This window comes from Leuresthes tenuis, unplaced genomic scaffold (genome assembly GCF_036924035.1).
Source record: "Leuresthes tenuis unplaced genomic scaffold, fLeuTen1.0.hap1 SCAF_22, whole genome shotgun sequence".
Taxonomy (NCBI): domain Eukaryota; kingdom Metazoa; phylum Chordata; class Actinopteri; order Atheriniformes; family Atherinopsidae; genus Leuresthes; species Leuresthes tenuis.
In genome coordinates this window covers 6,605,965-6,828,793 of record NW_027325376.1, presented here as the reverse complement: position 1 = coordinate 6,828,793, position 222,829 = coordinate 6,605,965, and the positions used below count along the sequence as shown (strand labels likewise).

General features: G+C 42.4%; 14 protein-coding genes and 1 pseudogene across 19 annotated transcripts; 9 read left to right on the top strand and 6 right to left on the bottom strand.

Annotated features, from left to right (window-relative positions):
• Window positions 1-6,412: 6,412 nt before the first annotated feature.
• On the top strand, window positions 6,413-8,133 carry LOC140281920 (uncharacterized). The gene has a single exon (XM_072376431.1). The coding sequence runs from the start codon at window positions 6,660-6,662 to the stop codon at window positions 7,299-7,301; it is 642 nt and encodes a 213-aa protein (XP_072232532.1). The 5' UTR covers window positions 6,413-6,659; the 3' UTR covers window positions 7,302-8,133.
• Window positions 8,134-9,748: 1,615 nt separating this feature from the next.
• Window positions 9,749-28,839, top strand: dvl2 (dishevelled segment polarity protein 2). Its single transcript, XM_072376370.1, has 15 exons — window positions 9,749-10,271; window positions 16,542-16,611; window positions 18,827-18,981; window positions 21,622-21,731; window positions 21,963-22,092; window positions 23,090-23,180; window positions 23,280-23,349; window positions 23,484-23,623; window positions 23,760-23,836; window positions 23,942-24,009; window positions 24,096-24,230; window positions 24,493-24,624; window positions 25,442-25,618; window positions 25,951-26,175; window positions 27,194-28,839. Exons 1-15 carry the CDS (start codon window positions 10,111-10,113, stop codon window positions 27,754-27,756), a joined length of 2,304 nt encoding a protein of 767 aa, XP_072232471.1. The 5' UTR covers window positions 9,749-10,110; the 3' UTR covers window positions 27,757-28,839.
• A 493-nt stretch (window positions 28,840-29,332) lies between these two features.
• On the top strand, window positions 29,333-42,806 carry acadvl (acyl-CoA dehydrogenase very long chain). Of its 2 annotated transcripts, none has more exons than XM_072375940.1 (21): window positions 29,333-29,458; window positions 29,692-29,779; window positions 29,890-29,959; window positions 31,749-31,818; window positions 32,384-32,458; window positions 32,557-32,621; window positions 32,707-32,841; window positions 32,922-33,066; window positions 33,308-33,437; window positions 33,555-33,680; window positions 33,778-33,976; window positions 35,209-35,313; window positions 35,455-35,541; window positions 35,693-35,755; window positions 38,410-38,511; window positions 38,872-38,969; window positions 39,557-39,629; window positions 39,911-39,983; window positions 40,202-40,274; window positions 40,437-40,512; window positions 42,171-42,806. In XM_072375940.1, the coding sequence occupies exons 2-21, from the start codon at window positions 29,706-29,708 to the stop codon at window positions 42,306-42,308; spliced, it is 1,977 nt and encodes a 658-aa protein (XP_072232041.1). In that variant the 5' UTR covers window positions 29,333-29,458; window positions 29,692-29,705; the 3' UTR covers window positions 42,309-42,806. The 2 variants fall into 2 exon arrangements, with proteins under 2 accessions (XP_072232041.1, XP_072232040.1); XM_072375939.1 differs by having other exon boundaries at window positions 31,749-31,823; window positions 32,386-32,458.
• Window positions 42,807-46,494: 3,688 nt separating this feature from the next.
• Window positions 46,495-49,700, bottom strand: LOC140282205 (probable G-protein coupled receptor 148). Its single transcript, XM_072376792.1, has 2 exons — window positions 48,575-49,700; window positions 46,495-46,729 (listed from the first exon to the last, which is right to left on the bottom strand). Exons 1-2 carry the CDS (start codon window positions 49,498-49,500, stop codon window positions 46,585-46,587), a joined length of 1,071 nt encoding a protein of 356 aa, XP_072232893.1. The 5' UTR covers window positions 49,501-49,700; the 3' UTR covers window positions 46,495-46,584.
• Window positions 49,701-53,036: 3,336 nt separating this feature from the next.
• On the top strand, window positions 53,037-62,341 carry ponzr1 (plac8 onzin related protein 1). Of its 2 annotated transcripts, XM_072376230.1 has the most exons (4): window positions 53,037-53,144; window positions 55,936-56,075; window positions 57,553-57,698; window positions 62,032-62,341. In XM_072376230.1, exons 2-4 carry the CDS (start codon window positions 55,943-55,945, stop codon window positions 62,170-62,172), a joined length of 420 nt encoding a protein of 139 aa, XP_072232331.1. In that variant the 5' UTR covers window positions 53,037-53,144; window positions 55,936-55,942; the 3' UTR covers window positions 62,173-62,341. The 2 variants fall into 2 exon arrangements, with proteins under 2 accessions (XP_072232331.1, XP_072232330.1); XM_072376229.1 differs by lacking the exon at window positions 53,037-53,144 and having other exon boundaries at window positions 55,914-56,075; window positions 62,032-62,332.
• Window positions 62,342-74,531: 12,190 nt separating this feature from the next.
• On the top strand, window positions 74,532-95,144 carry LOC140281905 (active breakpoint cluster region-related protein). Its single transcript, XM_072376416.1, has 23 exons — window positions 74,532-74,656; window positions 74,812-74,918; window positions 75,754-75,858; window positions 77,301-77,534; window positions 78,391-78,498; window positions 78,577-78,631; window positions 78,707-78,759; window positions 78,925-79,062; window positions 79,280-79,401; window positions 79,613-79,769; window positions 79,851-79,970; window positions 80,051-80,126; window positions 82,168-82,263; window positions 82,474-82,548; window positions 82,646-82,743; window positions 83,076-83,177; window positions 85,513-85,676; window positions 85,929-86,068; window positions 86,916-87,050; window positions 88,827-88,932; window positions 89,098-89,230; window positions 89,471-89,654; window positions 95,069-95,144. The coding sequence occupies exons 1-22, from the start codon at window positions 74,605-74,607 to the stop codon at window positions 89,570-89,572; spliced, it is 2,478 nt and encodes an 825-aa protein (XP_072232517.1). The 5' UTR covers window positions 74,532-74,604; the 3' UTR covers window positions 89,573-89,654; window positions 95,069-95,144.
• ntn5 (netrin 5) lies at window positions 94,599-110,101 on the bottom strand. Its single transcript, XM_072376415.1, has 7 exons — window positions 109,952-110,101; window positions 103,117-104,609; window positions 101,949-102,137; window positions 99,938-100,087; window positions 96,854-96,904; window positions 95,741-95,821; window positions 94,599-95,476 (listed from the first exon to the last, which is right to left on the bottom strand). The coding sequence occupies exons 2-7, from the start codon at window positions 104,597-104,599 to the stop codon at window positions 94,893-94,895; spliced, it is 2,538 nt and encodes an 845-aa protein (XP_072232516.1). The 5' UTR covers window positions 104,600-104,609; window positions 109,952-110,101; the 3' UTR covers window positions 94,599-94,892.
• A 5,334-nt stretch (window positions 110,102-115,435) lies between these two features.
• On the bottom strand, window positions 115,436-118,646 carry LOC140281658 (zona pellucida sperm-binding protein 3-like; annotated as a pseudogene).
• A 302-nt stretch (window positions 118,647-118,948) lies between these two features.
• On the bottom strand, window positions 118,949-121,122 carry cnpy4 (canopy FGF signaling regulator 4). The gene is made up of 6 exons (XM_072376319.1): window positions 120,958-121,122; window positions 120,683-120,809; window positions 120,355-120,451; window positions 120,056-120,178; window positions 119,783-119,900; window positions 118,949-119,308 (listed from the first exon to the last, which is right to left on the bottom strand). Exons 1-6 carry the CDS (start codon window positions 121,040-121,042, stop codon window positions 119,199-119,201), a joined length of 660 nt encoding a protein of 219 aa, XP_072232420.1. The 5' UTR covers window positions 121,043-121,122; the 3' UTR covers window positions 118,949-119,198.
• A 1,590-nt stretch (window positions 121,123-122,712) lies between these two features.
• LOC140282167 (calpain-5) lies at window positions 122,713-135,914 on the top strand. The gene is made up of 13 exons (XM_072376742.1): window positions 122,713-123,037; window positions 127,729-127,904; window positions 130,158-130,289; window positions 130,374-130,585; window positions 132,414-132,606; window positions 132,687-132,880; window positions 133,232-133,309; window positions 133,395-133,809; window positions 133,889-134,011; window positions 134,095-134,291; window positions 135,161-135,279; window positions 135,415-135,551; window positions 135,655-135,914. Exons 2-13 carry the CDS (start codon window positions 127,740-127,742, stop codon window positions 135,829-135,831), a joined length of 2,142 nt encoding a protein of 713 aa, XP_072232843.1. The 5' UTR covers window positions 122,713-123,037; window positions 127,729-127,739; the 3' UTR covers window positions 135,832-135,914.
• A 2,248-nt stretch (window positions 135,915-138,162) lies between these two features.
• On the top strand, window positions 138,163-157,254 carry LOC140282129 (transmembrane protein 272-like). 2 transcript variants are annotated; one of them, XM_072376708.1, is made up of 5 exons: window positions 138,163-138,354; window positions 139,202-139,287; window positions 155,612-155,662; window positions 155,776-155,964; window positions 156,691-157,254. In XM_072376708.1, exons 2-5 carry the CDS (start codon window positions 139,224-139,226, stop codon window positions 156,969-156,971), a joined length of 585 nt encoding a protein of 194 aa, XP_072232809.1. In that variant the 5' UTR covers window positions 138,163-138,354; window positions 139,202-139,223; the 3' UTR covers window positions 156,972-157,254. The 2 variants fall into 2 exon arrangements, with proteins under 2 accessions (XP_072232809.1, XP_072232810.1); XM_072376709.1 differs by lacking the exons at window positions 138,163-138,354; window positions 139,202-139,287 and adding exons at window positions 145,822-145,973; window positions 146,539-146,603.
• LOC140282130 (transmembrane protein 272) lies at window positions 139,330-142,295 on the top strand. Its single transcript, XM_072376710.1, has 3 exons — window positions 139,330-139,428; window positions 139,542-139,748; window positions 140,737-142,295. Exons 1-3 carry the CDS (start codon window positions 139,404-139,406, stop codon window positions 140,937-140,939), a joined length of 435 nt encoding a protein of 144 aa, XP_072232811.1. The 5' UTR covers window positions 139,330-139,403; the 3' UTR covers window positions 140,940-142,295.
• A 2,329-nt stretch (window positions 157,255-159,583) lies between the features above and the next one.
• On the bottom strand, window positions 159,584-168,816 carry pcolceb (procollagen C-endopeptidase enhancer b). Of its 3 annotated transcripts, XM_072376662.1 has the most exons (10): window positions 168,682-168,816; window positions 167,562-167,670; window positions 164,678-164,936; window positions 164,295-164,419; window positions 162,720-162,856; window positions 162,417-162,628; window positions 161,835-162,344; window positions 161,644-161,724; window positions 161,335-161,505; window positions 159,584-159,957 (listed from the first exon to the last, which is right to left on the bottom strand). In XM_072376662.1, exons 1-10 carry the CDS (start codon window positions 168,774-168,776, stop codon window positions 159,827-159,829), a joined length of 1,830 nt encoding a protein of 609 aa, XP_072232763.1. In that variant the 5' UTR covers window positions 168,777-168,816; the 3' UTR covers window positions 159,584-159,826. The 3 variants fall into 3 exon arrangements, with proteins under 3 accessions (XP_072232763.1, XP_072232762.1, XP_072232764.1); XM_072376661.1 differs by having other exon boundaries at window positions 161,835-162,628; XM_072376663.1 differs by lacking the exons at window positions 167,562-167,670; window positions 168,682-168,816 and adding an exon at window positions 166,755-166,799 and having other exon boundaries at window positions 161,835-162,628.
• Window positions 168,817-170,926: 2,110 nt separating this feature from the next.
• per1b (period circadian clock 1b) lies at window positions 170,927-189,317 on the bottom strand. Its single transcript, XM_072376660.1, has 21 exons — window positions 189,149-189,317; window positions 183,798-184,003; window positions 183,149-183,669; window positions 182,531-182,784; window positions 182,310-182,431; window positions 182,018-182,219; window positions 181,743-181,937; window positions 180,783-180,861; window positions 180,286-180,392; window positions 178,795-178,948; window positions 178,197-178,473; window positions 177,773-177,881; window positions 177,490-177,652; window positions 177,303-177,409; window positions 176,966-177,112; window positions 175,448-175,804; window positions 174,467-175,248; window positions 174,169-174,361; window positions 172,781-172,988; window positions 172,488-172,638; window positions 170,927-172,390 (listed from the first exon to the last, which is right to left on the bottom strand). Exons 3-21 carry the CDS (start codon window positions 183,538-183,540, stop codon window positions 172,121-172,123), a joined length of 4,269 nt encoding a protein of 1,422 aa, XP_072232761.1. The 5' UTR covers window positions 183,541-183,669; window positions 183,798-184,003; window positions 189,149-189,317; the 3' UTR covers window positions 170,927-172,120.
• A 4,611-nt stretch (window positions 189,318-193,928) lies between these two features.
• On the top strand, window positions 193,929-216,934 carry rell1 (RELT like 1). The gene is made up of 8 exons (XM_072376612.1): window positions 193,929-194,082; window positions 200,282-200,482; window positions 205,592-205,660; window positions 208,913-208,967; window positions 212,694-212,942; window positions 214,135-214,267; window positions 215,220-215,263; window positions 215,350-216,934. The coding sequence occupies exons 1-7, from the start codon at window positions 194,058-194,060 to the stop codon at window positions 215,253-215,255; spliced, it is 768 nt and encodes a 255-aa protein (XP_072232713.1). The 5' UTR covers window positions 193,929-194,057; the 3' UTR covers window positions 215,256-215,263; window positions 215,350-216,934.
• The last annotated feature ends 5,895 nt before the right edge of the window (window positions 216,935-222,829 follow it).

Below are 222,829 nucleotides of genomic sequence, written 5' to 3'. Positions count from 1 at the left end.
GTCCAAAGTGTTCCAACATAGACACTGACTTAGTTTGATTACACACGTATACACCTCCCACAGTCAGTGACCGTGACATACACTGACAGCTGCTGTAAGCCATAGCAAAACACGATTGATTTGTCATTAAATGTTGAACCGGTGTATTTTCCTTTGATTTGCTGTTAGGCTCAGATAGTTTAGTTAAAGTTAAATCAGATTTTGTTTTGGCTACAGTTCTTTGTCTTCAGCCACAAGTAGTCTCAAGCAATAGTCCTCCAGGCTTCCCGAAGAGCTTTCAAAGTGCCTCTTTGGACATTAAATGCTTTTTAGAGTCTTATTTATTTTGTTTTTTTCTCATCAAGCCACTTAATGCTCGTCTATTAAACATCTAAGCATAAAAAGAATAATCACTGAAGAGATGAATCAGTGTTGTGTCTGCAAATAACATAATGATGACAGCTCAGCAAAGAACCAGTTTTATATGGTATCTTTAGGCACTTTATTATTAGCATCCTATCAGAAATCATTCCTGTATTTGGTTGCATCTACAGAAAATGGCAAAGTTAACACAGTTTGACAGTTTTGCACCAACAAGGAGATTCCCAAAGAGTTTTTAGTTGAACACGTGGCTTATCTCAGCATGGTGTGCAGTGTGTCCTTAAAAGATCTGTGGAAACAGGACAAAAGAAGAAGTGGCAGGCCTGGAAAACTCTCTACAACAGATGAACAGCCTCTGAAGGTGATGTCCTAAAGAAAGAGGAAAAAGACCTGACAGGACCTGACAGGACCTGAGAGATGCATCTGGACCTTCAGCTGATCCATCTACTGTTGGCCCAAGCCTCCTCAGAAATGGTCTCCATGGAAGGGTGGCTGTCAAGAAGCCATTCTTAAGGAAGGGAAACAGGGAGAAAAGGCTGAGCTATGCCAAATGACACAAGAAGTGGACTGAAAATCAGTGGCAACAGGTCTTATGGAGGGATGAATCCTCCCCAGAGCCCGGACCTCAACATTATTGAAGCAGTGTGGGATCATCTGACAGAGAATGGAACAAGTTATTTAGTTTGTTTTGTTTAATTGCCAGAGGTTTCTTCCTGTTAAAGGGAGTTTCTTCTCTCCGCCTCAGCCATCCTCAGGACGGAAGAGAAGTTTCAGTGCAATCTGTTGGTTTCCTTAGCTAGGATATTGTTTTTGAATTGGCTCTATATGAATGAACTGTATTATTTTGAAATTAATTCATTGGATTTCATTGGATTATGATTACAATGAATTTAACTTTAAATGGCTTGAATTTTACAATATTATTTAAGTGTCTTGAGATGACATTTGTTGTAATTTGGAGCTATATAAATAAAACTGAATTGAATTGAATTGAACAAAAGGCAGCCAACATCCAAAGAAGAGCTTTGGATGAAGTCTGGAGAACTGTTCCTGAAGACTACTTAAAGAAAGGACAGCTTGTCTAAGAGGGTTCAGGCTGAGTTGGAGAATTATAGAAACTCACAACATAATCAGGTTATCCTTAAGTTCCTGTCTGACACGTAGAGGGTTTGACTCTGTGTCTTCTGACGTTATCAGTTGTTTCAGCCCAAAAACTCCTTTCATGGTCATTTCCTTTGGAATCTGAGCCAACAACTACACAGCCGACAGCTCTCCGTGTTTGTTCATCTCAGTGAGTGTGTGGACATGCACACTCTGAACGGCCTTTTGTTCTTTGTTTTCTTTTTCAAGTCTTTCCCACTTGGGCCTCCTGCATTGAACTTACTGTAAGCACGTCTGATCATGCAAAACACAAGCTGAGTGACAGTAAAGCTTTTGATTAAAGGAAGGGAAATTGAAAGAGAACCTATAAGGAACTTTGCTGTTTCGCTACATGTTTTAGATGTTATATGTATTTTTTTTAGTCAGTCTATCCTCTGAGGCGATAAAATGTTCACAACTTGACTGTTTGAGTCTCTTTTAGGGGCAACAAATCCCAAGTTGAAATTCCATATCGTGTTTTCTCAGCTTTAGTGCTCTACATTCCTAAGCAAGGACGCATGCCCTGTAATAAAGCTATAAAAACATTATAAACCATAACGTGTCACTATTTTTACAGCAGTTGCTTATTGGAGGAAGTCTCAGGGAGAGTATTAAACATGCTGCCTTCTTTTTCTCAAGGCATTTTGACATGACACAGCACATTCAGCACAAAGGGAATTTCCTTCCTAAGAGTTTCTCGTACATAGTTACCGTTGCAGGAAAACACATGCTTTTCACAGTTCAAGTGAGGCTAATATCCTCCTTTATTTATAGCTTTGACTGAAATTCACAATGCAAGTTATACAGATTTTGCGTCACTTGTGTAAAGAACAAAACTTTTGACAAACAACTCGCCCACACAAGGCTGTTGATATGAATGAGAATGAAATCATGATTTTTTAAAATGAACAATTCACTATATAATATAACAGGTTTATTTGGGAGAAGAAGAATGGCCTCAACCCATAAAAGAACAAAATATTAGAAAGTTCTCTCACTATGCTTTTACGAAAGAGTCAAGAAGAAGAGAAGTTGTGATTTGCTGCTGTGCCGGACAACTTGTCCTGAATTCAGAATCCGTCAGTAACTTTTTTCTATTTATTCATATGTAAATAGGAACATCCATCCTGGTCTGAAAACACACTCACACATTAGTTTTTCTGCCTTTGCAACTTATTGATTGAAAACAGTTTTTCAGACCCTTTCTTGGAATTTTACAGCTTAACGGAGCTTTATTTATTATGGTGTTTATTATGTTTATTATGTTCTAAACTGGTCCATTCCTTTCAGTCCCGTCCGTCCCCCCGCATATTATTGATTCAACTCAATAATATTTAATTAAACCCTGAAAGGAAATTACATTTCTGAATTTTAAATTGTTATTAAATATTCGTTGTTGTTATAGATGCATAACAAAATAGATAATCCGTTGAGAAATGTTCAGAAAGTTGAAGAGAATGAGGTGTGGCAGAAATCGTTAGAAAGCGCCGTGGCATTAGGGTGTGTTTTTTGTTGCTTGGCAACAACTTAGCTGATACACAGCGTCGGCAGGAAACACAGCAGAAAGGCAACAGTTTGACATCCAAGGTCCAGAGATGCTCTTTCCCAGTGAGATGTCCAGGATTTCACCATCTGTTGTTGACAAGCGCTGTAATTCTGCCTCCTTTCCTGTTACTGCTCTGTCTGCAGCCTCTGTCTGCAGCCTCTGTCTATAGCCTCTGTCTATAGCCTCTGTCTGCTTGTATAGTCTGAGAGTTGAGGAGAGAGGTGTCAGAGTTGTTCATGCAGCCATGTCTCTGTGAAATTGTAATACTGCCTATTAATATTTCTGCCACATTTTTTGTCCTTCCCCATCCACCTTATCTGCCAGTGCCGTTTTGGACCATTCTTCTTTTAGCTTCAGCTCACTGAGGTTTGCAGCATTGGTTCATGCACAGCTCTCTTAAGGTCCCACCACAGCATCTCAATCAGGTTGAGGTCTGGACTCTGACTGGACCATTGCAACACCATGATTTTTTCCTTTTTCAGACATTCTGTTGTAGATCTGCTGCTGTGTTTGGGATCATTGTCCTGTTGATGAGCCAGTTTCAGCCCAGCTCCAGCACCCTGCTTTACAGTTGGTTTGAGATGTTTGTGCTGATATGCTGTGTTTTGGTTTTCTCCAAACATGCTTTTCCAAACAAGCCATACTTTCTCAGTCCTTTTCTAATTATACTGTCGTGAACTTTAACCTTTAACATGCTAACTGAGGTCTGTAGAGTCTGAGATGTTGCTCTTGGGTTTTTTAGCTTCTCTGAGCATTGTCTGACCTTGGGGTGAACTTACTGGGACGTCCACTTCTGGGAAGATCGTCAACAGTTTTGTTTTCCACATGTGAATAATCTTTCTCACGGTAGAACTACAGACTCCAAATAGTTCGGAAATGGCCTGTTAACCCCTCCCAGACTGATGGGCAGCAACAATTGCTTCTCTAAGATCATTGCTGATATCTTTTCTCTTGACATCTGCTTTTATAGGGATTCTTAAACTTGTTGAATCATATTAAATTGATTGCTTTGATGCTTTCCCTCTTAGATCTTATGGAAAAAGTAAGGGTGGACTTATGCTTTTTGCCTCAGTTTTTGCTCAGTAAATAATGATGTTGACCATATGAAGGTGTATTTACCTCATTCTAAGACTTAGTAGGGACCAGCTCAAAAATGTAGAATTGAAAGTGGGTGCACCTTCTGTTCATATGATTCTCTCTGGTTCTCATCGCCTGATTGGTGGAGTGCTGCACTGATTCATTCTTTCATTCTGGAAGAAACTCAGGTTCTCATTTATTGTGTTCACTGGCTGGTCAATTACCTGATTCAGCAAGAAATTCTGTCCCACAAAGACTTAGTTTGGTAGGCAGATCTTGGAAGATCTTGTTGTTGGTTCCACTCCTCAGTTTTATAATAAAGGAATATTCTGTGCAGGTGAACTCCAATCTGTAGAAGCAGCTTGAGGACAGCTGATATAAGTAGGATGCATTAGAGCTGGAGTGTAAGTGACTTAACGTATGTTCTGGATACTTACAAACATTAGAATTTTTTGTGTAGAGTGATGAAAGAATTTCAGACTTTAGGATGAGTTTGAGTCTTGTTTAATCCGCTGTGTATCAGTATCATAACCTCACTTTGAGCACAGAACAATAGAAGCATGTTAATAACCCGATTCTCAGTCGCCATTTATACCCACAACACGCTGACTGTGAGGCAGCATAATAACATAATATGCAACCTGAGGGGTGTAAGTCATGATATAGAGACTGCAATCTGTCATTTTCTGCCTTGTGTGTCCTGGTTACCGTCACATTACCATGGGTTTAATTACGGCTGAGCAAACCACAGAGATGCCTCATGGGGGACCAGACAGAGAGAAGAGGACGAGTTGAATCAGGTGAGGCAGAACGAAAACAGGACGCTGATGGTGAGCCAGGCTCAGACACGTAGCCCCAGAATATCACAGGTGAGGTAAGTAGATACTTTGCTAGTTTAATACCTGTACCAACAAGATAAGATTTATGCATAGATATGTGAGGGGAAGTACTGGGATTGAAGTAGGGAAACAACATGAGTTCTGAGATGTTATCTGCTTTTTATGTGTAATGATGTCATGCTACAGTGTGTATCTGTACATTCAGTTATTTAGAGCTACCATTATCTTTAACATCTTGATTTTGAAGATAATCGATAAGAATAATGACTCTTTATTTGATTTGTGAGAGGAATTTTTTCAGATCACATGTTTCCATGAACCAATACAAAGGAGACCCCATCTGCCTAGCAACAGTCCCCTTATGAGTGGGTTGCCTTGTTGTTGTCCCATGTGAAACAGGGTAGCAAACAGGAGCAACAAGATGTCAGGAAAGCAAAGCAAGGCCCCTACTTTGTTTAATAAACTGATATTTTTCTCTTCTACATGGATCTAAAATAGAAAATACTGACATGAGGTGATAGCCACAAGTTAACGTAGCTTAGCATAAAAACGTCTCTATCTCTGGCTCCCTCTCCTAAAACTGCAAGTTGGTTTATAGTGATATGACTACAGGTGAACTCAAAAGAGTACAGAGATTTAAAATGACCAGAAAGAGACACAAACAAGTACAAAGAGATGACATCCATCAGCCAGGGCTCAGTGGGTAAACACACACAACTAATCCAGGAACACCCACTTCCTACTGGGGGGAAATCTTGTAAGTCAAAAGAATGTAGTAGCTGCCGGCATTTATCAGCTCTGGCTCCGATCAGCATTGATGGAAACACAACAGCCAGGTCAGAAAGTTGCTCTTTTTAGAAACTGGGACACAGCCCACAGGACACAGCGAAGTGCCATCCCTTCATTTTGTGGTTGGTTTCAGGTTTGTTTTCTGAGGTTGTGGAAGCAAAACTCCGGAGTGTAAACATGTTTCTACTGGTAATGATAAAGTATTTTATCAGCTCCTTTGAGCAGGTGTACTCGTATTTCAAATGAATGTTTAAACACCCTCCTTTTGGTATAAAAACGGTATTGATTTCAGGTCAAATTTAGCTTACAAAAACAATGGATCCTCCGGTTACCAGAATGCAAATCATTAGTGTCTTTTTTTAGATCTTCTTAAAGTAAATGCACACCTTTTTCTAATTAAGCCATCGGTTTGCAAAACAAACTTGTTTCTTAGGGCTTCCAAAGAAACAACTGCTGACTTGGTTACGTAACAGTCGGTTCAATCAGTCAGACCAGAGGAGAGTCCCTATGAGTCACTGAGCTGATGCAAATCAGAGGACGTGCTCCCACAAGCATGAACATACTGGAAAAGAGTCACAGTGATTATTACTTCTGTTTTATTTATTTCTTATTCTTTCCTTTTCTGTGCCTGTGTGTGTTCAATCCAGCTCACTCATGGAGCTTTTGGGGGTTGGATGAAAGCATGTTATGACTTGTGACCTTTAGAATCTGTTCGAAAAGCTTAGAATAAACAAAGCAGCATCCCAGGGGAGTCCAGATAGTGTTTAAAAGCAGTTTAAGCCTCTTTAAGACTTTTAGTCTTGACTTGACTTGACTTAAGGTCTTGTAACTATTTCTCTTTTGCAGATTTTACCAACTTTTGTTCAGAATTCATCCTCATTTTTTCTCCATCTCGCCGCCCACCTACCATGACAGGGGATGTGGTCCCAGCTTTTCAGCACAGGGACCCAACTGCTCCAGCACCCGGCTCCAGTGCCAACCCCGGGGAGCCCGTGGATGTCGAGTGTCCCATCTGCTACCAGGAGTACAACCAGTGCAACAAATGCCCCCGGATGCTGGAGTGCCTCCATGTTTTTTGCTCAGAATGCCTCCAGAGGATCAATCTCACCCCCTACGACCTCTCTGACACCAGCAGCCCGCCAGCAATCCCCTGCCCTCTCTGCCGCCATTTAACCCCACTGGAGACTGGGGACGCCCTCACCTTACCCTGCAACTCCCTCATCCTGTCTAAGCTGCCCCGCATGGCCCTCTGCATGCCTGCGGCCATGGCTACTCGTCTGGCCACGGTCACACAGAGAGTCGTACTCTCCCTGGAGGGCGACCGCAGGGACACCCGCCTCATCATCCTGCCCACAGTCAGCCTGCGGGTGCAGCAGATGCACCCGGACCGGCCGTACGGCACGGCGCCAGGCCTGGTGGATGAAGAGGGGGTCATACAGCAGAGTAAGAGGACACTGTTTTGTGTAAAACTCCTGGCTGTCATCTTCTGGGTGCTGTTTGTGATAACCTGTGTGTTAAGCGTCATGTTTGGACCACATTTCAAATTCTAATGGGAAACAATTTTTCTCTTCCTAGTCGCAGATGTAACTCTTGATACGCAGCAATGATTCACTCAGAGTAAAACGCGAGCAGGAACACCAACATTTTGGAATAAATACAAATGATTCAGTCATATTTTATGAAGGACTGCTAATTACTTTATAGCCAACTCAAATGATACTGTTATTTGAACGAGAATGCCCCACTTTGCTGTATATTTGGCGCTTTGCGTCCTTTGGTGCTCTTTAAGCAATGATGAACAGATGGAGAGTTCCCTCTAGTGGTTTATAAGAAAATGGATGAACTCTATTCAAAATATGTTCATTAAGAAATTTTAAAGCTCAACATGTTCTTTTTCTCTCTCCGAGGTCTCAGTTGCTGTCCACATCAATGATTGCTGTTTTTGTTCGCGCCTTCTTGGCAATGTGTGAAGCTGGATAATAATATTATACAGCTGACGACTGTTCTGCCAGTGATTAAACTGAATAAAGCTGGGTTACATAACACAGGCACACAGTGTTACACAGTGTCAGGTGCGCACATGTTTAGAGAAGTAAAGAAACATGCAATAACATGTTAGAGTTTATATGTTTATGGAACATTTCCTTTGCCCTTATGCTGTAAAATACAACAAAATCACTGATTGTACCAAACTGTCAACTGTATTAGACACAGAAGTCTGATCACAAATGTATTTACACCCACCCTTCTTTTGTTTTGTCTCATCTCTGTTCCAGAAAGCAGTTTTCTCTATAAAAGATGTAATTTCCTTATTCTGGTTACAGTTAAAGGGCAAAAAGAATGGCATTTATGTGGATGATTGTTTTTAGAAGGCGTAATAAATACCGGAAATATTTTAAATTTAAGAATTAAATAACCGAATTGCTGATGTTCACTTGGGCAATAATTATTCTGTGTATGTCTCTTGCATTTTGTGTTGATTTTATTTGTTTTTGTGCCATCCTGTTAAACACAGCACATTTGGGAAACCCTGAATCCCATTAAGAATTAAATTATTTACATTAGAGGTACTAAAGAAATGTAAATGATGACACAAGGGATTGAATATAAAAGTGCCTTTCATTTAGTAATGCTTTGGTGATTTTTGCCTGGGAAAGAAGCATTTTTCTGGGTCCTGGCTTAGTTCTTGTTTGTTTTAATCTGGTAAAAATACAGCTTTTTGTGAAAATACACACAGTCCATTTTTATTCAGGGTTGTAAGATGGTTAAACACAGATGATAGTGAAAAATATGGTTAAAAAGCCCTTTTTCTTTCTGGTGACACTGTGCCACGTCTGCCAAAGGTGTAAGTTTCAGTTTCTTCATCCATAAAATCAAGGAATTTAGAGTACTTCCAGCCTAAACAACCTGCATAACACAGATAATAATATGATATAATTAAGATAAAATCATTACTACGACAGTAACACATAAGAGATACTTAGAAAGTTGTTCATCTATGACTCAGCAGTGGAATCCAACTCATTATATGGACTATATCTGAGGTACTGCTGGTTTAATTAAGTCCTTTCTTTTCATCCCACTTTTTACATCAACTTCAATTCCTCTAGCTTTAGTCACAAGTTACTTAACAAGTCAAAGATAACGCATGAAAAACTGCTCTAATTCATTGTTTTGATCTAGATCATTACAGACAACTCAGTTGTTTACACAGGTTCAGTTAAAACCTTTGGTTGATAAATCTGTACCATTTTAGTAAGTGATTCCACACTTTTGTGTGAAATTTGTCACTATTTTCAGGTGTTTTGACAATCCCAACAAAGAAATCACATAAAGAGAAAATAACAACCAGAATGATCTATTAAGAAAATAGTTATTAGCAGGAGTCACATACAAGGAAGTTCAAAATGACCTCCACTTTAACCAAGAACACTATGAAAGGCCAACCGTTACAGAGATGCATGACTGATGACAGTTTAATCACATTATATAGAATAATACAGAAAAGTATAACAGGCAGAGGGGATCATTTTCTTTTAAGCAAAATAGAAAAGTGTGTTTGTACACAAAACCTATGGTAAAGACATACATACAGCAGCAGAAATATAGACAAAGTTTGTTGAATACAAAGATAAATACAGGATATATTAATAATATATATTAGTATGTAAATCAAATATATATATATGTGTATATATATATATGTATATGTACACGCATACACACATGTACGTATATATGACTAAATTATAACAGATAGAGGTATATTTTACTTTTAATTCTATAGATAAATTGCTAATTATATATATTTTCCAATAGAAAACGGTAACAGGTAAAGAGATACTTGTACTCTGAGGTAATTCAACTTTAACTCATGCACACAATACTTCCCCCACCATTTGTACCAAAAATGTTAGGGGCAGTGGGGGGCCTGGCTGGGAGAGCACGTAAAAAAGAAGGGGGGTACGTCTTACGTCACACGCCGCGTTGGCTCGCAACAAGTGGTGAAAAGTTTTCAGACCCCCTCCCCTGTATGTTTTTGTTGGGGGAAAAGTTGTTGGAAGTTGGGTCGTGTGAATGTAGCGTGTCCGTCGGTTTTCGCCCTCGGTAACAGAGGGAATGTGAGTTTTTAGTTTTGCAAAGTGGGAAAGCGAGCTCGTCAGCGGGGTTTTAGCGCTTTGCGTCCTTTGGCTCGGACTGAAAATCTCAGTGGCCATCATCGTTTCACCTCTGCCGTCTCGTTAGCCACCTAGCTAGCTCCGCCGCTAGCTAACTCCCCAACAAAGTTAACGCTACCTCGCCTCATAGTGCGTTTCTCTTGGAAACTTCCAGGTTTGGGGGGAAAAAGCAGACGCAGAGATGGCGGAAACCAAAATAATTTATCATATCGACGAAGAGGAGACGCCGTACTTGGTGAAGATCCCCATAGCTGCCGAAAATATCACTTTACTGGATTTTAAACAAGTTTTGAACAAGCCAAACTACAAATTCTTCTTCAAGTCTATGGACCAAGACTTTGGGTGAGCTGCTGGGATTTTTTTTCCACTTTACCAGTGAATACTTCTGTGTTTTGCATGAAAAATAAGAACCGATGAAAGCTAAAAAATACCTCAAAAAGTTGGAAAATAGTCTTTTAATCGTGTCAATGTTTTCTGAGTGGAAGAGCTTTAGCCTGAAAGCTTTTAAGAAACGAGTGTTTGGTACTTGGGAAGTCGTGCAGTTCTTTTCTTTTAACTGGTTAGGTTTTATTTAAGAGTTATTTCGAGTTGGTATATGAACAAGAGCCACTCAGGTCGCCAATCAGCCAACACATATGATGCCTGCTGATGAATATCTAAGTGCTTCTATAAATACTGAGGGTATGTAGGCTGGGACATTTATCAGAAAACATCATTACAATGGGGGGTATTCCCTGTGTCTGCTGCTTTTCTTTGCCCTAATCCTCATCCCTCCCTCCTTCAGTCCATCATCTGGTGAAATCCTTGTCTTTTCTTTCTTTCCGGACTGAAGCCGGGGTTTTGTCTCCCCTCTTTAACACTTCGGCCTGTCAGCCATCCTTTCATTCCCTGGCTTCCTCGTCTTCTCTCCCCCTTCTCCCTCCCCTCTCCTCCAGAAAGAGCTGTCTCTCCTCTCCTCTATCAATTAATCTTTTTTCTATGTGGCTGCTCTGCACTTTCCTGCAGAGGAATGCATGATTGTGGTTTATTCACCCAGTGAGACCCTTAGGCTTTCTGTTAAATGCATTGTAGTGCCGGATTAGTATTAAGGCCAGGGTTTTTTCTCTCTAACCCTTTTCCCTGTTGGATGGCACCATCGCGGCCTGTGTCAAAGAGGCTACACAGCCGAGTCCAAATGCATAGAGAAAGGGATGATTTGGCTGTTCTTCGAGCCTCTGACAGAACTGGTGGGACAGAGCTGCCTCCCCGGATGCAGATGATTTGAATATTAATGTCATCAACATAAATAGCACATTGAAAATGAAAATAATTGCTTTAAATGGGTATTACACTACGTTGATGCTTGTATATCCTAAATTTGGTTATTATTATAGATGTTTATCAAGTAACATTATTAAAGTTACACTTCACAACAGTTTTTATATATGACAATTCATAATCTGATCCCTCCGATGCTGCAGGGATTTTTGCGCCCATCCTAAGCCGTGAATACAACACTCGAGCTTCTTTCTGGCTCTTAAAGTTTTAATTTTTATGTTGCAGCCGCCCCGTTTTGCACCGACTGGAGGTTATCTTGCTTTAATTTCTCTGGGAGCTCAAAGTTTTTGCCTTAGGAATCCCTTTTAGGTCGTTCTGCCAACATTTTGTTGGTCTGAATAACTAAATAATTCAGGTGTTATGCAAACAAACTGAATGATGCAACACAGGATGGGTATTTTTGGAGCTCTTTAGCTCATTTCTTTTTTTTTTAGTTAACTGTAAAACTGCTGAAGACCATTAGAAGCAAACCAACAAACCAAGCCAGATGGCAGCCATGTTTCTTTTCCCCTACTTTATTTCCTTGGTACAACTTCACTGCTATGTGTGGTGGGATGTAATAGTGTTATTAAGCTGAATGCATGTAAGATCTAAAAACTCCATCATTATTAAATCAGTTATTGCTTACTTCATAAGGCAGTGTCTTTTTCAGAGTAATGTCTTTGTCGAGTTAATGTTGAACTGCTGCAGAGCGTTTAAACACAGACTCCATGTCTGGCTTATGTATTTGAAAGTGTAAACTTTGATGTGAAGCTATTTCATTTGTTTGTTCTACCATTAAAATATTCACTTCACTGTTGCATTTAAAAAAGGGGGTAAAAGATAAATGATATTAATCTTTTTTTAATTCTCAAATGACTGTTGTTGGCACACATGATGCATTTCAACACAATGACATAATATAACCTTCAAAACAGCCGTAAAATTGAATTTGTTTTAACCAAAGACGTACAAATTTCTCTGCTTCTCCAGGTGGCTCAAATTGGTCAATTTTCTGCTTGACCGGCTTGATTAGTGACCGATGGAAAAGGCTGTCAGAAATCTGCTTTTAGGTCATGTGAGCGCATCGGTTCAACCACACACACACACTCACCTGCTAGCATAGCGTGTGTAAAGCTGTGGAAGTTTTCACAGATTTAGCAGCACCCAGCAGAAAGAAAAAGGCATAATATCGCTAAGTTAAAGTTCAGAGAAATCTTCTAAAGGAAAAGATGAGCTTTTTATGGAGATGTGTTTACTGTTTGGTCATATTTAGGCTGCAGTTGTCAAGTAGCATCAGTCCAGCTGTCCCCTGTATGAGACCTACAGTGATTTCATAGTTTAATCAAGTCATGTTTTACCATGTGGACAGTCACATCCACTCACTGTAACTTTAAAATGATTTGCTCATTCTGAGGTTATATTAACACGGGTCGAGGAGGAGTCTGAACACAGTTTAAATGATGAATCAGCCTCTACGTATAGCTGGTGCCCCGCTCAGATCCACCTCACCTAAACACTTTCCTTGTGTGGATGCAGTCTTAAAATGACAATTGCTGTCACTGAATCTGTGGGATACGTATCTAGTTTTCCTCATTGCACATTTTTCTCGTCAATCATTGGTGCTTCTGACAGATTTATGCCACCGTAAGAGGACACGTACTCGCACCTGCAATAGTTTTTCTCTCTTTGCTGCCAGTAAATCACTTCTAGCTGTGCTCATCTCGAGCCGGTAGAGCCATATTTAGTGGTTGAAACATTCAGGCAAAATGATAAAAACGTCACGATCATGTAAAGTGTGCAGTTAGCATATATTATAGTATATTTTAGTAAAATAAGAATGGAAATTTGGACTTTCATAGCTGAAATATTTGGCCATACTGGCTTTTTCTTGATATTCCTTCGAAAAGCTGTGTATATATTGTATAAAATGATCTAAACAGATCTAACAGTTGATCTTTTATTTCCTTTGAGGTTTATTTGTTTGTTTTTTTTTTTGTATTAATTTGATTAAGATTATTTTCAAGTGTTTCATTCACACTCTTACACTGTATTTTACGCTGAGGGTTCAACCATAAGGACCTTTAATCTGATTTTTCTAAGGGGATTTATTGTAATTCCCGCATACTTTTCCCCTAAATCTAGAAAAAGAAAGTTTCATTATGAATAGACAGTGAAATTCTTTATTTAGAAAAATATTTTAATGTTTTTATGGTGTCAATCCTAGTTTTTAATCTGAAAATTGGCTTAAAAACTGCAGCTACTACATCTGTGAATTTTAGTGGCTTCCTAAAGTCAAGTTAATCATCTCAAATGAGTCACCCGCTCTAAACTCTCACACTCGAAAACCTTTGGGGGGGGGCGGAGTAAATCTTGACCTTTGGGTAAATTGTGCTGCCTGGCATGACAAACTAATTTGAACGTCTCCAACTGAGTTCAGATGAAAAATTTCAAACATAGCTGAGAGTCAGCTGTCCAATCGAAGCAGGAGGTTTTTCCTCCAACCCGGGAGGTGTGTGCGTAATGGTGTGTGTTTTCCTTTGCCCTGGTACGAGGCCAGCTGTCGACCGGAGCTGCGTGTGTGGCAGAGAGAGGTGGGGGTCCGCAGAGCAGAGCAGAGCGGGCCCGGGCTGGTGCTGGTAACGTGGGGCTGAGCGGAGACCATTTGCTGAGCGTCTGGGGTGTCTACAGGGAGAGGAAAGGGCAGAAAGAATAGTGCGGCGTTCAGCTAAAGTTACTACAGTGTGCATGTGCTGTTAGAGAGGATCAGGGAGCTGTTTGAGCAAGATTAATTATCAGAAAACTGATGCTGCCTTAACCGTGAGGAATTTAATGGCACCAGGGGACTAGAACAATGGAAGAGGGGTGGAGGGGCTGCAACAGGACCCTGCACATTTAAGGCTTATTTGTGCATTATTGGAAGCATTGTAGAGTGTGTGTGAAATGACTCGACTCATGTTTGTTTGGAGGACAGAGGAATGAAGACAATTACGCTCTCTGTCGACTGTTGTTGCATCTGTTCATCTGCTGCCTGCCTCGCCGCCGCCGCTCGGAGCGCGTGTTTGAGGAGGGAAGATGTTAGATAAATTAAACTGAGGAAAAGTGGCCGCTAACCGACACAGTGGCCATATAGTCCCATTTCTCAAAGGCTTGAGGCGTCCTGCTGCAGATCCCCACCAGTGCCCACAACAGTTTGGCTGATTGCTAACACTCACCCACAAAACCAGCACTCAACAGCTGCTCACAAAAGCCCAGTGGAGCCTGACCAAGTTTCACACACAAAAGAAGAAGCACACTGACCGACCAAGCTGGAAGAAGCCGAGTTTTTAAGCGTTTGGGTTTGTCCTGTGTGTCTCAGAGAAGCAGGAGTCTGCTGGGGGGGGTGGGTGGATTGCAAAGCCGAAGCCAAATGTTTCCTCCCTGGTAAACAAACGAGTTCAGAGGAGGAAAGAGCTTCCAGGAAAACACCCGAGCTTTGAGCTGTGTGGTTGTTTATGTGAGGGAGCTGATCTTAAGTACTTTGGATTTGCATGCATATTAAACTGATGGTGTTGAGTCATTTGCAAGTAGGTACAAAAGCTCTAAGAATGTGTGTTTTTAGTCATGGCTGTGATGGATTAAGAAGTCCATTGTGCCTCTCATCTGCTGAAGGAAGCCCTTTCCTTTTTTGCTTGCTGTTGTGATTCATGACACGACAACTAAGGCAAAGCGAGAGTAAAATCTCTAGTTTTTGTGAAAGGAAATTGAGGCTAATTGAAGGTTCCTTCTCTGGTTTCATGTCCCACCAGGAGCATATCAGAGGGGAAATAGTGGTCTCATTCAGTTGGGGTAGATGTGGTATTTATTAACCGCTCTTTATATATGATCAGTAGTCTTAAAAGTTTATGTATCGAGAACTGATCAGATTCTTTCTGACATTCCTGTGTCTGACTTCCCGGCCAGCCCATGATGTGCTGCACATCAGCTCCGTGCAGCTTGACACAGCTTTTATTAAAAATAGACCAGTGAAACACAACACGTCTGGTGAAATTTTCCTTCTTTAGAGCAGCCACAATCAAGTCTGTCGACCGTGAAACGCAGCGCAGCCGCATCCGGCCGGTATCCAGGAGTCACAACATGGCGAAATCCCCTTTCAGACATAAGATACGTGGGATTAATAGTGCTCAGGTTTGGAAGATCTTCCTTCCAGCTTCGTCCTATTCTGCCAGTTTTAACACTTCCCATCAGCTTAACAAGCTCCCTGTGTTTATGTAAAGCAGGACGGGGTGGATGAGAACAGTTCAAACTACTGCCTCTCTACTTGTGGAAGCTTGCTGAAAAGCTTGGCGTCTTACCCATGAGGATTTTATTGAAGTGCAAGTATGAACAAACTCCATTTAACCTGACTTCACCTTCTCCAGGATCACTTCTGCTGTTTGAAGCTTAACCCAGACCTGCAGAAGCAAACAATCACACTTGAACTTTCATTTGGCTGAAGTGCTGCAGTAAAGCTTGTAGCGGCTGCAGCTAACGCCTGGAAATCCACGGTGTATTAAAGTTTACACACAGACTTGTCCGAAAAGGAAGATCATATTCCAGTTTAAGACTCGCCCTTGCTGTGCATATCTGTCCCTAATGTGAGGGGAGCAGCTCACACTTGGCTATTTTGAAGGTGATATGTGGATGTAAGCATGTCTGACTCTGTGATATCACAGGACGGACGTCTCCAGGGAGCTTATCCCGACACGACGCTGACATGTTCAGTTGCTGTCAGATAACAGAAACCAGCACATGTCTACAAGCAGCTCTTAGTCATGTGATTCCTAAGCCGGTGAAGTTAGCAGATCACCTTTTCCTGTTTGTTTTTTCGATTGAGTTTGAAAAAAAGCTTGTTATTTGTAACGCCCTGTGTTGAAATAATCAGATTCCACAAAATTCAGCCCAAGAGATGCGTAGAAATAAAGTTACGATGGCTTAGGCTAAGCCAACGTGGGTAAAGTTGCAAATCAAGGAGCAGATTGTGTTAGTAACACTTTGATTTGTTGACTTTTCTGCCTGCTAACAGTTTCTCTGTTGGTTTTTCTAGTAAATTTACTTCATTTGTCTTCCTCGATCTGCAAAGACGGTCACTTTTGCACAACTTTGAGGTGAAACCAGAGAAACTTGTGCCTGACGTTGTGGTCACAGATTAACATGTTTCATGTTTGTGTTAGCAGGGTAAAGTCATTAAGCCTCCTGCACTTTCTCCGTACGGATGCCACATACACGAAGCCATAATGCTGTGAAAACAACCGTTTCTGCCTGCTAAAGCTCACTCTCTGTCTTTATGTTTTTCAGGGTGGTGAAGGAAGAGATTTCCGACGAAAGTGCCAAGTTGCCATGTTTTAACGGCAGAGTGGTGTCATGGGTAAGCGAAAAATACACATTTTTATCTGTTATAACATCAGCTGTGGGTTGCTTTGATCTATCTTCACATTTATCAGTTTTCAGAAACCACTTTTTCACCCTCCTGTGCACCCCCCCACCTTCAGGCTGATGATCCTGCAGTTAAATAGTAATTACAATCAGATTTGGTCAGCGACTCAACACGTGTGTATTTAATGGCACCACTAAAGAGACTTTGCAGATTTCATTTAGGCTTGTTCTTGGCTGCGTTTTTTGTTAAAGAAAATAAAGAGAGAAACTTGAACCAGATTCAACAGGAGGAAACCGCCTCAGCAGATGTGTGAGAAAAATATTCTTGGAGCTTTTCCAACATGTTCTGTTTGTATAGTTGGACTTTAATTTCTCGTCATGTCGTTTTTATGGTTTCCTCTAACATATGAAAGGATATTTTGCTAAATGAAACAGAAGGTTTCATCTTGGGTCTGTGTGAAGGACGGCTCATGATTTAGCTTCATGATTTACCCGGTTTGATCATATCCTTCTTGGTTGTTGTAATGATGATCCACATCCCCCCTTTTTCTTAAAAAGAGACCTTCATGAATACTTTACATGCTGTAAATATCCTTCTAGTCTGGGATGTACCCTTTTTGTACACATCTTTGGATTCAGTTCACCCCCAGAGTTTGATGCTCTGGCTCTGACACACAGTAAGTGTTGGTCCAACTTTATGTTTTCACACGATAGTCGTACTTGTTCCTAATATTCTGCTCTTCCCCGTGTGTCTAAATTAGAAGAAGCGAGCTCATTCAGTGCATTAGTCCTCCTCTACACCAGCTTATTGGATAAAAGCCGCTGCTAAATCAGTGCAAAGTCGTCTCTGTGTCGCTGCAGCTTCATGCGCGCTTTGATGATAAACAGCTGATCCCGCCCACATCAAGAGGGTGCTGCCTGTGGTGGAAAATGAAGCACAGAGGAGCCGTGACGAATTGCACTGTACTGTGAAACCCATGGAGTGTACATTCTGTTTGATGCCAGTCTTTAAATGTGGATTTAAACAAAAGAAAGGCTCATGGTTGGGCTGTATGGTCACTGTCTTTGCAAGCTATTTGAAGCCTGTTGAGTTTGCAGATACATGACATAATCGCTTACAAATGTCTCGTCACAAATGAATCTCATGTGAATATTTTGTGACGGGACGTGTGGAGCCAAACAGCTTTCACTCTGTGAAACGGATCACGAGGAAGGCAACTGTTTCTCTCATTGTTAATCGATACTGCAGCTGAGCAGCACGCTGCGCGGCTTGTTAGCAGCTACAGTACAGTGAGTTGCCAGGTACAGTTTCAACACTTTACATTTCTCTGGTGGAAGACCCAGTTGTTGCACTCCACCCTGCAGGTGGCATTTGAATAGAGACAAAACACTGTGACTTGGCCCAGATAAGCAGGTCTGAGGCCAAAGCATCTGCTAAGTGCATAAGAATGGAGGGAAAAAGGCATGAAGGGGGAAGGAGAACAAAGCTCAGACACTGGAGGGACTGATATGTGATCTGCACTCCAAGAATGATGGAAAGATCCCAGAAGACGAGTGTTTCACAGTCCCACAGCCATTAGTGGGGAGGGAGTGACTCCATAAAGAGCGTTTGTCTGCACCTTTTAATGGACTCCATTTTGGTTTCAACTATTTTGACGTGCAAAAGCTGGTTTACCTGAATGCACCAGGCCTCCGACGTGTTGTTTTACAACATGGAAGTCTTTGTGTTGACATGTGGAAATGTTCCGCTGTGATCCACACGTAGATTTAAACATTTAAAGCTTTAGGACTGTTTTCGATGCTGCCGTTTTATTTCCCGTCCCGTCTGTTTTTGTGTTTCGTGTAACTGGAAACTGTGGCGTTCAGGCTGATCGTTGCTCTCTGTGTGTGTGCAGCTTTGTCGTGTAATGAAGAGAGACGGGTTAAGTGTGGGATAGCGTTTCAGTTTGCCCCTGAGACGTCCATTTGAAAAGAGTACAGCGTTTGTGTGTCAAAGTAATTGACATGCCACTCATTTTCACTTCCTACTCCTCCTTTCATTCCTCATCTTTTCCCAACCTCTCGTCTGTGTGCCCACTTTCAATTTGTACTTCTTGTCTTGTGCCAGTTTCTCTCCACATTCTTTCTTTTTCTCCTTTGTCTGCCTTCATCACTCTTTATCTCTTTAAATCAATTTCTTTTCTGCCTTTTTAAAAAAAAAAATTTAGTTGGTGTCTTCAGACGCTCCAGCTGTAGAGCCTCCAGTGGCTGTGGTGCCCCCTGTGGAAACAACCACCCAACCTTCTCCACCTCCTCCACCTTTGCCACCCCCACCTGCTGAGAGGACTGGGGGCATTGGAGACTCCAGACCGCCTTCCTTCCAGTAAGCAAAGCACACATTTTAATCTCACCTGATGATGGACATCACACAACCTGCACATTTTGTACCTTAAAGATCAACATACACAGTTTTTCTCTCTAAGGTTTAATGTAAAAACTCTTGAGTTGTTTTTTCAGACCCTTTGAAACTGATCCTGGCTGTAGCCGCCCTGTTATTGACTCTTTTTTTTATTATTAAACCTTTATATCATCAGGCAAGCAATGTAAGAACAGGTTCTTATGTACAAATGCGGCCTGAGGCCACAGAGCAAAGGCTCTTTGAGGGGGAAAGGGAGGGGGGGGGTCCTACAACATAAAACAAGTTACAAGAACAGACAACAATTAAAAGTAAATACAATACAATAAAGCATTAAACGCTGAGGTGCAGCAAGTAGACATGTGCAACAGGTGCAGGAGTCGGCTATTATGTGTAATACATTTAGTTTGAAATCAGTGAAAGAGGTGAAGACAGTGAGCTGGAGAGTGTTTTGTAAATTGTTTCAGTCACTGGCTGCAGCAAAATGGAAGGCGCTGCGTCCGAAGCTGGTACGGGCTTTGGGGACAGCAAGTTTGACGAATTTGCTCGACCGTAGGTTGAAAACAGAGAGAGAGATGTGCCGAAGGGAAGAGAGATTAGAGGCTGTGAAGCCAAGTATGGATTTGCAGATGAGTTGAAGCCAGTGATGGAGGCGTCTGGTGTGGAAGGATGTCCAGTTCACTCATTTATACAGTGGTGGGTTGTGAAATTTACATGACCAGACTTGAGAAAAGACCCACAAATATTAACTTTAAATGTTCTTCTAACTTAACTATAGAAACAACAAAGTGTCAAAGAGCTTCTCTCAGTTTCAGAGTATTTAGAAATAAAGATGGAGAAAGTTTGGGCCATTTTTGGCAGTGCCGTATAGAATAATATAAACCGTCATATGAAATTCGAATGACAAATGCACAGGCCACAAGCATATCTGGGAGACACAGAGCTACATGAGGAGTTCTAGGTGATTTTGTATGAATTTAAGGGAATTATTCTCTCTTTGTTTAACTGCTTTGGACTCTAACTCCTGGGTCAACAGCAGCTAATTGGGCGGGAGGCGGGGCTATACGACCCTGGACGGGCCGCCAGTCCATCACAGCGCCACACAAAGAACAACAAGGGTCCATTTAGAGTCGCTATTAGCCTAACATGCATGTTTTTGGGCGGTGGGAGGGAGCTGGAGTACCCGGAGAGGACTCCCGGATACTCAGGAGAACACAGAAAGGCCCCAGCCGGGATTCGCTGTGAGGTGACGGTGCAAACCACTCCACCACCGGCAGCCCAGCACCATTTCTTTCACTTGTAAATCAGACCAATCCTTCATATTGTGCTCTGTTCTCTAACACATGCAAAGCGGCCCTGAACATTTCCATGGAATACGAATGATTGCTTCACTGACTTTTTGTGGAGATTTTCAAGCCAGCACCGTTTTAGATTGGAGCGGGAGGTCGTTTGTGAATGTAGCATTTATTCGTTTACTGGAGCTGGATCCGTATCCCCTTCTGCTGACATTCTCCTCTCAGCCTCGTGTACCATACTTTAAACATTGTTGCATCAGTCTCCTGCAGAGAATCTCACCTCTCAGTGAGAAAAGTCTTAGTGTTTGACCAGCTTTGGCTTTGATGTGGTGTTTTCCTGGACTCTTATTAAACTCTTTAGATTGTTGTTGTGACAGTGGACACATCAGCCTGTGTTTGCTAATTGCAGGTCTTTTGAGATCTTTTTCTGCAAAGACTGTAGTCCAGAGCTGCAGCAGCAGCAGGGTGCAACGAGTGTGGCGTCATTTAAGATCACACCTCCGCTCTCCTCCTTTAAAAAAAAAAAAATACCACTCAGCACTGGTCCTGCTCTCCAATGTGAGGAACTGTTCAAGCTGCTAAAGCTTTTGGTTTTATCTGTTTGTTTTGGTCAGAGATGCTATTGTGTTACATCATAACTGCACCTATTCAATAAAAATGTTTCATCCTGAAAGCCGAGTGTGTTGCTGGGAGGCAGCGACAGCCAACAATACCGAGTGTCAGATTCACTCTGATGTGTTTGCTCACGCACACAAGAAGTGGTTTCGGTCATGTTTGTTAGGAATCCACGAGACTCGTCACCATCACACTCCAACCAAACCAAAGTAAGCTGTCTAACATCAGAGTTTGCAGCAGGCCAAACATTTTGCACATCATTTCCCTTTGTGCCTACATTTGGTGGTTTCCCAGTCATCATGTGAAACTGTGATTAAACTCGAGCTGCCGACAGCTCTTCTTTTGTCAGAGCCTCTCGGGAGATTGAACGTTTCAGTTTCAGACGGTTTCTGGATTCGGTGTAATTTGATCATATCAGATCGTCTGATCTGAAGGGAAAACCGTCACTGGATCGTTGCCTGTAACAAAAACTGACCAACTGGTGCTCTGTGTTCAAAACAAGCTCATTATGAGTAGAAACCGCTTCACAGTGTAGATTTACTGTTAATGATGTTACTCTGTGTTCATCTAAGCCTCAGTCAGTTACCCAGAAAGCACAAAGAAGCCCATGAGCATGCAAACACAGACCAAGTCCTTCCAGAAAACCACAATCAAATCGAATTTTACGATTGCGTCATGCTCCGGTTGTGTTTTGCAGTCCCAATGCGACGGGCAGCGTGGAGACTCTGGACGAGCAGACTGAAACGGAGTCTGTAGTTTCCTTCAGGCGGGAGAGACCCCGGCACAGAGACAGCTTGGATCAGCATGGTGAGCAGCGGCACATCACAGTGCTGACGAAAACAGTCCTTCATTGTGGTGGTCTGTCAAGATATGGCGTGCCTGCATCCGCTGGTGACGGCGTGATAAAATCGAGGAATGCTGATGTGTGGAATGTTTGTTATCTAATAGACGAGGTAAACACTGAACAGAGCAAACAAGAAAATTCTTGTTGGTAACTTTTCCCTTCTTGGTTTTTCGGGGTTTCCTTTTTTCTCCAAGGGCCCCGAATGAACGGTCAGAGTCGCCTGGAGCGCCACCTGGCGGGATACGAGAGCTCCAGCACGGTGATGAGCAGCGAGCTGGAAACCACCAGTTTCTGTGACTCTGAGGACGACGACACCATGAGCAGGTGAAGGACTGATGGCGGGATTTAGGGGTTCAGTGGGCGTCAAACAGCTTTCTAAAACCTTACTTCAGGTTATAGAACTAGTTTTATTAGCCAGCTCTCTATAACGTCACATTCAATCATTGTATTTTTCTATTAAGAACCGTGTTTGTGCACCAGTTGGACCATATTAACTGAACCACAGTATACAGTCACTTTTTTCCTGTTATTTGCTCTTTATCGTAGGGTTGAGCTGTACTTTATATACACACACACATATATATATATATTCTTTCCTGCTGTGTTCAAGAAGGACTCAGAGAGTTGCACCTTCAACGTTTCCTCATTTTTGGCCATTTAGTAACTTTATTCTTGTATTTTTTCAGAAAAAGCAGTTAGTTTAATGTAGCAATACGTTGGACAAACTGTGGCTGCTTCCTTTCAAGTAGGTTTACAGAGCGGCGTTGGTTTTCTTTAACTCCGCCTCTCCAGAGCAGCTGACCATAGTTGTAAGCTGTGGACGTAGACGTTCTTGATTGTAAAACGACTAACAGACACAGTTGCACTACAGCCACATTTGAGCAAAACATCAAAGGTCTTATTTTGAATCACCATCGCTGTTTCGAACAGTAAAATGTCTTTCATTCTTATTTTCCTCTGTTAAAATGAATACATCTGGTGTTTTTCTTGTTGTTTGGACTGAGCTCCCATTTTTGTTGCTACAACCACAGTAAAGTGACAATAAAAGGTACTATTCCTTAGGTATGGGATTGTTTTTTGCCAGTAGGAGTTCAAATATGAATGGTACCCACCCCTTATGCACTGTTTGTTGCATTTTTTAACTTCTGCTTTCTAAAGTTGTCTTTTCTCTCATTCCATGCCCTCAAATCCAAAATGAACTGATGATTCAACTGTTTCCGTTGCATGTGATGTTAAATATTGAGCTCCTCCATTATCTGTTGTGATTTGCAGCTTGTTCAAAGTTTGTGAAAATGACCTCTCACCGTTTGTTGACTCGCAGGTTCAGCAGTGCAACAGAGCAGAGCACAGCCTCCAGGCTTCTTAAGCGGCACCGTCGGCGGAGGAAACAGCGCCCCCCACGTCTGGAGAGGGTACGTACAAACGCCTCTGAAAGACCCCTTTTTTGATGTTTCTAATTATTTCAGGTGGTTTTGTTGCATCAGGAGTAATTTCCCTGTTTTCATCTACAGGCCTCGTCCTTCAGCAGCGTGACAGATTCCACGATGTCCCTGAACATCATCACCGTCACTCTCAACATGGGTCTGTACACAGCTGAGGCTCTGTCTGTGTGACACGTTTACGCTGAAATTAGCTTGTTATCGCCGACTATTTCACTTAAAATCAGCACCAGAGCGTAGACTTCCAACTGACAGTATTGTGATTCCCCAACGCAGAGAAGTACAACTTCCTGGGCATCAGCATTGTGGGCCAGAGCAACGAAAGAGGGGATGGAGGCATCTACATTGGCTCGATCATGAAGGGAGGAGCTGTGGCTGCAGATGGGCGCATTGAACCCGGTGACATGCTGCTGCAGGTGAGAGGGGGAAGGATGTCTTGCAGTGAAAGTTAATATCACAGGAGTTTCCTGTTGTTTGCTTTATTTTTCTTCTAGTTAACTCATCATTTGACCCTAACTATTACTGAAATCTTATGTTTTCCCGCTCGTCAAGGTGAATGACATCAACTTTGAGAATATGAGTAACGACGATGCGGTGCGAGTTCTCCGAGAGATTGTACACAAGCCCGGGTGAGCTGTTGTTTCCTCCTTCTATACGTGTGATTTGCAGGAATTTCCAGGTTGAGCGTGCACAGCGTGAGTGTCGATAAGTGACTGTTGTGTTGTGGTTTCCAGACCCATCATCCTAACGGTGGCGAAATGCTGGGACCCCTCTCCTCAGGGCTACTTCACTCTGCCTCGCAGTAAGTGCAGCTCAGCTTCACATCCTCCGGCAGAGCAGCTTCTCCGTGGTTAAAGTCTCTGTCCTTTTCTGTTCTGTTCTGTGTAGACGAACCGATCAGACCCATTGACCCAGCAGCATGGGTCAGTCACTCTGTGGCGATGACCGGGGCTTATCCTCCCTACCCAGGCAGCTCCTCACTCAGCACCATCACTTCCTCCTCTTCTGTCACCGAGACTGAACGTGAGTCTTTCTCAGTCTCCTCTCCAGTCCTTCATAAAACCGTATTCTCCAGTTTTACACCAGATTGTTGATACTCACGGCTCGAATAACATTCGTCATCCTGGTTCATTCTCTCCATCTTTGTCTGCTAACGTTAGCTCAGGAATTATCTTTCAAATCCGTCTTTGTTGCTGCTGTTGTGTTCAAAGTGATAAATGATGCTTTCCTGCCTACGGTCACCTGTTTACGTGTCTATCTAAAATGATCTTGTGTCTTCCTCCAGGTTTCGATGACTTTAACTTATCACTGCACTCTGACATGGCATCTGTTGCCAAAGCCATGGCTTCACCAGAGTCGGGTCTGGAGGTCAGAGACCGCATGTGGCTTAAAATCACCATCCCGAACGCGTTCCTCGGTAAGATGAAAACTGGAAACCAGGCAAAAGAACGAAGGGGGAGGAAAAGAGACGGTTTCATGAACTCTCTGTGCCTCAGAACCTTACAGGGCAGCCATTATGCTGACAGAATTAAAACCGTGTGACTTGTGGGAGGGAAAAAACCCAAATGTACGAATGTGAATGCTTGTTTTGAATGGAAACATGTGTTAAATTGGAATCACCTGCAACTGAATCACAAGAAATAATTACATGAACTACGCGGTCGTCTATTTTTGTGCTTTTTTTTTAGAATTATGACTCGAGTTTGTATTACGTTTCTGATGTAGATTTTCTTTTTTTTTCTTTTTCTAATTTATTATGTACTAAAAACTCGGCAGTTTAGAGTCCATCAGGCATCCAGTCAGAAGCACTTTGATAATATTTATGGAAATTATGAGAAAGTAAAGATTCCTACAGACACAAGCTATATTTCCATTTAGCTGCCTAAAAACAACTTGAGATTATTGTAGATTTTTACACTTTTGGGGTAAAAATGCTTGACACGAACTCCTGATTACCTCGTTTGTTTCACTTTCCCGTACATCTCATGCATTTGTTACTGTGTTATTGCCTTTTAAATACAAAATGTGTCTCCTTTTGATGTGTAAACCCAATACACGGCGCATACTTATCCGTTTTTATTGTATCTTTCTCTTGCACTGCTGTACTTTACTTTAATTGAATAATATACGTCTGTATGAACACAAGATCTTTTATATCATGATGTCTTTGGGACGAAACGTTTCTTAGAGATGATTTAAATGCTTTGATTCCCTGTTTTGTGACCCGTCACCAGGCTCAGATGTAGTGGAGTGGCTGTTCCACCACATCGAGGGATTCCAGGACCGCCGAGAAGCCAGGAAGTACGCCAGCAACCTTCTGAAGGCCGGCTTCATTCGACACACGGTCAACAAGATCACCTTCTCTGAACAGTGCTACTACGTGTTTGGAGACTTGAGCGACTGTGAGAACTGTGAGTTAGTGGAAAACGCACCGATTACTGACCTAAATCTGCTGACTGTTACACTTAATCACATTTTGCACACAGAATGTTTTCACACCTTGTGGTTGTAGAGATCAAATGTGGGACGTCTGAATTATGGAAGGAATCCTCTAACCCAAATTTAGCATCTCCAGAAAGGACATGATAACAAGTAGAAAAGCAAATCTTAAAAAGATGAAGTATTCATGTAGAAAGGAGACATTTGATTACATTCACTGTACACAGATGGAGGTAAACGTGTCACATTTCGATCTTACACACATTTTCTATGAGGTGGTTTGAATTTATTCCGTCTTTTCCAGACATGGCCAATCTGTCCCTGAATGACAACGATGGTTCCAGCGGGGCCTCAGACCAGGACACCTTGGCTCCCCTTCCACTCCCTGGCACCTCTCCGTGGCCCATGATGCACACCTTCCCCTACCAGCCCTACCCCACACACCCCTACTCCAGCCAGCCACCGCCGTACCACGAGCTCACCAGCTACAGCTACGCCCCCGGCAGCACCGGCAGCCAGCACAGCGAAGGTGAGCGCACACAGATCCGGCTGCAAGTCGTGTTTCCCATCGTGGCACCAAAGTCTTTAAATTTGTTTGAGAGCAATAGAAAGTAGATTCAATGAAATTTACAGGCTTAACCAATTAGCATCCACCCTCTGTTCTACAGTAATGGAACAAACCCTCTCCGAAGGATTTTTTCACAGCAGACATTTTGACTTGTTTTAGCAGAAAAAGCACTTATGAAACAAAACAATTCAACAACTTTAAGCCAGGACAGTGAGCTCTGATCACTGGGGCTTTTCATGCATTCCAGCGGAAAAGGTTAAAAAAACCGTCCCAGCGTCCTGCCCTTTCTTTCAGGCACGGCGCTCTCTGACGACACGGACACACCCCCTCAGAAAAATAGATGTTAGCTAATAGATATAAAGCGATCGGCTACATCAAGCAGAGCAGGAAGTCGTCTTTGTACAGGTGTAGCTCCTCCTCTTAGCTGCTGCTCGTCTCCTCCTCATCATCAGTACCAGCAATGCCAGCGCTCTCCTCGCTGTTAGACAAAGACAGTCTTGGAACCGGCACCAAACTTGGACATTTGTACATGAGCACCGACCTCCGCTGCTCTGCGGTTTACTACATTTTATCTGAGAGCAACTTTAATCCATTCAGACCAACCTTGTTGAAAAGATAACCCATACAGTCCCACTTTTATGCAGTTAATATTATTTTTTAGTGGGTTTTTCACAGGTTTGTGCAGTTGCAGCTGTGTCAAAAACTGGGAGGCAAATATGTGTTTAAAAACGTTGTTACTCAGTGGAAACATACTGACTCTAATGCTTAGTTTATACTTCTCCATAACGTCGACGGGACGTCTTCATTGAGCATTCACGTCGTGGCTGCGTCGTCTAAATGATGGAGAATATAAACTACGCTGAAGGCGTCACATTTGTATGAAATGAATCAAATTTGTTGCAGTTCAGCCGAACCTCTGATTGAACAGGATGTAAACATCGCTTCTTCTCTGACGACTTTCTCTGTGTCCTGCCTTCAGGGAGCCGAAGTAGCGGCTCGACGAGAAGCGAGGGTGAGCGGCATCGCAGCAGTAAAGGTCCCGGCAGCACCGTGGGCGGGGGCGAGAAATCCCCGTCTGGTGGCGGTGGGGAAGCTGGCGGGGCTGACTCTCGCTCAGGCAGCGGAAGCGAATCCGAATACTCCACCCGCAGCAGCCTGAGGCGTGGCCACGGCTCAGCCGCCCCCAGCGAGCACAGCCACGCCTCCTCGCAGCGCTCGCATCATCACCGCATGCCCCAGCCGCCCCACATGTCTCCCTACCCGCCAGGTATCCTGCCCTACAACCCCATGATGGTGATGATGGTACCCCAGCACCCACACCCGGCCTTGGCAACCGCCCACGCTCTTCCACACGCGCAGCAGCTACCAACAGCCCCCATGCACCCGGCGCTGCCCCCGCCCCCTTCCTCCACTCCAGGGGGACCACCAGGGGCTCCGCCCACCCGCGACCTGGGCTCGGTACCCCCGGAGCTGACTGCATCACGTCAGTCCTTCCACCTGGCCATGGGCAACCCCAGCGAGTTCTTTGTGGACGTGATGTAGCTTCGCCGCGTGCGTCTGTGCTGAGCGACCGTTCAGGTGAAGTCGGTGTAAAGTTCCCACCTGTCTTGACGAGGATCTGCAGGTAGCTTGTTGAGCTCACAAGCGTCTTTGGATTCGGGGCTCTTGTTGCAAATTTGGTGAAACAGGGTTTAAAATGACAAAGTAAACGAGACAAAAATTAAAAACCTAATTAATCTGGGAAGCGGTTAGTCTAGTTTCTCCTCCACAAAAAACCCAAACGGACTCGTTCAGCTTCATCTCGCTGTAGCGTTTAGTTTAATTCAGGAAGCAAAGTCTCCGTTTAACATTTAACTTACCGGCAGAGCTGCTCTGCTGTTGCAATCCACCAAACTCCTACATAACGTCACAAATCAGACGCTGATCCCAGATCTGCCTCCCAGGACCCATACCGACCACATCGCGACACTAGAGGGTGCCAGATACACCGTGTACTTGAAAAGGATACAATCCTGCATGTACAGTCTATCTGGATTAAAATGCCAGATTCTTTGTCCACACAGGAGTATATCGAGTGGCTTTTTTCTGTTTTTAGACATTTTTAACACTCCAGGTACATAAAATAATTAATCTTGTTCCACATTGTTTGACAATGAACTTCTCTGTATATATCTACTACTCCGATGTAAAGAGCAAGCTCTAATGTGAAAAGAAAATAGGTCCAAAAATGTCAGGGGAACAGTCAGTGCCTAGTCATCAGATATCTCTTATTGTGAGGGGTACCGTGGTTTTCTGAATGTGACTGTAAAGCTTGATGGTACTTGTGCTAGTTGGTGAAAAGAAAAAACGCTGAAAACGGTACTGTTTTGATTGCATACAGTGTATATCCTAACTGTGATCCAAATGCTTGAGTTCCCAATGCTTATTTTTATGTTACTGACTTGCATTATTCACCAGTTTTCATTTTTGTACGAGTGCCTATATAAATCATGTTTAACCCAACTATTAAGGTGCTAAATGAAGAGTCAACATTTCAGAAAAAATTACCTTGACTGTATCACATTGTTTGATTTCATATTGACACCTTTGCTTGTGTATTTGAGAATAAATTTGATACTTACTTACTGTTCAGATTTCATTATTTTAAGAGCCTTTCGGGCAACTGTGTGTGAAACTCGTGTTTGTTTTTAGTTTGGTAGTTCAAAGTAATGCATCATAGTTTTACATCTATGCTTGTTATTTCAGATGAGGTTAATGTCCATTCGCATAATCCAAATTAAAACAGTTGATGGAATACAGTATTATTTTTGTAAATGTATAAAACAAAAAAAATTATTGTCAAGTAAGAAAACAACTTTTTATTCTTCTATGCTTAAAATGTCAATTAAGAACCTTCAATCTATGTCTGTGTTTTATAACTTCTTATTGTATTGTTCTAATGCAAGGTTTTTCAAATTCTTTTCTTTTCTTATGTAAGGTAGGTCACCTTTATGTAGTAAAACTACTCCTCCCATGAGGCGAGGCTCCTATGGAAATAGGGCCAGTTTTCCAGCCAAACAGCAGGGGGCGCCGCTGTTCTGCAGCAGCGCTGGAAACGGCGCTTTTAAAACCACAGAAGAAGAAAAAGAAGGAATAATAGGCAGCTGAGGTTGAAGGCAGTATCAGAATAAACAGGGTTTAGGCGACGCTTGTGGCAGTGAAAAATCTTCAGACCCAGGGGACATATTAGACTTTGCGTGCTCAGGTTAGTTGCTTAAATCGACCTTGTGTTATTTGGTGGAAGAAATCAAATTCTAACGTCTTTTTAAATGCTTTTATTTTTTATTTTTATTGGACACTGAGTCCAGTCGACCAAGTTACGAAACGAACGTCGTTACGTGTCAGCTAGCAGCCTGCTATGTTTGTCGCCAAGTTCTTCTGTCTTTGTGTTTGGTAATTGGTGCCTTTCTTATAGACTGCGGTGTCTTTTTGTTTCAGAATAAAGTAAAATAATGCTGCTTCGTAAGGTGAGCCAGTCTTCCGCCCTGTGCGGCACCATTCTCAGGATTCCTCCCGCGCTATCAGGGTAAGTATTAAATAACGTCAAACGCCTCCATTGATATTAATGAACCGTTTGCTTTTCTTTAGTCAAAAATCACTTTATATTTGTATCAGCTGCTATGTTTTTGTCTGCAGAAGTCAGCGTCAGGCCGGGGTTGTAGTTGCTGTGTCAAATTCACGTCTCTACGCCAGTCAAGCTGCCCAGGTACGATTATATTAAACCACAGTGTCCTTCACAACGTGTTTCTTTATCTTGTTTCCTTAAATGTTACGATATTTTAGTCTTGTTGATGTCCATGTTGGGTCAAATGCAGTCTCTGGGTGACATAACATTGACACCCTCTCCCGGTGGAAGTGGGGGAAAGTTCACTGATCACATGACTTGGTTATTAAAGGTGACACTACAGTTGTCCAGGCGAAAGTTCACAACAAAACAGTCTTATGGAAAATGTCAGACACCCTGAGCCTCACACCGTTGCCTCTGTCAATATATTCTCAGCACCATCTGTTTGTGTATCCTTCCGAGACAATGTCACCGAGCTTTAGGTCGCAGATTAGTCACAACAAGGAATCTTCTCAATCAATGAGCTTATTGCTCAGAAGACGCTTTATTTTGTTCTAGCTTTAATATTATGTTTAGATGGTGTGTAGATAAAGTGCACTTATTTGTATAAACAGAATCTTAGCATAGTCTGCAGTCGGGTTATAAATCCAAAAGTCTTTTTCAGTTGGGTTTTCAGCTTCTTATTTTTACTCCACGAATAAAAAAATTATATTAGTTTGACTGAAATTAAGTGATCAGTTTTGATTGACCTGCGTTTATATCACAGGTTTATTCCACAGTCTTAGTTTATAACCTGTATGTTCAAGTACAGTCACCAGGGCATGCTGACATACTGTGTGTTTTTCCATGTAATTTATTAGGGGTAAATACTGGCATTTATAAGTAAATGTTATTTTATTTTGGCAAATGAATAAATGAAGAAGAGTAATCTACCATTAAGAGTGTGGCTCCAATCACGTATTCTCATTAGTTTATTACAGTCCCATCTCAGATAAACCCTTGATATATTACAGGTTAATTCTGCTGAGTCCATTCATTAAATAAACCTTCATTATGCCATAAAGCCTAAAACATGGTTTATAAGAATTTTTTTTAAGGATTTGTAGAATCTAATTCAGTTTTTTTTGTTTGTTTGTTTTGTGGTTGGAAAATATGATTATCCAGGCACTGTGGGGTGAAAAACCCTCAGTCAGGTTTATCGAACAGTTCTTGTACAAGAGAGAGAGAGCCTTCAACACAGAGCACCTGTGTGAGAGTGGCTCTGACTTACAGTTTCAGTGCATGTCGTATTCTACCCGAACACAGGAGAAGAAAACAAATGTCTCTGTATCAGACCATGCAAGCTGACTTCTTCTTATCTCCTGATGAGCTGGACGGCCTTGAGTGCACAAACCAAAATGAACAATGAAATACAGAATTGTTTGATTGGAAACATCTTATAAAGGAGGCCAAGTTTCACAGGTAACAAAATAAATATTGTACGGTAACATCTGGTGCCTGGGAATGAATGTCAAGTCTTACAAGTGATTTAAGCATGATGAGACACGAGCAGAAGGCTAAATATAATTTTCCATTACAGTCACTTCAAAGATGCATGATGATGATTATATATAAATACAATTAAATTGAACAAAATCCAAATGAGTCTGCTGAATAAATACATCTGCTGATGCAACTGGACACAGCGTCAGTGAAGTTCCTGGAATCGTTGGTTGTTTCGGGTCTTTCAACATCATACACCCTCCTCCAGGTGACCCGGCTCTCCCTCGCTGCCTCGTTCAGTTCACATCATGCCAATTCAATAGCTTTCAGTCATGTTTTGGACACATCTGTTAAGTTTTCGTGTTTCAACCTTCAGTTTTTTAAGGTTCCTCAGCTTTTGCACTGAACCGATAAACTGTAAATTTGTTCTCCGTTTGTTTCTCTTCAGGCGGTGTTGGAGAAGCCTGCAGCAGTTGGCAGTGATGCTGCCCCTAAAGTGGAGAAGAAGACTGCCGTTGCTGCTGTAGGTTACTGCTCTAATTCTTTGTAGCTCGTTATAACAATTGAGCCGTGACATTGGCCTGTTTCAGCATCCCGTAAAGGTGTGAAAAGCACATCATAAAGCAGTAAAGATGACTCCATGGTGTCATTACATAGTTTGTAAATACTCTCAGCTTCGTGTGCAGCACAAACATCAGAGAGAGGTCCCAGCTTCACAATAAGTTGCTTTAAAGTTGATACAAACTGACTGATCGTTAATCCCCTTTCAGTGATGCAACTTGCTGAATGTGTATATAAAAACTAATTCACTGTTAAATTCACCAGATTTATTTTGATTCTGTAAAAGTCTGACAAAGCGTCGGCCTAGTTCTGTATAAGTCAGACTGATGTCAAACTGTGGTGTTTTTGAATGGCTTTTGATTGTTATTATCAGTGGGAAACCATCTAACCCATCTCTTAAAAACAAATCTCTCTAAGCGTACCTGTGGTGCTTGTTGACTTCTTGCAGTAAAGCAGAGCAGCTCCTGTGGTTGAGTCTCTGTAACTAAACACCCGTATTCTGTGTTTGGCTAACTTTCCCACAGGAATCCAAATCATTTGCTGTCAACATGTTCAAGGGGCAGATCACAACAGCCCAAGTGTTCCCCTTTCCCAAAGGTAATCCATCAGATAATCGTTTTCTCTGAATGATTCCTGATGTGTCGTTTAGAAACTGTGTGTAAAGGTTGCAGTGTAACTGTCCTGCTGTGCCACAGCTCTCAATGATGAGCAGGAGCAGTTCCTCCAAGAGCTCGTGGGGCCAGTCAGCAAATTTTTTGAGGTAACTTTAAACTTCTTTGAATGAAATTTCATCTGCCTCGTGCTCACAGCCCTCTTTGTAACTCCGTGCTTCTTCACTTGGACAGGAGGTAAATGATCCTGCTAAGAACGATGCCTTGGAGAAGGTGGAGGATCACACCATGGAGGGCCTCAAAGAGATGGGTGCATTTGGGCTGCAGGTGCCGGCTGACCTGGGCGGCCTCGGCCTCTCAAACTCTCAGGTACAGCTCCTTCATTAGATTTATATGTGGTTGATTGTGTTAGACAGGTGGATGTGACGTGGTTCTCTCTGTCCTTGCAGTACGCCCGGCTGGTTGAGATCGTCGGCAGTCATGATTTGGGTGTCGGCATCACACTGGGGGCTCACCAGTCGATCGGTTTTAAGGGTATTCTGCTGTTTGGAAACAAAGCACAGAAGGAGAAGTACCTGCCCAAGCTGGCCACAGGTAAGAAGACTGGCATCAGGATCTTAAACTGGATGCACCTGGAGATATAAATTGAGCTGTCTATACAACAGAAAACAAGCTTTTTAGAGTCTAAGGCTGGAGATATTTAGTATTTTTTGTTGTTTACAGCAAATCTTATGAAGAGACTAAAAGCAACAAGGTTTCAGGGACACATTAAAGTTTGGAGCTGCTCATTTCTGGTTTGTGTGTTTGACGCAACACGCCGTGTGTGTCCTTCCAGGTGAAACTATCGCCGCCTTCTGCCTGACTGAACCAGCCAGCGGCTCTGATGCCGCCTCTATCAAGACGACCGCTGTTCTCTCCCCCTGCGGACAGTACTACACCCTGAATGGAAGCAAGATCTGGATCAGGTGAGGAAACCGTCTTCTGCACATTGACCACAAGGGGGCAGCACTGCCTGAACTGTACAGCAAAAGCTGCAGGTGTGTTTTCCCTCGTCTTCATGTCTTTTTATTTCCTCTCATCAGCAATGGAGGTTTGGCTGAGATCTTCACAGTGTTTGCCAAGACACCCGTGAAGGATCCCAAAACTGGGGAGATGAAGGACAAGATCTCTGCTTTCATCGTGGAGAGAAGCTTCGGAGGAGTGACGCAGTGAGCAGACTTTATTGCTCTGTTTTGTTTTTATTCCTGAGTGACCGTTTTAGTTTTTTCCATCCCATTAACATCTCCCCATTCCTCTTCCTCACAGCGGCCCCCCAGAGAAGAAAATGGGCATCAAGGCGTCCAACACAGCCGAGGTGTATTTTGAGGACGTTCGCGTGCCGGCTGACTGCGTGCTGGGCGAGGTGGGAGGAGGTTTCAAAGTGGCCATGAACATCCTGAACAATGGTCGCTTTGGCATGGCGGCCGCCCTCTCTGGAACCATGAAAGGTGTCATCACCAAAGCTGTGAGTACTTTTCAGTTTGCACCATCCGTGTAGAGCGGAAGGGAAGTTAGATTATATGCAAGAGAAGAGCTTTTCATTTGGAGGCTGTGGCCTTTCACACAGTTCCTGTGAAGTTGCTTCTGTATTGTTGTGTTACACCCCTTGTTTCAATCTCGTGGGCTTGTGGGAAATTCCCCTGCTTGTGGATCGCTGAGGGTTGCCTTCTGCTGAAGTTAGACGCTTGTGTTGTGTTTTGATGTTTCTCAGATTTGTCATTTGCATTGTGAGCGAAACAAACTGATTGTTATGAGCAGAAAAAGTACCCGACCAAAGCTCAAGTCGCCCGCTTCTAGTTCTTGATGCCGTGTGACACAACGGGACAGACTTAGGAGCTCTGAACCAAGAGATGCGAACCAACCTGAATGGGTTTTATCTCCACACACAGTCCACTCAGCCCTGTTTGTGCCATTATTCTAGCGAGGATTTAAACACTAAACGAGCCCATTTTTAAAGGACATCTCTGCTGTAAAGACATCTATAGCTAAATGCTTTATGATGCAAGTCAAAAATACAAATTTACCACAAAAACACCCCAAAAAAGCTGAAAATTCTACCATTTGGACACCGAAGTCACATTAAGTCAGCGTGTGCAACTTTTTCCACAGAAAACAAGTATAAAAAGTTTTAAGAGTTGATGTGATACCTCTCTGCTCACAGTAAATGAGTCTTTTTGCCTTTACATAATGTAGCATTTGTCATCATTTCTACATGCAAATGGCCTCTAAATACAGACTGTGGCGTTAATGTCGGCTCTTTCATCTGTATCAAAGGAAGTTTTACTGAAAGAAAAACCGATGATCCCTGCTTCTCACAGTATGTCGAGTGAGACCAGCGCCTGCATCAGAGATGCTGCCTCCTCCCGAGCTGAGACTGATATTTCTCCATCTTCCTGTTCTAAGAAGCCAACACTGTTGGATCACTTTTGTGTGGTTTTGTGTGTTATTTTGAGCCTCTTTCACCAGATTCGCAGCTCAACACCACCCGTCAGCCCCGCCAAACTTCCTCTTTCGGCTCACTTAATAGACAGCACAGACATCTTTAGGGAGACCAAAAAAAGCTGCAGCGCTTTGGCCCAGTCTACAATTTGAGGAACCAATTTCCACTTCTGCAAATGCTGTGAGATGTATTGATATGCAGACTGCAAACAGGATTTCTGTTCAGACAGTGATGGGCAGCTTTTCCCTTTTTAACAGGTGGATCACGCAGCCAACAGAACCCAGTTTGGCAACAAGATCCACACCTACGGAGCCATCCAGGAGAAGATGGCTCGCATGACTATGCTGCATTACGTCACAGAGGTCAGTCCATCCAACGTCTCTTTAAAGTTATTATTAATGCCTCCACAAGACTGTTTTCCAATCATTCTGCACAGATCCTGAAACCTTACTAAAGAACAAGATGTCGTGCATTCATGTTGCTTCTTCTGTGCCTGTTTGCAGTCAATGGCCTACATGATCAGTGGGAACATGGACAGTGGAGCTACTGAATTCCAGATAGAGGCAGCCATCAGCAAAATCTTCGCCTCTGTAAGAACTTTGGTTGTTTAGTTCTCACATACATGTCCTTTTGCTCTGTGTTGGATCACATATTCATGAAAGTGGATTTCTCGAGTGTCGTTACTGACCTTCAAGGTGAAATTAATCGTGTTTCGTCTTGTTTGTTTGTTTATGAAAACAGGAAGCAGCGTGGACTGTTACCGACGAGAGTATTCAGGTCATGGGTGGCATGGGTTTCATGAAGGTTGGTGCTCAGTCCACATCCCGATGCGTATGAAACCTCAAACACACACACACCAAAAACCGATGAGCAACAAGATTAGAACCTCCCCGAGGGGGAGGTCCCATGTGACAAGAGGTCGCATGGGACCTGTGGGTTGTTTGGTGGGGAGTTGGGCTTGTTCTGGTGCATCCTGAAGGTTGGTGGTACCTTTCAAAGCAACATCCACCTGCAGGTTGGGACCTCCGGCACCGCACTGTGTTCTGCTTCTCGGTTGAACAGGCAGCATGAAAATAACTGCACATATTGTTCTTGGAGATTCAGACTGGGACCACTTATTTGCATTTTCCATCTGGAAGTACAGGTTGGCACCTGTTGAATGCACAGGGTCCCACACTCATAGAGAAAGATTCACTGGCAGCCATTCACAGTGCAGAGGTGGCCTGCCGCCCCACCAGCTGTCACTTCACCAATCTTTGAGCAGTGAGAGCAGGAATCGAACTACAACCTTCAGGTTACTGGGGGACCCACTCTACCACTGAGCCACAGCCTTCCCCTGTGAGTGTGTGTGTATGTAACAGACCGGCGTCATAACCACACCTGATGAGACAAAACTGCGTGGGTGGTTGTCTGCCTGCGTCTCTTCAGTTTGCAGCCTGTAGTTCTGTTGCTTCACTTAAACTATTAGTTTAAAAGTGTTGTTTCTAAAGAACTCTGCATTAATGAGGAGGTAACATCTGGAATCAGCTGCCAATGATCTCCTCCCAACGTGAAACAATCCTGCAGGTTATAAAGTCGACACAATGCAGAGAAATACGTGCGTGTTGCACGTATCGCTGTGGCTGCCAGTGCAATACGACTCGTTTAGTGACTCGACCACAAACACGAGACCCTCAGAGGCAGAACAGCAGCATGACACATGAAACGGATGCAATGCAGCATTTCAAAGGCAGGGCTCGACCCGTCGGTGTGCAGAGGAGACGATAATATTCACAGCTCACAGTGCAGAGGAAGAACTGATGACCGACTCCCAGAGACAACATTTATGCAGCTCATTGGAAGTGACACGGATCTAAAAGAAGGGATTAATTTTCCCTTAAAGTACAGCAGAAGTTTGGTAGTTTTTGTAAACTGTCTGTTTACAACCCGAATAATTTATTTAACGCAGTGAAGATGAAAGTATCGGGACAACCGTAGCGTGCTGTCATTTAACAATCTGACGGGTTTTATTGTTGTGGTGGATCAGTGTCCACAATCAACACCATCCAATCTGCACCAAGCAGCAGCTACATCAATATTAGGCCTACGGGTGGAGCACAAACTTAGCAAATCTGTTTATATAGCAGCCCGAAGGACTTTACAGAGCAAAGCAAAACTTAAAAGAACATATATGGCACAAAATTAGCTTATTAAAACAAGAAGTGCATAAAAGATCTTTTAAAAGAGCTGCCCACCAGATGTGAGATGATGGTGATGAGTCAAATATTTATTTAAGAGCAGAAGGAGCTCCACCGTTAGGAGGGAATTTTTCACAGGGATCAAGCGTAGTAAGGCGAAGAAATGGGGGTTTCTCTTGGTGCTGCCGGTCTGTAATCTGATCTGGATCAAGTCAAAGACTTTTAAGGATATTTTTTTATGTAGACATGCACCTAAAATGGCTTTGTAGCAGTAAAGCCTTTTAAAGTGAAATAAACAAATCCACGTCACATGTCAGGAGCAGGAAGAGATGACCGTAAAATGTTTCAGACCCCAGAAGGTTTCCCGGCAGTCGCTCTCGGCCTTTTGGTTTCTCTTCTGCGTTTCCCTTCTGAGGCATCTTTGTAAACACTGAAGTTGGGAATAAGTCAAACAAGTCGGAGCAGAAGGGACTTTTTGCACCTGCTTGTTTATTGGAAAAGAAAAATCTTGTTCCTGCCTCACATTCAACCCTCTGCTTACAGATTGTACACCAGCCGACATTCTGAGAACCCTTTTTTAAATTATTTGTATAAATATCTAAATCAAACTCATCCGTATTGACTCAACTCAGGCTGTGACTCGGAGTCTGCTCAGTGATGATTGACATTGCTGTGAACTCCACTTTCAGTGCCTTGTTGAAGCCTCGTTTCTCTAGAACCGTGACGGGAGCTCAGCTTATCTCTGCAGCATTGGATCTGCAGCATCACACTGTTGCACAGCCTGAATACAGTGGAAACAATGCAGTTGGTGTTTTTCCACATCTGGGCACAAACTGCAGAGGTGGAGTTTCACTCTGAAGCCACATTCATGAGGGTGGCCCCTTGGCAACATCACCTGTTTAAATTGAGGCCGTCGACTGACACAAACGTGTTTTTTGAGTGAAATTAGCTGTGCAGCATGATAAAGAGGAAGGGGAGCGGGCACCACAGTGGGCGTGAAGTTCTGCTCACGTTGTGCGTTTTGACTCAAGCTTTCACTTCACCTGAGGGATGAAGCGAGTTGGCATGTGGCAAACTTTAGAAATGAGGCATCTGTCTCTTCCTCTTTGCAGCTGCTGTTTATTTTAACTTGCCTGAGAGGCTGAGTTTGTTACCTCGATATATTAAACATGATAAACGGTCATTGGTTAATTAATGTGCCGACACAATCCACACAACTGACTTCTTTCTTCTGTTGAGAGGACAGGCAGGAGTTGATTATCCATTTGTCTGTTTCTGCAGGACTACGGAGTGGAGAGAGTGATGAGGGATCTGAGAATTTTCCGTATCTTTGAGGGTACAAACGACATCCTGAGGCTCTTTGTGGCTCTCAATGGCTTCCAGGTAACATGAGACAACTTCATGTAAATGTATCTAACAGAATCTACTGCGGTTGTGGAAATTTTACAGAGGAAGTTTCTTCTGTTTTTCGCTTGGTCTTCAAACTCTTCTTCCTGTGTGCTTTTCAACACACCGCAGCATCGTGTCGTTTTCAGAATGAATGATGTCGACACATTTTACTCAGAGGTTCCCGAGTCGGCCTGTGTTTTAACGCTCCGTAAACCCAGACAGGCGGCGCCACTGGATGTAGCATTCAGCTTTGAACCATGTGTGCGATTTGAGCACAGATGTGTCCAAAGAATAAAGAAATCTGTGTGAGCCCCTCACAAAGTGGCGTTCATTGTTCCTCTCTGCACCCTCCAGAATGCCGGTAACCACCTGAAGAGCCTACAGAAGGCCCTGAAGAACCCCATCGGCAACGCCAGCCTGCTCGCAGGGGAGATGACAAAGAGAGCCAAAAGGTTGCACCCACTTCTTAGTCCCTGGGGGGGTAGGAAGCGCCCGGCAGCTGTAGCTGATGGTGGGAGATGGGGATGTCCCAAGCACATGAAGAGCGCATTTATTTTTAGATTTAGGCAGTTCCCTCCTTCCTGCCACAGTTAAAGTGTTGCTTACATCTCGGATGATAACATAAATTTTCTATTAGTGCTGAGGGAAGTAAATTTATCACAAGATGTGATTTAAATATCCACTTTATCATGAAGAGAAATGTGTTGGTGTGAAAACTGAGTCCTAACATAAGTGTTTTTCAGCACTAACAGAAGCCACAAGTTCACAGTTCTGAGAGCAACACTGAATGTCTCACGGGAATGAAAGTAGTTTAAATGATATTCTCGTATTTCGCATGTCTTCCTTAGTTGTTCTCAAGCAGAACCCCAAACATTTCAGGTGTCCATCTGACAGAACAGGGCTGCAGCTTTAGTCTGTGTGCAGGAGACTCCTCAAACCGCTCAGCTTTGCTGTTTCTGAACAGACGGGCGAGTAAATTCTGTCCATTGTTGCATCAGCAGTGTCCGTATAACACTTCCTTCTCCTCTTGTCTTTGCAGAAAGGCAGGTCTGAGCTCAGGTCTGTCCCTGCAGGGTAACATACATCCTGAGCTGGCACACAGCGGTGACCTGGTATGTTCAACTTGTCGCCCCCCCCCCCCCCCCCCCCCAATTTGACACTAGTTTGTTTTACAAGTGGAGCCAGGTTGAATTTGTCTGCTATGTTTACCTACGTTCAGTTTTATTTATATAGCGCCCAGTCACAAGAAAGGTCATCTCAAAATATTTTAAAGATTCAGTTACAACCCACTTCAGTGCTATAAAATCATAATCTAATCAAATTTGTTAAAATCCAAATAATGTGTCTTTACTGCTTCACACTTTAAGCGTTGTGGTTTTTTTCTTCTTTGCAGGCTGTTAAAGCCATTGAGCAGTTTGGAGCAGTCACTGAGGAGCTGTTGATCAAACATGGCAAGAAGATCATTGGTAAATCAGACACGTGTGACATGTAAAATATGCGGGAAAAGTGCAGATAGTCATTTCAGAGGTTTATGAACTCCTCCACAGAATTATTGAAATCACGTTCGCAGGTTTTGAAATTTGAACTTCTGATATTTTTGCACCATTAAGAGCCGTCATCTCACCTGGTTTGTTTGTAAAAAGTGCACAATAAGTCGACTCAACCAGTGGTTTTAATTTTTCAGATGAACAGTTTGTTCTGAAGAGAGTCGCGGACTGTGCCATCGACCTTTACGCCATGGTGGTCGTCCTGTCAAGGTACACGAAACTGCAGACATAACATTAAATAATGTGGGGTGATGTTAATCGCCCTCAGTTTCACTTTATGACACCCACTCGTTTTCTATGTTCCTGCCACGTTCTACATGTAAACTCCCACGCAGCCTAAATCGTTTTTGTTTATCGTTCCACTCTCTGCAGGGCCTCACGCTCTCTGAGTCAGGGCCAAGCTTCAGCTCAGCATGAGAAAATGCTGTGTGAGACCTGGTGTATGGAGGTAAGATCCACCTCAGACTGACAAATAACTAACTTAAACTGTTAAGTAGTTCTCACAGCTAATGCATAACTTGAGATTATTGAAAATATATTTGGCGGTTAACAGCGGGATGAAACAAACAAACACGTTTCCATCATTATTTTCCAACATTTGAGGTTTGACTGGAGCTCTTGAGGGTCGTCATCTCGTTGCTCCTCCTCCTCCTGACGTAGTTCACAGCACCTGAGCTCAGATTTGGCACCACCAGCTCGTTTTTTGAGACGTTTCTAACTTCTAGCTTTCAAGAAACCACATTGTGACGGTCTCCCCTGGACATTAGCTTCATATATTTAATGACAAAGCCAAACATAACCGCACCACACTGGGTATATTTGGTTTTTAGCCCCCCAAAAAGAAGAGACGAATAACTAGGAGATGGCCTGTTGTCAGGTTTATAGCTAAAGTAAGTAAAGATGCAACATCCCATCTTCTTTATAAAGTGAATGTGACAGAGTTGATGGTAAATATCAGTGTTTTCTTTAGTTTATATTTGCTGTTATAATGGTGCTACTAATGTTAACCAGTGTTACCCGTCTGCTCTCTCCTCGCTCGTTGACTGAGTGTAAATACAACTGAATTCCTAATAAAACCGTTCTTATCCAGAATGAGGAGAGAAACAGCAGTAACTGATTTTACAAATGTGGCCTTATCTGATTAAATCCCCGATCGGCTACACTTTGCTCTGATTTTGGTTGCGTTTGCATGCTGCACACCTACTCTGAGAGAGTTAATTTGCATGGGCGGCTTACAGGGTGCAGCAGGAGTGGGAGAAGGTGGAAAAGCACAGCTCTGAGTAGCACAACTGATACTTTAACCAACTTTACTCGCGGGTTGTGCAACACATATTGCATTTGAAAAGATTTGGCTTTCTTGGGGAGGCAAAAGTACACTCTCAGCAAAAAGATTATAAGAGATAATGTTGGCAGGAACTGTCTTATCAGAATTTGTATCTAATTTGAGAAGAATGCAGATATTAATGGTTAAAAATCACCACCCAGCCCTGTACTCTGTATTAGTGCTGTAATATTAACACTTTGATCTATGATTAACTGTTAAGTGTATAACTGAAACTTATAATTCAATAAGTTATTAATAAAAGCGAGTAACTATTTGAATAAAATGGATGTTCAGAAATGAGACTCAGTCGTGAGAAATCTGTAGGACACGTATTAGTCATTAAAATCCTCCATCGTGACATGATATTATCTGTTATCTGGTTAAAACCACGAAAAATTAGATACTTAACAGGGAAACGAATGTCGCTTAGTCATAAAAAATGACACCATCTGTTTCCCAGACCTCATTTGTAATTAATAAACTGCAATATTTAAGGAGAAGGTTCTCGTACCGGCTTCATTCAGTATGTTTTAGCCACAGGTTGAATAAATTCATGCTATGATAATAATGGTTAATAAGTCTAATTCTAGCTAAAGTTGTGTCGTTCTACAGGCTGTAAATGATTAGTCGCCTGCCTGGACGACCTGTAAATGCATTTCATGAAGTCTGTAACCCGTCGTCCACACGTTGCCTCTCGGATAGTTTGTTGAACAATCATCGGTTCTGTAAACGAAGCCTTTTCAGTTGATCTAATCGATCGAATTCTCGTCTTCGTCCCTCAGGCCCATGACAGGATCATGCGTGACATCAAGCTTCTGCGGGCCAGTCAGTCCAAACAGCTCTTCAACAACATGCGGGCCATCTCCAGCGCCGTGGTGGAGAACGGCGGCGTGGTCGCCCCCCACCCCTTGGGTTTCTAAACGTCCCACACACTCTCACGTCTGTATTTAGTTGGTGTTTTTCCACTCCTCTGGATCTCTAACTGTCCCTCTGTGTCATGAATGCCAATTCTGGCCTCAGTTTATCAGCTTTATGGTTGCCATGTTTGCTCATTCACGCCGGTTCCCTTTCATCAGCCGTGTACGGTGAAGCTTTCTGCAGTCCGGGGCTCAGAGATTCAGTTTTTACACACATTACAACATCCCATTTTCAACCTTGTTCTTTCATCTTTGTCGACATTAGAATCCGCTTTTAGTCGGTTATTTATTTCATTTTTTGTCCCTTTACTTTAAATCTTCAGGAAATAAAACAAAAAGGGTTTTAGTTGTTCAGGAAAATCACATCACAGGTTCAGTCCTGCCGCCTGCTTCTGAAGCAGCTGTGGACTGAATGTCGCCAGATGTGTGCATGGAGCTTGTAAATGGACCAGTTGCTTTGTGGCTCGGACTTTAACTGTAGCTAACTGATAAAATAAATAACATTCAGGCTGTATAGACATGATTTTGCCATAGATTTTTTGTTAATTCAGCTTAAATAAAACATTATCAATGCAACTTTGAGACGATAAGCCGGTTAACAGGAAGTGAATCCGTTTAATTATGCTCAAAGGTTCATTAGTACACTTCCCTACATTGTGTTCATGTATTTAACAGTTCGATATGATATATATATATTTTCTTTTTTCTATGTATTTGAATGCCTTTCTTCATTTGAAGCTCGCGGAAACATCAGGAGTGTAAAACCTTTGCCTTAGAACTGCTCCACAGATGCTGTTTGAAGCTCTCGCTGCGCCGTGACTCGAGTCAAACGCTTATTTCTCAGAAATGGCCGTCTCATTATCTTCCTCATGCAAATGTTTATTTCCTCTGCTGCAGGTTGCAGGCATTGTTCAGAGTAAATCAAGAAAAGTTACGATCATCCATCTCTGCGTAGTTTTAAGATATGGAAGCTTTTCTTCCTTATCGATCAAACCTGGTCCGCCATCTTCTGTTTGTACATACAATGTAATGACATCACAGGTACAACTAAATTAACCCTGAGATGCGATTGCCTTTAAAGCAAACAAGTTGTGCTTCACGATGCCTAATTCAGTCGATGTCCTCTTTGGACTCATCTTTTAATTAGTCATCTACCTCAGGAAGCACTCGTGAATGCAGTGGATGTCCATGACTTTATGTATTTGTACTGCAGTAACTTTCATTAAACACATCTCTGTATTTAACCATAAAACATCGTCGCCTTGTTTGTAAAAGTGACTGTAAAACAGTCAGATTTTTGGTTTCTTGTATGAGCTTTCGAACCTGCTTTGAAATATTCTTTTTACCCCTCTTAGCTGACAAACTCACTTCCTGTTTCTGTTGCATTCATACCAAGCTATCGCTGTGGTTTCACTTCTGCAGCCCAGCTCTTCCAAAGCAAACGCTTCACAGGAATGCCAGTAAGTGTCTCATCAACACTGTTAGCGGTGCATAAAGGTCCTGCTATGAAACGCAAACAACAGCCTCTCGGTCTTAAGAGCTAATTTAGTCGGTGTGAGACGGAGACGAGGGCTGCAGCAGGTTTCATTGTTGAGAAATCCCCTCATCTGTGGCAACGTCTGGCAGTCGGCCAACTGAAGGCTCAGCAGCAATGCAAACTCGATTGTGGTAAACACTGAAATGCATAAAAGCTCAAAGCAAAGTCAGCTTTAAGTTTCCTCAAAAATCGGTTGTTCCCCAGGAGTTAGCCGGATCATTTGAAGTTGTGGTAACGACGCTTTTGAAGGTAAATGTTTAAGAAATGCTGATTTTTATTTTTTTTTTTTTACAGAAGAAATTCAAATGTATTTCAGGGGAAATGTGAGATGGCGTGTAGATTTATGAGCTATTGAGGTGCACCTCACTTTCTATTTTAATAAACCAACTCTTCCCTGGAGTATCGTTATTAGCCTGGTGTGGCAAAAAAATACCCATGTTGAAATATTAGACCACTATTTATGCAAATATCCTCTAAGTGCAGTCACAAGTCGGACAGTTGATACTTAACAATTTAAAGATGTGAGGAAGCTTTGGATATGCAGTTTCCTTCCTCTGTAAATGGACCCTTTTCACAATTTCCTGCGGTCTTGTGCAACGTCTGCAGCACGCGTTGGTCAGAGTAACACGGACTGAGTCGCAGCTCCTTTTTCATCCATTAAAGAGAACTTATCCCAACCCTGACATCTGGTTTTGGGCCTCTTACACCTGAAGGTGTGAAGCTCAGTGAGTCGTTCAGATTTGCAGGATGAAGTCATTTAAAAAAACGATCCAGTCGCCTCCATCTTTGTCTCCACCTGACTTCGGCTTCAGATGATGCTGCGTTCACTGTCCCTCAGCTCTGAGGGACAGTGAACGCAGCATCATCTGATGAATGTTGAAATGATCATTTCCAGCAAAAGACCAAATAAATGGACCAACAGGGAAATCCAGAGTTTATGGAACCAAGATGTGGCAGAAGAAGATCCCAGTGGTTTAACTGGGACTCCAACGCCTGTTCAACACGTGACAAGATCGAGCTTAAAAGAAGGATCCAACCAGCCGTCGGTGGTCAGACTGCAGACGAGGGGAAATATGAGTATTTCTGTTGGTTTGATGTGTGCTCTGAGCTCTTGGGCTTTTTTCTTTGTTTCATATCATAGTAATGTGGTTTTTAAGTTATTAGTTACTGCAGATCTCAAAAGGGGCAAATTCTGATAAAACCAAGAGTATCGACCGGGTCACTCCATGCTATAAAACGGGGATCTCGAGGGCCGCTGTCCTGCTTCCACACACCTGATTCAGACCGATGCCCCATTGGCTGGTTTGTGCAGAATTAAACAGGGAAACATGACATAAGTCACCATAAATGAGATAAAATAATAATCAATGTGAGGACAAAGTCTTTTACATTAAAGGCTTAAAAGTGAAAATGGTTTTTATTTCATGTTCAAGGTAAAAAAAAACAAGCAGATTTAGCAGAGAGTCTCCCCTCAAATGTAATGTTATTTTCTTCTGTTAAAGGTTATTTAAATGTACAAATGAGGCAGGGCTGGATTAAATATGTGCTACTTCTGCACAACTGTCTAATACAGAAACCAAGATGCCTGCAGTTATTTCTGCCGGTTGCTTTCTGTTATCTCGAGCAAACGCAGCTTGTTTTTTAATCTCGTTTTCACAGCAAGTTTTCATGTCAGGATCGTGACAGATCGGGGTTTGGTTTTACTGAGAACACAAGGCGATTATGGTTAACTTAAAGAAGTGTTTGCTCTGTTGACACCTGAGTTTAGTAAATGTCAAGAGGTAACTGGGCGCAGATAAGAGTTTAATCAATACTCGCTCGGCCACTAGCTGACCTTCAAGTAGTTGTTTTAAAAGCAAGAAAAACACTTTACCAGGACGAACAATTAGAAAACAGCTTTGTTATCTTCAGATAACAACAATTATTCACTATCTCTCCAAAACGAGCCTTGTTATCTCGAGCTAATGAGATAATTAACTTGTTAATTCGGGATAATCGTATCAAAAGAATGTCTCAAGCGAGGCCTCTCTCGGCTTCCATCGTCATACAAACACACAAAACTGTATTTTGGACATTCTCTTTGTAATAGTCTGAAGTAAAACATGTTATAAAGGCAACACAGTCCAAAATCTCCCCACTGACGGTTGAGTTTCACCTGCATTTGCTGCATCTTTAAAGGAAGTTAGCTTCTAAATAACTGCTGCTCGACGACCTCCACCTTTCTTACTTTCTCTACATCCCTGTTTGTTTTGTAGAGAAGCGCTTGAAAGCTGAGGTATTGGTAGTTCCCTTCATGGTCGTCATGCTCTTAATATTTAGCACAGATCACATCTGAGTGGTGTCCAATGTCCAACTGTTGCAAAGCAAATACTTTGCTAAAAACATTCGCCCAGTTACACAATGTGCCTTGTTTAAATGCATCTTTAAGGTGAAGAACCCGTTAAATCCAGCTGATTTCAGATAGAACAGTATCTTTAAGAATATCCTCCATCTTAATCCCAACAGATCCAGAAGGTCAGAGGAGCTGGATTTTTACCACAGTGTTTCTGACCCGAATCCCTGGACCGGTCTGCAATCAAAGAGCTGAGCAGTTCAGCCGTTAATAAGCAGGCTCAGACCCTAAGATAAGATGTCACGAGGAGCTGCACCTGCGGTGGGGATAAAAAGGCGTTTCCTCAGCAAACACCAGCAGTGCATCAAAGTCACGCAGCTCAGATCCTGGTGTTGACCAACTTTTTCCCGTCAGACACCTTCTGTTTCTCTTTGGCACGAGTCGGAGTCACGTGAGGAACTGGTGAGCGGCAGCGGGCCGGTTTCTTCCTCCTGCTCCTCTGGGACTTGTGAGATCTCTGCAGAGATGATTGTCTGAGCTGTCAGAGTTCGCTCCCTGAGGGAGAACAACAAGAGAAAAAAATATGCAGTGAGCTCATTTGGGCTTTTTGTGCTCACTAAAATGTCCTGAAACCGCCTATAAGGAAAGTGTTTGATGGGTGGTAGAGTAACAGTGACAGTGATATGGAAACATCAAGCAAATCAACTTGTTTCTGACAATCATTTCTGTATCACCTTCATAGAGAAACTTTTAGTTTTAAAGGCCCTAAATCACACAGAGAAGGACGGCGATCTGAACAGAAGTCGATCAAAGGATCACGTGTCATTATCTGTTGATCTATGAGGTTTAGTTATTATTTACATTGTAAATACTGGTGCTGTGTGAACCGGTTGTCGTGTGAACCATTATACACGAGCATTGTGGGACTTCTCAATGTTTATTCTAAATGTGGACATCTGCGCTGATAATTTTCCGCTGGTCATCTTTTCCCATGAACGTCAGTTTCCCAGACAATCATTAAGGAAAAGAACCCAAGGAATACAACAGAAGTGATGACTTGCAGCTCATTTAAAACCCATATTCAAGTTAAAGTGGTGAAATGACAGCATATCGAGTTGTTTGTCTCGCTCTATGCTGGAGTTCAACTGAAGATTTTTCAGAAAAGTTGGGCGATGGACAACAAAGTCACCTGTTAAAACAAGTGGAACATCACACAACTAATTAAATCCACTTCAATAAGTCAATTATATGAAAAAATGTTTTAAAAAAAAACATCTGAGAGAGGCTAAGTCTCTGAGAAGTAAAGACTGGGAGGGTTTTACCGCTGAAAACGTCTGCTGATGCAATAGTTTCAACATCTTAAGGGGGTCATTTATGAAAATCCTACATTTCCCATTGAAAGTGGTACAACAAATGTCATTAAAAGATTCAGACAATCCAGAGAAAACTCTGTATCCAAGGCTGAAAACCAAAACTTTATGTCCTGATCTTCAGGCCCTCAGATGACGCTGCATTTAAAAAAAAAAGAAGAAGAAGAAGAGATTCTGTGATAAAAATAACCACATGGGCTCAGAAAACCATTGTCAGGTTGTTCACTGCAACCAGAAATGGATTTAAAAATCATAGAAAGAACCAGAACCGCTCATCCATGAATGTAGACCACGTGACACACAAAGTGTGTATGACTCCATAAAGACACCCCCCAAGCATTTGGAAAGAAAATGTGACAAAAGAGGCTAAAACTACACAAACTGATCAGTTTATTTCCCCAAAGTTTTACGGAGAGTTTTTAAAGAAAGAAGAGATGCAGCGCAGCCTTCAACCTGCTAAACATGACGAATCCGTCTCAATCTCTTCACGTTTTTACACATTGTCCCTTCTTGTTTGGAAGATTCAATAAAAGGCAAAAGTACGTTTTTATATCCAATTTCTGTTAAGTTTAAGGTTGTTTTTTTTTGGTTGTAACAAATGACCTTATTAATAATGAACCTGTTGATAAGTTTTTAATTATTAGTTTAGGCTGACTTGGTATCAATCAATCTGCCTCCAGCTGTTTCTTGTAGGGTCTTCCTCTCTGGAAACATGCCTCAATCTTGCTGTTATAATTGACTAAATATGGAGAATAACTGTTTAAACTCGTTTATAAATGTCATATTCACACTAGTCGTAGACTGCGTCTTGAGTTTCCTGTTTCCTTGTTATCAGATGCATCACTGCAGAGTTAATAACCCGCTTTCTTTTTCACAGAATGACATCCATGAATGTAGACCACAGTGGGATGACCCGATATTCAGCCCACAAATATAAAACATACATGACACATGTGTGGGTCGGAGGTGAGAAACTCATTCGCCTTTATCAATGATATAATAACTAAATGGAAGGATCTGTGGCACATACCTTCCCCTGTGTTGCGTTTGTGGCCAGTTGACTCGCACAGTCCACCCGAGGAAGGTCTTCAAGTACCGGGAACAGCAGGGGAATCTGTCATTCAGCTGCTCCATAAGTTCCTCTTTGCGCAAGCCGTAAACAACCGGCGCAATGCACTGCGCCAAGCTGAAGAAAGCGAAAATAACGACGGCTGACACCTCTTTGGTCTCTTGTTTAATGAAACCCTTTTTGCACAGAATCGTGACCACGAAGTTCACAAAGTTAGGCAGGATGTAAACCGCCAGCTGGGTGCCGTGCAGGGCGATCGTCCTGCACCCGGCCTGATTGCGCCGGTTGAGCACTCCCAACCGCCGCCCCTCCATCAGTATCCTCACATAAGTGTACAGTATGAGCAGCGTGCACAGTCCGATGAAGAGCACCTTCTGCAGATCGCCTCTCCTCAGCTGCTCCCGGCCGCACTCCCCGGTAAATGTGTCCGGCTGGAGGAACAAAGTGAGCGGGATCACCAAAGCCAGCAGCCAGGTGAGCGCACCCAGGAGCCAGGGCCAGCGGCCCGCGCTGCAGACCGAGGTGTAGCGCAGCGGGTGGCACACGGCGAGGTAGCGGTCCAAAGCCATCGCCGTGAGCGTCAGCAAGATGTTGGAGGCGCTGCTGACGAGGACTGTAATCATGGCCAGGCACGCAGAGCGGCTCAGCCGCGCGCTCAGGTAGATCTGGTAGTAGAAGATGCTGCTCGTGCCCATGTAAACCAGAGCGGACACCAGCAGGTGGAAGATCAGCACGAAGCGGGCCTGATTGCGCAGTCTCTCCTCTCGAACTATAGTCCAGTTGATGATGAGGTTGAAGAAAAGCAGCACCGAGAAGGACACGGTGGACACGTAAAAGCGCACACAGGTGTAGCCCCACGTGGGCTCCGTTTGGTTGGACAATGACATTATTCCTCAGCTGGGTTTGGTTGGAGTTGCATGATGATGATGGCAGCAGTGGAGCTGATGGGAGAGAAAGTCGATCCACAGCATGATCCTCTCCGTCTGCTCTCTGACTGAAGACTGACTCAATCGTTCTTAGATCCTTTGGTCTCACGCGCGCATTTGTCACGTGTGTCTAATGTTAGTGAAGTCACTCACTAACATGGCGCTTTTCATCACATACAGCAAAAGTCCTTACCTAAACCTTTTTTTCACAAGGTTTTCCCAGTTCAAACCCCACTATACAGCCCTCCTGAATGTCCCCAGGGGCATAAATGTCCTAATTATGGGATGGAGAACTGAAACTGGTCCTCATAAAGACGGTTACACTCTGCTCACAACCCAACCAATAAACGGCACGCTTGGTAGTGCGTGTACCCTGCAGAAGTTCCTGTATTTCTGTATAAATATGACCCGAAACATCATCAGTTTCCTAAAAGTATGTAAAGAGAACAAAAAAAAACCCAAAAAAGAGAAATAATATTTTTACCACTTGTAAAGTAAAAAAAAACAGTGTCTGTGTTTGTGAACCTTTGTTTGAAAGGGGCGTGGCTTCATTGTGTCATAACCACAAGTGCACGTTCCTGCGACTGCATCTGAGTATCAGAAGAGCTTTCCATCTATTTCCATTAAAGAGGTTTCACATAAAACTAAGTTAATGTGATGAACATTTGACGGTCAAACGTGAATGAATTGCATGAAAATGAAAATAAAGTTAACTGTCAGAAACAAACTTTTTATTTATTTCTACTGTGGATGTATTTTAAGTAATCTAATCTGGATTTTTACACCATATTTAACAACCAATAGATTGGTCCAAATTCTAAGCCATCTAATGAATAATATATAGATATCCGTCCATTTTCTATAGCTGCTTAATCCAATCCAGAGTCTTCTAAAAGTTTAGCTTTATTTAAACGTTGAATAGCTTGTATACTTTCTCTCACAGTTCAGTTCACAGACAGACGTCCTGACATTGCCCAGGCCATGATGTCACCACCGCCATGTTTAGAAAGGGTATTCATGCTAGAGTACAGTGCTTTTCTTTTGTGCAGCATATTCATTCTCATTTAAACCAAGAAAGTATGTCTCATCTGAACAATCTTTGATTTATTTCACGTGCAGACGGGGACTGCAGAAGTCTTTCTCCTCACAGTTCTGCTATATTGTTGCTTGTTTCTCCTGATGGTGGAATCATGGTGATCATTAACATCAGCCAATATAACAGAGACCTTCAGTCTCTTAGAATAACTTTTATCTATCTACGGTCTCACATACACAACAGCTTCTTGGTGAATTCATTTATTGTCCACCTGCTTTAGCCTATTTAGTGCAGCGGGGGGTGCTGGAGTCTATCCTAGCTGCCACCAAACCCTGGACAGGCCAACGAAGAGACAATAAAAACATGCACACTCCCACACAAGGTCAGTTTAGACTCCCTATTCAACCTAACAGTCATTTGATCCAAAGCAGAGATTCAAACCACAGAGGACAATGATCTTAAATGGACAATTTGTGGACAATCTGTCTAACTGTGGATAAAAGTCACTTCAGCATCTGATCAGCATCAACACATCTTTATGAGGTCCCCAGAAATATCTCCTTTATCAGTCCTATGATGCTCTTTCACAAATGTGAGAGCATCAGACTCGGGCGGATTCCACTTGTTTTATGGATTGTATCATATTTCTGTCAAAATCCTAAAAGGTTCACAGACTTTCAAACAATGCCGTATGTCCCTCAGAGATTTTTACCCGACTTCCTCCCTGTTCACGAACAGAATACTCTGAAAAGTAGCTTCCCGACTGAACAGCATCTCTGGCTTTGTTTTTAGATAAGATTTAACAGATTTTAAAGTGGCAAATTAGCACAAAACTTCATTATCACTACTTTATCATGTGTTTAACTTCTTTAAAGAGGTCTAGTATGCCTCAAAAAGCACAGAGTCGTACCTACAGAGTCCAAAGTCCCTCCACTCGGTGTGAGACAGTGTGCTGCTGCCACCTGTTGCTGGGGAGAGTGCACATCAACCTGCATGACTTTTGTTAAGATGCTGCAGTGCAGGTGCTGTCTGGATGTCATGAACAAGGCATCTGTGTTGAAACACCTCCGAAGATGTTCCACATGAGGACTTTTCACTGAGCCCTAATCCGGCAGGTTCAACTTCAGCTCAGGTCAGATGAGATATGATGGGAAATAACAAATGTCTCCAGCAACTGGAACGTATTAAGAGGCTTAAAACAGGATTTAATTAGTGCTATAATTCTAACAAAAGAAGATTTATAGGTAAAAATGTGTTTTTCTCTGATTATCGAAGTCATGGAGGATATGAAAGAACTTAATATACACAGGTACTGTTACACCTTTATAGCAGAAAGGTGTAACTTTGGATCCAAGTGGAAAAAAGTTTTAGTTTTTTTTCATATTTTCATTCCTTTCTTTGTAAGTTTCCCATCAATCAAAAGCAACTAACAATAATGAAAACGTGAAAACGTTTACAACAATGTTTACAGCATAATGTGAATTCTTTAGTATATATATGAAAAAAAAATCTTTAGTTTGTGTCAATAGCTTGTCTGAGTCAACCTGCAACAAAAAAAAGGCAAACCTGTACTACGGTGCATTCAAGTGCTGTCAGAGTGATCAGAAGAATTTGATCTAATAAGACAAAACATGAACTATTTCCATGTGAGTGGTCATCAGCCACTGTTCAACTTGAGGCTGAGCATTTCTGCAGTGAAACTCTGTGGTGAGAGTTTGAAGATGGTTTGATCGCATGCACATGGACATAAATCTGTGTCATGACCTTTTTCTTACCCAGAAACTACAGTCTGACTCTCTTCATCCATCCCTGTTTGTTGTGTAATGATCTCCACAGCCTCACAGGGTCACCACAGTTGCATTCAGTCTCCTTTTTCTGCCATACCCACATGTAAGCGCCCTCACTGGTGTACACTTGCAAGTTATTTGTCATTTTGTTGTGAAAATGTATGCAAAATATCCATGTTAAGATGACACATGATAATTCCCCTCTGAAATCATCAGACACAGCAGTCGGATGGTGTTGTTTTGTTTCATTCTTGACTAGTTTTGAATGATCCAGGGAAACAACCTTACTGAGTTTCAAAACGGACTCATGTTTTAACTATTGATTTCATCTTTCATATATATATTTTTTTCTGATTTTATCTATTGTTCTTATTTCCCTCTTTTGTTTAAATTTTAAATCATGATTTTTATTTCTTCCGTTTTAATGTCTCTGTGAAGCACTTTGAATCACCTTGTTGTTGAATTGTGCTATACAAATAAACTTGCCTTGCCTTGCCTTGCCTTACTCTAAATCAAATAGTTCCTGGTGTGAGAGGAGCTCTTACTGAGGGCTTGAGTGAAATGTGCACTTTTTTTCCCCTTAAGCAAATTCTTAATTTGCATCCTCACCCAGTGAAAAATGATGTATCACTGCTGGTAGGATGTACATTTAGTAGATTTCTATCTAGTGGGGGCTGGACCTCCAAGGAAACAGAAACTAACCCAACCTGCCTTTCCTCACTCTTTATATACCGACATATCCACGTTCCTCTCACCATATCTGAACACGTAACTTGCTGACGGTAAGAAAATCTTTTTCTGTCAAATTAGATGAAACACCTAAATGTATTCTGTGAATTTGGTTTATTTTACAGCAAATTCACACGTAAGGAAAAAAAATTAACGTGGCACTTCTGAAATTTTAAGCCCACAATCATCAAATCACTTGTATTTGTTCGGGAAAAGAGAACAATGTGACCGCTGTAAAATTACAATCTCTTTGCGGTTATGAGGAAGTGAAATGTCGTATTTTGCAGTTTCATATTCACTTATTTATTTATATATATATATATATTTTATTGCATAGAAATATTAATTTCTTGATTAATATATATATAATTACATGATAGGAGCATGAAAATACGTTACATAACGTGTTCAAATCGTTTAACAGTCTGTATCAATTAAAACGTGATTGATTTTGAGACGATTCCATCTCCAACTCTTCATCCGGTGGAAAAGGGAGGGGCTGTGCAGCCGTTAACGGTTATTTAGCTAATTAGCTAATATCAAAGTATAGCTAGAAGCTAACAGACTTTAACATTAACGGCGTTGTTTTAAAGCCTTGTAATAAATGATTCTGATTTAATGCTCAGTCTTTAATAGAGGCAACACGTGGCAAAAGACAAAACTGAATACTAAAATTTCCATACAGCATTAATGACTCGAGATGACATTAATGACCAGTTAAAACTGACATTTTTAACTGTCAGCTAGCTTAATAAAGTGTGACTCCAGAGACAGAGAGGATTTTTACGACTTACATTGAATAGAATTAACTTAAATTATCAAGGCGATTCTGATAATACACACCACTTTCCATAACTAAGATTGAAAGCTATGTAAAAAAAAAACATATTTTCAACTGAAATTGGCCCAAGGACAGTGAAGCTAATGCTGAACATGAGGAATGTCACATTTATATAATTTTCAATGCATGCTGGCAACTTTCTATAAATAAAGTTGGGGTGGTGCCAACAAGACAGAAAAAGCTGTGAAATGTCATATCAACTTCCAAAAAGACTTCAGAAATGACAAAGTTTCTTAACATAGCCTTGCAAAAACTAGGGATAGCATTATCTGTGATACATAATATGAGCCCAGTAAGGAGACATCATTTTATTGGTATACAGGAGTTTAATTTGAGTAGTTTCCTGATAAGAGAGCGATGGATCATTTTGGTGCAGCAGTGACATTAACAAATGGAAAGGGATTGGAGTTTAGACTTTGCTGGTGGATGAACATAGCTAGGTGTTAGACGCTTCTAATGAGGCTCATCAGGTGTCCAGAAGAGGTGGCGATGGGGAAGATTACAGTCATTTTAAAGTTAATCAATAGGAATAACGGCGATCAGACTGATTGACTCAAACAGTAGCAGGCAGGAAGACTGCTGGACCAGAATAGTGACAACAGAATTAGAAATTAGGTCGGATGAAAAGCCTGAACACCAGTTTCCATCATTTTTCCATAAATACAGTCGCCATCTGAGAACCTGAGCTGAGTGTTAAACTGTAGTGGGCCAGTCGCTGGATCGTCCCTGGACTGATCACCTTGGAAAAGGGGAAGGAACCGATGAATGTAGAGGCCGATTGACTTCTGGTCCTGTCAACAGACTGGTTAGCTCTCTTTTGCTAAAGAATTAAGAGTCTAAATTATTGCAGTCTGGGCTCCTCCTCCATGTGAGGTGACAGTGTAGGACCAAGACCCAAGTGGCAGGAACTAATACTTCTTTACCCATCTGTGAATACGTTAAAGATTCATATGATGACACTACACCAGAGAGGAGACAGACATGTTGTAGAGTTATGTGCATATAGAAGCTGTAGAGGCTGCTTATTCCAGGTGGCAGGTGCCTGAGAAGCCAGACAGTTGACTGATGGTATCTTTCCATTTTCCTGTTGGATTGGGAATGGTATTTGCAGAGGAAATGAGTTGGAAGGGGTTAGGCTTTTTTGTGTGATGGTGTTGTGGCAGAGAAGTAGCTGTGGCCGTAATGATCCCAATACTCAAGTGGATCTCAGGTGAGATTTGGAGCCGTGGACACAGGCTTAGAGAGACAGAGAGGCAACTGTCACGCAAGGCGTATTTATCCAGCCCATGATGCAACCTAAATGTGCTGCATTTGAGGCATTTCATACTAAAAACATACACATGCAAGAAAGCATTTAAGTTTGTGGTTATTTCCGTGCAAAGGGAGCGCTCTCACCTGGCGGAAGCATCTCAGAGATTGAGAGTGTTTTAGGATTGGTCGAATTCCCCGAGGCTTGTTTACGGAGTGGTGAAGGGGTAACGGTGACTCGTAAAGCATAATAATAAGCACAAATGCTGTTGCCGGCCAGGAAGCTACGCCAACACAAGAACAAAAAAAAAAAACGACCAACATGCTATATTTTTGAGCGTGACAACACCTCAAATCCAGGCCCTACGTGTCTGACCAGAATCTGGGGCGTGTGTCCTGGAGAATTTGAAGTAAATTTGGGAACTATGACGTGATAACGGTTAGGTTGCATAAAAATACTAAAGCATGCTTTTACTTTTTAGCTTTGGGGGATGTTTAAGGTGATAATATATGGTTAAAACTCTGGAGAAACATGGAAAAACAGGCCATGAGTCCTTTAACAAACATGCCGTCATGAACACATCGTGAAGTACAGTGAGTGTATGAACTACATCGTGTGCCTGATGCACAAAAAATCAAACGTGCCTTTTCACATATGTGAGCTGATAGCCTTCAACCTCCGACACCTTTCAAAACACACATACACACTTTACTTCTTTAGCACGTCGACCCTGAGCCACTCTCTCTTTTTACAGACCCATCATGTCTGCCCCGTATCCCCAAGGCATGGTCGTCCACCAGCAGCCAGCCCAGATAGTGACAGTCACCTCCACCAATCATGGGCCTGGAACCTGGAGCACCGGCATGTGCGACTGCTGCGCAGATATGGGCACCTGTGAGTCAACCAAACCAATCAACACAGACTTTATTTTGAACTTTATTTGAAACCAACGAAGCAGAAAGTTAAACTCCTTGTTCTTTTTAAACAGGGGCATGAAATGATTGTTGCTCAGAAGCTCAGAGATATCCTGACTTTTCTTTCCTCTGCAGTTTGTGATGCAGAAATGTTGCAAAGTTCTAACCGTTTGTCTCAAATTGCTGCCAGAGGATCAGATTAGACGTCCCTCAGCTCAAATGCTGCCAAACAAAATCTTCTCATTATTATTATAAGATGTCAGTCTTATTTTCTCAGTTGTTTGAAGGAAACTGAATCAGGTTCACAAATGTTGTTTCTTACACCAAATGTGACCTAAATGATGATCAAAGATGTTTGTTTATTTTATCATTAGATGAAATAAAACCATCCATAAAGCGTTCACTGTCCGCTAACTGATGCTACCACAGGACTCGAAACTTACAGTATTACTAATGATTTTTGATTTATAACATCTTTTATTTTCAACTGATGTATGAAACTCAAAAGAAGCCACTGTGAAGTTGAACAGCAAAAGTGAAACTGAAGACCCCGTCCAACCAAGTCAATGGAAAAAAACAGCAGCCATGCGAGGCGCCACGAGAACAAACTTTAGATGTGGCATCCAAACACCAGCTAGGTTAAGCAGCTTACAAGAGAACATATCTGTGTAGTGCAAGAGGGAGCAGAAGTCTTTACTCAGTGAGGAAACGGGGGTGAACAAAACACATGAACAGCAGGATTTGCATGAGGTCGCTCTGTTGAGTATTAGTTCAGTTTTTGGGGTCTAACACAGTCCCAGCTCAGGTAGACGTGTTTTAACTCAAGCTTAATCCTATTGAGGTGCCGTGGAGTGATTTAAGACTGACTTCTCAAACGTCACACAGCCATTTTCTCAGAAAACAGCGGTGAAATTTGAAATTTTATTCCAGATTGCATTTAAAGGAAGGAAGCATGGAAACATGGCCTAACGCCTTTAAACGGAGGGACTGTGTGTGCAGTTCTGTGGTTTACTCCACTGTTAGGACGTTGAGATCATAAGTCATGGCGAGTGTCAACCTGCTGTCGTTTTAAGTGGACCGTCTAGAATGACTGAAATCAAGTTGAGATGAGCATATTTACCCGAAGAAACTGTTTAGATTACAGTTTTCCAAGCATTTCTTTCTCGTGCAGAATTGTGAGAGGCCTGTGACCGAGATTCACTCCCTCTGATACAAAGTGTGGAAGGAGCTGACAAAGATGCAAAACACACAAATGTTTTACATCTGTGGAACACGTTGTGCTTTTTCTTTTCTTCTCCCTAAATCTGGAGACAAAAAAAAAACACAGTGAGATTTTAGGTATTTTCCACTGAGAACAGCATCATGTAATAAAAGTAAACTTAACAGCTAAAGAATTATTTACACCCACTTTAGTTTTGGACCTAAAAAAGTTGAAATATTCTTCCTCTGCCCACCAGGCTGCTGCGGTTTTTGGTGTTTCCCCTGCATGCAGTGTGAGACAGCCGGGAAGTTTGGCTGGTGCTGCTGCATGCCTCTCCTGGACTGCTGCTGCATTGTGTCCTGCCTACTCCGGTCCTCCCTCAGAGAGCGTCACAACATCCCTGTAAGTCTGGGAGAGGAAGAAAGGAGGAGGGGGCATATGTTACATGTCTTTTACTCATGATTTTCTGTCGATTGAGCTCATACACTGAAGATTGTTTCTAAAAAAACGTCCCATAGTTGATGTTTGAATGTGTTTGTGTGAGAGTTGTTACGATACTTTGCCAGACAAAGTATCACGGTTCCGGGTATTATTGCGATACTGCGGCCTGTTTTTATTATTATTATTTCATGAGCTGCAATGTATTTGTACAAGTTATCAAGACTTATTAATTACGTATAATGTTGTTTGGTGCATGATGAACATAATACTGGTGAAGTAAGAAACAAATATTTTTATGAATAACATTTATTAAAAAGTTCAAATTGAAACATATACATCATATCTATACACTGCAGGTGTTTTATGAGGTTGGATGTGTTGCCTCCTTTGGCCCCTGCAGAGTGGACAGCCATCGTCTATTGCTTTACCGTCTGTGTGTGTGTGTGTGTGTGTGTTGTCTCGTGTTTGTGACCGCTGTGCGTGCGTCTGGGCGAGACAGAATTTTAGTTTTGAAGCAAATTTCTGTCTTATCATATCCCCGGACGTCACCAGTACCAGGCAAACAGCCAATCATTCAGCAGCTGTGTCGGTCGGTTGCCGTGGTTGCCGTGTGGGTTTGTTTACAAGGGAGTAGCAAGCGGTGAGAAGCCGGGAGGATGGTCGAGGCGGCCGCTGTGTAGCGGAAACTGCCACCGTTAGTATAGTAACCCACGGTAGGCACCACAGGGTACCCTGGGTGTCGTGCAACTCTAGTTTGTGTTGGCTTTGGTGTGTATGGTGGAGATAAAGTTAATGCTGTACGGTCATGTTAAAAGAAAGTGCAAAATGCAAATAAGGTAGGAGAAGTACACTCCAGATAGCAGCAGAAACAAGTAAACAGTAAACAGTTCCTGTATGATATTATCAGTGTCTCGCATCGTTGTAGAGGAAGTCAGTCTCACTCTTCTTTCCAGTGTTGCTTCAGCTCGTTGAGGTTTGCAGCATTGGTTCATGCACAGCTCCCTTCAGGTCCCACCACAGCATTTCAGTCAGGCTGAGGTCTGGACTCTGACTGGACCATTGCAACACTGTGATTCTTTCCTTTTTCACACATTCTGCTGTAGATCTGCTGCTGTGTTTGGGGTCATTGTCCTGTTGATGAGCCAGTTTCAGCCCAGCTTTAGCTGTGGGACAGATGGCCTCACATCTGACTCTAGAATACTTTGGTATCCAGAGGAGTTCATGGTGGACTCAATGACTGCAAGGTGCCCAGGTCCTGTGGCTGCAGAACAAGCCCAGATCATCAGCCCTCCACCACCGTGCTTGACAGCTGGTATGAGGTGTTTGTGCTGATATGCTGTGTTTGGTTTCCTCCAAACGTGCTGCTGTGCATTAGGACCAAACATCTCCACTTTGGTCTGGTCTGTCCAAAGGACATTGTTCCAGAAGTCTTGTGCTTTGTTCAGATGCAGCTTTGCAAACCTAAGCTGTGCTGCCATGTTCTTTTTAGAGAGAAGAGGCTTTCTCCTGCAGCCCTTCCACACAAGCCATCCTTGTTCAGTCTTTTTCTAATCATTCTGTCATGAACTTTAACCTTTAACATGCAAACTGAGGCCTGTAGAGTCTGAGATGTAGCTGTTGTATTTTTTTTCAGTTTCTGTGAGCGTTGCACGGTCCGACCTTGGGGTAAACTTACTGGGACATCCACTCCAGGGAAGAATGTTTCTGATCTAATGTTTCTGAATAATCTTTCTCTCTTTTGAATGATTGACTCTAAATTAATTGCAAAGGGCCTTATCAGCCTTCCCAGATTGATGGGCAGCAACAGTTGATTCTCTAAGATCATTGCTGATGTCTTTCCTCTTTAACACACTGTGAAAACGTCTCTTTTATAGAGGTGCTCACACTTACTGATGATGAATTAATCATCTTCATTTCCCTCTTAATTCCTCTGAAAGCAGTAAGGCTCCACTTAGGTTTTTCCACACGCTGCTTTTGGATTTTAGCTCAGTTTTTGTTCCTTGTTGTGGTTCATTTGAGGTTGTGTTCAGCTCTAAGAGCCTTATGATTGGCCCTGACATGTTACATCTCAGAGTTTAAACAGAGAACACTTTGTTTTTCACGTGACTGTAAGTGAAAGTATTTCTGATTCTGAGAACAATCTGAAAAAGTGAGGAAGTTCACCCAGAAGCTGAAGTTCCAGTTTCCTTTTGAGTTGTTTTTATTTTAGATGCTGAAGCTCAGCTGTCAGATGCAACATATCCTGCATTTTCTGGGAAATACCAAGATACTCAGGAGGCTAACTCATCATGGAAATGTTTGCTCTCCCGACAGTGATTCTGTTCCAGGTTTGTTTTTTAAAGGTGGGGCTTCTCTCCCTTCATCAAACCAGCCTCTTTTCTTTGAATTCAAAGCATTCAGGCACAATGGGCTTCATAAATCACTCTGTAGCCATGTTTTTAACACAAACATTAAGAAAACAGCCACACAGCCCTGGATCTGTGAAGACATTTCCTAAAGTAGCATCTATAAAATTACTGATATTTATTCAAGTTTGTATAGACACACACGGCTTTCATCTTATGTATATGTTTTGTTTTTGCTTTAATCTCTAATGGATGATCCACTATCAATGGAACACACTACTTTACTGTTATTTTACCACCTTTAACAGGCGTTGTATTCTGATCTGTTGTTGGAAAAGAAAAACTGATAGATCATATCGTTGATTTACACTAAAAACTACCAAAAAGTACAGCGTGTGACTTGATGAGCAAACAGCACCTGCAGCTCCTGCTGCCGGCAAACCAAAAACCAAACCAGAACTGTGCTTCCTCTTTTATAAGTGTTACTCCCAACTGCAGAAAGTGTCACGTTTCACTGCCTGCGACCGGCAAAGTTTGCAAACAGAGGGAAAAAAAGGTAAATTATTATTTAACTTGCATATGAATTATTCACAGCTTGTTTTTGTTTTTTTGTTCTCTCACAAAATGACCCAAAGAGGAAAATTAATCACTGTTTACATCAGCTTCAGTGTCTGAAACCTGTTAGTCAGCTTCAAACACTGAGCCCTTTATAGCAGTGACTGTTTAACCTTATTCTGTTAGCATGCTTAGCTGACTAAAAGGTCCTTCAGAATTCAGTTCAGTGCGGTTGAAAACATGCTCTAATAATGATGGAATAAGTTGCTGCTGCACCCTGCTGCCTGCTCTTCAACTCACATCTAATGTAAGCAAATGTTTCCCTTATTTTTTAAAAGCTGCAGACTGCTCTGTATGTTTCTACCAGCAGCTTCGCTTCAGTCTGTCAGCTTGCTGGTTTTATTCTAAATGAAAACAAAGTGATGCCACACGAGCAGTAGTTTGGTTCAAGTTTGGATTCGGGGGGGGGGGGGGGGGGGGGGGGGGGGGGTCATCATAAAAAACTATAAAACTTGGGCCACCTTCCCTCCAAAGTGTGCGTTGGTTTGGGCTGTGAAGGCAGAAGACTGCTCCTATCGGGCCAAATTCTTTTAAAAGTGCATCCTCAGCCATGCTAGCACCTCTGTTAGGCTATGCTTTGACATCAGGGTCTTATGAGCAAGAAGCCAAAGACAGTATCCTCCTGAGACTCTCATTAAACAGACCCTGGTGCGCACCTGAGGTCATATTTAATTCTCAAAAACTACTTCCTGTTCAAAGCCAAAGCTCAGGTCGTGTAGTTATAAGTTTCCAGTCATTGTTCTTGTTATTTATCACTGTTACTGTCGTTGTTTTTAATTTTCTGTATTATAAAACAGGACTTCATAAAATCTGTAGAAAAAATCTCTGAGGTCAAATCACCCCAGAATGATCTCACAGACCAAAACAACTGGTAACACCACCTCAGAGCGGGATTTAGAAGCACGGAAATGACTTCTCTTTTAGCACGTGAACAAAGTTTGATACTCGGTATTGTCACTTTGAAGAGTTTGCGACGAACACGGCGTCTTTTTCGGAGGAGAAACCGCACAAAGACGTGGCTCATGAACGGATGCAAGGGTATCCATGGTTACACCGACGCAGCACAGAGGGGACATGTTGTATCACAATAAACAGTGAGCCAGATGATCGAGCTGCTTGAACAGTAAGGTGTAGAGCTCAGAAGAGCGTGCTGCATCTGAGGTGCAAGCATTACCACAACAGAAGCCCCAACGAGGTGTGTCACACGGTTTAAACTGAAACCACAAGGCGTTCCCATCAACAGTCTTCCTGTTGATGTACATGTTGGCCTACAAATTGTAATGGGCATTAGTGACTGACTTGTGTTTGTATCTCTTCTCCTGTCCGTCCTGCAGGGATCGTGCTGCGATGACTTCTGTAAAATACTGTGGTGCTACACATGCACCTGGTGCCAGATGAACCGCGAGCTGAAGATCAGGGCTCACCAGCAGCCGGGCGCCGCCTCAGTGGTCACCACACAGGTCATCAGGGGATAAGACGCCAGTGCTGTGGTGGTGCAGTGAAGACCTGCGGCACGTTTAGCCCGCTGGACACGGTTCTTGATAACATTACTATTTGAGGCCTTAAACTCTCAGTTAAAGTCAAATGTCTTGAGTTTTTTTGTTCCTTTCTGGTTTCTCTCTGGTCTTTGATCATTTCTTTCATTAAAATGTTTCTGTTTCATATCAGTGTTGACGCCATCCTCCTCCCCCCCCCCCACATCCGTGTCTTTATTTTTATAGACTGTTGAACATTGATTAATCCCAGGATGTTATCACACCAAAATACATCACAGCACATTTATAACAAAACTGACTCTATCTCAAACATCTTAATGTTTTCTTCTTTCTGTCGGAACATTAAAGGTTTTTTTTTTATGGTGCATGAGTATTGTAGTTAGTAGGTAATGTCCTGTTTCTACAGCTGCATAAACACCACTGTTGGTGGTGAGCTCATACTGTTTTACATAAGAACTATGTAGAGTTTCTATGTACAGAATCACTATTTGCATTCAGTGTTTACGCCACATTGGTGCTGATTCTCAGTCATCCAGGTAGATTGTACAAAGATATTGAATAAGAACAACTCGACAACTAGCTGAGAACTGAAGAAGCCTTTCAGATGAGGGGCAAAACATCTTTAAGAGCCAAGAAAAAGGAGTCCAGTTGACCTTTTTCAAGTTCTTTTTGGATAAGTGTGCAGGTGCGAAAGGATCTAGTTTTTCTGAGTGTGGATTTTCATAATAATAAGCGTGAGCAAAAACAAAATGCAACGATTTATAGGGAATTTAATCCAGGTGTTTAATTGTAAAGGGTGCAGAAACTGAGAATTGGTGTTCCTTATAAAACTTCTCATTTTGAATTTATTAGAAACAAAATAGAACGTTTTTACCACTGTGGTGAGTTTCTTCTACCCTTAAGGGCAGGTCACTTGAGCATCTGAGCACAGTGTAAACATCCATATTATAGGAATAAAACAACCTAGTCAGCACTAACTGAGATAAAAACTCTGAGAATTCACGACAGAAACTCAGAATAAGGGCCAGGTGGACGAGGTTTTTGTGATTTCCACTTAGGGTGAGAAAAACTGAGAATGAGAGATTCAAAAGAGCTGTGGTTTGAGGATTGTGAACATTTAAATAGTCAGAGGGAGTTTATTCATGCTAACATGATCCTCCAATGAAATAGCATATTCACACAAGGTGGAACTCAAAAGCAGACTGACACTGAGGTATGGAAGGAAAAAACGGTTTATTAATTATTAGGAGTTGAGAGGCGAGTTCACAGTGAATCCAGTCCGGGGATTAGCTTTAGGAGGAGAGGGAGTGGTTGGATTGGTCCAGGAGTATTCAGTAATGATCTGTCACTCAGTGAGTGCTTACTATGTTTCCAGGAGGGGTTAGAGCAGCGATGCAGGCTGCAGTGTGGTTTGTTCAAGATGGTGGCGAGGCAAAATGTACAAAAGCAAGCAAATGGTACGAGGAACTACCCGGTGCCTGAATCTCCTGGCCATGTATTTCTGAAACACAAGAACATCAGCCTGCAGAGATGGGATCGGTGGGGATATCCAAGTTCACAGAACAAGCAAGATTATACTGATCACAGGCAGAGACAAAGTTAAACAAGGCAAGCTGTCTCAAAAACACAGTGGTCAGCGTGATTACCACGGAAACAGTGAGAACAACCTGGCGAAGACGAGCTCCTGCAGATCCTTAAGAAGCCAGCTCTAAATGAGCTCAGGTGTGCTGGCCGGAGCAGCAAAGACTCCACCCCAGACTTCCTGGATACCTGCTCAGAACACAACCAAAACACCACAGCCAAGGGCAATCAGACACCTGCTGCAGCCGGGTGTCCATGAGACCAAATATATCGATATGATGATCACCAGTCAAGCCATTCGCTAACAGAGGCGTGGAAAGGAGAGATCTAATATTCAGCAAACCACATTTGATAGTTTTATGTTTTTCAGTGACATTTTTTGTCTTAATTTTGTCGAGGTTGTCCGGATTTGCTCCTCTTGTGTTTCATGATGTATTACGTTTGGGAGCAGACGTCTGGGAGCAGTTATTATGGGGGTTTAGCAGCATGTGGAAGGCTGCAGAGAAGTGTGTAAGTTGTCATGTTTTTGGATGATGACAGCCGCCCCTTCCAAAGTGGGATGGATGCCATCTCTGCTAATCAGACCAGGCTTTCCCCAGAAAGATGACCAATCACCAATGGATGACATCACCCAGGCTGCTAAAAAATCCAGGAGTAATATTTGATTCTTACCTCAGTTTTGATGCTCAAGTAAAACATCTTTATTAAATCTTTATTTTTCCCAGTTTGAGACAATCAACCAAATCAGGGCTTTTCTTTCAACTGCTGACTTGCAAAAAATTGGGCACACATTGTCCAATCTCACCTTGACTGCTGTAAGTCACTACTCTCAGGTATCAGTCAGTCCCTCTCTGCACTGACTCTGGCTTTGCTCATGCTCAAAGCCTTGAATGGCTTTATACCTCAAATGTATCTCAGACTCATTCACTTACTATGTGCTCTGCCTACCACTGAGATCCACAGATACCACTCTGCTAATTACTCACAGACTCTTATTTCCTGCCTTCTCCATTATTGCTCCCATCTGGAACGCTGCCCATTGAAATCAGACACGCTAAGTCTGCAGTTACCTCCTTAAAACAATCCTGTGTGAGAAATGTAGTTAAAGCCTGATTTATTTATCAGTTTTTAGTGGTTCTTTGAACATCCATTTGAGCTAACTTCCTTTGTCCGTTCCCTTTCATGTCCACTGCCTTCATGTTACACAGCTGGGCACCTCTGGGATGCACAGTGGGCATCATCCATTAATACAGAAAGTTAAAACATTCGTTGATGATGTTGGAAACCAGTGGTCGGTGCTAAGAGCTTAAGAGACTTGTCCACATAAATGGAAACAGATGACGGACTGGGACACAACAGGAAAGGGAGGCGCTGCTGTAAACATGCTTCACTGTCAGGGACTGTTAAGCCTAAATGGTCTCAATCCTCTGGATCTCAGTGGCCAGGAGCTCAAAGGATCTTAACCTGATTACAGTGGCAAACAGTGACTGTAAAGAACTCATTAAACCTTTGTTATCATCGTACTGTGTGAAATGGGGACATTCCTTCTGTAACTTGAGGCCTAAGTTACGTAGCAGTTTTTCAGCTTACAGATGAACTGTAAGGATGTGTGAATTTACAGAAAATAGTCTGCGGTACAATGGAAATGATGCTTTACTCCCACTGTGCAGGGTGTAGGTAAGATATGATAAGAGGTGCAAAAGAACAAAGTTTGTGGTTGTGCTGTCATCTTTATTAATGTTTGCGTCATTTTCAATCATTGGCAGATTTTACATGGTACGGTGTGGCAGAAATATAGCAGGACTCTGAACTACTTGTGTGGTTATTTTTTAACTGGAATGATCAGTTGGTGAAGTTTCTGTGAGCTGAGTCACAACAATGAAACTGTCTCCACGGCAGCAACCTTATTCCTGTCATCTGTGTAACACTGAGCTTCATGTTCTCCTCTCACTGAGTTTCAGCCATAAAAGTACAACCCCAGTTCCAAACTGCTGTGTAACATGTAAATAAGAACAGAACTCAGTGATTTGTAAATCTCAAGAACCAAAATCAATAGAGCATCAAAGAGCTCATCTGGATGGGAGCAGATGTGGCTCTAAAACCTGTAGATACCTTTCAGCATTGACGGAGACTTTCCAGGTGAGCAAGTTTCCAGTTCCAGATGATAAATAGTAAAACTCAATTGTAAAACCTTACTTATGTAGCACTTTTCTAAAACAATGTTACAAAGTGCTTGACATAACAGCAGACGTGTAATAAATGAATCAGACTCCACCAAAGGCCCTCCGGAAAAGGAAAGTTTTAAAGGAGGAATTTAAAGGTCTCAAGAGAAGTTGTCTGTCTGAGTGCAGCGTGCAGAGAGAATGGAAAAGGCCCGATCTGCTTTAGGGAAACTGGGATCTTAGCAACAGAACACTGTCTGTGGAGCTCAGTGGTCGGGGGGGCACATACCAGGTCAATGAGTCTGAGATGTATTTCAGGGGAAGGCCATTTAAGGCTTTGAAGGTGAACAATAAGATTTTGAAATCAATACAAAATCTAACAGGAAACCAATGAAGTGAAGTGTGCTCACACGTTTTAGTCTGGTGACGAGTCTATCTGCTGTGTTTTAACTGAGACAACCGAGGGAGCCCTGACTAATACCTGGGTTTAATGAATTACTGTAGTCAAGGTGAGAGTAGACAAAAGCATGCATAACTTTAATAATGAGTCAGCAGTTGGAAGAAATTACCTGATATTAGCAATTGTCTAAAGCTGGAAAAAGCATGACTGAACTGCATGTTTGACCTGAGCATCAAAACTGATGTTAAAGTTAAATATTACTCATAGGTTTCTGGCAGTTTGGGTGATATTATCTGAAAGGTTGCCAAGGCTAGAAAGAACAGAACTGATAGAATTCAGGGGACCGAGCAGAATGGCTTCTGATTTTATTTGTGTTTAAACTTCAGGAAAGAGAGAGAGGCTGTGAGACTTCCTCTTAGTTCCTACTCCCACACCATCAGAAATGCAGAGCTGAGAGCTGATAACAAGCACATCCATGATCTCCGTAAAAACAATTTGTCTGATCACAGAGCAGTTTTCCACTACGTCTTGAACACTGACACACATTCCCCTTGTGTCTTCTTCCCTTTGTCTCCACATGGGCTTCATTTAGTTTCGTGTATCCGTTCCCTCAGGCATGGCTGGCTCTCTGCTCTCAGCTCTCTGCTCTCAGCTCTCTGCTCTCTGCTCTCTGCTCTCTGCTCTCTGCTCTCAGCTCTCTGCTCTCTGCTCTCTGCTCTCTGCTCTCATTGCCAGCCCATCATCTCTGCCACACATTATGTTTTGAACACCTTTCCTTTTTTGCAGGGATTAGTTGTACTGACCTGCCTGACATGCTCCATTTGCTGCCATTTTACTTATCTCTGCCACCGTCAGATCTGTTGTAACAAGTCAGTACATAACTGAAAAGAAACAATGACTTCAATCAACCATTGATGTTATATATCATGTACCTTTTCCAAGCAACAAACCTGTGAACAAACTAATACCTTATCTGTCATCCTCCTTGAGAGACTTGCTTTAAACTGCCTGAGTTTTTTCTGTTAAGGGTGCATTCCTTCTCTCCGGTAAGATGAGCTGTGTTCACAGACTATGATTTCTGGAAGCACTCCCACTCAGTGCCGCCTGAGGGCCTGAATGTTGTAGGCATCAAACGTTGAAGTGTCTCCAGTTTCTCTGACTCTTTAATGATATCATGACTGTACATAACAGAATATTCAACGTCTCCATAACTTTACAGGGAAGAACATTATCCTGAAATTGCTCGATAGTTTTTTGCAGATTGTTGAACCTCTGCCCATCTTTTCACACCCACTGGTGGTTCTGACCTGCTGTTAATTAACCTTTAGTAACTGCAACATGTTCCTCAAACTCTTTACTTTTAGCACCATTCATACCCCTTTCTTTGTCCCCATATTTTTCATGAAGTAGTCAAATATCTCACTTTTAACAGCTGATGTTTTCTGTGTTCTATTGAGAATAAAATGTGGGTTTTTGAGTTTGGCAAATCGTTGTTGTTTGCTGAAGCCTCATCAGAAATGGTCTCCATGGAAGGGTGGCTGTCAAGAAGCTATTCTTAAGGAAGGGAAACAGGGAGAAAAGGCTGAGCTATGCCAAATGACACAAGAAGTGGACTGAAAATCAGTGGCAACAGGTCTTATGGAGGGATGAATCCTCCCCAGAGCCCGGACCTCAACATTATTGAAGCAGTGTGGGATCATCTGACAGAGAACGGAACAAAAGGCAGAAAACATCCAAAGAAGAGCTTTGGGATGTCCTTCAAGAAGCCTGGAGAACTATTCCTGAAGACTCCTTAAAGAAATGACAAGAAAGCTTGTCTACAAGGGTTCGGGCTGTGTTGGAGAATAAAGGAGCTCAGACCAAATATTGACCTCGGTCCTCAGATCACTACATTGGCCTCCTGTGAGTCAAAGGATAGATTTCAGAATCTTACTGCTGGTCAACAAAGCACTGAGCTGTCCTGGAGCAAAATACATGCAAAAATAGGACTTATTAGTTTACTATGAGGCATCCAGACCCCTCAGGTCACCTGGAACAGGTTTACTATGTGTTCCCAGGACCGAACAGGTTACTCCTCACCTGTGGAACACATCCTGAATACCTGAGGTCTGCTCAAAATGTCAGATCATTTCAATCTGGACTGAAAATGCTGTAGTTTCCTGCAGAATTCTCATCAATTTAATAATCAATTCCATCCATCCATCCATTTTCTATTCCCGCTTAATCCGTCGGTCGGGTTGCTGGGGGGCTGGAGCCAATCCCAGCAGTCACCGGGCGAGAGGCGGGGTACACCCTGGACAGGTATCCTTTGATATCTATTCTTTTAATTTCCTTGTGGGATTTTAATGTGATTTAATGGGACACTTGAAATTTCCACATCTCTTTACATTTTATTGGTTTTCTTTGTCCTTTTACAGTCAGGGCGAGCCCATCACATGGCCTTGGCCTCGGCCAGGTACACATTCCTTCACTCATTTACCAGTTTCATTTCCTTGGAAACCTATGTGTAACTGGAGATGGAGAAACACTGTAGAAGTGAGAGGGAGCAGATTCAAGTGCGTGGGTGTAAAGGAGCTACAAACATTCACATCTGTTTACAGGAGTGAAGCAGAAACTTTTTAAGCCTTTAAGAAGAACAGCGCCTTTCTCACTTCAGACCTGCCACACACGGCATTGTTTTTCTCCTTCGGTTAGGTTTATGATGCCATGTAACAGAGGCTTTTAGTTGCTTACAAGTTACCCTGCTTCTTTCCGGACAACACAGATAATCGCACACCCTTCTGTTGGAGTGTTTTTTGTTGGTTTAGAGCGGTTCTATAACCTTTTACAGCTCCATGAGCTTTAATGACTCTTATTCTGAGGTCTTGAGAGCTCAGCTTGGTTTGTGTTGTAAGACACTTCCAATAACATGTTGTGAAAATCTGAATGTTGCAGTTTCCTGCTCTTTCACTGCGGTCTCATGAGAAATTGTGAAACAGTCACTCCTCTTTTTTTGTGGCCAGAAATGGATTCCAGCTGAAAGTGCTTTTATCCCTGAGGTGTTGGTTTCGTTTTTATGGAAGGGGCAGGACTTCTTGTAATGTAAAACGGTGCTTTCAAACATGTAATGGATGTAGTTAGAGGATCTAATTTAAGCCTGGCCAAGTCCTTTTTAATGCATAATGCATTTTAATGCAACCAGCAAGCGAATATCAATATTAACTGGAAAATGAAATAACATCAAACTCACTCTGAAAGCCAGAGAGATCAATGTTTCATGTCCATGTACATAGAAAAAAGAAAGTCATACATTGTAATGGCTACTTCTAGAGGTTTATTCATCTTTAATACATAATTCTGTATGTTTGATATATTTGTTTGATGGAGTTAAGGCACACCATGGTAAGTATTAATCTTGATGACACTGTGGATAATGTGAATTTATTAATTTATTAATCTATCTATCTATTCATTCTTTCATCTATTCATTTATCATTATTAAAAAGGACACTCAGTTATTAGAAGAATTACGGTGCTTTGAAACACAAAACTGGATGAGGAACAGTTTGGTTGATGCTGCCCTCAAGATGTTCTGTTTGATTGTTGAATTTTACTGACTTATTCATTGAGCATTTTACACAGCATATGTGCAGATATTCCATCCACACAGATCATGATTTTACCTTTCTCCAAAACAAAAACAGCTTATGTGACTTTCTATAAAATGTAAGGAGGATATTCTGTAACTGCCTAGATTTCACCAAGTTGGTTGTAGGTAGTTCTTAACGTTGCCATGAAAAGGATGTTTATTATTTAGGGTATGCAGTGAGCCTTAGGAAATTGTATCAATGTCTTTGTCGTATCCTGTCACATTATGTTTAAGTATGTTGTCACAGACCCACTGTTTCCTGAGAGCGGGTCTGATTAAATGTTAGTAATTTCCTACATTTAACTGTTTTTTGAACTACTCATTCGTGTGTTATTGGATTACGTAACTTCAATATCTAATTAGCCAATCAGTGTCGAGCAGGGGTCAGTTCGTCAGCCTACAGAGTAACCAGCGGGGCTAACTGACTGAGAGGTGGAAGTTTAATTAGCTCAGTTGAGTTGCTGTTATAAATTTCACAACCAGGGAATTTTATCGTCAGGGTGTACATTGGACAAAAGGGAGAGTAGGCAATGTTTTAGTGCTAATTCATGCGACCACTGTATTTATAAAAGTGAACTCTGTCGCCAAGATGTTGACCAGAAGCTAACTGGGTAGCATTGTGCTAAAAACGAAGCTAATTGGATACAGTTGTGCTAATGTGGTAGCATTGTGCTAAAAACGAAGCTAATTGGATACAGTTGTGCTAATCTAGAAGCTAATGAGATAGTATTGTGCTAAAAACTAAGCTAATTATATACAGTTGTGCTAACCTGGAAGCTAATGAGATAGTATTGTGCTTAAAACGAAGCTAATTTGATACAGTTGTGCTAATCGGGAAGACAGTTTGTTCATTGAAGACCGAAATTAAAGTTATTGTAAGCTAACTTAGTGTTTGTGAATTGTGAATGTTGTTGTGCTTTAGGTACTGCCGCACAAGCTGTTCAATTAGGAAACTAAGGAAAAGTAACTTCATTCCACTAGGCCCGAGGCTGCATCTGTACATGGACAGAGTGATGTACGGACTCTCCCAACACACTGTGCATTTTAAACCTCAGGTTTGCATTTTCAGAAGGAACTGTGAGTACAAATACAGTTTCCACTGGAGGATGTCAATTGAGCTCCAAGCAGCGCGCCAACCTCGTGGTCCCACGAACTGAGTGATAAAAATACCTGGACATTGGTTGTGTTATATTGTTATATATGTGTTTATTTTAGGGGTTCAAGGACATTATAAAAGACAACACAATCTCCTAGAAACACGCTACGTTTTCAAGCATCACACATGCTTGAGCTAGGATCGGATCCTGAATGTCAAAGGATGATACGATTGGCCCTGTGTACCAGTTCTGTGCCTGACAACCTCACTTCTCCGTCAGTAAGTGGGAAATTCAGTTAGACTGAGGGTGTTGACCAGATGTGGCGACAACGTCACGGAACATACGTCCACCAGCAGCGACGTTACGGTGCCCTACCTTAGAAATTCATCATAAATGTATACCGTACTAAACCAACTGGACTTAAAACTTTAAGAAGTTGCTGTTCTGGCTGATTTATTTTGGCCAGATTATACACAGTTGTAGATTAAGTGCTTAAAATTAATTAATTTTACTACTCACATGCAACTGTTAGCCAGTTAAACTGACTTACATTAGCTTGTGAACCCCCCAAGACAATAAAAAGTACTTTTCTGTGAACATGGACATGAAACTTTCCTAAATAACTGCAGTTGACTGGAATTCTGTCTCCAGCAGCAACTGAGAAGAAGGAGCAGCTGGTTGCTGCCAGGCTTTACCTGTGCATCACTGCCCTCTTGTGGTAATTCAGGACACCAGCGTCCTTCTCCAGTAACTGTGGGAAGATTTTTTTCCTGCCATGAAATACCTTTTCTACCTTAATTGCTAAAATAAACACTTTGCAGTTTGATTTAATAAAAATTATTATTATCAGAGAGACAGTTTCTGCCCTCTTTCTGTTGAACTTTGGACTACAGGTGAAACAAATGCTAGCAGGCCTTTCCAAAGCTACACCCTACGTTTTATAAAGAATAAGTCGCCCAAGCAGCGAAAAGCCAGCAAAAAGAGCTGAGAACCTGAGTCCCTTTGACTTATCAGCTGTTGGTCCGGGAGGAACAGGGAGAGTCTTCTTCTGACTTAGGAGATGACGAATAATGGACATATGGCATGACTGGTGTCCACAAACGCTCTGAACCTCTCAGTCTCTCCTGGAACCCAACTGAACAGCTCTGGTATCTTTATTTTTGTGGTCAAACATGATGCATTATGTGCTGAAACAAGGTTTCACTGGCACCAAAAAGGTGTCGCCTCGGTGACACTAAAAACCACAGGCGAAAAAGCTGCTGCTTTTTATGAAGATGCTACAGGAAACACCGAGTGGTGTGATGACACTGAGCCTGTCGGAGGTGTTGAGCTGGACATGAACGACTGAGCGTGTTTGCAGACCAAATGCACACATTATGTCAGCCAAGTACGTCACAGCCGTGGCACACTTGGCTGTATGATACGAGTCTTTAAAGATCAGACATGTTGGATGGGGAACGTCAGCTCAGAGCCATTTTCATGTGTCATCCAGACATTTTTCATTCTTTAAGGTTCTTCTAAGGTTATTTCTGTTGAATTAGATTGAGATAATTAAAATATATCATATTTATTCAAGGAAACCTGCAGATCGTATTATAGCTTTGATTCGGTTATCGGTCCTGAGCATGCAGAGAACTATGGGATGTTTCAGGGTCACCTGAGCCACCCCTAACTATAAGCTTTATGAAAAAGGAAAGTTTTAAGCCTGATCTTAAAGGTAGAGAGGGTTCCTCTGCTTCCTGAAGCCAAACTGGTTCCACAGAGAGGGGCCTGATAGCTGAAGGCTCTGCCTCCCATTCTGCTTTTAGAAACTCTAGGAACCACGAGTAAACCTGCAGTCTGAGAGAGAAGCGCTCTGTTAGGAAAATATCCAACTCTGAGATCTTTAAAGTATGATGGAGCTCGATCATTAAGAGCTTTATATGTGAGAAGAAGAATTTAAAATTCTGTTCTGGATTTAACAGGGAGCCAATGAAGAGAAGCTAAAACTGGAGAAATATGAACTCTGCTGTTAGATCTCATCAGAACTCTGGCTGCAGCATTTTGGATCAGCTGGAAGAGTTTTTTTGGACATCACAATAATAAAGATATACAGTAGTCCGATCTTTAAGTAACGAATGCATGGAGCAGTTTTTCTGCATCACTCAAACAGGAGGTTCCTGATTTTAACAATATTACAAAGGTGAAAGAAGGCAGTCCTGGAAACCTGTTTAATATGCGAGTGAAAGGACAGATTCTGGTAAAAAAAATAACTCCAAGGTTCCTCACTGCAGTACGAGAAGCCAAAGAAATGCTATATAGAGTAACTGTATCGCTAAACAGCGTCTTCCTCGAGTCGAAAGGCAAGAACTTTAGTTTCATCTGAATTTAAAAGCAACATCTTCAGCATAATCCGGTCTTTTGTTGTCATATAACTATCTGAAAGTCATCTGCTGTCTGAAAAAATACCTAACTGAAGTATTTACAAAGATCCAGGAAGTCTGCAGTTGGTTTCAAACTTCCCCAGTTTTAGGAAGATGAAATATGTTTTTAGGCTATTTAAATGCTGCTTTTTCTTGTGTCCTTCAGTGGCATCAAGCTTGTCTTACAGGTCATTGGACACCGTCACCCGTGAGGCCTTTTATAGACAACTGTGTCCCTTCTTGATTATATCCACAGGTTTCGGTCACCAGTTTCAGAGGTTTGGGAGCCTTTTCAGAGATGAGCGACCCAGACTTACGGATCATCTTTTAAACAAAGCCTGCTTTATTTTGCTGATGTAGTTTTTAAAATGTGCCTTCAGAAATGTGTAGAAACTTTAATTTGACTTGACAGTCGGGCACAGATGGGAGCATAAAAGAGTCATAAAAGAGTCTTTTAATCTGAAACATTCTCAAAATCTATGAGAAATTCAACTAAAAAAACTTTATTTGTCTAAACTCAAGTCTATGATGTGAGAACATGAGGGAAAAGTCTTTCCTTATGAAGCTGCTAACAGCTGTCTGACTGAGGAGGGCAACATTGGTCTACAAAAGGACTGTTCAGTCACATTTGACAAAAATGCAATAAAAACAGGAAGCTTTAGCCTCCCTTTAATGTATAAATCACTCTTTTGATTGTTTTTGGTGCTTGTTGGGTGTCATTGTGTAATTCAGCTTGGAATATACAACTATACTGGATTGATCCTTTTATTGTGCTTTTTTGCTTTTACTTTAAAAGAAAATGTCATTACCTCCGATGCATGGGCTTGATAAACACTAGTGACTGCAACCAGTCACGCACACTGAGTGGTAGCAGTCGGACTAAGGAACTGTAAGTTATGTTGCAAATAAGTTACTCTGCAGCCGGTATGTTGACACTAACCCATAAACAGGAAGCTTCATACAACTGGAATGAGTAAATCATTAGGTGGCAGTTCTCATCAACTTTTACCAGGTTTCACACAGACAGGAAGCTGTATTTTCCTCTTCAGCGTTCATCCTAAACAGAAAGAGGAAGTCTTGTGCGCTCACAGGCTGCGCCTCCAGTACTCTGCGCTGAGAGGAGAAGACGGGTCTCTGCCACATGGACATCTACCAGGAAGCAGTCGATTATCTGGAGGCACAACATGTACCAGGTGATTGTTTGTTAAAGAGGCAGAAATATCTTTGCTAAAATCCTGTGAGTCGTGCACAACGGCACCGTCACTAACTGAGCGACACTAATGTGGGGGTGTGCAGAAGTGATCGAATATGTTCTCATAACCTTTTTGCATTTTTGTGTGTGTTGCAGTGGAAGAAGAAGCGGACGTCTTGGACGAGGATGTTTTCCAGGAGGAGGCAGTGTCCTGTTTTCTCTCACCTCTTAACACGGAGAGCGTAGACTTCCCCGACACTCCAGTGAGTTCACATTTCATCCACATCAAGTGTTTCCAATCACTCACTAGACTTCCTACGGTTTCTTGTTTTCTCTTGTGGGCATTTAGTCTTTCAGTGACTTAATTTCCATAACACCAGTAGGAAAACTGAGAAAGATTCAAGGCTAAATGGGGAATATAAGATTTATGGAAATGTTTCGAGCTGCATCTCGTATTTTACAACAGAAAGTTCCATATATCGATATATGTATCGACATATGTATGTATTTTAATGCAACATAAAGGGACCAGATGTTAAATATACCATCAACATGCTCACAGTGCTTAACTTTGTCTCCACAAAGCACCAAAGGAGGACCTGCCTCATGTCACATTGAAAGTTAATTAACGTCTACATTCATTTTATCAGCCTATGCGTTGTACACAGGAACATGCATTATTACCACCTTTTCTTGAATTTCTGAAACATATTTGGTGTTTTGCTGTTTAAAAAAGTACAGAAACAGAACGTAGAGGAACTCGCACCGAGAGAAAAAACAGCCAAATGTGTCAGTTTGTAAGCAGAAGTAGTAGGAAGGCATTTTTTATAGCTGTAACACGTGGAAGAAAACGACACTACAGAAGAGTAAAGCTGAAGTGAAGAGCTGCAGCATCATCCCGTAGTTATCCTGCTAATAAGCAACAAACACACAAAGTATTATCATTTAAAGATCTTGAAATGTTTATCTCCCCCGTAAATCTCCTGAAAATGCCACTGCAAAGTGATGCAGGCTGTTTATTTGTGCCACTGTTGCCCCATTTGTTGCTTCACAGAATGAGCTGTCTTGTGAAATCTTTGCTGAATGTTTGTGGTGCAGACTCCATGCAGCCCAGAGGAAATGCTGGAGAGGAGGCTCGTGGTCCTCAAAGGCATCCTGGAGAGCGAGGAGGTTTATCTCAGAGAGCTGGACGCCCTGCTGATGGTATCTTTAACACAAATCTTGTTTCTTTTCTCTTATCTACCCTTTAGCCAGCAAAGGGCCACAAGCTATTCTTATTCAAAACTGGTGCAGCAACATGCAGTGTTCTGTGGCTTAAATTAACACCCTGCTATCACCAATGTTGAGCTTCCTTTTGATTGTTCAGCAGTAACCTCAAAAATGTGTTAGTAATAGTGTTAATGAGCTCCTTGTGAACTACTGTCAGAAACGCTCAGCTCTTATCCACATACATGCACCAATGAAATGTTCATTCTTCTTGTTTTATGAACGTTTAGTCGCCTCTCCCAGTTTGTGGCAACTCGTCCTGAGCTGTTTTGGCTAATGCTAACTAGTACTAACCCTGTTAGCCTCGCTGAGCCTGCTGTTTCTTTACACTTAGACTTTTTATGATAGAAATGACCTTGATAGAACATGAATGAGTGAGATTTACATGTGTTCATTACCTAGAGTGAACCAGACTAACTGATTGATGTCTATCACAGGGGTCTGCAACCTTTATTTTGTTAAGAATAAGAGCCATATTTGCTACCTCTCCCACCAAATAAAATTAATCTGAAGCCACAAAAGCTAATGATAAAATGGACTTTTATGTGCAGGCCTGTTTGAAATGGATTAAACACGGAACTGTGATACATAGAACTATTCTTAGAGGATAAGAAGTAACTTTGAAATAAATAAAACGTACGGGTGCAGCCTAATAAAAAGAATAAACAGTCTGATGTCAACTCCTTCTGGGTGTTTTTTCCGCTCAGCCGTGTAACCATGGCGCCCGAATACCAAACAAAACCATTTCAGCTCGTGTTTTTCACGTTATGTATATTTATATTTATATTTCGCGTCTTATATTCTGTGTTATAAAGTCCTGCTTTAATAGTCAAATCTTTGTCTGCATCATTGTGGTTAAAGCTAGCTAAATGAGTCCGCCTCTGACAGACTGAACTCGACAGTTTATTTTTAACGCTCACCAAACCACCCAGTCCCACAGTGCATGTGTCACCTCTCTGGGCGAGCGTGGGATCTCAATCGCAGAGGAGTTCCTCTAAAAGAATATTTAGTTCTGGTGATTAGTGTAATATTTCCCCATTAAGGCAGGAAATGATTGAACTATTATGAGTTTATGTTTAAGGTTATTTTTCTGTCTCTATCATCAACTGCAGCACCAACTTGTTTCCCCTTTTCCACAAGATGTGACTCATTTAACAAAAATAAAACAAAATATGGATGTGAGAATTAAACTGAAAGTTAGTGTTGCTGTTCTAAACACTCAGAAGGGTGTTTACACATACATGTTCTCACTTTCCCACACTTCTCTTTTTTTATTCTGATTTTCTGAAAAACAGCTTGTTTTTACCCACATGTGGGTTTTTTTAACCTCCGTTTTAACAGCTCGGTTATTCCACTGTTTTAAATATCTTTGTCTGTAGCCCATGAAGGCTCTGCGGGCGTCAGCTGGAACCTCCCAGCCCGTGTTGTCCAGTCAACAGGTCCAAACCATTTTCTACCAGGTTCCTGAGCTCAGAGATGTTCATCAGAGCTTCTACTCAAGCCTGAAGGCCCGTCTAAGCGCCAACTGCCAGTCAGAGTTCAGCTTTGGGGAGGAAACGGCGATGAGATGCAGACCCTTTGAGCTGGAGGTGGGGGACCTTTTCCTGAAAATGGTGAGTTTGCTTTTATTTTGCTCCAGTTTTGGGTTTTCACTTATGAAAATGCTGCGACATTTGAATGGAATAGAGCCATAATGTTTGTAAATTTCAAGAAAGGAGGGATATTTATGGGGAAAATGGTGCATTGTAAGTGGATGAAGATAGGAGATGGGTATGGGTCCTCCTGGAGTGTAGACGCTGGTGATGGCAGAGCCAGAAGATAGCTGAGATGCTAGAGACACCCTGGAGAACCAAAACAGGGAGGAGGAGGTGGGCTGCAAAACAGATCATAAAAGATGGAATAAAAAAACTGCACCAGCAATTACAAGCACTAAGAGCTGATTGGTTCAGGGAAGTCAGGCAAAAAGATGGCTTGATGACAGCAGTGATGTCGAGACTGAGGATAGAATACACATGTAGGAATAGCCCAAATTCACCATCGATGAGTAGAAACAGACCATCATGTAACAGGACAATGATCCAAAGCACAGCAGCAAATCTACGGAAAAAGAAAAGAATCAAGATGTTGCAATGGTCCAGAACTCAACCTGATTGAAATGTTGTGGCGGGACCTTAAGAGAGCGCAGCGTGAATGGATCCAGCCAGTCAGCCCTTAACATCTGTCTGCTTCTTCCTTTTCTCTGAGCTCTCATATGTCATCCTTTAAAACAGCTGAAATCAGCCAGTCTCATTCTCCAGTGGAAAACTGCTCTGTGACTAGTGAAGAATTTCAGGCAATTTTAGCCTTTTTACTTCATGTTTCCCACAACAAGCAGCCAACATGAATGCATGAACCAGAAGGTCAGAGTTCAAGCCCCAACGTTCCAACCAAGTATGCATGCTGAGGATCAAAAGATGCTTGTTTTTGCAGGTTAACCACATCAGTCTGTACGGAGGCTTTATTGAAAACTACGAGAAAGCTGCTGAAATTGTCAGGAAGGGCACACATTCAGATCCTCGCTTTCGAACCATTGCAGAGGTACTAAAGGTTCTTGATCCGCAGTAGTAGTCATCAGAAATGATCGATGAGCGTCATTTTATTGGTTGCTTTTTTCAGAGCATGATGTCCAACCACAGCGCAGACAAAGCTCGGACTAAATACACATTTGAAGGTACGTTCTGTAGGTGCGTTTTTACTGGCTACGCATTAAGCTGTCAGTGTCTAAATGCTGGTTTTCTCTTTACAGCTCTACTGTACAAGCCTTTGGACAGAATAACCAAGACCACGTTAGTGCTGCATGTGAGAAAACCCTGGATAATTTCATATGTTTCTCTGTAGCTCCATCATTTAATGCAATGCCCCATAAAAGATTCCAGCTTGACCTCGGTGCACGTGACTGTTTTTGTTGACTTCTTTTCTTTGTGTGTAAACCTGTGACTTGGCATCCTCTTTGTGGTCTTGTAGGATCTCCTGAAGACGACACCAGAGGAGCATCGAGATTACGCAGCCTTACAGGAAACTCTAAGATTGTCTCGCAGCTTCCTGTCTGGTGTCAACGAGAGTTTACAAAGTAAACGGGAGGTCATGCTCAGTCATGGCATGGTGAGCCTTGAGTTGTAGGAAGAGATATTAAACTGCATGTGGGCCTGTCCTTAATCGCCTCTCATTTCTGATAATACAATGTATAAATGTAGGTGTGCGAGTCATAATGCACCCCAGCATGTAATGTGTGCGTGCGTGTGTGTGTGTGTGTGTGTGTGTGTGTGTGTGTGTGTGTGTGTGTGTGTGTGTGTGTGTGTGTGTGTGTGTGTTCGAGCAGAGGCGTCAGCTGATGCGTGACGGTTTTGTCGTGGATGCGAGCGAAGGAGATCGCAGCCTGCGTCATCTTTTTCTTTACACCGACCTGCTGCTGTGCACCAGATTCAAACATGCAGGAAGAGGGTGAGTGGGGTGAGAGAAAAACACAGGGCATTATGGGAAATGTGGTCAATATTTTTAGCTTGTAACGGAAGCAGTATGCATCAGCCTGATTCTCAGCTGTTATAAAAGCCTTATAACACGTTAGGATGGTCAAATCATCCTTGTTTAAATGCATAAAAAAATCTGAAATACAAATACTTAATTCTCTTTTTGACATGAGTGTTTCTTCCAGGAAGCAGGACCAGTACAGGTTCTGCTGGTATCTGCCTCTGGCTGGTCTCAGGCTTCACTGTGTTGCAGAACAGGAACGACCAGCGGACACAAACGTCCGCTTACACACCATAAGAACCAAGATGTACCTGCTGTGGCAGCAGCTACAGCGGCATTTGGTGCGTTACTGAGACACTGTCTGACTCTTTTTTTTTTTTTTAAACCAGATGTGTGAAATATAAACATCTCTCTGTTTAAAGAAAGGTTCCAAGAGTCTGTCTATGGTAGCCCGTAGCAGGAAGAAGCTGGAACAAATGGAGCTGATGATGCTCACACACTCTCCTCTTTACAGACTGGAGCTGCACAGCCCCAGTGGCAAGGTACACAAACATGCTCACATGCGGTTTTATCAGTACAGTTGCACAAAGCAAAGTTATAACAGGCTTTGTTTGTCCTACAGAGTCACACTTTCCTCTTCTCCTCCCTGTATGAACTACAAGAATGGAGGGAAGCCATCCACAAACTCACCACAGACAGTGAGTTCACAGCTAATCTGGAGGCCTCCAGTATAATTACCGTTTATACACAGATAAATCTATGGATCCATGAAAATGAATGGATGTTTTTATAAGTAACTAATTTAGAAGATAATTTTCTAAATTCAAACCAAGCGCAGGAACATGCTTGCTTTTTAGTCACATAAGCAACTTGCTCTGTTGTACTTGGAGGACTCCACCAGGTGACTCCACCAGCTTGGCGGTCATTTTTGAGGACGTGTACAAACGACGCTCTAAACAAACTGGATATGTGAGGCAGCCATGATAAACACGCCTATTTGTAATTAAAAGCGAGTTTATTCGTGCCCTGAGAGTAAAAAAGGATCATTTTACCCGCTGAGGTGTGACCATAGCTTCGGTGAAACCAGCTCACCTCAGAGGTTGTGCATCAACTTTCATACCATAAACACAGAATTGTGAGACGTAACGAAGGTCCAACACTCCTTTGGTCAGCTGTGATAAAAGTTAACGTTCAGTGTAAGTTAGACACCAGCCTCAAAGTGATTAGAAAGGGTTAAAGATGTCAAAGGAAGTGTCGCCTCTCGGCAGCCGTTCTTTAAGCTCAGATCATTTAAATTTTCCATGTGCAACAAAAGTTAATAACTAGCTGGGGCAGCGGTTTTCTCTCAGAATAGGGAGCAACTTCAGCTTCTGTAGCATCGCTTACTGGTTTGTGGACGGCCATCATGAAGGCTTGAGTTGGGCTGTCACAATCTTGTTTGACCACATTTGAATATGGATGAGTGCTAAGCTAACTTCTGGAGCAGAATATCAGGGTGAACAAGGTGCGTGTGGAATTCACTTTAACCGATACTTGAATGTGATGCTTAATTCTTCCCACTTTATACATCGTACACATTCTACAAAGTTCAACGAGTACAACAAGTGAGTAAGTGCAGGTTAGTCTGTTCTGATGGGACTCCAGTAAACCAAAGAAGAAGAGGATTCCAGTGAATTTAAACCTGTCTGAAACAAAGCAAAGTTGTTGTTTGAGGCTTGATATTTTCTTGGAACACATTTTCCTGATGAAACACTAGATCCTCGAACCTCTTCGGGTCTCTAAAATGTAACAAGACAGAAATCTTCAGCATGAAGAAAGAGATTGGAACGTGTATCAGAAATGTTTAGGCCTCATCAGAGTAAGTTTAGAAAACAGATTTCAGTTCTTCCACAGTTAACGATGATGTCAGGATCACTGCTATCTGTTCAGTCCTTTGGATGAGTAACACCATCTCTTTCTTCCATGCCTGTAGTACAACCACCATGTTCCCATCAGTGTTAATGAATTCCAGCTGCTGTCGGTGAAGATGGTGCTGAAGATTTCTGTCTTGTTGGATTTTAGAGACCCGAAGAGGTTAAAGGATCTGGTGTTTTTATCAGGAAAATGAGTTTTGTTGTAATCTCTTTAATCCTGTTGGGGCTCTTTATACTTTAAACATTTCCTTTTTCACATAAGAGCTGCATTTGTAAAACTTTCCCAGAGATTAGGAACTTTTGTGCTTTTCCATCAGAAGAACCAGGGTTCAAATGACATCGTCTTTGACTTTGGGCAGATTATTTCAATCCATCTCAGTCGTCTCACGGTTGATCTCAACAGTGGCTTTGAAATTTACTTTCAGCCAAGCATCCTTTGTGATTGAATTTGCTGTGCTTTGGCTTTTTTAGTCTTTCCTCAACAGCCCCATATGCAAAGCAGTAAACCACAGCTGAACGTTAGTCTCTGCTGTGCTTGCAGTTGCTGCAGAATGTCGTACCGTCCTCTGCATAACCGCTGCCTGCCAGACAGGATTGTTGCTTTTTTTTTTCTGTATAGGCGTGTGTAAACGTTAGCAACACATATTTAATGTTTCAGACTAGTTTGCTCGGTCTTCACAGATCTTTAGTCTGAGGTGGAGACACAAAAACCAGCAGCCTGAGCAAACCTTTTTAGTCCTTCGATGACGTTTCTGAGGCTAAAAGTTCATCGGTTTTATTGTAATTGTTTTTCTTTCATTCATCGGTGTCTGCTGTGTGTTGTCAGATATGGAAACCGTCCCCCCAGACCTGCTCACTCTCACCAGTGCCTGTGTGAAGCTGAGAATGACCCAGCAGCCACCTCTTCACAGCTCCAACGCTGGTAAAAGCACCGTCTCAGCCGCTCCTCCTCTGTCCTTCTCTTCCTCGCCACGGAATCACATCCTGTTAGAAATATAGTACACTCAAAGCCTGAGGTCTTCCCTTTGATCTCTTCATGCCACCTGCTGCCATGTTCAGGTGTTTCCTTCCGTATATTTTTCCTTATGCCAGCCTGGTTTGATCCAGTGAGCCGGTCTCTGTCTCTCAACAGCAGGGGACAACATGTCGCTGTGTGGGACTTTGAGTGTGGCGATCCATTCAGCTTCTGGCCTACAGGAACCAGCCTGTATGTACATTTTTCACTACAACGTTACATTTTGAATTGTACTAATGAACACGGGGGGTCATTGGATTATTTTGGGTTTGGGTTTCCTGTGTCTCAGGCGTGTATGCGTGCGTGGAAGTGGACGGCTTCGACTTTTATGGTCGGCTGGCTCAGACGCACTCTTCAATCCGCAGCCTGAACCCACACTGGGACCAGGTGTGTATGTGTCTCAGATTAAATCCAAATCATTTGAGTGAAAGTTTTATACTCCATAGATGCGATAAAGAGGGCAGGTTGTCAGCCTGTTCAGGGTAGTGAATGACTTCTGCACGTCTAGACGGCATCTTACAGGCTTTGCTGCAACTCAGAGGATTAAGACAGTCGGCCCTGTTTGATCACACTATGCTTTAAACGTTGGCAGGAACACACACACTAAATCTAACCAGAAGCCACCACTGAAGGAGCTTAAATAGGGAACAAATACAAATAGATTTAGGAAGTCTGTTTTTCCGTGTCAGTGTTAACGGCCGAATCTTTCTTTCAAACAGGAGCTGTCTTTCCAGGTGGATGGAGCACAGAACATGAAGGTGCTGTGCGTGAGTCAGTCGGACGGACAGGAGGAAACTGTCCTGGGAAGAAATACTGTAAAGGTACAAAGACACCAAATGCAAAACAAATGCTTCCCAATGACACAATAAACAGGGTTAAAACACGTAAAGTACAGCAGTAAAAAGGTTCCCACAAAGTTAGCTGATCTCCAGTGGACAGAATGTTTACACACAGTAACTGGATTATTGTACAATTTACACCGTTCATTCAGTGGTTTTATGTTTTTATTTCAATGAAACAAAATACAGATATGACACAAAACTGTTCTCAACATAACTTATGAAATCCTGAACCAAAAAGAAGAAAAATAAGCACTTTGTCACTTCTCCTCTGGCTTTTCTGACAGCTTAAATTCTTTATTCTTTATTCTTCTTCAGTCAGGCTCCAACTTTCTTGTACCGATCAGCTCTGCAGGATGAAGTCACGTCATGAACCAGTTTTTTCGATTTCTACCATTAATTTTCAAACAGATCGAGATCCAGACTGTTTGCTGGCCACGTCATTGAGTTATGTCTCCCCTGCAGAAAGGTTTGAGCGCTCTTTGCTTCGTGATGTATGATCCTCCTGAAGAACGACCTCAGCTCCACCAAACCTACTTTCAGCTGACAGAATGAGAAAAGTCTCCAAAGTTTCTAACGTCCACCTCGACTGTAGAGGAAATGGCTGCCACCTCCGCTGGTCCTTTACCTGACATCAGCCTCCTTACCATCAGTGATTCAGACACTCGTCTTGATACTTTTCACCAAACTAAAGTTCCATCATCATCTCTGTGTTCAGTGCAGATTCATCTCTGAGCATCACTTTCATCCAATCATCCACGGTCCATGACTGCTTCTCTTTAACCCGCAGTAACCCTGCTTTAGGTGTTAGTGATGTTTTTCTGGCTTTTCTGGATGTAAATCCCATCTCCTTCAGCTGGTTTCTTACAGTTCAGTCACAAACACTGACTCCTGTTTCTGCCCATGTCTTCACATTTTGACGTCTTCCTCGGTCGACCTGTATGTTTCCCATTTAGTTTGTACTCGCTCCGCATTTTAAACCCAGCTGACTGGAAACAACCTCCATCTTGAGGTAATTACCTTCTTTAATAGTCTTTTCCATAATATCCACTGACAGCTCTCGTGTTGCAGCCACGTTTCCTGCCAAACAATCAGGTGAAACAGCTTTTTTAACCACTTATTTTTAAACAAAGCAAAACAATTGAATGAAAATCCTCCAAGAGGGAGATCCGAGATGACTTTTACAAAGATCCCAGACCTTAATTAGCTTGTTAGGGTTATGGCTTGTTCAAATAATTATTAGGAAAGGTGATGCTTTATGAATACTGGTGCAACAATTAGCTGCAGTGAGCTCCTTTCAGCAGCTGAGAGCACTTAGACAATTCGGATCATTTATACCCTGAAAGCAAGAGAAGATGGACAAGATTAAAGGAAGAAAGCAACACTTTTTCAGGTAGTTGATACCTTAGATGTTAATTTGATGAAGAAAGAATAGTCGACAGGGATGGGGAAGGTCAAGTTCACGTTTGAAAGACCAAGAAAACGAGAGCTGCTAGGATTTCTGGAAAGCCCATGATCATAAAGCCTCTAAGAATCCACTCAGAGGGCTCCTAGCTTAAAACGTCAAGCATGGGGAACATTTCTCTGGTGGAGGGAATAATGGATTCAGTCAATTCTGGCAGCAAACGTGAGAAAGAGGAAGTTGAAAAGAAGATATATTCCTCGATGCACAGTTCCCTGACAAAAATTTTACTGAAAATCTGTGGATAAACCTTAAATGAGCAGCGCTTGCAACAGAACCAGAGTCTTTTTTTGCAGGAAGAATGGGCAAAAATCCCCCAAACAAGAACTGAATAATCTAACCACTACAATAAAGGTGATACTTGCCAAAGGGGGGTGCAACAAAGTTCTGTCCAACTTTACTTTCGTTGTATTTCACAATTGTAAAAGATGGAAATGAGACCAAGTTTTGACTCATTTATCTCCTGACAGCAGCACAGATTCGGACCTTTGATGCCCAGATCTTGTGTATCATGCATGTTATTCACCTTTATGCCGTTATGCAGCTGATGAGCCAGAAAAGGCTCTCAGGGAGGGCATGTATTGAACTGCTGGGAGTTATTAAATGTGAAGATGGCCTTTGATGATTGCAGATGTTGCTCTGAATCTGCTCCATGTGTTCACTTGAACGCATGATGATCATCTGGATTGATTTTAGCCTGATGAAGCCGTGTGGCATGTGTCTGCGCTGCAGGTCACGTATTATTTCACATGAGAGGAATTTAACTGTTTCTTCAACGCTCGTATAAGTATGAGGCTGTTTTTGAATATCCTGCCAGGTTGATTCTTACATGCTTACATGTGGTTTGTTTATCAGCTTGAGTCTAAAACCTTGAGTAAGCGCTGGAGAAGACGGACTCTGCAGCTGGGCCAGGTGGAGGTGACGTTCTCGCTGAAGTTCTGCCCACACCCGCTTGAACCACCCGCCTCCACAGCTCAACAGCTACCTGTATTTGGTGTCTCCGTGGAAACGGTGGCACAGTAAGTATCTGCCGACCCCCATCTGGGCGACACAAACCCGTCCAGACATGTTGAAACTGAAATCCGTGGCCCAGTTCAGAGTTTTATTTCCTTCGTGTGTCATTTTGCGACCCTACTTTCCAAAGGAGAAGCAGTTTGTGTTGTGGGAAAGTCGGTGAAGCAGAAGTGTGGTAAAAGTGGAGGCTGACAGAAAGTGAAACGACTCACTTTAGTAAGACTCGACCAGCTTCTGAACTTTCAATCCTCCGTCAGACAGGAGGGAGTGCTGGTTCCTCATGTGGTGCGGTGCTGCGTGGAGGAGGTGGAGCGGAGAGGCATGGATGAGGTGGGAATCTACAGGCTCTCAGGAAGCACCACTGACATCAACATGCTCAAAGCTGCGTTCAACAGCAGTAAGAAAACACACGGCAAAAACACCAACTTTCTTATGGGCTGCGAGGCAGGCCAAGAGTTCAAAGGCGTACGAGGGAGGAGGAGACAGGCGTGGATAATTATTCTTAAGGCCACAAGTGACTGACAGGCAGCTTGGCTGAAGGTGCTTTAAAATACTCGATTAGTTTCTCGTTCGAAACCATAAAGGCTGTATAAAGGAAGCACAGCCTATTTTAAGTTAAGTTTTTACATCTCAGAACGGAAATATAATCTAGTCTTTAGCGGGTCTTGAAATATTACAGGTCGTTGGTAATTTAAGAAAAACTGAGCCAAAATAACAGAGGCAGTGTCTGAAAAACTCCCCACGATTCACAAACTTTAACTGATGGTTTTCTGTGTGACATTATCAGTGTCTCACATGGTGGGGGAACAATCTTGGCCCACTCTTCTTTCCACTGTTGCTTCAGCTCATTGTTTCTTTAGGTCCCACCACAGCATTTCAGCCAGGCTGAGGTCTGGACTTTGACTGGACCATTGATCAGCAGCAGCTGGATGCTGCTTTGCATCCTAATTTAGAAGCTATAAGGGTGTACTTCATTATTTACACACTGCTTCTGCATGTTGACTTGGGTTTTGTGAGATAAATAAATGACAGTGTGTTATGTAATGGTTATTTGACTGTATAAGTGAGCTCAGACTAGTGACTTAATTCATATGTCTGAAAGAAACTGAGACGTAATCTGTCACCTGCTGGTTGACAAACTCACTGGACCGAATACTCAGATAGTTTCTTGGCCTCAGTAGGAAGGAGTGTCTGTTGAAAAGAAGATTAGTTAAAGCTGATCATCATCTGTTGCTTCTGCTCAGGTCTACGGGAGGCAGTGACCAAGCTGAGAAAAACAGAAGTGAACGCCGTCTCTGGTGTTCTCAAACTGTTCTTCAGAGAGCTGCCCGAGCCTCTTATACCCACTGTGCTGTTTCAGAGTCTGGCGAGAGCTCTGGGTAAGACGAACACATCCCCAACATGACTGCCTACGTCACTCAGTGCGGGTACATGCGGGCCATCGGATCGGATTAATGGCTAAATTACAATAAGATTGAGTTATTCAGTTCATGTAGACACCTTAATCTGACAAGAAATTTAATCGGATCGGGTTACGATCGAATTAAGACCTCGAGATAATCGATCCAAAAGCCCACTGAACGTGCACGCAGACGACAGTGGATCGGATCGAGCGTTCTGCGCATTTCCCGCGATCGTCACCCGGAAGTGGAAGGAGACGATGTTACTGTTGCTTATTTACTTAATTTATTTGTTACCATTAATGATGTCGCTGCCGTCAGAAAGAAACAAACAACGCGATGGAGAATGCGCCGTTGTGCATGGCGTTTATGCCATAACCAGCTCATCACAGATGGAGAGGGACGCAGCTTCATCTCGCTCTTCGTTCGCCATCTTTCTGAATGCCTGAGTTTGTTGTTGTTGGTGAAGACGTCAACAGGAAGTGGCTCTATTAGCGATAGTTAAAATGGGTCCAGCGCCACTTATCGTACTGGTATGAAATGCTCTGTGCTAGTTATTCGATTCATTCACCGCCATATGTTATTTTTATGTTATTTTTATGCATTTAGCAGACGCTTTTATCCAAAGCGACTTACACTGGTAGGCAGTCAGGGTAAGGGGGGGTCTGAGGACCCCTACTGGAGGTAGTACCTTTCATGCAGGGGATATGAACCCAGGTCACCCACATGAGACGTGGCAATCTTACCACTAAGTATCCTGTCCCTGTATATCCAAAGATAATTACCCTCAGATATGGATCATAACCCAACTATAGCTAGAATCCAGTTAATCTCATCATGTAGATCCACAGACTCAGGTGGTCACTTTGTAGTTTTCATCAGTTAAACACAGCGGTGGAAAGTGACCAATCGCTGTATTGTACACATCTGTGTTATATGTACATTTGTGTACATATTTGAGTAGTTCTCCTTTATTTTTACATCCATTTCAACACGTTTCAGGTGGAAATCTTCATTCTGTCAGATACTGAATTGGTGCATTCAAACATTTATGGCCTCAGAAAAGTTAATCAAAGGTCACATTTGAGAATGAATCCGTGTGGTTGTTAAGACCACCATCAAACAGTAATAATCTGTCTGAAACTTCTCACGTGGTTTTATTGCTTTAAAGGGGAACTCCGGTATGTTTAAACCTGGACCTTATTTCTGGCATGAAATACGTTTATCTTCTCACTGAGAACAGTTTGGCGAAAGTCGGCGTCCTTTAGAAGATATTTAGATATAACGTGGATTTGGTGTGGAATGTATCATGCTGAATGTGTAGTGGAGTAATTTTACTTTGAGTTATTGGTACTTTAACATGAGCAAAGGAACCGGAAACTTCAATATTATCTGCAGCAGGTCACATCTTTATTCTGTCCTTCTCGGCTCATTTTATTTTCAAAGGTTACAGAGGTTACCTGCTGATTTTAATGGTCATAAAAGATGGTTTAAAAAAGTAAGACTTTAATATTAATATGTGGCCTTTTGTCTGTTTTCTGTCAAATAACAAATAGAAAATAGAATATCACATAGATTTTAACCCTGAAATGACTTCCTTCTTTGATCCTTTCATTCATATTTATGAGGGGAAGCTAACGTTTGGCTCGTCTGCCATAAAATCTAACAGTACAGTTGGTTTAATGGTTCATGAACCTCTCTGAACTTCCCACAGTGTTCAGTCTAACTGCATGTTTTATGATACCTCCCCCGTAGACATCCAGGACACAAACTCACGGCTGGACTCCATGTTGTCTCTGCTGCAGTCCTGTCCGGATGTCAACCATCACACCTTCTTCTACCTCCTGCATCACCTCCAACGGTCTGGAACCACACACACACTCCTCTGCCATATTTCAGTTGTTCTGAAAGCTTTACGCTGCCGTTTTTACCCCGAATGCTCTGAAAAAACTGATAACATTAAACTGAATCTGTGCTGCAGCCTCCAGTTTTCTGCACCTCATGTCTGCTTTCTATCATTCTTCAGAGTTGCACAAAGGAAAGACGTTAACAAGATGTCTCTCCTAAACCTGGCCACAGTGTTTGGTCCCAGCCTCTTACGCCCCCCTGTGGCCGGACTGGACCACACGTTGGACATCTCTCAGGAGGTGGTGGTGCAGGTGAGTGTCGGGATGTGGACTTGAGAAAAGCAGTGCTGTATTTTTAAGAAAAGAGCCAAAGTAGTTAAAAAATGACGTGAAGCATTAAAATCTATAAGAAGAAGAGATGACATCATGACATTTGGAAGAGTGAGAGTTGATGCATAAGATGTATTTACATTTAGATGTTGTGTAAAGGTTTGGACTCGTGCCACCTTCAGTGTGAACGTGTCGCTCGTCTCTCGGTGTGTTTGCATTCAGGTCCAAGTGATTTCCTGCTACCTGCAGTGCAACAACCTCCCTGAAGCCCAGACCTCTCTGCCATACACCGAAGAGCCCGAAGATGAGACCACCCACAAGTGAGACCACCATCTGTGAGGCGGCTGGCAGGAGATTTAAATAGCAGGAGTGGAGACATCTGAGTGGGGACTGTAAGACAATAAAGGTATTTATTGATTAAAAGAGATGTCGACTGGGTGGTTTTTCCACGATTTTCTAGAGCAGTCTTGGAACATTTTTCTGGATTATTTGGCTGTCAGAAAGTCACGTCACACGGGTTTGATATTATAAAAAAAAACCTTCAAATAGCTGCAACTGAATTCTGAGCAGCGCTAAAATGTTTGTTTACGTTGTGTTTAGAGTACATAAGACACAGGTTCAAAACCTTTTTTTAACTTGCTCGAAGAAGTTCGACTGCCATTAAAAACACAAAACCCAGAAAAGGAGTCCAGATTGTGCAAGATTACCTAGAATTAATGCTCATTTAAAGCAAATAAGTCAGTAATCTAGGCACAAGTGCATGAGACTGATTTTATTATCTTTAATTTTACTTCAAATACAAACTCTGGACTTCTTGGAACGCACCATTTATTCACTAAGTTAGATAAATAACTTACTAAACTTCTGTCCTATCTGAGGCTGAACCGGGTGGCACACACAGTGATGTGAAGCTAACATGGGGGGGGGGCACGTGCTGTAAAAAGGTCAAGGGTCACTTCTCCGAGCCTGAAATCCAATCGGTCACGGTTCAAATCCAACTAGACAAGTTCACCAAAAAAGTGCACGCCCCATAAATGTCAGGCAACACACACACGGCCCGTGTTCGACCCTTCCACGCCGCAGATGGGGGTCTCTTTTCAGCCACACCACCTGGACAGGCCGGGCTAGTGTTTCCTTTTACCCGAAAACCCCCCATCGGTCTTTTGATCGCTAATCCTGAACCCAGAGTCCAGCTAATAGACTCGAGGGGTGTGTGCAGACACCATAACAACATCCAGGACATGCCCCGCCCCCCTCCTCAAAGAAAAGAAGAAACAAATGTTGGAATCGCCGCGTTTTCCCCTGCAGCATAAATCACCCGTCCCCGCTAACGCGGTGCTAGACGACTACAAAGAGGACGGAGACATCCCAGACGTTTGTGGCCAAACACGAGACCGGGCGGCTGGTCGACACCTGGGACCGCTGGGAAAACGCTCAGCGGGTCAAGTTGTGGCCGTGTGACGGCAGGTTCTGACTGTTTATCACACAGTGGCAGAATCACATGCAAAGTTTCAGATTTACCCCACGACCTAAATTCTGTTAAAGTCTCGATTGTCCTTTTTAAACGTCACCTTTTCCTCTCACATGGCATCACGCGTAGTTTCTATTTATCTCAGCAGTCAGATGACTTTTTGAGGTTTTCAGCTTCACAAATAACGTGAACGTGTTGAGATGGAAGAGAAGAATTTCCCCATTTCTAACGATTTCTGATCAAGTTCTTCATTTCTCTTCATCTTTTTTTTGATTTAGTGGAACTGAGGATTTATTCTTCAACTTCCTTCCTGATTTTTTTTCTTTCTATTTCATGGTTTTACATTAAATTTGTCTGAAATAGATTTAAATAGTACTACTGCAGTTGTAGTACACTTATAGCATTCATAGTAATTTACAGTCAATCTTTATTTAATTTACAACTTACCGCATATGTATTTTTTAAATTATGCTAATATTTAGAATAAAAAGGGAGGAACTGTGGCACATGACTCTGGATCTTTGTAACAAGAATGATCATTTTACATCTGTATTTGTACATTGATTCATTTATGTAACTACATCAAAGAAAGAAAGAGAACTGCCAAAACAACATGTTCCACGTCCTCACAAAGCACTTGAACGACTGACGGTGACGAAGCCTCTGGGTCAGAAAAGTGAGGCTGAAGTGGCTTAAACGGCCAGCAGGGGGCGACCTCTTATTTTCATTAATGAGTGTAAAATCGATGTTTGAACAGGATGTGATGAACAAACCGCCCTGTGGATAGTTTCTGCAGCTCGCCATCAGCTCTCTATGACGCCGCATTTCAAAATGTGGAGCTCGAATAAAAGCCTACCAATCACAAATGATGTCACGATGGCTGTGATCTCGCTCCGTTTGTCGTGAGTTGTAGAAAAACGAAAAGTGTAAATGCTGCACATGCTTGTATGAGGAAACATCTTTGTTGTAGATGTGTGAGTCGCCGTGTGTGTGTCATGGCGTTGCTGCCGGAGCTGTGCCATGCTTGATTAGTCCTAATCTAGCAGGGAGTCGGGTTGCCGTGTCGGCGGCGTGTCTGTATGGAAGGCATGCAGGCTGCAGATCACAGGGATTGACCCTGTGCCTCTCAGGTTAACAGAAGCCCTGTGTGTGTGTGCATGTCCTGAAAACGGTGATGGGGAACCTTTCAGAAAGTAGGAAGGTTGACGTGTGAGGAGGCGATGAACTTAAAGCGAAATGTGAGTGAGAAAGAAGGGCAACAAGGTAAAGATGAGCGTGTTTGCAGGAAGTCTTGTTGAACTTTGGAGGAGTCACCTCTCGTAAAACGCACCCTGGTCAGGCTGTAAACATAATACCACACACTCGCACGCCGCTGGCCTCCCATTTCCACAGAAGAAGAGTCACCTTTTTCCACAAAGGTACCGCAGAGCAGAGTGTCGGAGCCGCGGACGATGTGCTACCCTGCAGCAGAGCGAGCCGCTGGCTTAAGCTGTCTGTTAGTGTCTGTGTAAGTGTGTGTGTTTGGGGAGTTTCAGGATCAAACCCTCATGTCGACAGAGCCAGCACCGAGGAGACGACCACTGACAGGTGCTTCCTGTAGCAACGCAGCAGGTGCTTCATACTCAAACACACACACGGGCAGATACTTTACCACCAAGACATGATTGTACACGCACTGACACACACACACTTTCCCCCACCCCCATGCTTTCCCTCTGACAAACAGAAGTTGTGTGCTTCAGGCTAAACTTAACTCTTATAGCTGCTGTGTGTGCGCCCGGCTGTTTTTACGACTTTGTTTCCTGTTGCAAACCATCTTCAAGGTGCTCGTCTCACCGGTTTGTTTTTTAACAAAATTAGCTGAGCATTTGTCTATTTATTCTTCTGCTTATTTCTTATTCCTGCAGTGAGAGTTTGAAGGAAAAAGCTGAAAATTGACTGAAGCTGTTTGCATCCAGCTGATAAATTAGCTTTCTTTTTTTTAAGCTTTGTTTTGGTACTTATTTCTGTTCCACTGCTGAATGCAACACTTAGTTCACCAGATAGTTGGTAAATTTGTGCGTTTGCTGTGTTACAGATAGGGTTGAATCCCTTTGAACAGCTGCCTCCCTTTGAAAGTGATACTGAGGGAAGTGAGAGTGAACCGAAGCAGTCATCTTACAGGCCTTAAAACCAGAAACAGTGAGCTGAAAAATGGCAAAATCTATTCTTATTTCACTCTGTAAAAACCCACATTTACACATAATCTGTCCCCGAGTGCTTGAAAGAGAAAAGAATTACAGTTGAATAACTTTGTTAAAGAAAAAATAATGTTTTTTACCTGTTAAAATACAGCTGTGGTATAAAGCCGATGCAGGATGACAGCGAATCAGCTCATCGGGATTTTATCAGTCACTTTCACCGAAAAACTTAACTTTCTGCTTTTTGTCCCTTCATCCTAAATCAATGCATATTTAATAAGAAAATAACTGATTTTGGTATTTTATGCCTGGATATTGTTAAACATTTGTTTTAAGGTAATTAATCAAGGTGATTATTACTTTTTTAGACATAGTTTGGTTCCTTTAAGGAGATATTGTCCCCATATTTTGTTTCTACTGTTAAAAATTAGTGTTTTTGTCCATAAAACATATCAAGTTTGTCAAGATAATTTTTTTCTTTTCTTTTCTTTTTAGCTGCTTTCGTTGGGTTTTTGTTTCGTTAAAGTCGTATTTGAATGAAGCAACATGATCTTTGTAGCTTTGTAGACCAATAAAGCAGAATAAATTCAGCATTTCTCAGAATCTTATCTAATTATTTGGACCCACTCTCTGTAAAAGTGGCTGTAACTTGATATATCATTTTCCTGGAATATTAATGAAACACAGGTACTGAGAATTAAACATGGACGTGTCACTCAATCCTAAACTGATTTCCTATCTTATTTTCTTTGGCTGAAATTCCTTCCGGAAAACAGAGGAGCTGAGCGAGCTTTTGTGATCTGCTTGTCCAGAGGCCCCGATCAGCTGCCAGCTGGTTGTTAGGATACACGGACCTCATAACTGCAGAAAGAGAGGCTCAAAAAGCACATTCCCACCCTCCTCGGCGCGCTGTATGCTCAGCCCTGCTCCGAGGTCATCACTCAGCAAGTCTATTTCTCTCTTTTTATTTTCAATCACAGGCTTCAACACGGCACCACAGCCAATCGCTGACACAGGCGCTACCATAACAACATGGCCGCTCAACAAATAGGAGCTCCTCCATCTGTCTTTAATACACCCCACCGCCATTTCCCCTGAGCTATGACGCCACATCTCCCAAATGGAAACAGAAGTCATGACGACAGGATGGACGGATGTTTTTTAGATCTGTATCTGGGGTCCTAACAGGCTTATCTGAGGATTCCTGCACGGCTAGAAAATGAGGCTGAAGTTTGTTTGGTCTCTTTGTCAGCTGTTCAGATAAAGATAAAGTCAATTTACCCAAATATTGTGCTGTGAACGCCAGGTGTGAGCCAAGTATTTTCAATCAAAAGTACTGTGCATGTCCAAGCTTCTTAACAAACAGCTGTCGATAAATCCAACGTTTTGGGCTTGAAGAATTAAAAAAAAGAAACATTTTCTATGCTTACAAAGTCGAAAGAAAAGCAGATCTCAAGCTATTTTCATTTAAAATTTAATAAACAGAATATTTTTTTTCATTTGAATTAACACAAAAGTCAAAGATGCTGAATCCAACGTTTTGCTGCTAACGTGAGCGAAAAGATGTCTAATTCTCATCATGGTGAACCTGCACAAAGTGTTCATCGTGTCGTTTTATTCTCACATAAAATAATTCAATAAATAAATATGACTCAAACAATATTTTTTAAAAATCTGTAAGACAAAAAAAATACTGCAAGACTGTTCAGACTTTAATTCTCCAAATGGGACTTTAAATAAAAATATTAGATTTCTAATATTTTTATTTCACATGATTACTGTTGGTGGAATATTTGATGATCGGTCGTCTGAAAACACAGCAGCCGCCACGCGAGGACACGGTTGTGTGTTACTCTGTGTTCTCTGTGTTCGATGCAGACGAATCCGCTTGTTCTCCGTCCAAAGAACGCAGTTTCCACTCAGTTCCTGCTCGGCGTCCTGAAAGACTGCGTAAGTCACGGTTTCTTTGTGTTCTTGTTGTATTTTTTTGTTTTCATTCAGGATTTTGAGTCGAACACACCAGACCAGGAGTAGTAGTAGTAGAAGTAGAAGAAGAGAGTGGCGTCTGTGTGGCTATGACGTCACCATCTTTGTTTAAGGGCGTGTGCGGCGCCGCTGTGGTCAGACGCTCATCCATTTTCACAGAGTGTGGCTCGGTGTGTTTCTCAGTCAGCAGGTGAGGGGGGATGTACCCCGTCTGGGCCTTCGTGTGCTCCCTGCGGTGGCTGATTGGCGACTTCGGAGGGCAGCGGCCCCTCTTGTCCTGTCCCCGGAAGCCCCTGAGTTTGGGGCTCCAGTGTTCCCGCCACTGGAGGGCCAAAGTGGAGCGATCCGCCACCAGGCGACTCTCACTGGGGCCCCAGCCGCGCTCTCCTTCCTCCGCGCCGATTAGGAGGAATGTCCGACCCACGTGGAGGGCGGGGCAGCCGCAGCTGAGGTCACGGTCAGGCACCCAGAGGGACTGGGAGCCCCTGCGAACACGGGAGGTAGACCCTGTGCGGAAGACGGTTTGCACAGAGATGGAGAACTGCCACCAGGGACCTGAACGCTCCATCCCTTTCACAAGAACCTTCAGCACTGTTTGACACAAACAACACGATTAGGCATCTATCGCCTTTGTAAATGATCATATTGATTTATTTATTCTTCGCGTTGAATTAAGCACTTGAATGCAAGCCAAAAACTATTAAATAAACTAGAGTCAATGATCATTAATTACCTGATTAACATTGTTTGACTTTTTAAATCATTTTAAATCGGTGATAAAATCTATTAGAAACTCAGAAAAGCAGGAAAAATAATTCATTTTTGAAGGATGTTTTAAAGAAACCGGAAACCAACCGTAATCCTTGAGACAATAGGTCTCCAAGTTCATCCTGACTTTAACCTGAGAGGGCTGGCAGTACGAAACACACTCCTCCGCTGCAGGACAGAGGGAGAAAGCAGAAAATGAGAGGGTATCATTTCACAGCACGCATATCAGCACATGTCTTTTCCCCTAATTACAATATGGCTGCTTCTATTTGTCATCACAGTATCTTTTGACTAACACATGATCCCAGCTGCAGCAGGTGGGACATTCCTCGAGCTGCCGCTAGGAGGAAGTGGTCAGCTACCTCATGCAGAGTTAGAGCAGCGGCTCCCGAAGCACTTCAAGGACCAATCTGTTCAACAATGTGGCCCACAGCGTGCCTTCAGAGAAGATTTATCTGACTTCACGTAAGAGCCGGGACTCTAAACGCTGTACATGAGGTGATACCAATCAGAAAAGGAAGACTTGATTGTTCCATCAGTCTTATCTTTCAACAGCTTGAACATTTCCAGCTTGGTTAATCAGACATTTTATGGTAAAATGGTTAAATAGTAGTGAGCTGAACTTAAATCTGATTTAGTTTTATTTTGTTTGTTTTTCTATGAATTAACACATCATATCATTGCTTATGAAAAGCTAAATTTCCTTTCAGTTTTGCTTAATTTTTGGGGGTTTTTGACTCTCCCGCAGATTTTGTTTGATTAAATTAATTGATTAAATCGAAGGAGATGAACTGATGAATAAAAACATAGGATTGGACCTAAAGCTAGAGTTTTTAAACTTTTACACAATAATGGGCGATTAGCTGTCTGGATAAAACTAATAAACTTTTAATTTCTGTAGTGTAACATAATACATTTTCTAATGAAATGAACCTACATAAACCATCTCTAAATCTTGGTTCAGGTATGAAATGCAGCTAAAAGTATGTGTTTTTATTAAAAATTCAGATACTTTTACCATAAATTGTCACCCGAGACATTTGTGAAAACAGCACTTATTAGATTATTAGATTATTAGCTCTTAGAAAATGCAGAAAATGAAAAAAAAAAAAAATCAAAGTACTCCAGGATTACCTTGAATCGGGTTAAATAAATAAGAGATAACTTGCACTGCTTACATGTGATAATAAAAAAACTCACCTATGCTGTACTGAGGTTGGTACACGGGGGTCGGAGCAGCCTCCTGATTCTCTGTAAGCAGAAACACACTTTCAGCTCGGAGAAACTTCAGGCTTCGCTGTCAGTTTGTTGCAGTTGTGTTTTATACGTGTTGTGTCTGAACGCCTCTCGGAACGTGGGCATGCCCGCTCAGAAGATAAGCAAATGTCAAAAGGACTGAGTGTGTGGCCCTTTTGTGGTTATGACGCACCCTGTGAGGTTCGCTTGAACACATACTCAAACACTAACTTTACTTTTAGTAATTTAATAAGGTCAGACCGTCGCTTCTTGTATAGCTTTTGTCTCAAAACATGAAGCAGATTGTCGTAAAGTTGTTCCCTCCCTGTATATGTGAACAACCCGGTTGGCTCCACATACGTTACCCAGGCCTCCTGTAAAAGTGTGTGTGTGTGTAACTCATAAGCTAACGCTGCGCTGCTCGTCCATGTCGTGTTTTCTCTGACACAGCTGGGACAGCGACACCGAACACCCCCACCCAGCTGACAGTCCAACACATTTAAAACACAAGGACGTGGTGTGTTGTTGTCTGTATTTTCAGTAAATGAAAAGGGCCACAAAGAGGCAGTTTCAACATGTAGCACATTATACTTATTTACAGCTTATATTTTACTTTGTGCATTTTAAAAGAAGTAAAAGAAAAGTAAATGTGTAAACCAATTAAATAAATAATGTAATTATGTTGGCACCAACATGAAAGAGAAAATTTACATCTTTGATTTATTTATCCAAAGTGTTCAATGTGAATCTTCTGTTTGTGACAAATGCAAAATTAACACAATTTAAGCAGTAAAATCACAGCAGCTCCTCAGCTCACAAAAAATTTTACTTGAAAAGGTTAAGTAAAATTTTTTGTGCCCATGTTGGACCAAATAAAGCAAGTCAGAATATAATAACTGAAGTATAACAGCATCCTGCAAATAAGTAAACTGGTCTCCATTCAGATGCCACAAGTCATCCAAGCCCTGTATCTGTCACCACTAAATGGTCCACATTTGTTCCTTAATTTGCAATTTTTAATTTCAATCCACACAACAACAAAGTCTCGTCAAATCCAGCAACCAGCACTGAGCCAAAGGGGGCTGTCGATGTATAGCTGAGTGTGCCAATGTTTGCCAGTGATTTTTCTCAGACAATTTCAATCTATTCTGTCCCTGTTTGTTAAGATATAACCTTGAAATGATCATAAATGTGAGTTTTATTGAAGTTGACAGTTTGGGCTCTGACCTCTGGATCAGCCCTTGGTTCTGGAACAACACCCACATTAAGCTTACTTGTAAGAGTTTGCCTATACAGAGTGTACTTAGTGTTAACAGAAGAGTAATATACTGATAATATTAGTTAATAAATAGTAATATACTGCTTAAGCGCGCAGTTGGCCGATCCTGAACACATGCCATTATCCCAACAGACTGAATTGGCATCATTACGCCTGTCTCAAAATAATAAAAGGTGAAAAATGAATGATTTAAACCAATGAATATCTAATGAAAAATTAAAAAACAACCCCACAGTGATTGTGAAGAGAAAGTGTAATATTGTGTACAAATAAACCTTATTTTAACTGTCAGATTCGGGGTGAATAAATATAAGTGGGGTTTTTTCTGCAATTAATATTGAAACTATTCTAAAAAAAATCTATTATAATATGTTACAAAAAACAGCAAAATCTACTTGTAATTTAAAGGCAACTTAAGTTTATGACTTTCTCTGGAGCAAAAATCAGATCAGAATGCAAAATTTATTAAGCTAATTAGCTTAATAGCTTTTCAAATTTTGAGTAAAATTAGCAGTTTAGCTAGTTTTTTCTTCATGTAGAAGAATTAAGTTATGCTTGATTTAGTTATGAAGACTAACTTTTCTTGCATGTTTAAATACATATTATCTTATTGCACATAATAGTAAGTAAAAAGTGAATTTATGTTTCAGTATTAGCAAAGGCTAGTTGTGGCTAATTCAACAGCTAGCTTATTTTAGCTGTGTTTAAATTAAACAATATTCAACCATTGTAAGGCAGGATGGTAAAAAAATAAACTTAGTAATTGGAACCTCTAGGTCTTTTCAGGGCTCAGTTAAGACATTTTAGTTAGAGCTAACTTGGGTTTTAGCCTGGCTGCTACATTACTTTTTATCTGTCTGATGGGAAAGGAGGCGAGGTGTTGGAGGTGGTGGTAGGGGTAGAGAGATGCTATACATAGCCTGAAATGGTCTGGCAGTAAAAACAAACAAGGTTTTCTTTCACTCACTCCTTTCACTGGGAGAGTTATGAGTCTGGGCCCTATGATGGGGGAGTTTTGAGCAGTGCAACAGGTGTGAAGCTCCCTATATCACCTGATTGGGGCTTACAAAGCTCAGTGTTGGTGTAATTGTCGGCACTCGTGTAATTAGCCTAGGATGTACATGTGGATTAGTGCTCATAGCTGATTTTTTCTATCAGGCATAGAGATACGAGTAGCAAAAATCCTCTTGATCCCTGATCAGTGGGAGATGAGGTTTCCTTACGTTGGTCAGCTCATATTAACGCTGCTGTGGAAACTGTCTCTCGGGACGATAAAAAGGAGGCCTGATGAATAATTGAGTTAAATCAGCTTTGAGAGCAGCGGTGCCTTTTATATCCAGCTAATATTTGATAAAATGTTTAAAGAGCTTGATGGGATAGTTTAATTAATTTAGGCCACAAGTAAAGAAAGCTGAAGAAGTCCCTTTGTCATGACCGACAGCAAACTAGAAGGACTCAGTTTAGGCAAAGAAAATAATTTTGCTTTGATTAGGGACTGTTTTTCACCCAGTTAGCAGACACATTTGGGTCAAATCTGGGCCTATCTCGGCACCCATGGCTCAATAATGGGCCAAGGATACTCATCTGTTACAGTAATTGTCAGAAAAGAAGAAAAACATAAAATAATAATGGTAATGCTTTATCTTTAGGTCCTTGAAATAATCTAAGTTAATAAGCAGCAAGACTCTTAAAAGCTTGAACAAACTAATTTTACAGCTACTTTGTCTAAACTGACATTTTCCTTCATTTTACCAGACTGGTGGACTTACTTATACATGGCCTCAGAGGGGATTTGCCCTGTTTGTATCCTGGGGCACAGCGGTTACACCTGAGGCCCGTCACTCCTTCTCGACATAGACATTGACCTGATGTCTGGTTACACCAGCGACCCACAGCCCCCAAAGGATGGCACTGGCACGCTGAAAAAGAAAATAACAAGATACAACAGGTGATACACTTGATTTAATTGCAACCTATTGGTTAAAGCACCTCTTTTGGACCTTACTTGGAGTTGGCAAACAAGCTAAATTAGCTTATTTTTAACATATTGTCACTATAAGGGAAATTTCTGGTAGCTGCAGATGCCATTTGGGCACAAATTGGGTGTCTGCCAATGTGCATGTGGTTCTGTTCATAAGGCATTCTGGGTAAACTGGACTAAAGCTTTCCATGCAATGCCATTTGATTGATCTTGTAGTCTGTTTCTCCACATAAAGATTGTCCATATTGTTTTTCTTCTACTTTTTCTGGTGGTTTAAATTTATCTTTGAATTGGAGATGGCACCACGCTCAGTTTGTGTGGTTTAAATTTTTTGGGTTGTACACGGTGGATCCCACATTACGGTGCAGATGACAAAAATGTAGGTCACAATGACCTTGTAATGGATGCGGAAACCATGAACTGGCATTTCCAGAGAAGAAGACGTGGTACAACACCAGCATTAACTTTGAAATGCATCTGACACATGTATCTCCAGGGTTCACCTCTTTTTGCCTCCGTTCTGTTCTCCACAAGCTCCTCATGAAGAGATTTGTCTGTAACTGAAACTAAAACTTGGTGTCCTGAAGCCAATATCAGCAGTAAGAGTCGACCGAAACAATCAGGCCGTAAAACTGAACAATGAGCTGAAAGATTAAAGAGTATCTCTCATCATCTCTTAGTGGAAACGTGGCTTAGTGGAGGCATACATTTTAAAAAAGTATATATAAAACTATTCATCACTGACATGTTTAATCCTGACTGACAGCAGGCATCTGCCCTTAAAGTTTGTCCTTGAGTAGAACAAAGTATACACTCGGGATACCAGGGAGTCTTTTTTTGTAGCAATCTTGATGGGCAAATGAAGACAAATTCCTCCGTGAGGACAATGAGAAAATATCTCATCACAGCACAGTCGCCTCGTTGCTCCTGGTGCTTTAGAGAAGATGAACGACCTTCGTCCAAATGAAGACAAATCCTCTGTCTTAATCAATTTACTTCCTCCAGCTTCGGCCGTGGTGGCGTATAATGACTACTGCCTGGGTTTAGCTGAGGCTTGCAGAGCAAGATTTTTTTATCCACTGATGTTATCTCAGGATAATAGAAGATAGATGAAGAAGGGAAGCCGCACTTCAGTAGCTCTGGTCACTCTTGAATAATGTTTACACATATCCTTACAATGATACCAAACAGCCTGCCTGGAGAAACTGAGTAATAACATCAGGACTGGGCCTCCGAATGGTTCCTCTGTGGAAACAATGGAATCAGCGGAGTAAAGCTCAGATGAAACTCTGCATCTTGCCACTCGAGTATTTTCAAGTCACCACAGTTTCGCGCATAAAAAGTGATCAAATATGTGGATATTTAACCACAGCTGGTATTTTTTCCTCATCCCTACACGTGCTCCAGGCTCAAAGAGCCCGTTAACTTTGGATATATTAGGCTGGTGGTCGGGTCTCCACATGAGCATGCCAGAGTGTGACAGTCGCTTGTGACCAGTCAAAGGTCAGGGGTCATGGCAGATGCCGACCGGTGGTAACGATGTACAGGTGTCAGCTCAGTGGGTGTTTTTTTTCTTTTGGGAGCACTGCTAACAGGAATAGCTGTCCACTCTCACAATGTAACTACCCCATAAACACTTCCGTGCGCTCGGACAGAGACAGATCGGTCATGTAAACACACACAGCGACGCATTCTGACAGTTAGCTTTAATTTTCTGATGCACAGCCAGTCAGAGGTACCCATCTTCCGCTCGTACCCCATCACACATGCACTGAACACACACACAACTCGTTACTGACGTTGGCAGGCCTTGCGGTGGTTGAGCGGCTTGCTGTGGTCGCGGGTGAAGCCGCTCTGGCAGTACTGGCAGTGGCGTCCGGCCGTGTGATGGCGACACTTCTGGCACACGCCTCCACTGCGCCGACCCGACTGCTGAAACACCTCCATGCTGAAGCGGCATTTGTTTGAGTGTTCGTTACACTCACAGGCTGGAAAATGAAGAGTTAAAGATAAAAAAAACTGTGATCCTTGGTAAAATATTTTTAGTCTTTATGCAAAACATGATTAAAAAGAATTACTGTCTGGTTTGTTGTTAGATTAAGTTAATACTGAGCATCTGGATGGGCCTCAATCAGCGTCAAGTGTTGATGCTGGAAAAATATTAATGAGGGTGCCTAAGGCAGATGTCTGGCTTGAATTATTTTAAAGACCTTAGTTTTCTGGATTGAAAAAGTCAGAGTGATGAGCTGTTTTCACACTTGCGCCGCAGTGCAATGTTTTATATGTCGTTCGGAGGAACTGTTTGTGAGAAAGCAAAGACTGCAGAGCTTGCAGGATAAAGTCTATCATACAAAGTTATATGTTACAAAGTGTGCATGGTGACAAACTGAGGACAGGGCTGCAAAACTGTGAGGCTCACAGTAAAGATAGAGGTCATTTTACACCGAAACACACTATCTTAAAACTGGAGTGATGACAAGGTTCTTGTAAGAGGAACCAAAACTGAATTCATGAGATAAATTAATGGAAAAGAAATCACCAAATTAAGAACATGGTATGAGGTATGAGACCTGGACACGAGCAACGGAGGCCGGAGGATGAAGGGGCAACTATCCACAATGTCCTGAGATTATGTCAGAAAGCAGCACCTACCTATCGATCTATCTAAAGGAAATGTAATGGATCTTTTTCAGCACTAACGGCCTTTATTGGAAAGTTTGATGTATTATTAGAAAGAATTAAAACTATATTTATAATTATAACTCCTCAACAGTATTTTTGCTTGAAACGTTAGCTTCATTCTAAAGTTACTCATTTTCTTTATTAGTGTTAAACATCAGTATTAAAGGAGGCCCGTCTGCCTTTTGTTCTGTGATTTGTGAGGTAGTTTATTTCATTAAAGATTGCTTTAAGTTTTATACGTTAGTTAAAATAACCTCCAACAAAGCTTCAAACAGCAGGACTCACCAACACAGGGGTTTGGGTGAGTGGGTGTAGCTCGATGCCACGGCCTGTCAAAGTAGAAATCCTCACACACATCACAGTCTGGCCCTGCCGTGTGATGCTCACACACACACACTGCACGGCCGGTGTCGTCGCGGCGACACCTGGAGGCGTGTCCGTTACATTTACACCTTCCTCCGACCTGCAGGTCGGAGATGGCTAGAGTTCGAACAGAGGAGCTCAAAGCAGAGGGCTGCTCCACCTGCAGATTCCTGACACTTTGTCTTGTGTTGAGGTTATTGTTCCTCCTCTTCCTCAGTTCCCGCCCTTTGTTGCTCCTGCCCCGCCCTTCAACTGTCCAATTGCAACCTCTGTTGGGGCAGGGCGGCCAGTGACTGTTGTCCTTCTTGCGACCGTGCCCTCTGCCTTTCCCGCCTTTCTTTGGCAGAACAAGTGAGTCTATGGTGAGCCTATCTTCCCCTTCCTTGCTGGTCACATTGTGTCCTTCTTCATCTTGACCCGACCCTTTTCGATGACCCTTTCTGCCCTGCTTGTCGACCTTCTCCTCTTTGCTCCTCCCTCTTATTTCTGAGTTTTTTGTCTCCCTGTCAAAAAATGCCAGAGTATTATGTCTGTTTGATTTGTCCGCCTGACCTCCAGCATGGCCATTGTTGTCCGATCTCCATTTCAGAGTCCCTGTCCTTCTGGCGTCACGTGCGCCATCTAGCGCCATCTCTCTTTCTTCTTCTATGTTTTTTTTTAAGTTGCCCACCCTGACGTCTCTGGTCACCTGGTGGAAGATCACACGGATGTCTGTAGCCGTCACCCAGTCCTGGAGGGTGGGGCTGTAGTCAAAATCAGGGGAGGATGGTCGTCCATCCAGGGTAGAGAAGGCCAGAACTACGCCGCCCCGCTGCCTCTGCAGGGGGCGAGGATCTGAGCAGAGGGGCTCCGTCTCTTGGTGTCTTGTTTGGGCAATGGTTTGGGAGGGCTGCTTGAAATACCTAATGCAATCGCTGGAATAGTGCTGCATCGGCCTCCAGGTCCGTCCGTGGTCCATCGATTTGAAGATGGAGATGGCGATGGGGTCTGATGGCTCCCCTTGGTTGCAGAACTGCAAACTTATGTAGGTTATCTCAAAGCGGCGGCCCAGCGGTAAGGTGAGGACCCAGTCCCCGGTGTCAGGACCTGTATGAGCAGTCCAGCAGGTGAGGTTGTGGGGGTTATGGAGGTCAGTCAAGGTGGCGATGTTGCCATCGGAATCGGGCCCGTGTAGCGAGTGGCTAGCGTTGACTGGGACCCCGTAGGCGGCGTTGATGAACTCCGACATGCAATGTCGAGGACGGCCATCTGGGTAGTAGCAGGGCTCGTGAGGCGAAGTCCAGCTCAACGGCGTGTGGGAGAAGGAAGAGGAGACGGGGGATGGAGGGAGAAAAAGGAGGAAGAGTCGGAGGAAAACAGGAAAGAGAGCGGTGGACAGGGGAGGGGAAAAAGACAGGAACATCATGTCATCGAGCCTGTGGGAGAAGAAAAAAGATCAATTTTTAAGAGAAATCCATGAACGTTGTGTCATAACAGAAAAAACACCAACTGACTGATTTATGCGTCTGAAGCAGAACAAAATCTAAGATGGACCACCTGTGCCTTTATTGAAAACACATGATACCAGCGAACGGCATCACTTCAGCTGCACCTTACTGGCTTCCAGTAGATGCCAGTAAAGACCTCATCCCATAAAAATGTAACTCCGATCTTCACAGTAGTGTCATCCACTGGTTTGAACCTATACTCATGACAACCTTTAAGAACGAAGGCATCTTAAAACTCCCCTCAAACCCCAGAAAGAGAGGATGAGTGAGGGTGAAGAGGGGCACGCACCCAGCAGGTCTGTCTGTTATGACAAAAAACATGCCCGACAGCTGGAGCTAAACCCTGCGCTGGACCACATCCATCACTTTTATTGCTCTCCTCTCAAATCGTTTTACCGTTGGTCGGGGCTGCAGGCTTGCGAGGGGCCTACGCATGAGCAGTGTGTCATGGTGCAGAATGGAGGACATGAGAAAATGGAGAGAAAGGGAAGAGTGGAGGGAGGAAGAAGAAAAGGAGATTAGTTTGTGCTATGGTTGGAAAGATTTATAGATTGAAATGCGAGTTTGACTTGAGCCCCTACTTTGTTACTTCCGCGGTGAGGACAAACTCTGACTTGTGTAGCGCCGGAGTGTGAACAAATCCTTCCCGTTTTGTACAACTGGTGATGAGTGTAAATTATTCCTCTGGCAGAATTTGATGGGTGTTGATTTTGGAATGTGGATAAAAAAAAGAAAGAAAGAACAATGCATCTATTTTCTCTTGAACCAGTGATTTACGGTTTTCTTCACTGCTCACTCAAGGCCCAGAAGCAAATTTCCCAACAACTTCTTCTTTTGCTGTTTCTAACAGTGACATTTTAACACCCTCCTGCTCCACCTTTAGGAAAGTCTGCTTTCCTACGTACCGATAACCACCTTCCGTGAGCATTTTCCCTCCGCTTCTCCTCTCTCTGCCCATCTATCACCTGCCACCTTCATTCTGCTCTGGGAATATTCTTAACTGCTGTGAGATTGATGATGTCCTAACAAGCGTTTGACACTGACAGCAAAGTCAGCAGGGCTGCATAAACCAAACTCGTAGGAGAGCATGGGGCTGAGCGCCTCTCCGGCCGCGTCATCCCGCTCAATTAGCCGATGACCGAAATATGAAGCTTCCCTCCGGGACCACACAGCTCTGGCCATGGCACTCCCTCGGCTGCATCTGATAAACTTCTCTGCTCCTGACCTCCAGAAAGCAACGCCAGGCTAAAAGGTGAATAAGCCTAAACTAGTTGAGGACAAAGGGAGAAGAGGAGGCCTACAGGGCGGCTGTGTTTTGTGATGTTGCTACAGGAAACGCTACAAGAGCAGCGATGAGTGGTCTGACTGTGACCCTGGTTCCACTGAGCCACATTCCTGGGGTCCAGGATGCCTCAGCGAGCCATTCCTGGCATGTTGAGACATGCCCCACGGGAACCTGAACGCACCGATAAGAAGGAGGACTTATAAGTTGATGGGTGATTAATTAGTTCTCAGGTTTCATTTGGTGTCGATATCCTGGTCGTATAAAAAGGAAAAAGAGCATCAAAGAGATTAAAAGCAGGGGAAAGGTCGCAAGTGGCGAAGTGTTGAGATTTTACTGAAAAATTAATTCTGGACGGGGACTTTTAGTGAGTGTAGGCAGGTGGGGGTTCTGGGTCGGGTGGGTGAGAACACACAAGGCAAGAGGAGAAAGGGGGGAGGTTGTTTAACATTCCCATGACATGCACTTGCTCCTGTCTTTGTCACATTACACGACTAATTAAACATTGGCCCATTACAAGCTCTATGATAAATGGATGCATCTGAGAGAGGCCCCCTGAGGTTTTTTAATGCACCCCTCTTGGCCAAATCCAGACTCTCTGCTCCCCTGAAACCAGATCATCCGTCTGGCACCGCCAACCTAACCCACCGGATCTGGTTTCCATGGTTTTTATCTGACTCTTTCCATAAATTCACACGGCGCGTCGGAAGCACATGTCGAAGATGAGCAGCATTCCCTGTTAAAGTGTCTTTTGATGGGAACAGTTTCCTGTTGAAGCACACTGGGTGTCGACCCATTTTTATGATCCCCGGCGGTGACAAAATAACGTCCACAAATCCTCAGCAGCCATCTAAAACACGAATGCGCAGTCATTTGCAGGACTGTGTAACCGAGGAAGTTTTGAAACAACTTGGCTGTGATCCGTCTTTCAAAAAACTTAAACAGCCAAATAGTGGTATGATGAGATCAACAACGTCTCCGGCGGGTGATCTTTAGAAGCAGCTATGCTTGGCCGGCAAGGGGCTGGAAAAATACTTGCTGACAACCTGAGGGCATGTTTACAGCATAGCCGAGCAGATGAGAGCGGCGCTCGTGTTCGTGCTCTGCTGTCCTCATTTATTTCCAAATGAGAGTCTCTTATTCTTCGTTAGGACCAAACAAAAACCACTTTGTGATGCATATACTTTGTTTTTCTTTGTCTTATGATAGTTAATCGAAGTGGAAGGGATTTTTTTTGTTTGGTTTTAAATGGACAAACAAACTAAATTAAATAAAATACTTACTTTTTAGAAATATGAACCCACTACAGGACAGTGCTATGCAGAGTAATGCTGTATTTTCTTTGGTATAATGGAGTTAGCAGGGGGAGATGTGAACTTATAAGCTGCAGTCTCTTCTGAAATCTATTCATTGGCGATTGTGTTTTTTGGATCGTGTCTGCTTCTGTAATCCACATAAGTTTGTCTTGAATGACTGAAAAAGGAAGTGAAGATAAACTCTTTTTCTGAAGCACCATTTTGTGCAGCAAACCTTTCTTTTGTGATTTGGCAGGAAATGGACGCGTCCCGTCCTTTTGAGTAAAGCTTAAAGATGTTTGGTTTTCTCTCCTGCTACCTGTTAAGCCGCTCTGACCTGTTCACACTTTAGAGCTGCGGCCTGTCATTGGTCTGGAGCAGTTCTGCTCAGCAGATGAGCTGGATTTGGCCTTTCTCACACATTTTAACATTCCTCGTCATGGGCAGTAGCTCTGGCAGGCCAGGCGGAGGCAAATGTCGAACTCAAGCTGCCCTACGGCTTTGTGATAAGTTAAAAAAAATACTCAGTTGTGTAAATAAACACAAAAGCTGTGCCGTTTGATAAGGCGGAAAGGGTTCTGCATTGCAACTCTGCAAGACACGAAGCCTTTAAATAAATACGATCAATTATATGAGCTCTCTGTCACAGCCTGCATGTTTGAAGCTGCACCAAAGCACCTGCTGGCGCATGTTACCAAACTGACACCTTTGTTAATTTGCAATTGTCCTCAGCCCCTTCAGAAATACAACACTGGACTCTGGGTGAGAAAAGGACGGCCATGCATGCGGTCTGTATTCCCAAACGGCATTCCTGCCCGCTCAGTCGAAGCCCATGTGTGTGTTATTCCACACGGAGCAGATTCCTGGAGCTCTTTTTTAGGTGTAATAATCTAATTTTAGTGGGGCAGCGCGGGAGGTGGAAGCGACAGACAGCACAAAATGGATTATCGCTGCTTGTATCTTTAGCTAAAGGCCGCTGTCCTTCAAGTTTGCACCTCCAACAAACTGCCACTTGGTGCAGGGCCCCAAAGGGGGCCAACTGGACCTCCACAGGCACTTGGAAGGTTACCTCTGACTCCGTATTGACCCACGCTGGAGCTTCGCTCGCCTCATTTTTTAGAATAAAAAAACACATGTTACCCACTTGATATTTAAAGGCGAGTTACCTTGCAAAACTCCCCCTTTACAGCCTCATACAAGTTGGCAAGAGGCTCCGCTCAGCTCCAGCTCCACATGATGATATTGAAAAACAGATGGAAATTAAATCATTGTGATTCCAAGCTGAAGCCAAGCCAAAGACAACTGAGGGCATGGTGGTGGGAAAAAAAAGAAAAGAAAAAGGGGAGGGAGGGGGGGACAAAAAGCCTCTGGTTGCAATTGTGTGTCAATTAAATCCGCCATACTGTAGGTTGATAATTAGAATCAGGCCGTAAAACAAACAGAAAACACCGCAGGGCTGAGTCTGATATGAGCACCAGAACAAATGAAAAACACCCATTACTTATGTCAGCTAATCTATAATCAAGAAAAGATCTTTTGAAAAGAATTATAGAAATTCAACGGGCTGCGCAGCTTGTTTTTATTAATTTTCACAACAGCTTTAAGACCCAGATTGTAAAATTGACGTCCCTGTATTGTAACAATAAAAAACAATCGCCTGTGAGACTGTTAAAACAGCCTTTTTTTTTTGTTGCTACAAGAGCTGCAGAGCGGGGTTGAAATGAGGAACAATCCGACCTTAAAAAGACAAACAGCCCGCGGTCACACGCAGCCTGCTGAAGCCGCATTTAAGCAGAAACTCTCGGTTCGTTGAACACAAATATTTATCATATTTAGTCGGATTACTTTGGCAGGAGCTGAGAGTGAAACCCGGAGAGTAATTGCCTCAGTTCTGCAGAGCTAATTGCACTTGTTGAGTAGAAATTGGCTGCAGTCAATTAGTTTTATCTCCCAGAGAAGAGGAATAATATTTACACAGTTAGGCTATCGGACTGATCAAACAACCTAATTCACATGTTTAATGTGGGTCATTAAGCCCGCATGTGTTGGTATTTTGGATCAATTCTAGGCTGCTAATAAAGCCCGGGCCAAAAATGTATTTAATTTATTTTTTTTTACCCAAAGCTGAAGAACATAGTGACTAAAAAAACAACAAGCTTAATATTCTATAAATATATGTAGCCATGAGTATGATAAAAAAAATAAAAACGCTGTCCAACGTCACAGAGACAACTAAGTTATTCTACCAAAAAAAAAATTATTTCAGGTTTTTAGGGATTAAAATGTCTAATTCGCAAGAAAAATAATGCAATAAACTTAGGTTTATCTAAGAGAATAAAACGTTAAATCAGAGAATAATTGACTGATAATAAAACCTTTTAATTGGCTGGAATTTTTGAAGAATAAGCTGAGCTGCGATGTCTATCAAGAAAAATTCTGGCTGTATCTGTCCGTTTGATTAATTAATTTGTATTAAAAGTCTCGCAACGTGTTGATAGATATCCCTCAACCCAATCCTAACTTTATCGGCCACATTTTGCGCACAATTTTCAGCCTAATTTCTGCCTCCTAAACTTCCAAAAGACCCACCGCCGAAAGGCTCGCTTCTCCACTTCAGCAGAGATGAAAAACCTCGCCAACAAGTCAGCCATCACAGCAGGGAAAGGATGTGAAAACCGGCGTCAGGGGCTCACCATGTGCGTCCCAGCGATTCTCCTTCTCCCTCAGCCCCCGCGGTGCCTCCGGATCATCAAGAGCAGCGCAGCAAGTGTCCGCACATCCAGCGCGTCCGCAGAGCAGCTCGGAGCAGAAGACACACACCGAGAGGGCGCGACACACCGGGTCCTGCTCCAGGAGGAAGAGGAGAAGGAGGAGGAGGAGGAGGAGGAGGAGGAGGAGGGGGGTTGCAGATTAACGGGGATCAGCCGGTAGGTGTCTCTTCCAACAGCAACCGAGCAGAGCCAAGAACTCCCACCTCGAGAGAAGGAACATCTCGCACCTCAAACTGGTGCACACAGCAGAGTTCATCTTAATTCAGCCTTAAACGGAGCCTGACAGACTCGCTTAGAGCTCAGTATACTTCTGATTTCGGGTTTAAAATGTCTGAATAAGGTTTTGCATGCAGTCTCATGTTGCTAACTTACCCTCAGGCAGCTTTTAACCACCTGAGCTTCGCCTTAAAGCTGCGGCTCCTGTACCACTGATGATGGAATAACAAAGAAAAACATTTTATTACAGTTTAAAACTTGCAGTGGAGAACCAATAACTGTCTTTTTTTCTGGATTATTCTTCCTTTCTCAATTTGCATGAATTGGATAAATAATTTCACTGGTTCTAATTTTTAGTTTTTAGTAACCCGTATGTACTTGAATAGATTCAACGTGCATTTTATCTGAGGTTGATCTAACTACCTGTCAGACAAAGGTTAGAGATATATTTAATACATTTGTACATGATACATTATTGTAATGAAACCAGGATGTAAAATGGTTCAAACTGGTTCCACTGTGACGAACATTAATATAATGTTTTATTTGAATTTTAACCTGAAAATGCCCACACATTTAAGACTCAGATGCATTTTCCCGATGACAGGTTTGCTCCATTGATAATGCAAATTTAGACAAATTTAGACAAATCAGCTGATCTGCATTCCAACTAACAGTTTTCCCCAAGTTTAAAAGAAAACCAGCATTTTAAGACTCGGTTCAGTAAATCATGGCTTGTTAAGGACGCGTCCTTCGCCCTTCAGCTTTATTACCACAGGCGGGCAAACTCAAAACATAGAGGAAACAGTTGCTGGAGTCTTATCTTGCACTGACCAGGTGAAGGTCTCACCCTCCGTTTTGCTCCAATTATCCCTCAGTGGAATTAGAAAAAGGGTTGAAGTTAATTGGTTGGAGTGGATGGTTCTCAGATGTGAAGCAAAACTGATACAGATGGAAATATAAGAAGAGGAATTGAGGCGGTAGGAGGAAGGGAAGACGCTTGATTGGAGAGGAGGAAACTTTCCCAGAGAAGGACATAAAACTGATTGATGGCTTCCCTCGAGGAATGTTTCCCCAGGTGTGCTTTGTGTGTGTGTCTGCGCAGTTACTGTGCACTTAAGAAATGCTATCCTTGGATGCAGGACAAGTGCAATAAAGTAAATTGAGGGGAGAAATAGCACATTTATGCGTCAATAATGCACTTTGGCAACATAAATGCAGAGACACAAGAGATTTCCATGGGCCTGGGTGGAGATGGAGGCAAATTGGTACCGTTTAATGAAGAATTTAAGAAACACAAATGCTAATTGGTAACAGAAAACATCCCCAAAATGATAAAAGTGAGTATTTCACAACTTAATCAAACTCTTCAGGTGCTCCTTGACAGGTGCTCAGTACTGCCAAACTTTTCACCCTCCGGCTATTGCAGTGTTCTAGGAGACCGAAGTGGCAATAAACAAAATACCAGTGAGGTGTAATCATAAAAGTCAGCATGACTGAATAGGATTTCACAATACATGGCATGACTGTTTTAAAGATTATATCTAAAGCACTACAGTGGGGTATTGTGGCTCGGTTTGATTATATACTGAAAAGCTGAGAAGACCAAATGTGATGCCATATACTCAGAAAAGTGTATTTAGCAAATGTGAAAAGAGAGTTATCACCATGAGCCCGAGAAAAGAGCATCTACACAACTTATCAACGCTGGTTTCATGTAAATCTGCGGAAAATCAACAAAGATTCCAAATAAAACATTTTATCTATGTGAATATGGAAGAATTAAACTCCTAAGAATACAAATTTGTTGCAAAAGTTAAAAGAATGGGTGTACCTCAGGGCCTGGTGTTAGGGCCCCTAAAGTTTAGCTTGAATAAACTGCATAAATAAATCTTCACCACACAAATACACATAAACAACACCTACATACATATATGTACAAAATGTCTGTGCAGCTGTGGAGCTAAAAACATCTTTTTCACATTAAATAGTCTCTGAATAACAAGTTGTTTGTTATGAAGCATTATGATTAATCTTTTTTTCGTATGCCATTTTACACCACAAAGTCTTTTATCCTAAAACATTTTCAAAACGTTCTTGCTTTCTTTCAGATTCACAAACTGCCATGAGACTGTATGTTTGGAAAGTGTTGTATCTCATGTCTGCATCTGCCAGTTGGTCTTCATGATAACAGCTCATGATAGGAAGCAGATGGATTTTTAACTTGGAATGAAAAGAATGGGGGCATTTATTGGTATCAGCATTTGACTGTACAAGATATTTCGCATCTGTAATTAAGAACAAGTGGATTCATCATGGAAAACAGATTGCAGATTGTCGCTGTAAATGTACCCCAATTGTTTCTGTATGTTACATTTTCCCCTCACGTGAGCTTTTGTGTCACAACCATTAATATCTCCTGGTATTTATATGCTAACAAACCTTAAAGTTGTGCATATAAAGCTGAAGTAGCATCATAAATATAGGACTGATGGTAAAAAGTAATGTAAAGAAACAAATGCAAGAAAAAGTTAAACAAAGAGAATAAAAACATTAATATAACATGAGGATATCAAAGTTAAGAGGGTATGTTAATTTGGAGATGTATCTCAAAGGTTTTATTTGTTCCAGGAACACACAGTATCTCCTTGCAGGTAATTTGTTGTTTTAATACAACAAGGGAGATATCTAAAAAAAAACATACACTCATATTTGTGGCTGAATGCTTTGGCAACAAAACATAGTTGGCACAAAGAGCAGAGTGGAAAATTATCCTTGTTGCCATGAATCCAAATGCAGTGTTTTTGTTTTTCCAGAGATCCCTCACTTCGTGTCTGGAACAAATGCTGACAGGTGGTGATGTGGAGCAGATTGTTTCTCTGCAGAGAAGTAAAACTAACCAATAAAATTCAAGTTAACCTGCAGAGTTCAGCAATCAATGCACAAGAGACTAGATTAAAATGTGCACGGGATTTAGCTTCAGCATATGATGACATAACAGTATTATCCTCAGGAAGTCCAGACTTTATTCAGGTGAAGTGTGAACTGTGGGACGTCCTGGTGGGCCCGAGATGCTGACCGAGCTCTGTGCATGTCAAAGCTCTCACTGGCTCTTCCCTTATCTCCTGTCACATCTTGTTTATCCTTTTTCTAATAAAGACTCTGCTGCTAGATAAATCGCTGTTTCAGGATAATATGAAGCATCAGCAAGAAGCTTTGAAGACTTAATCTTCTGTTGGTACACAATGTAAAGAAAGAAAGAAAAGAAAATGGTAATAAAAAAGTTCATGAATGAGTTTATTTTGCGGTAAATTGAAAAAACAGAAATGTAGCATCAATGAAAACTAAGACTGAGGGCTTTGTCAAATGAAAGTTCAATGGGTAACTTAAACCAATAGTAGAATTAGTAGTCGTAATTGTAGGTTCGTCTCTCATTTGTGGGATGCAAGACCATCATAAAAACAAACATCCTTGTGAACCCTGCACATGCACAGCCAAACATAACATTTTTTGGTCATGTTGAGGTTCCCACAAAGACTTTAAGCCACCTGAAAAGCAAAACAGTGTGGTGCAGGGCTTTAAACCAAAGTCATGAACTGCAGTATCTCAGCCCTCTTTATGGCAGTTTCAGGACTGGAAAGGTGCATAACCAAAAAATGAAGGTACTTACAAAACGAGTCAGAAGCATGGTTTACAACCTGCACAACAACCAACATAGACAGCACTTTCTTAATGTATTGGGCTAGTCACTCAACCCCCTCCGATATCTGTGACTCCTGCTGTCGTAATTTTAGGAACAAAAGCTTTACAGTCCCACAGCTAAGCTAGCCAAAACGATGATAGCTTAGCTTGCTAATGAGCTAGCTTTAACGTCAGCAATATCTTGCTTATCTAAAGATATTACAGAATTTTTTGTATAGTTTTGAGTATTTTAGTTTTGAGATAGCTTCACTTCTTAAATCATGTAAAAAACGAGAACATTAACTGCTGTGAAAAGAACATGTAAACTGTTTAGCTAGCTCTTTAATTTTTCAGCTTGGAACTCAAGTAAGGTGCTGTAACTGATAGATATCCTTCACTCAGCCTAATGTGAAGTGATTAGTTCATCTCTTTGCAGTGTTTGTGCTTCCAACAGATGGAATCTTAAGGTGACTATTCAGACTGCAGTGCACTTCATAGGGAGCCAATATTAATGCAGCTACAGTCTTTTTAATGACACTGGTGGCTGCTGAATGAGCTGCAGTCAGTATCCCGTTTCTGTGTCACAGTAAAAGGGCCAAATATAAGACTATTAAACAATTGACAGAGGCTATATCACTGCTCTCGTTTAGGTATATATACCCTTTGCCAGGTGCTCAATAGTCTTATTTTGGCCATTTTACTGCACCATAGTTTAAAGGCAAGTGTGAGCACTGTACAAACAAAAGAGCAACCAACATAAGATCAAATATTAAGGATGCACCAAAACTGCAATGATGCCGCTGTTAAAGATCATCATTTGGACAGAGGACGACGGCAGATATTGATTGTGTGAAACAATGAAATATGTATAATAAAAAAAAAAAAAGAAAAAGTTTTTAACTATTTCAGTCCAAATTCCTTCATAAAAATGTATCCAAAAACTTTTAACATAAAAAGATTATTTGCATGTCAGTTTTAGGCCAATTGCAGTCATCAAGCCGACTATCAGCCAGTACTGATGTTAGGCAGATGCATCTGTGTAGCTACTAACATAACTCTCATGTTGTTGATGGATGAAGAAACTAAAGACTATAAAAAAAACTATAAACTATCGTTGAGTCAACAGACTTTGCTTGACTCCTTATCTTAGCTTTCTCCACAAATCATCTACCCTGCTGATGTTAACTCTGTTTTTTCCCTCTGAAAGTCTGTCATAATTATAGTTGCCATAACAGAGTCCATTTCGAAACTAACGTCAGTTATCGTTGTACTGTTGGTGCCGTTCGAGAGCAGAAGGGAGGCATTCAAGAGTGAGCCTGACTGCCTCCCTTTCTCGTATATAACACCTTGAAAAATGGAAGCTTTTTTCAGTTTTACTTGCACTAAGAAGGTAACATGCTGTATATTCTTGACATGGTTTCTTTGAAGAGATTTCTCAAATGAAGCTGTATACAACACATTTCAGATGAGTAAGTCCCGTTATGAAAAGAATAAACACCTTCCAATCCTCTAAGTGCTCTCACAGCCATTACACAGCGCTTCGCACTGGATAATATGACTTCTCTCATCACCTGGAACAAGTGGCACAGTGATGACAGCGTCCTAATAGAGTAATCAGGCTGTACAGATTGGATTTGGGTAATTATTGTCTGATGCCCAGCGGTAAAGGTTTTAAACAAGAACGCATCACCAGCAGCTGCATTAAGCCGTGAGCGAAAACAAAATTGATTTCTACATATCTGTCTGCATTTGTATCATTACATCATTACATCTGGAAATCGTTTATCCATTTACTGTTAGATAAGGATCTGGTTGTGTAAATATCCAATATCTTAACAGATTACATCACGCTAGTGCATCAAGTTTCAAAAGCAAATAAACCAAAAGAGGCTGAAAGTCATGTAACAAAGTCCTCGTCTGTCCCCTTTTTTTTCTCGTCTTTATTAAATTCACATTCCTTATTGATCTTCATGGTTGTCAACATGTTCTGGCCGAAATACGAGTGGACCCAAAGTGGTTTTCCTCTGCAGCTCTGCAAGAATACAACATCTGAGTTAATAATCTGGTAATCATATCTTAAACTGCAACTTTTATATCTTCAGAACTGAACACAACACAAGTTACACCATGTTTGCGGGCCCTCTGTTACTCCTCTGCACCCTCTCGTGGTCGAACTCGCCACCACTACTGTAGGCCATCTCTCACACACATGATCGCCGCCATCCACCGACTTCCACCTGACAGGAAATAAATAATGCTCACATGTTTATTGGAGAATAAATTCAGCTTGAACTTCCAAATACCGACCTCCCACTTATAAAAGAACAGGCCTTTTTCTCTGGGCCCCCCTTTGAAATGGGCACAGCTTCCAGGTGACACGTGACGTAGATCTGCAGGAGAAAATAAGAAGCAGGCTCAAGCATTTTGTTCCTTGCAGAAACGAAGAGGAGAAAGTGGCAGGTTTGGCACTGACAGTGTGTCTGTGGTCCTGATGGAAGAGGAAAGGCTCCAGCTGAATCTGGAGGAGTTTGTTCCGGACTCGGGGCAGGAAACGCGAACTGGAGCCGCTCAACTGGGAGTCTGTAAAACATCTGCAAGGAGCAGGCAAATCCTTATCAGATTCAACACAGCTTTTATTAGCATGTGAAAATAATGGGATACAGGGACTGGATGGATTTATGGCAGCAGGAAGTGGTTTTCATTTGGAAGATAAAGTGGAGGAACTACTGTAGACAGTTGAGATGCAGGACTCACCCCTGGTGGTCTATGAAGGGATATCTGGGGTCAGAATCCACATCAGGGGTCAGAGTGGCCACACAGTCGCCCACATACAGACGGAGGGGAGGATGATGATCATGGTCCACCGAGGCCTCAGTGTTGACCATTTCACCCATGAAGTAAATGGTTGAGCTTCTCTCTCGACTCCAGTCATCTGACAGAGAAAACACACCTGAAAAAACAACTGTGTCTCTCGATATTTGAGCATGTAGTGGATCATTCAGGGAAAAGGCATTTATACTTAATTCAAAGCTTTTAGATTTTTCCCAACACTGGGCTCCTGCTCAGCATTTTGGGTTTTAACAAGATGAATCAGACAAGCGGTTTTATGGCGATACCAAATAGTTTTTACACATCACGTTCACATAAAAGGTATTATTTACGTTAAAATGTGGCAGAAATACAGGTATTTATGCAAAGAACACAAATCTCTTGAGTGTACTGTAAAACTGGAATATTATTTTATTGACTTAATGTAAGATTTTCTTTCAGCTCAAATAAAACAAGTTAATTTCCACAGCGGATTTCTACCGAACTTCAACCTGGTTTACAAGTGTTTTGCTTCATTTTTCCAGATACTGTGTCAGATTAACAACTGTTTTTTTTTTTAGGTGAACCATGCTGAAACAAACCCACTTGTCATGAGCCTGAGGTGGAAATTGAGGTTGAGATGGGCCGACTGGACGGGTTGAGTCCAGGTCGGGCTCAGCGCTCCACTGCTCACCGTGTGCCTCCTGTGGGTAGGAAGAGAGCTTTTTACAACCACAAATACCAAGAAACCACTTCCATCCCAGCTTTGTGCTCCAGAAATGAAGTTATGTTACTCAGTTAATGACACAGAAGAACGATTATTAGTTTTAAAGCTTCACTTGGTTCTGTAATAATGGATTAAATGTAATTAAATCACAGAAAAATGAGCATCATGCACATGTCAAATAGAACAGCTTCTCACGCTGTGGAGGGAATACACACTAAAACTATGTGCCAGCAGTTTCCATTTTATTAGCTCAAGGAGAAAACTTTCAACGTTTCAACAGAAGTAAATCGGAAAGTTTTTCGTAATCCAATGAAATCAATAAAAACCACACAACTCACTGACTGACAGGTAATCTGACTGAACCCTGCTAGTGTTCAAGCTTCATGGGTTTGTTCTAGTTGCTCAACTTAAACAGCTGAAACGTGGGGAACCTGCACTAAAACCAGATCATTATAAATATACCTCTGCTGTTGCAAACAAGCAAAACCCTTCTACGCTAAGAAGAGGAACAAAGACTGATCACATGACACAGGTTTTAGATGATCTTTCTTTGCTCGTCGTTACCTTTTGGGTTGATTTTTAACTTCTGTCTGTTCCAATGTCAACACTGAGAATTAAAGACTATGTTTCTGCTGAAGCATCTCAGAACTAAACTCTTTTCTCATGGCTGCCCCCCCTCTACTGTATAAAGCTGTAAAGGCCGTGTTGCCTGTGCACCTTTTATATTGACACAGCACAGGAATGGCTGCACCGTCTGAAACGTGTTACCATGTGATGATGGAGGAAAGAAGAGCAGCAGGTAAAGCGCAGCACTCTGTGAACTGAAGGACACACAAAGCACCACCAGGTGTAACCACAAGGTGGCAGCATTAAGCAGCTGTGATCCATCTTCGGATCAGAGGCTCACCGACCATCACTTTGCTCCCAGCCAGCGGAGCTCTGATGACGAACTCGCCGTCAGAAGACAGGCTGGCTGGGCAGCCGTCTTCTGCAGCACCGGGAGGTCCAAGCCTCCATCGTGTGGGCTCCAAAGGAAGGCTGGCGTCAAACAAATTGTCTCTAATCTTAACTTCGATGCTGTCCTGGAGACATTTCAGGTTTGGATTGATAAGTGCAGCTCTTGACTGTCACTAATTTAGACAGGATATAAAGAGCAAATAGCTTGTAAATGCAAACAAGAGGCATTGTTTTGGTCCTTTAACAGCTGCTTTTCTGTTAAGGTTCGTCTGTGAGAGCCAGGAGGAACACACCTGAGGCCAATCAGCCGTGATTATTGACCAACAGCATCACTGTAACACAGGTCTGTTTTCTTATTATGAGACGTTTCCTTTAATTAAAAAAAAAACAAAACAAACATGCTCAAATATGAGCAACAACAATATGGTAAAAAAGCACTTTATTCACACATAAAAATCTGTACATATTGCATCTTGGTACTGCGGTTTTGTGTAAAAAATACTGATAATTTTTGCATAAAAAGAACAAGTAAAACTGAAGCCGTCTCATGAGGCTTACAGACTCGATACAGAGCTGTGAAAGCTGCAGAAGTTCAGCATCAAACTGGATTAAATGTCCTCCATTTAAAAGCTAAAATATGTCAATGTAACTTCTTGCAGAGATGCATCAGAGTCAAGTTCCCAGAAGTCTGCTGAAAACGTGTTTCAACGCATACTTTCACTGATATGCAGCCACAATCTACAGCTGAGGTGTAAGTGTTGTCGTTTAGAAGCGTTTCCCTCAAAGTTCTCCACCATCATGCGTCTTTCCCTCCTCCTTTGTGCTCGCTGCCTCCTCAGCCTCTGCCTTGTTGCTCGTGTCGGCTCCTTTCCACACCTCTTTCAGACATTCTGGGGGAGGCAGAGAAGAAAAACACACACTTATGGAGGAGGAGGTCGAAGCCACTTTACAAAGAGAAGTTTGGGCTTCCTTCAGTTGTCGTGTTCAGATTTCAGTGACTTTACGTGCAAATATTTTATAGTATTCTCCGAATCTACCAGCGGTTATACTCTGTTGCTTGCTCGATAAAATGCAACAACAAACCAGGACACAACATAGAGGCGTGTTACTGGCAGCCTGCACACCATTTAAACAAGCAGTGTGCACACCTGAAGCACTCAGATCCGATCCCACCTGAAGGGTTACGTTTGAAATTAAACAATGTGCTTTTAAGTGGGTGGATGTATTCGTTCACTATGTTGCATTTCAGGTTGTGTACAAGTGGTCGAGAAATCGCCCTGTGCACACAATTCACTTCTCCTCTATTTTAGACTCTCGGGGCTAAAATAAACCAACAGTAAAGTAGCTTTTACGCAGCCTCATACCTCGCTCTGACGTCTTGAGGACGTGGTTCTCACACAGGAAGCTCTCCAGCCTCTGGTCCTGGTGGTGGAAGTACCAGTCCTCCACCACGTCCTCATACTGCTCCAGCATCGTCTCACACTGAACACACGACACACACACTTGTCTGAGAGTTCATATCAATGGATATTCCTACTCCTGGTTTTCACTACATGATATCAAATTCTGACGAAACACTGAAAACTGGTTGAGTTTCAACATGTAAAACAGGTACAGGCACAGATTTGCTCTCCTACCTGTTTTTTCATGGCTGACACCTCCGCCGAGGGCTCGTCCCACAGCTCAAACGGCAGGCCCAAGTCCACCTTAACTCCTTTGTGGACCAGATTCTTCAGAGTCGTCATGGTCTGACTGGAACCCTGCAGACACAAATATTCAAATAGACGAGAAGAAGAAAATTAGACTCTTAAACACACATAGATCCGACTTTAAACACTGAACTCATTGAGTCCCTGCTTAGGTTTCATTCCAGACTGAGTAAATAGTGAGCTTTTAAATGTGTTAAAAGCAGACATTTGATAAGAAGGAATCCTACCTTTGCATATCTGAGGCTTCCGGGTCTCTCAGCATGAACATTATACTGCAGGATGCCCTCACATATGTTGTCCACCGCCTCAGTCAGACGAGTTTCCCTGAATTTAAACACACAGGTTTAAACACCGGCCTCTGACACCTCAAAAGTCCCATCTGTGGGCTCCTCCAGAAGCTTAAGCAACAGTGAGCATCCAGAGGTTTTAACCAGAGCTCAGCTCACCCAGAAGTTCCTCAGTTCGTGTCATGAGTTTTCCTCAGAAAATATTAGAATAGAAGCGTGCTCAGCCCACTACAGAATCAGTTTGTCTCGTGAGGTCAGAATAACTTACGAGGTGTTGTATTTGATCTTTCTTCTTCTCTTGCCTGTGTCCAGCACTTCTCCAACCTCCAGGACTTCTTTGGAGCGACCAGTTTTTTCCAAAGCTTCCTGCAGCTCAACGGTCAGAAACTTACACACTGAAAGAGCGCAAAGTACGACTTTAAAGGCTTCTTTCTTTTTACATTTAAAGACAGGTTAAACATGACACGCTGGCCGTTCAGATGGCACATATACATCTGTGAACAAACAGCTGGAAACGTCCTGGGGTCACTTTACTCGTCTTACCTTCGCAATTATTCGGTAGTCTTTCATCTTCATCTGCTGAAACGAAGCTGAATACGCAGAAAAAAGCCAGGATAAAACATTTCATGGCGGCTATTTGCTTTAAAACGGTCAAACTAACTAAAAAAAAAAGCTGAACGTTTGGTGTTAGTTTTCAGCCACATCGGCATTGCTTCCACGCATGCGCACTGTGGGCAGAACAGACGCGACTAGTCGATGAGTGATGTGTCTACTCTGGATAGAAGAACAGAAAAATGTCTCGTTTACAAAAGAATAAAAAACAAACGTTTAGTTAAACAACAGCTAGACAGTCATAAGACGTAGATACAGATGTTAATGTTTTATTAACATAGCATATATAATTACATTTACACTCAATAAGCTTTACACTGGACGACACAACACATGAATATGTGCAAAAACCTAAAGACAAAGATAAAAACAGACAATACAAGAGAATAAAAGTAAGATAAAAGCGTAGATAATAATTAATAAAAGACGAACAGAAAGTACTGATACTTTTTAGATATTTTATTGTGCAGCTGATTCTGTCTCTGTTGTAGCAGAGGGTTTCTGCTGAAATATATTCTGTATTTTTACACAGAAAACTGCACATTTTTAACCCACGTTTTATAAAGGATGCATGTTTGATGCATGTCCGTACATTTTATGAAACCATGGCTATATATACAAGAGGAAAAAATGTGAAGAAGGATTATTTATCTGGACTGCTGGGATAGGCTCCAGCCCACCCGCTACCCGATTAACGGATTGACGGTATAGAAGATGGATTATTTATCTGTACTCTAAAATAAATCTGTCACCTAGGTTAAGTTTTTATGTTATTATTTGCATACAAAAAAATGCCAGATTTTTATGATCTGGAGTTTAAATCTACTGGCTGGTCACATAGAAGTACATGAATAAAGTATTGATATCTTTAAAGTCATCCTTTTTATTCCATATATGAATTTATGGGTAAATCTGTGAAGTCGAAGGATACTTCTTTCTCTGCACATGGCCACATAGATGTTCTGACTCAGATTAAAATAGGAATCTAAGAAAAGCACAATCTGTTTTTATACGGTGTACGATCTAAGTTATTTTAAATGCTTTTGAGGCTATTTTATTCAAGTATTTCTATATCAGCAACCTGTCAGTTTTCTTTGTAGATTTCCCACTTTGTCCCTTGATACGTTTCTTTAATAAGCCCAGTCTGAAGTTAATTTTAACAAGGGTCAGTCAGCACTGAGCTGTTGCTACAAACTGACCACAATAATTAGCTTGATATTCAGCAGTGACGTAGTTAAATCAGAGGGCACTTGCCTCTTGGTTTCTCAGGTGTCAGGGACAGCACATATGACAGGAGTCTGTGAGGAAAAGAAGGAGAAAAAGAGACAGAAAATGAAGACAGAAAGGAAAGGATGAGAGACTGACCCACCACACAGAAGAGCAGAAGAAGACACATGGTCTCTTTGGAGACACGTTTGTTTGTGTTGTCCTGCAGTTGAGCAGTTGGTGTCGTAGGATTAAGTGTCTGAAACTCAAGAATAACTGCAGTAACCGTAGATTTCCCGGGTGTGAGGCTCTCCCTGTTTATAATCGTTTGTTGTGTCACTCAGTGTGGTGACTGTCTGTCTATTGTCTGTGAGGAGGCAGATAAAGTTACACCGGCACACACACACACACACATCAGCTTTAGAGGCTGTTACATAAACACACGCTGAGATGATACACCGTCACAAGAGATGGTGTAAGGAGACCTCCGGCACTCACACCACGCTCTGCTCTCACGCTTCATTTTTGACATCCAGGTCCAGTGAAACAAAAGAGGACGCAGAGTTAAGAACCCGGCGGAGATGCCACAAACGCCCCTGACAGACTCAGAGGACAGAAGAAGAAAGAGTCTTTGTGGAGGCAGCCAGCCGGCATTTAACAGCTGGTTCAAAGACGAACAAGAGCTGACAAATGCTGCCTGGTTTTTTGTGACAGATTCCGAGAGGAGGGCTCTAAAAAGGATATCCTCAAGCACTCCTTAACATCTGAAAAGAACAAGTGGACGGACCTCTGTTGTGACCACAAGGTAAAAAGGTACATTATCCAACATAAACTGATCTACAGTTTACATTTGATGATGTCATGTTCAGCTGCACACTAAGTGCCTCGTGCTTGTTTCCACGTCAGTAATGTATATACAGTGTAATGCATAGTTAATTATAGTTGATTAATTATTGAAAATGGCTTAAAGACTGAGGTTTGCTGCAAACATATCAGCACATTTTTGTGGGTTTGTTTTGCTTGTTTTTTACTTTATAAATTATCAAATAGAAGTAAACTCCATCTAACGTTTTGACTCTTTAAACCACGTAAACCGACAGCAAACTCTTTGCTGCATGTGTAATTTCAACATTTATTGTCCCATGTGGTACATTTGGCTTACAACTTTTATTAGTCTAATTATCCAGCAGCAAACTCATTATACAGCCACATAAAATCCTGGATCCAGATCTGGATTAAATTGACATTTAAACTACAAAGAAATTTGTGACCGTTTAAATAATCCTGCAACAAAGCAGACATGCATGTAACTGTTTATTTGGTATTAAAATATAACTAAAAGTTTTGAACAGGTGGGGCCAATAAAAGCAGGCATAGCGTATACTTACGATGTTCTCAGCTCTTTAAATGACAGTTATCCATGGTTATCACTCCAATAATATAGGGTAAAATTTCCCAAAACACCGGTAGGTTTTGTGGTGAGTTATCACAGCCACCGGAGTTATATTGTTTTGTCAGGTCTTCGAGTGTCACTTACGAGCTCCGAGGGAAGCCTTTAAATGTGAAGAGAGGCCATCAAACACAGCTGACTGATGTCTAAAGTGATGTATTTAGCTCAGAGTTTTGGTGCCTGAACCAAACTAAACACAGGGTGAAATATTAACGCTCCCAAACTGTCTGGGTTTGTGGTTTATTTTGTGACTTTGAGTTAGATTTCCTTGTTTTTTTCCCCTGTTTTGTTTGACTCTTGTTTGTGTTTTTAGTATTTTAGTTATGAGTTTAAATTGGGATTCATTCTCTGTCTGTATTAGTCTATTCTTGACGCTACTTTTTGCTTCTGGTCTCTCTTTTATGTGGTCTTAGTCTTGTCTTACCTCAGATCTGTTCTGATCTCGGTTTAGTTTATAGTTTTTGGTCATTTTCACGTCCTCACCAGTAGTTTTCCTCAGTTCGCCTGTTTGGTCCTGCTCCTGTCACAGCTGCAGTCACTCACTCATTGGTTCCCCACAGTATTTTTGCTCCTGTGGTTGTCTCTCGCTGTTACTCTCATCATTGATCAGTTCTGCTCCCTGCTCGTCTGGTATTTCTCCCCCACCTGCCCTCCCATCTGGTTTGTTCTGCTATTTAGTCTTTTTGTTTTCCATGTTTCCAGTTCATGGTTTCACAGCTCGGCCATGCTTTTGGTTTCTTTGGCCACCTGAGTGCTGTGTTCAGCATTTAGGTCCTCCACAATCTTCCACAACACAAACTGTTGTCTTGAACTCACTTCTCATAATTCAAAGTCCTGTGACTTTCTGCCACATCCCCTCCAGCCTATTTCGTTGCTTGTTCATAAGAATCAACTTCAAACTGACATCAGAGCTTTCACTCTCTGCATCTGATGTTGCTGCAGGGATCTGACGCCGTGTGGAAACCTTATGTGTCCTGCTTTGACAGAGAGGGGTCCAAACGAAACGGTAATTCTTGATGTAGATCAGCCTTGCAACACTGTGCCCGTACACACATCAAGTCAGCGTTGTGGAATCATCTCAGTGACGGCAGCCTAGTTGGCTTGATGTCTGTTTCTGCCTCCCCTGCCGACTCAGAGACGTACCAGCTGTGGATCGACTTTTAAACATGCGCAACAAAGGCACATCTGTCCTGGCTTGAAAAGATATGTGAAAGAGGTTATCGGAAAAACTGTGAGGAAACAGTAATAAGGTGCTAGACCTTCATCCAGAAAGACTGAGGCAACATCAAAGGTTAAATCCTGCTCTATTTGGCACATTTTCACTGACTGTACTTCACTTTTATCAAAGATTATTTCAGTTAAATTTTATTTATATAACACCAAATTACACCAAAAGTTATCACAAGACACTTCAAAGATATGGTCCAATTCAAGCCAATTATAATCAAATTCATTGTAATATAATCAAATCCAATTCATTCAATTCCAAATTAGTCCAATTTATACATACAAAGCCAATTTAAAAAAAGTAGCCTAGCTAAGGAAACCAACAGATTGCACAGAAACTTCTCTTCGATTTAATCTCTCGTCCGGAGCGTGGAAAGAAAATAACTCCCTTTCAACAACAAAAAACCTCCATCAGAACCAGAACCAGACTCAGAAAGGGCGGCGATCTGCGTCGATCAGCTGAGAGGGCAGGAAAGAGGGGACAACAAGCACCGTAACACCAGAGCAGGGATACCTGCTGAGAAAGAGAAACACAAGTTAATGACAACAATAATGTCATATGCACACGGAGAGTAAAGAGAGCAAAGGGAGGAGAGGTGCATGATGGGAGCTCCCCCAGCAGCCTGGGACTTTGTGGAAGTGAACCTATCTAAACTATCTCTAAATATCGGTTCATGTATGTACTGCTAAAAGAAAGTATGTGTTATGACATCACTAAAAGTGACGCTGACTATGATTATTATTGGTCCAAGGAAATTAAAAAAATACAAAGAAATATTTTTCCTTTGCTTTTTCCTCATTGTGGAAGTTAAAAAACTAACTAATCCAACTTTATCAACCCCAAAACATCCGCAGATAACTGCAACTACACACTAAGTGTGTTAACTTCATGCGTCCCATTCCCCCCGTTTGTGTGTCCCTCTGCTTTAATCTGATACAAGAAAAACTAAATCCCACTGATAATTGATCACGCTGACCTGTGAAGCATCTGCAAGCAGCAGCACCTGCACGGTGTGAGTTTTTCCTTTGCACAGCATTTGACCCTGCCATGGTACACACACGCATTCCAGCTGACGCTCACATACACACACGATGCTGACTCAGGCACCATGACTAAAACGGTGTCATTACCTTACTGCTGTGTTAATGCTGCCTCCTCAAACACACACACTACTTCAACCAGGAGCCAGTATGCCGCCATGCAGATAGACAGAAAAAAAGCATGTGCAGTTTTTCTCAGACATTACAAACAATTCCCTGTATGCATTCTGATGAACAATGTAAAACATTTACCTTTGTTGACCTTTGACCTTCAACACTTGAATGAGGTCATTGGGTTTAGTTTCAACAGATGTATTTGAATAAAATCATTTCTACGGGCTGAATTATTGGCACAACATTAATTGTGTCTGAAAGCAAAACTGTCTCCCAGCAAAATGTTTTATTGCTTTGTTTTTTGTTTGTTTTATAGCTTCAGCTGTGGAGTAAAACATTGTGGGAGATGTTCTCATTAGCCTACCAGGTTGAAGTGACTTATATCTGATTTACGAGAACACAAAATACCAATAATATATTCTGATTTTATATGTAGATTAAGTCATTTAGCATATGCTTCTATCCAAAGTGACTGAAAGCCACTCCAGTGAAGTTTGTTAACCTTAAAACTATGTCCATGACTTTGGTTTCCTGCTCCACGCCACACTGTTTTTCTTTACAGTCTCTTGATATTCACGTGGGCTTCTGATAGTGTCTTTGTGGCGTCTTCCACATGACAACAAATTCATGTGTCAAGAGTACATGAATTTAAATGCACACGTGCTGTACATGTACAGGACGGCCATCCCACCACTGTAGAGGCAGCAAGAAAGCAAAATATTAACCAAATTATCAAGCGTTACTTTAAAAAGCCATATTAAAGCTTCAGTTTCAGATCCATTCAGTGTCAGCTCAGTATGTGGTTCATACTCAGATATATTCCTAATATGAGTTTATGGGACAGTAAGTGAGGACGCCATGCAGCTTTTTGCTGATACACTGCACTACTACCACAGAGTTAGCAATAGCGGCTAAAGCTAGCTAGCTAACTTGTCTTTTCCTTCTCATTCTTCTCCTTTTCGAGCTGGACAAATGTTGGAAATCCTCTGGAGCTAAATATCATCCACAAATGTGCTGTTATAGCTTCCATTTCAGGATAACTCATGTCTCAATCTAATTTCAGAATGGTCTAAAAAATCTTTTGTACAAAAACACGCAAAAAAAAAGGCATCCAGTGCATGTGCATGAAAGAAATTGCAATATTTGTCGTTTAGAAACTGAACTTTTTTTTTTTGGGTTGCACTCATTTTCTTCTAAGTGTGTCGATAGACGTCCATAGAATATGTTTGAACCTCTGATTATTATCATATTTACTTTTATTCTCAGTCATTATTTGAATAGGTTTAGGTGACAAGTCTTGACCCCAGAATATCAAGAAGAAACAGACATCTCAAATGTTTTACTGTATATTGCATTTTGATGTAATATTGTACTGTTAAAGCTCAGGTTTACAGCTGCTAAATGTCAGTGCTTATTACATTCATCTAGTCAAAACAAAGTGACTTTTCATGACGTTTGAGAACCCTTTGATTGACTGACAACCTCTCCAGGGTGTACTCCATTTCTCTTTCTGTGACCACTGGGATAAGCTCTATTTATCTACTGCTTTAACAGAGCATGGCTCCACCTTCTCACATCATGTCCTTTGATCCATCCAGTGATTTAGCTTTCTCCATATGAGCCATTCATCTGTCTCATTTACCATTTTCTTTCCATCTCTCTAGGCCCAACCAGAATGCTGGAGCAAGTGACTGACTTCCAAGGCCAGAGCTTCCACAAGCTGAGACGGGCCTGCCTGCGTCGCGGCGCCCTCTTCAAGGACCCTCTCTTCCCTGCCACCGACCAGTCCCTCTTTTACAAGAGGGCACCCCCGCCAGGACTGACGTGGAAGAGGCCAAGGGTGAGTTCGACGAAGAGTAAAAAGCTCCTAAAGTAACAGACTCTCCGTCTAAACTCAACTCACTTGATGCTTTTCTTATAAATAAATAACTAAAAGCAGTTCAAACAACTGCAAAGTTATAAATATGTTGCCTCTCCTCTCTAATCTAAATTTAATAGGTGCCTCAACATGTTACATTTCAACAGATTGGATTAATTAAGGCACTTTCTATAATTAGAGTGGCGTCAGGCAGTGAAACCTTACCCCTGAGGAAGAGAGTTGCTGATGGAGGGCTATATTGGTGTGATCATGTGTGTGTGAGTGCGTACAGTTGGGCTTACAAAAAGCACCATCCGATGTAAATAGCCCAGGTGTTTTTAGCACAGTGTTGTGATGGGTGTAGTTGTCTTTACTTGTAGGTGTAAATTGCAGCTACGCTGAGCCATGTGGACTTAAATAAAAGCAGTGAAACCTGAGGTTTAGATTCAAGGTCAAAGGTATTATTGTCCAGCGCAGCTGGACAGAATACAGATCTGATGGTGTGAGGGCTTAAAAGGAAATTATTCAACAACTAAGAATGAATATCTTATGTTAACAGTAGGTGTTTCAGATGTGACTGATTATTTATGTCCTATCTGATACATTTTACTGATGAAATTTGGCTTATTTCAGCACATGTAAGGATCAGCAGTACCTGGTGTTTCCCATCAGGATCAATAGTTTCGTTCAGTTTGTGTACCTGCTGCACTTAATGTAAAACCCAAATGGTGATTAGTCTGCTAATAGTCTGCAGGGCTGAAGAGAAGGGGTTAATGATATTGCGTTTCAAATGGTATTTTTAAATGTGTCTCAGCAGGGAGTTGAATGATGAAGTGACATCTGTCATCTGACTTACCTGATGAACACACACACACTCACTAAACTCACTTATTTGCAATCATAACTGTCCAGTTCACTCTCTAGGTGGCCTAATCTGCACTTGAACATAACATCATCCATCTTAGAGATGGTCGGTATCTTTTCTCGAGTTACAGCAAAGGAGGTTATGACCTCCGAATGTGTCTTTCTGCGTATGTTTAAGTGCGTTAAGCACTTCTACAGTTACCTGACCCTGATATCACCCGGTCCACATGGACAGGATCTGTCCACTCAGCGGTGTTCTGACACTCTGAATCACCTTGCAGGCCTCATAAAACTATCTGATGATACTAACTGCTGCTGTCAGTAACAGTGACACAGTTTGTTCCACATCACTGCAAGTGTTTTTGAACCTGCAATAACTAATATTCACGTCAAATGTGGAGGTGTTTCTTCTAGAGATGAGCATGCTGGTGATTAGTACCCAAGTCAGCTGTACTTCAGCTACTTCTTTATGTTCAAGCTTGTTGTTTTGGTTTAAAGGCCAACATGTTTTGGTTCTCTGATATCAGTGCCTGTTGGTTTCCGTCTGCGGCGCTCTCAGCCCACGCAGAGTGAAGTATTTTAGGTATTCAACCAATGCAGATGGGTGTTCGTGAAGTCCCCCAAAAAAACAACAAGTAGCCGCGAGTGATGACGCCGCATGTAAGTGGAATGCTGATTGGTTGAAGCTAGTTAGGCTGAGTTGGAACGGATGATGGTGGATTTGATCACAAAGCATTAACAACAGCAATAGCTCAGACAACCGCAGCACTGGTCAACCTTAGTTATCCTTTATTATTAATAATGACACCAACACAAGGAATAGCTGTTCGGAGACAGTCTCTAAGTCACACTCGTGCTAAATCATGCAAACACCAACCAACTTTATTTATAAAGCACTTTAAAACAACCACAGCTGAAACAAAGTGCTGCACATAACTGAATATTAAAAACTAAAGCAGATAAAAACATCACACATATATATATATATATATATATATATATATATATAAACACGGCATAAGATCAACAAAAATTTAACGCAATAAGACCAAATAAAACAAATAAGATCAAACAAAGAAAACAAATAAGATCAAACAAAGAAACTGAGTCTCACTGAGGTTGGAAATCGAGTTTTAAAAGCGGACGGTGAAGCAGAGCAGTTCCAGAAACATGGTGGGACCCTCAGACTCAGACCCTTCAGTCTCATTTATTTCTATCCATATGAATGAATGAGTGTTGCTTCATGTCTGCTTAAAGCTTAAAAGTCCCACAGAGTAACAGCAGCCTGATGTCGTTTGAACAACTAATTCAAGTTTAACGTATTTTTTTCTTTTGAACTTGGTCTCCCTTCTTCTGTTGATGATACTTTAGGAAATATGTAAAGACCCTCGTCTGTTCGTGGACGGCATCAGCACTCGTGACTTGCACCAAGGCAGTCTGGGTAACTGCTGGATGGTGGCAGCTATTTCCTGCCTAGCGTCTGAGCCATTGCTGTGGAAGAAGGTTGTGTCTGTCATCCTTTTAAGTTCCCAGTTTCTCCCCACTTTGCCTTGAAGCTTGTCTTTATTTTTTTTGTGTCCCTTTCAGGTTATTCCCGACCACGTGGATCAGGAATGGAACCCAAAGCGTCTCGATCTGTACGCAGGAATCTTCCATTTCCGCTTCTGGCGCCTTGGTCGCTGGATGGATGTTGTGGTGGATGACCGTCTGCCAGTCAGCGGGGACGGGGTGCTGCTCTTCTGCCGCTCTGCGACGCCAAGAGAGTTTTGGAGCGCCCTGCTGGAGAAAGCTTACGCCAAGTGAGTCGCACCAGAAAACAATGAAACAGTGTCTGATGGACAAGCAGAGTTTCCTATCGTGACCATTCTTATGAGGAGCTTTCTTAAGTTCCTCACGGAGACTAGGTCAGTCGCCACTACTCGTCTACTGATAACACTTCTGTTCCTCTTTGTAATCCTGTCAGGAGCTCCGGGACACACTCTGATTTCCTGTCACTCATGTAGCTACCTCATGAGGGCTTCAGTCGCTTGTAGATTTCTCTTATTCTCAGGACAATGATGACAGTCCCCCTCTGCTAAAAATCAAGTTTTTAACGTTGTTATAATACCATGAGCAGTGCTACCAGTGCTATGGCCAATGATTTCTGCTTTGAAGCAAGGAGCTGTGGCAGCTGACCAAAGGACCAGAAGCCAAGAGCTGCCGGTCAAGGAACTCCTAATTTCCTCCTGCTTCTAAGTGTTAGCAGCTGCAGATAATTGAAAGCCACAGAAAGGAAATGTTTTACCATTCCAGTACTTTCCATTTGCTGCTGACCTTGTCTTATTCCTTTAAGCTTCTTGCTAATCACTTTCTGGTTCAAAGATATGGCTGAATGACCTTAGTGCTGGCGTTAGTCATTGCTTAGTGTAGCAGAGCCAGAGAAGGTCAGTGTCAGCAGCTGATGAGTGCAGATGTACAGCAGGCCAGATTAGCATATATTTATAAATTCCCATTGAATGAGTGAGGAATACCTTTTAAAGGCATTACATTTTTTTTTCCCTCACAAAAACCTTGAAATTCAAAGGGATTAATAATCTTGATCTTGCAACAACTCTATCTGTGGCCTGGAAAACTAGTTTGAAAGCTGCACTAATACAGTATTTGTCAGTCAAAACCAATGTGCTACTTAGTTGAGAGCTGGGGGGGTAATTTTTGTGACCAACGGTGTAATTACCTTTGCTTCTCAAATGTAGTAACTATGTATTTATATAATTATCTGTGGATTCTCTACTTAGATTTACAATATTTGCTATAAATATATATTTTTCTTTGTATATGCTTAGTTAGTTTTATTATTTTATACTTATATATATAATATATACTTATATTCCTTTTTCATGCACTTTAAGTGGGTGCAGCTGTACCAAAAGAATTTCCTCCTGGGGATCAATAAAGTATTGTGATTCTGATATAGTGGCGAGGATCAGCAGCAGGTTAGATAAGCTGAATTTGATGCAAATGTTGGTTTGAAAAGCCAAGAGCAACACTTGTAATCTGATAGTTGTGTTTGTGCTCAGTGTCAGTGAGGCAAGGAAACATTTACAGAGTCAAAGTGACTCCATGATTAATGTCTGACCCATGGATGAGTTCTTGGCAGAGTAATAAATTTGACCAACCATCCCATAATATCACACAATGCGGTTCACACATGGTTTATAGATTACATGCGTCATTGTGGGACATTGGTGGCATGAAGCAGACTGGTCTCCTGGTAAAAAGTTATGACTTGATAATCTATTTATTTTTGACTCTCAGCACATCTTTAAAAAGAATATAGAGAGGGTTTAATGTAAGGCAAGCAACGATGGCCTCCTAAACCAAACCGAGTTAAAAACCAAGATTAAGAGATTGTCATTTTTCTAAAGTGAATTTGGGGTCTAAACCTTGTCAAACAGTGAGTGGAAGTGAACTGAGAGTGAAACAAAAAGGCTAAATGGAGAGCAAACTCGGGTCTCCTTCTTCTGTTCTTAATAATCTACATTTTTTGCATCCATGTACACGAAAAAGAAGAAAGTTGAACATGCCAATGGAGAAGATGGACGACAATGAATCAAACGTTCAGTCCATCTGCTCACTCTTGTCTTTCAGACTGAATGGATGCTATGAGGCCTTGGAAGGAGGAAACACAGCTGAGGCCCTCACTGACTTCACTGGTGGGGTCTCGGAGCCTCTCAGTCTGGATCGCGAGGCCCTCAGCCTGCAAAACGACCAGAGAAAAGCACTCTTCCAGACATTAGCTAAGGTCCACGAACGCAAATCCCTCATCACCTGCTCCATACGGGTATGGCCCCTTATCCTGAGACTCTTCAACATTTGAGATGCTGTTGAGTTGTGGTTTTAAATCTGTTTCACATTTCTCAGCCGGCTGAGGGAGAGACTGTGGAGTCGGTGCTGGACTGTGGGCTCGTGTGTGGACACGCCTACGGGATCACAGCAGTGAGGAAGGTGCGGCTCGGGGAGAAGCTGTGGAAAACAAGCGGGACGCTTCGACTCTTTATGGTGCGGATGAGGAACCCATGGGGGACCACGGATTGGAGGGGTGCCTGGAGTCAGGGGTGAGGGCGCTTTCTTCTGGCTTCTGCCACATGTCTGACTGCTGAGAGCTTTTTACGGGAGCTCTGGGACTAAAGCCTCAGCTGACATTTAACAGTGTCATTGTGCTTTACAACATTTTACAATGCCACTGCAACTTTTCTGGACAATTTCAGATAGTTTACAATAGTTAGGGAATTGTTTTACTAGGGGACATCTGCTGTTTACATTACGAAAGTCTGAGAAACTCTGAAAAAGGCCAAAATGGACCAATAAAGCTCTCCAGAAGTTAAAACACTGCTTGTACATTTCTTGTTCTGTGTCATCTGTTTAACCGCAAAGCTCTGCTTTTTGTCATTGTACGTCCCCTGCAGGTCAGAGCAGTGGCAGCAGCTGAGTCGAGCAGAGAGGGAGAAGATGGGGCTCGTTGTTCGCGATGTTGGGGAGTTCTGGTACAACTATTTTATCATTTAAATCAGAAACAACACTGATGGTCTGATTTCTTTGGTCTGATCGCACTGATTTCTTCTCACTCAGGATGGATTTCCAGGACTTCTGTCGCTACTTCACAGATGTGGTGGTGTGTCGGTTGGTGGAGAGGGCTCTGCTGTGGCCCAGCTCACACTGGAGAGAAACACAGTGCTACGGGGAGTGGGCTCCGGCTCCCACCGCCTCTGGAGAAGCTCCATCCAAGGTGCTCAACGGTAACATCGCTCTGAACCAAAGTGAGAACAACGCCAAGCAGCGAGGGAACCGAAAAGAAGCCCGACTCAGGGAGAGTCAACAGAAGGGAGTTAAAAGAGGAAGCTGTGATCCTCATGAGAGTGGGAGGAACACGAGAAAGCAGGATGAGGGTGGAGAGGCGAATGGAGCTTGGGAGGCACAGATGGACAGGAGGAGTCGGTGTGGGGGGTGCATCAACCACAGGGACACCTTTTTGTACAATCCACAGGTAAACCCTGAAGCAGAAACTCATGGAAATGAACGCTGAAAGAATGCTGAAAACACACATGGCCTGTTTTTTTTGTTAGTTCATGTTTGAGGTACGAGGCAAAGAGGAGGAGGTGCTGATCTGCCTGCAGCAGGAGGACCGGAGGATCTGGAGGAAAAATGGAGGCGGAGAAAACCTGCCAATCGGCTTTGAGGTGCTGAAGGTGAGCGGTCCACAAAGCAAACTGTGACCACGTGCTTTTTCGGTTCTACAAAAGTAATCCCCTTTGCAACCTGGTCATCCCAGGTGGAGGTGAACCGCTGCAGCCGGGCGCAGTGTGTGGTGGAGCAGGCGGCCAGCTCCATCTACATGGACTCCCGCAGTGTGACGTGGAGAGGAAGTCTGGCTCCGGGCCGCTACGTCGTGCTGCCCACCACCTTCCTGCCAGGCGCCACCGGGCGCTTCCTGCTGCGTCTATTCTCCCACGCTCATGTCAGACTCTGGTATGTTCAAGTCAGATAACAAAATGTGTTCTTATTCTCACATATTAGATGAAGTTTCATGAAGTCTTTCATGAAACAATGAGTCAAGCTAGATGTCAGCTGGAAGACGGTACATTTACTTACAACCATTTCTCGTGGTAAAATGTAAAATAAGGCACAAAAAGGAAATCATTTCACTCACGACACAGCTTTTAAATCACAGTAATGTTTCAAAGGGGGATACTTTTTGTGTCTTTTGAAGATGGGGCAGAATCCAGAATTCATCACCCGATAAACCAGAAAAAGAATATTTGTAACATGCAGCATGGACTGTGCTTTTAAGATGTTTTTCAAATACCATAACTTGCCTTAAACATCCAATTAGAAACTTAAATTCCCACTTCAATAAGAGGCCAAACCAGGGGTTTCTATGCTTTCTCGTCACACAACGTTTATAGAAGAAAACATGCTCAAACGTGACTACGAACAGACTTCAAATAGAAACCAGGAAGCTTCCAGGATCAAACATCTCATGCTGCATTCAGTGTCCCTCAGAAGTTAAGAACTGGAGCTTGAAATGACGTCACGTTCAGCCCGAATGTATTTCAAAAAGGCTTTTTCAGTGTTTGCTCATCGCCTGTTCAGTCATGTCGTTGACTAACTTTGATTTTTGTTAGCAGATGATGGATGTTCAGAGTTCCCAGACGTCATCTAATCCGGCTTTTTATTCTCTCCCACAAATTCTGCATATTCATATTTCCACAGATGAAATATCTGTGCCAGGGAACTTTGAATTTCTCCGTTTCTTTAAACTTCTCAAACACATCTGCTTTTCTACTCGTGTGGCAGTCCACTCCTCCTTAGTTTTGTTCTTTTTTTTCCCCATGAAGGGAACTGCGGGAGGACCTGCCGTCTCCCCCCTTGTTCCAGTGTTTTCTACCTCAGCCCGCAGTGGTGACCACAGTACACCTCCGCAGGGCGTCAGGACTCCGCCCTCCCAAACAGACAGGTGGCTCAGCACCATCAATAAACCTCCTGCAGAGAAGCAGCTGGACATTTCACATTTTAGAAATAGTCTCTTGTGTCTTGGAGATCTCATCCTTCTTTCTTTTTGCCATGTGGGATTTCGTGTTGTGATCCACAGCTCCAGATGTTTACGCTGTTGTGCGATGTGAGAGCGACACCATCAGGACGCGGGTGTTCAGGGAGGAGGGAAACCCCGAATTCAACCTCAGAACCATCTTCTATAGACGATACCCCGACACACACATCTCTGTGGAGGTTTGACCGTCACTTACACTCAGGCAGATGAGCACACACACAGGCACACCATCTCAGTCAGACTCCTCTGTGTGTGTGTGTGTGTGTGTGTGTGCGTGTGCAGCTGTGGACCAGAGGCTTGCTGTGGGACTCGCTGCTCGGAGGCGCTCGACTCCAGACCAACGAATCTGAGAGGAGCCGGAGTCAGGTGATTGATCTGCGAGGCGGCCAGTCGCGCTCATTATTCAAAGGTTGCATCTATGTTGAGACCGCCTCCAGTGTCTGCCTCACAGACTTGTGACAGCATCTGTGTGGTTGCCTTGGTAACCGCTGTCCTCTCAGGTGGGAGCTGATGGACAAACAGCCGAACAGGTGGAAAAACAACTCGCATACATGAAGTAAAACAGACTGGAACAGCCCTAGGAAATATACACATTGTATTTCACATTTCAGACTCAGCAGTGCTGAATCTGAGTTCAAAAATCCAGTTTCTGTTCTTTTAAAGACGCTCTGAGATGATCTGCAGGTCAGACACGCCGGCGTGAATCCCTCCTTGGACAGCAGTTCAACAACATAAGAGAAAATGCTGCTTCAGCTCAGTTTTGCATGATATTTTACTGTATTTAGTACATTTCTGATTGTCATTGTGTCATTTTTTGCTGTTTTTTTTTTTTAAATACTAAATTTAATTTCCTACAAATAAATATCTTAGATTGAATGACTGAAATAATAATAATCTTCTTAAGAGAACTTTGGGTGGAGTTAAACCTACACAGACTTAACCAAAGATTTTGTTTGGCCAGACAAAAATATACCTTTGAAAACTGAATAAAATGAGAGGTTGTGACAGGTTGCTAGAAAGTGGCAGAAGCCGAAAACCGTGGGTTAAAACGGGAAATTTATCGTTACAACTGAGAGAGAGCGAGTTGAAATCCAGTGGAGTTGTTTCTCTGGGGCAGTAAATCCAGGTCTGTGGATGGGAAAGGAAGCCGTACCGGTAAGTCTTAAAATAATCCAACGGCAAAAGCTTGTTTCCTTTGGAGCATGTCGCCCTCTTCTCAATCTGAAATAAACGGTGGCGCTGCAGAGCGGCAGGTGATTTGGTCACAGAAGCTGACAACCAGCTGGCTGGATGTGAAACAGTCGAGTATTTCTCGATTCTGATTCTCCAAAGACCTCCAAACGATCCCAGACGCAGGATGACAAAGGTACAGAGACTGATCATTCCTGGAGGTGAAAACAACACGCTACTAAAGTTGATCTTCACTGAAACTAGAATTAGTTCAACGCAGATGAAGATTTTGATGGAAAAATGGTGCCTGTAGAGTGAAAACTCTGGATGCTGCCGCAGGTCAAAGAAAGTTTCAGCTTCCCTAACTCTGTTGAACTCAGTTACACTGTAGTACGGCACATTCTGACGATTCATTTCAGTGGGAGATTTCTTCATTTTAATGAATCAAATAACACTTTATCAGTGATATCATTGTTTTAATTCTTCCAAAACACTCACACTTTCATCATGAGTACACTGTGAGGACCGATTGAGTGAACAGCACCACTGAGGCGCCACAAAGACGCCATCCACAGCCCACGAAAATGTCAGTTGACCATAAAGCAACACATTGTGGTGCGAGGCTGGGGAACAAAGTCCAGAAGTCATCTCAGTCTCCCGGGTACCCTCTAGGGCAGTCTCAGGCCCAGGACCGTGCACAAGATAAGCCAATGTACTTCAAAGCACAGAGTTTTACGGTTCACAAACGTCTTTAGTGTTGTTTTAGGATCCATACTGATGTGTTTCCTCCTTGGTATTACCAAACTGACCAAACTCCTGCTTTTATAGAAGTGCTCACACTTACTTTAGATCAGTTCATCATCTTCATATGATTAGCAGCACCTGGCTGCTTCTTCCCCTTTTAGTTCCTGTAGACGTTAAAGGGGTGTACTTACTTTTCCACACCTTTCTCCTGCACTTTGGTGAAGAGTTGTTAAATTAATAATGACATGGTGTAATAAGTCATGTGCTGTTGTTAATCCGTAATCTTTATTTAATTTTCAGACCTATTAAAGGACATTTTCTTAAGTCTTGATGTTTAAAATCCAAGAATTTGAAGCGGGTGTACTTTCTTTTCCACATTGCCGTCTGTGGTTGGAGCTTCACAGCACTGTTAGACAAAAGGTTCATTCAGCCCTTATCTGTTCTTATTTGCCAGCATTTGTATATCAAGAGGATCCGTCCCGCATGTTGCTCTTGAAAGTGGAACAACTATAAGCTGCATTTGAAGAAGAAAATGTGATCCAAGAGGAGTTTTTAAGACCCGTGGATGTGTTTTTGCCATATAAATACTTTCTTTTGTTGGTTTATTCCTTTATTTAGATCGTACTGCTTATACATTGCCTTCAGACATGCACATACTTTCATAAAACTGTTTTCTGTTAATGTAAATGTTAGTGTTGCATTCACGGTTCGTGTCACTTTTAAATGTAACATGAGCAGAGAAGGACGCAATGTGAAAGAGTTTGGCATCGGCCACTTTTTAGAAATCATCTGACCGCGTGACCTGATGCTTCCTGTGCACACGCGCTTCCCAGAGGTGGATGGCTGTCGTCCAATTAGGAGCGACTGTTGGAGAGGAGACAGAAAGTGGAATCTGGACGATCTAAAGCTAAGTGTGGAGCTTTTAACTGGGTGACAGGGACCTTTTCACACAGAAATCTCCTTCACCGGACACGTCGAGAGGTTTTGCTCGGATACGAAGCCCATTATCGGACATCAGAGAGGAACTGCGCGGCGGAGTTGTTTCCTTCCAGAGACTGAAGAGAAAGGGTGAGATGAAAGTTTCTGGTTGTCTGCCCTTGTTCACTGCTTTCTTTCTTTCTGCATGCATGCATGTATATTGGACATAGTTAGGAACACTCGAGCTTTGATTTTGAAGGAGTTTGTCTTATTTTACTGGAAAAGTCTGTTCATTTTTACCGGTTTGTTGTTTATCGTTGGAAACAGTCAGACGCCATAAAACCTCTTAAGGTTTATGTCCTGCGAAATGGGAGCAGACTGCTTCTCCTGACAAATTTCCTCTAATGTCTGCGGTCTGTCTTTCCTTGTTTTGGTGCTGGTGTCCCATTTGTTTTGGCCTGGCAGACTGTGGGAATGTAGCCAAGCCCATATTAGTACTTGAAAGAGGAGCCTAAAACACAAAGACACCTTTCATGTACTGAAACATGACTTTTAATCTTATTTACTATCTGTGCTGAACCAAGACACCAGGCTAAAGGATTCAGTGAAGCAGAGGTAAAACATTTTACTGTCAATATGAAAGGAGGTCAGTTTCCAATGTAAACGCTGGTTCCCCTTCTTGTACACAGCTTCACAGTTTGCCTCAAAGTTTAGCTTATTGTCGATGATGGTCCCAAGATATTTATAGTTTTCTACACACTCCACTGTCTGACCCTTAATGATGGCGAGTTCCTTCGCTCTGGAAAGTTTCCTAAAGTCAATATGCATATCTTTGTAACTTTATTAAAAACTGAAGGTAGATGTAGTCAATTATTTTTCCTTTTCTCTTGTAATCATTATTTGTTTTATCTTCTGAATCAGGAGAATTTTTCGACTTTTATTGTTGAACTTTGATAACATGAGTCTGTGTCACAGTGATTTTTATATTCCCCTGCAGGTTAGAGTCCTCGTTACTGAAAATGTCAAACAGCCAGTTAGTTCAGAACATCCGCAGGCCTCCTCAACCCTCGGCGCCGGTACTCGGTGAGCTGCACTGTCAGAGGCGAACACACATCTCATAGTTTCTGTTCTTGTGAAGAAAGTTGTCCGTAATTGTTTGATTATTTCTTCTTGCAGGATTTTCAAAGTTTCTTTGCGTTATGCCCATTGCTCAGATTGCAATTGGTGAGTCACAGAACCAGTATTGAATCAGGCAGATGTGTTATTCTACTATTATAGATATGAAGTAACTGTAGAATTTGGATTAATATCCTGTCCTCACCCCCTGTGTCCACCAGGGGCAGTATACCTGAATGACTGTCCACGCCAGCACTACATTCCCATCTATCTGATAGTGACGGGGGTCTTTGGCCTGGTGCTGGTGGTGTTCTCCTGCCTCCCCTGCGCTCAGCAGCCCGATGACAGCACCATCAACCCGCTGAGCTGGGTCTGCAAAACCTGGAACTCGCTGATTTCTTTCTTCCTCTTCTGCTGGTTCATCACTGGTGAGCGACTCATTGACATGTCTCTGGTCGGCTGGCAACTGTTAAAGCTGCTGCGTTCAAAGACAAACTGCTGATGAGATCACAGATAAGATTAAGTATTAACACCTGGTTCCGATCAATGCATTATTAGCAGGCTTGTGCAGAACTTAACAATCTTTTAAAGAGATCTATTTCATCTGAATCAGGTGTGTTGAAACTGGGAAACATCTAAAACCTGCAGGACAGCAGCACTCGAGGACCGGATGTGGACATCCCTGCTTTACACCCTTTAGAATTTATGTAAAATCTGAAAAACTTTAAGCTTCAGTAGCAAAACCTGAATATCTGAGCATGTTATAGTGCATGAAGTCTCACAGCTGAAGCAGCATGAGGGCCCTGCAGAGGAAAAATACTCCTTCTCCAAACTGTCCATTCAGTCATGATAGCAGACATTATCTCTTCCATGATAAGCCTCCTCCAAGCTGTAATTTCCCTAAATTCCTCCATTAAAGATTTCCTGATGAGTTTGTGACCTGAAGCTGTGTGTGTGGATCCTCGTGTTTATCTCATGCATGAATACATGATGAACTTGTGGCTGTTAAGATGCATGACTCAGCGGAGGTGTGACACCTTTACGCTGCACAGAGGCAGCAAGCTTTACCAATCTGCTTTGGAAGTAACATTAAGGTGTGCCAGCTGTGGAACTGACCTACTGTAGTTACACATATCAGCCACTAGATGTCCTCATAACTCCTTTTTTCATTGTTAGTTGCTCACAAACAACTCCTGTTTTCATGTAAAATAAATTAGAGGAGCAGTCTGCAGCTGGGCTGAACCATCTGTAGACCATGTGACTTAAAGAGGAAGCACATGTTCAGTCCCTCAGCTCTCAGTCCTCTAAACTTCACAGCTTATGTCCAGTTGGGCAGAATCACACCGAGTCCACTCTTTAACATCTGTCCCTGATCTTAAGATCACATTTATATTTTTCTCTCGTTTTCTTTTCTAGGTAATGTGTGGATTTACTCCATTTATGAACCGAACTACAACAAGAATACAACAAACGTGGATCCCTACTGTGATAAGACATTGTACCTGTTTGCCTTCTGGACCACCACGCTGGGCTACATCCTCATTGGTGTCTTCATGGTCATCGGCTGCTGCTGCTGCTGCTTCGGCCGACTCGCCCCCAACACCATCAATAACGTCTAGAGACTCTGAAACAAAGTTAATGACAGGATGCATTTCATGGGGCTGCGTAAGACGAGCTGAAGCTGGTGGAGTTTCTGCATCTTGTGTTCCACTCTTGTTGCATTACATGCACTTTAATGATCTGATTTGAGCTCCTAAATCTCAGAGAAAAGCAACAGAATTAGTTTGACAGCCCTGCTGGATGCATGCTTGATTCTCCGATGATTTATGTTTTGATACTGATTAGAAATCGTTGTCCACATTGTATTTTCTGCTTCTGCAAAAGCTCTGATGAATTTGTGTGTTGGATTTAAATTCAGCTGTATTTCCAAAAGATACACAAAGTGTATTTTTACATTTGGAGTCGGGGTTGAGTTCTAAAAAAATGTCCAAATCTTTGATGATTCCCCAGAGCACTATCAAATCCATCCTCTTCAAATGGAAATAACATAGTACCACAACAAACCTGCCAGGAGAGGACCGCCCACCTGAACTCACAGACCGGACAGGAGGGCATTAATCAGGGAGGCAGCACAGAGACCAAAGGTAACCCTGAAGGAGTCCCACAGCAGAGACGACAGTATCTGCCCATAGGACCACAATAAGCCGTACACTCCATAGAGCTGGGCTTTAAGGAAGAGTGGCCAAAAAAAGTTATTACTTAGTGTTAAAAATAAGAAGGCATGTTCTGAGTTTGCCAAAAGGAATGTGGGCGACTCCCCAGATGTTTGGAGGAAGATGCTCTGGTCAGATGAGACTAAAATTGAACTTTTCAGCCACCAAGGTAAACGCTATGTTTGGTGCAAACCCAACACATCCCATCACCCCAGGAACACCATCCCCACAGTGAAACATGGTGGTGGCAGCATCATGCTGTGGGGTGTTTTTCAGCAGCAGTGACGAGTTGAGGGAAAGATGGATGGTGCTAAATACGGGATATTCTTGAGCAAAACCAGTCTGCCTGTGATTTGAGACGGAGGTTCACCTTCCAGCAGGACAATGACCTGAAGCAGACTGCGAAAGCAACACTCGGGTGGTTTAAGGGGAAACATTTAAATGTGTTGGAACAGCCGAGTCAAAGTCCAGACCACAATCCAACTGAGAATCAGTGGTTAGACTTGATGATTGCTGTTCCCAAGCGAAAACCGTCCAACATGAAGGAGCTGGAACAGTTTTGCCCAGTGGCGAGATGTGGCTCATAGAGACTTATCCGAAGTGACTTGCAGCTGTAAATGCCGCAAAAAGTGCAGTTCTGCACGTTGAAGTTTTCTGTTATTTTGTCCTATCTGACCCTCCACAGGGGGGTGCAGGATGCCACTATTACCCTTCTTAAGTTCATATACAAGCATCTAGAGGGCAGCAAAAACCATGCCAGACTGTTATTTGTGGACTTTTCCTCAGCATTTAAAACGATTCAGCCGCACCTGCTTGTGGAAAAGCTCAGTGAACATGAAAGCTGGACTGTAACAATGGGGGTCAGAGTAAATGAGCACAGATCCCCACCAACAAAAACATCAACCGGATCCCCACAAGCCTGTGTTCTCTCTCTCCTTTTTACCATGCACACAAACGACTGCTGTCGTAAATTTGACAACCGTCACGTTGTTAAATTTGCAGATGACACAGTTATTGTGAGCCTGTTAAATGACACTGAAGTGTCCCATGGTCCTGTTTTAAATGAGTTTTTAAGGTGGCGCAGTGAAGCATTTTTAGAACTGAATGTCACAAAAACAAAGTGTGCATTGATTTTAGACGCAGCCTCCCTTCCCCTGTAAACGCCACAGCAAATGGAGAAAATGTGGAGGTTGTCGATTCATACAAGTCCCAGGGCACCATAAATGACAGCAAACTAACTTTTGAGGGAAACACTGACATGCTGATTAGGAAAAGCCAAAAGCGTGTGTTCTGTTTCAGGAAGTTTCAGGTCGACAGATCCCTGATGACAATGTTTTATAGATCATTTATAGATCTTTTATTGAGTCCTTTTCTTTTATTTGTTGGCTCGCATCACTCAACCTGAAACACAAAAACTCAATAACCAGGATAACGAAAGTCAGCAGTAAACTCATTGGCACTGACTCAGACAGAAACCCTCAGAACTGTATAGAACTGTATAATAGATATAATAATATATATATATAGATATAATAATTCCCGCCTCAGACAACCACCAGCCGATTCAAATTCTCCTTCATACCCTCTGCCATCTCACTGCTCAGCTCTGTACCACACAGGTAGCGTCATCATGGTTCATGTCTTATTCCAGTCTGCGTTTTTATTTATTTATCATTTTTATTTGCTTATAATTGATTTTCTGTGACTGTGTGTGTCGACCCTGATGTTGTCGTTGTTGTTTTTATTGCTACTACGGCAGAATCAAATGTCCCTCGTGGGACAAATAAAGGTTTTGAATCTTGAATCTATTTGTTGTTTGCTTCACAATAAAAAAGAAATTTTAAAAAATGATAAATCTTCAAAGTTGTGGGCGTGTTCTGTAAATTAAATGGTGCAAACTCTCAAACAATCCATTTTAATTCCAGGCTGTGAGGCAACAAAACGGGAAAAATGCCGAGGGGGGCGAACACGTTTTGCAAGGCACTGAACTCCACACCAGACGGCTGCTTTGTCTCTGTTCTGATTGTCACTGGGTTTTTTGTGCTTTTGTTTTTGTCTGTATTATGATTTTAATTCAGTTTTGGTCCCACTCGTTATGAGTTTGTTGTGTCTGATTATTTGTTTAGGTTAAAAGTCGTATGGCCTTATTTTGCCGCTGTTTTTTTTCTTATTTTGTTTCTTTGTTCTTTATTAGTTTATTCAATTGAAGTGACAACTGGTTTAATGTGATTGAGGGTGGCTGGCAGCTCCGCCCGTCCCGTTAAAGGCGGAGGTGTGAGACACACTATGAACACATGCAGGGATGATTTGATTTCCTTTACAGATTGTTTTGGTATTTTGTTTGATTTACTCACATTATTTGAATTATTTGAAGGAATTGTGTTCTTTTTTTTATTATATTATTTTTGGGAATTTCTGGCATCCTAGTTTGCATTGTTTGTCTGTGACCATCACCTTTACAGGTGAAACCAGTGCAGTCCTTTGGAGGATGCTCATCGCCAGCTGTTTTTGTTGTTTATTTTCAGTTGTTTAAAGGATTAAATAAAATGTATTTTTGTCCTGGAAATCATGTTCTGTCTGAGTAACCTTAAGACTCCCGAGGTGGACTTGGTTTAGGTCCCCCCAGGTGGCATTATTGAGCTTCTTTTACACTCCCAGTATTGTGTCACCACCCGACACACTTAGTTTTCCACACCTTTCTCCTGCACTTTGGCTTAGAGTTGTTAAATGAATGACATGGTGTAATAAATCGTGTGCTGTTTGTTAGAAAGGCTCCAGATTTCAATGATTAATATTTGTTATCCGTCTTTGTAGTTCCACCTTAAGGGTTTGTTATAACTGCCTTTGTTCTTAGACATTATGTATTCATATTCTGTATTTTACTAAATAACCTCTGTTCCTAGCTGGTACTTTTCCACTCTGCTCATACTGCACAACAGATGACCTTAAATGGTCCAAGACCTTAGAATGACATAAACAACTGGGTCAGACAAAACATCTCTATTAGGGCAGATAGGTCTGGTACATTAGATCCACGCCTAAAACAGCACTCACACACACACACACACACACACACATTGTTTATCACATCCAAAGAACACCACGAGGACAGTGGTTGACCTGATCATGCCACTAAAAACTGGCCAATTATATTATGACAAGTGTGAGTACAACCTCTGTGAGATAAAGCTGAATATAAATATGAAATGTTTCCGGATAACGGAGCTCGGCCTGACGGATTTCCTGCGGGAGCTCTGGCCCCCCGGTCCACCGCCGCAATATACTTTACATGTGACCACTAATAAATACTTTGTTTAATAAAAGATTTCTCCGGCTTGTTCTTGGGCTTCCAATGAAGGAATCGGTCTAACAGGTTAACATTGACCAAAGTAGTCCGCACCACCTTAAGAATGCAAGGTATTCTGGTTATTATAGTGGTACCAGAGAAGTGAGCGCCCGTTAAGTTGAGTTCAGTCATCATTTATATGCTGTTCAGCACCGAAGTGCCAGTGTGCGTCATTGTTGATTGTAAGTACATTATTTCGATTCGGTGTTTTCTCATGTTGAGGTTTACTTCATTTACCGTTTCCAGTCATGGTTGTATGTGTTCACGTGAGTTCCTCATTGCGTGCCTTAAGCACCGCCTTGGATACTTCTCTTTACCTTATTTATGGTCTATATAAGAGCTGGTATGGTAAATTGAGAGTGGTGAAGTTATTGCACTAATCAAGATTATTCTTAATGTCTGATCTTATACTGTGATAACCTGTATAGTGTAAATGCTACACTATCAAATACTATATTATTGCAATTATGTAATATATGATGGTATTCGTGTTTAAGCTCATTATGGTTTCCTTTTCTGCCTGTATTCTGCAGAACCACACACATTCACACACCTATTGCACCGTTTCCTGCCATGTAAACGGCCTGTAACTCGCCTGTGCCTGCCTCTCATCAGTAAAACTGCCTAAACTGGATTCCAATCTCCTCTGTTTGTGTCCTGACCGACGTCCCGGGAGCGAATATAGCTTAAACTCAGAATACACCAACCCTATACAGTCCTTTATTCTAGTCTCACCAACACTGTTGTTGAGCTGTAGTTTTTATTCTTCATTTTAAAATGCAACCTGAGCAGAGAAGGACGCATTATGAAGGAGTTTTGCATCGGCCCATTTTTACAAATCGATGCTGACCTCGATACTTCCTGTGCACACGCGCTTCCCACAGGTAGATGACTGTCGTCCAATTAGGAGCGGCTTTTATAGACAGGAGACTATCGAAAGCTAAGTGTGGAGCCTGAAGACAGGGACCTTTTCACACAGAAATCTCCTTCACCGGACACGTCGAGAGGTTTTGCTCGAATACGAAGCCCATTATCGGACATCAGAGAGGAAATGCGCGGCGGAGTTGTTTCCTTCCAGAGACTGAAGAGAAAGGGTGAGATGAAAGTTTCTGGTTGTCTGCTCTTGTTCACTGCATTCTTCACTGCGCTCATTCTAATAATGTTTTGTGCTCTTCTCTTACACATAGACAGGCTTTCCTGAATTTCAAGAGAAAAATTGGCCCAAAATATTTGACAATAAAAAAGGAAAATAAAAAAAGGATGAAAAAATTACAAATTTTTTAGCTTCTAATCAATTATTTTCCCTTTTCTCTTGTAATCGTTGGTTTTTATCTTCTAAATCAGCAATTTGAAGATTTTCAGTTATGGTTTCGTTTTGTCGTGTAGATCAACCATAATGTGTTTATGGTGTGCTGTGCAATAAAAATGGCAGAGTTCATACTGAAACTTTAATTATGCAGTTGTATTTTTCACATATTTAAAGTTTTATCATGGATTACGACTGCACGTGATGAGTGGTGTTGATCAATGATCAACATAGTTAGATTTTTTATCAGTTTTCTTGTAGATAAGGATCACTCTGCTTGGTTTCAGTCAGACTTTTATTGTTGAACTTTGATAACATGAGTCTGTGTCACAGTGATTTATATTCCTCTGCAGGTTTGAGTCCTCGTTACTGAAAATGTCAGACGACCTGGTTGTTCTGCCCGGGAAACCGGTACTCGGTGAGCTGCACTGTCAGAGGTGAACACACATCTCATAGTTTCTGTTCTTGTGAAGAAAGTTGTCAGTAAGTGTTTGATTATTCTTCTTGCAGGATGTTCAGTGCTGTTTACTTGCGTCATTCCCATTGCTGAGATTTCAATTGGTGAGTCACAGAACCAGTATTGAATCAGGCAGATGTGTTATTCTACTATTATAGATATGAAGTAACTGTAGAATTTGGATTAATATCCTGTCCTCACCCCCTGTGTCCACCAGGGGCAGTATACCTGAATGACTGTCCGCGCCAGCACTACATTCCCATCTATCTGATAGTGACGGGGGTCTTTAGTCTGGCGCTCTCCTGCTTCCCCGCCGCTCAGAAGCCCGATGACGGCACCATCAACCGGCCCTGCGCCACCTGGAACTCGCTGATTGCTTCCTTTCTCTTCTGCTGGTTCATCACTGGTGAGCGACTCATTGACACATGTCTCTGGTCGGCTGGCAACTGTTAAAGCTGCTGCGTTCAAAGACAAACCGCTGCTGTCCAGTGTGGAGCTTAATGTGAACTCCCTTACATCCTTCAGGATTTATGTCAAATCTGAATAAACTTTAAGCTTCAGCAGCAAAACCTGAATATGGGAGCATGTTATGGTGCATGAAGTCTCACAACTGAAGCAGCATGAGGGCCCTGCAGAGGAAAAATACTCCTTCTCCAAACTGTCCATTCAGTCATGATAGCAGACATTATCTCTTCCATGATAACCCTCCTCCAAGCTGTAATTTCCCTAAAGATTTCCTGATGAGTTTGTGACCTGAAGCTGTGTGTGTGGATCCCCCAGTGGCAGAAATTCTTATTTGTGAAGTAGCTCAAAAAAATTATAAATATTTACATAATATTTTTATATTTTATATATTTTTATATATTATATATTTACATAGACAACAACAACAATAACTAGAAAATTTCTGAAGAAATTTTGATGGGTGCCCAGCTGCTGCCCGTCTTCTGCCCGTCCACACACACACACAGAGAGACAGAGAAGCTGGTAGTTGCCAGTCAAGCATTATATGATCATAATCCAGTCTTAAATATGAGATTCAGGCTTGTTCTGGTGAAATCTGCCTGCTTTAGACACATAAGGCCCGGTTGATCTGTTCAGAATAATGGAGAACATATGAGTGAATGCGTGCTATCGTGCGCATTTGTCTCATCAGGGTCTGGTTTGAACCTATTAATCTGTTCAGATTAATGAATTAATTAATTAATGAAATTTCCTCCTCGTCCGTTGCTCCACTACAGCACTGAGAGGGTCGAGCCTTCTGCCTATAACAGAACTGGCCTTTTTCACCAGTTTGTCCAGGCGCCACAGTTTTTGTCTGTAGAGCAACTCCTGCAGCAGACAACAGCATAGAACAGTGCACTCTCAATGTTAGTGTGATAAAACATGCATCATATCACTGCAGACATTGAAGGACCTGAGCCGTCTCAGGAAGAAGAGACGACTCTGGCCCCTCCTGTACACTTGATGATCAGCTATGATGAACTTGTGGCTGTTAAGATGCATGACTCAGTGGAGGTGTGACACCTTTACGCTGCACAGAGGCAGCAAGCTTTACCAATCTGCTTTGGAAGTAACATTAAGGTGTGCCAGCTGTCGAACTGACCTACTGTAGTTACACACATCAGCCACTAGATGTCCTCATAACTCCTTTTTTCATTGTTAGTTGCTCACAAACAACTCCTGTTTTCTTGTAAAATAAATGAGAGGAGCAGTCTGCAGCTGGGCTGAACCATCTGTAGACAATGTGACTTAAAGAGGAAGCACATGTTCAGTCCCTCAGCTAAACTTCACAGCTTATGTCCAGTTGGACAGAATCACACCGAGTCCACTCTTTAACATCTGTCCCTGATCTTAAGATCACATTTATATTTTTCTCTCGTTTTCTTTTCTAGGTAATGTGTGGATTTACTCCATTTATGAACCGAACTACAACAAGAATACAACAAACGTGGATCCCTACTGTGATAAGACATTGTACCTGTTTGCCGTCTGGACCACCACGCTGGTCTACATCCTGATTGGTTTCGCCCTTGTCACCTGCTGCTGCTGCTGCTGCTTCGGCATCAGCATCAGCACCAGCTCCAGCTCCAGCTCCAGCAGCACCACCATCAGCAGAAGCATCAGCATCAGCAGAAGCAGCAGCAACAACCGCCGCCCAGTCCCCAACACCATCAATGACGTCTAGAGACTCTGAAACAAAGTTAATGACAGGATGCATTTTAATGGGGCTGCGTAAGACGAGCGTGCTGCTGAAGCTGGTATTAATCGTTGTCCACATTGTATTTTCTGCTTCTGCAAAAGCTCTGATGAATTTGTGTGTTGGATTTAAATTCAGCTGTATTTCCAAAAGATACACAAAGTGTATTTTTACATTTGGAGTCGGGATTGGGTTCTAAAAAAAGGTCAAAATCTTTGATGATTCCCCAGAGCACCATCAAATCCATCCTCTTCAAATGGAAAGAACATAGTACCACAACAAACCTTTCAACAGAGGACCGCCCACCTGAACTCACAGACCGGACAGGAGGGCATTAATCAGGGAGGCAGCACAGAGACCAAAGGTAACCCTGAAGGAGTCCCACAGCAGAGACGACAGTATCTGCCCATAGGACCACAATAAGCCGTACACTCCATAGAGCTGGGCTTTAAGGAAGAGTGACCAAAAAAAGTTATTACTTAGTGTTAAAAATAAGAAGGGGGAACAGTTATACACGCTGAAGTTTTCTGTTATTTTGTCCTATTTGCTGTTTGCTTCACAATAATAAAAATAACTAGAAAATTTCTGAAGAAATTTTGATGGGTGCCCAGCTGCTGCCCGTCTTCTGCCCGTCCACACACACACACACAGAGAGGCAGAGAGGCTGGTAGTTGCCAGTCAAGCATTATATGATCATAATCCAGTCTTAAATATGAGATTCAGGCTTGTTCTGGTGAAATCTGCCTGCTTTAGACACATAAGGCCTGGTTGATCTGTTCAGAATAATGGAGAACATATGAGTGAATGTCTCGTCAGCAGCTGCCATGAACCTGTTAATCTGTTCAGATTAAAGGAAATTTATGAGTTAGTGCGCGCTATCGCGCGCATTTGTGTCGTCAGGGGCTGCCATGAAGCTGCTAATCTGATCAGATTAATGGAAATTTATGAGTTAGTGCGCGCTATCGCGCGCATTTGTGTCGTCAGGGGCTGCCATGAAGCTGCTAATCTGTTCAGATTAATGAAAAACATGAGTTAGTGCGTGCTATCGCACGCATTTGTCTCCTCAGCAGCTGGCATGAACCTGTTAATCTGTTCTGAATAATGGAAATTTATGAGTTAGTGCGCGCTATCGCGCGCATTTGTGTCATCAGGGGCTGCCATGAAGCTGTTAATCTGATCAGATTAATGGAAATTTATGAGTTAGTGCGCGCTATCGCGCGCATTTGTCTCATCAGGGGCTGGCATGAACCTATTAATCTGTTCAGATTAATGAAAAACATGAGTTAGTGCGTGCTATCGCACGCATTTGTCTCCTCAGCAGCTGGCATGAACCTGTTAATCTGTTCTGAATAATGGAAATTTATGAGTTAGTGCGCGCTATCGCGCGCATTTGTGTCATCAGGGGCTGCCATGAAGCTGTTAATCTGATCAGATTAATGGAAATTTATGAGTTAGTGCGCGCTATCGCGCGCATTTGTCTCATCAGGGGCTGCCATGAAGCTGTTAATCTGTTCTGAATAATGGAAATTTATGAGTTAGTGCGTGCTATCGCACGCATTTGTCTCCTCAGCAGCTGGCATGAACCTGTTAATCTGTTCTGAATAATGGAAACTTATGAGTTAATGCGTGCTATCGCACGCACTTGTCTCACGAGCGGCTGGCATGAATCTGTTTAACCATGTTGGCTGCCCTGCTGTTGCCCCGCTGCTGCCCTGCTGCTGCCCTGCTCCTGCACTGCTGCTGCCCTGCTCCTGCCCTGCTTACTCTGACCTCATCAGCCATCTTGGCTCTGCCCTCATCCGCCATCTTGGCTCTGCCCTCATCAGCTGTGATAGAACAGGGCAGCCTTCTTGGGTGTGGTCAGCATTAGTTGCTATGGGCAACAGCTGTGCCTGCCAACTGCCAACTGCCGAATTCTGCACCTCACTTTGTCCCCTTAAAATCATGGGGTTTTCATATTGAGGCAGAAATCTGGAACAAAACGCTCGCTGTTCGAAAAGTAGAAGTCGTATCCGAATAATTCTTTCACCGTGAGCGCCAGAAGGGACGGGGGAAGCCAGCGGTGTCATTTTTATTCTTCTAACCCCCGTGGCTCCTTTATTATGGCAGTTTTAAAATGATTTTTCACACTGATTTCAGGGCTCGGCCGTTTTATAATGGGATGGAATGTTCCCTCTCTGCGCTCAGAGGGGATTTGTGAGAAATCTGTGAGGCCCAGCTCAATGACAGTCACATTGGGTGAAAGACAACTAAAATACCTACGTTTTGATGTATAATTTATCAAGATCAGGCAGATATTTTGGACGTGAGAGGCATTTGTTCGAGAAATTGTTTTTTAAAGATTTTTAGAGTGACAGTTACAGTGTAACTGACATTAGACGACCTCCTCTGGACACCTAAAACGTAAACTGCCGTTGTGTCAAAGCCGTATAAGCTATTAACAAGCCCTTTACCACAGTTAAAGCTGAGTCTTTCCTGTCACACACAAACTTTGAATGATGTGTGTATGACCTTGTATGGCTGAGTTCAGAGGCCTCCAATGTGAGGCAGTTTGGGGCTCGAAGAGCCCCAAACTGCCTCTTTTTGGCCTTCTCCATTCATTTTCCCATTGACAATTTGCCCGCTTTTTCCCATTTATCCGCTATTTCTTTCGAGTAATGAGAGAGAAAAGTAATAGCACACTTCTGCCCATCGGCGCGCACGCAGCCATGTATTTTTTATTTTAGTCGGACCAACGCTGTGGGACGAGTAGCGCGCCGAAAAACGTGACGGAAGCGGAAAAATAATAAGTATGAGCAATAGTAATATGTGTGCCCTGCCTATGGCATGGGGCACCCATAATAATAATACATCTTCAAAGTTGTAGGCATGTTCTGTAAATGAAATGGTTCAAACTCTCAAACAATCCATTTAATTCCAAAATAAACGTGAAAAAAATGCCAGGGGGATGAATACTTTTGCAAGGCACTGTAGGTCTTTAAAGAATCCAACAGCAAAAGATTGTTTCCGTTGGAGCATGTCGCCCTCTTCTCAATCTGAAACAAACGGTGGCGCTGCAGAGCGGCAGGTGATTTGGTCACAGAAGCTGACAACCTGCTGGCTGGATGTGATTCCATAAAACAGCCGAGTAGTCCTCGGTTCTGATTCTCCAAAGATCTTCAACAATCCAAGACGCAGGATGACAAATAGGGATGGGAATTGTTAAGAATTTAGCAATTCCGCTTCCATTATCGATATATTGCTTATCAATTTGGTTCCCTTATCCATTCTCATCCAATTATATACAGTACAAATGGTTTTGGTTGCAGTAAAACTTTAATTTCAAGTATGCACCAACATTTTATAGATTTTCGCCTCTGTCATTTTACTTTCCCCTGCCTCAGTTAAAGGGGTCGCTGCAGGTATGAGTGAGCCTGCCTCACTCTTGCAGTCCTCATCAACTAAATGTTATTATCAGATGGAAATTATTCATACAGTATGTCGCTAACATTACAATCAATTGCACACGTTACTAAAGTTGATCTTCACTGAGACACAAATTAGTTCGACACCGCTTCAACGCAGATGAAGTGGCGCCGACTGGAGACTTGACCCAGGTTTTTAAGCAGGAGAAAATCGGTCCAGCACAGGTGAGTCGGATCATGAAGCCACTCTGAGAACAGTGCCCAAGGAAGGTGGTAAAACAGGAGAGAGAGCAGAGGAGGGAAAATCAAAGAATAACACAAAAACGCAAAGCAAAATATGGATATTGTATGTTTGTATTGTTGTCTATGGGTGAGTTTGGTGTTTTACAGTAATTTGGAGGCTTCTGGTACAACAAGTGTAGGTTGGATAATCATAAGAGCTTGAATAAGGGCAACTTGACTTCAAGCTCTTATGATTACCATGACCTGGATGACTGAGAATCTTTATCAACAAGTTGGTTGAACAGCTCGGAGAGTTGCTTTGTCAAAGAGAAGAGCAATTTTCCTACGTTTTGATGGAAAAATGGTGCCTGTAGAGTAAAAACTTTGGATGCTGCAGCAGGTTAAAGAAAGTTTCAGCTTCCCTAACATCCGATTTCATTTTCAGACCTGTTAAAGGACCGGATCTTTTTCTTAAATCTTGATGGTTAAAGTCTAATAATTTGAAGAGGGTGTACTTTCTTTTCCACGTTACCGTCTGTGGTTGGAGCTCCACAGCACTGTTAGACAAAAGGTTCATTCAGCCCTTATCTGTTCTTATTTGCCAGCATTTACTGGATCCGTCCCGCATGTTGCTCTTGAAAGTGGAACAACTATAAGCTGCATTTGAAAAGGAAAATGTGATCCAAGAGGAGTTTTTAAGACCTGTGGGTGTGTTTATGCCATATAAATACTTTCTTTTGTTGGTTTATTCCTTTATTTAGATCGTACTGCTCATACATTGCCTTCAGACATGCACATACTTTCACAAAACTGTTTTCTGTTAATGTAAATGTTAGTGTTGCATTCACGGTTCGTGTCACTTTTAAATGTAACATGAGCAGAGAAGGACGCGATGTGAAAGAGTTTGGCATCGGCCACTTTTTAGAAATCATCTGACCGCGTGACCTGATGCTTCCTGTGCACACGCTGTCGTCCAATTAGGAGCGACTGTTGGAGAGGAGACAGAAAGTGGAATCTGGACGATCTAAAGCTAAGTGTGGAGCCTTTATAAAGAATGGCAGGGACTTTTCAAGCCCATTATCGGACATCAGAGAGGAACTGCGCGGCGGAGTTGTTTCCTTCCAGAGACTGAAGAGAAAGGGTGAGATGAAAGTTCCTGCTTGTCTGCCCTTGTTCACTGCTTTCTTTCTTTCTGCATGTATATTGGACAAAGTTAGGAACACTCGAGCTTTGCTTTTGAAGGACTTTGTCTTATTTTATTTTGAAAGTCTATTTATTCTTACCGGTTTGTTGTTTATCGTTGGAGATAATTCAGAGAGGAGCCTAAAATACAAAGACACCTACAGTACATGACTTTTAATCTTGTTTACTATCTGTGCTGGAACTTATCTTTTGGAAATAGATCAGTCTAACAATGTTCTGTGCACTTCTCTTACACATACACAGGTTTTCCTGTATTTAAAGATACAAATTGGCCCAAAATATTTGACATTACCACTTCTTTCACCTTCCCATGTGTCCAAAGGGAAAATGAAACAACTACTAATGTTTTAGCTTCTATGCATGGCACTGGAGCACACAATCGTCTCGAGGTTTCCGTCACAATTTTTTTTTCTAATCCCTCACCGTAGGTCTTCCCGGGATAAAATGCAAATCCCTGTGTGTCCAGCGATCGGGAATATTGTGCTTGTATTTTTATCTCTCATCACTTGAACAGAATCCTGGAAAATCGGGAGAAAAAAAATGTGAATTTTGGCACAATGTAAACGTATTAAAATTTATAAGTAATGCGACAAAAACAGCCCTATTTGGAGGCCTCATAACTCAGCCATATGGCATCACACAGACATCAATCAAAGTTCAAACTGGACAGGAAAGACTCAACTTTAACTCTACTAAAGGTTTTTGTTGATATATTTTATAGCTTTGACACAACGGCAGTTTAGGTTTTAGGAAAAATAAGGACTCTTCTCACACCCCTGTCCTGGGGTCAACTTGAAATTAATACCAAAATCACTCAAACAAATGCCTCTCACGTCCAAAATACTGCAAAACGTAGGTATTTTTATCCTCTTTCACCCATTATCAAAGTCATTGTGCTTGGCCTCACGATTTTCACCTCTTTTCACAGCGACCACTCGGGCTCCCATGCACAGCCAGGTCACCTCATCTCCTTATTAAATCAATGTGAAGCCGTTTTTAAAACTGAAATACCGTACATAGGAGCAGAATAAAAATGACTTATACTTTTCCAACATATGTATCAGTATTGAACACCAAGGTCCTCAGTCAGTTGAGCACAAAGTGAAAGCAGTCCTGTCTGTCTGGGCTGGTCTTACAATGCTCACACTGCTTATGAGGGCACAGCCAAGATGGCTGACCTATTATAACAGGTTTATGCCAGCCCCTGTGTTATGTCTGCTCCAAATACAATATAACATGACAGCCTCTATCTCTCTGCGGGCATCAAAATTTCTTCAGAAACATTCTTATCAATTATTTTCCCTTTTCTCTTGTAATCGTTGGTTTTTATCTTCTCAATCAGGAGAATTTTTGCCTTAACTTTCAGTTATGGTTTTGTTTTGTCGTGTAGATCAACCATAATGTGTTTATGGTGTGCTGTGCAATAAAAATGGCAGAGGTCATACTGAACCTTAAACTATGCAGCTGTATTGTTCACGTATTTAAAGTTTTATCATGGATTACGACTGCACGTGATGAGTAGTTTAATTACAGAATGGTCTCCATGTCGGATTGAATGTGAGAAAACATTAAAATTAAACAGCTTACAGTAATTTCTGGCAAAGACAGACCACAGATCCTGACTTCTGACAGGCAACGGACTCAAAAGTGTTGATCAATGATCAACATAGTATGATTTTTTCAGTTTTCTTGTAAATAAGGATCACTCTGCTTGGTTCAGACTTTTATTGTTGAACTTTGATAACATGAGTCTGTGTCACAGACATTTATATTCCTCTGCAGGTTTGAGTCCTCGTTACTGAAAATGTCAGACGACCTGGTTGTTCTGCCCGTGGCGCTGATACTCGGTGAGCTGCACTGTCAGAGGTGAACACACATCTCATAGTTTCTGTTCTTGTGAAGGAAGTTGTCCGTAAGTGTTTTATTATTTTTTCTTGCAGGAAGTTCAGGGTTGATTACGTGCGTTATGCCCATTGCTCAGATTTCAATTGGTGAGTCACAGAACCAGTATTGAATCAGGCAGATGTGTTATTCTACTATTATAGATATGAAGTAACTGTAGAATTTGGATTAATATCCTGTCCTCACCCCCTGTGTCCACCAGGGGCAGTATACCTGAATGACTGTCCGCGCCAGCACTACATTCCCATCTATCTGATAGTGACGGGGGTCTTTAGTCTGGCGCTGTCCTGCTTCCCCACCGCTCAGAAGTCCGATGACGGCACCATCAACCGGCCCTGCGCCACCTGGAACTCGCTGATTTCTTCCTTCCTCTTCTGCTGGTTCATCACTGGTGAGCGACTCATTGACACATGTCTCTGGTCGGCTGGCAACTGTTAAAGCTGCTGCGTTCAAAGACAAACCGCTGATGAAGTGGTCCCAGTAGAGTGCCTGTGTAGAAATCCCTCCGTTAGCTCTCCTATAGCCGCAAGTAGCCACATAACAGCAGCTATGAGCTAACAGAGCTATAGCACACGTTCATTCATTCATTCTTCTTAAAGTATTGGTGAAATAAAGACAGATAATGCCTTATTTAGAGGCTGCATGTCTCTGCCCTGTTCACTCCGTTATATGGATATACGCCAATCGCGAGTTATCTAAATAGCTTCTGATGGACGCCGTTCTCGGTGAGTAGATGAACGTATTTCATGCCAGAAATAAGGTCCGGTCTAACAATACTGGAGTTCCCCTTTAACGTGTGCCAGCTGTCGAACTGACCTACTGTAGTTACACATATCAGCCACTAGATGTCCTCATAACTCCTTTTTTTCATTGTTAGTTGCTCACAAACAACTCCTGTTTTCATGTAAAATAAATTAGAGGAGCAGTCTGCAGCTGGGCTGAACCATCTGTAGACCATGTGACTAAAAGAGGAAGCACATGTTCAGTCCCTCAGCTCTCAGTCCTCTAAACTTCACAGCTTATGTCCAGTTGGGCAGAATCACACCGAGTCCACTCTTTAACATCTGTCCCTGATCTTAAGATCACATTTATATTTTTCTCTCGTTTTCTTTTCTAGGTAATGTGTGGATTTACTCCATTTATGAACCGAACTACAACAAGAATACAACAAACGTGGATCCCTACTGTAATAAGTCATTGTACCTGTTTGCCTTCTGGACCACCACGCTGGGCTACATCCTGATTGGTGTCTTCATGGTCATCAGCTGCTGCTGCTGCTGCGGCATCAGCATCAGCAGCATCAGCACCAGCTCCAGCACCATCAACAGAAGCATCAGCATCAGCAGAAGCAGCAGCAACAACCGCCGCCCAGCCCCCAACACCATCAATGACGTCTAGAGACTCTGAAACAAAGTTAATGACAGGATGCATTTCATGGGGAGCGTGCTGCTGAAGCTGGTGGAGTTTCTGCATCTCGTGTTCCACTCTTGTTGCATTACATGCACTTTAATGATCTGATTTGAGCTCCTAAATCTCAGAGAAAAGCAACAGAATTAGTTTGACAGCCCTGCTGGATGCATGCTTGATTCTCAGATGATTTATGTTTTAACACTGATTAGAAATCGTTGTCCACATTGTATTTTCTGCTTCTGCAAAAGCTCTGATGAATTTGTGTGTTGGATTTAAATTCAGCTGTATTTCCAAAAGATACACAAAGTGTATTTTTATATTTAGAGCCTCAACTTGTGGCTCAGACTTTATGCAGAGTGCAAGATGAAATTATTAAATCACTGTTTTTAATTGAATCCTTGTATTTCTGTGATACTTGTGTGAATGAATGAGCCGTGATACTTTAATATAATTAGAACGGTGTAGCAACAATAAGATGTTTGCTCTTCATGTAAACTCGCCTCCTATGAACAGATCTTACAGATAGAGACCAGAGAAGTTCATACTTTATAAAATATCTCTGATAGCGGTTTGATAGCAGTTGGTTTGCGTGGGTATTTTGCTTTTAACTGCAGTGTTACATCAAGGGTTTTTACTGAAACGGCTGATGCTTCTGCCCTTTGATGACTTACTTGCAGTCACGTTGGCCACATGTGTTGACTTTAAAGCGTGCGTCGGCCTTTCAACACAAAGCCACAAGTTGATTTTCTGCATCTCGGGTTTGTTTGATCCTGATCTTCAAACACCTAAATGGGCTTTAAAATATCACTGATAGTTAAAACAGCTTTTTTGGGTGTTATCAGCCATAGATTTGAGTCAGTATTGAGTATTTAGAGCAGATGGGAGAATACTGGTTTAATTAAAAAATGCAGAGCCTCGATGTGTCTTTTTTGCACCAGAGTTTGCAGACAGGTTGAATTACTGGATTTGTTGAAAAGACAAATACAGTGTTGGACTTTTGGAGCTTTTTCATGCATTCAGCATCTGTCGTGTTCTGATGATGATAAAGTTCTTCTGAAACCATGTCAGAAAACTAGTTCAAAGTACACCTGTACCAAGCTGGAATTTGTTTTGATCTCATATTTGATTGTTTTCCTTTTCTTTTAAAATGAGATTTCAACCGATGGCTTGCTGCTCGTTTCACCTGCTGCTCGTTCACAATCAGCACACCTGTCTTCACTCACCTAATCCCTCTTCAGCACTTCTTAAACCACCAGTTTTCCTCTGATCCTCTGTTTGAAATCATTCCCCCCGTCCTGCCATCTGTTTGCTTTCCTTCATTTTCTTGTCAGCCTCGCTCTAAAGTGAGCGTTTGCTTTGGTTTCCTTTGAGCTGTAATGTGACAAAGACTGTCTCATCAACATATTAAGACACAAAATCATAATTCTAGGGAGATATTTCATATTATTGAGTTTCTTTTGTGTGTAGAAGTCTACAGTTCACATTCAAATTCTCCTCATTTGTTAAGGATCTTTGTTTGTTCTATGAGTTGGAAATATGGAGCTTCAGCTTCATTTAGTTAAAGCCAAAAAACAAAAATCATTGTTAATTTATTGATTTATTGACACCATTTGATCTTGACCTCTTGGGCTAGTGATGCTAGATGATAAAAGATCCCTGGATGTGTTGAAAAGCATGGTTGTCCCTCATTTTCATCCTTTCAGTTTGGTTTTCTCCTTTATTTTGACCTCGTACATATAATACAAATATAAAATGCTAACTTTTCACATCTTTACACAATATATCATCAAAATAGTTAGAAGAGGCTCTTTAATGCAAATAAGTAACCAAAACGTGTTTAAACTCAAGAGCAAAGAGGAAATGGAAGATTAAGAAGGGACCTCGGTTTCTGTAAAAGCCAAATATCAGCTGGAAAACAACTCAAAGAGGAAAAAAAAGAGTCTGATGTGGCTCATCTAACCCTGTCCTCACCTCATTAAGTCATGTTGAAGAAAATTCAAAACAAATCAACATGGAAACTTTTACTTTCCAGCACAGAAACATGGGAATTGTGATGATTAGTCGTAAAACACAACATTCAAGCTCTGCTGTCAAGCAGTACAGGCTGATTCCTGCTGATTTATTTTATTTTGGTTCTAATGTTGTCTTTTTTTTAGCACCTTCCAGTTACTCATCTGGGTTTTAGTGTCATGTGACATTGTTACTGGTTTTATATTGTAGATCCTGATCTTTTTTGTTCACTTCAGTTAGTTTTACGGGTGCTTTTGTCCCACCTGGATTCTGTAGCAGATTACATTCACCTGCTGTTCATTTTGTAATTAGTGCCTCAGTTATAAGAAGCCCAGTTGTTTTTTTAAACCTCTACCTGTTGTTAGTTTTGTAGTTCAGTGCCTTGCTTTTCCTGCCTCAGCAGCACCTTTTGTTACATCAGTAAAGTCTTAGTTTCTTCTGCCTTTTGGGTCGGTTTCCTTCGACGGCTCTATCTGAATCCAACGATATATAAAGGCATCGAAACTCTGCTGCTGGCCTCAAGATTATAAGTGTTTTTACCATTTTCTTGCCTTGTTTATCATCTTGTGTTTTACAAAATAAGGAGATGCTTAAATTTCCCCAACAGCTGTTTTATTATTATTCACCTTTTAACACAGAGATACGATTTAATATATAATACAATTTACATACAAAATGAAACGTTGAATACTTAACAAAGACGCAGCTTTTCACAACTATATTCTTTTATGTAAAAAATCTTGCAGGATATTGTTAAAAATATTTCCACTCTCCGTAAAGTTGCATTTCTTTTCAGGGCTGTCGATCTTTTTTTGGTGGAATAAGTTGAGACATCAGCACGATTTGCGGGAAAGGACGTCCAGTGCTTTGGCGTGAATGGGCTTATAGAGGAGGGTGAAGCTGGAGGGGCTCAGCTGGCCTTTGCCCTGCGCGCCGACTTTTCCCATCAGCACGTAGTTTTGACCTGGATAAGAGATTTAAACAAACCGTGTCATCATATGTCAGATACCGTGTACCTTTCGTACACAACACAGCAGCAGATGAGCGAAACTGAGGACCAAATATTCACTGAAATTGCAACAGACTCATCACACAAAGCCCAAATCTTGGTTTTCTCGGGGGCTTTGCGCCGCATCTGGCCCTCATATTGATTGCCATAACTCAAGTCAAAGCCAACATGTGACATTTGGGCCGTGTCGGGCCTCCATAGGATTTCCCAGAAACTGAGCCACTGGTGCCACAAGTACAGATGCAGCCACTTGACTTGATTGGGATAGCCTTGACTTGACAGCCGCCTAACAGGGAGAAAGTCACAGGCCGGTTTCCACACAAGGCAGTGCCTGTGTCTGCAGCCCAGATTAGGCCCAAATATCACTGATACTCAGGGGCCAAGAACAGCTGCCCTGAGGTGCGAAATATAACAAGACTGGACAGAATAAAACACTTCAGAGAGTGCAACAAAAATCAAGTGAATAGAACACAAAAAGCAACAACAAAAGGAAAATGTAACCTTTCATAAAAGGCATTGAATGTTTCGTCGGGGCTCTGATCGTCAGCACTGTTTCCTGTTTCAGCGATAACGCATCTCTACTGTAACTCTTACAGATAGCATTACCCCTTTGCCTTGTATTGCATGTTTAAAGTTTATTTCATCACAAGCAGCAAACGGATCATAACTTCTTAACTTTTGCCATCTTTTCTCCTGTAATGCCGTTTTTTTGTTCTGTTTGTGTGTTTTGTCTAATGTTGTTATGTGTTACACCTCCTTGTAAAGCTCTTTTTGTTCATCTTTTTCCGTCATGGTGACCATGGAGACTGTTTCTGTAGTGAAAACTGCTGTTTCGGCATCCTACCTAGCTTAGGTTATTTCTCTTGGCATTACCACAAAACCTAATGTAAGGTGATCCAAAGTTAAAGCACCATGTGAATCTCAGGCTGTTAATTCTAATCGTTCTTAGTTCCATCATCTGTTATGTAAAGCCCATCATATAACAATTTGTACCAGACACTTCAACACACCACTGGCGACCTGTCCAGGGTGTACCTATCACCCAGTGACAGCTGGGATAGGCTCCAGCCCCCCATGACCCTGAGCTGGATTAAGCCGGTATAGAAAATGCATGGAAGGACATCAACATATTAGTGTTTTAATGCTATATTAACATAGCATTCTCAGTCAAATAAGATCCGAAAGTGAAGCAGAAGAACCTAACAAAGCAGTCGGCACAACTTTTAGGTATTTAGCCTTTCCAGTTAGCACTTAAAATATTCTCTTTATGGAAATATGTGTCTTGCATGTAAAGCCAGACAAAGACGGTGGATGCAGAGCACTGTGTTATACCTTTGATAAGGCTGGGGCATCTCTTGCAGGTAGAGGCCAGCGTGACAGTCTTGATGGGTCCTGATTTGTTGATTTTGAGGCCTTCTGTCTTATAGACCTTGATCAAGGACACCTCAACGGTCGCCGAGCCCCTTGGACCAGCGGTCAGAGATGTAATCCTACCTGTCACCACTGAAGGAGACAAAACATCAGAGTCATGATCGTCAAATTGGGAAGATTAAATAACAAATGCATGTTTTACTGGGAAAAGTTTTGGGTATTAGGACGTGAGTTTTGTGAGGATGTGGTGCAGCCTGAGCTGCAGCTCACCAAAGTCATGAGGGCAGAAGCTGGACTGGAGAGTTCCTGTTCTCTTACAGGGTTGTGTACACAGCGGGTTCAGCGGTATAGCTGCAGGAAATGCACACAGCAACAAACACACAAATAAATATTGGGCACTTGCTGTAAAATACGTGCACCCACTCAAAGAGAACATCTTAAAATCATTTAACTCCACTCACGCTTCTTGCTGACTGAAGGCTTTTTGGTCACTGTCTTGCTTGGTCCTGGTTTGGGTGAAGGTGCAGGTTTCATTTTAGGTTTGGCTGTTGGTTTAACTTTACTCTTTGGGGTTGGTTTCACTGGTTTGACTCGAGGTTTCATGGTGGGCTTGATCACTGAAGGTTTGCGTGTGGACTTGGCTTTGAGGCTTGGTTTGATTGTTGGCTTAATTACCTTAGTTTTAAATGTAGGTTTAGGTCCAGGTTTAATTATTGGTTTTCTCACTTGTACCTTAGGTGTTGGTTTTGCTGGTTTGGGTATCAAAGCGGGTTTGACTGCAGGCTTGGGAGTGGGTCTACGTAGTGGAGGTTTCTTTACCAGAGGAGTCCTCGCTGATGGTTTGGTGGTAGGTTTAGGCCGGAGACCAGGTCTAGGTTTAGGGGTTGGTTTCACTTTAACTTTAGTGTTTGGTTTAAAAGATGGTTTGGAGGTTGGTTTAGGAGCAGGTTTAGATGTTGGTTTAGGAGCAGGTTTAGATGTTGGTTTAGGAGCAGGTTTAGATGTTGGTTTAGGAGCAGGTTTAGATGTTGGTTTAGGAGCAGGTTTAGATGTTGGTTTGATGGGTTTCCTTGGCGTTACGGTTGGTGTCTGTAACGTGGAGGTGGTCTGAGGCCCGTAGATAAAGTCACCTCCGGCGGTGGGTGTGCGGGACCCACGGGGCACACTGGAGTAGTGGGCCATAAATCCATCTGAAGTCACACTGAGATCAGACACAAACTGGACAAGGAGTTCGTTGCCATTCGTCACTACAGTTCTACACAAAGAAAGGGGGAAAATTAAAGAGACTCAGCTGTGAATCACTTATTTGTCTTCTTTTAAAATTGATTTCTTTGCAGTAATCTCACCCTGGTGGTCTGTCTCCACAGAATTTCCCAATCCTCCTGGAATCGTCCGTCTCTCCTCCATTAAACAATGCCACATAGTCATAACGACAGTAGGAATCGGGCTCTAGATCCAGCTTCTCAAACTTCACTTCAATCACCTAGAAAAGAGGCGGCAACACAAAATACATGGTTTTTGACAGGGAATGAAGCTGGCACATGTTTATTTCTGTCTACAGACACAGCGAGGCGGCGGTGGAGGAGTTTTGAAATACAGAGGGGCATTTATCCCTCTTTTGCCCTGGGTTCCTTCCTCGTTTCCTTAAGTTCAATCTTTTTGCACACATGAGCACGCCTGCAGGCACTGAATGGAGTCTTTCATTTGAACTTCATCCCCAGGCTGCTGTCACACTCCGCCTCACGTACATATTACATAAGGTACATAAGGTTGGACGCTTCCTTGTGATGGGCCCCTACCGCAGCACACCTCATTTTACACATCCAGCTATACTGTACAAGGAAAAAACTGATGTTGCAGCAGCTGTAAATATTTTACATTTTTATGACTTATCTGCATACCTTACAAACATTTGAACAAGGCTTTTTTTTCCCTTAACCACTGACTCTCACTGTGTGTTTGCAAGCCTCACAGTGGGGTGTTTTCTTGAGTGTTACTCGCTTTTTAACCACATGTTTCATAGACAACCCTTTGGATTGTGGTTATAACCATTTAACATAATTGTCTCTAAACTGTGCAGAGCTGAAAGACTCCTTTAGAGAACACAGCAGACAACTCAAGATGGTAGAACTTTTTGTATTTTCAGACACGTTTACATCTACATATTGCTCCTACAATCCCCCCTAAGCATCTTTAATGTATATTTTGAACCTTAAAAAGGCGTAAAGTGCAAAGATGCATGCATGGCCAGCAGTGGTACCCTGTGGATTGACCTCTGGATGTGCAGGGCTTACCCCTCAATACAGTTGATTTTGTTGCAGATTTCAATGCCTAACCATTATGATCTACTAGCCTTTACTAAGTACTTTGATTGTGTAACCATAACCAAGCTGCATACTGGGATTGTAACAGTGTGGTACAGTAATAAAGCAAAGGAAGTCAAACTTTGATACTGAGTCTCACGCTTCGGAGTCAGTTGACCTTCCCCGCTTCTGACCTCTGTACACAATCCATGATACTTGTTTATAAGTGAGTACTAAATGACATATTCCTATTGGGTTTGACTGCTGTACGGCTGCCTGTGGTATGATGTTCAAACATCAGATACTTTAGCCGGTGACCTAAACACTTTGTATGTTACACTCTAATTTACTCGTTGAGATAAAGCAAAAGCTAACATTGATCCCATCTTTTTAACTGGACATGCGGCTGCTGATATTCAGGCCCAACAGACAGTGGACCAATCAGTGTACAGGGCTGACGTGTTCTGCAGTACAAGAGCTCGGCTACTGTGTCAGAAAAACTTATTTCCACTTTATTTGTATTTAACAAATCAAAGTAAACGCTTGTATTCTATACACCTTGGTGGGTTTAAAATGTGTTGCTAAAAACGACTGTGAGGTGCAGCATGATCGGCTTACGTTGTTCGGCTCGACTGAGATGTGCCAGGAGCAGCTGATGCCTGCTGGGTAATTGGAGTTGGGCCAGTTGGGTGTCCTGACAGAGCCGAAAGATTTGGTCAGCCGGCCTCCACAGAACTGGTCCTCTGTGGGAGTAAAGAGTGCACAGATTCAAACAGTGGCTGCTTCATTCAAGGCTTAAATAAAAGTACATTAGTGTCCAGAGCTGCTGGCTTTGCATCGACTAAATGTTAGGCTTCATTATTAATGATGTAGTCTTGTTTAGTCTTAAATAATGCTGTGGTTTCTGCATCCCACAGAACTGTAAAGCTCTGAATTATTTTCAGTAGATGGTAAAAATGTGACAGAACAGCGGATATAATGGTTTAACTACTTGTCCACACCATCCATATGTGGCTTCCCTGCGTTAAAGGAAGCGAGAAAGCCTCTTCCTCCTGTGGCGTCGTCCGTCACCATCTCCAACATCATGGTGTTGGAGGTGGAGATGAGGGCGCCCGGCCTGAACGTCCCACAGAAACGGCCCAGTTTCTGCACCAAGCGCGAGTGACCGTTGTACACGTCCAAGTAGTCATACCGACAGGTGGGGTCAGCCTCCATGTCAAAGAGGCGGAATGACAGCATGACCACATGACCCTCAGGGACCTGCAGGGTTGAAGAGAGAAAAGTCTGGAAATTAAATTACAGGAACAAAGAGGAGCAACGTTTTATTTATTTTGTGGTGGAGGAAAAGTTAACAGGAACACAAATTACAGCAGGTGTTGTGATTCAGTATCAACACTCTGCATTTTCTTCTAAAATGAGTGTGATGAATCCATGTCAAAAGGTTGAATTATTACAAGATTATGAAGGTTACAAATAGATATATTACTGTTCAGTTGCTCTGAGCAGCAGTGACCAAACACTGGCTCGTTTGTTCTGTGGGAATAGATCAAATTGTCACTATCAGCATTGATTGAGGAAATGAGAATTGAGTGTTTTGGTTGTTACAAAAATAAAAAACTGAATCTAAGGAACTGAAAATCAAGTCAATTATACATTCAATTGAAAGCACTTCATACTTTATTAATTTGTGCATAAAATATTTGCTCCTTTTAAATTTGTCGTCAGTAATTTGTTTGAAAACCTCTTGGGGCAGATGTTTAACACCTGCATGAGTTGTATCAGTTCTTTTAACTCAGTGTGGGAACTGAAGTAACCAGATGCTGTAGTTTTGAAAGTAAAATGAGTTTTCTCCTCTTGGTTAGCATTCAGTTTCAGCTGCTAAACACTTTAGTGTCTCCTTTGTTTGTTTCAAAATGTTCCAGATGTTTTCAGAGGGTGACAAATCTGACCGGCAGGCAGGTCAGTTTAGCATCTGGACTCATCAATCCAGGCTTTTATATGAGCAGAATGTGTTGTGCCATTGTGTTGCTGAAATAAGCAAGACCTTCCCAGAAGAAGACGTCATCTGGATGTTGCAGATGTTGCTCATAAATGTGTTTACTTTTATATTGTTCGGCGCCAATGCATGTTACACATGCCAAGTGCATTAATCCGTCCACAAACCGTCAGATACTGGCTTTCAATCTGTGAGCGGATAAAATGGTGGATGGTCTTTAACAGATTAAAGGATTGTCGTTAATCTTTAAAAATGCCTAATTTATAGTAATTTACACCACAAAACAGTTCTCATGTCACAAATTAGCTTAAGTTGTGAGATGGCATCTTCATGACAGAGTCAGTTTTAACCTGCATTTATGGAGGGAGCTTTGAACTGTGTTCATTACAGTAGATTTTAGAAGTGTTTCTGAGCCCATGCATTCGCTACATACTCTGGTTTTATTGCAGATTCTCTGTCTTATGATTTGATTTAGAATAGATGGCGTAATATATCATTTATCATTATTATTTTATAAAATGTATCTATATAGATTGAGAGATCTATATGCCTTCAGTTTTTCACAGAGTAATTAACCCCCATCTTTACCACTGAAACACTCAGAAGTAAAGAAGTGGGCAGCTGCAGCTCAGGATGCAGAGCCGACGTCTGCCATTAGGAAGGTGGGTGGTTTGACCCAAATCTTCCTCAGTTCACATGTTAAAGGGACAAAACACCAAACCTCACGCTGCCTCTGGTGCGTTTATCAGTGAGTCAGAAAAGTGAACCTAATTAGTTGTGAGATGTTCCACCAGCTGTGTAAACTAAATGGAAATTATTGCATTCTGTGTTTTCCTCTTATGACCCGAAACTCATTTGCTTGCATTAAATTAGCAGTTCTGTGATCTCTAAATTTATCAGTTCACACCAATTGGCATTTTTCCTTTTTCAATAGGTTACAAACTGGCATTTAAATTGACTTTTTTTTTAAAAAAATTATGTAAAAATATTCACAAAAATGTGTTTAAACAGGGGATTTAAATTAAAAGTGGTACATTCAGGTGTAAGGAAGCCCCTAAATAAGCCCTGGTGCTACAAATTACCTTCAGAAGTCATATAAGGAGTTGAATCAGGTCCACCTGTGCGCAGTTTAAGTGTCACATGATCCTGGCTGTTCTGAAAGGCTCCAACACCACTAATCAAGAGGCATCAGCGAGTGAGCAACATCATGAAGACCAACAAACTTAAGTTAAGGAGTAAAATCAGCTTTGAAGCTTTAAAAATCCCATGGAGCATCATTGAATCCATCATCCCTAAATTAAATGAATCAGAGAAGCAACAAAAAGACCAAAAAGCACCCAGAAGGAGCTGGAAAGCTCCATGGAGGAGGCTGGTGTGTCTGTCCATAGGACCAATATAAGCTGTACACGCCATAGAGCGTACAAGCCATTACTTACAGGAAAGTTTGCCAAATGGCATGTGGAAAAAGGTCCTCTGGTCAGATAAGACTAAAATGTAACTTGTTGAGCAACAAGAGAATCACTGGGAAACTGATCAGAGTTGATGGGATGATGGATGGTGTTAAATCCAGGGAAATTCTTGAGGGAAAACCTGTTTTATTCCTCCAGATGTACCAAGCTCATAGATGTATCCTAAGAGATTTGCAGCAAAAGGAGACCCTACACTTTGGAGGTGTGAATACAGATGCATGCACCACTTTTTTTATTATCTAACTTCACCAATTTGGACTATCATTTTGAAAATGTTCGACATAAAAATCCATTTCCATCGCAGGTTTTAATCCAGAAAAACAGGAAAACACAGAGAGGGCATAAAACCTTTGAAAGATTAAATCAAACAATTCTCAGGAGTTTTGAAACGGAGTTGCTGCAACTGGTGCCATGACTCACAGTGATGTACCAGATGCATTTGCTGTTGGGTTTGTAGAAACTGGGGAACCCTTCACTGGCCACGATGGTAGAGTCTGTGACCAAGTGGCCTCCGCAGGGGAAGACTGGCCTGAAAGAGAGATGGAAAAACTTCAGCCATGACGTGTTGCCAAGGAAATGCAGCTTGACTTTGCAGCAATACTGAAGAGTATTGATGCAAAACCCTGCAAGAGTGCACGCACAAACGTTTACATACATGCTGAAAACCACAGTGGCGGCCTCTGTTCTTCGAGGCCAGAGGGGCAGGTTCCCAGTTAACCCTCGCGGTGTGTTTCTTCATTGGTCAAACCAGGCCAGCAAGACTGTCAATATACAGTGTATGTGCTGCGTTCTAACTGTACCACAAGAAAGTTGTAAGGAGGCACACTTTACACACACCCACTCCTCCACTCTAAGATAAACACACATCAAAGCACCGGGCACATATTGGTTGATTTTTAGATGTCGGCTCCTTCATCACCTGATCGCTTTCCACTTAAATCTGTAGCTGATTTTTCATGGCTTCTACACCACGAACACTGTTGCTGCCATCACCAGGTAGCTATAGCTTCTGTTATATTGTGTCGTGCTCTTCAGACATGCCTTTGGTGTCTGTTGCGGTACCGTAAGGCCACTTTTGGCTGACGTACCCAAGCGGTTGACTCCCTCCCTTCAGACCCTCTGGAGCTGAGCAGCCCACAGGCATTTGTTTGTCTCTCATGTTCAATTTACAACCTGTGTGTGGAAGGCTGTGCGCTCTGAAGCTTCAATAAACAACTCAATAACTGGGCATCTGAGTTCACGATGTGTAAGATTAACTGGGTCTGATCATTTATTTCACATAAAGTTACTCTACATTTGCCCGGTTTAATCACTACATCTGTAAAAGCATGCTGTCATTTCGTCTCCGCCAGCCTGTCTGCGAGTGTTTATGGGAGGAAAACCACATCTTTCTAACACTGGAACCTTTTTCTTTTGGTGATCATGCAGCAAAACTCACAGATTTAAGCATGAAAAAGCCTTGCCACATGTGCACAAGCAGGAAAAACAACAGATTCACTGGATGGGGGTATATCAGACACAAACTCTTTGATACACCTACCTTAAGTCAGTGATGTTAGTCTGACTCTGAGCATCAGTCTGTCCGAATGTCAAAGAAATTAGGAGAAGACATACAGTCCACACCCTGTCCTCCATCCTGCTGTCCTCCAAGATTAGGAAAGACTGGAGAGGAAGAAGAAGCAGGAGGAAGGAGGGAGAAGCAGAGCAGAGGCGTGGAGAGATGTTGAGGATTGGAAAGGGAGGGGAGAGAGGAAGGGGGGGGGGTACAATGGCTGGGAAGGTGGTGTGTTATGGAGGGAAGAAGACGAGGGAAAACTTCACCCCCTCGTTGCTAAAGGTGATGTAAGTAGAGCTCAGAGCGGAGCATACAGGGTACTTTTTGTGTTTCAGCTCTGTGAAGCTGATTAACAGGTGGAGTTGTGGAATATATCATATGAGAGGTATGTTTCTGCTGATGTGTCCAGAATAAAACGTCTCAACAAACACTGAAGTGATGAGAAGTCAATTTTATCCTGTGAAATATCCCAACATCTACTTTATGGACTGGAATTACATTGTAGAAAGCACATTTTAGATGTAGCTCAAGTGGGATGGATATAATTTAATACATTTACTTGGTAATAACTCCATAGAGTAACACAGTGTTTCATGAAAAAACGAAAAAAACGGGATGTTGAAGGGTGTGGGCGATGGCGCTACACACCAAATAACCAAGTGGGAAAGTCACATTAAGTACTGTAATATAATAACCAAAGACTGTTGTTTTGTCTGTCAGTTCATGGTAATAACGTATTGCATCAAAATTTACCAGGATAACTGCTTGATGAGTCAGGCTTCACCAGCTTGCTGATACATATCTTTGAAAGTCTTGCTTGATGGCCAGAAAAGGTACAGATCAGCACGAAAACCGATTTTCTGTGACTATTCCACGTTCACTCTCGCCACATACACTTAGTTTGAAGCCACTCGTTTGGGATCGTATCGACAATTATTGACGGGATCTGAGGCTTCATCAATCAAGTGATCTGATTGGTTGGCGCCTCTTCCGGCGCTACGTTAGCAAAGTGAAGTATTTTAGTTACGCTTAAACGTCATCACGTTGAATCTGAATGAAACGCGAGACCGTTGAGGCGTGTTAACGGATGAATCCGAGCTGAGAGGAAAAGTTCAGCAGACAAACTAGCACTCTGAAGTGAGTCTGTAAACCTCAACCATAGAAAAAGTCGAGAATAAGTTATTCTCATTTCTCTTGGAAATGTGTCTAAATAAGTCAACAACAGTACACAAAACATAAACCTGAAGGTAGCTTGAAGGATGGCTGCATATAAAAAAAACAGCCTCGGCCTCAGCAAGGAGGCATGAAATATGGCGTCTAAACTAACAGTAGTGTGACGTCAGCTTCGCATTTTCTGTAGAAACGCTTACATTTATCATTAAACTGTCGGTTAATTAAAGTGCTTTTTGTTTATTTGACAATACCTTGGTTAATACTATAAAATTAAAGATATTCCACTTCATAAGAACTTCGTGTGTGCCGTGCACGCTAATTAGCCGCTACTTGTTAGCTTTGTCGCTGTAAAAATGTTAGCATGCTGACGTTAGATTTTCGTTAAAGTACGGCAGTGCCCAAGTGCCCTTCAGGGCTGATGCAAACACTGCTGGAGACTTGTTTTGAAAGCTGCCTGGGCCACAAGCACAATTTAAGTGACTAAGATTAAAATCCTTTACAAGGAATTCAGAGGTGGGAATATAAGTGTAGGAAAGAATGAAAAATGCACAGACGAAAATAGTAATCGGACAGGAATCTTAAAGTAGTGGCTGAAGAGTTGACATGGTAAATTGTTAAAAATATTCTTTGTTTTGGCACATAAACATTCATCATGATTGTAAAAATAGATTTGGATTCATATGACTTTAAGATTTGTGTTTATTAACATCAGCTGGCTCATAACATGGGCCACATGCATTATGATCTTTACTGTAATCATCATGTGCTGTGAAGTAAAATTTGCCACTTTGTGTTTGTCTATACGAGAACATGCCTTTATCTTTTTTAAGCTGCGGTGACCACTTAGGGTTGAAACCACATTTGAATAGAAGGAGACTGTGGTTGGGTAGGAAAGCAGCTGCCCTGGTCTGCTCCCGGCTGATCCAGTTCGTTCTGGACGCTTCTGTGTACCCTGGCCAACTGCTGCAAAACACCCACAGACAAAAATAAACTGCAAGGAGCTGTATAAATCTAACTGTGCTGGAGAAGAAACAAAAAACACAAATCAGGCTTCCCATTTAAAGGCATTTCAACTCATTTTATTGTCATCTTTTTGTACAAATAACTTCACAAAAATATTAAACTGTCGCAGACGCCACTGACGCCACGAAGCATAGGATATCACATGACCAGAACAGTGCCACAGAGAGGAAGAGAAAAAGTGACGGAGGTAAAGAGAAGATGGGCAACACTATCCCATCTCTCAGGACCTTTTGAAGAGTAGCAACCACCTCTTTCAAAAGCCACCACGGGCGAGCGCTGGCAACACAGACGCTCTACGTCCTCTGAAAGTGTCATGGCTGCCCAGGGAGCTGAACATTTGGAGAATAGTGTCTGTTCAGCTTGTTGTTGTCAACGTTAATGCTCAAACTAAAAAGAGACGTTTAAAGAGTGGATCTGTCTCTTAGTGATGCCACAAACGCCACGTAAAGCTGTGCCAAAACACTGTCTAGCGAGTGCCGTCTGATTGTTTTCCTTAAACAATTTAATTTAGCAAATTCACAACAAATAAGATTTCTTTTCTTTTCACTTTTTACAGACTTTTTGGGCATTTCTCCTTCATCCATCTGTAGGGGATTCAAGTACAAAAATATACACAATGTTTATAAAATTACTTGTTTCCCACTGTACACTTGCTCAGTTAAATCAAAGTAGCTTCTTCAGTTATTTACAACAAGTTTTTTTTTTTTTACAAAAAAAAAAAACCCTTTTTAAAAAAAACTTTTTTACATGATTTCACTGTGAAACGGATCCCCGAAACATTCGTTATAAAGAACAGTCACAGATGAGCTGGACCCTGACCAGAAGAGATGGAAACCTCAGGGCCAAAAGTGCCATCTTTTGTAACACATTCACCTCAGTCCTCTCCGATTACTTTACAGTTAAAATAAATATGCCGAAAAGAACAGCAAAAAGATGGGGAAAAATAACCAATTCACTCTAAAAAAAGAGTGGTAACCGCCTGATGCGTTCATACACAGTCCCACACCTCGCCTGAGGTGTTGTAGCCGAAGCCGGACGATTCAACCGTCCTGTCTGACCTGTCCAACAATAAATGGCAGTTGTCTGGATTAATATGCACCTTAATGTCCCCACAGAGCTGGTTTTCCCTCGCACTGTGTCACTAACGCAGAAAGTCCTGGAAGGTGCACATTATTCTGCGCATCACCAGAAAGGTTGTGGTAAACACAAGAGGCTCTTTTTCCGGCGTTCAAGTCGCCGCCTTTTCGCACACAGCCTCTGAGGCCGCATTCGGCTCCTCTGTCGTCATGTCGTGGTTGCCGTCTTGCGTTTTGGTTTCCTCCTCGCCTTCATCTTCTGGCTGAGCTTCATCCATCGCGGTCTCTGTGAGATTTTTCCTGGCCTTGCTGACGCTCTCCTCCTGAGCCTTCAGCACAGTGCAGAGCTCCATCTCATGGATTTCCACGTCAAATGGGGCAACAGGAGACAAGGGCGGGGGACACTTGCAGCCTGCGCAGCCCTGAAAGCAAACAGAAGGGGACGAATCACGGTTACTTCTGCGCACCGATGCATTACGCTTCTACAAACGTGGCACGGGGTTGAGCGGCAGAGCTTACAGAGATGTTGATGGCACGGGGCAGGCGCCCTGTGCGGATCCAGGGATGAACCTGACTCAGCTCCTTCTTCTGCTCATCTGTGAAGCGAGGCTGATGTTTCTGCAAGTTCCTCAAGGCCTCACGATCCTCCCGCAGCACCGTCTCCATGTCCCTGATATTCACACACAGGAGAGGCTCAGTGTTAAAACACACATTACATTAACTACTTTTTTAAATCTTGGTTTATGTTTCTCTTCTTCTGACGGTTAGAGCTTGAAATAAATCACAAGTTACAGCCACAGGTCACATCTCACCTGACGGGCAGCTGATACGTCATCATGACCTTGTCGTCGGTGTTGGCCATCAGCAGCCAGATGGGGTCCTGCAGGACACACTTGATGAACTGCTCCTCCCTGCCGTCTCCTCCGCCGCTGCTGCTGCTGCCCCCTGCTGGCTGCTTACGGGAGTGGTCGTTCTCCGAAGAGTCGATGCTTCCAAAGTACTTGCTGGTGTGGCTGCCGCCTGAATGCACAAGAGGTCAAAGCTCTCCTTTAGTTGTGGGCAGACATGTCAAGTGGTTGTGTTCGCAGAGTCAGTTTTAGAGGTTGCAGTCTTAAACATACTTGTTAAGTAATCACAGAAAAGAAGATGTTTCCATTTGTGATCCTTGAAATCGACTTAAATCATTTCACATTTAAGTAAGCACAAGCAGAGTCGCTATGGCAGCTAACCATGTAAAAGTTTCTCTACTTCCTGGTTGAATAATGCGAAATGTTTGAAGGTGATCTAATAAACAATGTACAGTTAAGCCCAAACCCATTCATACTAACTTAAGAGTTGTAGTGATTGTTCTTTTGACTGGAAATGGGATTAAGAGTCAAATGATGGTAGGACATCTTGCAAGATCTGTTCATAAAAACTAAACATTCATTTAACCTGCGTTTATAATAAAATTTAACTATTTCTATGGCTTTTCCCCAAAAATCTTTATGACAAATACCCTGTCTTAGTGATTTTAAAAAAGCTTTAATTATCAAATGACTCTTAATAAAGCTTTCTGCGAGCCTCCTCTGGGACTTTAGACCACTCATCTTCTGCAATGATCCCTTTGCTCTGGGCTTAAACAGAAGGAGCGTCTCGTTTTCTCATTTTCTGGATGTTTTTCGATCATTATCTTGTTGGAAGGTCCGGTGCTGCCACAGTTTTCTCTACAGACTTCCTCACATATTCAGTTAAGTAAAGCGACTGAAACGTTATTCTATTTCTGTTTTGTGTTGAAGTCAACAGGTCTGACTGTAATATGAGAAAAAATATCGACGTTTAGGAGAAAAAACATCAAGCAGTCGGCAGATAAGTTGCTCTCAGACAGCAGTGGATCCAAAATCCCAGTGGAGACATGAAAAAGCTTGTAAATGACTATCGGAATTGATGCTTTTAGTAAAAACAACTAAGAAACTGTTCACCGACCACTGTGTTGCAGTTTTTGCTACTAATTTAAAACTTTATCATATTAAAAACCAACATTTTTGTATTGCTGGGCTCAATCATCACTTTAAAGGCTTCACATCGATCATACAACTAAAATAACTAACTCTTAATGCCGAAAATGGCTCTGAGTGATCACTGAACTAAAGAACATTTCATACGATATCTAAGTCTGTCTTTTAGGATGTGAGTGAATAAAAAACACTTATGTACTGACTTGTTCCGCTGGTGCCAGAGGAGCTGCAGCCATTGGAGCCGGAGCCGGAGCCCGAGCCCAGGGACCTTGTGCCTGAGGAGCCTGAACCGGAGGCGGCCGAGCCGGTGCCTGAGCGGGAGTCTTCCTGCAGCAGCAGATCCAGCAGGTCGCTTGAGGTGGACATGGCATCTTGGTTGGACTCGTTAGTTTCACCCTAACAGGGAAAAATAAACAACAAACTTGTAAATTTACGAAATACTTGATAAAATTAAGACGCATTTTAAATTAAATGAGTGAACAACCGCTCTGGAGTTCTTACATTCTCATTCTCCTTTGAGGCATCATCAGAGCTCCTCTGATTGGCTGAGCTCTGCCCCCCCGCTGCACCGCCCTGCACAGAGGGCGTGGCTTGCTGTGATATCGCTAGAGCTGTGGCCACCTCCAGCCGGTTGATCGGTGACTCCTCCAGTTGCAGCAAGTTGAGAGGGGAGGAGCAGCGGGACTGGAAGAGGGGGGACTCGGCACCGTCACGGTCAGCAGGCGTCTGAGTGCAGGACAGGGGGGTGCTGCTGCGGGACTGGGTGCAGGTGCCCTGCATGGGCACTGGGTTGGGAACATTTGGGACAGGGACTGTGGGGGCCCCGGGGTAACTGTAGTTGGGGTTGTAGAAGTGCCCTGCTGGGGCACCCTGTTGAGACATGGGTGCTCCAATCTGGGGGAACATGTAGTTGGGCAGAACGAGGGCCATTATGGGAGGTACCATCTGGGTAGGGGGGAAACGTGACGGGTCATGGACGGGTAAGGGCTGCGTGAGCTGTGGGTAGACGGGGTAGATTGGAAGCATACCGGAGGCAAAAGGGGCGGAGGGATTGCTAGCCTGGGAGCCCAGAGAGGGCCAGGAGGAGGAGGTTGTGGGAGCTGCGAGGGGCATGCTGAAAGGCATGGGATCTGTGCTGGTTCTGAGGTCCTGGTGACTCCCAGGCAGGCCCAGAGAGCTGCGCTGGTCAGACGACTCGTGTTGTCTGAGTCTCTTACCGCTAGGACCCCACCGGTGACTGGTGCTGCCCCCTGCTGCTGGGTAGTCACGAGAGCAACGCACTCCTGGGAAAGCAAGGGGAACACTGCATTAATTATGTTGCTCAACATCAAGAATTTCCCAAACGGGTCTACTTCAAACTACACTCCCTTCATTTTCCCACACCGTCTCTCACGGTTTGAACTTTCATTCCCTTGAAAGTATTTCCTCAAGCTTAGCCTTTGTCTTCATAAATGAGCAGTGTTTATGTGTGTGTGTGTCTACCTCGTGACAGAGCAGCTGGGGTGTGGTAGCGCACAGTCGAAGACGCCGTCTGATCGAAAACGCGCAGCTTGCTGAGGTCCTTGAAGCGGTCGAGGAACGCCTGCTCCTCCTGCTGGGTGTGGGCGGACAGCACCTCCTTGGTAAGACCCAGCCGGCCCCCTCCGCCTCCACTCCTCCGGCTGTCTCTCTCTGGCTGAGGTTGAGGAGGTGGCGGAGGAGAAAGAGAATGGGCGATGGCGACGTTAGCGGGACGCATTGAACCGCCCATAGGACGAGTCAGGGTGGCGATGGTGGGAGGGGTGGCAGTAAGGGGAGGAGCCAAGGTAGGAGTGGTCGGTGCCTCTTCCATGATGATGTCTGTGACAGGGGAGGAAGATGAGGGAGTGTCATGAAGACAAAAGAAAAAAGGATTTTTAGAATTGAAGTTATTACAAATCAATGCTAAATAAATCTCAAAATGTTCAAAAGGTGACAATTCAACAGTTTGATTATTGTAGATGAAGATTAAACAGTTATTTCCTGAATGAGATGAGACTGGAAACATAAACAGTTTAAACCAACAGTGAATATCAAACAACTCTTTTGCATGACTGGCATGTTAAATTGCATCATTTGTAGTTCACAGTTATACAGATACTGATCTAGTTGAGTTTTTTCCGCATACTTCTGGTAGATAAAGTACCTTTTTGTTGTTTATTCTTTTAGCCAAGTCACTTGTTTAGTACTTTCCATAGACCTGGTTGCTGTTTCCTCATAAGATTTAGCACAATGTTAGCCAATCTTCGCGTACCCTTCCACTTTGTGTGTCCTATAGTTTTCCAATTTACCTTTGCTTTGGGAAACTACCACCTCTTAAAAGATTTAGATCCTGTAACAAGGCGGCAGCCCGATTCTGTCTGGTTCTTCTGCTGAATGGATGTACAGATGTACAAAACATTGCTTACATGGATGTTCTTGCATGTTTGCTCGTTGTTTGAGCCAAAACAATTTCCTCCTCTATGCCATTTTACAAGGGCACCGTCATTCTAATGTTAGAAAGGTGCAGCCAGACTTTGGAGACAGGCTGGCTATGCAAGACTTTCAAGGATAAACACAGACACCAGCAGACAGAGTTCAAGATTCTTCTTTGCTTGTGTTATTGCTACAAGATGCTCCAGCATGTTCAAGCCACCAAAAGTGACATAATCCAGCTTTAGAAAGACACAAACTTAAATGAAAACTGTAGAAAATCTGTTTGGGTAAAACAAAACCTCAAGAAACTGCAAACAAAAAAAAAACTCTTGAAAGTTCCAGGAAAAGCTGAGAATTGGAGGTCTAAGTGAGTTTTACCTGCGACCATGAGGCAATACGTTAATAAAAGATCATTCTTTTGAAGTACATAATGTTTTTTTCTGACTTCCACTGAGGAAAAAAAGATTTTGTTAGTTGAAATATGCTAAAAACAAAAATAGAACTTCATGGATCTTGGCAATTTTCCATCGAGGACCTGCAGAGAGTGTGAGTGTTGACGGTGCCCACCTGACTCGGGAGGTTTCTTGTCTCCTACATGGACGATGGTGCTGCTGAAGCTACACTGAGACGTAACTGAGGCTACACTCTCTGCCTTCGTGGCCATGGTCAGAGGAGGCAGAGGAGGTGGTTCACCTACAAGGTTTACTGAACCACCTGGAGAGAAATCAGCGTCACAGTTCAGATAAACAGAAACATGAACAACCAGGTTTATTAGTCTCATCAGGCAAGACAAGCTCACATTTTCTGACTGTACGAGTAGATGGTCAGACATGTTTCTTCTGCTTCTAATTACTCTAAGTAATACTTCCATAGTATCTCATACTGGTCCAACATAATAAAGTACCTTTGCTGTTGCTGCTGGCGTCCGGCTGTTTGTCGTCATCCGACGTGCCGGAGGAGGAGCCACACTTCCTTTTGACAGTATTAGGAACGTTGCAGCTCTCCAGGTACCTGTGCAGATAAACACTGGATGAGTGGACTGATGAGGAGAAAATGGCCGGACACAAGTGGCTACGGGCTGGTGCACAAACCTGATGATGCTGTCCAGACAGTTGATCTGCTGGTAGGAGTATCCTGTACATGGCTCCTTCTGCACGAGCGGTGCTGGGACCGGAGCTTTGGGTGGAGGCGTCACGGCAGCTGTCTGAAAACCTCTGAACGGGTCATTGCTGATGGCTTTGACGGTTGTTGCGCCTGAATGAAGAATAGGAATTAGTATTTCATAATTTATCCTCCCATCGTCGTTAACCATCTTTGACTTTGATGATGCAGATGAACACCAATGGGCCGTGACCGGCTGCCTTTTACACTCACCGGCGCTGGCGTTTTTTCTGGCCGGCAGACGGTTGCGAGACTCGATGAAAACCTGCTGCCCGTTGGTTTTGACCATGTGAACATCTTTGCAGATCTGCTGAAACGTCATCTGGAAAAACACATCATCCAACAGAGTTATACATACAATCTCATGCTCATATGTGATCATGATTAGATTTCACCACTTTGAGTTTAAAAATAATCCTTTTGTGGAGCTCAAACTGCATTTTAAACACTCTCTGAAAGTTTTAGCATTTGCAACCCTTTCAACTTGAATTAGTGGAGAAATCTCATGGAATCGAGTCTGGCAAAGCTAGGAGGTGACAAGAGTTTACGATGTTTTGTGTGACTAAAAAGATGCAGGTTTGCACAAAGTTTATTCTTTGTGTTTGTTTCTAAATGCATTTTAACTGCTCTGACTCACAGGCTTGTGCAAAGTCACCGCAGTGGTGGTTTCCTCCATCGCGGCGCCGTTGCTGTCGCTGGACGAGGCGGCTGAGGCACTGAGGTGCTGTTGGTGGGAACGGCGAGAGCCCCGCGAGCCGCTGGACCCCAGCGAGCTGTAGCCCTGAGAGCTGCCGCTGTGCACCGGCTGCCCCAGGACCCGGTGGATCTGCTCGCTCAGCTGGACGACGTCGGGTGTGGTGACTCGACCCTCGCAGCCTTGCGGCATGGAGAACACGTCCTCGTTCAGAGGGCTCCTGGAGACGGACAGAGAGGGAGAGAAAGGGCTCCTGAGCATCAGGGAGCAGAGGAATCGGACACTGTGCCAAGGCCTGAACAAAGATTTCATTTTTATAACACTCTACATGTCTGTGGCTGCAACTTCTTGAATGTCAAAGGCACATCGCACTTCTCTGAATCTGATGACTAATGCACAAGCTCTTCACTCCCACTCAGGGCGCTCCACTGAAATAAAAAGACTAAAAACAACGACTGAAAAACTATTAACGTTCCCGAGTGCTTGTGCTTATGAGACAGTGTTACAAACAGCAAAAAGGAACAAACGAAGAGACGCTTACGTTCTGACTTTGTGACGTCCAACGACAAACGCCACCTTTCTGCTCCAGGGGTTGACGAAGGAGGACCAGCTGGTGTCGATGGTCAGATATTCCCCGTTGCGGGCGCACATCCGCAGGGGAGAATACTCAAACGGCTGCCCTGCGAACTGAAAGACTGAACAGAGAAGACGGAGCATGTTGAGATGGAGATGGGGGCAGCTGACCTTGTATACCAACACTTTATACCTGCTTTTAATGAGCTAAAACTAAAGACAGTCTATAATAACAACAAGCAGGAAATAAATAGTAATAAATAAATATGTATGTAAAGAGTCCCGTTAACTGCCAGTTGAGTTTGAATGGGACTTGGGTTGTCTGCACCAGTTAGACTGAAATGAATATTTCAGAAAATACTGATAACACACATTAGTTTTTAGGGTTTTTCAGAGAATGATTTAGAAAGGAAATACCAGTTAAAAGTCAGGTTGGTCTGACCTGACAAAAAGGAAACCGGATCATTAATAATCTGATTTGAACCAAGGTCTGACCGATAGTACTGATACTGGAAAGGTACGACAAAATGTTACCTTTGAAGACCTCTTTTTAATTTTCTTTTCATTCGTGCCTCAATAATTCAAATCAAGCTGAACTTGCAATGATTTACATCCATGTGCCACAGCAGGCATTGTGGGTAAGGCTCTCTCCTCCCTGCAGCTTTCACAGTTACAGCACATGGCTGAGACATAAAGTGCCGTCACCACGGTTTGTGGGGAAGGCGTGAGAAGAAATCTGAAATGATTTCCTTTAGGCAGCTGACAGAGAGGAAGCCCAAACAGGGTCAACCATGAACAGAAACCACTCCGCAGATGCAGCAGGGCGTACAGCGAGCTCAAAGAGCAACGAGTGAATGAATGCAACCCAAAGCAAAAAGACATCAGTCATGCCTGCATCCAAACACAACCTTCACACTCGTAGGATCACTTTAGGCATCTCTAACATATCAAAGAGTGTGTTAATCTTTCATCGTGTTTGATTAGAGAAACCTGGTATAAAACACCAGCAGATTACTGTGGACCATGTGAACGCCTCCATAACGCCATAATCTTGAGCTACAATAATCACTGATGAGCAAAGACAGTCTGTACTCTTTGCACTTAATGATCTACTCTGGGTGTAAGATAGATGTTTTAGAAATAAATTCACTGTGATTGGTGGCATAATTTCTGCTGCTCACAGTTTTTTAGTGCAAAAAGGGCGCAATTCAAAGACGACAGCCTACTTAAAGGAAAGATAATGACTTATTAATCTCTTTCTGACCTATCCCAAAGCTCGTTTTACCTCATGACAATAAGTTAATTGAACTTAAATGACCTCAACAGTTGCCTCTATGGCAGGAAGAGTTCAGGCATGTTTGGATGACAAACCTCACGTCTTTAAATCTACATATATGATATATTTATGACTTATAATTCCTACAATATGAAAGCAGAAATCATAGTTAATCAGACTCACTCTTCTCATGAATAGCCACCATCATGGGCCTGTCCTCTGGGTGGATGTAGAGCAGGATGGGGGTCCCCACCAAGTCCTGTGGCAGGTGGCCTAACAGTGGCACTGCCCTGAAAACACACCACAAATACACACACTCAGTCATAATTATACATTACATACTTCTAAGTGATAACAAAATACTCATAGAATTGATAAAGAGGAATGTTCTCCCAAAGAAGTGCACAGTGGACACTGGAAATGAGGAGAAATCCCCACGTAAAACCAGATATATGGCTTTTAAATCTAAACTTAAACTACTGAAACACTGGCATCAACAAAGAACACCGGCGTCTTCTTATTGGTAAATATTCTTCACACAAAACAACCACAGAAACTGTGGCTCTGACTGAGCTGACTCAGGTCTATTATAGGCCATTTTCAGATAATTTCATCAGCTAAAACGCTGCTTCCAGAAGGCAACAGAGCAGTAACCATGGCATCAGAGGTGGGGAACTGACCTCTCGTCAACTTCTTGGAAGAGGCAGCTGGGAGTGTGACTGGTGGTGAAGATCCTCTTGTCAGGAGGGATACGAGGAGCTGATGGGAGGAAAAAGGAAACGGATGCAAACGATGAAAAGGTCTCTGCTGCTGCAGGCTGGTCGGTTACACAAAACAGACATTGTGTAGATATAGTAAAGGTTCATTTGCATTTCTGGGGGCTGGCAGTCATTTGGTGTATTATCCATATTCAGAGGAATATGGTGCTCCAGACCCTATCAGTGGGATGCAGTCTGTCTGTCCTACATGTCAGAAGTGAGGCCATGTCAACCCCAAAATAGCAGTTTTCTCAGAGTTTACAGACTTTGCACCTGTTTAGAGCTCTCACTCAAGTTCTCTTTTGCAAATTCGGTTTTGTTTTTCAATGACTCACTGCACTCGCATGTCTGTACGAACAACAAGGGGCGACTATCAAAGCCACCACCCACTCGTGTTCAAGAACTACATCAAATCGCTCTGCGTCGAGCAAACCAAAAGAGCAAAAAACACGTCGACATTCGGGAAGTGGGCCTGAAATTTTTCATCTTGCAGACTTGTGAGTGCACAACAAAAGCAGGAGGGAGAAAATCTCATTATGAGCACCACAATCAATATTGATGTCCTCTCTGTAATGCCAGTCAGTTAAAACGGCTCAATTTATGGACGATTCCCCTTAAAGATTGCTATCAAAACTTCTAAGTGCTAATCAATCTTTAGCAATTCAAGCTAATTCGAGCTAAATTATACTGCTGTTGATGAGGACATGAGTGGGGCTTGTACTGCATTAAAATGTTAAATACTGGGCTTTTATTGAGGATTTTAACTAACTAAAAACCTTTTTAAGGGTCAAATAAACTAAAACTGCCACAGAATGTGTCGCTCAAAGACTAAAATGTACATAAACAATGCTCTGCTAGCTTGTTCGTGGACGTATCAAATACCTTCGTATCCGGAGTGGACCCTCTCTGCGATGAGCAGGCAGCAGGGCTGTGGCTCTGCAGCGTCCGAGTCTCTGAGGGTGAGCTGGTATGGCGTGAGGCGAAACGGGTAGTAGCGAATCTCGCCGCCCCGAGCCCGGTCGGCGCTGAGCCGACAAAACATGGACTTCTCTTGAGTGCAGTCAACGGGAGGAGGGGCTGAGGGGAGGGAAGAGTGGGTCAGTACAGGAAGTACGCCCCTGAAGTTCTTCACCTCATTTTAGAAAGTAAAAGCTCACCTGAGCCAATGCAGGAGGCCCAGGCGGGCAGGCGGCAGGGCGCTGTGCCGCTGTAGAAAGTGCTGACGTCTTGTGGAGCCAAAAGCTCAGAGAACATCGTTCCCTGGAGACACTCGGGCTTGCAGCGCAGCAGGGATGAACCCTGTGGTGATACGTACACCACCTTCCCCGACAGGAATGACACCGCCATGGAGAATGTGTCCTGGAGAAGAGACGACTTGGGTTAAAAGGCTGTCCCTTTTTAGAGGTGTTTCAGAAAGCATGAGACGGGTGAACACCCGTGTAAACTCACAGTGTTATTGAGGGTGTACTCTGAAGTGATGTTGTCGAGCTCCTCGATGGTGAAGGCAGACAAGTCCAGGCTGCAGCCGTGACACTCCTCCACACTCCACTGGTGATAGTACTCTTTGTTAGCTGCAAATATTTAAAGTTTCTCAGTCAGGGTGTTGAAAATGCTAACAGGCAGTGTCCCACACAGAAATAAACGGGTGGTAACTACCAAAAGGCCCTTACCTCGGACTTGTCTGACACACTGAAGTGCGTACTTGAGCGCGCTCAGGGTGCCGGAGTGACCCGTGCCTTTGCGCTCAGTGGGCAGGCGGAGCTTCAGCTCCTTGATGGCCTTCATTAGCTCCTTCTGCGTCTGGAGCCTCGCTGACTGGTTGCTGCTGCAGCCGGAGGTGGAGGGGGGGTCATGCTCTGAGCTGGTGGACAGCAGGCTGTAGGCCAAAGAGCCGCTGGGAGGTGACAGACTCTGAGAGTTGGAGCTGGGTAAGAAGTAAAAAAAAAAATGCTTTGGTGAATTTCTAACACTCTTTCTGACACATTTAACCAGAATAAGACACCGATTCAGTTCTATTCTGAGTGTGAGAGTCCTGTTGTCTGTGCAGAAAGCCCCTGCTCACACTGGGTTGTTACACGTGATCGCATCAGAGGAACACAATACAGAAATTATGTGCATTTCCTGGAATCTACTGAGCAGAACTGAGAGCCAGAAAGCAGTTTCAGCTGCTGATATCAAGATAAAATCTTATGTTCAGGCGACGCTCGCCCACTGAAGAGCTGCTGTTGGCTAAATTTGAATTTACCCACCTTAAAAACATTCTTTTGTAATATAATATTCTTTCTTACCTCTTGTTGCTCTCTGTGGTTTCCAGCATCATGCCGGAGTCCTTTCCGCTTGATGAGCCTTGACTGCGGGAGCTGCGTGACGACTGGCGTCTACAAGAGCCGTTCTCCCTCTCCCCGGAGTCGTTCCCGCTGGACAGCCCGTCCATATCATCCGAGTTAGACCCCCTCTGGTCTCCGGACAGACCTCTGGACCTTGGCCCCTCGTCGGGGGATGAACACCCTCCGGCTCCGCTGCCCTGCCCCTGATTGGAGACATTGGCACTGGTCTGACCGCCGCTGGTCTTCTGGAGATTCAACCCCTGTGACTCTACTTCTTGGTCTTTCTCGTCAGCCCCTGACACTCGCCTCTGAGTGCTGCTGCTGGGCGTTGATGTGGAGCTGTCATAACTCATACTAGTTTAGGATGAGGCTGGGACAGCTTGATGGGAGCAAATTTAATTCAAGTAGGACTACTATTTAAACACAAGTGAACCATTGTTGGTTGCTATTAAAAAAAAGTGAAGAGAAATCCTTTGTTTGTCCTGAAAAACAAAACAGAAATTTTTCTTTTATGAGTCGGTGCCTGTAAGCCCTCTGAAGTGCAGACTGTAATCATCTCACAAACCACAAAAAAGAGGAAAGTGCTGCCTCTGAAAGGCCTGAATTTTACCTTCAGATGTCACTCAACACGCTGCAGACGAGATGAATGTCTCGTTATGAAACAGTCCTGGCACAAGTGCTCCAACAGATGGGACGAGAGATGGAGATGCAGAGTGAGAAAAACGGCTCTTGGTGAGAGCAAAAAACATTCCCTTCCACTCGTCTCTGGTTTTCTCGCCTCCTCAGAGTTGTGATGCTCTAAGTGTTAAAGGCCAGCTGAAATGAACAGACAAAGGAAGAAAAGCAACAGCGTTAGGATCAGAAAATACTCAGTGGTCTCATTGGTACCAAGGACTAAAGCTTAGAAAAGACTCAAACTCAAACATGGTGCTGTGTGGGCTGCATGTAAGAGTGTGTGGTTGTTCAGGGCCCAGCTCACAAAGATTATCTAGAAATAAAAACACCTAATCTGGGGCACAGAATGACAATAATCTTCAGGTGCAAGTACGTACGTATGCTTCTGAATAAAGAAGACAACATCGCACAGATCAGTCGTCATAGCACAGTCCCTTTTACCCAGAGGGCAGTCAAAATAAACATCAGAGCAGGGGGGGGCAGAGGTCAACATCAGAGGCCTGATAGATCAGGCTTTATTTGTGAATAGAAGCTCCAAGAACACATTTATAGCCACCACCTACGCAAATGAAAGTCTTGTGCTAATTATTTTCTAGGCCAGGATGACACGCTTTATAATCTTTTAATACCTAAAGACGCAACCGCGAGACGACGCGGGCAACAATTAAGTCGTCAATCCAATTAATTTTATACACCTGGCTGCCCCATAGGTCCCTTTGCCCGCCTCTGACAGGGGTGCAGTGATGCTTGGCTGCAGAGTCTGTTCAGGACAGGTTTAACTGTGTTGCTGCACCGGCAGCTCAGACAGAAACGCTTACTATCTGACGCAAAGACCAAGACAGGCGTGGATGGGTTGAGAGCAGCTGCCTGCTCAGGACAGAGGAGGTAACCGGTGCGGACAGCTGATGACGACTTTAACTCCCAAATAACTTCAACTTAAGGCAAACTCAAAATACAGCGCTAACAGGCCTTATGTTTGATCAGACGGGTGACGCACACTTCCACAGGTGATAGCAGAAGATGTAAGACGGGGGGGGGGGGGGGATGTGCTGGGGCTACTAAAAAAATCATCCCAGCGAGGTGAATCCCTGATGCAGCCAGTCGAGGGTGAAATACTCGGTTAAAGGTCAGATTGGAACAAACAGACTCCCCATCGCAGCGACCACCACATCAGGCCTGAGCTCTTCACTGTAACAACACAGCAAATCACTGATCCACTATGCCTCCCACTCTCTCCAATTATTCACAGGAAATGCACTCTGTGAAACCAGCCTCTGATTATGCAAGTTGGAGTCCATCTTGGCGTGGGAAGGAATACACACTGGAACGAGGCATCCTGACTGGCTAAGATGGCAAAAGCTGCTGGAGCTTCATCCTCGGTCAAAACTCAAATTTAGAAATCACCAGGTGAATCCTGCAGAAATGCATCTTGGGAAAATAGAGCTCGGTCCAAACCTCGGTCCTCTCTTCTTCGACTGATGCCGGCGCCACGGATGGATTTGAGGTCGCGTTGCGTGTTTCAGTGCAGATTTTACTCCATTTAGCACAATCGGAAAAGAAACTGCAGCATCGTTGGTGCCCACAGCGTGCGACTGCTTTGAATTCAAAGCTGCTCTGTAGAAATCGCTGCAGATTGACTCTTTTTGGAGTTTGGACAAAAGCCAAAAGTTAACAAGCTGCAGGAGCCATTGCTGAGCTGAACAAAGCCACATGGCGTCACAGCGTCCACTTGAAGTTGGATGAGCTTTGATATTTAATCCGATACAAAAACAGTATCTGCCAGGCTACGCACAGACTGTAGATACACTGTCCTAATCAATGTGTATTTAACTGATTATTCCAGCAGATTATTTGCACGACATGATGATCATCACTCTGTGTTATCTTTAACATTTGAATAAACAGCATAAGCACTGAGTTGCAGTGCTTGCACCTCCTCAGACATGATAAATTAACACATTTCTGTTAAAGTAAACTATAAAGTTTTGGATGAGATAGAGGGGAGGGGCGTTGGAAAGATGTTTAGACTAAACCAAGACACAGATAATTAAAGGCCTTGGACACAGTTACCCAGTAATGATACTATTATTCCTTAACCATGTGTGATATGCTTTGTGCATATTGCAAAGGTAATCTCATAGATCATAGGAAGTCAGGATAAAAGAAGAAACCTCCCAACATATCAGCTATCTGCATAAATAGACCGAGCGGACGTGACTTTAGTGGCATGTAAAATCTGCTCGTACCCGGCGACGATCACCTGAAGCGGCCTCAGCGCGACATGAGGCACTTCCCTGCAGCAGCACTCTGCGGAAGGTGTGGCTCCGTGCCTGAACATGTGTGAACTTCCACATCCATCCCGACGCCCCTAACCACGACACGCGTGCACGAGTCAAGCGCACAATCCTCACCTGTCCGCGCCTCCGAGGCAGCCGCGCTTCACCGCTGGACGTCGCCAAAATACCGAGAGCCGCTCGCACGGATGCTGTAGTCAAGCTTTTACCTCTTGTACACATACCGCACGTGTCCGCGGCGGTGTTTTCCGCGAGCCTCAGCGGCCGCTGATTGGTCGGCTTGCTGGACCAATGGCAGAGCGCGCCGTGCACCCCCCCCCCCCCCCCCCACACACACACACACACACTGATCCCAGCTCCGCCTCCAGCTGAGCCAGTAACATGTATAACACAGAGAGCTGATTCACGGTCAGTGCTCAATGACACCGAACTGTTTTCCACCGCATGAGTAAAACAGATCAGCTGCTCTCATTAATCTCACAGAGATAAATTAATCTGCACAAACAGCTAAAGCTTTGTTAAAAACACAACAATGCTAATAAATGAGTAGAAGTGGGTGTAAAAAAAGTCAGAAGATCTGCTGATTACTGCTCTATGTACATCATTCTTTCCTTAGTTTGAACTCTATCTGATTAACTAAGAAAGTAGACAGGTCTGTCATCCTCCAGCCTGTTAAATGACTGCATGATGAGCATCTCGCCTATAAACCAACCACAAAAAGGCCTAAATGTCATGCAGCGCTACATGTGCAGTACCTGCAATGTCAAGTAAGCGCATTTGTCAAGCAAGTGGAAACTGTGTATGAATCATCTTCAGTTAATCCTCAGCTGCTAAGACAACATTAAAATAGCTAGATTTCTTTCTTTATAATGGACCTCATGTGCCACCACAACAAACTGAATGCTTGAGGATTTTTGTGTAAATTTAAGATAATATAATAGTTCTTTTTTGTGATTATTTTTTTAGCTAAATTAATCCCACCACCAACCTTTGCAACTTATGAAGTAAACAGAAGCTTGTTTAACAGAAACTAAAGCGTGTCCTTTCTTATTTTTGATTAAGCCGTCCTTGTTGTGCTCGAAAAACATTTTTTATGACCTCCAAAGGAGCCGAGAAGGTTGCCAGCGGTGATAACGGTCCTTAAAAAAGCCTCGACTATCAAACCAGATACAAACAACATTAGTATCGCTGTTCCACATTAAATATAAAGTTTCTGGTGTGAATTACATGATCATTATCTCTTACACTGCTAACATGGATTTGTTTCACATTTGTTTCCCTGTAACAACTCCAGCTGTCAACACTGAAGCTCTAAAATCAAAGTTGCAAACACAACAGAAACCAAACCACCTCTGACACTTTCAGAGAAACCAGAGTCGCTTCCTGGCAGCCTCTGATAAGGTTTCCGGATTGTTTTGAGTTTATTGAGAACATGGAGGACAGACACAATCCCACAAACTTTTGTCCCCGAAACACCAGCCCATCTCAGTCTTACACCCACAGGCAACAGAAGTTCATTAGAAAATGACTTTATGACCAATGGAAGCTCCAAACGGAAACCGTGGTGCTGTTCCTCTGCGTCAGCTCTAAGCTTCGGTGCTGAACCTCTGCTTCTCACTTTGATGTTATCAGAGTGAGGAGAAACTACTGACTGTCTGTTTTACTCCACATGTCACTACCCGACAAACACGTGCTCAAACTGTTCAGATATGCAGAACATCATCTCTACTGTCACCCTGCTGCTCAACGGCGTGAAAACTGACAACTTTGACTTGTTTATGCATCAACTTGAGGACTCATCTCTGAGGTGCCCACTCAAAGATCTCCATTAAACAGATTATTGGATGAAGGAGTTCTACATTTATGTGCAGCTCTTTTGCACACTCAGTTGGTTGAAAATGAAGTAGTTTGCAGGTAAAACAGTGTGCCATATTGTTTATTACTCACAGCTTTTCAAGGCTATGAGAGGCCTGCACATAGGCTGTTGCTGCAACTAGACTTTGAACATCTCACAAAATGAGGGTGGAGATGAGAGGGATAGTCAAGTGGCCACTCCACGTTTGCGTAAAGACGCACGGAACAAAGATGGCTGGAGGAACCCAAAGCAGAAACATTGCTGGCACGTATTTTGTGCATGATGTCCAATGCAAATGACAGAAAGTGCAATTCATGGACCCTAGCAACATCTTTCAATTATCATTTTTCAGATCAGACCGCACACATAAAGCAGCTTTGCATTCACTTGTTCATAGTACACTGCAAGTACGTGCAACTTTATCCATAAACAAATGGCGCAGCAAGTATACGATGTGTGCTTCAGGTGATGTGATCCTCAAGAAATCATATCAGAAATTCTTTTAAGTGTGATTAACAGAGCTGTAATAAAGCCACGAAGACCCGCTGCAGCACACACGGTAACCATCAAACTGTCAAAAATGTCCGGAGGGTTCTTATGGATTATAACAAGCATAATTGAAACATCTGCTGTTGCTTCGATGGATTGGTCGTACTGAATAAATCCTCCACAAAAAAATAATTCAAAGTTAATGCTAAATCTCAGTCCAAGACTCCCTGATCAAAACCCCACAGGTAATAAAAAGCGTGCACTGTCTTAATGTCCCAGAAGGGGGCTGCACACCTTAGATATGGGTCGCTGACAAAGATCATACATGACTTGGATGTCACAACAATCTGTGACCGGGATCGTGAATAAACGTCAGCAAAACTGACACCAAAACACTGATCTGTATCAATCTAACGCGGTGTGGGGGTGGGGGCATTTCGCAGTTCTGGCACCACATTGTGCAACGTCTACAACACAAACATCAGAACAGCAAAGACACTTAAACCAGGACATATTCCATTTTAAAATACATCGTTTAGTTTGATAATGTTTAGTCTAGAATTTGGAGCGATAATGGCACAGAGTACAAGTTAACATGATAACTGCTAAGTAACAGACACGATAATTTCACTAAGTCGACAAACCTACCTTAGATAGACTTCACTACAACAGCAGCTTATCTTGTTTTCCACCGTGAGGAAATCAAAATTTTACGAAGAAACAGCTTAAAATCCTGATAGCAACGATCGCATTTGCTTAGACTTCAGTATTGCCTTCCATACAATCCTAGTCCGTTCCCCAACTGAAGTTTACACGCATGGCCACACGTGCTTGTGCATGGACTGGCAAGTGATGTTGAATCCGCCACCGTGATTGGACAAGGCGAAGTCAAGACCACGCCCACGACCCGCCCGCTTAGATTTTGATTGGTCGCGATGGGCGGGGTTAGCTGCACGGGGCTCAATAGTCACGTTGCAGAGTGACTGGTCCTGAGTTCTTTTCCAAACGGATCAAAACACGAGAGGGCGTAGCCCGCTTTGCACACGCCGCGTCCTCCACTTCACCGTAATACAGGAAATAACACCGCAAATACACTTAGAGAGCTATCTGTTTGGTTAAAATAGCAGCTCCCTTTCATTGGGATTATTTATTCTGACGAAACAAAGTTGTAAACAGAAGAAGAAGGATAAAAAACTAACCTTAACGACTGATGGCTGCTCTGGAGAATATATATTTTTGGCTGTTTTCGTTGCACCGTTCAATAATAATAATTACAAGATTGAGAAAGATGGAGGAAATATACACTCTACATGAAAGTTAACAATTTGCCTTTAATAAATTAAATAAACATAATTCCTCTTATCAGCTTAATCTGATAAATCTTTTTTAAAAAGATAATCTATTTGAATAAAAATATATTTTATAGTATACAGTATATTGTACACACTTCACAATCTGTCCACACTTTGACCACATTTTTGAACATTTAGAAGAATGTTCTAATATAATCTTGAGTTATTCATGCTTTTTTATTTATGCATTTGATTGGTTTAAATATTATCAACATTACTTTTCCTCGCTCTGGTTTGTGCTGCGCGTTTGCTCCGTACTTACGGCTGTGGTAAAGCTCCTGCATGCTCAAGTCAACGTGCTTCAGCACGGTGACGTCATGTGCTTTCCTTGCCCCCTTCTGAAGGCACGCGGACTGCTGGGTGGTTGTCGAGTTGCGATAAACAGAGTAGATGTTGGACATGTCCCTGTCTGTAAATAAACATTCATGCGATGTTAATTTATAACAGCAGCATGTAATGATTTAAACAAAATGTTTTAAACGGCATAGACATGATCAACACGCGGCCATAATTGCGACACAACAACCTGTCCGTAAAGTACGTTCATTAGCGTTTTAACCTCGATAGAAATCGAGGTTAAACGTGCTTTAAATGCAGATAGTAATTAAGTAATACAACTGACATATACATTTTGTGAAAACACAAGCACTTTCCAATAAATAGGCCGATCAAACAAACCCTGCTCCACTTTTTTTCCCCACAGTCAGTGGTTCACTTGGCCTTCCTCACATCTGGTGGGTGAAAACTTGCACACAGCACGCATGAGATCATGTGCTGGAAATGTCAGTAGGGCTATGAGCCGCCGGGAGCTGCAGGAGTGCGTGTATTGTACCGCGAAATGAGACGAAAACGCGTGAAATATTGCTTTAATAAGTTTAATTTACAGCATTTTACTGGCTGAACGCTGCACGTTTATACTGACAAAGGGCTACTAAGAGGTTCTTGTTTTTGCTCTTCTGCACGATCGAGAGGAAATGAAGCACCAAATGTTCTACATATCCGAGGAACATCATGTAAAAACAAGAAGTTAAAGTATTCATAAGGCGTATTCAACCACTGTATTTATAGCTATAAAAATGTGTCCAGTAGGGGGCAGCGTGGCGTGAAATTAATGCATCAGGAGGGGAAATTTAAAAAGGAGACAACCACAGTAGGGTTGTGTTCAATTCAAAACAAACACTTTGTGTAGTTTCTGCGATTCTCAGAATTATTTTAGATGATAATCTGACTTTTTTCCTCTTTGTCAAGTCTCTAAAGGTCGGCCGCTATTCAGTGACAGTGAAAACAGGTGTGATTCATTACTGAGGGCCAAGTGAGAGCCCCCCTTTAAGTTGGAGTGGAGGGGTGAGGCTGCTCTGTGGTTAATTATCTGTACGTTTAGTGCTCTCACGAGTGTAGGACTGTAGCAGCGCTAAGGGTTTGTTTTCTCCTTTCACTGATCTCTGTTTGGTTTATTATTCCGTGCATATTTAAAGCTTTGAATGGTGCTCAACCTGTGTCAGTCGTGCAGGTGGTACAGTCCAGTCTGTGACAGAGAGCAAAGAAGAAAAACACTCTCTAGTTTATTATTCAAAGAACACAAAGGAGGGGGGGGGGGACACGTTGTGCCTGTTCTGGTTATATAACACCTAATATGCTTCTTTCTTTAACATGATCTCAACTCTCACCGCATCAACAGGCATCCACAGCTAATCAAACGAGGAAGTAACACAACATTTACTGACTGATTAAAGATTATAACGGCACGTTATCAGAGCTGCTGACCAGGATTTGTTCTCCCATCCAGAATGACTCATTTCTGTTCATCTGTGAGCTGTTTGTCCCTTTGAAAACAAACAGAGTAAATGCATGTAGCTACATGTCTCTTTTTTACAGGCCCTGGTGTTGAGCTTTTAGGACGTGCACAGAGCTGCAGATCTTTTATGGAACGGCAGGTAAACTGAGGCTCCTGTTTGTCAGCGTACGATGCTTTCCATCTCCTCCAGGCTGAAGAACGGGGTGGATCTGGGCTCCCCAGGAGGAGCTGGAGAGTGTTTCTGGGTAGAGGGAAGTCCGGGCTTCCCTCCTGGACTTGTTGCCTCTGCGAGCACAAAACTCTGACTAGTTTTTTTAAACAAGGATAATAGAAAGCAAATTGTAAAACTACCCAACAGAAACAAACTCACTTAACTTACTCTAATCTGAATGAGGCCTGTGCATGTATGTAAATAGATCTGCTGAAAAAAGCCACCAGTTACTAAATGATCAGATTTCAGGCGACTTATCGTCGGTGCCAAGTGTGGCTTTGAGCTTCTTAGACACAATGATCTTCTTCAACTGGAGACTTCTGCTTTTTCTTTTAGCAACAGATGGAATGAAACTGAACTACGAAGTGATGCAGGCCATAATATTCTTCTTCTTTCCAGTCCCAGGTGCAGGATCCTGGATGCAGAGATGCACATGCATCTTGAGAATTCGACAAAAGAGCTTAACAGTTGATAACCGGATCATCTTTCTTTTCTGGCAGCAGATGGCAGCATTGTGTCTTCTTTGGCAGGAGTCGTGTGTTTCAGGTTGGTTAGAAATGGCAAACCCAGCTGAGACAGACAAATTACTCCAGTGGGTGCAACGCATAATATTCATGTCTGTTAAACAAAGCACATGAAGAAAACATTTTCAAGTCGTATGGTGTATTTGGAAGAAGCAGTTTCTTTGTTCTGGTCTGTCAGAAAGCTGTCACTGGTGATAAAAAGATAATACTGCTGATTATTCTGCTCTGTGATGCAGCTCAAAACGCCCTAAACACCAATGGACACTGGACTGAAGACCAGAACATTTGTCAAACAGGAGTGTAGCACCTTTGTTTATTTTTTTTCTAGATGGAAAAACTGATTTCCATGTTTTTAGATGAATAAACTAGTTATTCTGATGTACTGTGGGTGGACCTTTGCTCTTCTTATACTGTTACCTTTGATTTAGCTGTATTCCTACACATGCTTTGTACTCACCGTTCTCTAAATTGTACATATTAATCCCATTTGTCTTCCCCCACATTTTTCTTCTCTCACATGGCCAACACAAGTCATTTCATGTTCTATGTCATGCATTTGATCTCTTTTGTTTACATAAATCTTTTTTTTTTTTGCCTGTACACCTGCAACAAAAAACAAACCTTTTTAATTTTGCTGCTCCTTCTCATAACACGTAAAAGGCTTCCAGACTCTGAGAATGCTAAGAAATTAAGCCTTTCAGGTGTTATTTGTTTACCCGTTCTCTGTACAAAGACATTAGAATATGTGCAACATATTGAGGGTTGTTATTGTCACTTTTTTTAAATGAAAAAATTCTCCAAACATTCTTTGTTGGGGACATGTTAGGACAAATCTGGTCTCCTCAAAAACTCGGCCTTTCAAACATCACACATTTTTAATATAGGTACCATCGTCATATCATTACAAGCCCTGAATTGCAGGACTAAAATGCAGAAATGGACGTTTATTTACAAATGAACAAAAGTTGACAGGAAATATTTTAGCTTCTTACTTTCTGCCAGTAAACCAAAGTCAATGTAACATTACTATTTCTTCTCCTTTGATTTTTCTAAACAGCAACAATTTCAATGTACAAATTTGTTTTTCTTTTCTTGAGAAAGCTCGTTTCACTTTCTTATTTGACATACAGATTAATAAAATGTTTTTTTCCACATTAACGATGGTAAAAAAAAGTTATCTTTAGAAGATTTCCCTTTTTTCCCCCCTGTCTTTCAAGTAAGCTTTGCATATCTCTTGAAATGTTTTAAGCTCCGCCATTTAAAGACTCTCCTGATCCACTAATTTCAGTCAATTTAGCTTCGTAAAGGTCAGCTTCGTGTTTCAGTCAAAGTTCTTGGCCTCCTTATTTATTTAGTACAAGAAAACGTATCAATGCTGTCGAGTCAACACAAAATTTAATGGTTTTGTGAAGTTTTTATGACGCTGAAACGACCGTTTGGCCAATCGGCACGAAGGCGGAAGTATTAAGGAGGGAGTTCTCTCACTCTTCTTCGCGTCTTTTGCTCTTTTTCGAAGGCGGGACCAGTTTAAACAGGGCGTATCCGCTGTCTGTTAACCAGGAAACATGTTCATGAGTGGTCCCTTCTTTAATTTAGTTTGACCAGTGTAGCATCTGACCGGAGCTGTAACAGCCGCCCGTGTGACTCATCTGGCTAACTGCGGCTCTGTCCATCAATGGCGAATTCAACCGCTGATACGGGTAAGTTTCCGAGTCTTTTTTCATCCTCATTTGCAGAGACGACGCGGCGCACATTCTTTGATAATTAACGTTTTTATGACATTTAACCCGTCTCCGGGAAAGTTTGATGTTAATTCAGACGCCCGTGTGTGATGTGGCAACCAGTCTGGAAAATGAACTCAACAGCCATGTAGGAAAGTTGTCAGAGTGACAGATGCCTCTCAGGGGATCATGAAGCTATGTGAAGGGAAGTGAGAGTATCTCATTTATAAAAGCCTGGCCTGGGTACAACTTTCCTTAATAGTAAAAAAAGGTTTTAATGGCTTACATTATCTCCTCACAAACTTGGACACTATTAATGTAGACATAGTAATGATTGATGTGTAATTGCGTCTAAAAAGTGCTCCCAATCATGAGTTTTTCTTGATTTCTTGACAGTAAATCTCAGCAGTTCACATCATTTCAGTCAAGACAGTTAAGTTTACTTTTCCCTAATAATTAAACCTTTTTAAAAGACATCTAAAGTCAGCTGTCGTGTTGATTTGAACTGCTGTAGATAAATTTAACTGTAGTTTATTACCCGGTTTAGTCATTTATGAAGCAGAGAAATGCCAAATTTTTATCGCTTTTGTCCATCCCATTGACCATAAAGGGTTATGGGTCCAGATTGTTGTGTTTTTAGGAATTACGATTTAGCTCTATGCCGTCCAAGATAGTAATTGGCAGATGAATAAATAATGCAAGTTCTCTGACTTTCAGCATTAATTTAAATTGTTTACTCAGCTTGGTTTCAGTAAGATTTAGTAAGACAGCCAAGCACACAGGCTGCTGACACTGAGAAGAAAACGCTGCTCTGATTGAGTGGTTTTACACTCCAACAAATCAATTTTCTGATTCCCAGAAGTATGTGGCTCTCTAAAGGCCAAGGCTGAATCCAAATACTCATTCATTGAACCGGTCATCCGGTACATTTGTTTAAAAACAGAGAAACGCTCGCGTAACGTGAGGCTGAGAAAAGACACCTGAAAACGCACTGCTCAAAACTTTATTTTTCGGATATTTTTCCTGGTTTTCCGCTCTTTGGATGCTTCTACCTGTCGTTGAACTGAAACTTTCGTGTCATACGCGTGTGATAAGACCTGTGCTGATGAGTCATAAGCACAGATAGCTTAAATTCAAGTGAGTCTTTGCAATTAAACAGATTTGTTTTGCATTAAACGCAACACTTTTGCAATTTCATGAGTGTGTGGAAATGGGAAACCACAAAGGCATTTTATCCTGCTGGTTTTCAGTGGTTAGCTGAAAGCGTGCAGTTGCAGCCTGTCAGATATGAATTCCTATTCATGTTTGAGGGCTGTGTGGGGTATTTTTGCTGCTATCCAGTAACTTTCAAAGGGCTTATCCTGTCTTGATGTGTGGAGTTCCTCTTTCTTTATACCATGCATCCTCTGGGGAAAACGGACGGTCTCTTTAAACACCCGACCAGAACATTAGCAGAGAGGATACTGTGGCCTAATGTGTAGGTGGTCATTGTTATAAAACTGAATGGAGTTAAGGGTCAGATTACGAGCTGAATGGAGCTAAGAGGTCAAAGTCTCTCGGCATTTTCTGCTCCTTTGTCTATAAACGGATGTTCTCAGACTACAACTAGCAGAGACATGATCGGTGAGGTGGGAACATATTCAAAAACTAAAATGAAACTGGGAATAATGCATCGTATTAGTCTTTAAACATGCAATCTGCTGCTTAGAGACATACTTTCTGTGTCCTGGGGGTTTCTGCTGGTGTCAGCGAGACGAAACATGGACATCCTCTTTTAAGTTTCGTGCTCATCAGGTTCAGCCTGTGGCGTTCAGCAGATGATCTCCAGTCTGTGCTGCACTCTGACCAAATACTCGATGTACGGGGGATTAGAAAAGCTCAAGTCTTTGAGGTTATATTGCCGAACGAGAAGAATTACACAAAGTGTAAGCGAGTATGTTTTGCAGAGATTGATTTGAAGTAATTTTGTGCTTGAGACTGTTCGGTATGAAATAACCTGCAGGCAGACAGAACTTCTCACCGGTAAATCCAAATGAAACTGCAGGAAATTGAAGCAGCTGTACGGTAACGCTGGCTTATTGATCTTGCGTGCCGCTCTGGGGGATATTTCAGCTCTTGTCACGATAGATGGAAACACTTCTTCCCATCTAGAGGTGGAGAGGGGGAGATTACTCCTTATCAGAGTAATTGCCGGTTTTGGTGAATCAAGTGATAAACTGTTCATCTTTTGTAGATTTTCCTCCGCTTGGAAAACAAGTTAAAGCCGTTCGGCTGAATGTGAGATATACCAGCTACAGTAATTTGTGCATCTGGTGCTCGATGAGCTGATTTTTCTTGTAGCCAGAGGCAGTTTGACCCAGTAAGAGTTTGTTTGACTCACCTAAAATCCAGAGAATCACATGGAACTGAGACGGAGGGTCGTGACGTCGTATGCTTCCTCTGTTTTGATTCAGCGTGTTTCTCACACTCTCATACCGAAGTTAAGGCCAAAACAGTTTTATTTATAAAGCGCCAAATTACAACAAGTGTCATCTCAGGGCTCTGGATACGATCCAATTTGTTGTAATGGAATCATAATTCAATTAAATCCAAAGCATTAAATTCTAAATTAGTCAAATTCGTATTTACAGAGCTAACAGATTGCATTGATATGATGCTCCTGTCCTGAGCGTGCACGAGGCGACTGTGGAAAGAAAAAACTCCCTTTTAACAGGAAGAAAGCTCTGGCAGAACCAGAACCAGGGAGGGTGGTCATCTGCCTGGACCGGGTGGGGGTCGAGGGGGCAGGAAAGAGGGGACAACAAGCACCATAACACCAGGGATACCCGCTGAGAAAGAGAAACACAAGCCAATGACGACAGTTATGTATGTGGAGAGTAAAGAGAGCAGAGGGAGGAGAGGTTCCCCAGCAGTCTGAGCCTATAGCAACATAATTATGGGATGTTTCAGGGTCACCTGAGCCAACTCGAACTATAAGCTTTCTCAAAAAGGAAAGTTTTAAGCCAAATCTTAAAGGTTGAGAGGGTGTCTGCTTCCTGAAACCAAAGTGGCAGCTGGTTACCGTAAAGAGAACTCCTTTTTATAGGTGGACGCCTCATTTTTCACCAGGAGTAGCATGTTGAAACTGTTTCTACTTGACTGAGTTAGCTGGATAATACTAAAGTATGGTCCATTAGTCAGTTGGAATTGTATGAACTGTTGGAGATGAGACGAGACCTGACCTTGTAAAAATGACCACCATTCAATCCAGCAATAAGAACGAGCATCGTCACTACCTTGCTTGCATCCCCCGTTGCTGTGTAAAGGAAGCCTAGTTACCACTGTCTCCATGACGATCATGAAATATTTTCACCCTGGATGGAGTTTTCATACCTTATTGGTTCACTGTTGCAGGCCGTTAAAGAAAAAAATTCCTTCTGATTGAACGTTTTACTATTTTTACACTAAATATTGATCCATCTTGTGCTTTTTTACTGGCACTTTGTCATAGTTCACTTATTCTGCATAAATGAGTAAGGACCACCTAAAACCAGGCCAAGACAGGTATGCTCACAAACACATGTAAAACATGATCAGACACCATTCGAGGCAAGTCTAAACGCATAGCTTGTTTCTCACGACTTTGCTTTAACCCTTAATCCTTCCACATCATGACCTGGAAGTTCAATTCTTTGAAATAACCTCTTATCTGAAGAAATAAGGGGATGCAAATGGATTTTTAACACCCTGAACTTTGGACGAACCACGTTGCTTTCACTGTGCCTGCAGCAGTGTAGGAAATACAAGTGTCCTCCTTTGATTTAGCTCAAAACAAACTCTGGTATATCTTGTTTTACAGGAATATTCAACATATTTTCACATTAGTTGTATTTTCGTGGTATTTACGTAATTTTATCATATCTAGAAGTTATCTTGTCGTACTAAAAACCACTGAAAAGGTTCAGTCAGAGGCTTCCTCAGCTCCTGGCACAAAAAGTAATTCCTTTCCACTACTATTTAGGCTTTTATGGTAACTTTATAATCACTTTGTGTCAATATCTTTTAATTGATTTAATTAGTTCTGCTTTTAATAGTTGATTTTGTTCAATCGTGTACATACTACGTTATTATAATTTCCTTTTAGATGATTAATAAACTGTTAATCGATAAGAATTGGCAACCACTTCCCTATTTTTCCTTGGCTGTAAGGTCATATTCGGTGCCATTATTTAGTCTGCCGGTAACTGAGCTGTGTCGATTTAAGGTCATCTATTTTTGGGTCGCACTGTGCGGGGTTTTAATTGGGGTGTAATCCAGTTCACTCTCGGTGGTTCTGTACATCTCGCTCTGGGCAATTGTTCCATTTAAATTCTGGTGTCAGAACTTGGTGTTAGTCTGTGATATTTACTGTCATTGTTGGTGAATCCCGACGCTCTCAGCTGGCAGAAATCCAATTGCCACCGATACATGTGACTCATCCTGTGTCTTCATATATTACTGCTAATTGAATGTCTTTGGGCTGGATCGTTGGTTGGATGAAACGACCGCCGTCTCAGGTTCTTGGAGGACGACTCGTCTGACTGACGCATGATTGACAGATTAAGGTAATAGACGGATGAATCCATGACGAAAACCACCTTTTAATTGAATCCTCACATTCGTTTAACAGCTCCAACACAGACCTGCCAGCCTGATGGTCTCTCTCACCCTGCATCGCTGTATAAATAAACACGATTGAATACGCGACACACCACCTGTCGTGTGGATGCGACTCTCTTGGCGCTCATGCAGGACTTCCACCATGGCACCTGCTGTGGTTGCTAAGAGATTTTCTTTTCTGAATCCCCTTTAATGACTCTCTTCAACCCATTTCCCAGTCGTTGTCCTCTCCTAAATGCTTTTTAATTCAGTCCTTTGTGAGTCGGTTTGAGAGGAAGCATAGGTCGTCACCATCGTCATATCTCAATGTAAGCGCATGGACACAGTTGGTCACCGGGAGGTCAGCGAGCAGACAATGTTCTGTGTGTTCAGCGTGATGCGGCGGCCAGCCGGGACAATGGAAGAGCAAAACACTCGTGAGCATCTGGGGGCATGTGGTGAGGTGTTCAGATGCCTCATACATGCCGTCGTTGCAGCACGGCAAGCGTCTCCAGGATTTTATTTAATTTTTCTGAGGCTGAAATGAGCTTTCTAACCGTGCCACTGTTTCTCTTTTGTGTTTTCTGACTTTTTCTGTGCTGTGCACACACTGATGTGGACAGGAATGCAGACAAAAGCCCTCTTGTGTCTTCTGCTGGAATGTGTCACGTGACGCTTCAACAACAGGAACCATGGGAGCGTTCGGCTTTCACTGACCACAGATCACGGCTTATCCTTTGACCTTGATATGACCTTATGTCCTAAATGAACTGTAGAAATGAGGAGTTATATGGATGGAAGACCAAAACAAACACTTGGAGCTTAAGAAATCATAGTTTTCCTACCCCGTTATGTGAAGTTTTTGTTGTTTTTAATGAAAGATACTCTCTGCTTGGAGCATGTTAGTCATTTCTAACTTTAACGGTACATCTTTGGCTCATTCTAGCTGCCAAGTAATATTGCTTTGGCTTCCGCTGAGCTGAGCTTGGTGCTTTGAGCACGTTGGTTGTTGTAGATTGAACAGCAAAGAGCATCCTGGATTGATGGTGTCGTTGGTGCTTATCTCAACGAGTTAACCCCTAATCTTCAGCTCAGCTAAAACTGCTGCTTCTTTTGGTTTGAAACCAGAGACAAAAAAAAAACGGTCAAACTCATTTAATTCATAATGAGAAGTAATAATGATGATTTTTGACTTTCAGAACTGTCTCTTGAGTTGTGTGAATTCTCAGAAGACTTTAGTCCATCTGAACGGGCAGAAAGCTCAGGCTGGAGTGGTACAAGTTTACGGTTCTTGCTGTTTAAAACCCCTCAGATATGACCTGCCCTGCCTTATGTAGGTGGGTTTGTGTGCTTTAGCGACTCAGAAGCACATGGGCCCGTGTCTTTGGCCCGCTGTGAACTCAAGAATAATAATAAGAGACACACAGACTTGATTCATCCGGCAGAGGAGCACGAAATCTCCGTCATGTTGTCGCTGACGGTGTTTGAATCTCTGTGAATTCATAACTGCTTTAATTGGTAACTTGCTTGTTCTCCCCTTTCGTTTCTTCATATTCTCCAGCGGGGCCAACAACGAACAATGGCGACATCAAAGGCAACCCAGACTACATTGCCTTCGTGCTGGTGCCGGCTTTCTTCCTTCTGGGCCTGTTGGGGGTGGTGATCTGCCACGTGTTGAAGAGCAAGGGCTACCGCTGCACCACCGCCCAGGATGATGAGGAGGAGTGTGTGGAAGAGGAGGGAGATGCTGAGCTGGGTGGAGGTAACGACATCTGGCCAAATAACAGGGGGATGGTTGCTTTGTTTGTTTGTTTGTTTGTTTATTGCCCAAAGTAAGTGACACAAGTATGATTATGACACTTGTTGCAGCCGTCATGAACTGTTTGTACAACACACACACGCCCAAGATCATCACTCAGTAACTAATAACTTAAATCTTACAAAACTGTCTGATAACCATTAGTCAGAATACAGATGTCGATGACGTTCTGTGACGGAGATCATCACGCGGTTACATAAGCTCCCGTTTAAAATGGCGTTTAATGTCACAAGGGGAGATACGGTTTTTGTTTCTTTATCTTTCTTTGTTTTACGGGAGTGCCGACGAACAATGTGCACGCCTCTCTCTCTGTAACACTCGTTAAAAACGGGAGCAGTGTGTACAATAAGGGCTTAGCGATGCCCTCCAACCTTTACCCCCACCCCACCCTCAACATGCAGCACAGCAGCCTTTTCTGTTCGAGTGTTAAAGGGAAACAGCGGTGGCTGTTTAAAGATGTTCTCTCCTGTCGGCTGTTTAAAGATGTTCTCTCCTGTCGGCTGTGACGGACGCTCCTATGAAGAAGTTGGATCTCCCTCCTGTGTTCTACTTCTTAGTCGACCGTACAGAAGCAACGCTGCGTATTCGTGTTAAAACGGATGACTGAACCTTAAAAAAACAAAGCAAAACATGACGTAGCTCCAAAGAAAACATGTTTGACACATCCTTCTTTTATTCACCTTTCGGTGTCTCTGGCTTCAACTGAGGAGCCCAAAAAACTGACTCCTTTAAACCCATTTTTCAGCTTCTATGAATAGCGTTACCACTTAAAATCCATTTTTAATGAACAATATAACACGAAATGGTCAGTTTTACAACAATAGGTTGGGGATCATGACCTTAATTCTTTCATTCTTTCCTTTTTTGGGAGTTTTTAAATGCTTTAATGTTGCAGAAAAAAGAATTTTGCCCTGACTACAGCACCTCTCATCACCTTCTGGCTGAAACGCTCTATTCAGTGGCCTTTATTTAGGATCTGACCACCACACAGACGTTATATTAGCAGCTTCGTATTATTTATATTATAAAGCAGCGTCCTCTGTGGGAGAGAATGACTCCCTTTCGTGTGGATTGTGGGTTTTTACGAATGAGAGGATGAGGAATTTTACTTGTGATCAGTAGTAAAAGTAACATTTGCTTAATATTGTGACACAGGTGGTTGGTTTTCCTTATTCCATTAAGCTGTGTGTTGCATATTAAAACAGGAAACTCACAATATGAATAATTTTAGACTTTAAATTAAACAGTTGCTGATGAAGACTGATCGTTTCCTCTTACTGTTAGATTCTGCTTTAAGGATGAACCTGTAGATTCATATTTTTCTCTGTCACTTTATCTATATGTCACAAGTTTAAGCTGAAATACTGAAGCTAATCTTATTCATCCAGCCTGTAAGACGACTTGTTTTGATGACAGTTGTGTTGTGGCTCATTATCTGCCTTCCTCAAAAAACAAACGACTCCTCTTTCACGCTTCAGTATCATTTTACTCAAGAAATGATTAATCAGGGAACATTTTCTGTTGCATTATTGATCATCTTTCCAGCTCTTACTGTTCTGTTAATGAGTTAATCAGTATTCATAGAAGCAGCAGCAGCAGGAAAACACAGGTTTAATTTTGAATCGCTGCCTTTTTGCACCTTTTTAACATGAAGCATTTGAATCTTTTCTCTTTGCTTCGACAGCAGCACACAAAGTGAAACCTTCTTATCTGGATAAACATTTATTTAACACCACATTCCTTCTGTCAAACTGCGATGCTGTTGCACAGAAACCACCGGATTTGTGGTAGTGCAAATTGAGGTCAGGGAGAAAAAAAGAAAAACAATAAGATCGCTGGATGTTTTCACCTGCCTTCGAGTATTTTCAGGCTTCGACTACATTCCTGGATCTAATGAGATTGCATGTGCCAAAAATAACCCGATGTGATGACCAACCACCTCCCTGTGAGGATTGTTCAGTTTGAAATGAACAGGATTTAAAAAAAACAATACTATAAACTCCCCCTGACAGGAGGTTATTTTAAGAAAAGCTGTTTTTAGTCTTTGTACAGATGAAGGAACTCCAGAACACCCCTGAGTTCAGAAAAGCTGAATTACAGTGTCAGGCTGCTATTGTCTGAGCTTTTCTTGTAGTGTCCTCGTCTAAATTTAGCCATATTCCTTTATTGAGAGGAAGCCCCTGTCACTTCAAGGTGTGGAGGCTCGTAAAAACCAGGAAGACATTCGGCAGTCGCAGTGCTCATGTTCTGAACTAACGAGGCGTGTTCAGTAAGGTGAGACTAACTAAATCTCAGCACAGCGCCGGGTCGAGTTCACCGCCGTCATAGGAGAGATTTGAGGTGAATTTGTGGTGTAACTCTGAAAGAGGCCAGGTTTGGCTGCTCTACTCCTCTTTCAGTCATGCTTGTGCTCAGAAATGTTGGCATCCACTGTGTTGGACAGCGGTTTGTCACGGGCCAGTGAAAAAAGAACTGCTGACACAACGCTTTGGTGCCTCTCTCACTAATCTGTGATCATGCACTGGACTCCTCGATGGTTTTCGACATATTTCACATTTCCCTCTTCTCCCTTGTGAACTAAAGCCTTGGAGTGGTCTATGGAGTCATTTTAAGTGGTAGTATGCCTCCATTTTCTGTTGGTTATCTGGGATTGGGTCAGTTTGAGCAGAGATCTCATACCTCTCCTTCCCCAGCGACATTGTGCCACTCTTTAGGGGGAACTTTGACGCATTTCTCAAGCCGGCCAAGAGACATTATGACTCCAGCGGGTCCTGGATCTGCCTGGAGGGCCTCCTCCCAGTGTGGACAAGCCTAAAACACCTCCCCCGAGAAGTTTCTGCAGACATTCTTACGTCATTACCAAATCAATTGAACTGTCTCCGTCCAATATGAAGGAACTGCGGCTTTACTCTAAACCACTGACCTTATCCCTAAGGCTGAGCTGAAGGCATCTATCAGAGGAGGCTCATTTCGGCCACTTGTTCATCCATTTTCTACACCCATTTAATCCAATTCATGGTCGAAATGGGGCTGGAGCCTAACTTAGATAGCATTGGGCAAAAGATGGGGTACACCCTGAGCCAGCTGCCAATCCATCATAATGTAGATTTAGAGGTAAATCAACAGCGTTTTCTTTGGGATTCTCTTCGCCATGACAAACCATAACGACGTCCATCGACATCACTGCAGTCTACACTCTGCCCCCCCCCCCACCTCATGCATCTTAACTCTGTAAGACAAGATCCCGACGTGTTAAATGGAGTACAGGTATCAGTTTCTATCAGTAACCGTGTTTCCGTTCACTGGCGAAGAAAATCTGAAGCCATCTTTTGAAAAGCGGCAGAAAATCAAATTAGACGTTTCTATCGTCTGCAAACAAACCAGGGTCACCAGAGAATGGGGGTGTGGCCTAAGATGCAACTGATCGTAATTCGATAGAAGAAGTAGTTCTGCCAGAAACTGGAGCTTTTACCTCAAAGAGAAGCCGCGGTGGACAACCAGAAGAGGGGAAAAAGGAGGGCGCTTTTCTTCAGGAATTTGTTTAATCTCTGGAATATCATACCATATCTGTGAAAACACCGGTCAGACGTGTTCGTGTATTATTTCCGCCTCAGAACAGAAACGGCTGCTGAGTCATGTCACTTTTATCTTTAGCTGGTCAGACAGGATTTGCTAAATTGTTTCCATGCATCTAAAACATATAAAGTCTTCTTTGAAATGGGCAAAAACCACCACACACGAGTGTATAATTTGTATAATGTGGAAGTTATTTAATTTTTTACAGTTTGAATTGAACTTTTCTTCCAAAGATGAATTAAAAGCGGTGTTGGAAACCTCACTAATGAGTCAGTGTAAACACCTGCCAGCGGCACAATAGTTGTTGGACCATGAAGGTTTTCTCTGCCTCTTTGTTTCCTCATTAAGCCCAACCCTGTCATGAGGCTTGTCAAAACCAAGCTTTTGTGTTGTGACCTCATCCGTTCAGTTCATCCCCTCTCACAGAGATCAGGTTTCCTCTCTGCTTGTTCCCCTCGCTCTGCTCTGCTTGACCCTCCACTCTGTTCGTGATCGTCCACAACGTACCAGCAGGGTCCAGAGAAAGCGATCGTTATGTTTATCAGCAGCCAGGAAAACCAGAGGAAGCAATCAACAGGAAACTCCAGGAAGTGAGAGGCTCATATGGGCGTGTGCTGCGTGGAGGTTTTGGTCAGCAGGGTTGAAATGCAGTTAATCATCGCAGTTTCTATGCATTTGTGCTCATCAGCACGAACTGAACGTCACCTAGTGTCAGAGTAGAGGACTGCTGACAGTTTCACCCTTTTACTCGTCGAGTATTTGCACTAAATAAACACGTATTGTGCGATTATCCCACAGGGGAGTAAAGGTGGTGCACCCAACACATATTTAAGATTTAAGCGGGACGTTTTCCGGTCAACAAACACCATAAGATGCCAAACAGAATGATTACACACAAAGCTTGCAGCTGTATCACAGTTACCTCAAACAGTCTTTGGTTAACTACTGAGATTTTTAAAAAGTGCCAACCAGCACTAAACAGCTTTAACAGCATGTTCTGCAGCAGCTGAAGTGTGACCGACTTTCACTGTCGATCTATGTCAGGGACGTTTTACATCTTGTGTTCACTTTAGATTGTTTTGCTCCATTCAAGTGAGAAAAAAACAAGCCAGATTCAAGCTTTAAGAACTTATAAAGAGACCAAAGAGAACATGACGACCACCATCCTCTGAGATATTTAGTGATACGCAGCAACGGCTCTGGATTAATGAAATTACACGCTCAAATCTCAGGAAACATGCAGTAAAATGCTCTGAATCTGTGTGGGTTTCCATTACTCCTCCAGTTAAACAGAAACAGAAGAGACTAATGTTATTAAGGCTCAATTAGCTTTAGCTGCACTGTTTGTGTCACTGATGGCCTGAACGACACGTAACATTTTCTTTACTTCCTTCTGTGAGAGAGATGATGCTGATGGGATTTCGACAGAGATTGGACACTTAACAGCACAACTTTCTGTGTTTCTTGTTCTTTCAGATTTGAACGACACCCTCAGTGACAACGACACAGTTGGACATATTGTCCACTACATCATGAAGAACGAAGGTGTGTTTCTAACAGGTTTCCTCACCTCCTGATGTGCATTTTTTTTGCTTCTCTTAGCACTGAAGGTTTCTGAACTTCTGATTGTCGTGGGACTTCCTTCTTCCCATGAATACACCCTGTTGTATGTGATGTGGGAAGGTATGTTTTCACACACTCGGCAGGAAGGAAGCGAGCGCTGGAGTCTGAGCTGTGATGTATGTTAGTCTGAGCGGCTCTTCTCAGAAAAGCTTGGCTCAGGAATCCAGGTTCTATTGGAAGTTCGTATCCAGAACAACTTCAGTGGAATTTAAAGACGGAAAGGTGGTTGATTATTATAGAATATTTCCTTTATTAGCAAAGACTGATATGGAAATAAGTCTTTCCGAGACTTTTTGTCTTAGTTGAATCATTAATATAAACGACTTCCTGTTTCACTTGAATCATCCAAGTGGAGTTTGATATCGGTGCCAAATGGTTACTTCACAAGTTGTTATGAAACAACATCTTTAAGGTCAAATTGAACAAATGTATTAACTTAAAACCTTCAATAATCAACTGAGCTGTAACGACTCATCGGCTACACTTAGGGGGGGGCGATATGGCAAAAATACCATATGATACGATTTAATATCGTCATATCGCCCTCCCCTAGCTACGCATTTACGGACGATAACGTTACTTGAACCCGTGTCGCTCGTTTTTCTGCTCCCGTCTGATCCCGTAAGACGTGGTATTAGTAGCTGCGCCGTCTAAGTCGTGTACAAAACTTCAGTTACACATCAAATCTTAAACTGGGAGCAAGTCAAAGGCAGAAGTTTGGAGTAGCACAAAGACGTTGCCGTAGCTGAGGGATGAGCGTGTTCGTTAGTTAGATTTATGGTCAGCGTTGGAATATCGCACCAGAAGAAGAAGAAAGGCTGCGATCTTCATCATGGATAGATACTTTATTGATCCCAAAGGTGCGTCTTGTATCACGGCGTCACGGAGACCTTCGAAGGCGGTACTTGCGTCCTCAAACACGTGCTCCTTGTTGAAGTTTCTGAATCCCCTTTAGGGAAATGCAGCCAGACTTTTGAAGGCTCAGCTTTAGACATGTCAACCTTGTACAAGACGTGTTATCTGCGGCTGTTAGCGATGAACAACGGAGGGAGGAAATTAACGAAATTTACGTTTTCGTTCGGTCACCAATTCCAACCCTGACTGACTAAGACCTGGTTAGATGTTCCACTTCAGGTCATTTCTGGCAGTTTCCCTAACCCTAACCCTTTTTTTTTTTATATATGCCTGCACATACTCAAGCTGTAAATTAAAGGAAATTAGGACAATTAAGGAGGAGGAGACCCTGATACTATATATTTTTATTATATTCATGGCTCAGTTTTCACCAACAGTAATGACTAAAAAATGGTATCCAAAAGTAGTTTGTGGAGTTTAAATTAGTGGTTTAAAATGCCACTTTTTCACCTCCTCGGTTACCTAATTGGGTGGAAATGTTCTTTAGATGTATTTTCGTTAAGTTTCTGGTGTAGAATTGATCACGTTTCCCAGTAAAAGTGCGTTTTAACTGCCATCATGCACTCAACATTATCTGCACGACACATGAAGGCAGCGCAGGCCGTCACTGTCCTGAGCTGTGGGCTGACTTTTCTGTCCCCTGGGCAGACTCATCACTGGTCTGTAAGAATAAAATTTTACGGGAGTCCTTCAGCTGTGACTCAGCCTCACGATGTCCGTCTGACACGCCGTGACTCAAGTCTAACACACCTGCAACAGAAACGGCTGATAAAGGTGAATAACACTGCTGCTTTTTAAAAAAGGAACTGGTCATCTTGGAAACCAGAGGCGATTGCTTCCTGTTCCATTTATATCAGCAACAGCATTTTGTCTTCGAAGAGGAGGAAGAATGGAGTTCAGTATGTGGAGTGCTTCATCAGTGGAGAAGTGAAACGCTGCCCTCTGCTGGTGATTATATTATTGCAGCTTTCTTCCTTTTACAATCTGTGGAATAAACTTCATGGAGTCCCGACACTTTGGGGATGTTCATTCATGCTTTTATTCTTTATTATTTGGCTGAAAACTAAACAAAAATGCAGAAAAGACATAAAACAGTCATGTTTAGTAGCTGAACGCCCTGGCTAAACCATAAAATTGTGGTTATTGAGGCAAAAGAGGAAAGATTATCACAGTTAGACATTTATCAGTTAAATATTGCTTTCTTCCAATCATTCACAGCCCACGACTGCTGCTCTTTAGCCCGCTGTTACCTTGTTTTCTTCTGGTTAACATTCCTGGATGCAAATCCCATTGTGAACATTTATATATTAGACTTGTGCAGGTATTTGTTGGTGATTTCATTGTTTTTTCCTCAAAGAAAATGATTCTTTAGAGTTTGAATCCCTTTAAAACTTGATTCCAACAGTTTATTTAGATTAAAAGTTTTATGATTAATTGAGCGAGTAAATTGGCTAATTTTCTGCCTTGGGGTCTGACTGCTCTTTAAGTTGCAGCAACTAAATAAATGTACTTTTTAATTAGTATGTTGAATCCTAATTAGTGCACCGGCTTCTCTGAACCTGCTGTCCTGCCATAAACCAGCTGGAAGAGAAAAGATACTCGCACAAATTCAAAAAAAGGTCATAAACCCCAAAATCAACCTTTAACCTTTCCACAGTTTGCTCTTATTTCTTCAAAAGTGTTATAATAATGACTTTATCAAAGGGGTGTTCTTCTAAAACTCCCTGTGATGAGGAGGGACGGACGGGCTTTAACTCGGATCTCTTCAGTATATTTACACGAAGTCGTGATGTGAAACTCTAACAGGAATCCTCTCTTATTTGCCTTTTTTTAATCTTTGTACACTGTGTGCTTGTTTTGACGTCGGTGAACGCATCAGGACTGATTTCGTCAGTGCTGCTGGTTCTGGTAACGCCACTTTGCCTGCAAGCAGAAGCTGGTAGTTGATGTGTGGGGGCGGTGTCGGGAAATCCAAAACATCATCTCCAAGCTCTAAATTTCTGACCATTAAACCGAAGTAAATTTTTTTGGGAGCACGTTTCCTCTGTGTGGACCAGCACACTCCCCCTGAGGCTGATGAAGTTCACAGATTGCGTCTGACGTGCCACTTAATTGCGTTAAAGATTTAATCGTTCTTAGCCATCTTTCAATAAGTGCTCTGCTTTTGAAGTCACTGGAGCATTGTCACTAATTCCCACCACAACTGTTATCTGTTCCCCCTCTTCTCTTCCATCTATAACTCTCTCTCTTCTTCCTCAGCAAACTCAGACGCTCTGAAAGCCATGGTTCATGAGAACAGCATCGATTCGGATGGGTAAGTGTCATCGTGTCCTCGTAAACATCAACTCCGTGTAAATAGAAAGGCTTTTTTAGGAGGCCACTTGTTGTATTCATGTCGTCCACCAGGGGGCGGTATAAGCCTCTTTGTCAGCCTGTGACTGAGCACGGAGCAGCACAGGAACACCCAAAGCAATCAGGCCACATTTCTCCTCTGATTTCTCTCCAGATTGGCAAGGTTTGATTGAGGGCGAGCGGCTGGAGACCGTTCACAAAATGCCGCTGTACCACACATCAGTGCATTGTGGGATTATCAAACCATGTTGAGTGCAGTAGCTGACATATTTTCTTCTTTGGTTCTTAGCTATAAATAAAAGGGGGACAAATGATATTTTCTAGATTTTAAAACTTTTTCAGCCTCCCCTCAGTGCTGAAACAATCAGCTGATTAATTTATTAGCAAGTTAGATGATTTAGATGATGGGATTTTTATTTATTTTTTCATTTATTGACTTTAAAAAACGTAATTGCATCTAATCGGGAAATTAAGTGATGATAAAACAAATCAGTCGTAGCTGGACAGCAGACCTGTAGGTTACACCTCGTACAAAAGCCAACGATTCTCACTAAGTGTTTAGACTAAAAAGCTTAAGAATGACTAATTTGTTAACTAATCTAAGCTGCAATCATTAGCATGATGGCTAGTTAGCTTTATCAGCTATGGAAGTACCTCTTGTGTCCATGGCCAACAAGGATTTTAATGTGGACTTTTTTGGGTTTTTTTGTTAAAAAAAAAGTTTCCCGAATACTGCTCCATCAGGGTTTCCTGAACTTTATTGGATTTCTTAAAGGGGACCAATATTATCTCATAACATTTTACAGTTAGTTGCCAGTTAGTCAGCCTAACCCACTGTAATCTTTTCATATCTGTAAAGAAAAAACATTGGAAAACTTTTTTTTTAAGTTCATGAAGTCATGCAAACTCTAAATCCTCTACTCCACATATTGCAATATTCTTGCTAATCTCTAATTTTCCTCTGGATTGGTGTGAAAATTGTGCATGAAACTAAGGAGAAATTGCTACTAAACAGTTGTTCCTACTTCTACGATCTTTTACAGAAGTCAAAAATGGTGTTCTGGACAAATTTGAACCTAAAATGGTGAAAACTGAGCGATGGGTGAAGCTGGGGATTTGTACGCGTTTTGGACCCGGCCTCTACGTAAAAATACAAACCCAGTTGGTAAGGCTGAGAGAAAGAAAATCCTATGACTTCAAATGGAAAGAAATCCACGACACAGACAAAAAATATTAGGCAAGTTGACCGATTTTAACGTTAACAGGGACAGAGTTTTTAGTCTGTTCTGAAGCTAACCAGCGTAATATTTTAGCTAGCTGTGGCAGATAAAACTGTTAATCTGTAATATATCAGCTCATAGTGTCTTAAAATACATTTCTTTAGAAAATTACCAAGAATAGTGATGAAATCTATGAATGTGAGAACTAAAATCTCCATTAACACAGCAATAGCAACCGAAACGGACACAACTCGGCTCCTGTTCAGGTGTTAGCTGCAGCTTTAGCTTGCGTCAGGCTCCGCAAATGGCAAAAAAAAATCTACAGGCACGAATTTAGGCCTGAGTGGGCTAATATTTCAAATCAAATGCTGCCTGCTTGTCACTATAAAATAAATAAATGATAATAACTGGAGCTGACTCAAACTGGACGGTTGGAGTCGACTTCCTGCTGTTCGTCCTCGTAGATGAGATGAAGCTCGGCAGATGAACACATCGGAAGAGGAGGTGCTTGTGACATTAGAGGAGTCAAAGTAAATTGAGTTAACGGCGTACTGTGCGTTTTTTTTCCGCCCATCTTTACACTGCTTCCATCTTCCCGACTCCATATTGTTCTGGATGGAAAGCAGTTGTTCTCTTTTATTTGGTAACCGCCTGGATAAATAGTGGGAGTGTTGCATCTAATGCTCAGCCACATTCGATGGCCACGAAGTGTAAAAAAATGAGTGAAGAATATCACACACTTCCCTTATCTTCCTCCACATATTTCCATCCCTTGTTTCCTTCTCTGTTTTCTCTCTGTTCAAATGGCCCCCTGCTCCACTCCCTCTTTCTTTGGCTGTTTCGTTCCATATCTTTCTCTCTCTCTGCCAGGATGGGCAGCCTGCCAATGGATCACTTAGAGATGGTGGATAGGGAAGGAGAGGGGCATCGGTTGGGGTGATTTATGGGATACATGGGGGCAGACAAGACGGACTGGGAGGAGGAAAAGAGAACTGGAGAGTGACTGTAGTGTGGCTATCTTCGTCTCCAGATTCTCCTCTTAACTTCGACCCAGCAGCTCCCACCTTTTTCTCATCAAACTCATGTTTCATACCTCCACTCATGACGGGTCCTAACTACACCTGCCCTTAACGAATATTTATGTAAATAATCTGCTTCCATCACATGAATACAATTCTTTTTGCTTTGGCATTTTTCTTGGAGCTCGTTATTTGATATTTAAGTAGCCCACACTGCCATCTGCTGGCGGCTTCAGTGTGTTGCAAAGGTTTTAAGTTTTCATTCGTATTTGTGTTGTATTTCATGGAAAAACGCAGATAATCACTCTTTGAAACAAGCTGCCGCTCTCTGTTTACCGTTAAAAGTTGCGAGATTCTTTCTTCTTTTTTTATTGTCTTGGAATAATTTTAAAAAGCACGGATTTGATAAAAATCATGAAAACAATCGCTTTATTTCTTTCTTGTTCTTTATAAAAAGTTTTCCAGGTATTTACGTGACTATGGCCCTTTCCTCACATACTCCACATTAATGGAAGTATTGATGGCTGGACAGTGGGACGGAGACATCTTTAGACCTATTGATCATGTTTTTATCAACTCTTACCGACACAGACAGCAGCTGCCGATCTATAATGTTAAGTGTGTCGAACGCTGGCCTTCAAACACATGGATGGTGGGTAAAACTGAGCCTTTAGGTTTCAGGTTTTTAGAACAAGGGGAAAAACAGGAGCATTAAGTTCAATATTTTACATGGTGACATGTGAAGCTTTACTAAATTACTCGGGTTTTAATTATCAGTGTGTGAAATGAGGGGAAATATTTAGATTTATTTACAATATTTTAGTCTAAAATGACCCTGTTGTCTCTTCTTCTTCTGATGCTTCCTGAGGACAAAAAACGAACTCCTTTACACCAAGCCTTTCCTTTTACATGGAATATGTATTAATGTACTTTAAGTTTCATGTTCATTTCAGCTTGTAGAAACACTGTTTGTGTTTGGGTTGATCTCCTCGGTCGTGGAGTTGCTCTCAAAAAAAAAAAAACTGCAAGGAAAGCAAAAAGATTTTAAATTGTCCTCAATTTAAAATCTCGACACATTTTTGAGGCAAACCCTTTACGAAAGTGGAGATTATCGGTATGTGTGGTGATATTATTTTGGTTCTTATTGCAGTGTAATTATGACGTTTAAGTGCTCCAAAATTAAATGTGCTACGATTTATTTTTTTTCCCTTCAAAGATCATCAATAAGCGGTTGTTTGCACAGAGCTCGTCAGTAATTGCTTAGAGGTCTGATTTATTAGGCTTTAATAAAGGAAGCTCTGAAGAACTAAATACGATTAGACTTCCTCTGTAAACTAATTATTATAGTGAATTTGTGAAAATGTTTTTTTCTTTATGCAGACAGCTGGGTTTAAAGTATCCATCTTTGTGTCTTTAAACGAGCTCTAATTTCTGGTTCTTTCTCTCCAGGCCTCCGCTCACGCCCACCTCCGTGGGCCCTTCGACTCCTCCGTTGACCCCCGTGTCACCGGGGGCCCCTCCGGGAGCAGCCAAGCACACCTGCAATCACCTGCACACCATAGGGGGACCCGGCGGCCACAAGAATATCTGCACTCGCTGCAGCCAGAAGAAATGGCCGCTTATGAGGAAGCTGTCGGCCCGCAAGCCCGAGCAGCGCCGCAGTCACCATGGAGAGGTCACGGTCCTGTCTGTGGGCAGGTGCGTGAGTCTGAGGGATGAAAGCAGAGTTCACCGTCTTACCTTTTCTCAGGCTCTTCCCGTACAGTGGAGTCTGGATCAGCAGAGGTTAATTAAAGCCGTGTTTGCCCCTGAGGCGTCTCAGTCATGAGTCCGTGCACTTTGCTGACAAATCAAACATTAACTCTGAATAATCACCAATGAAAAATCCTCAATTAATTACACAGGCCGAGTGCATTTTGACACCAGACTGCTGATCTGGAAAATGAACAAGCAGATGGTTAGTTTGAAGCCTGGGAAAACAGAGGCTTCAGTGGTACAAGCGCCGTTAAAGTTACACCAACAAGGAGAGGCGCCCACTGAAGTTAAAGTGACAGGAACAGGAAACTGCAGCCCTCAGCCTCACCGATGAGTCGTTTAGTCCCAAAATGGTCCACCACTATCCTTCCAGGTTTTAATGATGAATTGGACAGTTTTTAACCCATTTTCAATAGTTTCAATGATCTCTTTAGTCTGAAACTTAATGTGTCCGGACAGGCGGTGAATTACGGGACTCATGTTTCCTTCGTAACTTTTCTAAAATGGCGATCAAGCTTTTGTGCTTCCACAAGGCAGCTTCTGTTCCCAGTCGACCCATGAAGTGTGAAATGTTGCCGCCCCGTGTTTGCAAGCAGTTTTAGACCAAAATAACCCGTCAGGAGTTAATCTCCGACAGCGCGTTATCGTTATAAAACCCGTTTTAAGGTAAACGGCAGTCTCTATGTGCCTGGAAAGCGTCTCGTTGCCGTCACAGAGCGAGTGTTTCTCCTGTTCAGTTTCCTGCAGCGAGCTGATTGGGATGCAGAGAGGCTGCTTTTCATTTCCACTGTCGGATGACGGAGGGTCAGCATGACCAGGATACGAATATTAATCTGCTGATTTGATTAAAGCTGTGGCTGTGTGTGGGTGGATGAGTGTAATTTTTAAATGAGCTGGAGGTGTTGGGAGTGTGTTTGTGCAGAGGCAGATGTCAGTAGTGGCACCAAAGTAATATAAATACACTATTTACAAAGGTCAGTAGGAGTCGAACCCATCGGCTGACCTCACCGACTGTATTTCTCTGTATTTAACCAGCAGAGCCTCCCACGTAAGAACAGGAGCTTTTTTTAATGATTCACCAAAACAGCCAGGCTGGAAAAAGGATTTTAAAACTTTCTTTCTTTGCTGTTCTTAGGTTTCGTGTGACAAAGTGTGAGAAAACAGCCAGGGAGCGGCGGACTCTGCTCATAACGGACTCTAACGGGAGCCTCCCGTCAACACCCACAGAGGTGGAACCCCGCGACCGAACGGCGTCCGAGTCCCAACAGGTTTGTGGGCTCAAAACTTCAGCCGTTTGTGTCTTTCATCTTTATCGTACCCCCGGCCGAGTAAACCTAACAAAGCTTTTCGTGTGCCTAAACCTAACCAACCAGACAGTTGATGAGAATTAAAGTAAAGTTCGAAATGCACTTCTTAACCTCTTAACCCACAATCATGTGGCAAATCCACATAATCTGTATGAAATCCAGCTTTCACGTTACAAAGCGTTCTGCCAGGAATGGACACCTGCACATATTTGTTTTTGTATCGAGGCGTCAAGTAAAATACATAAAAGCCGACTATCTGTATTTTTATATTTAAATAGAGTTCTTTTCATTTTGTTTGTCTGACATCTGATCTCAAGCCTTCACCTTTTCTGATGTGTGGTGAACACTAAGTGTGAACTGGTCTTTTTGTGTTTGGATTGATAATCCAGTGTTTGGTCAACCTTCTGTGTGACAGCTGTTGTAAAATAAGTGGAAAATCAGTTGTAAGTGACTTAAAACGTGCTGACACAGCAGTTTGATGACTGTAATGTTCCCTCTTTTAGCTTCTGTGACACCAGAAGACGCCTTTCTTCCCCAGGTGCACTTGGCGGGAGATTTTACTCAACCTCCCATCACGGTTTTTGTCGTGGTTCGTTTCAGATGTTTCTCTGTCAGGGATGAAAAAAGTCTGTTATCTGAGAGATTTCACTCTTTGTTTCAGACTGTAAGACACGTCTGTTTAGCTTCATCAGGCTTCACTGAATCAACAACCAAACCAAATTTGTTTTAGGGTGGAAAAACATGGCGCTCATTAACATCCGTGTTTTCTCCACTTCTTACTGTTAGCTCCCATGTTGACTTTCAGCTTTCTCACGCAGGCTGTTTGAGGATGTAAAATGCCCACAAAGATAAACAAACTGCACCGTGGAACAATGATCTGGGCACAGTTTGACTCGTTATTTCCTCTCAACAGGAGCAGAAAGAAAACTTGGACAAGGAGAATCGGTAGTAATCCAGGTAACTCGTCATGATTTTCATCAGACGTTTGAGTGTCTGTTTTCTCAGATCTGCCTGTTTCTGACTTTTCTTTCTGAACTTTACAGCTGTCCAAAGAGGGAGCAGAAGCAACATCTGGACACTTTTTAAACCCAAACGAGAACATTGAAACATCAGGGCAGGGAGGGCGCATGGACCCAGGAAGCATCCCTCTTCATTGTTGCTCCACAGGGAGTGAAAAGTGCTGCTGCTGATGGTCGTTATACAAGCCGAGGGGGGAGAAGGCGTGTCTGTGTTACATCTTCTCTAATTCCCCCTGTAGTTTCACAGCAGTGCCTTGCTCAGTGGCGTAAAAGCAGGGCAGCTGCTTGGTGCCATCATGGAAGCTTGAACTGGGGCTTTCCCAGTAAATATGTTCTTATTACTCACAATGACGTGTGTACATATGTTTTTATAAGTGGAGGTTTTTTGTTTTTGTATGTCACTACTTTAATTTATGGAACTACCCAACGCAGCGACCACGTCGCCAGGAAGTAGACCGGAGCATCGGCAGATGTGATAAAAGCTGTCGCGTCCTTAAATGGTGCGAGCGTGATGTCAAAGCGGGATGAGTAGTGGTCCTGGCATTGCCTCTTAACAACCTGACCGTCTTGTTTATTTTAATGTTCTGTCATCAGTCTGACCTCAATAAAGAACTTTAGTCGAACAACAAAGCGGCTTCAGTATTAAGAGACTGGCTACTCTCTGGCGTGACATATTGGAGTCGTTTCTGACTTTGTCGTTGTACATTCCTGTCTTTTTCACTCAGTTTGCATCTCTACCACCATGTTCAGCCGCTCATGGTGTGCCTTCACAGTTTCGTAGAGCTGATGAGAGTAAAAGCGAGCAGAATTGTTACTGGATTTCCAATTTAAAAAAATAAAAACAAAAATACTGATCTGTGCAGCTGAACCCTGACATTTATTCTGGGTTTATGGTTGTTTTCCTGTTGATTAACCAAAAAATCTACTTGGTAACAAAATGCATTTCGTTCATTTTATATGAGCTGATTCGTGGGCCGTCTTCGATGTTTTGGGTCAAATATTTTTCGAAGCATCAAAGCAGAATTTTATGATATCGTGAACCTTAACCTGCTGACTTCCTGATGGTGTGTTGACAGATTGAACATCGGTTGAAAACAGGAAAAGCTGCTTGTTGTAATTTCGCCTCAGTTTATCACAGAATGAGCAAAGGATTCGAGCCTTTTTATATTTCTAACAAACTGTGCCTTTGTGTGTTCTTGTTGAGGTCGGTTAACGCCAAGAGCTCCAACGTGTTTACAGTGCGAACAAAAGCAAAAAGATTTCCATTTTCTCAATTAAAGACACCGTAATTTCCTCTTGAAGGAAAGTTACGGCAATTTTTCTCCTGTTTATATGCATTTGTTGATGCTTGTAGGGTTGTTTTTCAAAACTGGATATATACATGGTTTTCATGCAAAGAACAATGCAGGTACGCCAGCAAGATGTAGTTTCTATGAAATCGTGAACAATTTTTCAATCTAAATAGAATTACAAATCCTTAAATGAGCAGAATTTGATCTCTTTGACAGCAGGAAACAGTCACTGCTTGTTTCTTTAAAGATAATTTCTTGGATCAAGATCCAGATTAAACAATAACATTTTAGCCTCAAGATTAAATTCAAGTTCAAAATATCACGTTCTGGTCTAAAGTTGCTGGTTTGTAGGGGCAAAATGTTTTCAGTGCATCTTACTTTATTTTTCTAAGTAAGTCGTAGTTTCCACCCACTTTGTTCACTTAAACCACCAAATCAGGGTTTTTTTTTTTTTTTTTGTCACACTCTTGTCGATACTCGATAATTTATCAGTCTTCATGATAATGACGAATTGAAGTACACAGAATCCACTCGTAGGCTAAATTTGTGTCGGTGTCTATGTCTTTGCTTGTTTTAAATGATCAAATAGCAACACTGACTCTTATCTCATTAATGTCACACTTCGGAGTCTGTTTATCTGGTGATTAATTCGGCCCGTAGAAACACGTAAGTCTGAAACTTACACCGATGATGTCACTGTGAATTCATCTGAAAACTGATGCATATTTATTTTGTTTGTTTGTTTTGTAGCTGGTCCACGTTAGAAAATAAAAGTCAGGATTTCTCATCTGTAAGTGTGATATTGGAGATTCGTGGGGTGAAAAACACAATTTCCCTGAATTCATCGAAATGTTTAATTTCCAACATGAAGCTTTTACTTTGTTCTCCACGAGTGTCACGTTATCAAGACTTATTTATGAAAGCAGAGTTTTGTTGTTACGTGACGATTTGCTGCATTTTAATGTTGTATATGACAAGAATAAAAATGACTAATGCGTAACAGTAATAATGAGTTCACTTTGTTTGTCAAACTGCGGTTCCTTCACACAGATAGAAACCAGGCTGCCTCTCCCTCCCCGGACTAAACCGACTTTTTCTTCATATTTTATTCCGTCTCCGTTCCCTCTGCCCTCTGCGGGGCTTTTTTTCGTACCGTAATGAAAAGATCATTTGTCTTACTCATCCCTGGTCCACCGACCTCCAGCTCTCGATCATGTTATTTCCAGATAATAGAGATGAAGATGTTTTTTTTTAGCACAAGACTTGTTTTTTTTCGCCCTCTTTTTTTCATCTTCTCATGACCTTCTCAGTCTTATCCGGCTCACTCACACCAAGCATTACTTGGTACTGCCAGGATGGATTTTGGCCTTTCTACATTGGCTCCCTGTAAAGTTTGAAGTAGAATATAAAATCCTTATTATATACAAACCCCCTTATGGCCAAGCTCCTACCTATCTGAAATATATTAATTTTTTCCATTAAACCACAAGTGCTCTCGGCACTTGAGACTACTTGTTTCCAGGAATACTAGTCTTATTAGGTCTTAAATCCCCTTTACTTTGTCTTTTTTCTTTTGAAAGGTTTCATATTAATGGAGTTGAGCTGATTTTTGCGAAAGGATGTAAACCTCAAATCAGAGCAAAGAACAGGATAAAAAAAACAAGTAAATTCAGGTCATTAGTTCAGTGTATTATTAACTACTGTCTAACTGCTTCCAACAACCAGCCAGCATGTGATTAAAGAGAGCTTATGAGTGACACCTCACTGCTGCTGGTGTCGCCTCTCGGACCCGGAGGGAGGATTGGCTTTCATGGTGGTGACGGGGACACAAGGCGACACCACCCCTTCTAAAAACACACACAAAGATGGCTGCAGGGTGTCAAACCTGTCAGAATGATGGTGGTTGACACTGCAGGACACGGGTAAGCTGCAAATATTGACTCCTGTTGCGTGCGTGTTTGTTTTAGTTCGCACTGAGACAAGAAACAAAAGGGTGTCGCCACTTCTGGGTAAAGTTTGTCACACCACAATGAAGCGATGAAAAATTCCACTTACAAGCCATGCACACAAACAGCTCTGATCTGTCTGTTTTACATGACTTCACAAGCAGTAAATTTATCTCGGGCACTGAATTATTCAGGCCTCTAGGCAACAGAGTTCCCATGCCGCTGCCAGGCTAAGTGCCCCACATCCTATCTTCGTCTCTGGCTTTCAGCCAACAGGACGGAGCTCTGGCTTTCTTTTTTGGAGAAACATTTGGAATCGAAGAGAGAAAGTCCAGTCAATGTTTAACACCTCTGACCTTCAAAAATGACTCACCTTTCACTTCAACTCCCAACACTTTCCCAAAATTCCCATGAGAAGGCAGCAGTGACTGTTTTAACCACCAACACCATATATCTTCAGAAGGTTTAAAGAGCAAACATCCTAATTAAGTTTCCCTGTAACAGGGTTATTATTCAACCAGAGTCAAACATTTGCAGATTTCTGTGGATGTTGGGTGGGTTCCAACAATAGATCCACTATTTTGGCCTGTTTGCTGAGACGTTTAAGAGGTGAAAGATTACATTAACCTTGAGAGTAATCTGTGACTTTTTGTTTGATGTAGTTTCTGGACAGAAAGAAATCAAATCAACATGCAGCTTTTCCAAAGGGAGAGCAAAAAATGCATTTAGAGAAAGTCGTTTGTAAAGATGATGAGACTCCAGGGAGGCTCTCCCGCTTCTACTTTCAGATAAGTTTTTCATTTCCATGAGTATCTCTAGGTGTCCAGTGTTAGAGCACAAATTAGGCCATTTCAGTTTACTTCACCTGGCAGGGAGGGGAAGGTTTACAGAGAAAGCTGCTTCTTACAAGTCTTTGCCTTCAGGGTTTTTTCTTTCTTTCTGTAAGTCAGCTGTTGTTCAAGCCTTGCTGTTAAAAAAACAAACTGGCATCACAAGGATTTCAGACCTAAACCTAAACTACCCTTTTATACGAAGCTGTCGGCTGTCTGGCACGTTTGTTTTTCTTGTATTTTCAGGATGTGGGCTATTGGTATTTTTGAAACCAGTCAACCTTGTCGAACTTTTTATCACATCTGCCAAAGCTCTGGACTCTTAGTGTCTCTTTCAAGCAGATTCAAAACCATGACGTCCGTTGGCTCTTCAGCACATTAGATGAGCTGAAGAGAAGAAGGCTCTCTTGCTGCTTCTCTGAGCTGAATAGGTGCAACGGAGGAGAGCTTTAGACTGCTTTAAGGCTCACTTGAGTGACAAAACATTCTGTTTTCTATCCTCAAAATGTTACTCTTCTCTATTTGCACTGGAGTCTTTTTCAGTGATGTGCAAACACTCACTGATGCTTCTTTCTCAAACTACCTAGATTAGTGCAAGTCGTTGTTTTCCAGACTTCTGCAAACATACCACAGATAGTGTAACCAGCTCAGCTGCTCTTCAGGCTCGCTGGTCCAAGTATGACACAGTTTGACGCTTAACTCCGCCTTGTGTAGAAAATGATGAACAGACGGCTGACTTGTCTTTTCAGGCCGATCTTTACTGACTGAATGGAAACACAGCATGTACTGGTCACCATATCGAGTTGGCTCGCCACGGGGAGCTCACTCACAGCACGTTATAAAAGAACCCAAAGCGTCTTTAGCATAAAGGCTAGTTAGCTTTATATCACTCAAAGTGCATTTTACCAATCATTTTTTTTAAAAAAAGGACAGCTTAGCCACTCGTAAGATTTCTTATATATCAAACAGGTTAACATGTGACAAAGCTCAAAGAGAGAGGGCGCCCCAGAGCCAACAACTATCCACAGGAATTATACAAATATGAATAAAAGACGGCAAATGGAATTAATGACCACTTAACTGTGTTACACTGGGCTGGTTTATAGAACTTCATCATGGAACATTTTGCTGTGCTGTTCAGACCTACTTTGGGTCACATATGTAAACAATCATATGCTCTTTATCTGCAGAGCGAGCATTGAGAAAGGGAAAGGTTGCTCTGCTGCTTCAAAATGACAATAGAAATTACCTTAAATTTCAAGAATCATGCTTAATTTGTACATTGTGTCAAGTGTTTCTCCCACTAAAATATTTATTTTTCAGGTAGTTTCGTTAGATTTACCGTCCTACCTGTTCCTCCCGAGACAAGGTGTGTTTGTGTCTCACAATTAAAGGTGACATCATTAACTTCAACAAAGCCCTGAGAAAAACAAACACATTAACCAAGCACACACACACACCTCTGGGACTCTCTAAAGCTAGCTGCCTAATGGACTCAATAAAAACAACATGAAAGATTCTGGCACACAAAGTGCTCTCTATTTGCTCTCATACAGTCGACAGCAGGTCGTGGCACAAATGAGCTAATTGCAAAACCGCTTTTTGTGCTGTTATCTGTTATCTTGAGGTGGGGAGAAGTGATTACTGGGAGTCACTGAAATAGTGACTGATACTCGGACACAGCTGAGAGCATGCAGTGATAAACTATACACCCATTTTCACAAAAGAGAACAAAGATAACCTGCCTGTGCTGTTGACATACCATTTTACAGGTGTATCCACATACTTGGACTTCTTGAATAGTACTTTTTTTTTACTGAAAAATAACTAACTACATCAAAACAAAATGAAAATAAGGTAAAAATAGGTGAAAATAAGGTAACAATTGGTTGAAAGTTGAGTTGTGGTGTGTTTAGAATCTCAGAAAATTGCTGCGAATGCATTTGGGTGTTTGGTGTTTGGACTGACAACAACTGAACTGATGATGTCACATGACGTGTCCGCAGGTGATTCAGGTGAACTCTCCTGGGAGACAACGTGAATGGAAACAGTCACCGGTGAGGTATTTTAGGTGCAGATCCTCTCCTCCTTACTAACACATCCAAGATTGCATCATCTGCTGTTAACAAGGACCCCAATCCCTCATCTTTTACCGCTCTGTCTGCAGTCTCTGTCTGCCTATACAGTCTAAAAGCCAGAAAGAGAGATGTTGGAGTCTGGAATATATATAATTCCCGACCTTCCTGCTCATCATCCATTTTACCTGCCTGATATCTCATGTTCCTTATGTGGATTAAGAGAAGAAATGGTTTAAACTGTCTCCTCCTTTCTCTCTGCCCTTCATCCTAGACATCTCCTCTTCAGCTCATCTGGATTTAGGATCTTATCCTAAGCATTCGTTGGGTTTTGGAACAGCTTTCCTTCTGGCTTGTTTACTCAATAAGGATTCAGATATATCAGTCTAACGTCAGTATCTCCCGATATTTAGCTTTTTAAATGCAGTGGGCCTGTTGGCAAACGGGAAAACCTCATATTATCTCGTGTGTCCTGGCTTTGTTGCATTGGTAATGGAACTGAGCTCTTCAACAACATCCCAAACACAATTATTCTTTTGATGATTAGTATGTTTCCTTTCCTACTTTTACTCCCCTGATTATGTTCAGAGCCTCCCTGGGGAGGCCTGCCTCATACTTTGAAAACTTCTGAATTAAAATATAGATAAAAAGTAACATTGAAATTAAACAGTGATCAAGCAAACATCAGTCAATCATCCTTCCTGTGTGCCACCGGCATCAGAGAGGAGAAGAACATTTGCTGCTGCTGACTCAGATCTTGACAGATGTTGTGTGTGTATCTGTGGCGGAGAATAATTCTATTTACCATAAAAGATTCAGTGGTTGTTAGCATGCATAATTCATGTGTTTTGGGAGTAAACAATCCACAGTGCTGAAGAAAAAATGAACTGTTTCTGTCAGAGGCATTGTTACATTAATGTATTAAAGCAGTTTCAGAAAACATCCCTGGCTCTCCCTGATCTAACAGCCCAACAGTGGAGCTCATGATGAGGGATTTTGTTGAGTTCCTCTGATTTTTTACCTTGAGTGTTAACTCAAGTTGGCAGCAGGCGACATTCAGTTTTTATTACTGTCAAGGTTTGTTTTTTTATTTTATTTTGTGACTTTGAGATAGATTTCCTTGTCTAACTTTTTCTGTGTTTAGTTTGACTCGGTTTGAGTTTGATTTGGGATTTACTCTGTTTGTATGTGTCGATTCTGGATGTGACTTTTTGTTTCTAGTCTCTCTTTAATGGTTTGTCTTTGTTGTTGTTCTTGCTCTTGTTTATATTTATCTGATGTAGTCTTAGTCTTGTCTTACCTCCGTTCTCTTCTTTCTGTCCTGGTCTCGGTTTAGTTTTCCGTTATTTTCTCAGTCCTGG

What these genes read in the sequence shown, in the direction of transcription:
- dvl2 (XM_072376370.1), top strand. Translation starts at nt 10,111, where the DNA reads ATGGCGGAAACCAAAATAATTTATCATATCGACGAAGAGGAGACGCCG. An exon ending in CTTGAGCGACTGTGAGAACT is followed by an intron (nt 25,619 to 25,950) that starts GTGAGTTAGTGG and finishes CGTCTTTTCCAG; the next exon opens with ACATGGCCAATCTGTCCCTG. An exon ending in CGGCAGCCAGCACAGCGAAG is followed by an intron (nt 26,176 to 27,193) that starts GTGAGCGCACAC and finishes TCCTGCCTTCAG; the next exon opens with GGAGCCGAAGTAGCGGCTCG.
- cnpy4 (XM_072376319.1), bottom strand. Translation starts at nt 121,042, where the DNA reads ATGAAATGTTTTATCCTGGCTTTTTTCTGCGTATTCAGCTTCGTTTCA. An exon ending in ACTACCGAATAATTGCGAAG is followed by an intron (nt 120,810 to 120,957) that starts GTAAGACGAGTA and finishes GCGCTCTTTCAG; the next exon opens with TGTGTAAGTTTCTGACCGTT. An exon ending in TGTCAGCCATGAAAAAACAG is followed by an intron (nt 119,901 to 120,055) that starts GTAGGAGAGCAA and finishes TCGTGTGTTCAG; the next exon opens with TGTGAGACGATGCTGGAGCA.
- LOC140282129 (XM_072376708.1), top strand. Translation starts at nt 139,224, where the DNA reads ATGTCAAACAGCCAGTTAGTTCAGAACATCCGCAGGCCTCCTCAACCC. An exon ending in ACCCTCGGCGCCGGTACTCG is followed by an intron (nt 139,288 to 155,611) that starts GTGAGCTGCACT and finishes TTTTTCTTGCAG; the next exon opens with GAAGTTCAGGGTTGATTACG. An exon ending in CATTGCTCAGATTTCAATTG is followed by an intron (nt 155,663 to 155,775) that starts GTGAGTCACAGA and finishes TGTGTCCACCAG; the next exon opens with GGGCAGTATACCTGAATGAC.
- LOC140282205 (XM_072376792.1), bottom strand. Translation starts at nt 49,500, where the DNA reads ATGTCATTGTCCAACCAAACGGAGCCCACGTGGGGCTACACCTGTGTG. An exon ending in CAAACGCAACACAGGGGAAG is followed by an intron (nt 46,730 to 48,574) that starts GTATGTGCCACA and finishes GTTCTCCCTCAG; the next exon opens with GGAGCGAACTCTGACAGCTC.
- LOC140282167 (XM_072376742.1), top strand. Translation starts at nt 127,740, where the DNA reads ATGCTGGAGCAAGTGACTGACTTCCAAGGCCAGAGCTTCCACAAGCTG. An exon ending in TCATCACCTGCTCCATACGG is followed by an intron (nt 132,607 to 132,686) that starts GTATGGCCCCTT and finishes CACATTTCTCAG; the next exon opens with CCGGCTGAGGGAGAGACTGT. An exon ending in CCTTTTTGTACAATCCACAG is followed by an intron (nt 133,810 to 133,888) that starts GTAAACCCTGAA and finishes TTTTTTTGTTAG; the next exon opens with TTCATGTTTGAGGTACGAGG.
- LOC140281920 (XM_072376431.1), top strand. Translation starts at nt 6,660, where the DNA reads ATGACAGGGGATGTGGTCCCAGCTTTTCAGCACAGGGACCCAACTGCT.
- acadvl (XM_072375939.1), top strand. Translation starts at nt 29,706, where the DNA reads ATGCTGCTTCGTAAGGTGAGCCAGTCTTCCGCCCTGTGCGGCACCATT. An exon ending in ATGACAAAGAGAGCCAAAAG is followed by an intron (nt 38,970 to 39,556) that starts GTTGCACCCACT and finishes TTGTCTTTGCAG; the next exon opens with AAAGGCAGGTCTGAGCTCAG. An exon ending in ATGGTGGTCGTCCTGTCAAG is followed by an intron (nt 40,275 to 40,436) that starts GTACACGAAACT and finishes CACTCTCTGCAG; the next exon opens with GGCCTCACGCTCTCTGAGTC.
- LOC140282130 (XM_072376710.1), top strand. Translation starts at nt 139,404, where the DNA reads ATGCCCATTGCTCAGATTGCAATTG. An exon ending in CATTGCTCAGATTGCAATTG is followed by an intron (nt 139,429 to 139,541) that starts GTGAGTCACAGA and finishes TGTGTCCACCAG; the next exon opens with GGGCAGTATACCTGAATGAC. An exon ending in CTTCTGCTGGTTCATCACTG is followed by an intron (nt 139,749 to 140,736) that starts GTGAGCGACTCA and finishes TTTCTTTTCTAG; the next exon opens with GTAATGTGTGGATTTACTCC.
- ntn5 (XM_072376415.1), bottom strand. Translation starts at nt 104,599, where the DNA reads ATGATGTTCCTGTCTTTTTCCCCTCCCCTGTCCACCGCTCTCTTTCCT. An exon ending in CCAACCTCAGTACAGCATAG is followed by an intron (nt 95,822 to 96,853) that starts GTGAGTTTTTTT and finishes TCTGTCCTGCAG; the next exon opens with CGGAGGAGTGTGTTTCGTAC. An exon ending in CTATTGTCTCAAGGATTACG is followed by an intron (nt 95,477 to 95,740) that starts GTTGGTTTCCGG and finishes TGTGTCAAACAG; the next exon opens with TGCTGAAGGTTCTTGTGAAA.
- pcolceb (XM_072376661.1), bottom strand. Translation starts at nt 168,776, where the DNA reads ATGGAGGACAGGGTGTGGACTGTATGTCTTCTCCTAATTTCTTTGACA. An exon ending in GCCTTCAGTCAGCAAGAAGC is followed by an intron (nt 161,725 to 161,834) that starts GTGAGTGGAGTT and finishes CATTTCCTGCAG; the next exon opens with CTATACCGCTGAACCCGCTG. An exon ending in ATGCCCCAGCCTTATCAAAG is followed by an intron (nt 159,958 to 161,334) that starts GTATAACACAGT and finishes TCTCTTATCCAG; the next exon opens with GTCAAAACTACGTGCTGATG.
- rell1 (XM_072376612.1), top strand. Translation starts at nt 194,058, where the DNA reads ATGGCGAATTCAACCGCTGATACGG. An exon ending in CTACATCATGAAGAACGAAG is followed by an intron (nt 205,661 to 208,912) that starts GTGTGTTTCTAA and finishes CTTCTTCCTCAG; the next exon opens with CAAACTCAGACGCTCTGAAA. An exon ending in CGGCGTCCGAGTCCCAACAG is followed by an intron (nt 214,268 to 215,219) that starts GTTTGTGGGCTC and finishes TCCTCTCAACAG; the next exon opens with GAGCAGAAAGAAAACTTGGA.
- LOC140281905 (XM_072376416.1), top strand. Translation starts at nt 74,605, where the DNA reads ATGGACATCTACCAGGAAGCAGTCGATTATCTGGAGGCACAACATGTA. An exon ending in AGCTGGACGCCCTGCTGATG is followed by an intron (nt 75,859 to 77,300) that starts GTATCTTTAACA and finishes CTTTGTCTGTAG; the next exon opens with CCCATGAAGGCTCTGCGGGC. An exon ending in TCCGTGGAAACGGTGGCACA is followed by an intron (nt 85,677 to 85,928) that starts GTAAGTATCTGC and finishes ATCCTCCGTCAG; the next exon opens with ACAGGAGGGAGTGCTGGTTC.
- per1b (XM_072376660.1), bottom strand. Translation starts at nt 183,540, where the DNA reads ATGAGTTATGACAGCTCCACATCAACGCCCAGCAGCAGCACTCAGAGG. An exon ending in AGTACACCCTCAATAACACT is followed by an intron (nt 182,220 to 182,309) that starts GTGAGTTTACAC and finishes TCTCTTCTCCAG; the next exon opens with GACACATTCTCCATGGCGGT. An exon ending in CAAGAAACCTCCCGAGTCAG is followed by an intron (nt 175,805 to 176,965) that starts GTGGGCACCGTC and finishes CCCCTGTCACAG; the next exon opens with ACATCATCATGGAAGAGGCA.
- ponzr1 (XM_072376230.1), top strand. Translation starts at nt 55,943, where the DNA reads ATGTCTGCCCCGTATCCCCAAGGCATGGTCGTCCACCAGCAGCCAGCC. An exon ending in CTGCGCAGATATGGGCACCT is followed by an intron (nt 56,076 to 57,552) that starts GTGAGTCAACCA and finishes TCTGCCCACCAG; the next exon opens with GCTGCTGCGGTTTTTGGTGT. An exon ending in GAGAGCGTCACAACATCCCT is followed by an intron (nt 57,699 to 62,031) that starts GTAAGTCTGGGA and finishes TCCGTCCTGCAG; the next exon opens with GGATCGTGCTGCGATGACTT.